This window comes from Emys orbicularis, chromosome 5 (assembly GCF_028017835.1).
Source record: "Emys orbicularis isolate rEmyOrb1 chromosome 5, rEmyOrb1.hap1, whole genome shotgun sequence".
Lineage (NCBI taxonomy): Eukaryota > Metazoa > Chordata > Testudines > Emydidae > Emys > Emys orbicularis.
The window spans coordinates 69,851,410-70,139,767 of NC_088687.1; the positions used below are offsets into that span (position 1 = coordinate 69,851,410).

The 288,358-nt window shown below is 41.8% G+C and overlaps 3 protein-coding genes across 3 annotated transcripts; all 3 read left to right on the plus strand.

The window, feature by feature from the left end:
* Positions 1-4,270: 4,270 nt before the first annotated feature.
* Positions 4,271-104,261, plus strand: KLHL2 (kelch like family member 2). The gene is made up of 13 exons (XM_065405012.1): positions 4,271-4,333; positions 8,289-8,410; positions 54,613-54,775; positions 74,027-74,136; positions 75,776-75,892; positions 77,253-77,402; positions 79,535-79,652; positions 80,271-80,468; positions 81,206-81,307; positions 84,089-84,217; positions 102,921-103,061; positions 103,272-103,415; positions 104,212-104,261. The coding sequence occupies exons 1-13, from the start codon at positions 4,324-4,326 to the stop codon at positions 104,238-104,240; spliced, it is 1,533 nt and encodes a 510-aa protein (XP_065261084.1). The 5' UTR covers positions 4,271-4,323; the 3' UTR covers positions 104,241-104,261.
* A 17,261-nt stretch (positions 104,262-121,522) lies between these two features.
* Positions 121,523-135,322, plus strand: MSMO1 (methylsterol monooxygenase 1). The gene is made up of 5 exons (XM_065405537.1): positions 121,523-121,777; positions 123,952-124,100; positions 130,308-130,434; positions 132,664-132,818; positions 134,517-135,322. The coding sequence occupies exons 1-5, from the start codon at positions 121,523-121,525 to the stop codon at positions 134,722-134,724; spliced, it is 894 nt and encodes a 297-aa protein (XP_065261609.1). The 3' UTR covers positions 134,725-135,322.
* Positions 135,323-144,869: 9,547 nt separating this feature from the next.
* CPE (carboxypeptidase E) lies at positions 144,870-241,985 on the plus strand. Its single transcript, XM_065405176.1, has 9 exons — positions 144,870-145,173; positions 221,134-221,330; positions 224,341-224,508; positions 225,603-225,720; positions 228,235-228,417; positions 235,681-235,820; positions 237,413-237,512; positions 239,952-240,070; positions 241,887-241,985. Exons 1-9 carry the CDS (start codon positions 144,870-144,872, stop codon positions 241,983-241,985), a joined length of 1,428 nt encoding a protein of 475 aa, XP_065261248.1.
* Positions 241,986-288,358: the final 46,373 nt, after the last annotated feature.

A 288,358-nucleotide genomic window follows, 5' to 3' on the forward strand; every position in this document is an offset into this window, starting at 1 on the left:
GGTTGATGGAAGAATTGTTCTGTTGACCTACCACTATTTACACTGGGGGTTAGGATGGCATAGCTACATCTCTCAGGGGTGTGGATTTTGTGGATCTGCTATGCAGATGTAAGTTCCCCCCCAAAATTGAAAATTGTCCATTTAGTCCCTATCTTTATGCCTCATAATAATCTGTTTTTATCATGATGGAACTTCTTACTCATGCTTCCCAATCAGCTTTAATAGCTGATAAACAAGGACTTTCAAAAGCATTCTAATTGGAAAATGGTTAATATTACAAAATCTAGACTGGCTTTTTATATTGCATATGTACCAAACTGTTACCGCCAGAGCCCCTTGGTAGACTCTGATTCTGCAGCTGAGTAGCTTGTCACAGAATTGCTTCAGTGTACCCTTTCATTATTTAAAAAAAAAAAAAAAAAAAAAAAGTTTCTAGTCTTTGTGATCATGATGTGGACTTCCAAAAGATAAGCTGAAAATAACCAATGTACTGATGTCTGTACACATTCTGAAATAATAGTTCTACAAGGGGTAAACTGCCCCAGTGGTCTCACTACTTGTAGGTAGTTAATTCTGAAACCTAAAGATTGACAGATTTTGACTATTTAATTGCTGAGAAGCAGATGCATTCAGCTACTGTACTTATTCCACATACCAAACCATCTCTCAGGTCCCCAAAACCCCAGTTGTCTCCTATTAAACTGTCAAAAAATCCACCTTATCCCTTACTCCTTGTGGCAATTAGCACAATGTAGGTGTTAAATTATGTGTTAATGCAAAATCTGCAGCATGTTGAAAACAAATGTAATGGCAGTATAAAAGTGAATATTTAAAATGTAATGAAATGGGATACTGTTCTGATTGTATTACTTCTTTCATATTTAATTTACTACAAACTTCCATTTTAATTGTCCTGAGCAGGCAGAATTCTAGTCTGTTTTGCTGCTGTGGAAACCCACAGGCCTTGCTGAAGAACTTAAGTTCAGCTTGCCCCTGTGTACATGGGGCCTATACTTAAAGCTTCAATGACTCTTTTTCTTGGTACCAAAGTGTAAGGCCCACTGTTCTGTAACTACCAGGATAAGCGTTAGCAGCTCTTAACAAAAAATGGGTACGATGTGGGAGGGCCCTTTGTTAGCGGCTTGCTGTACCAGCTCTTATTAATAACAAATTTACATGAATTCTCCAGCTCCTTCTGAGCGTTGAGTGTCCTCTGGGCATGGTGATTAATTTAAATGATTTATTGATAAATCCAATTTATGAAGTAACAGCCATATCCTGGGCTAAAATCTGAAGCTGAGAGAATTTATGAGCACAGAATATAGCTATTGAACTCTCTGAAGTTGTCCTATGCAAGTGTATTCTATCTTCACACCTTCTTGTAATTCCCTCTGCCCTGGTATGCATTGGCCCTTAGAACTCCACATCCCCATACCCAAAACAAACATGGCTGTCTTTTTTTCTGTCTACTGTCTGCTGCATTCTGTTGTCTTGGAGCCAAAATATTGCTCTAGGCCAGGGAGAGACTGGAGTTCGCCATTGATGGCAGCAGTAGGTAAAGTATGCAATTGATCACTCCAGCCGATCAGAAATGCTGAGAATAGCCAGATTTTTAACTTGCATCTTGAGAGATTTGACCATGAAGAGTAATGGTAAATTGCAATGGATCAAACTGGACAGAGGTATCTAGTGAGTGTGCTACAAAGTTCTGCATGAGGCCAGGTTTTAAATGAAAAAGTTAATAAAGAATTTCTCTCGGAAAGAAGAATGAGGAAACTGTGTACTGTAAACACTCAGGCAAGAAATACAAATGGATCTAGAAAAGTTACAAGGTGGGTGAGGTAATATCTTTTATTGGACCAACTTCTGTTAGTGAAAGAAACAAGCTTTTTGAGCTACACAGAGCTCTTCAGATTTGGGAAAGGTAATCAGAGTGTCGCAGCTAAATACCAGGTGGAACAGATTAAGCATAAGAAATTAACACATTGCAAGAGACCATTCAAGATGAAGTGACAATTAACACTTCTGCAGTCACAGGACAAAGGAGGGTTAGTAGGTTACAAATTATTGTAATGAGCCATGAAACCAGTGTGTCTATTGAGGCCATGTCTACACTAGCACTTATGTCAGCAAAACTTTTGTCGCCAGGGGGATGAAAAAATACCCAGGGCTGCCAGGCTCTAGCTCTTAGTGTCCCACAATGCCTCACTTCAGTCAGTGGAAGTGCTCCTGGTGAGCATGCATGCACCACTGACAGAAGGAGCAAGTGTGGACGTGAACCACCATTTTAATTACTGTGGTGACTGTACATCAACTTAACTTAAGTCAACTTAATTTTCTAGTGTAGACAAGCCCTAAGTCTCTAGCAAAGTTATGAATTTAAGTTCCCAGGTTTGTCATTTGAAGGTGTTGTGCAGGTTTCCTTTGAGGTCAAGTACTGAGAGGTAGATATTGAGTGATCGTTTTTTAAAGAGTTTGCCCATGGGTGACAGGGTGTTTTTGTTATTTATTGTTTTTCTGTCTGAGTTCTATCGAGAAAATAGTAATTGCCTGGCTTCACCCAAGTCCTTGTTGGGGCATTTAATGTACTGGATGAGGTACTCTATATGTTGTGATAGGCATTGATAAGATGTATGGATCTTGGAAGGTGTTGGGGGTATTGATCCACTTAGCAGTGGAGATATGTCTACAGGCTTTGCATTTGTCATAGCAGGATCTGCTGTCATTTGATTTGGTGTGTCCTGGTCTGTGGGGAGCTTGCTTCTGATTGTGAGCGTAGAGAGGTTGGGTGCGGTGGGGGGTTGTTTGAGCCCATGAGAGGGGATTTGGGAAAGATTTCTTTCAGGATGTGGTCCCCATAAAGTATGGATTGCAATTGTTTGGTGATACCCCACACAGATTGCAGTGTGGAATGGCAAGTGATAATTAGGGGTGTGTAGTTGGTAGGTTTTTTCCTTTATTGAAGCAGATTTTCTTGGGGTATTTGGATGGCCATTTCCATCATGCAATTTACTTCTCTGATGGAGTGTCCTTGTTTGGTGAAGGCAGTTTTAAGTGTGTATCCTGGACTTTCTTCTTGGAGCATATTCTGTGGTGTGTGAGTGGATAACAGATTTCTTGTTGTGTTTGGGGTGGGTACTAGAAATGAAAGTAAGTGTGGTGATCCGTGAGTTTCTTGTATATAGTTGTCTGTAGGGTTTCCTTGTTGAAGCTGATTGTGGTGTCCAGGAGGTTGATGCTTGTGGGGGAGTGTTCTAGAGAGTTTAATGGATGCATGGTGGTTCTTTTAGGTGAAATTGTGGGATACACACTTCACCCACTTAAAACTGCCTTCACCGAACAAGGACACTCCATTGGAGAAGTAGATTGCATCGTGAAATGGTCCATCCAAATATCCTGGGAGAATCTGCTTGAATACAGGAAAAAAATCCACCAACCGCACACTCCTAGTTCTCAGCTACCACACCACACTGCAATCCAGACGGGATATCATCAAACAATTACAAGCCATACTGGATGGGGCCTGCATCCTGAAAGAAATCTTTCCCAACCCACCTCTTCCAACTTGTCTTTCCCATGTCCTGGGACCAATGTAGCTACAACAACACTACTAACTGAAGAAGTTGGAAATTCAGGCATGCTACGTTTCATCCTAGAAAAACCTAAGCTATTTTTCTTGGTTCAGAGATTTTTGGTGATGAAGATATACTTGAAAAGTAGTAATAACAAAGAAGACTTTATGGTGATTTTGAATAGTAAACAAGGCATGAACTTGCAAAGTAATACAACAAAGAAAGCCACTCTGAAGTTTGGGCTTATCACTGACTAGGAAGCTCATAGCCCTGATCTACGTGGGAGTGAATCTTAACCTTTTAGTATTTGTCCATATTGATACATGGCATGGAAAGAGGATTCCTCCAGAGTATGTAGCCTCAAACTCTGACAGGCTGATATAAATTGTTCTGTATTTGGCATACAAGTCTTTTATCCAAGCAAGAAAGCAGAATTAATTAGTTTGCGCCTAGGAAGCTGCATGAACCCAAGCACCAGCTGTAAGTATACAGCTGTGTGTTTTTTGAAACCGAGTCAAAAATTTTGTTTTTATCAATGTTGTTTTTGTTGGGGAAAAAGTCATGTTTTTACTATAAGGTAGATGTTATGTGCTTTTCTACTATGGTTTTTCTTATGTAAAACTACTCTTCCTTTGATATTTTGTTTTCAAACAGTCAAAACTTGTTGTGTGATGTGACGATAGTAGCTGAAGACATGGAAATTGCAGCTCATAGAGTCGTACTAGCCGCTTGCAGCCCTTACTTCCATGCCATGTTTACAGGTACTAAATATTTTTAACACTTGTTACCTTTAACTATCATCAGACTATGCTGAAGTGCACAGGCAAAAAAGTTTTGTTTTGCTATGCTTTATTTATATAGTAATAAGACATTACAATTATAGGAACCTTGTATATTTTATATGTTAGTTTGTTCTAACTTTGAAGGGAACTGTCAACTTGAAATCCAGTGTCTTTGTATAAAGGGAGTTAAAAGTAGGTTTGGGTGATTCTCTTTCTTCTAAGTCCTCCTGACAATGCTTGGTATTTGTCTATCTTGTTTTATTTATTTTATTTTTCTCTTCCTTTTTCTTTGTGAAAGATGCACACAAACAGGGGAAACAGTAGAAAATGACCATGTAAATTGCTGTCACATGTTCAAAGTAAAGGAGAAAGAGATTCTTTAACCTTTTCAGTAGTAATAATCCTGTGTAACAGTAGGTTAAATCACTTTTTTCTGGACTTTAAGTAGATGATGTCCCTTTAACATCTCTTCTTTTCCCTAAGTAAATTCCTCAGTTCTATAGTGTTGTAAGCTGTTAGACATGAACGCTTTCAGTGGCTTTGGCAGCTGGAGTGCATATTTTGGTAGTCTTTGGATAATTGAGTGACAGAGATGCTGTGCATTGTTGTCATAACTTTTCTGTGCAGGCTGGATTCTGCCTCTTCTCACTCCACGCTAATAAGTTGCTGTTATGTTGTTACAGCAGGCATGTTAGAGGGTTTGTAGGTCTAAAGTAGGTTTAGATCCTTAATGTCTCCCAGTGGATTTTGAATGTTGAGGATTTACTTCTTCACTGGTTGTAAATTTGAAACCCTCTCATGGAAGATGCTGTCAAAATGAAAATTATTATTAAATGTGTATTTGATAATTTTATTTTAAAATTGCTTGGCTATTTCCTCCCACCCTGTGGTATACTCTGGTCCTTAATGTTTCCTTATTTTTTTCTTGATGACATGGGACATCAGAAATTATCACTGTGATATGCATTTTACAACTTCAGTTACATTACTGATATGGGGCATGCAGGTAAAGAGTAAAAATAAAATTTTGACAACTAAGTTTCAAATTAGGATCAGAAGTTCTAGTTGAATATACAACTGTGTATTGGGAAACAGGGATCACTTTACTGAGATTAAACTGTAAATTTAGGATAGACTTGATTTGTTTATGATATGGAATTGACTGAAATCTGTTCACATTTTCTTTCTGCTAGGACTGACTTGTCTTCCGTTCTGTGCTTTCTTTTCTTCTCTCCTTCACCCCACATTTTTGGCTGAATACCCATGTAGTGCAGCATAGAAATGACATTTAAATAATTCTCCAATTATTAATTCTTAAGTGTTCAGTTGTGGTTGATACACAGATTACCAGTGAAAACAACGAGGTGTCCTTGTGGCACTTTAGAGACTAACAAATTTATTTGGGCATAAGCTTTTGTGGGCTAAAACGCACTTCATCAGATGCATGGAGTGGAACACACAGTAGGGAGGTATAAATACACAGCATATGGAAAGATGGGAGTTGCCTTACCAAGTGGGGGGTCAGTGCTAACGAGCCAATTCAGTTTAAGTTGGAAGTAGGCAATTCTCAACAGTTGACAAGGAATGGAAATCACTTTTGTCGTGTTAATGAGGCCAATGTAAACAAGGTGGCCCATTTCAAACAGTTGACAAGAAAGTGTGAGTATTTAGCAAAGGGAAATTATTTTTTGTAAAAACAACGAGGAGTACCTGTGGCACCTTAGAGACTAACAAATTGATTTAGTCTCTGTAGTGACCCTCTATTCCCAGTCTCTATTCAGGCCTAATTTGATGGTGTCCAATTTGCAAATTAATTCCAGTTCTGCAGTTTCTTGTTGGAGTCTGTTTTTGACGTTTTTTTGTTGAAGAACTGCCACTTTTAAATCTGTTATTGAGTGACCAGGGAGATTGAAGTGTTCTACTGGTTTTTGAATGTTATAATTCCTGATGTCAGATTTGTGTCCATTTATTCTTTTGCGTAGAGACTGTCCGGTTTGGCCAATGTACATTGCAGAGGGGCGTTGCTGGCACATGATGGCATATATCACATTGATAGATGTGCAGGTGAACGAGCCCCTGATGGTGTGGCTGATGTGGTTAGGTCCTATGATGGTGTCCCTTGAATAGATATGTGGACAGAGTTGGCACTGGGGTTTGTAGCAGGGTTTGGTTCCTGGGTTAGTGTTTTTGTTGTGTGGTGTGTAGTTGTTGGTGAGTATTTGGGTCAGGTTTGGGAGGCTGTCTGTAAGCAAGGGCTGGCCTGTCTCCCAAGGTCTGTGAGAGTGAGGGATCGTTCCTTCAGGATAAGTTGTAGATCCTTGATGATGCGCTGGAGAGGTTTTAGTTGGGGGCTGTAGGTGACGGCTAGTGGCGTTCTGTTACTTTCTTTGTTGGGCCTGTCTTGTAGTAAGTGACTTCTGGGTACCCTTCTGGCTCTGATTACCAGTGAGCATTGATATTTTTATCAGATTAAAAAAAATCATCCTAGTTTTCTGTTCAACTCAAATGAAAGCAACTTTTTCTATTATGCTTTTTTCCATCTGGTTGATAATGCAGAAATGCAAGCCCATTAAGTTAGCTGTATTTTAAATGCTGAGTGTTAATTATGTCACACATTCAAAATATCTCTATGTAAACAGACTAACTATTTATTCAGTGAATCGGTGTGGTGGGAGTTTTAAACCCAACACCCAGTGTTGCTTTAAGGATTGGCAGACTGTGTGCTACAGGTGCAATTGCTTCCTTCCAATAAGAATCAACCACACTGCCTATGCTATGTGGCCATTCTCCACTGACAATGTCCTAAATTTAATCTTTAATTCCTATTTATGTTACACTTCTAATAACCCACATTTCTACCTGTTGACCTGAAAGTTTCACTCACTTAACTGGTTACAACCAAATGGAAAAATGGAGGCATTTTCTCCATTCTTTCTCCATCCAGAGTTATAATTGTAAATGCTAACATTTTGAAAGATATTAAACCTCATACTTCAGGGTTTACATCAATCTCTAACTACTAGGGATTGGGAGGAGATATAATGTGGAGGACAGATTATCCCACTTTTCATAACGTGAGGTTGCATGCACCATCCTCTCAAACATCTGGCACTGGCTACAATCAGAGACACGATACTGGGCTAGATGGACCACAGGTCTGATTCAGTCTGGCATTTCCTGTGTTTCCTCTAGATCAGCGGTTCTCAACCATTTTCTTTCTGAGCCACCCCCCCATATGCTATATAAACTCCATGGCCCACCTGTGCCACAACAACTGTTTTTCTGCATATAAAAGCCAGGGCCGCCATTAGGGGGTAGCAAGTAGGGCAGTTGCCCAGGGCCATTCGCCACAGGGGGCCCTGCAAAGCTAAGTTGCTCAGGATTCAGCTTCAGCCCTGAGTGGCAGGGCTCGGAGCCCCAGAGCTTTCAGCACCATGCGGTGGGGCTTCGGCTTTCTGCCCTGAGCCCCAGCAAGTCTAATGCTGGCCCTGCTTGGTGGCCCTCCTGAAACCTGCTCATGGCCACGTAGGGGGCCCCGGACCCCTGGTTGAAACCACTGCTCTAGAGCCTAAATTCTGACAGAGGAACTCAAGAGAAGAGGCAGGAATGGAGAAGCTTCGCCCTTCCTAGCCCTGGTCTGTCGTCCCCCATCCAAAGATAGAACCTAATGAGTTGCAGAAGCAAGGAGCCCTGATAAAGAGACTGTCAGATTCTATGGTGATAGGAGCCACATAAGTACTTTAGATAGTCTTTTAGTAACTTCAGATAATCTGGGTTACTCTACCTTTAGGCTATGCGTGGCCGCTCTTTATCGCTGGGAGAGAGTTCTTCCAGCGACAAAATTAAAACCATCCCCAACAAAGGACAGTAGCTTCATTGACAGTAGTGCAGCTCCCGGTGTCTAAATTAATCAGACTACAAAATTGTATTGCAGGTGAAATGAGTGAGAGTCGAGCAAAGAGAGTTCGAATAAAGGAAGTAGATGGCTGGACGCTGAGAATGCTTATTGATTATGTTTACACTGCTGAAATTCAGGTTACAGAAGAAAATGTACAGGTAAGAGAGTAAGAACTTCTCCTAATAATTGTGGTGTTTCTGTGGTGTCTGACATTTTTGCTCTTGCAAAATGAGGTGATTTTTTTCTTATACTTGCAAAGATAATAGGATTTACTGCTAGAATCTTAACCTTAAGAAAGAGAAAAATATTAGAAAGAAATTGTGTGATCACAGAATTCTCCTTTTTTCGTAAGTGCAAAATCAGGCTCCCCAAGACATTGATTACCTACATTCAAATCCTCAGTACTGCATGTGCTGCAAAGAAAACACCAGTCACTAGTTTGTAGTTTCTCACAAATGATAGATTGACAGTAATCTTGCTGTCTAGTAGAGAAATTATCAGCAAGCCCTTAAATAAACAAAGGGATTTTTGTACTAAAATCATGTAACTTTTCTAGTGAAAGTCAAGCGTGTGTGTGTGTGTGTGTTCGTTCTGAAATGTGGCTGTTCCCTGCTTGAGAAAAGCCCCATTGCTGCAAAGTGAAGACCTCTATTCACAGTATAGCTACACCAGATATAAGATCCTCTGCACTACTAATTTGCTTCTACGCTGATGTGGAAAAATTCCCCACCTTTGTGATGGAAGGGTAGTTCATGCTCCCAAGGCTAGTAATCACACATCCTGTACTCTGGGCCTAATCCAAAGATCACTGAAGTCAATGGAAAGACTTCAGTGGGCTTTGAAGCATACCATTAGTGCAGTAAACTGGGTATCCCCCACACTCATCAGTTTGCTGCTAGTGTTCTACCTGCAAGGCTACCTTGGAGTTTTCACTCTGATAGTGCTAGTTTGCACGGAGTTTTTGTCTTAAAACAAACAACAAAAATAAACCTTCCCCCTTTAAATTAAAGTTTAGTTTATTGAACATTTCCTTTACGTTAGTCCACTAAGTCACCTACTACCACTTGGACCAAGCTCCTAAGTTCTCACTTTGTCAGTGGCCTACTAAGTCTGGCTTTTTTTTCAGCTAAAGGATGGACTCTTGCTAGTTAGCTCTATATTTATATCAATCAGTATTTAGCTCAAGGACTTTGCCCATCCCACTCACTCAATCAGCTGATCTTACCTATGACTCATACATGGCAGACACACTTCAAAGAGATTAGAAATGTCGCAATGAAAGAGTCTAATCAACAATGAAAAATAGATAAAAAATTTAGTTTTTATCCCTCCCACTATAATATTTTCTTACTATGTATCATCAGATTCAGCCCTTCCCTCTTCTTTGCTTCTGCTGCTTTAAGATCTGAAGTAGCTATTCTGGAGAGTTAATGCTGGTTGCTTGATAAGAGGTGCTGTTTGGTAAGCTGTATTTAGGTCTCCAGTTGCTCTTGTTACCCTCTGCCTTTGTTTCTCCACTCCCCCTTTTTCTTGCTCTGAGCATTAGATCACTAGCCATTCACACACAGTAAACCCTGAGGGGAAAAAAATTGTGCGTTGTTATATTCACCACATACTTGCGCTTCAGTCTTTCAGCCAGAAATGAACAGTTTACTGCTGGGCATTGGACTGAGATTATCAGCTCTTTCCTGGCCACAGAATAGCCATCAGTTGGAGTCACTACTGGTTTTAGCCAGTTTGAATCAGTGACCTGGAAGTGATAGGCTTCATATTGCATTTTACAAATCAAAATAAATGTTCTATTACCAGCCCTTGCAGCAATCTAGGCCACGTGTGTTCCCATTCTGAAATGGTAACTTCACATCTTACTAACTACACCTCTACCCCGATATAATGTGACCCGATATAACACAAATTCGGATATAACACGGTAAAGCAGCGTTCCGGGGGGGCGAGGCTGCACGCTCTGGCAGATCAAAGCAAGTTTGATATAACGCGGTTTCACCTATAACGCAGTACGATTTTTATGGCTCCTGAGGACAGCGTTATGTCGGGGTAGAGGTGTAGTTCTCTTTGGATATTATTGGCTTGTGGTATTACTGTCTGAGGGCTTTGTCAGCCACATAATAAGTCTTTGATGATTCTGTGCTGTATCCTGCCAAAGTAGCAATGGTACAGATCTCTTAATCTTGTTGTGGAGAGCTCTTGCACTATCAAAAATGACAGAGGTTTCGTTAATACTCTTCTCACGTGTTCATGGCAGCTCCTTTTTGCCCATTCAGGAAAAGTTTGATTCCTCAGGGGCAAAACTTCTCCATATATACCTTGATGACTACTTGTGCAGGGGACTGGACTTGATGACTTCTCAAGATCCCTTCCAACCCTGTGTTTCTATATCTTTCTAACCTTCAGTACATAACATTAGGATGGATGGCCAAACTTCAATTAAAAATGAAGTTCTTCTTGTAAGGGCTTTTGTTTAGAGTTTTCTTTCTGACTCTGCAAGCAGCCTTGTGTGTTGGATGCTAGTTCTGTCTGAGAGGACATATTTTAGTCTGATGTTGACCGTGTTGGCTTCCTCTTGTGTTTATGGGCATGAGAAGTAAAATTTCTGTATCCTAGTAGTAGTATGAGGGATGTTAAAGGCCAGATATCCACAGGTTTAATGCTTCTGAGTCTGATGCAGCTTTCATTTTCACAGCTCCAGATTACCTGGCTGTTTGAAGATGAATCTAATGATGTTGGGGTTGGTAATTTATATAATGTGACCTGGTGAGTGATCTTACCGTTTGTAGTTACTTGTATATTGAAAAGACAGTCTAGCTTTGATTCGGACTAGATTTACTGAAATAAGAGTTGCACTTTTGAATGTCATCACATGCATTTGTGTCATGGAACTGGCTATAAATGGAAATATATTTCTCTGTCACCCTCATGTTTATTTTAGCTAAAAATCTATTTTATTTGCCTTCTGCTAATACGCACATTAAGTGCTGTCCAAATATACCATGTGCAGTTCCTGCCCCAGAGATTTAAAAGCTAAGATGAAAAAAGGCTACCCTGAATCTTTTGGAAGGATAATCCAGTGGTTAGATCCCTAACCTAGACAGTGGGAGATACGGTATTCAATTCCTGCTCTGTTGCAGACATCTGTGTGACCTTGGGGCAGTCTTAGTCATTCTGTGCCTCAGTTCCCCACCTGTAAAATGGGGCAAATAGCACAGAGGTCTTGTGAGGGTAAACACCTTGATGATTGTGAGATGCTCATGTATCATGGTCATGGGGGTTGTAAAATACCTAAGATATAATATAATAGATCCTGTTATACTGTGTCCGTAGACTGATTTACTGAACACCTGAGAGGCTCCCACATACAGGTAGCTCCTTATAATATTTACATGTAATACATTTAATAGGACTGGAAGTGCTATGGTCAGTATATTCAGATCACGTTAGGAAACTTACTCTACTAAATCAGCAAATCTATTAAATGAACAAATATTCAAAAAGCGTGTGGTTTTGCAGTTTCAGTGCAGAATAGCTATACACAACTGCACTAATGTGGCTATGCTATGCACATGTGCAAATAATTATAGATTAATACCTAATAGCGGAAGGACCATTCTATATATACTATTGTTATGCTAACTGACTGTCCTCACAGTCCATCTGTTAACAGGAAAATGAGTTTGAGCTTCTTCCTTGATTCGGTTTGGCAAGTAGAAAAAAGTTGAAATAGCCATGATTTGCCATTAGCTGTTACATGAACATGATGTATTTTCCATTTGAAACAAACGTACTGAGTTTTACTTGTTTTTGCAAATAGGTACAAAATACTACAATGGAGTTATTGTAGTGTAGTGTTCTTTTGGGCCTGGATAAACCGTGTGAGCTGGTATTAAGTCACTATTAAATTAGTTTTAACTAGCTATTCACATATTGTGCTAAGCTGCCTTGTTTACTTTGACTTAGAGATGGTCATGAGCAGGAGATCCCTTTATTAAAAATTCTGTATAAGAATTACTTGTGTTTTAGGCTTTGTTAAAGAGCATTTACCTGGTTTTTAGAAAAATCTTTTTTTTGTGAGAACGTGCTCCTTTAAAGGTCAGACTTGGCAATTAAGTGAACCAAAAAAGGATCAGTTTATTTTCCTGTAATGTGTGGAAACTGAACACCTGTAGGCTTGCATTGCTGGTGGATTGAAGAAACTAGTAAAACAGGTAGATTTTATACACTTGTTCATAGACTGTTTCCTGTATGCAAATGTGAGACTTCATTTGGCCTTCCAAAATTTCCTCTGGTAAACTCAGGGAATGTCTACACTTACCGGTAGATCGGCAGCGATTGTTGATTTAGAGCACGGGTGACCAACCTGAGCTTGAGAGAGAGCCAGAATTTACCAATGTACATTGCCAAAGAGCCACAGTAATACGTCAGCAGCCCCCCATCAGCTCCTCCACCCGCTCCCAGTGCCTCCCACTCACCGGCAGCCCCGCGGATCAGCACCTCCCCCTCCCTCCCTGCACTTCCCAATCAGCTGTTTTGTGGCATGCAGGAGGTTCTGGGGAGTTGGGGGGGGGGAAGGGGGAGGAGTGAGGGCATGGCAGGCTGAGGGGAGGGGGCGGGAAGGGGTGGAGTGGAGGCAGGGCCTGTGGCAGAGCCTGGGGTTGAGCACTGAGCACCCCCCAGCACATTGGAAAGTTGGCACCTGTAGCTCCAGCCCCAGAGTCAGTGCCTATACAAGGAGCCGCATATTAACTTTGGAAGAGCAGCATGCGGCTCCGGAGCCACAGGTTGGCCACCCCTGATTTAGTGGGTCTGGTGAAGACACGCTAAATTGATGGGAGAGCACTCTCCACCTCCCCGAGAAGCGTAAGGGAAGTCAACGGGAGATGCTGTCCCATCGACACAGCGCAGTGTAGCCACCGCAGTAAGTGGATCTAACTACGTCAACTTCAGTTATGTTATTCACGTAACTGAATTTGCGTAACTTAGATCGATTTACTGCGCTAGTGTAGACCAATCCTCAGATAGTAAGTTAAAGGTAAAAGATGGCTCTTGCTTAGGTTTTTCTTAGTCCCTTATTTTAACATCAGTGGTAGATCTTATTTAAAGTTAAAATGTTATTTGACAAATTCAAGAGTGAAACAGAAACAAGAAATGAATCATGATTCTAAGAAATGGTAGGAGGGAAAACAGCACAGAGAAGATAATAGATTTCAAGAAGGCAGACTTGAGCAAACTCGGGGAGTAGGTAGGTAAGATCCCAAGGGGAGCAAGTTTAAGGGGATAAATATAACAAACAATGCAAGCATGTAGGGACAAAATTAGAAAGACCAAGGCACAAAATGCGATTAAACTATCTAGAGACGAAAAGGGTAACAAGAAAACATTCTACAAATACACCTCTACCCCGATCTAACGCGACCCGATATAACACGAATTCGTATATAACGCAGTAAAGCAGCGCTCCGGGTGGGCGGGACTGTGCACTCCGGCAGATCAAAGCAAGTTCAATATAACGCGGTTTCACCTATAACGCGGTACGATTTTTTGGCTCCCGAGGACAGGTGTACATTAGAGGCGAGAGGAAGACCAAGAACATGGTAGGCCCATTACTCAATGAGAGGAGAAAAACAATAACAGAAAAGGCAGAAGTGCTGAACGACTTTTTTGTTTCAGTTTGCTACTAACCTTTTTGGTGAAATCGGACATCTAACATAGTGAACACAAGTGAAAAGGAGGTAGGATCAGAGGCTAAAATATGGAAAGAACAAGTTAAAAATTACTTAGGTTCATAGAATCATAGAATATCAGGGTTGGAAGGGACCTCAGGAGGTCATCTAATCCAACCCCCTGCTCAAAGCAGGACCAATTCCCAACTAAATCATACCAGTCAGGGCTTTGTCAAGCCTGACCTTAAAAACCTCTAGGGAAGAGGTTTCCACCACCTCCCTAGGTAACCTATTCCAGTGTTTCACCACCCTCCTAGTGAAAAAGTTGTTCCTAATATCCAACCTAAACCTCCCCCACTGCAACTTGAGACCATTGCTCCTTGTTCTGTCATCTGGTACCACTGAGAACAGTCTAGATCCATCCTCTTTGGAACCCCCTTTCAGGTAGTTGAAAGCAGCTATCAAATCCCCCCCCCCCATTCTTCTCTTCTGCAGACTAAACAATCCCAGTTCCCTCAGCCTCTCCTCATAAGTCATGTGTTCCAGCCCCCTAATCATTTTGTTGCCCTCCGCTGGACTCTTTCCAATTTTTCCACATCCTTCTTGTAGTGTGGGGCCCAAAACTGGATACAGTACTCCAGATGAGGCCTCACCAATGTCGAATAGAGGGGAATAATCACGTCCCTCGATCTGCTGGCAATGCCCCTACTTATACAGCCCAAAATGCCGTTAGCCTTCTTGGCAACAAGGGCACACTGTTGACTCATATCCAGCTTCTCATCCACTGTAACCCCTAGGTCCTTTTCTGCAGAACTGCTGCTTAGCCATTCGGTCCCTAGTCTGTAGCAGTGCAAGTTAGATGTCTTCAAGTCGCCAGGGCCTTTTGAAATACATTCCAGAATACTCAAGGAGCTGACTGAGGAGCTATCTGAGCCATTAGTAGGGCTGTAAATTAATTGCAGTTTTAATCGCACTGTTAATAGAATACCAGTTAGAAATTTATTAAATATTTTCAGTGGTTTTCTTCATTTTCATATATATTGTATTCTGTGTTGTAATTGAAATCAAAGTGTATATTATTTTTTATTACAAATATTCAGTGGTGAGCTGGAGCCGGTTCCCACCGGTTCGCAGGAACCGGTTGTTAAATTTAGAAGCCCTTTTAGAACCGGTTGTCCCGGGACAACCGGTTCTAAAAGGGCTTTTAAATTTAACAAAAGCTCCCTGCCCTGCCCCCGGCCCCAGCTCACCTCACTCCTCCTCCTCCCCTGATGCTCCCCCCTGGCTTCTCCCCCCGCCCCCCGCTTCCCGCGAATCAGCTGTTCCCGGGAAGCAGCGGCTTCCTGCAGGTGAGCTGGGGCGGGGGGCGCGAGGCGGGCTCCAGGCGCCGCCCGGCTACGGCCCAGCCCCAACCCCAGGGCCCGGCCTTGGCCTTGGCCCAGCTCCCGGCGGCACGGCTCCGGCCCGGGTCCTGGCCCCGACTCCGGCCGTGCGGCGTGGCTCTGGGCTGGGCCCAATCCTGGGACCCGGCCTCGGCCCCGGCCCAGCTCCGGGCAGCGCGGCTCCGGCCCGGCCCGGCCCCGGCGGGGGTAAGCAGCATGGTAAGAGGCCGGGACCGGGGGGGGTTGGATAAGGCGGGGACAGGGAGCGGGGGGGGGGGGGGTTGGATGGGGCAGAGGTTCTTGGGGGGCGGTCAGGGGTTGTGGAAGGGGGGGGGTTGGGTAGGCGCCGCGTGGGAGTTCCGGGGGTCCGTCGGGGTGGTGGTGGATGGGTCGGGGCAGTCAGGGGACAGGGAGCAGGGCGAGTTGGGTAGGGGGTGAGGTCCTGGGGGGCAGTTAAGGTTGGGGGTCTCGGGAAGGAGTGGTCAGGGGACAAAGAGCGGGGGGGGTTATGGGTTACGGTTTCTGAGGGGGGCAGTCTGGGGTAGGACATGGATGGGGGTCGGATTGGGGGGGGTGTACTCACCGGGCGGTTCCTTACCGGGTCTTCGGCGGCGGGTCCTTCACCCACCAGAGCCGTGCCGCTGAAGACCCGGTAGGGAACCGGTTCCTAAGATTTTGGCAGCTCATCACTGCAAACATTTGCACTGTAAACATGATAAACAAAAGAAATAGTATTTTTCAATTCACCTCATACAAGTACTGTAGTGCAATCTTGTCGTAAAAGTGCAACTTACAAATGTGAAACTTTAGAGCCTACAAGTTCACTCAGTCCTACTTCTTGTTCAGCCAATCGCTAAGACAAACAAGTTTGTTTACATTTATAGGAGATAATGCTGCCCTCTTCTTATTTACAGTCTCACCAGAAAGTGAGAACAGGCATTTGCATGGCACTTTTGCAGCCGGTATTGCAAGGTATTTACGTGCCAGATATGCTAAACATTCGTATGCCCCTTCATGCTTCGGCCACCATTCCAGAGAACATGCCTCAATGCTGATGACGCTCGTTTAAAAAAATAATGCGTTAATTAAATTTGTGACTGAACTCCTTGGGAGAGAATTGTATGTCCCCTGCTCTGTTTTACCTGCATTCTGCCATATATTTCATATTATAGCAGTCTCAGATGATGACCCAGCAAATGTTGTTCATTTTAAGAACACCGTCACTGCAGTTTTGACAAAACACAGAGAAGATACCAATGTGAGCTTTCTAAAGATAGCTACAACACTTGACCCAAGGTTTAAGAATCTGAAGTGCCTTTCAAAATCTCAGAGGGTGTGGAGCATGCTTTCAGAAGTCTTAGAAAAGCAACACTCTGATGTGTAAACTACAGAACCTGAACCACCAAAAAAGAAAATCAACCTTGTGCCGGTGGCATCTGACTCAGATGATGAAAATGAACATGTGTTGGTCTGCACAGCTTTGGATTGTTATCAAGCCGAACCCGTCATCAGCATGGATGCATGTTCCCTAGAATGGTGGTTGAAGCATGAAGGGACATATGAATCTTTAGCGCATCTGGCACGTAAATATCTTGAGACGCTGGCTACAACAATGCCATGCGAACGCCTGTTCTCACTTTCAGGTGAGGATGTAAACAAGAAGTGGGCAGCATTTATCTCCTGCAAATGTAAACAAACTTTTTTGTCTGTGCGATTGGCTGAACAAAAAGTAAGATTGAGTGGACTTGCAGGTTCTAAAATTTTACATTTTTTTAATTTTTGTATGCAGTTCTTTTTTGTACATAATTCTACAAGTTCAACTTTCATGATAAAGAGATTGCAGCACTTGTATTAGGTGAATTGAAAAATGCTATTTCTTTTGTTTTTACAGTGCAAATACTTGTAATCAAAAATAAATATAAAGTGAGCACTGTACACTTTGTATTCTGTGTTGTAATTGAAATGAATATATATTTGAAAATGTAGAAAACATCCAAAAAGATTTAAATAAATGGTATTCTATTATTGTTTAACAGCACGATTAATCGCAATTTTTTTTTTTAAATCGCTTGACAGCCCTCGTCAACACTAACAAAAAAAGCAAACATCTTTCTGGGATGTATTAGTGGGAGTGTTGTAAGTAAGACACAAGAAGCAATTCTTCTGCTCTACTCTGTGCTGAGAAGGCCTCAGCTGGAGTATATGTTGGCCAGAGAGTACAAGAGCTGGTAGTCATAGGACAAAGATTGTGAGGAAGACCTAGGAAAAAGGCTGTTCAAGATGCTGAAGGATGATATGAAGAAAATTGGTGTCAACTTAGAATATGCGCTTGACAAGAATGCTTAGAGAAAAACAGAGCCACTAGTACCAATTGATGGGACAAGGCAAAGAAGCCAATTGTGTAAGCGGGAGAGACATAGAAAGAAATCAAGAACACAACTTTCACGGTGCTTAGAATGAGTCGCTCTTTTGTTGTGCATCTCCTAATAGCCGTCACTATGTATCAGGTTATTCTAGCACTTCTGTCATAACCAGCTTTTCCCCCCACATGTTCAACTTTCTGAATGTTCTTTTTTAATATCAGGAAATTAAATATCAAACTGTTAATGAAGTATTAAGGTTACGTGTTTTAAGACAGGGAATACAAAAGTTAAATGTTCTCAAAGAAATTAACTTTCTCACATCCAACTTTTCAATTCCCAAATTATTAAATATGTACCTAAATACTTAGTGTGATGTGGGAGAGTTAGTTACTATAAGAAGCTTATGAGTAACTAACTCACCCACACTGTAGCATATGCATTTAGGTACATATTTAGTCAGGCTTGTACCTAATGGACTCTTGAGCACGGATGAATCGGGAAAGGAGCTCAGGGAGGTGGTCTTGGACACAGCCAGGGACTACTCCTAGGGTTTTTTTTCTTTCCTTATCTGCCACTTTGTAGGAAGGGGCTGTAGGATAAGTGATATATGGACACACACAGTCAGACCAATTGGCAAACATGCTGTACTGCTTTATGAACAATTTGCAAGCAGCAGACACAATGCTAGAAGAAAGAACGAGGAGTACTTGTGGCACCTTCGAGACTAACACATTTATTTGAGCATAAGCTTTTGTGGGCTAAAACCCACTTCATCAGATGCATAGAGTGGAAAATACAGTAGGAAAATATATATACACAGAGGACATGGAAAAAAATGGGTGTTGCCATACTAACTATAATGAGAGAAGAGAATATGCTAGAAGAGAGAATCGCAAATTGTTGAGTGATCACAAAGATGTATTCCTGTTTTGTGATCATTGGAAGATACTGTAGGGTACAGCCTGCACAAATCACACAACTGAGACTTTGTAACTTTGTCATACATGAACGATAATTTAAATAATGTGAACAAGCACATGTATACATAAGAAGTATAGCTTTGCCTTTTGCTTTGTAACTCTCGCCCCTCATCCTTCCATCTGCCTCAGAGTAGGATCCTGTCCTCTCTTGATTGCCTCAAGTACCAGGTTTGCTGTGTAACCATGACACCAAAACCCACTACATGGACACTACACAACATTCCATCATCATCAACTTCATCAAGATGACCTCTAAGTGGAGCTGAATTATCTGTACTCTCCAAGGGACTGAACTTCTCCGCCACTAGAGAACCTGATCCTATACTAATGTGGAGAACTAAAAACTCTTTTGCCAACTCTGCCTCAAATAATTATTTCACAATAGAGATGACAACACCACCCACTTTCCCACTGACAGGCATAAGAAAAAAGAATCATGTCACTGGATACCCCACAGCAGGTGAAACCATGTACTTGATCTTATACTAACTGCTTAAGGAAAAATTGATTATGAAATCTTTAACAAACATCACATCCATCACAATTTCTCCACTGCTGAGAGAACAGCTATACAGTCCCTGAAATCCAGCCACCAGATAGTGATCAAACCAGCAGACAAAGGGGGCACCATCAGTCCTCAACCATGATAACTACATCAGTGAAGCCAACCGACAACTATCTGACACAACCTACTATAGAGAATTCAAAGAAGATCCCACACCACAATTCATCCAATGATTTCAAGATATCAAATCCTTCCCCAAACAACTCCAAAAGAATCTCTACTACATTATCCCTCACGAACCCACCCCCGGGACCTTTTAAATGCTTCCCAAGATACACCAACAAGGGAACCCAAGCAGACCCATCATATCTGGCCACAGCACTTAAGGAATATCAGGACTCATAGAAATCCTATTCAAACCACTCACCGCACACAGAGCCAGTTTCCTCCAGGACACAACTGACTTATGTCGGAAACTCTGCAACATTAACAATTTCCTTCAGAACACCATCAGTGCCATCATGGATATCGCCTCCCTATATACCAACATACCTCACAATGATAGAATCGCTGCCTGCCTCAAATAACTACAAGACAATGGACAACACTCAGGGATAGTGACCCCAAACACATTGCCAAACTCATCCATTTCATCCTCACCCATAACAATTTTACATTCAACAAACACTTTGTCCAAGCCATAGGAACAGCCAGGGATGCTAGAATGGCTTCCCAATACCTCAGCCTCTTCATGGGCCATGTTAAGGAAGAATTTTTGGAAAAATGTATATCAGGTAATTTGGTTCTGTGATGCATCAATTATATTTTTATCCTTTGGACAGAGGACCTAAACTGTCTTATAGATTTCCACTAGAATGTCAACCACCACTGCTCATCCATCAAACTTTGTTGAGAACACTCCCATACATCAGAATCAGCTTCAACAATGCAACCCTACAGACAACTATGTACAAAAAAACCCACGGATCACCACACTTACCGCCACAGATCCCAAACATATCAAGAATTCTTATCTACAGCCAGGCACTAGGGTACCACAGAATATGCTCTGAGGAGGAAGTCCAGGATCAACACCTTAATACACTTAAAACCAACCTTCACAACAGAGAAGTAGATTTCATCATGGAACGGGCCACCCAAATGCCCGGAGAGAATCTGCTTCAGTAAAGGAAAACTAGATACCATATTGGAACCCATACGGGATATCATCAGACAGTTGCAACCCATATTTGATTGGGACCACATCCTGAAGGAAATATTTCACAAACCTCCACTTCTGGCCTTCAAACAACCCACCAACCTATCCAAGCTCATCATCAGAAGCAAGCTCCCCACAGACCAGGACTCACCAACTCAAATGACACCACACCCTGCTATAACAACAGATGCAAAACCTGTAGATGCATCTCCACTGCTAAGATAATCAATACCCCCCTCTCTCCCGCACACATACCTTTAAAAATCTATGGGTCCTGTCAGTGCCTATCACAATAGGTGGAGTGCCTCATCCAGTGCATCAAATGCCCCAACAACAGCTACTTGGGTGAAACTAGGCAATCACTATGTTTTTGAATGAACTCACACGGAAAAATGATAAATGAGAAAAACACCCTATCACCTGTGGGAAACACTTTTTTCACAAAACAAGGAGGGAGACTCTCCTGTGCTTTCAGTGCTCCCAGTGCTGAGCCCAAGAAGCATAGATGAGAAAGAAGAAGCTGCCCAAGACTATCGGCTGGTCTACACTACCACTCATGTCAATATAACTTACATTGTTCAGGGGTGTGAAAAAGCCACCCCCCGAGTGATGCAAGTTGCAGTGACCTAAGCGCTGTCTACACTGGTGCTATGTCGGCGGGAGACACTCGTGGAGGTGGAGTAATTATGCCGACGGGAGAGCTCTCGCATCAGTGCAGCTGTGCCAATGTAGTGCTTGTAGTGTAAACTAGCCCTGTGTCTATGCTACAGTGGCACAGCTTTGGTGCTGCAGCTGAGCCACTGTAGCTTAGATGCTTCCTACATGTATGGAAGGGGTTTTCCTGTTGATGTAGGTAATCCACCTCTCTGGGGCAGTAGCTAGGTTGATGGAAGAATTCTTCTGTCAGTCTAGCTGTGTCGACAGTGGGGGTTAGGTTGGCCTAAGTTTTAGGTATAGACCAGGCCTAAGGGAGTGAGGAACAGAAGGGCTGGGGGATGCAGTCTTAGGGGGAATAGAAGGGAGAACAAGGATACACTGGGAGGCAAAAGGAGCAGAGAGGAATTGAAGCAGGGTTGGCAAGGTCAGAAAGGGGTTAGAATTGGGGAGAAAGGGGCCACATGGGTCTATAATCAGTCACTGTAACATGTTCCATTCAGAACCTGACCTAGAAGTCAGGATTCCTGAGTCTCAACATTCCTTTACTATCAGCAAATAGCTATGACACTGACTGGCAAAATGTGTGCTTCATCTCCCTCTAGCAGCTTGTCCACATAGAGCAGACGTGGGCAAACTACGGCCCGCGGGCCACATCCGGCCTGCGGGACCATCCTGCCTCTCCCCCTCCTTTCCCCCGACTGGGGAGCCTAGTCCCCTCTCCCTCCATCCCCACAGCCACGCTGCTCCCGCTGGGCAGCGCTCTGGTCCGCCGCTCCCGCTGGGCAGCTTGGGGAGCACAGCTGGCTCTGGCCCGGTGTCGCGGCTGCGAGCTCCTGCTGGTAAGGGGGCAGGGAGTGGGGGGATTGGGTAAGGGAGAGGAGGGTCCTGGGGGGCAGTCAGGGAGGAGGGGGTGGTTGGATGGGGCGGAGGTTCTGGGGGAGGGCGGTCAGGGGATGGGGAACAGGGAGGGTTGGGAGTGGGAGTTCCGGGGGGCCTGTCAGGGGGCAGGGAGCAGGCGGGGTTGGATAAGGGGGTGGGATACTGGGGAGCAGTTAGGGGCGGGGGACCCCGGGAGGGGGTGGTCAGGGGACGAAGAGCAGAGGGCAGTTGGATAGGGGGTGGGAATCCCGGGGGGGCTGTCAGGGGGCGTGGATAGGGGTCGGGGGACCCGGGAGGGGGTGGTCAGGAGACAAGGAGCGGGGGGTTGGATGGGTTGGGGGTTCTGAGGGGGGCAGTCAGGGGGCGGGAAGTGGGAGAGGGCAGATAGGAGGCGAGGGCCAGGCTGTTTGAGGAGGCACAGCCCTCCCTACCCAGCCCTCCATACAGTTGCGCAACCCCAATGTGGCCCTCAGGCCAAAAAGTTTGCCCACCCCTGACATAGAGGATGACTAACTACTGCTGCTGTCAGTTACTTTGTTAGCTCAAGGGACAGAGGTCTAAGTTGTGAATCTGAAAGTTGTAAACCTCCTGATGAACCATGTCATGTGGGAGTCAGTGTGGTGTCACACGATAGAATTTCTGGGTTTTTTTTAGTTTGCTATTTGAAAAAAAAACTTAAGAAATAACATGCAAAAAACTGTATTAAAAGAACACTAAGGTTCAAACATTAAAAATGTAGATGCCTGAATTAATGGTTGCCTGTGTAACCTTAATTTGGCCCTTTTGTGTGTATGCATTAAATACACAATCATAAACTGTATTTCCCACAGGATTCTTGTCTCACTGAGTTCATAGGATGGATGAAGATCACTGAAAGGGTAGCAGTTCAATATAACTTTTCAGCCTCATTGTAGCGGGGTGGCTACCCCGCTCCTGCCTGAGGGGTTTAAAACAGCCCTGGCAGAGGGCTGGGGCAAAGGGAAAAGCTACTGGGCTGATTGGGGAAGTAGCCACAGCTGGGCCACACCCCACTCAGGCCCCAGCTGGCCCTGCCTGTATAAGGAGGCTCGGAGCCAGGAGCCCAAGGAGTCTCTCTCTGCCTTCAGAGAGAGAAGGGCCTGGTTGCAGGGAGCTAGACAGGGTACCTGAGTGGAGCAGGGCTGGGGAAAGGCTGAGGAGCTGGGGAGCTCCAGCCTGGATAGCCCCAGGCTGCAGCCTGGTAATAGGCCAAGGGGTACTGGGGGTTGCAGAGGGCAGCCCAGGGCTAGGCCAAGGCAGCAGGTCCAAACCCAACCTTGGCGATGATGAGTGGCCTATACTGCAGTCTGCCCCAGAGAATGGGGGCTAGATGGTGACTGGCAGTGGCCTTATCCTGAGGTGAGGTGGGGTTAGTGGGTGGGGGTTCTCCTGGGAGGGGAGACCTAGCGTGTGTGTGGGTATTGCCAGGGGGCAGCACCCAGAGCAAGGGGCACCGGGGTCCTGGGAGGGACACGGGGGCCAGTGCAGAGAACAAGGCGGATCACCAGCCTGCAGAGGGCGCTCCAGAGGCTGGTGAGCTAATTCCCTGGACGACCAGCAGGAGGCGCCGCAGGGGTGAGTCCGGACCTCCTCTTACACTCATCATTCATTGTGTAGCCACATGCCTTATTTATCAGATACCATCCAAATCCCACACTGACTACAGGTAACTTCCTTGTGTGCGCTCGGAACAATAGTGTTGAAATGCTTCACAAACTTTAACAAATGTATCTTCACAACACATCTGTGAGGTGCTAAGCACTAGGATTTTATGCACTAGGATCAGAGGCACAGATTAAGACAGAAATTGTCAAGTATCCATGAATTTTAGGCATGCGCCTTGAGATAGTGTCGCAGTGCTTAACATTTCTATAGCATTTCATGGATTCAGAGCACAGTAGTTCTCTTGAGACCTGGTCAAAACTTGGAATTTCTGTTCTGCAGGAAATTCTGACATTTTGTAAATTTTTCATTCTGAACCACAAGAAGTCAAAATTCACAATTTACCGTGAAACGGAATTTCCCCGAAAATTAATTTGAGGTCAACTGAAACATTTCACTTTGATTTTGACTTTGATTTTACATTTTTTTATTTTAATTGGTAACTGGTTTTGAAATTGGTGTTCTAATTGGTAATTGGTTTAGTAATAATAGGTATTGATTTGGTAATTAGTTTTGTTTGCTTGGTTGGTATACTAACTGGTCATTTGTAATTGTCCTTATTGTTATAATATAAAAAATAAAATGAAAAAATTACAATCTGGTGCATGATTTTTCCCAGTGCTAAGTTTGTGCATCTATGAAAGTGAAAGATTAGGCATGTGCGTGTATATCTCATAGCACTTGGTCTGAATGTTTTGTCATCTGCTCCTTCATTGATAACTAGTAAAGATTGTTTCTATAAATAGGTGGTGCAGTGTCAAGAGGATGCTGACCAAGTCCCCATTACAGGACCAATCAATTATAGTTAGGCAGCTCATTGAAGACAAAGGGTATTCGGGTATAAGGGAAGGCATAATTTGGCCTTGACAAAATCTCTGGTAGTGATGCAGAAGGAAACATCCTCAATTAACTTTCATGTCCCAGGTTGAGTTTGCAGAAGTGGTGATTTAAAAAAAAAAAAAAAAAAGAAAAAGAAATCTTCCATTTGTTTGTAAACTGACCACAGTTGCTCAGTGAGAAGCAATAAACATGGAAATAAACAATGCCAGTTCTAGTTACTTTTCAAAGTAACACATTCACCATGCAGGGCTGCCCAGAGGGGGGGGGGCAAGTGGGGCAATTTGCCCCAGGCTCTGGGCCCCACAGGGGCCCCCACGAGAATATAGTATTCTATAGTATTGCAACTATTTTTATGGAAGGGGCCCCTGAAATTGCTTTGCCCTGGGCCCCCTGAATTCTCTGGGCGGCCCTGTCACCATGTTCTTTCTCATTCTCTGGAATTGGGTTTATGCTGTACACTTGATATGTCCTTAAATCAGTGATTACATTTTTTCTTTTGGAAAAGTTGATTTACACCCCGGGGAATCATGTGCATATACTACCACAGTGTTTTGTATAATGGGATATCTATCAGAGAACTACTCTCACAGCGTTTTTGGTCACAGATTGGAATCCAAACGGTTTTTAATATGACTGCAGCAGTTCCTACAGTTGTTCACTTTTCCTGGTGAGTTTCTCTAACCCATGAAGGATTTCAAAGATAACTTGCCATTAGGTAAAGTGATTACTGCAGGTGCAGAATGTATCAATTCACATTTTTCAGAAAGCACTGCTTGGAGTGCAAGAACTTAGTTGCTCTATTTAAAAAAAAGTTGGCAAATGACAATGAAGCAATTTTAATGTTTTATGTGTACATTGATTTATGTGTACAAATTCTTTCATAAATAGCAATGATGAAGATATAAGGATCTTTTGTGCTAAAATATGTTAATTTTTACTTCCTGTGATTTAGGTTTGACTTGCCAAAAAACTCTCAGCTAAATATCTGGTACAGCATGTAATATTTTTAATGAACTGTTTGGCCAAATGTTCACTAAACCATACAGAATGTTTCAAGCTGTTACACTCTTATTTATCTGCACTGATAGGGAGTTCTAACACACAAATAACATTCTGCTTTAAGCTTAGCAGTCTGGACAGTTTTGACTGGTGACATTGGTGAATCAGTCAGCTTTACATTTTAAGTTTACATAACTTCAGATATTTGAATTACCAAAATTGGCCAATGTCTTAGCACCTATGACAGTGATCTTGCACAAATTTCCCTGTGCATTTCACCATGATCTAGCGTAAACGGAATCTGCTAGTGGTTTGGCAGATGTTAAGACTTGCTAAATGTTATGCATGTTGCATGACACTCACATCTGCCTTGTCATACCTGCCCACATATCAGGTAAAATATTCTGCATAATGACTCTCTTACCCCCCCCCCATCACTAAAATTAAAAATCTTTAGCCTAGGTGTAAAGGGCTTGGGAGCTAGGAGACATGAGTTTTGATCTCCCATATGCCATTGACGGCTGTTAATATTTATGAGCCATTCCAAATGCTTATATACTGGCCAAGCCCTCATTTCTATCTTGGGAGGCAGGCATTCACTTATTTGCCAAATAAGGTAACAGAGGCTGCACAAGATCACACCAGACAGTGCCGGGAATAAAACATGGGTTTCTGATGTGATAGACCCAAGTTTTAACACTTAGCCACTCTTCCTCTCAGAATAAAGGTGCCAAATCTGTGTTCTTGGTATTCTGTTGGTAACCACTGCTCTGATGACTAGACCCCACTCTGGTCCCAGACCCAAAAATAGAACCCAGGAATCCTGCTGTGATGCAAAACATTCCATTGCTATCTCTCAAATGGTTACCCATTGGCAAAGTGTGTATAGTATATCCATTAGGGGTTGAGCCACATAGAAGATAAAACAGCTTACTTCTCTTATCTTTTGTTCCTTTAACTCAAGTGGAAGAGGTCTGTGATGTCTATTTGAAGGTCCTGGGTTCAAACCCTGTTGAAAATCCATGTGAGGGGAAGAAAAGGTTTGTGATCATGTAACTAAAAACTATCATCATGCATATGCAGAAGGGAGTCAAATTAAGGTTGCATAGGTAACCTCAGTTCTGACATTTTCTAACTTAAGAGCTTGACTTAGCAACCTTAAACAGTCCTTTATCATAATTATTTGTATGTAAAATATATGTCTGCGACCCCTTAAGTTGGGGTTGAATGCTTCAGGGCCTTACCAGTGAGCTACAAAGTCTTTAACATTGAGGCCACCAATTTTGAATGCAGCCTAGCTATGAAGGGATTAAAAGATATTCCCATTTAATGAATATTTGATGACCCCTATATGAGATAAGTTTGGGGGTTCAGTTCCAGCATTCTTAGACCAAATTAATCGTTACATTTTGGACTATTTGGTAGAGGTCAAGCACTGAATGGGCCATGAGGACTGAACTATCCCTCTTGCCTGCAGATGAAGTCTGTCCTCCCTGTTATCAGGGCTGAAGCATGCTGACAGAACAATGTTCCCTGCTGCCATCCTGAGATAAACAGGGGATTTCATTCACCACAGATGTCAGTCAAATGCCTTTTACCAGCATAAAATCCAAACAACTTTTAAAGATAAAATTTGTTAGATGCAAATAGCTCAAATTTGCATGCAGTGTCATACATAGAGCTGCACAAAACTTGTCAGCTATGGATGCTCATAGAGAATTAGGCTGAGACCATTTAACTCTTTCACCTGTGAAACTGAACTTGGGGCCTGCAGAGCTGAAAGGCTAATGTGTGATCCCAGTATGGCCATTTTTTTCTTCATCTAATTTGAAAGAAAATATCACTAAAATGTCTTAGCACATTAGGCTATTTTAAATTAAGCTTAATAGTATTCTACTTAGGAAGTCTCTTAAGTGTCAAGCCCTATTGGTGGTTGGTGTCTTGTTTCTCTTTCCCCACCCCTTCCCCAGTTATCTTCAGAAAGTCATTTAAGTTAAAATATTTTTAAAATATCCTTATCTGTCGGTAATGACAGTTTAATGATTGAAACTGACTTAAAAAAATCTCACTTATCTCAGATGGTGCTCTTTACTCTTTGCGTCTCATTCAGCTTGAACAATGATGACTGCTCGCTGTCACTATCTCGTTCTTTTACTCTAATACTATTACAGTGCTGTAATATTTGGGTTCTTGACACTGCAGAGAACTATTTACATTCATGCGGTCTTCTCTGACCCTTAAAATTTTATTAAAAGGTTTTAATTTAACCCTAAGCCTCTTCCCCCCCCCCTCCCCAAAATCTAAATGTTGGTTCTGAACTCCCTGACAGTCTCTTTTTAAACAGCTTGATTGTGTGCTTGGAGAGAGTTGCACTGTATTTTGCTATTGTACATATTTTATATGTTATACTTCCAGCAATCATCTGGGTACTTCTTGCGACGTAGGTCTTGGTATTTTTGACGACAGCTTTGAGAATTTATATGGTGTGAAGGCATAACTTAATATGCCACATAGCTGGAGGAGAAACAGTGGCACACAATTCTAGAATTTATATGCATTTTAAGAAATGTCAGGCAACAGTAAATGATCTAAGTTTCCAGTGAACAAATCCTAGTGTATTGTGCATGGTATTCTACCCCTCACCTGTTATATATGGTTGCTTGCCAATAGGCAGATTTCCTTACAAATAGAAGCACAGTGAGTATCTTCTTTAAATGATCAAGGTTTATATCTTAATGTAACTACACTTTTGGAGGTTTGCAGCAAAATAAAATTTTGTTGAGGGTAATTGTTCTTACTGATTCGCTAACAATCGGTCAAGGAGCAGGTGGGAATAGTGGATGTATTTTTTAAAATGTATATGGAGTTGTACATATTCTGACTGCATCCTTCTCCAACCTGTACATTATTTTTGTCTAAAATTTTAAGTAGTCTGGGGCAGGAACTCTCTCTTTTTTTTTTTTTTTTTTTTTTTGGTGCCTGTTGACAGCACCTGATACATTGTAGGCACTGTTATATTAATTTAGATGAAATATGGGAGCCCAGAGAGTCAAAGGTGTTAACGTAATCCAGTCACTGTCCAACATTAAACAGTGTTTGGTATATAGAGACATCAGCCTGCTTAGTACCTTGGCAAAAATCATTACAAATTCTTTTAACCTTTTATAGAAGATACAGAAAAAGAAGGAAAAGCAGTTAAGAGTTTGATGTGTAAAGTATTAAATAAAGCTTTTGTTTTAACAACATCTCTTGTTCCTTTTTCCTTTAGCTGGAGAGAGGTTTTAGAAGGGAAAAAACCCTTGTTTGACTGTCTTAGATGATAGTGTAACTCCTCACTTAAAGTCGTCCTGGTTAATTTAACGTTGTTTCGTGTTATGTTGCTGATCAATTAGAGAACATGCTCGTTTAAAGTTGTGCAATGCTCCCTTATAATGTTGTTTGGCAGCCGCCTGCTTTGTCCACTGCTTGCAGGAAGAGCAGCCCGTTGCAGCTAGCTGGTGGGGGCTTGGAACCAGGGTGGACTGGCAGCCCCCCATTAGCTCCCTGCTCCCCTAAGTTCCCTGTGCAGCAGCCGCCCAGCAGGCTACCAATTGCCAGCAGTTCAGCTGTCCCTCCCCCCACTGCTATGTGCTGCTCCTGCCCTCTGCCTTGGAGCTGCTCCCGGGAGCCTCCTGCTTGCTGTGCAGGGAAGGGGGGTAGAGGGGGCTAATGTCAGGGTGTCCCCCTCCGCCCTACTCCTGCCCCCCCACTTACCCCTTCTCCATATAGGACACGGCTCAGGACAGAGAGCGCTTGCTGGCCGCAGCTGCTGTCTCAACTTCCTGATTTTTTTTTTTAAAGGCAATGTACTTAAGAGTGGGGTCAGCATACTTAAAGGGGCAATGTGCATCACACACACACACACTGTGTGTCTCTGTCTGCCATGCTGTCTCCTCTCCCTCCATTCATGCTGCCTTGTAGAGTTTGAGGCTACATTAACAACGATGTGTTAACCCTTGAGGGCTATGCCGAATGCTAGTTCATCATTTAGCAGTAAGGCATTCCCCAGGAAATATTCCACCCTCTAACTTCACCACCTCAACCAAGCTACACAATCATCATTGCTGTGTACAGTATTAAATTGTTTGTTTAAAACTTATAGTGTATGTGTGTGTATGTGTGTGTATGTGTGTGTGTGTGTGTGTGTGTGTATATATGTGTATATATATAGTTTTTTGTCTGGTGAAAAAAATTTCCCTGGAACCTAACCCCCTCCATTTACATTAATTCTTATGGGGAAATTGGATTTGCTTAACATCGTTTCGCTTAAAGTCGCTTTAAGCGAGGAGTTACTGTATAAATAATGGTAATAACCATCCTTTATGGGGAAAAGAGAAGAAGTTAGTTGAGGTGGGCTGCAGCTGTCATTGTGCTGCTATTGAAGTCCAGTCCCATTTCCTAGAAGGCAAAACAATACGAACCCACACATGGGGAAAGAAGAGAACAAAAAAGATAGAAAATGCAGTTTCTGTCTCTGGTGCTGACTCACAGTCTCGCTGCTAGAAAAACACAGGCACAGCACGTGGTCTTAACAGCCGTTCTGAGACATGGTAAACTTGTGCCAGCATTGGGCTGGTTAGGGCTTTACTTTTAGTTGCCTCTTTGCTCCTAGGCTTCCAGAATGTCATAAAATGTGCAGTCTTGGCTGGCTAAACCAGACTTTTGTTAAACAGAAGGCAGAAGGAGAGAGATAAGGGGGGGGGGAGGAAGAGAAGGTGTGGGGGGAGAAAAGGACACAAGGGAGTGGGATTTACAAAGACTGACGTGCCAGGTGATGGTTGGGATTCAGTTGGAGTCAGTGGAGGTGGTGGTGTCATCTGGGTCCCTCTCTTGGTCCAGTGTGGTTAGGACATCTCTGAGGGTCACAAAGAGGAAAGCACAGTGGTGTCGCACTGGATCACAGGGTTCCACGGGATAGCTGGGTTGGAAGCCATGATGGAGATGCTCACTCCTTCCCCTTCATTCAGTTAGGAAATGATGGCGATATAGCCAATTCTCTCATTACTTTTTCCACCAATTAGGCCTAATTTCCAACACAGCAGTTTTGGTTCATTAATTTCCAGTCCCACACTTCTCCTATTTACCAGGCATGGTCTTAATAGTTCTTGAGTTATAGCAATAGGACTTTTAGTTTGGACTAACTCAGTCTTTCTGACTCCCTTGTGCACCTTTTCTCATCAACATTTGTTACAGGTTATTGTGACACTTTATGAACTTTTATCTAATTTCTCAGAGTTAGGTTCAGAACTTTGGTAAATATATAGGCCCACTTATTACAGCAGTGCAAGTAGACTACAAATAATTAATACTGTCACTCTCCTTTTTGGTGTGGTGATGAATGCCAATGCAGAAAATAAACCCCAGCTGGCTGATGGGAAGGGATTTACTTGAGTGAGTAAAACTATTACCCTTTTTACTTTTGCTTCGCCAGTGACATGTAACAGGATAAAATAATCTTAAAAATATGCATTTGACATGAGGAAAGCTAACATGCTCTCTGATATTGCTGGAATTTTTTCCACATTGTTTTGGGAAATTCTCCTAACAATGGAAATGTTGGTCTGCTTTATCCTTTAGAGTAAATAATCAAGGCTTCTTGCACAGTGTGGCACAAAACCTGTATTATGCAATGAACCCCTCATATTTCATGCAACAATCTGTAGAGAATTCATTGAGTTGCTGAAGAAACTTCTAAGAATGAAGTGTCTGATACTAACAGAAATATGTAATCTGTTGTTAATAGTGCTATAAAGGACTAACAGTAACCTTTTTTGTATCTAACTTTAAGAAAGGCATTGCAGGTGATCCTAGGAATTAAAGACAAGTGAGCCTTCTTTCACTGTGAAGTAGACTAGTAGAGAAGAGAATTTAAAATAGAACTGTAAAACACCTAGATGAACAGGCTGTTGTTAGTATATAGGTCTGTTTGCTAGCCTGGGATATAATTTTGGGTTTTACTTTTTAATATTTTTATATTTCATATTAATATGTGTAAACAAAGAACAAAAGACACTGTGTGTGTTGCTTTTGCCTAGTTAGATGGGTTTGTTAGTACAATGGGAACAAATAAGAGCAGTGTTACAAGGTATGGTGGGAGTGTAATATATGAGCACACTTTAAGATTGCCTCAAATCTCAAGGCATGCTCAAGCTACCAGTCGGGAGGGACAAAGGGGGATTGGGGGGAAGGAATAAAGCACTAAAAGACCAACAAAATGCCTGTCCCTGACTGTAGCACAACCTCAGTCCTTAGCCTCCCATGGGGTACAAAAAGGATGGACTGTGGGCATGCATTGCAGGTATATTTGGGCCTACTAAGGAGGAGGAGGTGGGGAATGGGGAGAGGGGAATGCGGAACGGGAACACAGGGCAAGTCTCTGCAGTGTCAGAGCTGGAAAGGGGGACGGGGTAAACGCTCTGCGGTGTCGCAGCTTAAAATGAAATACTGGAAAACAGACTTGCTGGCATGTAGAGCTATGGATATATTTGCTTGGAACTAATCCCAATAAACATTGCATCGTCTGCACTTTGGACTTCTGGTCTTCTGCTTTCTGTCTGCGTGACAAGAACCTGTGTGTGTGTGTGGGGGGGGGGGAATCCCTCTAACAGCTATGATGGAGCAAACTGGAACAACTTCTGTACAGAAAATGGTGTCTTTGAAATCTACTAGAATTCTGTGAGCATACTGTTGAAATAGTGGATAAAAGAGAACCATCTGAAGGAGAATATTTCAATGAAGCTTTTCACAGTCTCTCGTAAGTTGTCATGGGGTCAGAAGTAAAGTATTATCATAGATCAAAAATTGACTAAAACGGAAGAGATCATAGGAATAAATGGTCATTTTCACTATAGCAAAAGGATGTGGTGCCAGGAGGTTTCAAAGTAGGACTACTTCTTAATATATTACATTTGAAAAAGGGTGTGCGCATGGGGTGGTAACATTTGCAGATGACAAAATTATTTAGGTTAGTCAAAAGAGAAAATGGAGGAACTTCAGAAGCACCTCCTAAAGCAAGGTGTACGGGCAACAGGATGGCAGATAAAATTCAATATTGAGAAATGCAAGATGATGACTGTTGAAAGCAATAATTTGAATTATTTGGAGGTATATTGCTGGGTTCTGCAATAACTTGTCACCACTAAGGAATAAAGCCTGGGTGTCATTGCAGATACCTTAGTGAAAACCGCTACTCAATGTGCAGTGGTGGTTAAAAAAACAAAGTAAAAAAATGTGGGCTAGAAAACACTTGCTTTTATTGAGTAAATCAGTGTTATGCCCTCACTTGGAATATTGTGTTCAGTAGTGGTAAACTGATCACAAATAAAGTATAGCAGGTTCATAGATTGGTGATTAAAATAATTAGAGGCATGGAACGACTTCAAAATAAAGAGAGATTAAAGATGAGTACCTTTTTAAATTAGAGAGTAGATGAGTAAGAATGGACTTGATTGATGCAAAATATTTAGTATATGTCTAGTATTGAAAAGGTGAACTGAGGGCTCCTATTTACCCTTTCATGATATGAGAATATTTCATTCAACGAAAGAGAGAGGCAACCAATTAAAAGTTTGACTTTTTTTTTTAAACAATGTATGATTAACCTGTGAAACTTATTGCTGCAAGATATTCAGTTCAAGAGCTGCTTGGGATTCAAAACTGTAGTAAACATATGGATAATGACCCCATTTATTGTTACATTAGGTAGAATGAAAACTCTTTTAGAAGTATTATGAGCCCTCATGCTTCAAGGCCAAGCTCTAGCAGATGGTTTAGGAAAAAACTTCTCCAATGGGCAGGCTTTGGAGTTGCATGCATCTTCCTTTTAAGCATGTCATACAGGATACTGGATTAAGTGGACCATTGGTCTGATTGGGTATGGTTATTTGTATGTTGTTGTCTAGTAACATCTTGTTGTAATGCTTTATTGAGACTAATTAAGAAGCATTGAATTCCTACAGTCAGATGTCAGCCACCTAGCAGTGATTTTAAAAGGTGGGTGTAAGTGGAATAGTGGGTAAAAAGAAGCTCCAGATCACATGAAATGGTGCTTTCCCCAAAAATGCATCACCAAGAAGCTTTCCTCTCAGCAGAACGATGCTCCACCAGGCAATTTACCAGGGTGGAACAGCTTTTATTGTCAGATGAAAGGCAAATTTTAGCCATTTTTTGAGAATCTTTTACTGAAACTAAAATTATAGAATAGCTTGCAGAATCTTTTTATAACTGTCCTGTTATTTGTATGACAGGAATACCTAAAGGCCCCAACGAGGATTGGGACGCTATTGGGCTATGTGCTGTACCAACTCTAGGGAGAGAGTGTCCCTGCCCCAAAGAATCATCAATCTAAATCGGGGTGGGCAAACTTTTTGGGTCAAGGGTCACATCTGGGTGGGGAAATTGTATGCATGGCCGGGTCAGGGGGTTGGGGTGTGGGAGGGGATGCGGTGTGCAGGAAGTGGCTCAGGGCAAGGGATTGGGGCAGAGGAGGGGTGTGGGGTGTATGGGGGGGCTCAGGGAAGGGGGTTGGGGTGCAGGAGGGGTGTGGCGTGCAGGAGGGGGCACAGGGCAGGGGTGCAGGAGGGGTACGGACTGCGGGAGGGGGCTCAGGGCAGGGGGTTGGCGTGCAGGAGGGGTGCAGGATGTACGAGGGGGCTCAGGGCAGGGAGTTGGGGTGCAGGGTACGGCAGGGGGCTCAGGGCAGGGGGTTGGGGTACAGGAGGAGTGCGGGGTGCAGGAGGGGGCTCAGGGAAGGGAGTTGGGGTTCAGGAGGGGTGTGGTGTGTACGAAGGGGCTCAGGGCAGGGAGATGGGGTGTGAGGTGCAGGCAGGAGGCTTAGAGCAGGGAGTTGGGGGGCGGGGTGCAGGCGGGGTTTGGGCTCCAGCCCGGCACCGCTTACCTAAAGCGGCTCCAGGGTGGCAGCGGTGCGCGCCAGGGCAGGCCTCGGGCCCCATGCCACTCCAGGAAGCGCTGCAGCCCCTGGGGGAGAGGAGCCTCCCCCGAAACTCCCATTGGCCGCGGTTCCCTGTTCCCGGCCAATGGGAGCTGCGATGGGCAGTGCCTGGAGACAAGGGCAACGCACGGAGCCCTCTGCCCCCCTGCCTGGGGGCTGCAGGGAAGTGGTGCCAGCTGCTTCTGAGAGTGGTGCGGGGCCCGCGGCGCCACAGGGGGCAATCCCGCGGGCCGGGTCCAAAGCCCTGAGGTGTCAGATCTGGCCTGCGGGCCGCAGTTTTCCCACCCCTGATCTAAATAGACCACCCAGACAGAAGGTGAGAGGGGAGACAAGAGACACAGAGGTCAAGTGACTTGCCCACACAGCAAATCCTGTAGTAGAGTCAGGAATACCAACAAAAGTTTGACTCCCAGTCCAGTGCCCTCTCCACTAGACATGCCACCTTCCTGTTACCCAGTTGCTGTTTACTCATACAAGATGTCTTCTTCAACAGTATCTGGTTAATTTGCTTCCTCAACTAAGTTCGCCCATTGTCCAGGTGGTCTTCAGTCTTAAGATATTACTAGAGTCATCATATTTCCAAGTTGCTTTGTAGGCAGAAATGCCCCATACCTGTGGCTGGCTGAAAGATTGTCCTTTCATTTCATCTGTGAACCTTGCCCTGGGCATCCATACCTTTTAATCTCATTCTTGGCAATAATTCTACGTGGGGCCAGTCTTGAAGGGCCACCCTTAGAAGATTTCAAATACATAATGTGTTTTCCTGTCTTCTGTGTCCAGACCAGTGAGTGCATATTAAAACTCTTTCTCACTCTGCACTGACTGTCCAATTCCAGGTGAAATTCAAGGTGCTTTGTTAGAATGGTAAACTTACATTTACATAAGAGAACATGTATTCTTCTCTGACCCACCTTACCACATGTATTAATCAACAATGCTTATCTGTGCCAAGGATGAAGCTCCCAGGAATCAGAGGAAATCCCTTCTCCATAGTGGTCACTACCTTTGAAAATGTATTATAATAACCTTACGCTACTTTAAATTTTCATTTACTTATGAGAATTTTCAAAGGCACAAATCCTTTGAAAATCCCAGCCTTGGTTATCAGATTGTTGTAACAATACCTTGATTTTTAAACAACCCTTTACTGTCAGTGAAGTGTCATTAAAAATAAACCTTTTTCTATAAATTTTGCCAGGAAATGTCTCCTAGAAGAATTTAGACACAATCCACTGCAGATTAGATGAATGATAGCTAAAAGCTTTCCTGGATGAAATGTAAAGTATTGATCTTAGCTTTGTGTGCTGTGGTTATCAACATGTATTTTTAGCCTGCTCAGATGTCATCCACCCACTATTACAGATGTTGATCTTGACTCATTCTTTCTGCATTGAAAGACAAGCCGCATACACGCAAAGTATTTTAGCTTTAAGCACTTCTACTACCCTGCTATTTGGGCTCTGTATTACTATAAAAATGGGAGCTTTAGCTGATTCATCCACCTGTGGGTGTGGTGGGGGAGAAATGTACATCAGCTAGAGCTGGTGCTGTACTCCGCTGTCTGAATTAAGCACGCCTTGTGTTTTCAGTCCAGACTTTGGGGTTTTCTGGCTATAGTGGATGCTTTTTTACTTAAAGGCTTATAGCAAATACTCAATTATAATAGTGAAACAAGTTTTGTTAATTACAACCAAGTCTGCCTACACTATACAAATAACCATGTTAGAAACATGCTTTAAGACATGGTTGTGGACTTGCAGTGTTGTGTTGGCTTTTTGCCCAAATGGAAAAAATAGAGCTATTTTTTTTTTTTCCTGTGATGAGTTGCAAATCATTTGGCCTCTCAAATTTTAAATCCTTAAAAAACAAACTTCCATCATGTTATCAGTAGTGAAATGTGCTGATTTTTATTTGAAACTATCCCTTAATCTTTGTCTGTCCTTACCCTGTGAGGTCCTTGGGGCAAGGACTACTGTTCTTGAACATCTGAGAAGCACCTAACACAGTGTAGGTGCTGTCATAAACAGATGATAAACATTTTAGCTGCTTTGTCAGATTTTCTAGCCCTTAGAAAGGGTTATAATTAGCCATGCATAAAAATATGATGTTAGCAATGTGTTAATATAATCAACCGCAGTTGGGCCATTAGATGGGTTTGAAACTAGGACCTTCAGCACTGAAAGCATGAGCTTCTAAATGACTAAACCCATTAGATGGAAGCCTCAACTGATTCAGAGACCTCTAACGTGGGACAGCGTCTAGAGAAGGATAGAGATAAATACTGTTAGTGTGGCTTACGCTAGCGCCCTCGGTCTGAACTATATTTTTAGCCCTTAGGGGAAGGTGAATTTCCCACATCATTGAAATTTTTAGCATTTTAGGTCCTGTATTTATAGGATTGATTTAATGGAACCGTTATAATCTCTGGTTGGATAAACCCTGGTAGCTCCATTCAGACTGAATTTAGTCTTAAATCACCCTGTTGTTCCTAAGGAATTGCAGGGGCTTTTTACAATATTTTGTAATCTCTCAAGTATTGCAGTACAGTATGAACAAGAACTCTAAACTCTTGCTTTGGGTGACCTACAATGGACTGTTAATGTTACACAAATGTATTTTAGGAAATAACTAAAAGGCAAGTATCTACACTCACTGCTTTCCTTAATACCATGATGGCTTCTAGTTTCCAGTTTAGTCAGATAGTCCAAGTCCTCGCCATCTTAATGTTTATTACAGCATTTCATATGGTTGTAATTCTCTTTTATTTTGGTATTTTGCTGAATGCTTATTTACATCTGAAACAATAATATGTTGTGAACACCGTGGCTGCTGTATAGCAAAACGGTTGGGAAATAAGGGGCTGTACATCACTGTAGTGCGAATTAGAGGGGTGTGAAATGTAGAGCGATAGAACATGTTGTGCTCTAACTGCCCCATGTAGATCCTGCTGACGCACACTGAAAGGTATCTAGTGCGCATTAAAGGGCGTCAGACAAGCTCTAGAACTGTATTTTGTTCAGTTATCTGAGACTTTCACGGATTGCACTTCATAAGGCTGTTGTCCATTTTGAATTGCATAAGGCTCATGAAGCTTCAGGATACATTTGTAGTGTTAAGGGCTACTGTCCAATTGCCCTTAAATCAGTGAAAGCAGTATGACTTAGACACCATGCAACCCTATAAACGTGTCCTTTAGCTCACATGTTCTAACCTTTGTGCTCCTTGCACAGCTCTAAATCCAGTGCTGCATTTTCATACATGTATTTTTAAAACCACACCAGTGCATCCAGCACATGGGTTGTACCCTGAAAATGTTCAGTAAAGATGCCAGGACAAATTATCAGACATAAATGCTGAAAGAGATGAACTGCGAAGTTTGTAACACTTATATTATTCCCATAGATGTAGTTTTTAAATACTTTAAGTGCTTTGTAATGTTTGCATAAATATACCTGGCAGCAGTGTAATTTAACTGCAGTATCAAAATGTGAATGTGTATTTACCCCCCATTTCATTAAATGTTAAGTTTCACTACAGGTTTCTCCAGATTTGGATTAAAAACCCAGGTTAAATTGGAGCTAGTTTAAGTGTATTCGCTAACCCTGGCCTAACCTTAACTTCTTTTCGTAATCTGCACAAAACCTTCCTGGTCTTAGTGCAGCTCTTTTCTTCTCTTCATATGTCAGAAATATGAACCTATATTTCAGGTTTAGTGTGTATATAAAAAAAAAAAAAATGCAGTTTTCTGAACTTGTGACTATTTAACCATTGAAAGTACAGAGTTTGAATATTTTAAGAATTAGATTTTGTAGGCTTTTTTGTGCATTAACATTACTTGTCCACTGTTCTCTGTAGTGGGTTTCATTTTAACAGTACATGAATGCTGTGGTACTTCAAACTCAGAAGGTTTTCCTTTGAAATTCAAGATCAGACCAAACAGTTATTTTTACATAGGAAGAAAATTTCTGGCAAAAAAGTCACTTCTGTTTTGTTACTCACTATGCTATTAACCCCATCATTTCTAATTCTTTGCTACCAGCTGTGAAACACATGTGGCTCTTGGAGGTTAAGAGGTTAAACACATATCTAAAGCTTGAGAATATTTAGCCAGCCTAGTGAGGTCAAAAGATCAAAATTCCTCCTAAATAGCTTTTCAGGTGAAGACTGGAGTCAGTGGGAAAATTCTGTATTGATTCATTGTTCAGATGTGGTGCAATCAACTATTCATACAGAAACTAATCAGTTAATCTGAGTTATATCTGGAGCCATGTCTTTCTTAAGGGTGAATATCTCACTAGCCACAGTATTGTCATCATGAGTATCTCTTCATCTGAGACTGCTAGGCATGTGACCCTGTATGTAGGGCTCTCATGTTTTGGACTGTGGAGCATTGGGACTCTTATAAGATAACTCATCTTATTTAGTCTTTCACCAGTGTTGCTGATTCAGACTTGTCTCCTGCACATGGCGATAAAAGGAAGGATGTCATGTTTGTATTTTTTAGGCACTTACCATGCTATTCATTTGTCGGCATTTTAAAAGTAAATAAGAAGCCTAGCTTTGACTATATTATTTTAAGGTCTCTGTTTTGTATGTAAGGCACTTTTAAACGTGTCTTAAGCAAAAGAACTGTCACTGTTCTTTCCTGTTCAAGGCTTGTTCCTCCATTAAACCCAGTCTGGTTGTGTCCAGGCATATAATGGCCTGCTACGTAGATGGTGGTCAGCTTCTTGATCTGACTGACTTGGATTGTATTTGCATTGTTTTCTTTAGCATCCTATCATCTGTTTGTCTTCTACAGTGTCCCCACCATCGTAATCTTTTTACTGCAGCCAATACCCGGATTTTTGATTTGTCTTAAAATCATTCCACTTTCTACCTGCCACCTTCCAGAGAACTCCCCCCTCTGCTACCTCCAGCATTCTGATATCTGTATTTAAAGCAACTGCTTTCAGACCACAGAGTAATACTATTAGTACACTGGTTTGATAAATTTTCACTTTATTACCAAACACAGTGTTTTTCAGTCTATAATTTCATCAACTTCTGTGCAATGCTTGTAAAAGCACGTCGCCTTTTAACCTCATTCTTGAGGGAAAGATCGGCACTGATCAAGATACACACAAGATTGTATTTGTTCTGTGGTTTCACTGCTGCATTTCAACATTTTATCTATTATTTCTTTTCCAAGACTCAACTGCTGTTGTCTTGGCATTTATTTTAAGTCCAAGTTGACTACACAATTTTCCAAGGTAGTGAAGAGTATCATTAATTCAAATAGGTCTCCAGTTGTATATCATCTGCATAAGCTAAAGAGCTTAACTGTAGATCATCCAATATCATGCCCTCAAACTCATCTACTATCCTTAACTTCAGTATAAGAACATGATGAAAAATAACAGTAATTCCATGCCCCCTTGTCCTGCACCAAACTTTGACTTGAACCAGTTGCTTAATTTTCCACTAATTCTTACAGCACTACAGGGGTCTTGGTACATAGCATAACTTTCATAATTGCAGTTATCTGGAACTCCATATGATTTTACTGCTTTCCGTAATGCTTCCCTCCAAACTGAATCAAATGCTAGGCGCAAGAGCAGGGGTGGGCAAACTTTTTGGCCTGAGGGCCACATTGGGGAATAGAAATTGTATGGCGGGCCATGAATGCTCACAAAATTGGGGTTGGGGTGCAGGAGGGGGGTAAGGGCTCTAGGGGTGTGTCTGGGGATGAGGAGTTTGGGTGTAGGGGGGTGCTCTGGGCTGGGACAGAGGGGTTTGGAGGGCAGGAGGGGGATCAGTGCTGGGGCAGGGGTGTGGGAAGGGGTGCAGGTTCCGGTTTGGGGTGCAGGCTCTGCTGTGGGGATGGGGATGAGAGGTTTGGAGTGCAGGAGGGTGCTCTGGGATGGGATCAAGGGGCTTGGAGAGTGGGAAGGGGATCTGGGCTGGGGCAGGGTGTTGGGAAATTGGGAGAGGCTCAGGGGTGCAGGCTCTGAGCGGCGCTTACCTCAAGTGGCTCCCGGAAGCAGTGGCATGTCCCTTCTCTGGCTTCTACCTGGAGGCACGGCCAGGTGGCTCTGCATACTTCCCCATTGACAGGCACCACCCCTGTAGCTCCCATTGGAGTGCTTAGGAGCTGGAGCAGGGCCATGCCGTGGCTTCCGGGAGTGGCCCCCGACCCTGTGCCCTGGCTGGCGCGGGGCCGAGCCACGAGGTGTGGCCCCGACCCAGCACCCCGGCCAAAGCGGGGCTGCGCCGTGTGGTGCGGCCTCTGATCCAGCACCCCGGCCGGAGTGCCAGAGCGGGGCTGTGCCGCATGGTGCGGCCCCCGACCCAGCGCCTGCCCCAGATCGTGGAAAGCCCCAGACCCTACTCCCCATTGGGAGCTCCCAGACCATCTTAAAACAGCTCGCGGGCCACAGTTTGCCCACCCCTGCACTAGAGTAAAGCAAACAATACAGTGGTGACTGAGTGCTCTAGTTGAATTCTCAGATGCCAGTATTGTATGCAGGAGGGTGGAGAGCACAATATAAGACAGGACTCAAATCATACAGTGCTCTTTTTAAAGTTATACCTTTCTTTACACCTGAAAACTAATTGGTAGCCAGTACAACCCATGGAGCATCGTTACATTTTTTGGCCCCGTATGATATGGCAGTTCAGGAGAAAGTCTCGTAGTGCACAGAAATTTCCCAAATCTTTCAGTCTGCAAAGACCGATCCATTTTTAAGGTCTTCTCTCACCCCCTTCCCATACATGAATAATGTTCGGGTTGTGGCAGAACAACATCTCTGGTGATAGTCCTTCGGGACTCAAATGGAGAGTCGATATTGAAGTATTATATGTGGGGCTGGTTGCAGCACCTATTGTTAAGGTTGCCATTATAAGACCCTGCTTTCAGTTGCTTAAAGCTTTGCCAAACTTCAACTGTTTCAGCTGAATTTTTCCATGGCTGGTATATGACTCGGGCTGCATTTTTCTGGAAAGTTTCAGCCAAAACTGTTCAGCCACTTCTAAGAATGAGGCTAGGAAAAAACAATGTTTTTAAAAAAGTCACCAGAATTACTTTTAAAGCTCTATCTCACCCATGTTTTGTAGTCAAGACTTAAAACTTGGTGGGGAGGCAGTGGCCTTCTGTCAGGGCTGAGCCTTTTGCTGTCCCTGTGAAGATCCAGCCAAGCTTGGCAAAGTTATAAGCCTTAGAAAAAATCAATTTGCATGTGTTCAGTAGGGACTTGCTAGAGTGTAACAGCTAAAATCTCCAAAGGTTGTGTCCTTGCTGAGCATGCTCAAGCCTGTCTCAGCTCCTAGTGCTGGCCAGACTACATGCACCATCCCTACAGAGCATCTGAGCATATTCCATCCCCCTCACACCTCTTGCATGTAACAGGATTGCACATGTGCCATTCCTGCAAAGTGACTAAGCATGCTCCCTTCAGCCCGGGATTACAGGGGCAAAGCCAGACTTTCCCTGTAACGGCTGCTCTGAGCCAGGGTGGGGCCAGCACTGAAACTGAGAGCATGGAGCCTCTCTTCTGTGTTTCCGATAACCTCCCTACTGGTATCCATGGTAGTGTGGGAGGAAGCCATCTGATTCAAATGCAGAGGGAATAAGTCATACCTAGGGCACTGTTGGGAAAGGCTGGAGGAGTATATTGGCACAAGGAGACTGTGATTGTCTGGGAGCCAGGGAGTGGAGAGGGTAGTGATAGGGAGCCATTGGTTTGGGTGGGGTGGGGGAGGGACTGAAATCATAAAAAGAGCTGGGCGAGGGGAAGACTGAGGTAGGCAGGGCAAGGAAATTGGGACTGGGTGCCTGTGGGTTGGGAAATGGGGAGGCAGAAGTGAGGGTGAGGGGACACAGATCTGATAAGGAGCCGTAGTGTGTGGAGAGAACAGAGACTGGCTGGTCAAAGACTGGCACTAAGACAGGGGAGTCAAGAGCACTGAGATTGGATGAGAATCTCAGGAAGGGAGACTGGGGCTAGAGCTAGTGAGGTTGGGGAAAGTGGGCAGGGAGGAGAGTTAGTGGAGGTTTGGCAGGGTGGAGAGAGATTGGGGAGTTGGGGAGGGGATTTGGAAGTGCGGGAGACTGGGATTCTGGAGGGGGGAGACTAGGATTTATTGGGCAGGGAGTGGAGAGTGGGACTGACTAGTTGAGGAGATTGGGCCTGGGATGAGGAGTCAGTGGTGGGGAAGAGACAGGGCTGGGGCATGAACAGGTTGGAGGGGATGGGGGAGAAGGTGTCAAGCTTGGAGAGAATGGCAGAAAGAGGAGTCTATGCCCATTTGAGTACGCTCCCCTCCAGAGCCTGTAATGGAACCCAAGATCTGAGTCTCACTATTTTTCTGCTGTCAGCATATATCTGTGAAACCCACTGGGAAAGTGTCCTTTCTCCCTCTAATGCTGGTCCAAATAGCACTAACTTACTACTGCTAACTGTTAGTCCAGTAGCTTAAGTGGCAGAGGACTGTGGCATGGATTTAAAGTTTCCAATCCTGCTGATGATTTAGGTAGGTGTCAATGTGATGCCACATGATGGAATTTTCTATTTACTAAGTTAGCTTTTTAAATTAGGAAATTGCACACATGAAATACATTAAAAGAACAATATTAAGGTTGCAAAGTTAAGCACTCTAAAGTTATGAAATGCTAAAATTAAGGTCGTCCAATCTGAATTCAGCCCCCTGGTGCATATGTATTATGATATAGCTTTAATGAGATCACATACTATTTTTTTCTTCAGAACTCCTGCCTCATTCAATGTTTTGTTTTCATTGTTCAATGTGTGGCCCCAGGTCTTAATTACTGTATGCTATTGAAACCCTGCTTTGAAGACAGAATTATTCATTTCCTCATGGGCATTTTTATGATGTTCATCACTATAGTGTCAGAGTGCTTCACAAACACTAATGAAATTATTTTCACAACATCTCTGAAATTAGAAGGCAGTATTATCCCCATTTTACAGATGGGGAACTGAGTCATGGAGACATTAAGGTCAAAAGTATCAACTAATTTTAGGTGCCCAATTTGAGATGCCTAGAAACTGATTTTTCAGAATACTTAATATTATATAGCACTTCATAAATTTAAAGCACAGCTCCCATTGACTTCAGTTGCAGCTGTGAGTGCTCAGCTCTTCAGCATGTCAAACTTCAGGGTCTCAAGTTTGGTACCCAGAAAATGAGGAACATGTAATTAGTGACCACCTGTGAAAAGTTGGGTTTAAGAGACTTGCCCAGTATCACACAGCAACTCCATGGCACAGGCTCCAATTCTCCAAGGCAGTATTCAACTGCATTAACCACGAGATCATTCTTTCTCTCCTGCCTCTCATCCATCTCCTGCCTTGTTCATGACATATCTTCTAGCTTCTGCAAAAATGAGACAAGGGGTCTTACAGACCAACAGCCTCATTCATTGCATAACCCTGATTCATCCCCAGAGCAGGTACATCCAGTGCACTGAATGAAGCAGGGGAAAATAGTACAGTATGTGGAAAAATGTAATTAAAGGCTGCATCAATACATATGCACAAAGGGGCTGAATAAAGGTTGTAAAGGCAACCTTTATTTTGGTGTTTTCCTAGCTTTTGAGTGTCTGACTTTTGTAATCTTAATACTGTTCTTTTAATGTAGTTTTGTATATGTATAAATTATTTGGAGAGAGTATAAAACAGGATATTACAGGGCCAGTGAAGGATGCCATGGGGTACCTAGTGGTAGTGTAACACAGAATTTAGATTCTTAACTTGTTCCCCGTCCTGCTGGATAGAAGCACTCTGCCCCTAATTGGAAATGGAAAGCAGTGTCCTATTTGCAAATACTTCTAGCTGTCTGAAGGACTCTGGAAGGAGTGTAACTGCAAAATGAGGCATTTAGGAGGGAGAATTAAAAGGAGGGAACCAAGTAGTTTTCTTCAGTGCACTATGGCTAGATGTTTTTTCATTCAAATATGTCCCAGGACACCTTAAAGCAATTTCAAGTTTCAGCACTACAAGATAAAACAATGCATATGCATTTTCTACTTAACCATCTGCAGTGGTGCTCAGTGTTCAGATATTGGGATGACAAGGGTTATTACAAAATACCTCTGAAGTAGATGTTTCCTTATTATAATCTTCTCAAAATTTTCAAGCAAATTTCAGAGCAGTTCGCTTATTAAGATATATACTGTGTGATCTGTAGAGAAAGTTAGTGTGTCCTCTACTGGTTATCCCTTGGAATAGCATCCTGAGCAGTAGACTGCAAAGGAGTGAGATGGTAGCAGTTTGGGCAAGAACCAACTACTCTGAATGTTATCCTGGCTGCAGTTTATCATAGTTAGGGCTATAAAACTTTTTACCCCCACTTGTATCCTTTATTCATGGATTTACCAGAGCAGTAGCTTAATTTTTTTATCTTCTGATGAATTTGTATCTATATAACATTTTAAACATTTAGGACTTTGTTGCTGTAGGGCCAGTAATTCTACAGTTGCAAAATTGCAAATAGCTACATGTAATCATTGTTCATGTTGCCTAGTAACTAGAGCTGAGCATGTAATTCTAATTAGATACATTTGATGGAATGTAGCCTCTTCTTTTCCCCCAGTGGTGGAATATACATGAGCACATTGAAACTTTCTTCAAAAATAACAGGAGTACTTGTGGCACCTTAGAGACTAACAAATTTATTAGAGCATAAGCTTTCGTGGGCTACAACCCACTTCTTCGGATGCATAAAGAGTGAACCTCAATATATGGTTCACTCTTTATGCATCCGAAGAAGTGGGTTGTAGCCCACGAAAGCTTATGCTCTAATAAATTTGTTAGTCTCTAAGGTGCCACAAGTACTCCTGTTATTTTTGCGGATACAGACTAACACGGCTGCTACTCTGAAACCTGAAACTTTCTTGCATTTATTTCCTACAGAACTAAAATGTCTTTGAATCTTTTACTGTACAAACTCATTACAGATATGCAAAATCTGGTAGGTATTGCTTAATTGTGATAGGTCTTCTAACTTTCATAGCATTTCTGTTCTCTGTTTTGATGGATGGGCAAGCATTTCAATATTAATATTTATGCATGCAAATTGAAAATTCTGTTTCAGTATAAAACTCTTAATATTCACTGTCTTTTAACAGTCATTCAAGTATTAGTGGAAAGAAAACACAGGAGAGCAAACATGATCGAAAGCAAGTTATTTTAAAATCCCAAGAAATATTCACAGAATTATTTGCTCAGCTGTACTGGTAAACTTGCACAGAACTTCCTATGAATATTGCAAAATTAAACACATGTGAGGTACTTGCAGTATCAGGGCATAACTCACATGAAATTAAACATCTGTATAAAGGCTTGCAGAAGCAGGGCCTTAATCCTAAATACCATAGAAGTCCAGTGTCATATCTTATCCTAAAATTCATCATCAAACCATCTCTTGCCACTAAATGATAGAGAACTATAATATGGTTTTGCTATTAATAGAAACTGTTACAAACCTTATTTTAATTACTATAATTTTCACATTTTCATGTACATATGTTGTATGTTCACTTAAATGAGCTCATTATAGTCTCTTAATCTAGTGATTAGTGAATCTTTCTAAGGAAGCTGAGGTGTGTGACTTTAAATGAGATTATTTTTATACCTGACTATGTACATCTTCTTGTCTTTTTACTTAGATTCAACAGGTTGTTTTGATTTAAAGAAATGGTGATTTCTCAGATATTTTTGAAAAATAATGTTTAGCAAAAGTGTAAGTAATTTCCCCCCCCCCCCCTTTAATTGTTAATTTTGCTTGAAGCCAGACTTCTGTTCAAGATCTGACCTTTGGTTTATTTCACACTCATAGTGATAGTCCTCAGATTAAACACTTGGTTGCTGAGATGATTACTTTGATATTACAGTGGATTATTAAAACTTCAGATGAGAAATAAATGTTATGTGTAACAATAATCTGGTCTTTGAGAGACCAAGGAAGAGAAGAAATAAGTTCAAGCAGGACTAAACAACAAATCTTCAGTTGTCTGAGGCATCAGTAACTCTAAAGGAATGAAGGGTAGGGGACTGGACTCGATGACCTCTCAAGGTCCCTTCCAGTCCTAGAATCTATGAAAGTGAATGATGTTCCAAAATTGTCTTAAATGGCCACAGTAATGGAAGTCTTTATCTTCTTAAACTTATTTTGTGCCTTCAAACAAACCAAAACCTAATAATAGACAATATACTAGCAATAGCTCTGTAAAAATTCAGGTTGGGAAATGTTTGTGATTGTCTTAGTATTTGTCTCCAGAAACAGATATTTTAATCTTTGTAATAATGTTTAAAAATTTTCAATGGAAATTCCGCAACATGAAGAAGATTGAGGCCAAACTAAAGAGTGACATCTACTTCCTGAGAAATGCAAGATTCAAAACATCATCCCCAGAGGACTCACCACCTATAACACTCTGAACACTACGTAGAGCTCCATATATGCTGAACAGCTCTTCAGAAGGACAACTGAAGAACCATCTCCTGCACTTCATGTACTCTAGAAGAGACCACTTTTAATAAAAAAAAATCACCTCCAACTCCCACACACTGAAAAAAAAAAAATCAGGAAACTTGGAGATTGTGCAGGAAATCCAGAACTATCAAAAAATCCTGATGACAGCCATCCAGCACAAAACCAAAAAGTGGAACCAGCTACAACACCACCACGACCAAGAGAACACTGCCTCTGGGAAAAAAACAGGACCCACTGCATTGAATTTACACAACACCTCAACATCAACCTATCAAGACTACTCCTGACTGGAACAGCATTACCTGTGCTGTCCAAGTGACTGAACTTCTGCCCTACTACAGAACCTGATACCATACTAACATGTGGAGAACTAGGATAATTATTTTGCCAACTCTGCCTCAAAGAATTATTTCACAAAGACACCACCACCCACAACCACCCTGTCTCCACCAACAGACATAAAAAAAAAAAAAGAATCACCTGACTGGACACCCCTCAGCGGATGAAACCACACATTTGATCATTTAAACACTGGTGCAGGGGGAAAAAATCAACTGTGAAATCCTTAATAAACATTACATCCACCACAATATCTCCACCACTGAGAGGGAAGCTATGCAGTCCCTGAAATCCAACCACCAAGTAGTGATCAAACCAGCACACACAGGAGGTGCCATTGTAGTCCTCATTTGTGATGACTACACCAACAAAGCCAACTGACATCTCTGATACCACCTACTATAAAGAACTCAATAAAAGACCCCACTCCATAGTCCACAAAGGAGTTTAAGGATATCATCAAATCCTTCCCCAAACAACCCCAAGAAAAACTCTACAACTTCATCCCTCACAAACCCACCACAGGGACCTTTTACATGATTCCCAAGATACACAAACAAGGGAACCAAGGCAGAACCATCATCTTTGGCCACAGCACTTTTACTGAAGGAGTATCACGACTCATAGAAACAATCTTCAAACCACTCACCACACACAGAACCAGTTTCCTCCAGAAACTCCAACTGTAACAACCTCCTTTAGAACAATACCTTTGCCATCATGGACATCATCTCTCTATACACCAACATCCCTCATTATGAGGCATTGCTGCCTGCTTCAAATATCTAAAAGACAATGGAAAACACTCAGAAATCCACCCCAAACACATCACCAAACTCATCCATTTCATTCTCTGCCATAGTAAAGAACTAAATTATCAGACACATAGATTAACAAGATTTGTTGGGGAAGACTCAATGCAGCTGTTGTAAAAGGAAATCCTGCCTCCCAATCTATTAGAATTCTGTGATGGGGTCAACAAACATGTGGACAAGGGTGATCGAGTAGATATAGTATACTTGGACTTTCAGAAAGCCTTTGACAAGGTTCCTAACTAAAGACTCTTAAGCAAAGTAAGCATCCATGGGATAAGGTGTAAGGTCCTCTCATGGATCAGTAACTGGTTGAAAGACAGGAAACAAAGGATAGGAATAAATGGTCAGTTTTCAGAATGAAGAGAGGTAAATAGAGGTGTTCCCTAAGGATCTGACCTGGGATCAGTGCTGTTCAAAATATTCATAAATGATCTTGAAAAAGGGTAAACAATGGCAAAGTTTACAGATGATACACAATTACTCAAGATAATTAAATCCAAAATAGACTGTGAAGAATTACAAAGGGATCTCACACAACTAGATGACTGGGCCACAAAATGGCAGATGAAATTCAATGTTGATAATGTAAAGTAATGTATATTGGAAAACTATACATACAAAATGATGGGGTCTAAATTAGCTGTTCCCACTCAAGAAAGAGATCTTGGAGTCATTGTGGATAGTTCTCTGAAAACATCTGCTCAATGTGCAGCAGCAATCAAAAAAGCTAACAATGTTAGGAACCATTAGGACAGACAAGACAGTAAATATCATAATGCCACTATATAAATCCATGATACACCCACATCTTGAATACTGTGTGCAGTTCTGGTCACCCCATCTCAAAAAGATATATTAGAATTGGGAAAGGTGCAGAGAAGGGCAAGAAAAACGATTAAAGGTATGGAACAGCTTCCATATGAAGAGAGAGTTTAAAAATTGGGACATTTCAGTTTGGAAAAGAGATGACTAAGGGGGTGGAGGATAGGATAAAGGTCTATAAAATCATGAATGATGTGGAGAAAGTGAATAAAGAAGTGTTATTTACTCCTTTACATGACACAAGAACCAGGAGTCATTCAATGAAATTAATAGGCAGCAGGTTTAAAACAAAAGGAGGTACTTCAAACAACACACACAGTCAACCTGTGGAGCTCATTGCCAGGAGATGTTATGAAGTCCAAAACTATAACTGGATTAAAAAAAGAATTAGGTAAATCATGGAGAATAGCCAAAATGGCTATTAGCCAAGATGATCAGGGATGCAACCCCATGCTCTGCGTGTCCCCTCTGACTGCCAGATGCTGGGATTGGATGACAGGATGGATTACTGAATAATTGCCCTGTTCTGTTCATTACCTCTGAAGCATCTGGCATTGGCCGCTGTTGGAAGACAGGATAATGGACCAGATGGACCGTTGGTCTGACCCAGTATGGCTGGTCTTAAACAACTTTACATTGAACAACAAACGTTTTGCCCAAACCACGGGAAAAGCCATATGCCAGTCTTTTCATGGGCCACCGCAAGGAAGAATTCCTGGAAACAACGCACTAGAAAACCAATGATATACCTTGTATAGATAAATGGTATTTTCATCCTCTGGACAGGTGACCTAAACTCTTTCATAGGTTTCCACCATAACTTCAGCCACCACCACCCATCCCACAGACTCTCTAGAACACTCCCACACCAGCATCAACTTCCTGGACACCATGATCAGGTTCAGCAATGGAACTCTACAGACATCTATATACAAGAGACCTATCTCATAGAACTGGAAGGGACCCTGAAAGGTCATTGAGTCCAGCCCCCTGCCTTCACTAGCAGGACCAAGTACTGATTTTGCCCCAGATCCCTAAGTGGCCCCTTCAAGGATTGAGCTCACAACCCTGGGTTTAGCAGGCCAATGTGCAAACCACTGAGCTATTTCTCTCTCCCTCCCCCCCCTGCATGTATAACCACACTTACCTCCACAGATCAAGTAATCACACCTGGCACACCAAGAAATTTGTTATCTACAATCAAGCTCTCCGATACCACAGAATATGCTCCAATGAGAAAGTCCTGGATACACACTTAAAACCAACTTCACTAAACAAGGACACTCCACCAGGGAAGCAGATCACATCCTGGAATGGCCCACCCAAATGCTCCAAGAGAACTTGTTTCTCTACGGGGGGGAAGCTCCACACTAGAACCCATACAGTGTATCAAAGAATGGGGAGGACCACATCCTGAAAGAAATGTCTCAACCCTTCTCCCCCCCCCCCCCCCTCTGGCCTTCAAACACCCCTCCCCTGCCTCACCTTGCTCATCATCAGAAGCAAGCTGCCACAGACAAGGACACACCAACTCAAATGGGAGCAGACCCTGCCATAACAGATGTAAAATCTGTAGATATATCTCCACTGCTAAGATGATTAATACCCACCCCCCAACAACTAACCTTTTAAGATACATGAGTCCTACCCATGCCTGTCACAACATGTGGTTTACCTCATCCAGTGCACTAAATGCCCCAGTGACAACTGTGTGGGTGAAACTAGACAATCCCTATGCTCTCGAATGATCTCACACAGAGAAATGATGAAATAGGGTGTTTTTATCGCCCATGGGTGAACACTTTTCACAAAAGGATCACTCCATATGTAACCTCTCAGTCTTTATCTCAAAGGAAACCTGCATAACACCTTCAAAAGAGGAGGCTGGGAACTTAAATTCATTACACTGCTGGGCACTAAAATCCATCGACTTAACAGACACACTGATTTTATGGCTCATTACAATAATTTGTAATACACCTTGCTGCCTACTAAACCTCCTTCGTCCTTCAGAAAGGTTAATTGCCCACTTCACTTTAAGTGATCTCCTAGAACATGTGTGAATCCTTTATGCTCAAGTCTGTCCCACCTTGTATTTAGCTTGGACACTCTGGCTACCTTCTCCAGACTTGAGGAATAGCTCTGAGAAGCTCAACAGCTTGTCCCTTTCACTAATAGAAGTGGTCCAATAAAAGATGTTATCTGCCTCCCCTTGTCTCAATGATAAAACTTTTTTTTCCCCTGAGAGAGGAAGAGGGCAAGCTCAAGCGCATCATTTTTTTATTTTTATCATAGCACTGTAATTGTACCAAAATTGCAGTGGCCGTTAATACAGCTGGTAGGAAATCTTCCATCCCAATATATTTTGATGGAAAATGGAGTTTCTACACAATTGAAATGTTCTGTGGGAAAATTTCAATTTGCCAATACAAACCAAAACAAAATACTTCATTTCAGGACCCGAACTAGAATATTTAGGTTTGTTGTTATTTGAAAAGTTTCATTTCAAGTCAATTGAACATTAAACTCTGTTTCCCTATTGTGGTACATTGTCTCATAGGTATTGTAGTTTAGATTCCTGATGCCCCCATTCCTCTTTATGGGCTGGGCTTTCTGGCTGACCTATATTGAGCTTGAAGCAACACAATCTGTGACCAGAAGGGAGAGCATATATTGCATCTTGCCAGTTGTAGGCAGACCCTCAAAGAAGAACAGGGGCATCAGGAATCCAAACGACAACTCCCGTGACGCAACATTGATGTTGAACGGACTCAAAATGAAATGTTTTGGGTCAAAGCAACAAACCAAACTGCAACACTTTAATTCAGGAATGTCAATGTTTTTTTTCAATAAAAACAAACAAAACATTGATAAAACAAAACATTTTGCCATTTCTGAAATATCTTGTAACTTTTAATTTCCCTAAAGTTTTCTAATAGCCATTGATGGACCTATCCTCCATGAATTTATCTAGTTCTTTTATGAACCCTGTTATAGTCTTGGCCTTCAGAACATTCTCTGGCAAAGAGTTCCACAGGTTGACTGTGCGTTGTGTGAAGAAATGCTTCCTTTTGTTTGTTTTAAACTTGCTGCCTATTAATTTCATTTGGTAACCCCTAGTTCTTGTATTATGAGAAGGAGTAAAAAATACTTCCTTATTTAATTTCTCCACACCTGTCACGATTTTATAGACCCCAATCATATCCTCCCTTAGTCTCTTTTCCAAGCTGAAAACTCCCAATCTTATTAATCTCTCCTCATACGGAAGCCGTTCCATACCCCTAATCATTTTTGTTGCCCTTTTCTGAACCTTTTCCAATTCCAATATCTTTTTTTTTTTTTTGAGATGGGTCAACCACATCTGCATGTAGTATTCAAGATGTGGGCATACCATTTATTTATATAGCAGCAATACGATATTTTCTGTCTAATTATCTATCACTTTCTTAATGATTCCCAGCATTCTGTTCACTTTTTTGAGTGCCACTGCACATTGAGTGGATGTTTTCAGAGAACTGTCCACAATGACTCCAAGATCTTTCTCTTGAGTGCTAACAGCTAATTTAGACCTCATCATTTTATATGTATAGTTGAGATTGTTTTCCAATGTACATTACTTTGCATCAACATTGAGTTTCATGTGCCCTTTTTTTGCCCAGTCGCCCAGTTTTGTGAGATCCTTTGTAGCTCTTTGCAGTCTGCTTTGGACTTAACTGTCTTGAGTAGTTTTGTATCATTTGCAAATTTGCCACCTCACTGTCTGTCTCCTTTTCCAAGATTGGTCCAATAAAAGTCACCCACCTTATGTCTCTAATATCCTGGAACCAACACAGCTACAACAACACTGCATACATTCTCCAGAATCTGTTAAGATAATGAGGGAACAGTATGAACAGTGTGACTAGCACCTTCCTTACCTACAGGCTGAACAAGAATTCCACGGACTTATTCTCCCTCCACATGACTTACAATTGCAAGTCCACTCTAGATTTTAAAATCTTTCCAATTGTTGTTGTTGCTGCTGTTGCCTATAGACATGGTTTAGTAATCATTTCACATTTACTTATTTTAATGAGATTTCTATTTATACATAAAAATAAAAATGCTTCATGAAGAAATGGTAGATGGCAGAAGAAAACTTCACTCAAAGGCACAATTCTAGGACAGAATAGTCTCATGTTCAGTTTTAAGGTTGAAGAACAATGTGTGTGTAATGGCATTAAGTTATTTCTTCTCTGCTGTGCCGCTGAAAAGCATAAAACATTTTTCCTGTTGTCTTCAAGTAGTTCATTTTTTATTGCTAAATATTTTTTTTGAAGGATAGTGTTTTCAAGGCCCAAACTTAGAATTACCTGGCCCTATATGGTTTCACTCTAACAAACTTACACAAGCTCTGCTGAAAGATTGTCACTGAAAGAGTTTGATCTAGAAAGTTGTAATCTGGTATATGTAAGCTAACAATGCGCTTTTATTTATTACTGGAGTCTTCAATTATGATCTGGTGGGTTGCCACTTGTAATTGGAACAGTTTAGAGGGTAATAGCCTGTGTTGGCGAAAAGAAAGACACACACAAATATGGCACTAGACAGTGATTCATAATTATTTACAATGCTAGCTATTGCAATTCAGCAGTGAACGATGGATATGAAATTATTTAGATTAACATACAAACAATAACAGTGGTCATCTGATCACTGGGACTTGGGAGAGTGAGAAATCTAAAGTACTAAGATACTTCAAGATGCTCAAAACCACAATGTACAGAATTTGTGGGGTAATTTGTACTACTGTGATAGCTGAGTAACAAATATAGTAAAACATGCATCATAAAAGAAATTCCTAAATTAAATAGAAGACAGTTTTGTGATCCAAAACTTAAACTCAGATCAGTGGAAAAGCCATCTGGGATCAGCTACTTATTGTTGGGGAACAACTGATCAAGAATATGAGGAGAGAAATAGGGAGATTTGGGACTAATGGCCATGTCTTGTATGACTTGAGTATAGTAAAGAGGTTTTTTTTTTTTTTTTACATCATATATGTGCAGTGGTGTTAGATTTTTAGGAAAACAAAGATGGAGAAATTCATGAGTGACATTCAGTGACAGAATTAATATCCACCACTGTAGAAGGAAGACTGGCAAGCCTAAAATACCATAAATAAGGCATATTTGACTGTAATTCCTCTGAAGGAGAACAAAAACAATTACTTGGGAGTGGGGAGAACTTTCTGATGAAGAAAGACTAGAGTTTAATATATGTAATGTGGCTAAATGATGACTAAGAAGAGGCATAAGTCTACAAATATTTCAATGGGTATAATACCCCATGGGGAAAATAGTGTCTAGGTTAGTGAAAAGGGTTAGGAATATAACTAGGAGTAATAGGATGTGTAAGAGGGGAAAAAACCCCACAAACTGAATGTTATGAAGAGTTTACTTACACCGTGATTAGTATGTGGAATGATTTCGAAAGTGGCAAAAGCCCCCACTGCTTGTGACCCTTAAAACTAAACTTCACACTAATAAATTTATGTTTGCAGGGAGGTGAATCGGAATGACCTAGTAGGTTTTTCTAGCTCTAACTCTTGTAGTTCTGATACTTTTCCATTCTCCATTGTTGTGTCAAATTTTTATATTTTTCTGCTTTGTCTTATAGATGTTGTCATAATACTATAGCATAAAGTCAGATGGAATATTAACTAGTTTTTGCTTCTTACAGGTACTTCTCCCAGCAGCTGGTCTGTTACAGTTGCAGGATGTGAAGAGGACTTGCTGTGAGTTTTTAGAATCCCAGCTTCATCCTATCAACTGCTTAGGGATTCGTGCTTTTGCTGACATGCATGCATGCACAGATCTATTGAACAAGGCCAACACATATGCAGGCAAGTCTAACATGGTACAGAAAATAACCTGCTCTATTATAGGTTGTTTTTTTTTTTTTTTTTTAGGAAGGTGCTTTTTCTAGTATGCCCCCTGACAAAAGGGAATTTATCCAAGATGCTGGGATAGGTACTTTTTCTGAAAAAGTATAGTGGGATCTATAACCTCTATCACAGGAAGAAAAAGTCTTCTGGCCAAAACCTTGGTTATGTGGGCACAAGGGAAAGTGCATCTTCATGTTCTGTAATTGTCAGGACCAGAACCATGAAACGTGTGACCCAGCAAGAGATTCTCTTAGCTTGTAATCCTTGTAGTTCAGAGTTATTTTGTGCACTGGATTGATAAATTGGAGGGGACATTTTTGGGCTCATCCAAGTCCCTAGTTAACTGAGCCAGTTTTGGGGCACTATGAAGAAGAATATCATCTTTCATTTTTTAAAAAACTAAGCTTTTAGTTCTCTTCCTTGTGGAGACAATCTTGACAGCATAATCAGTGTAAACCAATGTAAGTCAATTGCTAAAGCTAAAAGGAAAAAATATATCGGCACTATTTCGGCAAGAGGAGGCTTGGCGGGACCTAAAGGGTCCCCTTCACCAAACATACACTGTATATGTAAAATGAGTCAAAGGTGAAAATGAGTTTGGGGTGTTTCCCAAAGAATGATCTTACTGTCTCTCCCTAGAATTATTAGCCAGGTGTGGTTCAGAGTGGTGTGGGGGGGGAAAAAGGGACAAGAATCTATTATGTTCAGGGATGGGCACAGCAAAACTTTCTGCTGCCCTTCTCTGAAATTAACATTAAGGCGAATGCTGCTCACTTGAGTAGCTGCCTCATTGCAGATGTGCTTGCTACTGCTGTGATCGCATCGGCTGTACAAGTGGAACTTTCTTTTTACAACTGCCACTGAAATTGCTATAAGCACACTGGGGACATGTTGCGTAATTCCTGTACCCTGCTGGCTGCTCCAATTGCATGTAAGGATAAGAACATAAGAATGGCCTTACTGGGTCAGACCAAAGGTCCATCCAGCCCAGTATCCTGTCTGCCGACAGTGGCCAATGCCTGGTGCCCCAGAGGGAGTGAACCTAACAGGTAATGATCAAGTGATCTCTTTCCTGCCATCCATCTCCACCCTCTGACAAACAGAGGCTAGGGACACCATTCCTTAACCATCCTGGCTAATAGCCATTAATGGACTTAAATTAATGGAGGATATCTTTTAAACCCTGTTATAGTCCTAGCCTTCACAACCTCCTCAGGCAAGGAGTTCCACAGGTTGACTGTGCGCTGTGTGAAGAAGAACTTCCTTTTCTTTGTTTTAAACCTGCTGCCCACTAATTTCATTTGGTGCTCCCTAGTTCTTATATTATGGGAATGAGTAAATAACTTTTCCTTATTCACTTTCTCCACACCACTCATGATTTTATACCTTTATCATATCCCCCCTTAGTCTCCTCTTTTCCAAGCTGAAAAGTCCTAGCCTCTTTAATCTCTCCTCATATGGGACCCATTCCAAACCCCTAATCATTTTAGTTGCCCTTCTCTGAACCTTTTCTAATGCCAGTATATCTTTTTTGAGATGAGGAGACCACATCCGTATGCAGTATTCAAGATGTGGGTGCACCATGGATTTATATAAGGGCAATAAGATATTCTCCGTCTTATTCTCTATTCCTTTTTTAATGATTCCTAACATCCTGTTTCCTTTTTTGACTGCCGCTGCACACTGCATGGACATCTTCAGAGAACTATCCACGGTGACGCCAAGATCTCTTTCCTGATTAGTTGTAGCTAAATTAGCCCCCATCATATTGTATATATAGTTGGGGTTCTTTTTTCCAATGTGCATTACTTTACATTTATCCACATTACATTTCATTTGTCATTTTGTTGCCCAATCACTTAATTTTGTGAAATATTTTTGAAGTTCTTCACAGTCTGCTTTGGTCTTAACTATCTTGAGCAGTTTAGTATCATCTGCAAACTTTACCACCTCACTGTTTACCTGTCTCTCCAGATCATTTATGAATAAGTTGAATAGGATTGGTCATAGGATGATGAGGTGAGGCAGAGAATACACTGAATGGGTGTCCTACTATCTGCTTCTCTTCCCAAAATCTTGCCTGTCCAGCCCAAAGTTTGAAATGCTACTAGAAGAGTGCCTGGAGCGCCACTCTCCCACCTCAACACAAGATGGAAAGGGGCCACATTTCCTAATTGATCATATAACTTACTACTACAAGAGGCCAGCTATCTGCCCAAGCAAACACCCCAAGAACTGCTATCAGGAGGAACATCTGCTGGGTAGGGGTGCTTCTCTGAGGTGCTGGGAAGGTTAGAACTCTCAGCTTTCCCTATTTTTTCCTCTTACTAAGTTTGTGTTGATCCTAATATAATATGATAAATAGTTTTGATATTCTAAAATGAGGTTATCATGCTTCTGAAATTTGAAACCATTGTCCCCCTATTTATGAATATACTCCATAATTTTTCTGCTGTAGATTAAGTCTACCAGGGTTAATAAAGCTAAGATACAGGTAGTTCCAGAATCCATCACCAGATCAGCAATTGGCAGTCTAATGATTTTGTCTAATTCATGTACTTGTTGCTCTAAGGAGGGTACTTCTTTTTACTTCATTATGTGTTTTCCTGACATTATGGAATTGAGAATTTCTCAGAATTGCAAACTGTAGAATAATAATAAGATGCCCTAAAAGCACTCTGAAGTAATCATAGAAATGTAGGGCTGGAAGGGACATTAATAAGGCATCAAGTCCAGCCCCCTGTGCTGAGGCATAAACCTATACCATCCCTGACAGGTGTTTGTCTAATCTGTTCTTAAAAACCTCAGTTGATGGTGTCATTGGGTGCTCTACTCACCACTGGGTGGTGCCCCCTTTGGCTGATTCTAAGGATTAGTTCCACTTGGATCAGCACACCCTTTCTTCTCTTTCATCATTGCAGCTCTCCACCTGTTCATGGAGTTACGTTACAGCTGCTTTGTGACTCAGCCCTCTGGCCAGGTCACATGGTGATTTCCCCTTCCAGAGGACTCTAGCAGGATCAGGCAGTCCTCCGCCCGTTGCCCTGGCTATGTCACTCCTACAGTGACTCACGTAGTTTTCCCGTTCAGTGCCCCAAGCAATACCAATTTGCTTTGGTTGGTAGGGGAGCCCAGGGGCACCCTCTGCTCCGGGTTCCAGTCCATGACCCTAGAGAAAGCAGTTATATTCTGGGTCTTCACCAATCCTATTGCTCTCTGCCCTGGACTACTTCCTACCATACTTCTTTAAGCTTCTCATTCAACAGCCTTCCTAGTCAGAGCCCTCTCTTAGCCCTACTAGGTAAACCTTTCCTTGTGGATTCCTGTCCCTTTCTCCACACCACTCATGATTTTATACCTTTATCATATCCCCCCTTAGTCTCCTCTTTTCCAAGCTGAAAAGTCCTAGCCTCTTTAATCTCTCCTCATATGGGACCCATTCCAAACCCCTAATCATTTTAGTTGCCCTTCTCTGAACCTTTTCTAATGCCAGTATATCTTTTTTGAGATGAGGAGACCACATCCGTATGCAGTATTCAAGATGTGGGTGCACCATGGATTTATATAAGGGCAATAAGATATTCTCCGTCTTATTCTCTATTCCTTTTTTAATGATTACTAACATCCTGTTTGCTTTTTTGACTGCCGCTGCACACTGCATGATGGTGTCATTGGGTGCTCTACTCACCACTGGGTGGTGCCCCCTTTGGCTGATTCTAAGGATTAGTTCCACTTGGATCAGCACACCCTTTCTTCTCTTTCATCATTGCAGCTCTCCACCTGTTCATGGAGTTACGTTACAGCTGCTTTGTGACTCAGCCCTCTGGCCAGGTCACATGGTGATTTCCCCTTCCAGAGGACTCTAGCAGGATCAGGCAGTCCTTCTGGGTCTTCACCAATCCTATTGCTCTCTGCCCTGGACTACTTCCTACCATACTTCTTTAAGCTTCTCATTCAACAGCCTTCCTAGTCAGAGCCCTCTCTTAGCCCTACTAGGTAAACCTTTCCTTGTGGATTCCTGTCCCTTTTCTCAGGGGTGCCTATGCCCCCTTCCTTTTCCTTTACCTCAAGAAGAGATACTGCAGTTTCATCCCTGCCATCTCACTACACTGTTGGCAGTCTCCTGGCTTTATAGAAGCCCTGCCTGTTCCTTCACAGGCAAGGTTCTTCCACACAGCCTAAATCTACTCTGTTTGCAGCTTAATTGGTTGATTGGGCGTGCCTGGTCTAATTCAGTTCTTTCAAGGCCAGAGTGGGGAGAACGGATTCTACAACCTCCATTGGAAGCCTATTCCAGAGCTTAACTACCCTTATAGTTTTTTCCTAATGTTTAACCTGAATCTTCCTTGCTGCAGATTAAGCCCATTGTTACTTGTCCTGTCTTCAGTGGACATGCAGAACGATTGATCACAGTCTTCTTTATAATGGCCCTTAGCATATTTGAAGACTGTTATCAAGTCCCCCCTCAATCTAGTTTTCTCAAGACTAAATATGGCCAGTTCTTTATAACTTTCTTCATAGATCAGGTTTTCTAAACCTCGTGTCATTTTTGTTGCTCTCCTCTGGATTCTCTCCAGTTTGTCCTCATCTTTCTAAAGTGTGATGCTCAGAGCTTGACACAGTAATGCAGCTGAGGCCTCACCAGTGCCAAGTAGAGCGGGATAATTATTCCCCATGTCTTACATACAGCACTCCTGTTAATATACTCCAGACTATTTCAATTTTTGCAACTGCATGACATTGTTGAGTCGTATTCAATTTGTGATCCAAAATAATCCCTAGATCCTCTTCAGCATTTGTGAAAAGCGATACAATTTGGACTGATGGATGGCTGTATCCCCTCAGTTCTCCAACATGGGGTGCCCTTTACACTGCTTTCCTATGAGAGCAACTACTCCTGGTCTGCCCACACACAGCTTCCAGCATGTAAATCACGCCCAGCTATACTGTGTGAGTGCTATAGCTAGACATCCATGAATTACACTGCAGGGCAATACCGGCAAACACCCAGTCCCAGACTTTCCCCCAGAAATGTGCGCCTTGTACTACCCAGCCACTCCTGGACAATATAAGCTCATTAAAGTCTGTCATTTTATTAATAGAAAATTAAATGCACAAATCCTGTGATCTCAAATGAAGTTTTCCAAACACACACTGGTTTAGATAAAACAAGTTTATTAACTCAGAAAGATAGATTTTAAGTGATTTCAAGTAATGAGGCATAAGAGTCAGAATTGTTTACAAGACAATAAAAGGTAAAATGCAATTAATGTCTAACTTAACAAGCTAAATGAATTCAAAGCAAAAGGTCTCTCACCACATATTCTAGCAGTCTTACTTTCATTGATATACGGCAACCATTGACATACCACAACCACTCAAAGAAGACAGCAGCCAAAATTACCACTTGAAACAACTTGCTCAGAAAACTGGCCAGCTCAGCCTGGGGTGCAAGTGCCCAGATGCTTAGAACATTAGCCCTTGCCCTCTGTTATTCAACAGCAGAGTACTGTGCTCCTGTCTGATGTCGCTCATCTCACACGAGGCTGGTTGATGTAGAGCTTAACAAAGCTATACGCATTGTTACCGGGACTTTATATGCAACTCTGTAGCCATGGCTGCCAATACCTAGTAACATAGCATCACCCCATATTCACTGTGAGGGGGCTTCCATCATACTCCTGGCCAAGATCCGTGAGAACAGCCACTTACCTCTGTACTCAGACTTCTTCAACCACCTGCCAGTTCACCTGTCTTCTAGACGCCCTTTATGGTAACTTATACCATTACAGACATGACGGTGGAATCTTCTTGGTGTAACAAGTGGTCAGCGACAACAGTCGTTAATCTCTTGTCACTGACTCAACCATCTGTCCACCCGGTTTTGACCTGCCACGGCACCTGTGGTCATCCCCGAACCATTTCAAACAGGACAGGGCAATTGTGCAACCAATCTCTTCAAATGGGGTTTCTCTAACAACCCGTGATGTAGATGCGGTTAACTTCAGACTATACTGCATATCTTCAACAAGTTCCCTCTGACTTACTTTGATGGCAGGCTACTGGTTCTTCACTTGGTTGATGATGATGCTATCAAATGGCTGGGCACACTGCATATACACTGAGAGATTGGGAGTGTTAGAAGCCTTACTAAAATGAAGATTAATCATGTCTACTGCTTCCCCCCCATCCACTAGGCCAGTAACCCAGTCAAAGAAGGAAATTCGTTTGGTTTGACATGTTTTGTTCTTGACATATTCATGCTGGATATTGCTTATAACCTTGTTATCCTTTAGGTGCTTACGAAGGTGATTGTTTAATAATTTGTTCCAGTGTCTTTCCAGATACCAAAATTAGGCTGACTGGTCTATAGTTCTCGGGGTCCTCTTTGTTTCCCTTTTTAAAAAATAGCTACTTTGTTTGCCCTTCTCCAGTCCTCTGGGATCTCATCTGTCCTCCATGAGTTCTTAAAGATAATTGCTAACCGTTCCAATATTGTTTCAGCTAGATCCTTAAGTACCCTAGGATGAATTTCATCAGGCCTTGCTGATTTGAATACATCTATCTAAATCTTCTTTAACCTGTTCTTTCCCTATTCTGTCTTGCATTCCTTCCCCCTTGTTGTTAGTATTTATTGCTGAGTATCTGGTCATCATGAACACTTTTAGTTCTTTTAGTGAAGACTGAAGCAAAATGGGCATTAAGCAGCCTTCTAGTTGTCATCAGTTATTAGCTCTTTATCCCTGCTAAGCAGAGGACCTACACTTTCCTTCATCTTTCTCTTGCTCCTAATACATATAAAGAACCTATTCTTATTGCCTTTTGTGTCCCTTGCTAGGTGTAACTCATTTTGTGCCTTAGCTTTTCTGATTTTGTCCCTACATGCTCTTGCTAATCTTCTGTACTCTTCCTTAGCAATTTGTCCATGTTTCCACTTTTTGTAGGATTCCTTTTTGATTTTCAGGTCATTAAAGAGCTCCTATGGAGCCATTTTTGCCTCTTATTCTTCTTGTCTTTCGTTTGCATCAAGAGTTTACATTTATGCCTTTAATATTGTGTCCTTGAGAAACTGCCACTCTTCTGAACTCCCTGTATCCCTTAGAACCTACCAGTTCTCTGAGTTCGTTAAAGTCTGCTTTTTTGGGGTCCATTGTCCTTATTCTGCTGCTCTCACTTGCTTTGAAACAATACACTTACGGAACAGACCGATTTTTAATAAAACTAACATTTCTGTCTAGCTGGGGGAGGGACAGTTGTATCACTTGTTTATACTGTGTATTGCACGATGAGGCACTGAGACTTGATCTGGAGGTTGAAGACACTGCTGAAATCAATGAAAAGTTGCTATAGTGAGCAAAATGTCTCTGGCTAGTTTCCAGTTCACCCGTCAGCAGACTATTGTGATGTTGTTATATCAATATGCTTCTATAAATAGTCTATCCAAAGAATAAGACAAATCTGCTAACATACGTTGCCGTTTTATGTATTTATATATATTACAGTTGTCATGAATTGTAAAGACGTCCCAAAGGTACCTCTTTACCTGGAACTCTCACCATCTTTCCAGTCACAAATCTTTTCCTGTCTTTTCAGTGTCTCTTGTATGTCTCACTTCCATTTCAGACTCAACTTGTCCAAAGCTGAGTTGCTTTCCACTTAAAAAAAAAATAAAATAAAATAATCCCCCCCCCCCCCCACACACACACACACCTTCTATCTCTGCTGGTGATTTCAGTATCCTCCTTGTTGTTCAAGTTAATAAACTTGCCATCTTTAATTCCCTTCTCCCTTCCCCACATATACAAGCCCTTGCTGAGTTTTGTTGCTTCTTTCCGTAAATTGACTTTTTCTTTCCCTACTGTAACCACCTTCTCTGCTCCTCTTCTATGTCATTTCTCCCCAGAGGCGCTGTCTTCCTCCAGGCCTGGGGGATGCTCAACCCCCCCGCTCTACCCCAGGCCCTGCCCCCACCCACCCCTTTCCCCTATGCCCACCCCGCCCCACCTCTTCCCTCACAGTTCTGCCCCCTCCCCTGAGCGTGCCCCCCCCCAGTGCCTCCTGTACGCCGTGAAACAGCTGATTGCGGGAGGCAGTAGGCTCTGGGAGGCAGGGGGAGGAGTTGCTCGGTGTGGCAGCAGGTGGGCAGGAGGCGCTGGGGGGGGAGGGGATGGGGCGCTGGCTGACAGTGGGTGCTAAGCACCCACTAATTTTTTTCTGTGAGTGCTCCAGGACTGGAGCACCCACAGAGTTGGTGCCTATGCTTCTCCCCTCTCAGTTGTATGGAAATCTCTTACTGCTCAGACCACATCACTACTTTCACTAGCTCGTTTTTCTTCTGGATCGAGTTTAAGCATTTCATCCTTATCTTTAAGATTCAGCACAGCTCTGGCCCAATCTCATTTTTCATATCCTCTCTAATTACTCTCATTAATTTTCCTCTTTGTTTTGTGCTTGGAACATCTTCCCTCTCTCCCTAATCCAAGCACCACCATTTCCTTTAAATTTCACCTTAAAATCCACTTTTTTCATAAATGTGGATTCTTTTTGGTATCTAATTCTTGGAATTTCAGTGGGCTCTTCCACTAGCTCCTAGGCCCACTCCAGCTGATTGTGCTCTGTCTGTGCAATGGGTTTTAAAATGAAACTCACAAATACCTTTATTTTACTCTTCAGCTAAGCTAGAAATGTACCCAAGGGCATAGGACTGACAACCCAGCTACTTCATTTTGTTTTTGGTGAATGTGCACTGCCCTCATCAGCCCTTGGAATTCTGCCAGGCAGACTCAGCCCAAATGAGACAAAACGTCTTGCCTTAGTTACAGCAAAATTTGATATAAAACAGGATTTTATCACGTGTCATGACTTTGTTAAAATGTACAGTGTCGTATGCATCCTTAATTAGTGCTGTGTGTAAACTGGAGAGTTTACTGAAACGGTTAGAGCTATAAGTGTCCAATCCAGATGCTCATGTACCTGTATTTTCCACCTCTAGTAAACTCTAGTAAACATCATGTTTTCTGTAGTGAGACATCCTCAAGAGAAGCTATTGATACATTTTGTTTTAATTCATGAATAAGTTGAAATGAAGCTGATCCTGTTTCTTAGATAAATAAGTCACATTATTCCTCCAGTATCAAAGAAGTATAATGCCCTTATCAATTATTGTGAATCATGCAAAGAAATTAGGGGGGGAAACATCAAGCTAGTACCACTAGGTTTTTATGCTTAGCAAGACCCTAGCTACTGTCTTTAATATAAAAATTAAAAACTAATTTTATTCCATGAAAGAAGTATTTTTGTTTTTGTCTAATAAAGTGTTATTTTAATTGAAATTGCTTATATATGGCCTTTAAAAGAATGGACTCTGGCTCCACGCCACAATATTTGGATTTGTGTTCCAGAAAGTTCTGGGATTTGATCATGTGTATTTCAGTGAAGAAACCAGATTAGGTTACAGATCTGATTGCCTAAAGATGTTACTGTGAGAAGAGCATTACACTGAGAATGCCCTTTTACAAAAAGTTCAGTGCAAATTAACTTTGATTATTTTTGTCTCATATCAAAATTCTAACTTTTTTTTCCCCAAAAACTTTTTCTGCCCCATTTTTCACCTCTTGTGCACTACAGCAGGAAGGAATGCCAACTGTTGAAAAATACAGTTAAAATATTTAGGTGCTTTATATTTTAAGCAATCCATTTCTTTGCCTCAAATGGTTCAAATTTTAGTGAGCATTTTAATCCCATTATATTGAATTATAAAAGAGTCTTACAACTAGAAATATTTTGAATTTTCATGACATTGTTTTGACATGTATGGTGCGTTAATTAAAATTTACATTTGCACTTATCTCATTTCGCCAATACTCATGCCTTCACCATAATTCAGTGATTCGGAGCCACATCAATTTCTTTTAGGCCATTTTCATCCATCCTCTTATGCCTGGGTAATGGGCATTCTTCTCCACATTTGTTGTCCAGCAGCGAATAGAGATTTCACAGTGTTAGCCACATTGAAAGCTATTGTATTAGTCTTTCTGTGACCTTCTGAACATTGAGAAAACTGGTCATGCATAGCTTTTAGAGTGCATACAGAAGTGAGGCTTTGGAATTAATAAAATTAGCCTTGGTCAGTGAATACTCCTGGATACCAAACACCTTTTTTATAGGTAAGGCCACTTCAAATAATTTGAGCCTGCATTGAAGTTACTGTACTATTACAGACTTGTAAAGCTATTGTTAGTTGTTTATATATCTTGCCTTCCCAGGACATCGAGTAAGTAATATATTTATTGACTATTCAAGTTCCTAATATGCTACATTTAGATTACTTTATACCATTCGTCCTTGGTCATAATTGTTGGCTTGTACATTCTAATACCCCAACAAAACAATAAGCAACAGACTAATTTGCTAAAGGACTAATCTGTTAAAATGACAAGTGGTTCAAAAATTAGTCCTTTATAATTAAGTTCTGTAAGTATTTCTTTGGGGTTCCCACACTAATTTTATTCCTGACATGGATAGTTTAGTGTTTTGGCATAGGGAGACACAGGCTTAGCAGTATTCTTGGGTCCATCCTCAGTTCTCTTTTTATGATGGACTAACTGTGGAAGTCAAAGTCTTAGAATTTAGAATAAAATGAAGAACAAGTGCACTTAAACACTTTTGAAATACAAAAACAATTTACAGAGCTATTTTGCCATCCTGAAAGACACTGCCTATTCTTCCACCCTTACAGAAATTGCAGTCTTCGTGGTTGCAATGACACTAATATCACACAGCGGCTTTACTGTAGTGGGAAATATCAAGCTCCTTATCATATTTCTTGTTTAACAGTTATCATGGTTTATAACGTATTACAACTATAGACACTAAGGTTAAGTGTCTTTTCACTCCCTGATCTAATGCAGAGGAGATATAAGGTTGAAAAGTAGAATTGTTTTAGAAATTTTCAGTATTAACAATAAGACTAAAATTGAGTGGCACCCCCAGGAAATTGCTTTATTCACACAATGACATATATGGTGAGGCCTCTTTTAAAATAGCTGACCTAGGTATAAACCACTTAGAGTTGTCTGTTGCACCAAAATTTTCTCTCCAGTAAAGAAATCTGACCATTAGTTGGTCACAGCCATGCTGGAGATCCAGAATATATTCCTACTCAGACTCTCATAACCATCACTGGGCTAGGGAGTAAATTCTGTGGAAACAACTTGTCACTCTTTTATAAAGTAAATACTTCAACAGCCCTAGTAGCTAATCAAAGACTGTAGCTGATGGGAGCTTTCAATAGATGGTCTCCTGAAGCTAGCTGGCACTTTCAGTGGAGATCAAGGAGTGAATGGCTATTCAGACTGAATGATTTTCTCACCTAGAGAATGGCCATTCCAGGTTAGGGATTAAGTGGATTGGAAGGGCAATGTGAGAAGCTTGTATTGTTGCAGCATGTTCTATACTGTCTTGTACCAGTTCTCTAGGTCAAAACACTTCACATTCCTGTGCTCCCAATCTGTCATTTTTCGTGATCACTGAATGGAATTGAAAACGTGTATTTCTCAGTAGAGTATTCTTGTGTAAAATCTGGTACACTTCACTTAAAGGATGCCTTTTAGCAAAAACATTTTTCTAATTCTATTTTGAGCAGTAATTTCTGTTGCTATGCTTCTTTTATCCTTGTTGCTATGATTTCGTAGTGTGTTCCAGAATGCAGTTATTTAAACATAAAAAAGTCAAGTAAATTACATTATTGCTTAACTAGTGTATGGCCATCAGCTAGGCTATCACCTAAACCTTTTTGTACCTTTATGGTAATGGCATTAATACCTTTATGGTAATAGCCTAACATTCAGATAATTATTTTAGACTAACTTTCACCAGTTTTTGTACTCTTCATCTGCTGTGACTGATATTAAGAACTGAAGATACTGCTTAATCTTCAAATCTAGGATTTTTTAAAAGGGTCTTCTATCAAAATGAAAAAAGGCAGAGGTATCAAAGCTGTGGTATTACCCATGATATTGGCAACATCTTCATTTTAGAAGAGGTGAGTCCAATGGGTGCAAGGAGTCCATTGATACTCCATATGATTGCTAAAGAGCAGTGTGGTTCAATTGATTTAATTCATGATCTATACCAGGAATCGGCAACCGTTGTCATGTGATCCATCAGGGAAATCTGCTGGCGGGCCGGGACGGTTTGTTACCTGCAGCGTCCTCAGGTTTGCTCGATTGCAGCTCCCACTGGCCGTGGTTCACCGTTCCAGGTCAATGGGGGCTGGGAGAAGCGGCGTAGGCCGAGGGATGTATGAGATATAGGAAAGGATAATGTATCCTTTTTTTGTATTTTCTGTGCAGCACGCCTCTCGCTCACACATGCACGCTCTGTCAGCAACACTCGTGTAGATCTTTTTTCCTACATGCTTTGAGCAGTTAAATATTTTAAACATTGATATTAACTATAATCATTGACATCTGAGTTAGCACCTATTGACATTAATAATTCAGCCCTCTGAGCAATTGTTTCATGTTCTCTGCAAATACAGTGAGACACCGCAATATCAGCTATAGTCATTTCACATTTTGAAGGTTTTCTTTATACATATAACAGCTAAAGGCTTCATTTTAAATGACAGTTGAGGCTCTGGGGAATAATTGAGGTTGGCCCTTGCCCACCTGATCTATTCTTTGGATCCCCAGCACAGAGTACACCCTGTAGTTTGAGAAGCATTAACATAGCATTCTCTTAAACTCTTAATGCAAATATATATAAAGCAAACTGTTATTAGTAAGAGGTTATGCTTCTGGAAGAACTGAAGTATGTTCTAGCATGTGAGGAGTCCTCTTCTGGAAAGTTTGCTGGGACGTGAGGCGGGGCTGGAGTGAGGGCAAGATCCTTTGTGTGAAGTCTCCTGAAGATCTACAGAATCTTAAATAAGCTCGATGCCTTCAATTTCTGAAATATATTTTTAAGACGCAACTACAGAATCATATAAAATAGCCATAAATGGTTGAAATCTATTAATGGTAGAACATGTATCTATGCTGTCCTGAACAGCAGATCACAGACGGAGACAAATTTAGGGGACAGATAGTAATTTTCATAAACTAAGCAGCAGATGGGCTATGCTAGCCTCCAAACCGCTCTTCCCACAGAGATTCTGCAAATCAGTTTTCATCCAAGAGAACTTCAGTAGATCTTTACTAAATTAAATACTCATACAGAGAAGTAGTTAGTCAAATCATAAGCAAAAAAATTCAAGTACCACAAAATCAAGAAGGTCTAACATTGTTTACAATGAATGCATTATTAATACTTGATTGATTCATGCATACAAATATTTGATGCATAATGTTTCTCGTGTAGATTTCACACACAGTTTCTCATGGGAAGTGAGATTGCTGATGTCCATATTCCTAAGGACAGCAGGTCAGACATTACTACCTGTAGCTTCTGGCTGGTACAGGAACAGGCAGGGCCGGCTCCAGACACCAGCCTGGCAAGCAGGTGCTTGGGGCAGCCGCTCTGGAGAGGGGCGGCACGTCCAGCTATTCGGCGGATGGTCCCTCACTCCCGCTCGGAGCGAAGGACCTCCCGCCGAATTGCCGCTGCAGATCACGATCGCGGCTTTTTTTTTTTTTTTTTTTGGCTGCTTGGGGCGGCCAAAACCCTGGAGGTAGCCCTGGGAACAGGAAAACCGTTTGCTGCCTCTGGATGTAGAATATGCAGGGCAAATCACAGTATCTGCAGCAGATAATGTGAGGAAGAGGCGGGAGCCTAGGGGCAGCTTCAGTTCCTCTCTGACTTTTCTTTTCTCATCCTTGTTCCCTGCTCCACTCCCTCCAGCTTCGGCTTTTATACTTCCAATCATTCAGCTGCTACCCCTCTGCATTCTGTTAGAAGTTTCTTGTTCTTCCCCTTCCTCTTGGTTCCGCTCTGGATCTGATCAGCTTCAAATCTTCCCTGATTCTTAGGCAGCTCTTGAAGAATCCCAGTTGAATGGAATACTTCAGAGGGAGGCTATCCTCTTGAATATGGGCAGAGTACCTGCCACTAGACCTGGGTGGAGAACAGCAATTCCGTTTTGCAGAGGATTTCAGATTTTGCTTTTGTTCTGATTTGGAATAAAAACCCTAAATTTCAAAATTCTCAGAAACAGAAATTTGACGAAAATTCATTTAAAAAAGAAACATTTAATTTTAATAATTTCAAAACAAAGTTCTGCCTGACAGCTGACAGGGAGCTAGAAGCCCTGGCTCTGTAGCAGTCCACCAAGCAGGCTGCTGAGGAGTTGGGAACCTGGGAGCTGTGGTTCCTCCAGCTCCTGGGCCAGCTGGCTCCTAGGCAGCTCAGAGAGCTGGGGAAGCTGGCAGGAAACTAGAGCAGTTTTTGAATGGAAATTCATTGAAATCAGCACATCTCTATGGAGCATTTCAATGTCAACAAATCAGCATTTTCAGATCAAACAACATTCCATTGGAAAATTGCTGGCCATTTCTATCTGCCGCTCTATCTAGAATGAGGAATTTCTGGGAAACCTGGAAGAGTAGAAGATTGAGGTAAACCTTACCGTGAAATAGGTAAAACCAAAACACAAACAAGTTGTGGTTTCATACAGCAATGGTACAAGAGGTGTAGAATATCACTTTGAAGTAAGATTAGGACCACTAGTGTTGCCAGCTCTTGCAGCTGCATTGCCTGTTTTGTGATATTGGGTGTTTACAAAGCCCCAGATCCTGACATTATGTGCTTACATGAGAACTTCAGCTTTTATATTAAAAAATAAAAACAAAACAAAAAAATAAGGTGCTTTTCTAGCCCTTGTGGTTGCGGAGAGAAGCTTGAAAATGTGAACCCTAAGGGCTCAAAATCAGAAGGCAAATCAAAAGACCCCAACCTTTAATATTTTGTTTAAATCACAAATTTTAATCCAATCATATTTTTGGAATACGGATCATTAGTTTTTAATGGATGGGGTTGGAAATACTTGTTCACTTAATTTCAAATTAAGATTCTGCTGTCCCTCTTGTGGTTCTGTTAGTTAATGTGAAGCATACAGACTGTTTGGTTGTAGCAGTACACAAGAGGTTTCTTAAGCATTATATACTGTGTGAAGGCAGTTATGTATTCTACCTTCAACACTGTACCATCTTTAGATAAATTATTGTTGATGAGCTATTAAAAGTGATCCCGTTCAGTTACTGTGTTCTTCCCTATTTTGATTTCTCATTACAATAATTCATTTGGCTGCAATTTCACTTGTCTTCTGCTAACAGGATATGTATCAAATAGTTAACAAGATCTCCTTGGTAACCATCTAACTTTAAAGAGGCAGCAGATAACAGCTTAGCCTTTTTTGGTAACTAGAATTTATTCAGACATCCACCTGCTGTGCTGTAGTTCTCCTTTGTCACTAGTGCATCAGACTGCAGGTTCATACATTTTCTCTGCTACCAGTAGCACTCAAGAACCCGAATCCTTGTAGCTATTGACTATCTTGTGGGTTGTTTGTTCTCATTTTTCCTTTCTTCACTGTGCTTTTCATCTGCTCATTTTTGGCTTTATGCTTTATTTTGTGCCTAACCGCATGCTAACCCCTTTGCTTAAACAGTCTTCCACTTCTTCAAACCCCCGTTTTCTTTTTGTCCAGCTCCTTTCTAAAATCTGTTTCTTTCCTTGAGGTTCCTTCCTACATTGATTTTTCTCATAGATAACATTTCCTGAGTTCTCATCTTGTGTATCTTATCTTTTGTTCCGATTGCAATCTCTTCTGAGCAAGGAACATGTCTCTTCCTATTCTGTAAAGTACTAAGTAAATCTATGGTACGGCATAACTCCAAATCACTTGTTAAAAAGGTGTTTACATGATTGATGGTTTACTATTGATTATAGAATATATTGTTTACTTGAATTGCATGGATGCTTAAATATCTTGATTGGTTTTATTAGGGAAGGATAAACCAGGGCTTCTGTACCTAAACTTTCTTTAAGGATTGGATTAGATCAGTGGTTCTCAACCTAGTTACCATTGTGTTATGTGGTCCGCATCCAATGATACCTGTATGGCCCTGAGAATGTCACATGGGCCACAGCTGTGTGCTGATTGGGCCACAGGTTGAGAACCACTGGATTAGATTAATTTAAGGATAGTCCCTTTTCCTGCTCTGCTTCCTTCCTCTCCCTTGAAATCCCAGTGCTTCTTGCCTACCTCTTTTATGTACATCTCCACAACTGGCCTATGCCTCAGTTCATTCCATTGGCCTTGGCTGCCAACCCTTTTCATTCTCTAGGAAGTCTTAAGATTCTGTAAACTTTGAGCATATCCCTACATGGCTTAAAAAAGAGAGCAGAAGAGGTGGGAAATTCCTCCATGCCCTTATTTTACTTAGAAGGTAAATCTATCAGTTTGCTTTCGAGCCTACTCCTAGATTTGCAGGTTAGATTTTCTTGGGAGCAGAAACTTTCACTGAAATATCTACTTGAATCCAAACAAGATACTTTGCAAGCAAAGGATCTGTTTCAAATCGCCTTGTCATGCTTACTGCTTTAAATGACACACATTGTTCAGACAGGGTAACTCATACAATTATTTTGGTTCATCTTATTTACTGGTTGTGTGTGTGGAGAACATACACTTATTTCAATATTCATACACCTTACGGGATTCTAATTAACTGTATCAACTCAGGATAGGGACCTGGGCATCATTTTGGGCACCTCAACTAAGACTTCTGCTCAAAGTGCAGGTGCGGTCAAGAAAGCAAACCGTGTTAGGCTACATATAGAAAAGGATGGAGAAAAATAGAGATAACATTGCAATGTTGTTATATAAATTAATGTTACTGCCCTGGCTGGAGTAACGTGTAACTGATTATCCCATCTCAGAAATCTATTGCAGAATTAGAGGAGGTTTAGAGAAGGGTGGTAAGAATGATAAGAGGAATGGAAACACTGGTACAATGAGACATTGATTACCTTAGGGAAAGAATAAAAGGAGACATGAAAAAAGTATATAAAATAATGAATGGTATAGGGAAGGTAGATCAGGAATGTCTATTCTCCTTGTCTCGTATCACAAGAACTAGGGGACATTCAATGAAATGGAGAGATGGCAAATTCAGATGATGAAAGATAATACTTTTTACTCAACTTGTAATTAGATTGCAGAACTCATTGCCCCAGCATGTCATTGAGGTGAAGAATTTAGGAAGATTCCAAGAGGGATTGGATGCTGTTATTGATGATAACTCTAACTATAACAAGACTATCCAATGCTAAAGAGTATAGAAGGGAAGTAAAATCGCATGCTGATGGATTTAAACCAGTCTCTAACCATTGGGGATTAGGTGAGACCATCAAATGTGGGGAGTGGTGGGGTGAGGGAGGGAGTGGGAGAGCAGAGATTATCTCACATCATCTTATTGTGAGGTTTCTTGAACCTCCCTGTGAAGCATCTGTTGCTCCCACAGTCAGGGACACGATAGTAGACTAGATGTCTTGATCCAGTATGGCATTTCCTATGTTTTGTGCTCACTTGTTTTTGTTAAAATCTGTTTAAATATTCATCAAAAGGTTTTAGCATAGGGAGTTACTGAAGACTTATGTATGCGCTTTACTGAAAAATCAGGCTTCTCAACCTAGAAATCTTCAGTATTCTTTATAACTCTTGGTCTTAAACATCTTTATCTGTGGTAATGTATGTCATGCATGAAGTACTATATCGTATAATACTGGAAAAGGCTTTAAAATATAACTTTGGTTTTAATCTGTTTTGTCTACTCCTGGCTGGTCTTTTTATTTTCTGTCACTTCAAACGAATTTTTAAATTCCTAACATTAAACTGTCTCTTGTCTGTTAGGCATAGGTGATGAGAAAAAATCCCAGTTAATAACCACGAGGCTACCTTTTATGCCTATTTATAAGCAACCATGTCACTTTCAAGACTCTAAACCAGTTCTTTCAACCCATTTGGTGAAGAATTCCACCTTTGCACTTTTTTACTCTAAAGGATATTTTTAAAATATCTATCAGCCCCCCAATCCATACAGCGGGACAAGGCACTTAGTACCAACCGCCACAGCTCATGGCAGAGTCCAAACCCTCAGGGTGTAAATCCTGCAGGAGGGACACAGCTGATGCCTCCTCTGCTTAGGAAAGTGCTACATCCTGGATAAGTGCTGTGTGTGCCAAACTTTCTCTCCCAGGATTTACAAGTCCAGGGACACATAGCTTAAGCTGCATCTGCTTAAGCAGTCCATGCATGTCACTTCAGACCCAGAGGTGACAGTTATGACCATAGTGAGGCTGAATAAAGCAGCATCAGTCAAGTACTTCCTTAAACTGAAGGCTTTTAGATGTAATATGCTGTAATTGTTAAAGTGAGAGGCAGGCGTCTATTACAAATAATAAATAATAAAATGTCTGGCTCTGCCACTGATTCACTGTAGACCTTGCTCAAGTCACTTACCTTCTTTATGCCTCAGTTCACAATCTGTAAAATGGTTATAAGAGTTGCTCCCAGGGTGGCTGTGATGCTTAATTTAATGTTTTTAAGAGTCTAGAAATGCTCTGAAAGGAAATAGAGATGTGTAAAGTAATTCAATTATTTATGCTTGCTGAAGTACACTTCAAATGCAGGTCACTGGGATCACTTCTAGAATGCTGACTGGGTAAATTACTGTTAATGTTGAGGATTGTACTACAGGCTCTAAGTATATAGCCAAACAATCTATAAATGCGTATTCATGTTGTATTTGAAGTATTGGTGTACACCTTCCAATATAAAACTAGTGAAATATGAACACGGGATCTTAAAATAAGGCATTCCCTATGGGCAAGTGGTGTGCGAACTTGACTTTCAAAGAATATCTTAAAGTGAAAAAAATCTGTTTAATCGCTATGAAAATTACTTCTAATGCAAGTTTTCAGTATCATTACTGTAAAACCTGATAGTTATTTTTGTGAAACTTTTGCATTTAACTTTAAAAATAACCTTTGCCTCTTTGAAAATGTATATAAAAGTTGCCTGCTCTGCTTGTGTGAAGGCAATGATCAAAACTTGAGGTGCTAGAGAATATTGTAAAATAAGGTATTGTTTATAGACTTAGCCACGTATGGTATACTAAATCAATCTTGCTTTTCATGCTATTGTTTTATTGCTGCTTATAAACTACGCTCAGTGGTGTATGCTAAAGAGAACTTTTTTCTAAACAGAACAGCATTTTTCTGATGTCATACTTAGTGAAGAATTCCTCAACCTTGGTGTAGAACAGGTGTGCAGTTTAATATCCAGTGACAAACTTACAATTGCATCAGAGGAAAAGGTAAGATGCATCTATCCTTTCTTCCTTTTGGATAGACAAAAAAAGTGTCCATTCTTCCCAGATCTTACATAATTTTTTGGATGGATTTTTTTGTTAATCCCTCAGTAAAATGGTTCAATTTGTTACACACACATAGTGTTCTCTGCACTTAAGGAAGTTTTACAGAAATGCTGTCAAGGTGTTAAACCTTTAAATTAATCGCTTGACAGATTTGAGCTCTTAAGGATTCTAAGAATGCATTTAACCAGTTGACTCACAGTTAAAAGGTTAAAGCTCCCAGCTTTGGGGTAAACCAATCAATACATGTGTTAATGCAGCAACGTGTACGTAGTAATTGGCTAACAAGGGGACATACAATAAATTGGGATTTGCTTTAATTTAGGTGGGTGAAATTAGTGTTTTTGAAGAGTTTTTTATATACCTGATACCTTTAATGGAAGAGTTACCAAAGTGGACAGCTGTCAAGCTAGATTGGTCTTCAGATTTAGGAGATAAGTGTCCCAATTTAAAAAAAATAAAGAGTGGGGAAGGGCTGCAAAAGAGATTGCTAGCTAGCTGTGTATGACCAAAACATCTTTAAGGTATCTTTACATTTTCCCATGCAGCCAGGTCCTGGTTCCATTGGAGTCAAAGGCAGAACTCCCACTAATTTCAATGGGACCAACACTTAACCCTTAACAAATACCTAACTAATTAGATTTACAAATATTTTAATTTTGAACATATACATACAATGTTTTCCCCCCCTTAAAAATGTGCTTATCTCTCTAAGGAGAGCTGCGGCCATCCCATAAAATCTGTTCAAGAGGAGGCTGAATCCCCCTGTTCAGGCGCACTTAACGCATATAAGCATATTTGAACACAAGATGTATGGCCAAATGGTCACACATGCTTTATATAAACTAAAAAACATTTTAAAGTCCTTGTGAGCATAGGAGGCACAGCCATGCTCTTAGAACTGATGCCATGTTGCTATTCCCATGGTATCGTGAAAGTCTAGTTCTCTCACACACAGAAGTGCTTGACTTTAATATATAAATGTCTGTCTCTAGAAAGACACACAGTTTTAATTCTCTGATTTTATAGAAACAATGAAGTATTGTGCAGTGGGAGAGAAATCACACTTGCCTTGCCCTAGTTGGTTGGTTATAGACTTTAGTGAGAGTCAAGTGTGATGACACCAGCAAAAACGCAACGGAATTAGTTATGGATGGTAGTTATGGACTTCAGGACCTTAAGAAAAAGCAGGGTGGGGAAATAAGTTTACTTAGATGCAGGCTTTTATTGAGTTTACAGCACTAACTAAATTAGTTCCTATTGGAAAAGTTCAGATTAGATTTGTTGACAGCTTTCATAATAGTGAGAGTAATTTGACAATGTCCTAATCTACTGGGAGTTCTCATTGAGGAACCAGTAGAGTATGTATTCAAAAAGAGATTGGCTCACATACCCAGGGGAGATATTATATAGGATAACTATGTTGAAAGGATTGGAGTGGCCAATTTATGTGGCCTCCTATTTTTATGCTTCGGAAACTTTAGTCCAAGTGAAAATTGGCTTTGGGGTCACACTTGTACTTTCATACTGATGAATTTGTAAAACAGGTGGGGACTCATGGCATGTATTTGTTTTCTACAAGGTTTTTGAAGCAGTGATAGCATGGGTAAATCATGACAAAGATGTGAGGCAGGAGCTAATGGCACGCTTGATGGAACATGTTCGGCTGCCTTTGCTTTCCCGAGAATATTTAGTTCAGGTAAGTAAAAAGAAGAAGAATTCTAGCAAGAATTTACACACGCTGGTTTTACTATGATCCTGTCTGTCAGCAGCCAGATTTACATCCAAGTAATTTAATTATGTTTTAGTCTAATTGTAATGCTGTACAAATAGTTTCAAATGAATGCTTCCTTAATACATATTGTAAATAAGGGATTATTAATCTGATTTTAGATTTTGGCTTCCTTTTGTAATGTAATCCCTTAAATAGCACATTTTTTGTTAGTGATTCTTTTCATGATTTTAATGGTTAAAAGTTAATGTTTTATATTTTAGTACATGGTAGCTAATGTTCTATCATTTTTAAATACACCTCTACCCCGATAGAACGCGACCCGATATAACACGAATTCGGATATAACGCGGTAAAGCAGCAGGGAGCCCCGGGCCCTTTAAAGCACCACCCGAGCCCCGCTACTTTACCGTGTTGTATCCGAATTCGTGTGGAGCCCCAGGGCTCCGGCAGCCAGGCTCGGGCAGTGATTTAAAGGGCCAGAGGCTCTGGCCGCTGCAGGGAGCCCCAGGCCCTTTAAATCCCCACCCGAACCCCACTGCCAGAGCTTCAGCGGTGATTTAAAGGGCCCGGGGCTCCCCGCAGCGGCTGGAGCACCGGGCCCTTTAAATCACCGCCGGGGAAGCCGGTCCAGTCCAGCACAGCGTACCAGCTCTTGCCAGTACGCCGTACCGGACTGAGCCCGATATAACGTGGTCTCACCTATAAGGCGGTGAGATTTTTTGGCTCCCAAGGACCACGTTATATCAGGATAGAGGTGTATGTAGAATTCAGTGTCAAAGGAAGTCTATTTTATGTAGTTTTGCCAATTTTGTGAGGTTATCACTTTGAACATAAGGCTTGATTAATGTCAGGATGCTTATCACAGATAATTGGCATCTTGGTCAACTAAAAGTTATTTATGTTGGAAATATAATCTTTGGTGGTCTAAATTTCTTCACTCTGTTTCTTGCTATTTTTCTGTATTGTGTTTCTGTTTAACGGGATCCTCTTGTTCAAATAGTTTATTTTATCTGAGCCTCTCACATTGTGATTTGGAAAAAACTAGAAATCTGCTTGACCATCAAGAAAATGACTAAAACCACTTGCCATTGCCTAAAATTATATCTTCCACTTAATAATTAGAAGGGTCTGTATTCTCCTATTTTTTCCCTAGGGACTTGGCATATCAACATCATGGTGTTTCCAGCCTTTAACTGGCTGGGATATGATCTACTAATTCCGTGCTTTATTTTTTCCCTGTAATGTAGGTTTATTTCACTTCAAATTGTGATTTGTGTTTTACTTTAAAATGCTGAGACCTTGTCAAACTTTCATTAATGCACAGAGGGTTGAAGAGGAGACGCTGGTAAAGAACAGCAGTGCATGTAAAGATTACCTCATTGAAGCTATGAAGTATCACTTACTGCCAACTGAGCAACGAGCATTGATGAAAAGTACTCGAACCAGACTGAGAACACCTGTAAGCCTTCCAAAGGTAAGACCTCTAACTTCTAACTTGCTGCCTTCTTCATATTCAGTTTTGTCTAAAGTTTGGGATGAAAGTGTAACACTGGATCGGGCTGTACCTGGGATTCTCCATTACACAGTCTTCCTGCTAGAATTGTTCACCATTGAGAAGGGTGCAACATGGTAACAGCTTAGATCCTAAACTGACTGACAGAAACTTATTATGGAGTATAAAACTCATAAATGTCTCTGTTTTGGCTCTTCAAGGAAAATATGTTATAGAACTGTACTATTTTGAGCCCAGAGAAGTTATGGTGCTGCTGTAGCATCTTAAGAACTGAAGTTATGGGTCTGGGGCGGGGGTGGGGAATGTAAGCCTGGATAAAATTATGTGTTCGTGTCTGATTCTGGAGTATTTTAAATAATCTCATTTGTTTTCAACTAACAATACTTGTGTTAAATACCTAGGCTCCTCTCCTCTTTCACCCAAATACAGAAGAAGTTTGATCACAGTACTATTATTACAACTCAGCAGTGGCAGAATAGGAGCTAGATGTCAATGCCATTCCTCTGACTTCTGCATATTCAGTGAAGCTTTGCAACTAGTCTTCCCTCAAGAGGACCAAATCAAAGGCTAGATTCTGCTCTCAGGTGCACATTCACAATCCTCACTGACTTCATCTAGAAGCTGGATTCTCACACTTGAGGGCAGAATCCCCCCTCAAAAGTTCCCAGAGTATCTTTATCTTCAGCTTCCTGCAGAATGTGCTTACCACAACTGAATGTGATGGGTGGGTGGGAGGAAGAAAAGGAGACGGGGCTCTTTCCAGAGTCCTGACCGCATTTGGCTTATGAGGGAGGGAAAAAGGGGTCATACCTAAGTGGAGCCTCGAGGGGAACAGGAAGTGGCCAGACCAGGGGGGAGCACTGACCCACCATGTGCAGTGGAGGGAGGGAAGATATTTATACACCATGCATTCTGGAAGGAACTCTCCCATCAGTCACCGATCCACATCATTTACCCTCCCACACATGGGATCAGAGTCTAACCAGATTTTTATGATCTGTTGGCATTGCACTAGTAAACTTTTTTCTTTTGGGATTGGTAAGGAATTTTGCCCTCACTGCCAGATTGGCCAATGCAGGGTGGATTTTTGTCACCTTCCCTGCAGCATGTCTGGTGGGGTAGGTAAGGTTAGGTCAGGATGTTTGCAGCTTAGTATATAGCAGGTGTCCTGTGCAGGATTTGTTACAGAGGGGCTCTGAACAGGGTTCAAAAAAGAGCTAGATAAATTCATGGAGGATAGATCCATCAATGGCAATTAGCCAGGATTGGCAGGGATGGTGTCCCTAGCCTCTGTTTGCCAGAAGCTGGGAATGGGCAACAGGCAATCATCTAGTGTATGGATCACTAGATGATTACCTGTTCTGTTCATTCCCTCTGGGGCACCTGGCATTGGCCACTGTCGGAAGACAGGATACTGGGCTAGATGGACCTTTGGTCTGACCCAGTATGGCCATTCTTATGTTCTTATTCACTGATAATCAGGAGTTGGAAGTGGATTTAGAGGAAGGCACCACCTAAGGAAACGGAAAAGGGAGATTGTGGCTCCTAATTCCTGGTATAATGGGGAGACAGCTCCACCTTTTTCTACCCCCCCCCCTTAACCTTCATAGGAGAGAAGCATGGCAGGGTCCCAGCAATAAGTTTGGAACCAGCTTGGAAAGGGGAATGGCTGACAGCAGACCTCCAAAATAGGTGGAAATTATTAAGGAAAGAGTGATGACCTGCACTGTATGATTTAGTTCCAGATATATTAAGTGACTAAAGTTGTGGCCTAATTAAACTACATCCATTGCATCTTATCTTTATTCCTGTGTGGCCAGGGCAATTTGAATCTTTCCCATACAGCATGTATAACAAAGCCTGAATTCCTTTCTGTCTTGCCTCAAATACTGCCTTTGCTGGAAAGATCACAAATTGCATGTTTCAGAAATCTTTTTATTTTTTCTTAACTCGTAAGATATTAGGCATATATTTGGATGAAACATCTTTTGATTATTGGCTGTACAGAGAAATATTTTTCTTTAGCACTTTAAAGCCTTTCAAATATTCCCATATGTGCAAATAAGCAGTAAATGTTGTTGATCCCCTTGCAGTTGATGATGGTGGTTGGAGGACAAGCACCAAAGGCCATCCGCAGCGTGGAATGCTATGACTTTAAAGAAGAGCGCTGGCATCAGGTAGCTGAATTGCCTTCTAGAAGATGTAGAGCAGGTATGTGACATGTAACCTAAGGGCTCTGTCTACAGCAATATTTGAAACCATGCTTATTCTTTTACTACTTATTCTACATGCCCTGAGAAGTGCTGAGCATAGATTTCAATGGGAGCTGCAAGTGCTCATCGCCTCTAAAATTCAGGCCACTTACTTCAATTACTTTTTAAATACGGATTTAGATGCCTAACTTTAGATCACCCAAGTTCGAACATTTGGTCTTTGTCTCTTTGTGCTTCAGTTCCCAATCTGTAAAATAGAATTTGCAATGATACTGAGGATAAATCCATTAATGTATACGAGATGTTCAGATACTACAGTGATGAGCATCTTTGTTTTATGTTTAAAGAATATGGAGAGAACCATTATGTAAAAATATTGTTTAAAATGGCATTGAATGTAATACGCGTGAGGAGCTGTAAGCAGAGATAAATCCAGCCTGCAGAACATTTTTGCATTAATGTCATGTAAAATTTAACACTTAAACTGAATAAATTGTCACTAAAAACCTGGTAATATAATGCAATCTATATTATAAATTGTTACTTATTAAACACTGATGTGCTGAGCACAAAAGAAAGTCAGTGGTAAGGGAAAGTAAACTCTTGTTTTTTCAAGGCATGGTGTACATGGGTGGACTGGTTTTTGCTGTCGGTGGTTTCAACGGCTCTTTAAGAGTTCGCACAGTCGATTCCTATGATCCAGTGAAGGACCAATGGACCAGTGTTGCTAATATGCAAGATAGAAGAAGCACCTTGGGAGCTGCTGTATTAAATGGGCTCTTATATGCTGTAGGAGGATTTGATGGGAGTACAGGTATTTTATCTTTAAATACTACTGTGTTGGTTATTACAGTTTTAGCTACTATTGAAATAATCCTGTCAGATTTACTTATGCATCTCGATATTGTTCCTGGCATTTCAAATGAAAAAGACCAGGAAAGCCAACTAGCCTTTTGTGTAGTTGAACATTCACAAACCATGTACTAAGTGGGAGCAATGATCTGCACCCCCACTTGCTAGAGTGCAGGTTCAAAAGGACTCAACAGCATCTGAGCCACTGCAGAGGCAAATTTCCTCCTCACCATCCTACTACAGTACTCTGACAACTCCCTCATGAAAAATCTGAGCCTAGGAGCCCCCTTTCTGTGTGCACGTAGAATAGATTCGCTGTATGTTTTCTGTAATGTAAATATGCACACTTATTCCTAACTCTTGGTGACCTATGAAGTGTGTGCGCGCACACGCAAGCGATGTGCACATGTATGTATGTATGTACATGTAAGTGTTGGTGAGCAGAAGACTGTACCATATAGCTCATCATTTAAAAAAAGAAAGGGAGAAATTTTTCTGACTCTTTACAAAGACTTTATTCACCACTCCTTCTCCAAACATCACAATATGTTGTGGGCTATCCAAATGATACTTCCCAGGCCACATGTATAGCCATTAATTGTTCTTAGAAAAAAACCTGACTGCAAATCTTAGCACAGAGAATTTCTAAAGACTGGATACTGTGAAGATGTCAATCACAGATTTGTTCTGTTTAAACAGGTTTATCATCCGTAGAAGCTTATAATATGAAGACTAATGAATGGTATCATGTAGCTCCAATGAACACAAGAAGGAGTAGTGTTGGTGTAGGTGTTGTTGGAGGTAAGTTTTTATGTCATCTGATAATGTTAGTCGTCTGCCTATGTCACTGTCTGTACATTTTGTAAGATTTTTTTTCTCAAATACTACATGTACAATAAATATATAGAATAGAAGGGTTTTTGCATAGCAGTCTAGTAGGGATGGCAAACATCCAAATGTCCTTGTTATTAACTGAGAATAAGACAAGTACAGTTCTGAAAGTTTCTGCCTTTTCTCTCTGCTAGTGTTCAAAAATCGGGGTATGGAATGGGACAGTCTCAACTAAAAGGATAGATTAGTGGCACATTCAGTCAGTGACAAAGTAGAGAAAACCTTATGTCTGCAAGTAGGGAAAAAGTTAGCACAACCATCTATGCTATTTTCTGCCACATTGGGGAGCAGACTTTAAACTTTGTTTATATTTTTTCAAAACTCCTCTGTGAATATCATTATTCAGCTCATGTGGACAGGGCATAACTGTTCTAATTGCTTTCTAAAAGCCATCTGAGAATAGGAAATATTTTGGTCATTAGAGTAGGAGATTAGTTTATTACCCCATCTTAGATGGCCTTTAAGAAACATGTAGATGATTATATCCATCCACTATCACTGGCACATCTTTTAGTAGAAACTGCTTTTGTTATGGTTTATTTTATTTAAAACAAAATATTAGAATACATTTTTAAAATAGTGTATTCAGATTTGTACCCTGCCTATTGAGGAATTAATAAGGATACAACCCAGAAGTGGAGGGCTATCCAGAAGCTCTACGCTCTGAAGCTGATAAAAAGGTAGACTGTGGGCCACGTTTTCAAAGGGACTTGAACTCAGCCTCCGGTTGTGTGCTCTCACACCAGCTTCTTTGTGTACTCTCATTTGGACATGTCAAACCATTGTTGTGTACACAAGTGATAGTACTTAAACTTGCCTTTAGAGAAGTGTGCACTAAGTAATGTGGAAACCATCTGTTAAATAGTTGGCCTAGTACACCTAAAGCAAACTGAAAAATTTCCATAAATTTATAATTCGATGCTTCCAAACAAAGCTAGCAAAGTTTGATGCAAAAAGATAATCATCTCTCTGATAAATCTTCATTGATGTAACACAGCAATTTGAGCTACTCTGTTAGAGGTGTGGTTTTAATGGTATGGGAGCTGTGACAGGTTGGGTCACAGAAACCCTGTTGGGACTGCCGCCTGATGTGCTGAGACTACATCTGACCCCATTTTCCCTGGCAGCTTGGGACTTCAGAACCCTGCCTTGTTGAGCCAGACAGGCCAGTCTGCTCCAACACAGACCCAGGGACTGAACCACACCCCCCCAAAACTGCAGACTTAACTGAAAACTGCTTAGAAAGTGCTCCTGTCTCTAGCATCCAGATACCCAGTTCCCAATGGGATCCAAACCCCAAATAAATCCGTTTTACTCTGTATAAAGCTTGTACAGGGTAAACTCATAAATTGTCCGCCCTCTATAACACTGATAGAGAGAGATGCACAGCTGTTTGCTCCTCCAGGAATTACTTACTTACTCTGGGTTAATTTATAAGCAAAATGATTTTATTAAATATAAAAAGTAGGATTTAAGTGGTTCCAAGTAATAACAGACAGAACAAAGTAAGTTACCAAGCAAAATAAAATAAAACACACAAGTATAAGCCTAATACAGTAGGAAACTGAATACAGATAAAATCTCACCCTCAGATGTTCCAATAACCTTCTTTCACAGACTGGACTCCTTCCTAGTCTGGGCCCAATCCTTTCTCCTGGTACAGTTCTTGTTAGCTCAGGTGGTAGCTAGATTTCTCCTGACTGCCACCTGTTTTGTTCTGTTCCACCCCCTTTTATAGCTTTGGCACAAGGTGGGAATCTTTTGTCTCTGGGTCCCCACCCCCTCCTTCTTAATGGAAAAGCAACAGGTTTAAGATGGATTCCAGTACCAGGTGACATGGTCACATGTCCTGTGAGACCCCAAGCCTTCATTCTTCCTGGCCTGACTCACAGGAAAGTTTGCAAGTAAATGGAACCATCTACAGTCAATTGTCCTGGTTAATGGGAGCCATCAAGATTCCAAACCACCATTAATGGCCCACACTTTGCATAATTACAATAGGACCTCAGAGTTTTATATTTCATATTTCTAGTTTCAGACACAAGAATGATACGTTTATACAAATAGTATGACCACACTCAGTAGATTATAAGCTTTATAATGATACTTTACAAGAGATTTTTTGCATGAAGCATATTCGTTACATTCTATTCATACTCATTAGCATATTTTCATAAAATCATATGGAGTGCAACGTCACAGGAGCCTCCTGCTGTCCCTGTTCTGAAAATTTAAGCTATAGAAGAATTCTCCACCCTGTAATTTGCCAAGAAAGGAATTGGCTAGCTTTCAGTGCTGCGCAAACCTGAAATGGTTTGCCTTTGTGGAATTTTTTATTAAAATTAGGGTGAGTGGCACCATGTACTTCAGTTGAGCAACCCAACATTTTTTGTTCATACAGTTGCTGAATCATGGAAACATATCAGCTTAAAATAACAGGGACCAGAGACTAGTACTTTTGGCTAATTGTTTTTATGTAGGATGTCCCCCATAATCACTCTACTGTTGTTTTTCGTAGTCTGATTTAGAGAGTGTAACTGAATTGTTGTTTTGCCTGTTTGCATATATATAGCACATCAGAGTCTACATACCTCTGTGTGTGTGTGTGTGTGTGTGTGTGTGTGTGTGTTAAAATACTTAAATTAATCTGTGTATACTGTGGGGCGGGGGGCTTGGCAATTGTCTTTCTAGGTATGCTATATGCTGTTGGCGGCTATGATGGGGCGTCACGTCAGTGCCTTAGTACGGTGGAATGCTATAATTCTAGTACAAATGAGTGGACCTATGTGGCAGAAATGAGCACTAGACGGAGTGGAGCAGGTGAGTGAACAAGAATTAACAAAATGAAAGCAAATTATTATATTGCAACCAAAGAAACACATTATTCCTTAAAATATAAAATACAGGCTGACTTTAATGGGACTCTTCAGTATATTTACTTTTATTGTATGATGCAGTTGACAGAAGCACTGCAGGTTACAAATACAAAACTGTCCCATACAGTAAGGTTAGGCAAATGTTAACTATGCAGGGGTTTTCTTCCCCATTTTTTTGTACCTTTTCATATTTACCTACTAGACTTCTTAGGCTTCTTGATATCATCATACGGAGTAATATACATGGAACATCACATCCAGTGCTTTTACATTTCCAACTGAACTCCATTAAGCAGCTCATTGAATCACAGAAATCAGATGAGAGAGGCCTATGTCATCTAGGTCATCCCTTTGTCAGTGGAGGATTGCTTTCTCTAATAGGGATTTCAGTCTAACTTGAACTGTGCAGAGTGATTGGGCTTCCACCACCTCCTTTGGAAGACTTGTTCTGCAGTCTAATTGATCTTGCTGTTAGGAAGTGTTCTCCTTATATTTGTCCTTAAGTTTCCATTCCTTAGTTTAATCCCATTACTTCTACTTATACAACCTTTGTTTCATCTTGAATAACCCCCTCATTACCTGTTGTTTACACCCTTCAAATATGTTTAGGCTATCATTTGCCGCCATCCCCTATCATTTAGTCAAGCTGTACACATTTATCTCTTTTAATCTTTCTTCCTAAGTAAATCTCTTGTATCCTTCTTTGAACTCCCTTCTGTTTTTCTTTCTGGTATTGAAGTGCGCAGAATCTAAAACAGTAATCTAAGTGTAATCTCACCAAGAGCTATGTGTGTGTTTTTGATTTTAAATATAACTCAAAATGCCAGAGTGACATCTACTTCTTGTTCATTGAGATGATACTAATGCCATTTTGGGGCTGTAGAAGTATTTCCTAAGGCCTTGTTAAATTGGGAACTCAAGTCTAGTTTGCTTATCATTGTCATCTCTCTCTTTTGGTATTCTAGGTTTTTCCAACTTATTGAATAGTAGTTTATTTCTCCAGATGTTTTCACGTGGTCTTTTCCAAATCAAATTTAATTTTGGTATATTTCTAGCCTCTTCAGGTCCCTTTGTACTCTGGATGTCTTCCATGGTGTTTCTAGGCATACCCAATTTAGTATCCAGCAGGAGTTGCATTAATGTGCTGCTTTCTCCTTTTCCTGATGATCAGAAGAAATATTGCTGTAAATAAGACCTAATGGAACTTGGATTCCTAGGTGTACCCCAATAAATTTTCTACCACTTCTCCAATATTATACCTTGCCTTCTATCATTTATTCTATCTTTATTTATTGAACTCTATCAAGTTTCTAATCTATGTAGCAGTACTTAAGTCCAATCCAAATTAATTATTTTTGAGTAGTAATTCATGACACTGTATTAAAATATTTACTAAAATCCAAATACTTAATCTACAGAGTTCCGTTCAGAGACGTATTTTGTAATTCTAGCTAAAAAATAACAAGAATTTGATTTGTTTATATTATACTTGCTTAAAATAGCTTGATTATTTTTTTACCTAAAATTACAAAATTAGTGCATCAAGGAATCAGTATATATGTAAATATCTGGATTCTTAGTAAAGCATTTTAGTATCTCATAAAATACTACTAACTAAACTTCTTCTTCAAGTGATTGCTCATGTCAGTTCCAAGTGTGGGTGCGCCACGTGCACAGTCGTCAGAAGGTTTTTCCCCTAGCAGTACCCGTCGAGTCAGCTGTGGAGCCCCTGGAGTGGCGCCCTCATGGCGATGTATATGGGTCCCTTCCAATCCACCGCCTCTTCAGTTCCTTCTTACCGCCAGTGATGGTCGTTGGAGCAGCTTTCCTTAGAAACCAACCCAGGATTACACTTATATTGGTTTTATTAAATGCCGTTATTGGATCAAACAGGAAAGGGCTGGAGCTTATTCATGCACGCACACATTAATTGCGTTCAGACCCTCATGCACCCACATACTCACACAGGCGGAGAGTTACCGGAGACAGCAGAGGAAGCCGAGAAGCCAAAGCATAGTAGATCTGGCGTGTCCACCTGCGGTCACGGATCCGGGCCGGCGAGCAGGTCAAGAAGCAGGGGGCTTGTGTGCATGCCTTCTTCCTTTTTTGGAACTGGGTGGCTCCTGTCACGTACACTGAGTTTCCCTTCTGTGTCCGTCACTGAGAAGCATACCCAGGCCTCGTTCCTTTCATGCATACCAGGTTCTTCTTTTCTTTACAGCACCCCATGATTGCCTTCTCAGGGCAGATTACATCAGACACACCTGGCTCCTGGCACCAGGCTCTTTTCTCCTTGCAGTTCCTCTCCGACCAGTCCCACATACACTCCCTTATCTCCCCCACACACTTCCTTGTTCTCATACTCTCTGATTGCGTGATGGAATATTGCAAAGCTTGGAGGTTTATACAAGTGGTAACTGAAAAGGTTACAAAGCTTGCAAAAGTTACAAAACTTAAAAGGCTATGCTAAAAATAACTAAAGTTACAAAGTTTGCCAAAAGGTTACAGAACTTAATGATCATACTAGCAATGACTGAAAAGTTACAAATCTTACAATCCCATTCTACTGGATTGAGCAGAGGCTTTACATAACACTTTTTCTCTCTCTCTCTTGCATTTAGCAAGTAATTTCCTAGTGGGCTGTTATCCATTTTTCTGTAAATAGTTTTAAAAGTTGTAGTTAGTATTACGGTATGTCTACACTACGGGATTACTCCGAATTTTCAGAATTCGATTTTTGGCAACGGATTGTATAAAGTCGAGTGCATGCGGCCACACTAAGCACATTAATTCGGCGGTGTGCGTCCATGTACCGAGGCTAGCGTCGACTTCCAGAGCGTTGCACTGTGGGTAGCTATCCCACAGTTCCCGCAGTCTCCCTCGCCCATTGGAATTGTGGGTTGAGATCCCAATGCCTGATGGGGCAAAAAACATTGTCGCTGGTGGTTCTGGGTACAGCCTCACCCCTCCCTCCGTGAAAGCAACAGCAGGCAACCGTTTCGCGTCTTTTTTCCCTGGGTGAACTGTGCAGACGCCATACCACGGCAAGCATGGAGCCCACTCAGCTCAAGACAGCAGTCATGAACATTGTAAACACCTCACGCATTATCGTGCAGTTTATGCTGAACCAGAACCTGAAAAACCAGGCGAGGAGGAGGCTGCGACTGCAGCACGACGACGAGAGTGATGAGGACATGGACATGGACGCAGAATTCTCTCAAACCGCGGGCCCCGGCACTTTGGAGATCATGCTGTTAATGGGGCAGGTTATAGCCGTGGAATGCCGATTCTGGGCCCGAGAAACAAGCACAGACTGGTGGGACCGCATAGTGTTGCAGGTGTGGGACGATTCCCAGTGGCTGCGAAACTTTCGCATGCGTAAGGGCACTTTCATGGAACTTTGTGACTTGCTTTCCCCTGCCCTGAAGCGCCAGAATACCAAGATGAGAGCAGCCCTCACAGTTGAGAAGCGAGTGGCGATAGCCCTGTGGAAGCTTGCAACGCCAGACAGCTACCGGTCAGTCGGGAATCAATTTGGAGTGGGCAAATCTACTGTGGGGGCTGCTGTGATGCAAGTAGCCAAAGCAATCACTGAGCTGCTGCTACCAAAGATAGTGACTCTGGGAAATGTGCAGGTCCTAGTGGATGCCTTTGCTGCACTGGGATTCCCTAACTGTGGTGGGGCGATAGATGGAACCCATATCCCTATCTTGGCACTGGAGCACCAGGGCAGCCAGTACATAAACCGCAAGGGGTACTTTTCAATGGTGCTGCAAGCACTGGTGGATCACAAGGGACGTTTCACCAATATCAACGTGAGATGGCCGGGAAGGGCTCATGACGCTCGCGTCTTTAGGAACACTAATCTGTTTAAACGGCTGCAGCAAGGGATTTACTTCCCAGACCTGAAAATAACCGTTGGGGATGTTGAAATACCTATAGTTATCCTTGGGGACCCAGCCTACCCCTTAATGCCATGGCTCATGAAGCCATACACAGGCAGCCTGGACAGTAGTCAGGAGCTGTTCAACTACAGGCTGAGCAAGTGCAGAATGGTGGTAGAATGTGCATTTGGACGTTTAAAGGGTCGCTGGCGCACTTTACTGACTTGCTCAGACCTCAGCCAAACCAATATTCCCATTGTTATTGCTGCTTGCTGTGTGCTCCACAATCTCTGTGAGAGTAAGGGGGAGACCTTTATGGCGGGGTGGGAGGCTGAGGCAAATCGCCTGGCCGCTGATTACGTGCAGCCAGACACCAGGGCGATTAGAAGAGCACACCAGGAAGTGCTGCGCATCAGAGAAGCTTTGAAAACCAGTTTCATGACTGGCCAGGCTACGGTGTGAAAGTTCTGTTTGTTTCTCCTTGATGAAAACCCACCCCCTTGATTGACTCATTCTCTGTAAGCAACCCACCCTCCCCCTTCGATCACAGCTTGCTTTCAAAGGAAATAGTCACTATCATTTAAAAATCATGTATTCTTTATTAATTGATTATAAAAAGAGGGAGAGAACTGACAAGGTAGCCCGAGTGGGGTTTGGGAGGAGGATAGGAGGGAAGGAAAAGGCCACTTCAAAAGTTCAAAATAATGACAGCCTTTTGGTTGGGCTGTCCACTGGGGTGGAGTGGGAGGCTGCACGGAGCCTCCTCCCCCCCCCCGCCCGCGTTCTTACACGTCTGGGTGAGGAGGCTATGGAACATGGTGATGGAGGAGGGCGGTTATACAGGGGCTGCAGCGGCACTCTGTGATCCTACTGCCGTTCCTGAAGCTCCACCAGACGCCGGAGCATGTCCGTTTGCTCACGCAGCAGCCCCAGCGTTGCGTCCCGCCACCTCTCATCTCAAGCGTCCCTCCTCTCCTCACATTCGTCCCTCATGGCCTCACATTCACTGGTAGCTTTCCTGTACTGGGATACCGTGTCCTTCCACTCATTCAGATGAGCTCTTTCATCGCGGGTCGATTGCATGGTTTCCGAGAACATTTCGTGTCATGTGCGTTTTTTTCGCCGCCTTATCTGAGATAGCCTTCGGGACGGAGGAGGGAAGCTTGAAAAATTTGCAGCTGCGGGAGGGAAAAACGGGAGAGAATTATTTAAAAAGATACATTTTGCACAACAATGCTTATACTCTTTCACGGTGAAAAACACTATTCACATTACATAGCACATGTGATTTCGGTACAAGGTCACATTTTGCATCTTGTATTGAGTGCCTGCGGCTTTGGTGTTAGAGATCACAGATGCAGCGCCGGGCAACAGAATTCGGCTTCCATGCAGCCATGGTAAGCCATTGTCTTTCGGCTTCTGCAACCTTCATAAAAGCAGCGTTCTCCTTTCCCAGACCAAGCAAAGCCCGTTGAGTGCTGCGGTTTTCCTGTTAACGTGCAGCAGCAGAAACCAAACTAACCCCCCCCCCATCCAATTCTCTGGGATGATTGCTTTATACCTCCCCCCACCACGTGGCTGGTATCAGGGAAGATCCCTGCTAGCCAAACGCGAAAAGCTCAGGGCCAATTCCCCCCCCCCCCCCCCCCCCCGTGCTTGGCTAACTGCAGGGAAGGATTTCTTTTCAGCCACAGGCAAACAGCCCAGTAGGAATGGCCACCTCTGTCCCCTTAATTAAATTCCCATATTTCAACCAGGTTACCATGAACGATATCATTCTCCTGAGGATAACACAGCGAGATAAAGAACGGATGTTGCTTGAATGCCAGCAAACACCGGGACCATACGCTGCCAGGCTTTGTCATGCAATGATACCAGATTACTTGCTACTAGCATGGCGTGGTCAAGTGTCCTACCACGGAGGATGGAATAAGGCTGCACTGCCCAGAAACCTTCTGCAAAGGCTTTTGGAGTACCTCCAGGAGAGCTTCATGGAGATGTCCCTGGAGGATTTCCGCTCCATCCCCAGACACGTTAACAGACTTTTCCAGTAGCTGTACTGGCTGTGAATGCATCCCAAGTCCTCAGGGCAAATTAATCATTAAAAAACGCTTGCTTTTAAACCATATTTTGTATTTACAAAGGTACACTCACCAGAGGTCCCTTCCATGGCTTCATGATCTGGGAGGGTACTTCAGTCAGGCTGAGAAAAAGATCCTGGCTGTTGGGGAGAACGGAGTGCTGTGTGCTCTCCGCAAGCTCGTCCTCCTCCTCCTCCTCTTCCCTGTCCGCAGAATCCTCAGGCATGGCTGAGAGTATCCCCTCCTCGGAATCCACCGTCGGGGTAGGGTAGTGGTGGCGGCCCCCCGTAGAATTGCATGCAGCTCAGCGTAGAAGCGGCATGTCTGCGGCTCTGCCCCAGACCTTCCATTTTCTTCTTTGGTTTTCTGGTAGGCTTGTCTGAGCTCCTTAACTTTCACGCAGCACTGATACGAGTCCCTATTGTGGCCTCTCTCCATCATGCCCTTGAAGATTTTTTCAAATGTTTTGGCATTTCGTCTTTTGGAACATAGTTCTGCTAGCACGGAATCCTCTCCCCATGTAGCGATCGGATCCAGTACCTCCCGTATGGTCCATGCTGGTGCTCTTTTTCGATTCTCGGACTGCATGGTTACCTGTGCTGATGAGTTCTGCGTGGTCACCTGTGCTCTCCACGCTGGGCAAACAGGAAATGAAATTCAAAAGTTTCCGGGGCTTTTCCTGTCTACCTCGCCAGTGCATCTGAGTTCAGATTGCTGTCCAGAGCGGTCACAATGGTGCACTGTGGGGTAGCTCCTGGAGGCCAATACCGTCGAATTGTGGCCACACTAACCCTAATTCAAAATGGCAATGTCGATTTCGGCGCTACTCCCCTTGTCGGGGAGGAGTACAGAAAACGATTTTAAGAGCCCTTTATGTTGAAGTAAATGGCTTCGTTGCGTGGATGGGTGCAGGGTTAATTCGATTTAACGTTGCTAAATTCGACCTAAACCCATAGTGTAGACCAGGCCTTAGTGTTAGTAGTTAGGTTTTAGCTGCGGGTTTCCCCCCACACCACCCTTTGCTCCCGCCGGGGACTGGGACATGTCTTGGCCTCTGGGTTTCAAGCTGTGTGGATCCTGCCTGAAGCCCATGATAAGGGGAGACTCACACGACTCCTGTCTGAAGTGCCGGGGAGGGGCACATCAGGCCGACAGGTGCAAGATCTGCAGGGGCTTCAAGCCCAGAACTAAAAAGGAGCGGGACTTTCGGCTGAAGCTCCTCTTGATGGAGTTGTCCCTTCATCCCCAGACAGCCCAGGCGGCATCTGACCCACGCTCGGTACTTCGGTGCACAGCGCGCCGGCCTGGGTGTGGGAGGCTTCGGCACCGAGAAAGGACTCGGTTAAGGAATCTCAGTGGCACCATAATTCCCCGGCACCGAAGACCGCCTCCAGTGCCAGCACAAGGTACCGTTCCCATTCGCCGGTGCCGTACAAAAAGAAAAGAGCAGACAGAGTGCTCCCCCACTAAAATAGTGGAGCAAGCAGGCACCAGTGGGGTGCGTCCCACATCAGGACACTCAGCCTCGGCCCCATCTATACTGGCACTGTTGACTTCAGCTTTGCGGGGAGGTCCATTGAGTCTGGTCCTGGTGGACTCCCTAGTGCACGAGGACCTGGAGGACGACATAGGCCTTCTGTCCACACCGGACGCATTTGAAACGGCCAGGGACTTGATCGCCATGACAGCACAGTCCCCCTGATCTGGCATTGGCACTGGCTCTACAGAGGGGAAATGTGCCATCCAAGGCAAGACAGCATCGATGCGGCACTGATCATCCTCGCCACAGCACCATTCCCCGGCACTGTTTCAGTCTGCACCGCCCTGGTCACCAAAATCGGATTATTCTTCGGAGGCGGAGGAAGACGCCTATGTCTCTAGGCTAGCCGGTACCGTTCCCGGCACCATCTGAGGCAGAATGAAGGGCAATCGGTGCCTGTGATGTCCTGGCCCCCACAGTGGCAGGGGCCAGCCCAGTGGCCCTTTTGGACACTGTGGGCCTACCACCAAGCCCAAGAGCTGGGTTCCAGATCCCTGTCAGTGGCCTCGGAGGTTCGGATCCCTTCTTCAGCCACCTCAGTAACCCGGGAGTCTCCCCATGAGCAGGACATGGACGTCCAGGTCAGCGCTGGGCACCAACGCTATCCCCTGTGCTGCTCAAGGTGTCACCACTCAGGACGACCCTCGGGGGCACTGGGTCTTCTTGACCCTCTGGCTCACAAGGGCGGCGGCGTTCTCCTCCCCAGATGAGGTGGTGGTGGGTACTTCTACCATGCTGCCTGCTATAGACTCCAGGGCACATCAGGACCTGCTTAGCAGGGTGGCCCAGAACCTAAATATGCAGGCAGAGGAGGTCTCTGAGGAGACTGATCTGATGGTAGACATTCTGGTCCCTAAAGGACCTTCAAGGGTAGAGTTGCCCCATATCAAGACTATCCAAAACACCACTAACGTGTTGTGGCACACACCCGCCTCTATCCCCCCACGTGGACAAGGGGGTGGAATGCAAATACTTTGTGCCATCCAAAGGGTACGAGTGGCTCTTTACCCACCTGCAGCCGGGTATGCTGGTGGTGGAGGCGGCTAACCACAAGAAGCGGCAGGGATAGCCGGGGTCTACCCCCAAATCCAAGGATGCTAAGAAGCTGGACCTCTTCGGTTGGAAAGTGTACTCCACTGGGGGGCTCCAGCTTCACATAGCAAAACCAGCAGGCGGTCCTCAGCCGTTATTGCTACAACTCCTGGAATACCTTGGCCAAGTTCCAGGAATTGCTCTCCGTGGACTCCCGCTCCGAGTTTGGCATAGTCTTGGAGGAAGGCAAGGTAGAAGCAAGGACCTCACCACAGGCCGCCTTAGACTTGGCAGATTCGACTACCCGCCCAATGGCTACTGCCATAGCCATGAGGCGCAGCTCATGGCTTCAGGTCTCAGGGCTCCCGCATGAGGTCAGAATACTATCCAGGACCTACCCTTTCACTGTTCTGGGCTCTTTTCAGAGCAAAGAGACTCTTGGCTTCTGGGCTCGGAGACTCACAGGCAACCCGTAAATCCCTGGGAATACACATGCTGACCCTCCAGCGGAAGCTGTTCAAACCTCAGCCCACCCCCATGCTTTTACTCTGCTCCTCCCAGACAAGATTATAATAGGAAGCGGGGCAGGAGTAGCAGGAGGCGCCCCGCTCAGTCCTCCTCTGGCCACAGCCAAGTGGTGGCGAAACAGCCCTCGGCCTCAAAACCAAACTTTTGAAGATGCACCTGAGGATGGAGCACCAGCCCAACTCCCGGGTCCTTTCCCTCTTTTTGCGAATCGTCTATCCCATTTCTACTCTGCCTGGTCTCAAATAACCTCAGACCAATGGGTCTTGAGCACGGTAGAATTGGGATATTCTATCCAATTCTGTTTCCTCCCGCCTTCCCACCCACCCTCCCCATCCCTCTTCAGGGACCCTTCTCATGAGCAACTTCTAGTGCAGGAGACGCAAACGCTCTTGCAATGTGGGGTGGTAGAGGAGATTCCTCTGGAGTTCAGGGGCAGGGGGTTCTACTCCCATTATTTCCTTGGTGGGCTCAGGCCCATTTTAGACCTGCAAAACCTCAACAGATTAATGAAGAACTTGAAGTTCCGCATGATCTCCCTGGCTTCCATCATTCCCTCTCTGGATCCGGGGGACTGGTACACCGCCTTTGACTTGAAGAACAAGTACTTTCACGTGTCCATAATCCCGTCCCATAGATGATTCCTTCAATTTGTGGTCAACAACATCTACTACCAGTTCACGGTCCTCCCCTTCGGCTTATCGGCAGCCCCTTGGGTGTCCACCAAGTGCATGGCAGCCTTTCTGAGGAAATGACAGGTGCAAGTATTCCTGTAGCTGGACGACTGGCTAATCAAGGGTCGTTCTCGGGCCCAAGTGGAGGACCACGTGAGCATCGTGCGCATGACTTTTCTCAGGCTCGGCCTCATCTTGAACATGGCAAAGTCAACCATAACCCCCACTCAGAGGATAGAGTTCATTGGGGCCCTCCTAGACTCCACCCTGGCCAGGGCTTCTCTTCCGGAAGCTTGTTTCCTTGCCATGAACGCCATCATAAAATATGTCAACAGATTTCCCAAGATGACTGCGTGGAATTGCTTAAAGTTGCTTGGGCATATGGCGGCTTGCACGTCTGTGGTACAGCATGCCAGACTGCAGCTATGTCCCCTTCAGGCATGGCTAGCCTGAGTTTACAGGCCGAACCAAGACCACCTAGTCAGATTGGTCACTCTTACTTCTCAGGTTCTCGAGTCCCTATGATGGTGGCTCGACCCACAAACAGTATGTGTGGGAATATCCTTGTCCAAACCTCAGCCAACGCTGTCACTAGTCACAGATGCGTCAGCGATGGGATGGGGAGCGCACCTAGGCGATCTCAGGACTCAAGGTCTGTGATCCCAGACAGAACTTTCGCTGCACATCAACGTGAAGGAGCTGCGTGCAGTGCACCTCACTTGCCAGACGTTTCAAACCCATCTACAGGGCAGATGTGTATCGGTATATTCTATATAAACAGACGGTGGTGTTCACTCCTCTCCCCTGTGTCAGGAAGCCCTCAAGCTGTGGGAATTCTGCATCGCCCACTCGATACAATTGGAGGCCTCGAATCTTCCGGGTTCGCTGAACGAACTGGTTGATCATCTTAGCAGGTCTTTTCACAGCCACGAGTGGTCTTTTCGCCCAGACGTCACCATCAACATTTTCCAGATAGACCTGTTTCGTGACATGGCACAACAGGAAGTGGCAGCAGTTCTGCTCCTTCCTGAATCACAGCCAGGGCTGGCTCGCGGACGCCTTTCTCCTGTCCTGGAAAGGGCGCCTGCTGTATGCATTCCCGCCATTCCCACTCATCCACAAGGTTCACCTCAAGGTCTGACGAGACAAGGCATTGTTAATCTTGATAGCACCAGCATGGCCACGTCAGCACTGGTTCACCACGCTGCTGCACCTGTCGGTGGATACGCCTATAACTCTGCCCCTTATTCCGGAGTTGATCACACAGGACCACAGCCGCCTTCAGCACCCCACCCTAGAGTCTCTCCACCTCACAGCATGAAAGCGCCATGGCTGAACCTGTTAGAACTCCTGTGCTCAGATTCCATTAGGCAGGTGCTCCTTCTACGCACACCACTTATCTAGCTAAGTGGAAGAGATTTTCAATTTGGTCCATTGCAGGCCTTGATTCCCTTCATCTTGGACTATTTACTTCATTTAAAGCAGCAGGGGCTGGCAGTATTGTCAATGAAAATGCACCTGGCCGCGATTTCGGCTTTCCATCCAATGGACCGTTCAGTATTTGCTAATCCTATGGTTGGACACTTCCTCAAGGGGCTAGACAGACTGTACCCTCAAGTAAGAAAGCCGATTCCCCCATGGGATCTTAATCTGGTGCTCTCGAGAGTGATGGGTGCTCCCTTTGAGCCCCTGGCGCCTTGCTCTCTCTTTTACCTCTCTTGGAAGGTGGCATTCCTTGTGGCTGACTTTGGCTAGGAGGGTATCTGAGCTCAAGTCCCTGACATACGAGCCCCCTTATACTGTGTTTTACAAGGACATGGTGCAGTTGCAGCCGCACCCAGCTTTCCTCCCAAAGATGGTTTCACAATTTCATATGAATCAGGACATTTTTCTGCCAGTGTTTTTCCCTAAGCTACATGCCACTAACCGAGAACGTATGCTCCATTCCCTGGATGTCAAACGGATGTTAGCCTTTTACATCGAGCGGACAAAGCCATTTAGGAAGTCGACCCAGCTCTTGGTAGCAATTGCAGAGAGGATGAGAGGGCTACCGGTGTCATCCCAAAGGATCTCTTCTTGGATCATGGCTTGTATCAGGGTGTGCTATGACCTAGCAAAGATGCCAGCCCCACCGTGGACAGCTCACTCCATAAGAGTGCAAGTTTCATCTGCAGCTTTCCTGGCGCAGGTCCCTGTTCAGGACATCTGCAGGGCAGTAATGTGGTCATCTGTTCACACCTTTACGTCACACTACGCCATCACACAGCAGGCTAGAGACGATGTCTCATTTGGTAGAGCTGTGCTACAGTCTGCAACTCAGTGAACTCCAACCCCTCCTCTGGGGGGCTGTTTTGGAGTCACCTACTTGGAATCGACATGAGCAATCACTCGAAGAAAAAAAACAGATACCTACCTTTCATAACTGTTGTTCTTTGAGATGCCTCCCCTCTGTCAGAGTATCTGGCAAGAAGGAACTGAAGAGGCGGTGGGTTGGCAGGGACCTATATACACCGCCATGAGGGCACCACTCCAGGGAGCTCCACAGTTGACCCAACGGGTACTGCTAGGGGAAAAACCTTCTGACAACTGTGCACACAGTGCGCACACTCCTACTTGGAATGGACATGAGCAACACATCTCGAAGCACAACAGTTACAAAAGGTAGGTAACTGTTTTTTATATTAGCTTGGAGATGAGAAGTAGATTAAAAACTGGCCAAAGGATTATAAAAAGGGCACTAATAAATATTAGTGATATCTAACACTAGTTTGTACACCTCTACCCCGATATAACGCTGTCCTTGGGAGCCAAAAAATCTTACTGTTTTATAGGTGAAACCGCGTTATATCGAACTTGCTTTGATCCGCTGGAGCGCGCAGCCCCGCCCCCCCGGAGCGCTGCTTTACCGTGTTATATCGGATCGCGTTATATCAGGGTAGAGGTGTAATTGAATTTTATGATTGGAAATGTTTGCATATAAGCAGGCTAATTATTTGAGTCATTAACAAGAGTAATAATAATTGATGAATTGCAGCAAAATTTCACTTTTCAATCTACTCCCATATCTATTTTATCCAATGGTACAAAGGGGAGTTAGAATTTGCTTTTACAAACTAATGTTGCTTAATGCCCATGGCCCAGTTATCCAACGGTGGCTAGATTACAAAGAAACATAAGAATGCTGACAGTGAGCGTTGTCACTCCTAACTTTATTAGGTGCTTAGAAAGTTACTGGGATTCCCAAAAGCCTGAGTTTGGCACCATATACAATGAATGGATAGAGAGAGGCACCTCAGAATGGGATTTACAAAAGGCAGCACGTTGAGTCTCTTATGCTAGATATCTCTGTGGGAGATATCGAGGAGAGAGGTGTTTCCTGAGTGTCTCCACTGTGGATAAACACTTAAAGGAATGGAGCCAGAGTGAGCAAGCATCAGACTGATGCTGTAGCCTGGTGGTTAGAGCACTCTTATGATGTGGAAGACCCAGAATCCAGTCCCTTGCGCCAAAATGAATTTTTTAAATTTATTCCCAATGGAACAACTTCAACAGGAGAGACTGAGGGAGCCCACATCAAAATATCTCAATATCCAGTGGTTAGGGCACTTACCTGAGAGATGACAGATCCCTGTTCAAATCCCTTCTTCCCCTCAGGTGGCAGGGGGACTTGAACCAGAGGTCTGCCACCTCCCAGGTGAGTATCCTAACCACTGGACTAAAAGTTAAGAGCGAGTTCCTTCTTCTCTCCCTGGCTGTTTTGTGGAAGCTCATTTATAGGGGCCCAATCTGGCAGACAAGCTTGGAGCTACTATATTGGGCCTTGCTAGTGAGTTAGGTAGAGGAACACCTCTCTTCCCCTGGTTACAGCATCGCTCTGGGACTTGGGCATCCAGATATCTAGAGTGGGCTGCAGTGTGCATGAGCAGAGGCAGATATGTAGGCATCTAGGAAACCTTTACTGCAAAAAATTAGGTGCTGAATTAATATAGGCACCTGCACAGATCAACAGCAGCTGAGTTGGGGTTTTGTGAATCCCAATGGGACCTGGTTCTAGGATTTAGGCACCTAAAGTTGTAGTTAGGCACCAGAGTCCTTTTGTGAATCTAGCTCTAAAAATTTTCAGATTCTTTTTTTCTCTTATATTCCATTATTTTATCAAGGACTGAAATTCAGTTTACTAGATGGTAATTGCCAGGATCACTTTTTTCCAAGTTTTGTACCACATTTGTCTTTTTTCCAGTCTTCTGTTACCTTTTCGGTTCTCCGTGACTTCTAGAAATAGTCAGTGATTCAGGGTTTTACTTAATCCCCTTCAAGTAAAACTTTACTAACATAATTCAGTGGGTTATATATAAAGAAGTGTTAAATACATGTAAAAATTATATCAGTAATTTGGAAAAAAATAAGTTCTGCTTGCATTACTGTGCTGTATTTCAATATGATCATAGTGACCAGATATCCTGACTTACCAGAATGTTTCCATTTTGGGATTTGTCCTATTGTCACAGTAGGTTTTATTAAAGTAGGAGTTTGATCTTGTTTTAGTTAAGCCTCCTGGATATATGGTCACCCCAAAGGACTTCTGCCCATTCCCACTGCATGTTTGTATCGGCTTCACACAAAGATTGACTTTCAGCTGCCTGGCCCCTTTAGAGCCACCTGCCTCTCAGCTGATCAGCATAGGGACGGAAGTCATATCTGCTCCTGGCTACAGCTGAGAGGAGTGCGCTGCATCACACAGGGATGAGGATCTTAAATCCCATATCCGCCAAGTCTTTTGGGAGGGGTAAAAGGTAAGACAAGGACCAGGAAAATGGGCAGGAGAAGAAAACAAAAGAACAGAAAGTGCAAGAGGACGACAACAAGAAGATACAGATGGAAGCAGCAAGAAATGAGGTATGACTTGGAAATGGGGGTTGGTGGAGGGGTAATAAAGGATAGACCAAAGGGGAGTGGGAGGCGGTATTAAAAAGTAATATGTTAAATGGTTGGGTTTTGAGAAGTAAATGTACTAAACAATAAGGCCAGCGGCTACAGTTGGGTGAAGTTAGGTCAGAAAGATGGGACAAAATAGTAACGAAACCCAATCTTTTTATATATTTGGTTTGGCTATATGACTGCATCTCAAATTTGTGCTAAAAATCTCATCCTTCCTCAAGCCCTCTCATATTGAAAGCTGTATCACATGTATGCTGTGTGATACTCTACACCAGAGGTTCCCAAACTTATTTGGCTTACCGGCCCCTTTTCAGAAAAAAAATTACTCAGCGCCCCCCTTTTCAGAAAAAAAATTACTCAGCGCCCCCCTGGAAATCTACCTTCTTTAAGCGAACAAACAGAAAGATGCAGTGACAAATTTGCGTTCTTTTATGTATCTATATTTCTACCTACGTCCTACAATATAGTAAAGAAAGATGTGTTATTAGAATATCGCCCACGACATCAGGTATACAGTGGTTTTTGCGTAAGATGGCAAAAGACAACCAAACTAAAATACTAATGAAACTAATAAACTGGGTTTTGTTCTTTGCTCAGCATTAGATATATGTATTTGATATTAAATTGTCAAATATCAAACTAAATTTATCAAGAAATAATTAATTTAAAAAATAATCCATATGCAATTAAAAATCAGTTAATAGTTTTAATTTAGTTTGCCCTTATTTAAATAATTGTTCCTTATTAACACACGCCTTATTTACCAATTAACACAGATGATTCGATAGATATAAATGTTAATAGTTAAGTTTTTTACGATTTCATTCCCCTGTTTTCGTTAATATTGTAATAAAAAATATGACAAATATATTGACTGTACACTTCAAATAGTACTGTACCGACACAAGCCTGCTATGATTTTATTATTAGTAAGCACTAGAGACACAGAAACGTACGGTAGATATGTAAGAAAATGTATAAAAATACTCAAGTGTAAATTGCTGTTTTATTGAAACAACAATAATACAATTTGCTTTGTATGTGATCCGTAATCCGTAAAGATCGAAGGCATCGAATATGAATACAAATTGTTAAATACTTATTGCACTATTGTTAACTGCTTTTTACACAATTCAGAAACAATCTAAATTAGATTTCATACATGTCGCCTATTTATAGTATCGTATTGTAAACAAGTCATTACACGCACATATTCCTGCTGATGCATGCTGGACTTCCCGACAATGCGCGACACGCTCGCCTGCCAACACTTGCTTGTTAAGAGCTGTTGGTGGACTTGACACCTGATCGGTTATAATTTGTGAATTTATTTGGAAAATAAAGTAATCACTACAACTTTAACTCTGTTACACAACAGATGAAACATGTACAAACGGTTTTTCAAAATTTTCTTTTCTCTTCTTTCTTTATGCTTCCATCGCCCCCTTATTTTTATTCAATGCCCCCCAATTGCACCCGAGGCTACTACCGCCCCCCTGGATCGTTCCAGCGCCCACCAGGGGGTGGTATCGCCCACTTTGGGAACCTCTGCTCTACACTAAAGTGAGATCACAGAGCAGTAGAAAGAAAAGTGACACAATATTGCATTATGATCGATGTTGCAGCCATAAACAATAGCAACCAAAATACCCATTAGCTGAACTGAATGATAGTCCATACTGAGTATCACTGATAAAGCAATGGATAACGTGATTTTTATAATGTTGGTATAGTGATGTTTTATGGTAGCTATTTTTTTTAGACTTTTATTACTCCCTAATTATTCCAGTCTCCCTCCTTTTTAGTTTTCTTATTGAAGACAGACATTAAAATTTAAGTATTTCAGCAGAGGTCATGTCCCTCTTTATGTCTTAATGGCCTTACTATATAATATATTTTCCCCAAAGTATATTTTTGAAAGTCCTTGATACTCACCTCACACTTTGGCTGGACAAAGTGGAGAAATGGTCTGAAGTAAATGGGATGAAATTCAATAAGGACAAATGCAAAGTACTCCACTTAGGAAGGAACAATCAGTTGCACACATACAAAATGGAAAATGACTGCCTAGGAAGAAGTACTGTGGAAAGGGATCTGGGGGTCATAGTGGACCACAAGATAAATATGAGTCAACAGTGTAACACTGTTGCAAAAAAAGCTAACATCATTCTGGGATATATTAGCGGGAGTGTTGTAAGCAAGACACAGAAGTAATTCTTCTGCTTTTCTCAGCGCTGATTAGGCCTCAACTGTAGTATTGTGTCCAGTTCTGAGCGCCACATTTCAGGAAAGATGTGGACAAATTGGAGAAAGTCCAAAGAAGATTAACAAAAATGATTAAAGGTCTAGAAAACATGACTTATAGGGGAAGATTGAAAAAAATGGGTTTGTTTAGTCTGGAAAAGAGAAGACTGAAAGGGGACATAATAGGTTTTAAGTACATAAAAGGATGTTACAAGGAGGAGGGAGAAAAATTGTTCTTAACCTCTGAGGATAGAAAAAGAAGCAATGGGCTTAAATTGCAGCAAGGGAGGTATAGGACATTAGGAAAAACTTCCTGTCAGGGTGGTTAAGCACTAGAATGAATTGCTTAGGGAGGTTGTGGAATCTCCATCATTGGAGATTTTTAAGAGCAGGTTAGACAAACACCTGTCAGGAATGGTCTAGATAATACTTAGTCCTGCCATGAGTGCAGGGGACTGGACTAGATGACCTTTCAAAGTCCCTTCCAGTCCTATGATTCTATGATTAACTTTTTCTAATCATATCTTTTCTCTGAATGCCATAACTGATCCTGTGTATTCTTATTTGATTTCCTCCCCCTTTTCATTTGCAGTATAGGTTTTATTTTAAATTCTTAATCTTTTGTGAAGCCCTTTTTGAAACCACATTTGGCCAACTCTTATAGCTTACACTTTTTTGTTTAGCAGTCTGTGCCATAATTGTCTCCTGGGATTTCCCAACCAACTTCCACACTGGTGAATTTTAATATTTCTGTTCGTCATACATTATTTACTAGTGTCTTAACTCCAAAAACTTGCCTTTCTGAAATATACTATGCTAATACCATTATGTTCTATTATCCCATTTCTTATTATAGTGGTGAATAAGCAGCTGTTATCACTGGTTCCAAGGTTTCCTAGGATTCTCACATTTTCAGTTGGTTTATACTTATCAGTAAGAAGTAGATCCAGTCTGACTTCACCTGTTCCTTGATTCCCTCCTTATAGATTAAGTTCTTAACGTAAAGCTAAATATACACGAAGATGTTTATTTGACACAGAACTGGGTTCTGTACCCCATGAGTATGAAATCCTTTGGGTTTTTGAGCACTTTCAGGGTTGGTTCAAGGAATGTTTAGTGTTATCCACCAGTCCTGGTGGTTTGTAGCAGATCCCCACTGTAGTTTGCTGTTTGTTTGTTCATTCATTGTATGTTCATGCCCAGTAAAGTATTCCATAACTTCATTGTCAGCTTGTTTCAACATACTTCTGATAGATATGTAGTGCCACTCTTGCACCTCTTTTCTTTTTGCTGTGTAGATTGTACCCAGCTCTGTTTAGATTCATTTATAGGGATCATCTTGCCTGGTTTCCATTATGCCCACTGGATCATAGCCCATAATTTAGTATAATTTCTAATTGGTGCTTACTTCCAATACTCTGTATTTTCATAGATATTCAGTACATTTATTCTTTGCTTATTCTAAATCTTCTGTTTCAGAACAACTCTCATCTTTGTATGCTGTGATATGCCCCGTTACACTAGGCCTCTAATCAATGTCTTGCCTTTACCAATTTGTAATCCTTTCTTTAGTTTAACATGTTCTGACCCATATTTCTTTTGAGAGGGTTTCTAACTCTGACTGTGAAATAGGATTTACATTTGTAAATACACTGTGTACTGGCTCTCCCTGATATCCAGGTCATAGCCATTTTTCTATCTGATTTTGAGTATTTTTGTATTTTTGCAGGTGTTGGTGTGTTAAACAACTTATTGTATGCAGTTGGTGGTCATGATGGTCCTTTGGTTAGAAAAAGTGTTGAAGTATATGATCCTGCCACCAATACATGGAGGCAGGTTGCAGATATGAACATGTGCAGAAGGAATGCAGGTATATACTGTAGTTTAGAAATATTGTTCTTTAAAATGCTATTAATGTGGCTATGTATCTGTTCTATACATGCTTCTACCTCTCTTTAATATTTTCTGCTTCTTTACTAAAGCCTCAAAATGGAAGGCATGATTTCACTATGTAAGCAAGCAAATAGGTGTGCATTTTCTGTAAACTTCTGTCTTATTGCAGCTATTTTCTTTTTAATAGGGGTTTGTGCTGTATATGGCCTGTTGTATGTAGTTGGAGGAGATGATGGTTCCTGTAACTTGTCAACAGTGGAATATTATAACCCAACAACTGATAAATGGACAGTTGTGTCCTCTTGTATGAGTACTGGAAGGAGCTATGCAGGTAATGGGTATATGGTTTTTTAAACTGCTCATAGTTAATTTGAAAGTAGTACCTCAAGCGAGGTGTGTGACAAAACATCCAAAGAGTAAAATGTTCCAGGTAAAAATCTATTGCACCGAGAGACCTGTTTTTTAAAGTATATTTTTGTACAGTGCCTGATCCTGGTCCAGGATTAGGACTCCTAGGCACTATCATAATATAAATAATAAATATTATTTCTTAAATGCATTTAAAAGCAAAATATTGTACTAAAACTGTATGAAAAATCTGGTTGTTTTGGATAGCACACTTTATTTTCTCCTCGGTATTCACTAAGAAGTACAATTTACATTAAAGCGGCTGGAAACTTACTTTAGGGTCTGACTTTGGGGGGAGCAGGACACTCTTTAAAGGAGCCAGTCTCTGACACTCTTTAAATGAGCCTTATTATTAGATGTGCTGGCCATCAACCCACTGAAAATCAGACCCCTTTAAGGATCTTGGCGTACATTTTTGGGAAAACAGAAAGTGTGTAATATAAACAAGTGCATGATAGAGATGTTATGCTACTGATAATCAAACTGAGTTGATGGTGAAAGGTTATTAGACCTTGGAAACTTTCACAACTTTGTGTTGAATAACACAGGTTGAACATTTTTGGACATTTGCTTTAAATTAATGCACATATATATTTTTGATAGCTGTAAATCATTGTATGAAGTCTTGTATTTCTTGTAATACTTTTGGAAGTTGTCTTTTTTGAAAAGACGTGGTCAAATAACTTACACTTTAATCTTGTGATTCTCTTATTCTATAGGTGTTACAGTTATTGACAAACCATTATGAACAGCAAAAAGATTTTCAACTTAATTATGTACTAAGGGCCGGCTTCAACAAGTGTTTTTGAAGTGACTGAGAATCAAGGCACTTCTCTACTTGTAGCTGCACATTGAGTCACAGTGAAAGATGTGACGGTCTGCAATTACGTATGACAGATAATGAAGATTACTCTAGGTAGAAGCAACGTGTAGGATTATTCTGCATTGAGCAGCAGCTGACTGAATTTTTATAAATGCTGGTGGACCACAGTTTTTATTTGCAAGGCCTTCAAACAAAAAAATCACTTTCAAAAGGACCAATTCATGTCAGTTGTGACTGACAAATGGATTATTCAGTGAAGAATGATAAAGTGATGTGTATTCTGGTGAAAGTAAATTTTTGTCTTATTTTTTCCCAGAGACTAGATCCATGAACTGTAAGTCTTCAGGATGGGTATTGAATCCCACCTCAGTAGTACAAGCTGGCATGGGAGTAAACATGTTTGTTTTTATAATAGTTTTCATTACATGAATATAGTGTGCATATATATGTGTGTGTGTGTGTGTGCGTGTGAGAGAGAGTATAGGTTGCTTTCCAGTAATACTCTTCAGAACTTGATTATATTATTTATAATTGGCAAAGTACTTTGAATTATGCCAGTACTATGTTGTAAAACAGAGTTGTATTTTTTTTATAACAATGCTTAACACTACTAAATGCCACTTAAAGAAAATGGAGAAAAGACAGCATTTTTTGAATGGTATAATGCCAAAATCTTTTATTAAAAAGTTTAGTTGCCTGTATTTATTTATGATTTTTCTTTGTTTAATCTTGGTCATGTTTAGGTGAATTCCTTTATTACCTTTTTATCAAAAGGTGATTATTTGGCATGAACATAACTGCAAGTTTATAATGAATGTATGGAACTCAACTGAGCTTGCATGGTATTAAGAACTATCTGTGTGTAACTTAGCTGCTGTTAACAAATATGAAAACTTACTGTATGTGCCCATGTTTGTAGAGCAACTATCCTTTTTATTCATGGATGACCTTTTAAATATGACCAAAACTATTGTAATCTTTGAGCTATTTTCTTTAAATAATAAAAGTTTGTATTTTTGTTTCATAATGTTAATGAGTTGGTTAAAACTTGTTTTGAGAAACAGAAGCTTCACAACAAATACCTTTCAGAGATCAACAAACAGTCAAAAGTTGTTTGGAAAAACGTGTGTGAACCTAAATACAAGAATAAAATGTAAGTGATTTGAAGAGGGGACTGCCAGGCTGTAACTCTGCCTTTGTGGGTTACAACTGGGAATACCAAATTCAGGACAAACTGTTGAGAAATAGGGCAGACAAACTCCAAAACTGGTGGTTATTCTCCCATAAGATATACCAAACCAGCAACAAAAGTAAACTTCTGTTTCACCACACTGGCTAACAAGAAGTCAGAAAAGCAGTTTCCTTAGGCATTCCAGGTCTGGATTCAACACCCAGACACAAGAGTTAAAGATGAGTGGTTATTTAAAACCAATTTTTTATCAAACAAAAAGTTCTTCTGATCCCAAAGGACCAGCCACATACCCAGGTTAATATACAACTCGGATCTTACCAAATAATCACACAGTTGCCAGTCCTTTAGTATCTAAAAATCTAAAGGTTTATTTATAAAAAGAAAGAAAGAAAGGTGAGAGTTAAAATTGGTTAAAGGAATCAAATATATACAATAAATGCAAAATTCTTGGTTCAGGCTTGTAGCAGTGACGGAATAAACTGCTGGCTTAAGTCAAGTCTCTGGTTGCTTCCAAATGATTGGAAGGTCCTCAGTCCCTTGGTTAGAATGCTCCAATTAGCATAAATCCATAGTCCAGAGGTTTGAGCAGGAAATAGACAAAATGGAGATGTTTCCAGCACCTTTTATAGCTTCTCTCAAGTGAAGGGAATCCCCATTCTCACTGTGGAAAATTACAGGTAAAAAATGGTGTTTGGGGTCCCAGGGGCATGTCACATGTCCATGCATGATTTTGCTTAGTCATAGCAGGAAGTCCATTAAGTGTAGATAGGCATTTCCCATGATCCATTGTGAGTTAAGTGTTCCTTGATGAGCCACTTAATTTGAACAGTCCCTTCAAGATGTGCAGGCTAAATACCTTGTGGGCGTTACCCCAGGAGCAAACATTTGAAATCCAGGTATAGAGCCAATATTCATAACTTCAAATACAAAAATGAGACATGCATACTAATAGCATAATCATATTCAGCAAATCATAACCTTTCCATAGATACCTTACTTGATATTATTTATACACGATTTGTTGTAATTATATAACAATGGTAGCAACAATGATCTACATGGTCATAGTTTAATATGATAACATTACACTGTCTCAAGAAATAGGTACTGGAATATAGAACCTTTCATTTCTAGGTTACCAATTCAAATCCACCCCAGATAAGTAGCTGAAAATTACCACCATCTGATAGCTGGTTTTTTGGCCCATGATAGCTATAAGGGCTTGTCTTCACAATTAGTTGCGGCAAGCTGGGGTGCAAATCTACCCCACACTAGCCTGCTATGGACTGTTTGTGTGGTCTCTGCAGACATGTATTAACAGTTGGGTAACGCGCATTGATCTAGTCCCATTTCAAAGAGGACCAAAGTGAACCAATGAACTCTTAATACGCATCAGCAGAGTCCAAGACAGTCTAGTGTGGGTTAGAGTCACACACCAGCTTGCTGTGAACTGAATGTTCATGTAGACAAGCCCTTAGTAAGTGGTTTCTGTCCAGTTCCTAGTGAACAAGTATCCATGTCACAAAATCACCACCAGAGTTGGAACTATGACGTGATTGGAATAACAGAGACTTGGTGGGATAACTCACATGACTGGAGTACTGTCATGGATGGATATAAACTGTTCACGAAGGACAGGCAGGGCAGAAAAGGTGTGAGAGTTGCATTGTATGTAAGAGAGCAGTATGACTGCTCAGAGCTCTGGTATGAAACTGCAGAAAAACCCGAGTCTCTGGATTAAGTTTAGAAGCGTGAGCAACAAGGGTGATGTCGTGGTGGGAGTCTGCTATAGACCATCAGACCAGGGGGATGAGGCGGACGAGGCTACGGGCAGGAGGGAGAGCTCAGTGGTTTGAGCATTGGCCTGCTAAACCCAGGGTTGTGAGTTCGATCCTTGAGGGGGCCACTTAAGGATCTGGGGCAAAAAATCTGTACTTGGTCCTGCTAGTGAAAGCAGGGGGCTGGACTCAACGACCTTTCAGGGTCCCTTCCAGCTCTATGAGATCGGTATATCTCCATATATAGGCAATATAGGCTTTCTTCCGGCAACTAACAGAAGTTACTAGATCACAGGCCCTGGTTCTCATGGAAGACTTCAATCACCGATATCTGCTGGGACAGCAATACAGCGGTGCACAGACAATCCAGGAAGTTTTTGGAAAGTATAGGGGACAGTTTCCTGGTGTAAGTGCTGGAGGAACCAACTGGGGCAGAGCTCTTCTTGACCTGCTACTTACAAACCGTGAAGAATTAGTAGGGGAAGCAAAAGTGGATGGGAACCTGGGAGGCAATGACCATGAGATGGTCGAGTTCAGGATCCTGACACAAGGAAGAAAGGAGAGCAGAAGAATACGGACCCTGGACTTCAGAAAAGCAGACTTTAACTCCCTCAGGGAATTGATGGGCAGGATCCCCTGGGAGAATAACGTGAGGGGAAAGGAGTCCAGGAGAGCTGGCTGTATTTTAAAGAATCCTTATTGAGGTTACAGAAACAAACCATCCCGATGTGTAGAAAGAATAGTAAATATGGCAGGCCACCAGCTTGGCTTAACAGTGAAATCCCTGTTGAGCTTAAACACAAAAAAGAAGCTTACAAGAAGTGGAAGATTGGACAAATGACCAGGGAGGAGTATAAAAATATTGCTCAGGCATGCAGGAGTGAAATCAGAAAGCCCAAATCACACTTGGAGTTGCAGCTAGCAAGGGATGTTAAGAATAACAAGAAGAGTTTCTTCAGGTATGTTAGCAACAAGAAGAAAGTCAAGGAAAGTGTGAATGAGGGAGGCAACCTAGTGACAGAGGATGTGGAAAAAGCTAATGTACTCAAAGCTTTTTTTGCCTCTGTCTTTACGAACAAGGTCAGCAACAAGTCCATGGGGCAGGATGCGCTGCATCCGAGGGTGCTAAAGGAGTTGGCGGATATGATTGCAGAGCCATTGGCCATTATTTTTGAAAACTCATGGTGATCCGGGGAGGTCCCGGATGACTGGGAAAAGGCTAATATAGTGCCCATCTTTAAAAAAGGGAAGGAGGAGGATCCGGGGAACTACAGGCCAGTCAGCCTCACCTCAGTCCCTGGAAAAATCATGGAGCAGGTCCTCAAGGAATCAATTCTGAAGCACTTAGAGGAGAGGAAAGTGATCAGGAACAGTCAGCATGGATTCACCAAGGGCAAGTCGTGCCTGACTAACCTAATTGCCTTCTATGATGAGATAACTGGCTCTGTGGATGAGGGGAAAGCAGTGGATGTGTTATTCCTTGACTTTAGCAAAGCTTTTCATACGGTCTCCCATAGTATTCTTGCCAGCAAGTTAAAGAAGTATGGGCTGGATGAATGGACTATAAGGTGGATAGAAAGCTGGCTAGATCGTCGGGCTCAATGGGTAGTGATCAATTGCTCCATGTCTGGTTGGCAGCCAGTGTCAAGCAGAGTGCCCCAGGGGTCGGTCCTGGGGCCAGTTTTGTTCAATATCTTCATTAATGATCTGGAGGATGGCGTGGACTGCACCCTCAACAAGTTTGCAGATGACACTAAACTGGGAGGAGTGGTACATACGCTGGAGGGTAGGGATAGGATGCAAAGGGACCTAGACAAATTAGAGGATTGGGCCAAAAGAAATCTGATGAGGTTCAACAAGTACAAGTGCAGAGTCCTGCACTTAGGACGGAAGAATCCCATGCACTGCTACAGACTAGGGACCGAATGCCTAGGTAGCAGTTCTGCAGAAAAGGACCTAGGGGTTACAGTGGACGAGAAGCTGGATATGAGTCGACAATGTGCCCTTGTTGCCAAGAAGGCTAATGGCATTTTGGGCTGTATAAGTAGGGGTATTGCCAGCAGCTCGAGGGATGTGATCATTCCCCTCTATTCGACATTGGTGAGGCTTCATCTGGAGTACTGTGTCCAGTTTTGGGCCCCACACTACAAGGAGGATGTGGAAAAATTGGAAAGAGTCCAGCGGATGGCAACAAAAATGATTAGGGAGCTGGAGCACATGACTTATGAGGGAACTGGGATTGTTTAGTCTGCAGAAGAGAAGAGTGAGGGGGGATTTAATAGCTGCTTTCAACTACCTGAAAGGGGGTTCCAAAGAGGATGAATCTAGACTGTTCTCAGTGGTACCAGCTGACAGAACAAGGAGTAATGGTCTCAAGTTGCAGTGGGGGAGGTTTAGGCTGGATATTAGGAAAAACTTTTTCACTAGGAGGGTGGTGAAGCACTGGAATGGGTTACCTAGGGAGGTGGTGGAATCTCCTTCCTTAGAGATTTTTAAGGTCAGGCTTGACAAAGCCCTGGCTGGGATGATTTAGTTGGGGATTGGTCCTGCTTTGAGCAGGGGGTTGGACTAGATGACCTCCTGAGGTCCCTTCCAACCCTGATATTCTATGATTCTGTGACTAATTAGGCTGATTTTTGGCAGTGTCAGTAGAGATGCCAAGGATTTAATGGACCATGGAGAGAGAATTTCACCCTCTCACTCTTAGAAATGATTCCTTGTGAACTTAGCCTATACACTCTGAGGGGGCAGATACATCCTCTTTGTGTCTGCTCAGTGCTGGTCAATAACTAGGGCTCCTAAGTGCTACAATACACATAATTAACGTGGTTGAGACACACTGGTGATATCGTGGAAGAAAGCTTGTACTTCTGGCTGTACTGTACATATTATATGAAGTTCAGGATTGCAGTTTCTACATTCTAGTTTTCACCAACACTAAGATTTCCTTATTTTAGAAGAGAAGATAGAATAGAACACTGAAATTCCTCACAGTGTAATAGAACCAATTTGATAAGGGTCAACCTGATAAAATGGGACACTAACATTTTACCTGAAGAATGATTTCTTCTTTAAAGCTAACATTATAAAATTCTCACTCTGATAGACTTGAATTTGCCTAGATTTTTTTACTTTAATGAGGTAGTGGCAGCTACAGTGTAAGGCAAACGTGGGCAAACTACGGCCCGTGAGCCACATCTGGCCCACGGGACCATCCTGCCCAGCCCCTGAGTTCCCGGCCGGGGAGCCTAGTCCCCGGCCCCTCCCCTGCTATCCCCCCTCCCCCGGAGCCGGGCCATGCTCTGGCCTGCTGCTCCCGCTGGGCAGCGTGGGGAGGGCAGCGTGGGGAGCGCAGCTGGTTCTGGCCGAGTGTTGTGGCTGCGAGCTCCTGCTGCTGCTAAGGGAGCAGGGAGCCGGGGGGAGGGTTGGGTAAGGGAGTAGGGGGTTCTGGGGGGCAGTCAGGGAGGAGTGGGCAGTTGGATGGGGCAGAGGTTCTGGGGGGGGGCAGTCAGGGGATGGGGAATGGGGAGGTTTGGGAGAGTCCCGGGGGGCCTGTCAGGTGGCGGGAATGTGGCTAGGGGTCAGGAGGGCAGTCAGGGGACAGGGAGTGGGAGGGTTGGATAAGGGGGTGGGATCCTGGGGGACAGTTAGGGGTGGAGGGTCCTGGGAGGGGGTGGTCAGGAGATGAGGAGCAGAGGGTGGTTGGATAGGGGGTGGGAGTCCTGGTGGGGGAGCTGTTGGGGCGGGGTTGTGGATAGGAGTTGGGGCAGACAGGGAGCGGGGGGGTTGGATAGGGGGCGGGGGTCCCGGGAGGGGGCGGTTAGGGGACAAGGAGCAGGGGGGGTTGGATGAGTTGGGAGTTCTGAGGAGAGCAGTCAGGGGATGGGAAGTGGGAGGGGGCAGGGGCCAGGCTGTTTGGGGAGGCACAGCCTTCCCTACCTGATCCTCCATACAGTTGCGCAACCTCGATGTGGCCCTCGGGCCAAAAAGTTTGCCCACCCCCGGTGTAAGGCCTACCTTTCCACTCAGCATGTGCTACCAACTGCCACTATCTCAGGTAGAATCTTCCAGGTAGTTCCTTCTTGACTTCAGTCAACAAGTAGTCTTCCAACAGGTAGTGCATCCAACTTTTGCATCAGTTGTTGCTGCTTTGATTCTCATCAAACCTCTCCTCCCCCCCCCACCTTTGTTTTTCTGAGTCTTCTCTTCTGTTGACCAGCCTGCCAGTCAGCTCATAATAAATAGTTTGGCCACTACTGTGTCTCAATGCTCTGAGTGGTTGATTTAGAGAACTAATGGATGTGACCTTTCTAATTTCAACTGCATTATTCAACTCAGGGAACATAGTTCTTCAAGTGCTTGTGTGTGTCTCTCTTTTTTCATATTCCACTCTTGGCACACCTGCACCTCATATGCTTGAACAGAGACATTTAGGTAGCAGTGTCATTTGGGGCACTCAAATTTGGGGCCTCAGATTGAGGGCATAAGGTCAGAGTGGCCCAATCACCACTCAGTTCTGTCTCACCAGCTGTGGCTGTATGCCAGAGCTATTCAGTGTCTGCGTCTTGATAGTATCAGGGGGGTAGCCATGTTAGTCTGGATCTGTAAAAAGCAACAGAGAGTCCTGTGGCACCTTTAAGACTAACTTATGCTCCAATACATCTGTTAGCCTTAAAGGTGCCACAGGCAGGGCCGACTCCAGGCACCAGCCCTCCAAGCATGTGCTTGGGGCGGCACCTGGAGGGGGGCGGCGCTCACCCAGGGAGAGCGGGGCCGCGGCCGGGCTCGCCGCCCTCCCCCCGGCGCTCCGGCCGGCCGGGAAGAGCGGGGCTGCCCTCCCCCGGCACTCTGGCCGGCTGGGGATAGCGGGGCCGCGGCGGGCTCGCCGCCCTCCCCCGGCGCTCCGGCCGGCCAGGGAGAGCGGGGCCGCCCTCCCCCCGGCACTCCGGCCGGCCGGGAAGAGCGGGGCTGCCCTCCCCCGGCGCTCTGGCCGGCTGGGGATAGCGGGGCCGCGGCGGGCTCGCCGCCCTCCCCCGGCGCTCCGGCCGGCCAGGGAGAGCGGGGCCGCCCTCCCCCCGGCACTCCGGCCGGCCGGGAAGAGCGGGGCTGCCCTCCCCCGGCGCTCTGGCCGGCCGGGGAGAGCGGGGTCGCGGCCGGGCTCGCCGCCCTCCCCCCGGCGCTCCGGCCGGCCGGGAAGAGCGGGGCCCCGGCCAGGCTCTCCGCCCTCCTCCCGGCGCTCTGGCCGGCCGGGGAGAGCTGGGCCGCGGCCGGGCTCGGCGCGCTCCCCGCGCAGGGGGTGGGGCGGCAAAAAAGCCAGAGCCGGCCCTGGCCACAGGACTTTCTGTTGCTGCATCTTGATATTTTCTCTGTAATTATTTACCTTAGACCCTGTACATAGTCATGTTGGTTTTTAGGTGTTAGTTGTCAATCCCCAGCATTGAAAGAGGGAAGCTCATTTTAAATATTGTGCTTATTTGTAGTTTTGTAACTGGTAAATAGATGCCATGGTAAATAACACCTAATACTACTTCCTATATGGTGACAATTTGAAATGTAATCAGCAGAGGCAGCTAACCTGTTTTATAGGTAAGTATGTCTTGACTCTCAAAGGAGTATGATTTAAGACATGAGAAGTAACCACCAAGGCAGAAAATCTAAGTGGTCACACCCTGTGAATAGTGTTAACTCCCTTGTCAGAAGTGTGAAACAGGCCAGGCCTATATCAAACTATCAGCTGAGTCAGAGAAAGAAAGTATCAGTCTAAATCCCCTCCTGTGTGGCCTCAGTTGCCCTAGTAAAAGGCAGGGATAGCTCTCCCCCCTTCAGCTAGTGGACCCAGGTGTTTGCCTGGATAGCAGTGAGTAGAACCACACTGAGCCTGCTCCATGCGGGACTGAACCTGTTGGAATTATTTGAAAGAAATATTAATAGGGCCAGGTGATGGCTATAATATTAATAGGGGAGGCCAGACACTAATTTTAAGCAGAAATTACTTTATTAAACCCATAGTCCAAATGGTATTTTATACAATGGCTCTGACCTGAGGTCCCTTCCAATCCTGATATTCTATGGACAGCCTATAACAACGGTTCTCAAACTGTGGGTCGGGAACCTGCTTGATGGGGTCACCAGGGCTGGCTTAGACTTGCTGGGGACAAAGCCTGAGGGCTTCAGCCCGGGGCAGCAAGCAGTGCCGTAACAAGGGCGAGTGAGGCATTTGCCTCGGGCACACAAAGCCGGGGGGGGGGGGGGGAGGGGCAGAAAGTGGTGGAGAGGGGGGAAAAAAAGCTGTTGGCACGGAGATATTTTTTTATAACCCAGGTGATCTCCCCCCCACCCCACCTGCCTCCCATCCAAGTGTCTCCTGTAGGGTGACCAGATGTCCTGATTTTATAGGGACAGTCCCGATTTTTGGGTCTTTTTCTTATATAGGCTCCTATTACCCCCTACCCAGTGGCTTAGCCAGCTTCCAAGAGGAGGGGGAGCAAACATAAAAAAGGCACCCCCCCCCCCGGCACCCACCACGGGGGAGGCGAGGGTGATTCCTGGACCTGAGAGGGGCCCTAGGAGCACATGCAGTGACAGTGGTGAGGGTGAGTGTACTGCTGGGGGGGGGCAGGAAAGGGAGACTCCTCCCCCAGAACTTGCTGCTGCCGGCAGGGAAAGGGCTGGGGGGAGTCCTCCTCTCTGGCCCCTGTCCCGGAGCAGCCTCCCTGCACCCCAAACTCATCCCCAGCCCTGCTCCACCCCAGAGCCCACACCCCGAGTCAGAGCTTTCACCCCCCCCACCGCACCCTCAACCCTCTGCTTGAGCACCCCAAACACCTTATCCCCAGTCCCAGCCAGAGCCCTCATCCCCCCACACCCCAACCCTCTGCCCCAGCCCTGAGCCCCTCCTACACCCCAAACCTCCCAGCCCCAGCCAGAGCCCTCACCCCCACACTCCTACTCTCGCCCTGAGCCCCTCCCACACCCCAAACCTCCCATTCCCAGCCCCAGAGTCCTCACCCCTACTCTCACCCTGAGCCCCTCCCACACTCCAAACCCCTTATCTACAGCCACAACCCACAGCCCTCACTCCTGCACCCTATCCCTCTGTACCTCTCCCATCCGTAAACTCCCTCCCAGAACCTGCACGCACCCCCTCCCATCCCCAAACTCTCTCCCAGAGCCTTGGGCAGGGGCGGGGTTATGGGCACCACCAAAATTTCTACAAACCTGCCACCCCTGATCCTGCCCTGCAGACCTGAACTCCCAGCATTCTCAGGACACATGCCAATCCCTAGTGGCCACTAACGATATCCAGCACCTCCCTCCTCTCTTAACCTGTGAGTCCCTCTCTGGATTGGAACGGGACTGGAACCAAAGACCATCTTGGAAGCAACATTACCAGCCCAAGCAGTCAAAAATCATGAGTTAGGCCCTCCAAAATCACAGGCTCTACTGCCGCCGCTTTATTCATTCTTTGGCCGCAATTCGGCCGCAGCACCTTCCCTCTGAGAGGGACTGAAGGACCCGCTGCCGAATTGCCGGCCCTGGGGGAGGGCGCAATTCTTGCCTCGGGTGCAAAAATACCTAGTTACGGCTCTGGCAGCAAGACTCAGGTTACAAGCCCCCTGTCTGGGGCTGATGCTCTTGGGCTTTGCCCCCCTTTCCCTGTAGTGGGGCTCAGGCTTTGTCCCCCCCCAACCCCGAGCAATGAGACTTGGGCAGGCTCAGACTTCAGTCCCCCCACCTAGGGTCGTGTAGTAATTTTGCTGGTGATAAGGGGGTCGTGATGCAATGACGTTTGAGAACCACTGGCCTATAAGAAAGCAGTCACTCCACCCAATGCACTCCCACCTACACGCCCAGTATGTTTACCAATAGGTCCGAGGTAGGGCGGTAGGGAAAACCACCTCGGCCGAATCCTCCAGCCCCGGCGTCCCTCCCGGGCAACGCTCGGCTCGCGCGAGGCGGGTTCGCCCGGTGGCGCTTTCCTGGGTCCGTTCCTTTATGGCCCACCCCGCACCGCGCCTTCTCGCGGCCCTGGCGTTACGAGCTGGTCGGGCCTCTGCCCTAGCCACAAGGCGCGCACCAAACGCGCTGTCTTCTTCTCAACCCCATTGACGCCCACGTTGAAAGCGTATTCCGGGCGCTACAAAGCCGCCGCGGAGCGTCGAATTAGCCCGGCAGTCCCCTGAGGCGCTTAGGAAAGTGACTAAGGGAAAAGGTAACCATGGTAACGGCCCCGCCTCTCCTTCATACCTGGGGCGAACCCCTCAGCCCGTCTCCTTCTAATGGCGTCTTCGCCGTCACCTGGGCTTCCTCGCTCCTCATTGGCTGCGCTCCGAGATCTCACTATGCTCACTCCATCCCTTCTGCCAATCATCATCTGGTGGGACCGTTCTGTCCCCCCCCATTCGCCCCACGCCTGACAGGGACCGGTTCCCGCCCGGGAGCCAATCAAAGCGGCGCAGGGGTGTTGTGCGGCCAATAGGAGAGCGCACTTCAGGAACCGGAGTCGTGAGCTGCTGCTGTTGTTGATGGGTGAGAAGCGGGTGCCGTGGCTGAGGTGCGTGAGTGAGGGGCAGGTGCTGTCGCTGTGCAGGTGAGTGAGGGGCTGGGCGCGCGCTGCCCTGTGCCGGGGGCGGCCCGGGGCTGGGGTCTCAAGGCTGGGCTGCTGGGCTTCGCTGCTCCGGTCTCCTGGCAGCGGGAAGAGTTCAGTGTGCCCGGCACCTCTCGCCCGGGGCTGAGCGCTGTTCGGAGGCTGGGTGCGTTGCCCTGCTGCTGGCAAGCTTTTAATTTTGTCCAAGAATCAGAACAGATTTGATTGTGAAAATTGCTAGTGTCAGGGCCACCTATCGAGCCAGTCAACCAGAACTGTGGCCACGTTGCAATTAAAAAGCGAGAGGGAAAAGCAGCCTTACAAGTAACCCCTGAGCCAGCGATACTCTGACCCCATTGCAAGGCTCTTTCCAAAGCATGATATTAAAACACTCTGTGATTTTTAGTTGTTTTTACTATGTTGTTAACCAGTTGTAGTTGATAAAAAATATTTGGTTAGTCATTTTACTGTGAGAATAACATATGTATATAAATCCCCTGTCATTGGAATATATAGTACTATAGTAAATCAAACAATAAATTCTCACTACTGTGGCTCTTTTGTGTAATGTTGATGGTTAATTTGGCTCCTGAACCACTCAGGTCTGAGTATCTGCCCTAAACTGTTCCATTCCTTGATTATAAAAGAAAAGACATTATGCCTTGGGGGTCTAGTGAGTACATCCTAACTTAACATATAGGTTGTTTTGCCATTGGATTCTAAATTGTATATATTGTTTGGCCTCCGATAAATAATTAATCTTGCAGTTTGAATCATTTTGTTCTGCTGTGTGGAAATACACACTGTGTTCGCAGTAACACACATAAGATCCTTGTGTTTAGGAGTCAAAATATTTAATAGTTTTAAGCAAGTAAATTTCCCATTACATGCCATGCTTAAACTTGAGCAATGTTTACCCAAAACATTACCCAAAAGCTGCATGGAGTTTTTCATTAACTTTTTGTTTTAGTTTAAAATATCAAGTTTTTACTGACAAAGTTCAGCCAAAAATGGGGCGGGGGAAGGTTTTCCAACAAAATCAAAAATTCTTGAGGAAACCAGGTACTTTCCATGAAAATTCTTATTTAATCAAACCCCCAGTTTTTTCCCAAAATAATAATGTAATGGAAAGTTGTTGACCAACACTACTGAATAGTCTGAAGAAATTCACCTGTACTTAGCCACAAAAAGTTCTACTTTTAGTATACTGAACATTTTTTATATCAGCCTCCCTAACTGCCACTTTACTTACCAGTGTGTTTACTTAGAGGAATTGTTTAAGGCTGAAATAATAATCATTTGAAAAGAAGCCTCCTTGCTCAGTGAATGAACAGAATTTTATAATGGTGATTGATATCCGTGTTACACTTCTTAAAGAACTAAGGGTATGTCTACACCCAGCCGCTAGTTCGGCGGCTGGCAATCGAAGTTCTGGGTTCGACTTATCGCGTCTTGTCTGGACGCGATAAGTCGAACCAGGAAGTGCTCGCCGTCGACTGCGGTACTCCAGCTAGATGAGAGGAGTACCGCGGAGTCGACGGGGGAGCCTGCCTGCCGCGTGTGGACCGAGGTAAGTTCGAACTAAGGTACTTCGAACTTCAGCTGCGTACCTTAGTTCGATTTGGGGGTTTAGTGTAGACCAAGCTTAAGAGTTTATGATGATAGAAGTTTAGGTACAGATTCTCTGAAGTGGCTTGCCACCAAACCAGTTATTAGAAACATTTGGATTCAGGGGCATGCATAGCAATTTAAATTTGAAAAAGGGGTAAATAGTGAGGTGGCAAAATTTGTAGATGATACAAAACTACTCAAAATAGTTAAATCCCAGTCAAACTGCGAAGAGCTACAAAAGTATCTCTCAAAACTGGGTGACTGGGCAACAAAATGGCAGATGAAATTCAATGTTGATAAATGCAAAGTAATGCACATTAGAAAACATAATCCCAACTATACAAATGTTACCACTCAAGAAAGAGATCTTGTAGTCGTTGTGAATAGTTCTCTGAAAACATCCACTCAATGTGCAGTGGCAGTCAAAAAAGCAAACAGAATCTTGGGAATCATTAAGAAAGGGATCGATAATAAGCTGCGTGCAGATGTTTGCCCCATCTCAAAAAAGATATATTGGAATTGGAAAAGGTTCAGAAAAGGGCAACAAAAATTATTAGGAGTATGGAACGGCTTCCATATGAGGAGAGATTAATAAGACTGGGACTTTTCATCTTGGAAAAGAGAGGACTAAGTAGGGATATGCTAGAGGTCTATAAAATCGTGACAAGTGTGGTGTTACCATATTTGCCCGTTACTTTGGGGTATGCTCATTTATTCGGGTTATTCTTGGGGGGGGGGGTGTTTCTGTAATTCTATCAATGTACTGCTTGTCACGTGTGTTTTCATATGGAGCTCTACTTCTCCCTTATGCAAGTTCCCTCCCAATGGAGCTATCCTGCAGGACCTAAGTTCCCTAGGGCTGGGTTCCTCCAGCCCCAGAACCGGATGAACACACACACACACATTAACAGAGCAAATCACAATCCTCTCTTAACCTTACAGCTGCTACCACCCCCTTACGGGCACTAAGTTGGGCACGCAATTTACTAATCTTTGCCTCACAAGCCTGCTGGTGTGCTGCTGCCTTTGCTGCCCTGTTCTCTTCTGCCAAGAAGCGAGTTGCTGCTCTTGCTTCTTCTAACAGAACTTTTGTGTGTGTTAACTCTTTCCTATATTGTTCTGCATTCCTGCTTGCCTTGTCTCTCCCCTCTTTGTATAATCTCTAAGTACAGTCACCATTCTGAGCTTTTCTGCTATCAATTCACACCTGTCTGTCTCATGTTTATTCAAATACTGTTGTAATGGCTTTTTCTCAAGCTCTAGTTCCTGCCTTCTCTTTACCATTTCAACCATGTCCAGGCATGCATAAAATAATGCCTATGCAGCAGCTGCATCCTTTGCACTACCATGTGGCTTAAAGGTTGTGCAATATTGTTCAAAGCTCAGACTAGCTTCAGTCAGGGGATTTCACCCTTAAAACACCCCGTTTCCCAGGGGCATTTCCCCTTCTTCATTACCCATCTCTCTAACCTGTTAGTTTTCTCCTGTCTCAAGTGAGCAGCAAAAAGGTCTTTTTCAGCCATCTCTATTTCCTTATTTCACTAATGATCCCCACCAACAGCTCTTTCTAAAACCTTTATTTTTAAGGCACTACTCTTAACTCCTTATTTCACAGTTCTACAGGTATTTTAAGCACAATTCTTAACAGAAGGTTACCAAATAGTCTGAGAGAGAGACCTTGCTAAAGGAGCTTAGTCTGAAAAAGGAAAAGAGAGAAAGAAAGCTTACTCAGGTCTGTGCCTTAGTTTCCCTACTCCACAGCAACTACTCAACAATTACCACATGATTAGGGTCACGTGCTGCCCATGTATCTCCACCAATTTGTTACCAGATTTGCCCGTTGTTTTGGGGTATGCTCATTTATTTGGGTTACTCTTCTGGTGGGGGAGGGGTCTGTAATTCTATCAATGTACTGCTTGTGTCATGTGTGTTTTCATATGGAGCTCTACTTCTCCCTTATGCAAGTCCCCTCCCAGTGGAGCTATCCTGCAGGACCTAGGTTCCCTAGGGCTGGGTTTGTCCAGCCCCAGAACTAGATGAACACACACACATACATTAACAGAGCAAGTCTGAGTGGACTGGGTCAATCTGCACTTTCAAGCTGACCCCTTATATGTCCCTGGGCTCAATGGAGTGGGTCAAGCTGCCACCCTTGTGTGTCCCAGATTAGGAGCCTACATGATAAGCAAACCCCACAGTATTTTGGGCACTGCAGGGATCTTTAGCTTAGGTAAAAGAAGCGTCGTTGCAGATTAAATGGGGGAATCTAAAACCACAAAAGAGTAAAGTTCAGCGAGAGAGAGAAGCAACCGGCTTAACCGTAAAAGTTATTAATTGAATAATAGTGATAACTACACAAGGAGGGCTAAACCAACATAACATACATTATTAAAGATTAATACCTAAGGTAGAAAGGAAAACAGAGAGAGAAAAAGAGGGGGATCTCACCCACTCCATGAGGCTTGAACTGGTCAGGGTTCCCAGGTCATGGTGGTAGCTCAGGGTCCTAAGTGCTAGAGACAGACAGAGCCCCCAGCACGATCAGTCAGGAGAAGATGGAGTCCCAGTGGAACTGATGCATAGTTTGGATCTAAGCATCAGAACACTTACTTGAACATAGGTAGGGGTTTTTGTAGAGAAACCACAATGGTTCAAGGGAGAACACTAGATTTGGTTATGGGTAAACTGATGACTCAAGGGTTTTCTTTAGGCTAGACAATAGGAGCTGATCACTCTTAGCTATGGGTGGTGTTTTCTTCCAGGGAGCTCACAATGCAACTAGGCTGCTTCAGTATTTTGGATATCAGTCAAGGATTCATTACTAGAATTGGTCTGATAACTGCTCAGCTGGGCATAGGTTCATTAACATCTGGAGCAGAGATTCCCATGATGCAGTGCTTCCCTGCTTTTCTGGTCCCAGAGTTCACTGCGGTTCTCTGTTCTTCATTCCGTATGCTAATCCCTGTCCTATCTTTCATGCAGATGAGGCTAGGGGAGTTATCTCTGCTCTCCATTCTGTATGCAAATGGAGATGTCTTAATCGTGTCACCCTTGTCAGGAGGGGTCTAGGTGTGTCTCCCAATGCCCTTCACTGCTCTCTGCAAGCCTTTTCTATTATTGGTCTTGGTTCAAGCAGAGACCGGCGAGGGGGAGCAGGGTGTTCCTCATGAGTCAGAGAGGCCAGACACTGCGCCCTGGTTCCCCAAAAACACAGAGCTGACTGGTATCAGTGGAGAAAGTAAATAAGGAAGTGTTATTTACATATAACACATGAACTAGGGGTCACTAATAGAAATTAATAGGCAGCAGGTTTAAAACAAATAAAAGGAAGTGTTTCTTCACACAATGCACAGTCAACCTGTGCAACTCCTTGCCAGAGGATGTTGTGGAGGCCAAGACTACAACAGGGTTCTAAAAAGAACTAGATAAATTCATGGAGGCTAGGTCTATCAATGGCTATTAGCCAGGATGGGCAGGGATAGTATCCCTAGCCTCTGTTTGCCAGAAGCTGGGAATGGGCAACAGGGAATGGATCACTTGATGATTACCTGTTCTGTTCATTCCCTATGGGGCACCTGGCATTGGCTACTGTTGGAAGACAGGATAATGGGCTAGATGGACCTTTGTTTTGACCCAGTATGGCTGTTCTTATGTTGACCATTTTGGAGGAGATGGAGGAGCTCTGTGACCCTGCCGATTATTGGGGAGAGCCCATGCCTCTGCTTGCACTCCCTTGTGCACTCCCCTGTTTGAGTTTATCCTTCAGCCCTCTACTCACTTGAGCTGATTTCAGATTAACTGTAGGATTAGACCTGTTGATTCTGTTTACATCATACTTTTGTGCTTTTTCTAAAGTACAATGTATTTTTACAGTGTCCTTGTTAACCCTTGAATTTAACCTTTTTTTTTTATTTAAGTAGACGGCTGTTTGAATAGCATCAATTTGCCAGTTACGAATTCAATTTTACCTTTTAAAATTTACAGGCTGTTTCTAGAATTCTGCAGAGAAACTGCAAGTGTGAAGTGTTGTATTTGAACAATGGCAGTGAATGAGAGTGTTGACATCCTGAACTCCGCTTACCTGGCAGTGGAATACATCGACTCTTTCTTGCCTGACAATCCACTGCAACAACCATTTAAAAATGCTTGGAACTATATGCTGGACAATTACACCAAGTTCCAGATTGCAACATGGGGATCACTCATAGTTCATGAACTTTCCTACTTTTTGCTCTGTCTACCTGGATTTATATTTCAGTTTATACCTTATATGCAAAAGTATAAAATTCAGCAGGTAAGACAAAGAATTGTGAATTCACAGGTTTCTGGTTGCTTTGATATTCTAACTTTGTATTTTACAAGTGGTCAGGAATCTTAGAATGTAGAAACATCTGTTCTTGATATGCTCATCTGTATATTTTATGGGAGACTCACACACCTCACTTCCACCTCTACAAAGCCCCAGGTTATTGGGTTTAGTAATGGAACTCCTTCAGCTTTGTGGGAGGGGGAGGGATCCATTGCTCTCAAAGTGAATGCAAAGGACAACTTTGCAGCACAGCCTCTTCAATCACTGTTCCATTACATAGATTGGAATAGAGGTTACATGCCTCTGTGTGGAAGATTTGGGCTCTTGGCTAAGTGTAATTCTGGATCCTGTAGTCCAGTGATGCTCAGACTTCAGTGGTTCAGGAGCCAAAATAGCGATCAACATTACCCAAAAGAGCCACAGTAGTGTACATGGTTTCATTTACTATAGAACTGTAGTGTATATAGTTTTAAACAGTATGACAGAGGAAATATTTCGTTTTTATATGTAAAGTGTGTGTGTATATATATATATATATATATATATATATAGTCTCATAGCAAATAAGTTAATAACTTAGTGCAAGTTGATAACTTAATTGGTAATAACAGTAAAAGCATCCTGATTGGCTAATAACTTTAATATGATGTGCTGCAAAGAACTGCAGGAGACCTATTAAAAAGCCATTTGCGTACCTCAGTCTAAATATCACTGCTGTAAACCTCTCCCCTCCCCTGTCCCTAGTACTCCTGTATGTTGGCTTGTTAGGTGCCAAGATGGGGGCCACACATCTGGCCTTCCCTGTGGGACATCTCCACCCACATCCCATTGAAGGGGCACTGCAAAGTTTCTATAATACAGAAAAAATTGAGCAAGCTGTCCACATCTGAGTGAATTTCATTCCATAATAGGTAATCTGCCCATCCAATGCAACCTGGTGATTGTTTTCCCCACTTGCCTGACTTACAGGTTCATATTAAGTACTGGATTTAAAATCAAGCTTATTCTAAAACAGTGAGTGTTGAAAAATTCTTGTGAAACTTAAGTATATAAATGCTTAAGTAATTCGGTTTGGAAAATATTAAGTAAATATAGATGTCATAGCTGTGACTGTTAAATGGGATGATCTATCCAACGCATCCTTGCAACAGACTTTAATCCCCAGCTTCTTTGTACCCTTGCTCTCGTCTAAGTGTGTGTGTGTGTGTGTGTGTATTCATATATATATATATGAATAAGCTCCATCCCTTTTCTGTTTGATCCACCCCCACACCCATTCTCCAGCAAAACCGGGGATCTCTTTTATGTGGTTTAGGAATTTTCGCAGTCCTTAAATTGGTGGGATGCTAAATTTTAGGTGGTTTTTTTTTCTCTCCCCTGTCTCCAAGTTAATGTAGTGATAGAGTTAAATAGATTGACTTAGGTCGCTGTTCATTTCCGTCAGTTTTCACTTGGTTGGTACTGTGATGTCATCCTGCTAGCTCTCCAGTGGCCCATAATCTTCCAGGGTAGACAAGACCTGATTTGTTTTTTCTTTCTTTTAGAAAGGTAAAAAGAATTATAGGAAACCCCACTTTTTCAGGCTTTTGCTTCTTGTTTACACTTTTTTCAGGTCACATAATTAACACATCAGTCTGTTCATTTGCTCCTCTTTCTTTATAATGTGACGAGTTGACTTAAACCCACTAAAAGAGTGAAAATCACCTAAGGATCCACTTCATCCTAACTTACTGCATATGTACCTAAAAAATATGGTTGCATGTTAGGTAACAAATGTGACCACCTAAGATTTTACAATTGTCACTGTTATGCACACACAGACTACTTAGAACTACTTGGTGGTCAGAACTTTCTCCAAAAGCACAGGCCTCTACTACTGAGCAAAGGAAAATATTTATCAGCTTTTAGCAGTATAGTATGTATCGAACACAGTTGAACAGGTCTATCCAGTAGAGACCAGTGGTAGACCTAAAGACTAGCTAGCTCATTACAGCACTACATGTCTGTAATACTAAAGCATAGCTTGGCAAAGTAGAAAATTCAGTGAATGCTTTTTTTCTATTTTGTAGCTTCAAGTCAAATCTTCAGAATTACTTTTTCTGTATTTCTGCAATGATATTGCATAGTAGGACTGATGATTGGAAATTTCTTTTTCCTAGGATAAACCAGAAACATGGGAGAAGCAGTGGAAGTGTTTAAAAACGCTTCTCTTCAATCACTTCTGTATTCAGCTTCCTCTGATATGTGGTACCTACTATTTCACAGAGTACTTCAATATCCCTTATGACTGGGAAAGGATGCCAAGATGGTAGGTAGAAACTGTTGAAATGTTTTGTACTTCTGTTCCAACTGTCTGTTGGAAGAGCAGATGACGGTAGCTGTGAAATGTTCCCAGCTGCTAGGGAACTTGGTGTGCTGCACAGTCATGTGATTGTTTTGAATGAATGTGTAGTTCAGGGCTTTGGAGCGGAGCCCGGAGCTGGAGCGCGGAACAGTGGAGCTGCAGGTTTTTGCCTGGAGCTGGAGCGGAGCCGGAGCACAGAAAATCTTGACTGCTCCACTGCTCCATTTTTTTTCCATTTTCAATCCAAAATGAATGATATTTAGCAAGAAAGTCCTAAAGGTGCCAAAAAGTTTCAGATTGTATAACAATTGATATTAACATCTACTTTATGTAATATGTCAGTTATTCTCACTTCGGCTGAAATCAAGATTTAATGTACAGATACAAAATTACAGAGTTTTTTGGAGATATGTTTTATTAAAGAATCAGATAATTATTAGACATCCGGCAACACTGCAGACTGCTCCCACCCTTGTGCCAAGGTTAGGTGAGTACGTACTCACGTAGATTAGTTAGATTAGTATGGGTTGATCAACGAGACACGCTGAGTGCTGCGATTACGGAAAAGTGTGATGCAAGATGCAACATTTAACATATCACAAACAGGTATATTGCAAAAAAAAATAATGTTTTTGTTTATTGATATATTAAGATATCACAAGAGATGTTAACCACTTAAGCTCATTTCTCACACGGGCTCCCGTTACCGGTTCATTTGTACATGCTCCCATATCACTCTGGTGGACTTATTTTATATGTCATCTGTTCAACGGTCTTTTGGTAGCATTGTTTTGTAATTTTAAATTTACTGAAAAAGTCGCATGCAGCAGGCATATAAATATACAGTAAACATTTTTGCATAAATTAGGAGTGATTTTTGTGTTATATCCAGAGTGATTGGAAAATGTCCAACACAACTTTGGGGGTGAATCCTTAAGTCATTTTAAGAAAAAACATTTCTGTGAACACGGGTCCTAAAATTCTTCCTAAGGGAGCTACAGTCTCTTCAAGGAGGTGATGAAAAGTTAATTTCTGATTAATATCTCAAAAACGCTTTAATATAAAGTAATGAAATTATGTCTGTGTCTTAGCGTTTAGTATGTGCTACCATATTACATTATCTAAAATTATTTAAACCATAGGCGTCCTGAACTGGCGATTGGTCACTTTTTATTTCCTATTTCAAGAAAAACTTGTCATCGACTGCCCCTGGCTATGAGCAGTAATATTATGTTCCATAATAAGTTAATAATATTTGGTTATTTATTACATTTAAAATTTATGGTTCCAAAGTTGAAAAATAATAAGTAAAATTGTTTGTATCATTCTAAGCATCTAAGCAGATTAAAAATTTTAAACAGTTTTCGCAAAACGGTTAATTATACAAAATAAATTAAGAGTACCATTTTAATGCATGTTTTAGCATTAAATCATATTCCAGGGTAGTATCTGTTAAATAGTCAAAGATTTAAAAGATATTAAATAAAATTGGCCCAGTCCCCCCCCCAGTTCACGACGCCTGTAGTTTAAATAATTTTATTTGAATGATGTTGTCTGATAGAACGTTGGAAATAAACTTTAACGGAAAGCAATAGCACATACTAACGCTATAGCACATACCAAATTTCATTGATATTTCTATATTAAAGCATTTTTGAGATATTAATTAAAATATTTTGAATATTTTTACCACAAAATTTCATAAGAAAAACTCTTACAATTTATAAATAATTTATATTGTGTATATTAAAAATACTTCTTACCTCATTAAAACGGCAAGAAACATTAAAATATACTTTAATAATAATTTTGTGTAAAAAGAAAATGCGATCGAATTTATTTTGGATTTTCAGGACAAAAATGAAGTTCCTTAAGTGGCTAAGATATCACAAGCAGGTACATTATAAAAAAAATGTAATGCTTTTGTTCATTGCTTTTTGAAGATCATAATGAAACATTTGGATGCGGTAGCAGCACAAGAAGATTTGGCCATGCCTTCAACTAAAAAATCAAATCAGCCCCCCATGATTGATAGCTGATTTACGGAAAAGGATCTCAATGATGTCTTTACTTTTGAATTTGAAAAGCCCGAATTCGGGCTTTTGGGAAAAGCAAAGAAGAAATTGGCAACGTGCAAGGTGGAAAAGGAAGTGAATGGCGAGCTCAAACCATGTAGCTTCAAGACAAGTGAAGCAAGTGCCGTGAAAAGTTTCAACCTTTGGCGGCATGTAAAACGTAACCATCCTGAAAACTATGCGGCTCTGGTTACAAAAAAGGACCAGGAAGATGAGGCAAAACAGAAAGCTGACGCGGCTAAACAACGTTCATCTGGCTCTTTGAAAACTCCTGGAGAAAAGATTTTTTTGCGGAGCTTCATTTGAAAAGAAACCCAAAATTAAGCAAACAAAACTTGACTCATATTTGAAGTCCTCAAAGGTTACAGTCACCATGGATGCCAATACTTTCCGTGAAGGGCTGATGGAAATGGTTTGCGTGAGTTCAACACCGCTCACTACCTTCAGGCTAGGATTCCAAAAAATTGCAGTTGAAATGGGTTGGCAGCTTGGCGTTTCAACGGGGCACGATGCGGTTAGTCATTTAATTGTCAGCACAGCTGAATCTGGTCGCAAAGAGCTCAAGAAAGCTTTGGAGCAAAAATTGTGCTACCTGAAAATGGATGCGGCAACCCGTGGAAACAGAAATTTCCTTGCAATCAATGCTCAGTACTACGAAGAAGGAAAAGATAAAGCTGTGGTAAAAACCTTGGACATAATCGACACTGAAGGGGGTCACAATTCTTCGTACGTGAAAAGTCAAGTAAAAGCTATTTTAGAAAAAATTGGGATCAGTGAAATGCAAGTGCTGAGCATCTGCGTTGACAATGCAGCAAACATGTCGTGCGCCGTCAAAAATTTCAGCGAGGACAACGAAACCATTTCTACCTCTGAGAGCAGGGATGTGGACAGGACTGAAGCTATTTTGCCTGATGAAGGAACTAAAGGAATGGATGAAATCAAACTCAACATGGATGTTGCTGCGCAATGGGTTGATGACCCTAGCCTCATACTTCCAACATGGCTTCATGAGGATGACTCAAAAGTCCAACTGATGAGGTGTGGTATTCACACTCTCTTCCATTGGCAATCTGGGATGGACTGAACAAAGAACATCCGAAGAAATTTCTGGCAAAATTCAACAAGTCGTTGTCAAACTACAAACCCCAAGTATTCAAAGTGTTCTGCTTGATCTACATGGGGTAACTCAATCATTGGATACTGTGACTCGCTGGGGTTCAACGTTTGCGATGATTGATCGGCTTCTCATTTTTCAATCTTACTGTGAACAAGTGGCTGCTGCTGGAACAAGAGAACTCAAGTTAACAAAAGCTGAATGGGACGAAGTGAAGAACCTGCGAGATCTCTTGGCAAAACCAAACCAAACAACCGTGATTCTTCAAGCTGCCAATGTAACCCCGGGAGTTTTAATGAAGGAATGGCAAAAAATGTCAAAATTCTTGCAAGAAAATGGTGGACAAATTGCAGAAAGAATTCTATCCTCCATGCAGAAACACGAAGAGAAGCTTTTTGACAATATTCATTTCCTTGCTGGAGTTTATGTTGATCCATGGTATTGAATTCTTCTTACCTCAAGGGAAATACCAAAGGCAAAGGAAGGGCTCCTTGATATTGCTCGACGACTCGAAAAACAAAATCTATTGCTACATTTGAACTCGGCGAAAGAAGTTGAAGAAAACGAAACACAACAAAAGGAGTCAACAACAATCAAATTTGTGGCTTTGGAAAGTTCGCATCCTTCAGAAATAGGCTGTTCTCAAACTTCTGTCTCCACTCTGAACTTGTTTGAGCGTCCATCCCTGAGACGTCTTCAACCATCATGGAGACATGGAGATAATTCAAGCATCAATTCTTCAGAAGATGATGACTTCAAAAAGGAATTGGATAAACAAGAAAGACACCGGCGAGTTTCTGCGATTCATAATTGTAATGAAGCATTATTCGAGAGAAACTTTCGGGAAGATTGTGAGGCGATGGAGTCTATTGGTAGGCTAAAAGTTAAGTCTGTTTTTGAGGCCATTCACAGCTACCCACACTGCACTCAGGCTGCCTGTAGAATTGCTTCGAGCATGCCAACAACTCAAGCTAGTGTAGAGCGACTGTTTTCGGCTTTAAAGTTAATTTTAAATGATTTGCGGCAGGCTATGAATGACGACTTGATTGCTGCAATAATTTTTTTACAGAATGAATTATGAATGATTCTAGTTTGTATCATTGTTGATGACATTTAAATTGTTTTAAAAGTCTGAATAAAAATCTTTTCAAAATTACAGTATGCACTTTTTTATTTAATTAAAAATTAATTTGAGTCAGAGCGCGGAGCGGAGTCAGAGTGGAGCTGGAGCAGTCACTATTGGTGCTGGAGCTGAGCAATTCAAAAATTTGATTGCTCCAAATCCCTGGTGTAGTTCATAGACCCAATCCTGTTCTCACTGAAGTTTATCCCATTGCAATAATGGGACCAGGCTAGGGTCCTATATTTGATATTGTGCCTAATGCCTGCAACGTTGTTCAAATCCTGGAGTGATAGGATTTGAAAAACTAAATCCAAAAAGGGATACAGTGTGGCTGGAAGTTAAGACACCATCTGTGGGCTCATGAGCACCCTTGTATACGCAAGTGTAGCGGGGTGAACACCCGCTCCAGCCCTGAAGGGGTTGGAAGAGCCCTGCAGAGGGCTGGGGCTGTGTAAAGGGGCAAAACCCTGGCTGTTTGGGGAAGTGGCTGCAGTTGGGGCCACGCCCCAAACTGAGCCACTCAGCCTTATAAGAAGGCCAGGGTAGCCAGAGCTGAGGAGTCTCCCTCTGACAGGAGAGAGAGACAGGCCTGGCTGCAGGGAGCTCACCCGGGGACCTAGAGTGAGGCAGGGCTGGGGAAAGGCCTTGGGGGCTGGGAAGCCCTAGGCCAGCAACTCCCCAGGCTGCAGGGCCTGGTCCTAGGCCCAAATAGGTATTGGGGTTGCAGAGGGGCAATCTGAGGGTGGGTAAAGGCAGCCAGTCCAAACCCCTTGTTGCCTGTGATGATTGGCTGATAGACTGCAGTCTGCCCCAGGGCGCGGGGGCTAGATGGTGACTGGCAGTAGCCACGACTGAGGCGACATTGGGATAGGGGGTGGGGTTTCCCCTGGGTGGGGAGACCCAGAGAGAGAGTGGGGTACTGCCAGGGGGGCAGCACCCAAGCCAAGGGCACTGGGGTCCGGGAGGGACACGGGGCCAACGACAGGCAGGACACCTGGCCTGCAGAGGGCGCTCCGGATGCTGGTGAACTAATTCCCGAGACAACCAGTAGGAGGCGCCACAGGGGTGAGTCCACGCTTGATTACAGCAAGTATCTAATGCTTTTTGAGCCATCTGGCTCACTTCCAGAAATAACATGATGAAGCACTACCCACATACTGCATTATGTACCTTAGGAAGAGACTGTATCATGTGCACACACTTCTGTCTGCAAACCAATACATTTTAAAATCGCAACCCTTATGTTTTTTAAGTGCTTCTTTTCCTAGTTTTAGTGTCAGGAGAAATATTACATACAGTAATTTTATTTATCTGTAATTACAATTTCTTGCTGGGTACTAAATTATCTCCTTTCTAGTGCTAATGCTGCTTTATCTTTCTTTATATACAGATGTGTGAGAGAGAGCACACGCACGTGTCAACAGCCAAACTAAGAAGTTTGCTGTATTGCACGTTAACTCATTTAACAGCTCTTTTGTTGATCTGCTACTGACAAATTCCACTGAGTATAGTACTTAAAATTGTACATATATATTATGTTAGTGAAGAAATATATGTACAATTTTAGGTACTATATTCAGTAGTATTTGTTAGTAGTAGATCAATAAAAGCTGTTAATGTGCAGTGTGAGCACATGAATATGCTGTTATCTGGTTGTTAAAACTATTTAAAGTTAAATGTACATACCAAGTTTCCAGAACCTCTCTCTGCACATACATCCTGGAGAAAGAATGGTGTGTTCCTTAATAAAAGTTTCTGGATTTGGCCTGATAGCAAAGAAAAGTACTGTTTCTTTCATATATTTTAATCTTGCTATAGCTAACAATTTTTATTTTATTTTTTATTTATTTTTTTAAAAGGTACATGCTACTTGCCCAGTGTTTTGGATGTGCAGTGATTGAGGATGCCTGGCACTATTTCCTGCATAGACTCTTGCATCACAAGAGAATATACAAGTACATCCATAAAGTTCATCATGAGTTCGTAGTACGTACTACTTTAATGATTTCAACCTTATGTGTTTATTGTAAGCCTCCTGGTTATATTAAAAACTGTATTAATAAAGCATATTTAAATAGATCTTGCGTCCATTTGGAAATAGGGAGAACAGCCAATCTTACAAAATATTTTTACACCTAGCTTGTTTTTTCTTATATCAATTAAACACAGTTACAAATACTGGGGTAAACCACTGCTAGGTGATTTCCATAACTATTAAATTAACCCAAATATCATAGATATAATGGAACGTGTCTTGTAACAACTTTCTCTTCTCTCCCTTTCACTCAAATGGCAGCCGCATTCTAATACCTACCTTATATCATCTGACTGCCAGGATGGTGACTGTCTACTATAATCTTAGTGAAATTTATAGCAGGTTAAAAATCTTCTAACAAATGTGATTGTCAAACTGACAGTGTGCCATTAAGTACAACAAATGAATAATCAAGTAATTTTATAATTACTATGCCATAATCTTTATTGTACTCTAAGATTATTATAAACTTTCAGCTAAGATTTCTATAGCTGCAAGGTTGGTTTGGGCAATTAACATTCTAAATATAGTCACTTTAATTGTTTGTCTTGTAAAGTCCTAAAAAGTCCCTTATAATAAATAGCAGTAGGGCAGCAAAAAGCCCTATTCACTCTTAAGGATTGATTTAAAAAAAAAAAAAAAAAAAATCATTCCAAAAGTAGTCTTAAAAAATTCAAGTTGACAGTGTTCTTTTAAAACTGTTTTTAGTGTTGTATTTCCTGAACTTAGATGTGGTGAATTACTATATTTTATATATATAATTCTCATTTTGTAAGGATGTTTCAGGACTACCAACCAGGTCCACAGGTTACCTTATGAACCTAGCAAACAGACAACCACTGCTTGGTGTAGCAGACAATAGCCACTTGTGAACTCCAGGTTTAAATTCAAGGAACTGGTTTATTTCAGCATCGGTACAGAATGCTACACCCAGTGATTAGATAGGGATGATAGCCAATGAATTGGTTGCATCTATACAAACACAAGGCTGTACATAAACAAGGCAAACGCTTAAGTCTCAGTGCATTTTTGTATATCCAGGATGGCATCCTACTTTTATCAACACGCTATTCTGATTTGTTATATAATAATTTATGACCAAATATGAAATTCTGCATTACACAATAGATTATATAACCTTTATCTACTTATTAGCAATAACAAACCTATTAATATTATTATTTGAGAGGGACTTTGGAGACTTTCCTTTTTTATCCTTATTATATCTGGCAGGTCTACTGTACCCAAACATGGGACAGTCCAAAAACTGAACAGGATATCTAGTAAGCCAAAAAGGCTTTGTTTGCACTTCTTATTTCCAAAAAGGTTATTCAGAGGTCTTATTAACTGCACTAGGCCAAAAATTCTACTGCTTATATGCTACTATCTAATATGTGATGTATATGATCCATTAAATACTCTTAGGCCCTTACCATCTTACCTGTGGTAAGATCACCTAATCGCTGTTTCATTTCCTTACTTTAGACCTCGTTGGTCCCTAAGGGACAAAAAGGGGTCCCACGCTCTTCATTTGAGAACTGCTTTGATTTTACTTTATTGATTCTGGTTGGCAGTCAAATTACTGTTTTGATCTAGCAATACATTATAAATAATGTTGTTAATATTACAAGATACAAATTTTTATTAACTCATGTATGTGTTCCTGTGTTGTGGAAGGTATTTAAAAATGTTAAGGCTTTTACAAAAACTTGCTGTAATTGCCCTAATGAGATCATTTGATTTACTACAAATTTCTGGTTCAGGGAAGTTGATAATGGACAGGGAAATGGGGAAATACGTGTCCTACCATTTGCAACTAATCTATAGAAATGACAAGCTTTCTTTTATTTATTTGCAAGGTTGTCATCACCATAGTACTGTAGTGACTCAAAATCATCAGTGGTTTTTGTCCTTCCCACTGAGGTAGGGGAACACTCCTGGGAAACTGAAGCACTTGATCATGTGCCCCCTTGGGCAAATCACTTATAGCCAGTGGATGAACCAGGGATTGAACCCCGGTCTCTTGAGTGCCCTGTCCGCAAGACCATCCTAGTTACAGTTACCTCTATTCTAAACTGGTCTGACTCTTGAGTGTGTTGGCATACTATTGTCTGTATATATTTGGTTTTTTTTTACTGTGTGTATATGTGGGTTGGTTTTGTTTTTTTTCCCCCTCCCAGTCTCCTTTTGGGATGCAAGCAGAGTATGCACATCCACTGGAAACGCTTATCCTTGGAACTGGTTTTTTCATCGGCATTATTGTTTTCTGTAACCATATGATTCTTCTGTGGGCCTGGGTAATATGTCGCTTAATGGAAACCATTGATGTACACAGGTAAAATCCTCTCATTCCGTGTTAGTGATTTTTCCATACTTGGCTCTTCCACCTATCTTTTTGCTTGTGTGTGTGTGTGTGTGTGTGTGTGTGTGTGTATGATTTATTTATATATACACACCACACTACAAATAGAAGTCCACAGATAGTGTAGGCCTGCCAGAGAAGGATTGTGGTGCTTCTTTCATTTCAGTATTGTAGTCGGCCATTTATCTTTTTCAAAATAATAATTTTTCTGTTTTGGTAATGTTAATAGCAAAACTCCTTGGGTGGGAGGATAGGGCACTCACTAAAACAACTTCATAAAGCATCAACTAGAAACACAGCTTGTGAGATTCTTAGCAGGATTATACATTTTGTGATCTCTGCTTTTAGGAAAGGTAAATCTCAGACACCAGTGAAGCTCTTACACGTCACTTGGATGAACTTAGAGCCCGAGAGAGAATATCAGATATTTAGTACACAAATTACCTAATGTTTGCTAACATGGAATAAGTGGGGTTTTATTTTACTAAAATGGAGGGGGACCTCAAGGTAGTATATCTTAAACTTCTCTGTCAATAGGCTTGCCTGTGCAGGAAGGCTTGTCTTGGAGAACCAATGCTTTCTTAACCTAAGCGGCCCCAGTTTGGCTCCCAAGAAAAATTGCATGTAGGTGGTGTTCAATAATGACAGTCTACATTTTTCTAAAACTTCTGTGGGGCTTGGAGGGCAATCTTTACATTGAGATTAGGTTAATTAAAAACAAGTAGTTATAACATACTTATAGGCAAGAAACTAAAAGATCAAGAATATTATAAAATATTATAGGTTAGAACAGTGACCCATTCTTCAGGTGGTCAAATAGCTTCATTGTATCAATTTTAACATTTTCTGTGATTTTACTTTACTTCCATTTGAGGAAGCTGTTGTTATATGCCTTATGAACTGAGGAATGCAACACTACAACAGCGTAAATAAAATAAAAATGGCTAAAACTAAATCGAAGTAGTGCATTTCAATGTGAACGGCAGATAGAAACCACAGCTGTCAGTGGATGTTTTTTTCCCAAAGTGGTCACACTAACAGGGGTGGGACGACAGGAATATTATAACAAAATGAAATCTAGACACTGTCTTGCCACTAGGTGGTGTAAGATGCTTTCTAGTACCAACAAAATATGAACATATTGAAATCCTTTAATGTCATTTCCCTTTCTGCAGTACTTCTTAAAGGTTGAGATTTTTAGCTACATTTAATATGTGTTTCTCAATCTGGTACTGTACATTCTGGCTCAGATGCCACACAAAAGACTTTCTTCTATATTCATCATTGTACTGATGTTTTGTGTGTTTTGGCTTTCATTTTTCAGTCTGCCTTTTTAAAATTAAGCGTTGATTTGGAAATGGAGTAGACAGATAATGGCATCCGACAAAACAGCATCTTAAGCATTCCAAGTCCATAGGTATTCTACAATTTCTAGTTTTAGAGCTATGGCCCTAATAGATGGGTTTCTCTCTGTCTTGCAGTGGAATAAATTTCTTCATGCAGCTACTTCAGAGAGTTTTTAACTGTAGTTGATAGTCAATATTTTAATTTTAGCAGCCTACTGAAAACCAAGAAGTAATCAGTGGTGCCTGGCATTGTTTGTTTCTAAACAAAATGTTAAAAACTTTATAGTTCAGTATTTTAATTTTGTTTGTTTTTTTTTCTCTCTAGTGGCTACGATATTCCTCTGAACCCCCTGCATCTAGTGCCCTTCTATGCTGGGGCTCGTTTTCATGATTTCCATCACATGAACTTCATTGGCAACTATGCTTCAACCTTCACATGGTGGGATAGAATCTTTGGTACAGATTATCAGTATGTTTCATACCAAGAGAAAGAGAAGAATCAAGAACTGTTAACAGAAAAGAAGTCCAACTAAATTTCCCATTTAACCTCCTACAGACAAACTTCTTCCATCTTTCTTTTGGGCTCAAACTGGTAATTAACACCTGATCACAAATTAAAGCAATATTTACTTTTCTTAAAAGCAAACGTTAAGCATATACCTTGTCCCTTGGCTACTAAGTGGTAGGGAAAATCCTTACTGCAATGTAATTATCTACCTAATGGGAATGCTTTTCTATTTTATACACAACTCTAAAGTATATATGCAGTACTTAAAGATTAATTTAAAAATTACATAGGTGACTTGAAAGTTGGTCTGTTGCAAGAATTTTATTAAATTTTTTAAAGTATCTATAATGCTGCCCTATTTGAATTCAGGTAGAATTATGTACATTATAATACACTGAAATTGGACTTCGTTTTATATATATATATTCTTAAATTTGTAATACAAATACAGCAGCCCCATTAAAACTGGTACTGGCACTATATTTAAACCTTGTGCAAATGGGCAGAATTTGCTTTAGAAACCAAAATACCATCAGTTGATAAGGAGCTTGGACCAGCCATTTGCACACTGAATAATGCAAACTATTAATTCCAGAAGAGCTGGCTATATGTTCAGTAACATTCCCGATGTGGGTGTAGTACATTTTACATAGGGTTAGAAAAGGGTGGTTTTGTTTTTCCTTGAGAAGCCTTTTTTTGCTGCTCTTTAAGTTACTTTGTCAGTGTTCTTAGTATTTACATTACATTTCCTTCAGTGTGTTGTAATTTGCTAAACTGACTTGTTGCTAGATTTGCACTTGTGGATTACAAAATACAATAAATATGTTGATTTGACATAGTGTGTATGTCATTGTGTATCTTCCGTATTTTTAATGTAAAGCAAATAAGGAATTGCCCTAGATTGCCATTCACTTTTAAAATATATGAGCAGAGTTAATTCTAAAATTAATTAACTCAAGCAGTGTAGGGTAACAATTCTACAATACATCTGAGTAACTATCTACACTAGAATAACTGGGGAACTTGGGACTTGTACAATAATATTGTCCCCCAACATAGTTAAAACACACTTTTTTTTAATCTTGTAGTGTATATGGACCTAACTTTTTCCCAAGCAAGGCTACCGCTTTGGCAAACTAAGGCTGCAGCTTGGTTCAGGGACAGAACATGGTTAGGTCTACAATAGAACCTCAGAGTTCAGAACACCAGAGTTACGAACTGACCAGTCAGCCCCACACCTCATTTGGAACTGGAAGTACACAATCAGGCAGCAGCAAAGACACAAAAAGCAAATAAATAACAGTACAGTGTTAAACATAAACTACTAAATACAGTTCTGAAACTTTCCCTTTCTTTTTTTTAAGTCAATTTTCAGTTGTAAACTTTTGAGTGAACAACCATAAAATTTTGTTCCCTTACGAACATTTCAGAATTCCAAACAACCTCCATTCCTGATGTGTTTGTAATGCTGAGGTTCTACTGTACCTTATGCAGCATACAGAACCAATATTTTTTCAATGGTGGTGGTTATATCAATCTAAATATTTAGATATGCCACCCCAATGCTCTCCCACAAGTGAAGAGAACCATGGAACTAGCCTTTTAAGAATTAAATGCAAAAATCTTTGACATAGATTTTCCTCTCTTTGTTTTGTTTGTGTGGGAAAAAAATAATCAAAACCCTTATAAACTAATTAAGATAATCTACAGGCCAGGCAGGGAGAGACAAACAGCTTGATTTCTATTTTTAAATATTTGGAAGATTCTCTGATGCTATAAGTGGCAGGGGCATATAAATCCATAGTGTAACTGTTGTACCCCAGAAGAAATGCTTCCAACGCCTTTGTCCACCCACCCCTTAGCATTTTTTCCCCTTTAAAAAAAAAAAAAGAGTCTATAAATTTAGCTGACCGTGCACAAGGTTCTCAGTAAAGGGACATGTCTTAGAAATACCTCTCAAAAGACTTGTTTCCAGGCTCTTAAGATTCTTGCTATACACTTTTTCTCTCTGCCCAACAGTGCTTATGGATTGAAGGCATGTCTACACAAGCACTTTCTGCACAGCAAACTGGGGTGTAAATCTATAATACTCCAGCTTGTCGCATGCCAGCTATCTGTCTGGATCCTGCTGATGCACACTAAAAGTTCTTGTGTGCATTGAGCTACTGCTGTCATCCTTCATAGTGGGGTTTGTGCCCTTGTGGAGTTGAGGATGTGTAATGTCATATATTGTACACCATGAGAAACCATTGTGATTTTAGGGACCCCCCCTCTCTCTCTCAAAACAAACAAACAAAAGAACACCCCACCACACCCTGTCTCTAGAACACCCCACCACACCCTGTCTCTGGAGATGAGCTCCTGGGCACACAGTCAGACCTAACAAAATAAGCCTTTATTATCTGAGAGCTGGTTAAAAGACAAGGAGCAAGGCTTGCATAACAAACAAAAAGGCCTAGACCCTGGGATAGGCATTTTAAATTAGAAGTAAAAATGAGCGGGTTACCCCACAGGGTAGATTCAGAGATCTAAAAATGGCAGTGTAGGATGACTAGAAGAGCTCTTTCTCTAGCCAACTCCTCTGCCTCATGAAACTCAGCTCCAGCTGGTGAATGAGGGTAAGGTTACCTGAAAATTCTTTTATCCATCTACTTCCTGGTTCTGAAAATCCATTGCTATATTTACAGTGCACCTTTCTGCAGGCTTTTCAGATTTTAAAATGGACATTGAGGATTTGCATAGCTTTATTTTTCTTGAAAAAAAAGTTTTTTTTTCTCAAAGGTCACTGTTCTTATATATTCTGGATGTTCAGTTAACTCTCTAGTTGCACTAACACTATTTATTCTTTATAGCACAAAAGGAAATGTTATTTTCACAAATCATTAAGATGAAATTTTTCCTTCACATGTAAAATAATTCATCCCACTGCTGCTCTAGTGAGCAAATCATTTGAAAATACAAATCTGACAGTGATATTTTTAGTGCCTTCACGTTCCCCTATTCAACATCAGTAGCATAATCATCTCTTTTAAATTCAACTTGGAATACACCATCACTTTCAAACTGTGTCCCACTGCACTAAATTAGCACATCAGAAAGATGAGCTTCCTTGTAGCATGTGATTACTGATTTCAGTACAAAATGTGATGCTTTCTAAAGGGCTGGTGCAGTATAGCAGAGAACAGGCACCATGCAACTGAAATACTACGGAATTCAAACATTTGTTGCTCCATTGGTTTCTCCAGCATATCCCTGTGAATAAATACATGGAATTAAGAATAAACTGTGTTGAATTAAGTTAAACTTTACTGAGTTTACGTACTAAGTTAAACCATGCTTGTCTCCTCTCTGCCAGGAAGCCATCAGAATCTTGACATAGTGCCACTTACATAAGATAACTATGGTTCTCTACCTCCCAGGTGCCAGCAACAACCTGGCAGATTTCCTTAGCAGAGAGCTAATTGCCATACGTGAGTGATCCTTGTGGAAGTCTACCACAGAGCCGGTATTCCTGTGTATGGGAACCCCAGTGATAGACATGTTCACCACCAATGTCAATGCCAGAACTTTAGTTCCAGAGATAGTATGTGTCCAGAGTCATTTCTGGACACATTCCTTCTGCAGTGTTCTGATGCCCTCTTGCATGCCTTTCCACTGATTCAGTGGGATTTCCAACATCAAGGGTCAAAGTCACAATCATTCTGATAGTGCTGTATTCTCAGAGGTGGTTTTAGCTGACAGACCTACTACAAATGTCCATCCACACCCCAATCTAGTTCTCTCTGCCCAGACTTGACCCCCAACACCATGAGCAGATATTCCAGCTAGATTTCAGAGTTAACAAGTGTCTCCTCTTAAAAAAAACCCATCACACTTCAGCTCCAGCTGATGAAGAGTAGGAAGGAATTCCAGTCTTAATGAGCTTCTATGAAAAAATGCTCTGCAACCCATCCCTATGAGTGCATGTACCTCTGATGGTCACCTTCTGAAAAGGTGGTAAGAAATTACTCCAGATTGTCCTTCAGGAGCATTGTGGTCAGAGATGCTGTCATCAGCGATAGTCTGGGGACTACACCAGCGTGTCTTGAAGGCAGGGGTGGTGCCTGAATAGGAAGGTCCAGCACTGCCATTATCTGCTGTTGCAGTATGGCACCCTCTATCATTTACTGCTAGTGAATTGTCTGTTGTTGCAGGAGTTTCTATTGCTGCTGAGTTCAGTTTTCAACTAACCATAGTAGTAGCTATTCCAGCTCTATGGCTGCCACTGTCAAATACTTTCACCTTCACCTATAGGATTATTTTTTTAAATGCCACTCTGGTGTCACGTGCAGTAGGCCCAGTGGGTTCACTGGGGTTCAGACATTAAGGCACAGAACCATTGCAGCATGTAAGAGTTTTTTAATTTCAACCCCATCCAAAAACCATCCCTGACTCTCCACATAAAGCTACAGAAAACAGTCAGTTTACATTTGGGTCTCTTCCACGTCATGCTATTCAGCACCCAGTCCTACAGGCAAGATCATCTCAGCTGGGATCTAGGCAGAGTGTGGCCCCACCTCTTCCCCCAACATCCACAATTGCTCCTGTGGCCCAAGCCTTTTTGTTGAGGCTTACTTCTTTAATAAGGGTGTGAAAGCTAACATCTTGTACAATTCCTTTGGTGTGTGGCAAATAATAAATCTCCTTGAAAGGGAGGAAAAGTAATCACTTCATCCCCTTGGCCAGGTAGGGTACCTGTGCTGGCACTAGCACAAAGAAACATTGTAGTGGGTACTGCATAAGTTAGAAAATAAAGGAAAAAATAAACTCTATTTTAAACAGTGTAATGTAATATGCTGTTAGGATCATGAGTGTGCAGTGACCTAGTCTGTGCTTTGGGTAAGGCAAGGCAGATGTTCTCTGATTTACGAAAGTATATTACACCACACTAATGGTACTAAATATAGTGATAATGATATCTGTTAAATGGGGATAATCTCATTTACTTACATCACTGGATCACCTGAAGTTTAATGAGTGTAAAGTGCTTTGAGATCATTTAAATGTAATTTCCTATATAACTACAAAACAATATTACTGTCATCACATAATAATATTACCATATTACATGATCTTGGGATGTTGCCTTAATAATAGGTTCTCAGGAGGGCAGGGCAGGGAAGCTGATTGTTTTTGCTATCCTAATGATGTAAGAGCTTTACACTTTAGGTGTGACATGAGAAGCTGAAATGCATCCACTGACATAAGTAAACTTTATACATACAAATGAATTAAGATAAACCTTTTCTTAAATGCTTTTAAGAACACAGCTGGAAGCTTTGCATCATCACACTGTACAGAGTGCTATAGGCTGGTAAAGCAGATATAGTACAACTCTGAGAGAGACTTGGTGCTGGATAGTTCTAACCTGCAATCAGGACGGGTGTGTGATCTTCTACATAATTGCAGTTCTAATGTATTAAGCCACAAACTACTATGTGTGTTTAAATAATGTTAAGGGTCAGACGCTCACAAAATATGGAAATTCAGCATCACAGGGATGAAACTCTGTATTTAGCTCACCCTGTTGAACTAGTTACTACAGCACATGCAATATGGTTATGTAAAATGAGCTATTTGGAGACTCTTGCAATGCTTAGCACGATAGGAGTTAAGACTAGGGTTTAAGCTTTAACTCTGACCCTTGTTTTTAACTTCCTAAAAGTCCTAATCCATGAGTAGTTATGGTGGTATCTGATTGTGCCTTTTATCTCTGACAATCTTTCCTTCTAAAATAAAATATTCAGCAATGGTATCTATGCCTGACATAGGGAAAATGGACACAAAGGAAGGATAGTTTTGTGCTTAATGCACGAGACTGAGAGTCGGAAAACCTGGATCCTATTCATGGCTTTGCCACAGACTGCCTGCAAGTCACTTGGGCTACCATTTTAAAACCTGGATCCTAGATACTTGATTTTAGGCAACCAAATCCTTATTTAGATACTTAAATAAGTGACCTGATTCTTGGCCTGATCCAACACTCATGGAGGAGTCTTTCCATTGACTTCCATCTGCTTTGTATCAAGCCCTTTCAGAGATAATGAACTCTTCCAGATCCCATTGAAGTAAATAGGAGCTGTGGATTGGCAGCACCTCTGAACATCAGGCCACTTTTATTTAGGTGCCTAAAGATGGATTTACAGCCCTAATTTTACACACCTAAATTTTGACTTTAATGTCTTGTGTGCCTCATCCTATACTGAGGAATCTAAAACTTGCCTCACATGGGTGTTGTGTGGACAGATGTTTGTAAGGAGTTTTGAGATGCTTTGATAGAAGGAGCTGTAAGTGCAACGTTTTATTAACTCACTTCTTGAAATAGATAAAAGGAAATGGGGTCTGACTGTATTTTAGGTTTTTGATAGCAGCACTGTATTGCAGGGAAAGAAACATGAATGGAAGTTAATGAGAACTGATATGAAACACAGAGTTCTCACTGGCTGACTACAGCTTAACTCAGGTGAGGACATAGCCATACAAATTTTTAAAGGAGATTAATTACTTAGGGCCTGGTTTGAGGAGTAACTAGGAATGATGAGGATGAAATTAAGAAAAGAATAACACAGGCGGAATATTAAAAAAATGTTCTGAGAATGTGTTTGGTAAGACTGGGGGGAGGAGGTCCATCTCTTAGGGCCTTAGTAAATAAGTCTAGGAAAAAATAGATATTATACCTGAGAGGACAATCCTGCATTGACAAAGAGATGAATTACATTAATTTAAGAGGTCCTGTAATTTCCATATTGTGACCCCTTCCTCACATTGGTGAGCAGTTACTCATGAGGAGTCCCACTGAACATGAGTAAATGCTCCTCCATGTGAGTAAGAAAATCACACTCTGTTCCTTGCATGATATGAGCCATCAAATATTTATTTTTAAAGATCATTAACTATTTGGATGTTAATATTATTTGCCAGACCCAGGGCCGGCTTCAGCGTTTTTGCTGCCCCAAGCAGCAAAAAAAAAAAAAAAAAAGCCACGATCGGCGGCAATTCGGCGGCAGGGCCTTCCCTCCGAGAGGGACTAAGGGACCCGCCGCCGAATTGCCGCCGAAGACCCGGACGTGCCGCCCCTTTCTGTTGGCTGCCCCAACCACCTGCTTGCTGCGCTGGTGCCTGGAGCCGGCCCTGGCCAGACCTGTCTATTGCTAGAACAACTTAATCAAATACATTTAAATTTTGCAATATTTTTTAAAAGTTTGGTACTTCATGTCCAAAATCTGTTTGGGGTCCAACAAAGCACATATACACCACTGTCATCCCTGAGACATATACACCACTGTCCTCCCCCCATTCCTCAGCATTCTGCAGTCACTTATATTCTTGCCACTGGATTGACTTAAATGGGGTTGCATGAGCATAAAGGAGGGCAAAATATAGTCCAATATCTTTTTTAAGTATTGTATGCATCCTTTGCTGGGCTATTCTGATATTACCCATGATCTGAATATTGAAAGCAGTTAATGAAAACAGGTTACTGGATTATGCATGCACAGCATAGTAGGTGGTTTTACACCCATCAATAACACAGCTGCCCTGGTGACCAAAATAGCTTAGTCTACACTCTGCAGGACATTGTGGTCTGCAAAAAGGAGACAATTCTGGGATGTTGTTCAAGTGTGCACAAAATGCATGGAAAATCAGAAATAGTCTATGGCTCCGGTCTTGCACTTACCGTTACTTGTGCAAACAGTCCCCAATGTTGTGTTGTGAGTCAATGTGGACTACTCCCCTGAGTAAAGTGTTTGCAAGATCAGAGCCAATACCACTTTGATCTAATGGGGTGGTAGGATGGAATAAAACTTTTTAAAAAAAACCTAAATAAATGTACCTCCAAGGCTGAGTCACTGTATGGAAAAGTTTGATTTCAAACAAATTTTTATAACTAAATTGTAAATCTTAACTGTGGAACAGTATAATGGTGCCAGGATGCTTCCAGGGCTGGCCGTAGACCAAATGACAGCCCAGGTGAGGAGCGTCTTTGGCACCTCCTCCCATCTGGTTAAACTTTTGAATACGTATTTTTATTGCATTTGTAGTCCATTTCATGACTTTGATGCACGATTTGCACGCGTGATTCATCCCTGTCATAGAAGATGATAAATTTGCACACTATGATCTGTAAATCTGTATTTATTCATGCCATATATAAGCAAATAAAAAAATTCATTTCCTCTAAGCTTACAGAAACTTTTTAATTTTAAGAATAACTGAAATGTACTAACATCAATAAATTGAACTGTGCACCACGTTGGGTGGACTAGTATTAAATAGTGTTACAGTAGGTGACAGTCTTAAAATGTTAACCCTAGTCCTTTAGTTCAAAAGGTTGCTTTTCGCACCTTTGCCCTCACAAAGCATAGAGTCAGAGAGATCCAAAGACTGGCCAATGGCTCTTTAAAGCAATAAAATAGAAAGCGATGTCAGTGTCTCGTCAGCCATCATCACTCAAACAGCCTGAACTTCAAAAAGCTATGCTCACCACTCATGACTGTGACCGGCAGCATGAGCAGAATCCTCAAAGCTATCCACACTAGGAAAAGTGTCCTTCAGCACTGCATCATGAATGAATTGGAGAACTTGGAGTGGAGAGTGCTTCCCATTTGACAAAATGTGATGGATGTTGTCCAATTCAATATCTTTATCATTGACATCTGAACTATTCCCCAGGTGTCAGTGTCCAGTGAAGACCTGTAAAATTGTTTAAGAGTGTTTTCCTGTCTGCTGGCATACAAGAAAGCCCCCAGGTTTTTTCATGGTGCTTGATTTGTCTGAACCTTTCTTCAATAGACACTCGAGCAGTGTCAACAAGCGAGCAAAAAAACTGCCTCTTGAATTTTTCTTCAGCGCTTCCCATCACTTCATCTCTGCCCCCCCGTAATCAAACGGTCTCTTCTGTGGATGAATACAAGTTTCCTTGAAGACAGGCTCAACTCCTAAGTTTTCTACCATTTCTTTGGCAGCAGTGATGGCCTCTTCAAATCCACTGTCACTACAGGCCACAATGAAACGAGGGCAGCTTCTCATCAAAATGAACGGTTGCGATGTCCATCGACTGAGTTTGTAATATCTGGCTTACAACGATTACTTGGAACAGGATATCGTGCCAAACCACAATTGAGACCAGAAATTTGAAGTCAATTATATGGTTTGCCAGGCTTTGTGCCTCAGGTCTGATTCTGGCTTCGGCTTTATTCGACTGTGCCAGTTTCATCAGGGCGTTGTAAACCTCAGTCACTTGGTACCTCGCTGGCCTTACACTGTCAATGCTGCTCTCCCAGCGAGAGTCACTTTGTGGCTTCACGGTCAGATTTGTAACATTGTCCATGAGGATCTTTTACTTGATATCTGATGCTGAAAACTTGCAGTACTCCATCATCATTCTAGGAGGTTTGAGGAAAATGTTGTTCTCAGAAAGTCTGGAAGGTTCCACAAGATTCTATAAAGGTCCAGAACATTCTAGGAGGTTAGTGAACAATGAATCCACATAGGGAATACCTGAAACATGTTACTTCAAACATTCTATTTTCCCTTTTGTCGCTAACAACAAGAACAGCACCCCAAGCTGGGCGCCCCTCAAGCCGGGCACCTGGGTCACATGCCCCTAAATCTGGCCGTAGATGCCCCCATAATAAGAACACCAGTCTTGTTAGAGGTCTCGCTGTCCCCCGTTTTTAGCCTAAATGCAATTCTAGGTGACCGTCTCCCATCTTGCTGATTATCTGTAATATAGAGTTGTATTGTACAGAAGCAACATCAGCCCCAGGGTGACTGCCCCCATGGTGTCCCTGCATAAATTCACTCCATCCCCTTTCCGACCCCGTCTCTGCACCAGAAGAAGCGGAGTGATCCCGTGAACGCCACCCCCGCAGGGTATGCGGCGTCTCCATCCCTTGCCTCCTTCCCTGCGTGCAGTGGTATCTCCTGCATCTCCCCGTCGCGCTGCGGAGAGTAGTGCAGCCTGCGGAGCTCCTGGCTTTGCCCGCTTCCTGGCTGGCTCAGGTTTAGCTGGCTGGGAAGGTGCGAGCAGCGCAGCCGGGGAAGAGGCGGAGAGGGGGAGACAGAGGGGAACAAAGCGCAGAGGCAGCTGCAGGCTGCAGAGGAGCAGGCACAGGAGACGGCTGAGGGATGGCAGCGGGAAGGGGCTGGGGGCTGCTGGCGCTGTGCGGGGCGCTCAGTGCCTGCTGCTGGTTGCTGTGCGCCGGGGCGGCTGAGCAGGAGGCTGCCGCCGGGGCGAGCCGGCGGCGAAGGCTGAGCCAGGAGGACGGCATCTCCTTCGAGTACCACCGCTACCCGGAGCTGCGGGAGGCGCTGGTGGCCGTGTGGCTGCAGTGCCCCTCCATCAGCAGGATCTACACCGTGGGGCGAAGCTTCGAGGGAAGGGAGCTGCTGGTCATCGAGATTTCGGATAACCCCGGGAGACACGAGCCTGGTAACTACCACCCACCCTGCGCAGCCCTCTCCGCCCTGAGATCCCCTCTGCCTGAGCCAGCATTAGCCCTGCGTGGCTGGGAGGAGGGACAGGCACTGCCAGAGCCGCGGGGATCACGTCAATATCGCTTACAGGGCAGCGGGAATAACGGCAGGCTTAGCGCTGCCATGGGGGGATAGGCATCATCCCTAGCCCTGATAGGGAGATAGGAAGAATATACTGATTAGCAGTTCTTAGGCAATAGGAATACAGTAATAGTAGTACATGTAGGGCAATAGCAATCATGTAATATTAGGACTGTGGAAATAGTAATTAGTATAGCAAGGCTACATGAATCATTGAACAATTATTTCTTATAGGGGATAGGAATAATAGATTAGGCATAATAGTTACTTGTAGTGCTATAGACAGAATAGAATGACACTTACAGTGCTTTAAATGTTCAAAGCCTAGTAATAACATTATTATTAAAATCTTCGCTTTGCTAGCAGGGATAAATATATGGAAGCTTCTATCAGTCTTTTAGTTGTTTATGTTTTAAATTTTATCATTAAAATGAATGCTATATGATTAACATCCAATAAAAGTCATATTAGAAATCCCAGAAAACAATGACCCTGATCGGGGCTAAAAGATCTCCCTTTAATTCTGATTTATGAGGGACTACCATGTTCAGGCATATTGGAAGGAAATTACCTTCTTTATTTCCTGATCTAAACAAAATTACAATTTAAAATCTAACATGTCTGTGCAGAAATCTGGGTCACCTTTGAGTGTGTAAAATGCTGTGTTGTCTGTGGGAATGGTAGAAGCACATTGTTACAGCTAATGATTAGCAGTACCACCAATTATATTCTGGGGAGAGAAATTAACACCTTGTTATTATTTGTACTTACCTTTTGAGGTAGTTAAAGCAGGTGATTACAACTGACGTTTATAGTATATTGGTTTTATACGTGTATACACAATGCATTTCTAATCAGTGCAAGTTTACTCATTTGTATAACATTTATTTCCAAATATTGTGTTTTTAAAGGCCTAACCCTGAAAGGTGCTAAACAGCTGAGGCCTGATATATAGCCCTTTGCAGTCAATAGGAGTCTTTCCATTGACTTAATTAGGTTGGGGGCAGACCCACCCACATTAGCACTGATTTCAATGGGAGTTATGAGTGCTGAGCACCCATCAGGTTCAGGCCCCACATGGTTTGAGCTTTATCTTTAATTGTCTTTTTGACCTCAGGTAATTGTACCCCTGCCTGGCATTCTTTGGGAGTTACATTGCTTTTGACAGCACCATGACTATTGATAACCATGTTAAAAATGAGAGGTGGTAGGATATCTGACATAATAAAAAGGCAAAATAAGGGGGAAATACAGGATAACACTAGTATAGTTTTGGAATAAAATATAAATACCAAAATTGGAAGTGAGTTAAGGTATTTTATCATTGGTTTGGGGGCCATCTTGACAGCAAGCATGATATTTAAAATAAGAGGTAAGTATCATTGATTTATTATTTAATGTACACATTTGAATGATGTGCAGATGTTAGTATGGCTTTCTGAGAGTTATTGCTTTTTATTATTATGTATTTATCCAGCATTCATTCAATCTACTTAAAATGGGAAGAAAAAGACAATTTTACATATTGTGGGGTGGGAGAATATAATTCACATGGAAGCTCTGATCCTGCCCCTTTTGAACTCACTGGAGGCTTTGCTACTGACGTCAGTGGAAGCAGGATCAGGCTCTATATCAGTTCCTTACTTCGTCCTTTAACAAAAATGTTTTAATAGACCACGGATAGGGAGCTTTCTTTGGGATTGATCCTGTAAATGACTGCAATGAACACTGAGGATGTTCACCACCTCATAGGAGGATCCCCTTACTGTAATTAAAATGTTCACACTGAACATATTATTTGAGAACCTCTGATTCATATATGTGTAATATGACATATCCTAGCAAGTTGTAGCAGCCACTGCTGCAAATGTGTATTTTTTTCCCTAAAGATTAACCAGGATTTAAACTGTGAGAGTTTATTGTTGGATAAAAGCCTTAAGGTCTGATTCTGCAAGGTGCTAAGGCACCTCTTGAGAGGTGCTGAGCTCCCTTTACGTTCAGTTGCATTCAAGAAGCACTTGAATCCTTGCAGGATTTTCTTAGGACGTCTAGAGAGTAATATCTTGTGTCTGGATATATACAGTAACTAAGGGCTCGAACCAAAGCCCATTGAAATAATTGGATAAACTACTAATGACTTCAATGGACTTTGGATCAGACCCTGACTGCCTAAATACTATTAATGGGCATTTTAGAAATGTGTTCAGTAATAATAAAAATGCTAGAAACTTTCTTCAGATTAGTAAACAATGTCACTTTTTATTTTCCTGTGTATGCCTTTGTGATATATATAGCAAAAGAAGTGGAGCCCTGTATCAACCCTGCCAGAAAATGTGAGTATGATTCTGCAACCCTTACCTATGTGAGTAATCCTTGCTTACATCAGGAGTCCCCACTGAATTCTTTAGAGGGTGAAGACTAGTCACATGAGTAAGGATTATTCATGTAATTAAGGTTTGCAGGATCAGGCCCTATTTGATTTATTTTAAGCTATCATTAAATTACGATTTACAGAATTTTGTGACACACTTCGGAGTTGTGATCCAGCCTGTCCTTACAATAAAAATACCCTGAGTCATTGTTTTTTTTTTTTTAAACATAGTGGCCAATAGGGCAGTGATCTGCAGAGAGCTGATAACTGTAGAGACCTGATAAGAATGCTAGGCTACCCTTTGAATTATCCAGTCAGCTGCTGCAGCAATACAAACAATTTCTGTCTGGGTGCATACTTCAGGAAGTTCACATTTCTTAAAGAAACTCTGATTATACCCTTGAGTTGCAAAAGTAGCATATAAGTAAAAGCTGTACAGAATCTATTTGTGTTGTTGGTTTTAATGACCGTGAAGGAATAAAGAAGCACAAAACAGGACACCCTTTGATTTATTGTGTGAAGCTGAACCAAAAGGTTGGTTGCCAACTTTCTAATGGCACAAAACCGAACACCCTTGCCCCGCCCCTTCTTTGAGGCCCCACCCTGCTCACTCCATCCCCCCCTCCCTCCGTCGCCTCGCTCTCCTCCACTCTCACTCACTCGCTCATTTGCACTGGGCTGGGGAGGGTCCCTTTTTGACTGGGTGTTCTGTTGAAAACTGGACACCTGGCAAACCATAATCTTTGTCAAATTCTTTTATATATATAAACACACATCAGCAGGCAGATGTCATGTAAACACAGGCATCAATATATGCACACAGGCACAATGTGCATAAGCATGTGCATCAACCTGTGGTTTTAAGGAATTATTCATGAAAGGAAACAATTTAATTTAGGTGCAATATAAGAAAACATGTGAAAAATGGAAAGGACATTTATGTAAGCATGTATTAAATTACTCAAGCAACTGGAATGATTCTTTAAGACCTCATATTTGCTGGGATAAAAATAAATTAAGAGGTTTTTTTAAAACCCATAATATGCACATTAGAAACAAGAATGGCTCTTTAGGAACAAATCTGGTTTCTTGCATAAGTGTAGGAAGTATCTTGGCAATCCTTTTAAAAAAAACACAGATTATGCACTAGAAAACAAGAATGACTTTTTCTGAACTGTTCCCATAGATCTGCTAAATGTTAAAGGTAGGAGAATGCCAGGTTTTACTTTGCCAAAAGTTTCTGATTGTGAATTAAACACTAGCAGAATGTGTTGCATTTTGTGCAATCCTGAATACTATACAACGTAAGCGATTTAGGGTGAAATGTTTTTCTGTGATTCTCTTATGATCCATGACCATGAGACTGGATTCTGACTAAAAGGGAAATAAATGTACTTTTGATGGTGGCAGTTCCTTTTTGAGTACTACAGAACTCAAACAGGAGATTAGAGCCCATTGCCACTGTCAGAAAAGGCATGGCTGAATAAGGAGAAGTAAAACCAGGAGATGAAAATTCCTGGAACTCTAACAAAGAGTTTCAGATAGAGAGGGGAGTCAACATTGGTAGTATCTAATACAGCAGTATGCTAAAGGAGATGGAGAAGGAACCAGAGTCAGCTGAAAGCAAACCATTGATCTAGAAGGGCAGTTTTATTGCTGTTAAGGTGGTGGAAGCTGAACCCAGTCTAGAAATGATCAAGGACATTGTTTTGGGAGAATTGGTTAGGTGGGAAAAGACAACTTTCTCCAACTTCTTGCTAAAAATGGTAAAAGTGAAGATGGGACAGTAGGTAGTGAGGTGTGGGAAATTCTGGGGCAATGGTTGGTGATATAGTATGCCTGAAACTATCAGGGAAGCTGACAATAAATAACTGAATATTACTGTGATGGGGGATAACAGGTGAAAATCTGGCCCCATTGAAGTCAATGACAAAACTCCCATTGACTTCAAAAGGGCTACGGTTTCATGCAATGTTTCTTCCCTCTTTTGTACAATGCTTTGAGATCTTCAGATGAAAGGTGTGTGTGAAGGGTACCTCGTTATTTTATTATATAGAGGGCCTTGGTTGAGAGGCTAAAGGAGGCAAGGTGAAAGGAAAAAGTATGGCATTGCTTTTTCTTTAATGATTGTATGTACTCTCTCCATCTTGTGTATGAAAAAAGCATTCTGTTTATTAATTAAACTAACAAACAAAAAAACCTAACAGTATTTTGCTGTAATTCAGTTGCAGGATAAATTTGCGTATTGTTCTAAGGATTTTACAGGGTTTCCCTTCAGTTTAAAAAGAAAACCGATGGGCTTAGCCCAGGGCCGGTGCAACCCATTAGGCGACCTAGGCGGTTGCCTAGGGCGCTAACATTTGGGGGGCGGCAACCGCGGCAGCCGGATCTTCGGCTGCCCCGGTCGTCGGCGGTATTTCGGGGGCGGGACCTTCCGCCGCCTCTGTTGGGGGCGGGACCTTCCGCCGCCGAGGGCAGCAAAAAAGCTGGCGGCGCACCTGGCTTAGCCTCTGGAAATATGATCTCCAAGGGGACAAACACAATAGATGCAGATGGAATCTTTGTGACTGGGGATAGTCAAATCCTATGCAGAAGATTTTATCTGGTAATAGCAATGATATAGAGAGGCTGATGTTGCACCATTGAAGTCAATGGGAATTTTGCCATTGATTTCAATGAGAGCAGGATCAGATCCATATCATCCAAGAGAATAGGTTTCTGGGCCCTGTAACCATAACTTGTACAGTTAACTAATAATATATTACTACAGCATTTTGTGACTAAAATTTAAGTTAATAAGTAATCAAAACCTATTTCCATTGTTTCTCAACCATCAATCTCCTGATCCTAGTCCTCACTGAGGCAAAGCTTTTAGTGATTTCACCATGAATTTTGCCCGAGGAAGGAACAAGAAAGTGCAGGAACAGGAACTAGCTCTGTACCTTATTGCTCTGCTTAGTGCACCTGAGAAAATGGGTAGGCTGGGGCAAAGGTGTCTCTGTGTCTAAATAAGTGGCCTGATTTTTTCAGAAGTGCTTAGCAACCAGCAGATCGCGTATAGGTGCTTAAATGTGGATTAGGAGTCTAACTTTTGGCATCCATTTTTTGGCAGTCTTGACCCTAAATAACAAAACCTAAATGTGGGCACTATAGTTATTTGCACCTGCAAAAATTTAGGTACAAAAAAAGAGAAGCCTCTTTCAAGCTGGACTAAAAATCAGGCCTACAATATATTTTAACAAACAGAGCAAATAAAGCTACTGCCAGCCAGCAAAAAAGCACATACCCGATGCTTAAGATGTCACCAGAGAGTCTATTTCACAACTGTGACATCAGCAGAAAATACAACCTTTTCTCCCAAAGATTGTAAAGTTGACAGTGAGTGATAGATTACTTGGCAAAATTGCCTGTGACATTAGAATTTTACTGCTTCATAACGACCCATTTCATAATGATTTTAAATCAGTTTGTAAGTTTAAAAGACTACACAAATTTTAGAAAAATGGTGATAAGTTTTATCATACAAAAAACAAGCAAATATGGGGGAGGACAGAATGATCTTTAGCACACTGTATGAGTAATATTCTGTGCTGCGTCTCCTAAGAGATGTAGCACAGGAGGAACGGAGGTGGGGTATGTGTGTGGAAGGTGGCTTTTTGCTATCTTTGTGCCATATGTGCTTGTGTGGGGGCTAAAATGCATCCAGCATAAATTAAAGCAGCCTATTTTAATTTATGGGAGCCTTTCCCCTGGCTGCCTCTGGGCTGGGCGGCAGCCAGGAATCCCCTGGTCCACCATCTCCTACTTCTAGGCCCACACCTACTTTGGGGCTTTTTGAGAGGGCACTTAAATTGGCTTTATGCTGCTCCTGAACTGAGGAAATTCTCCTTTGGCCCATTTAACCTGTTTAAAGCTGCTATCCACTGCCGGAGTAGTGTATATGTACCAAGGCAGGGGCTAGACCTGGGCAAAATTTATGTCAGGTTCAGCAACACCAAAATGTTTTGCAAATTCATGAAGATTCCACAGATTGTTCATTTAAATCTCCCAGCTCCCCCATTTAAAAAAAAAATCAAAATATGCCCTGTCAACATTTTCAAAATGAAAATTTTCAGTTTTTTGGTTTGAAGTGACATTTTGTTTCAAAATTTCCTTTAATGTTTTATTTTTTTTAAATAGAAAAATATTTAAAAATGGTCCACATTGAACAAAATAGTTCATTTAAATGAACTCAAAATGATTTTTTAAATGTTTTTGATACACTAAAATTTTGGACAATTTTTGTTTTCAGTCCAATCTGGAATTATTTTTTTTCTGACTTTTCGAAATTACCATGATTCACTCAGCTCTGGAAGGGACTAGGATCCCACCTGTGAATTTAATTAAAATACTTCTTAAAATCTTGACTGAATTGATCAGAAGTGTATAAAACATCTTACAGGAAAACTTTGAATTAGGCAATAATGAATACATCATTTTAGGCTAATGTTGACAATAGAAACCACTTAAGCCTCATTTTCTTGGTTACCATGAAGTCATCAGAACATCAGATATTATTATTTATAGCCTTATTGTTTACAGTTAATTGCACTTCATTGTATAGTATTTTGTTCCTTTCTGTTTCTGTCTCTGTCAGTCTCTCTCCATCTAGAAATAGAAATCCCATGTGTTATTTGATAAGATCTATTATTATCTCCTGTTTTGGTGAAGCATTAATGCAAATTGAATATGGCAAGTGACTTGTTTTTAACACTGGACATTAGAGAAAGGCTCATTTTATTATATCTTTAATGTTTAAACAGACAACACTTTTTGTTAAGTGATAGTGTTTAGCATCATCTTGCTGCAGAGAGGTCATGGAGAACATGGGGCCAGTCTCCTATATGCAAGAGCACCGATGGTGGAAACTGAGGTTATATTTCTCAAAGTGCACTGTAAAGCCAGGGAAATTACAAATACAATAAAGACAGGAACACAAAGAAAATACTTGGACGTATCTTGAGTATAAGAGGTGCTACAGAGTCACCAAATTACTCCATATTTTCTCTGTAATTTGTTGTTCAGTTTGTCCTTCTATAGCACCTTATCATTTGCAATCCTCTTAAAACATGTGCCAGCCTTCAGCCAACATCTCCCACAGTGACTCTTTCCACCTTCCTGTTTCTTAGTGCTGATCTTCCCTCTTCTGAACTGGGACACTGTTTTCCCCCCCCATTCTTCCCTACTTTCACTGAAAATAATTCCAAGGCAAACAAACATTTTTGTTGTCATACGGACACACACATGCTCTGAAAATGGTACCACTGCCAAAAATATCCAGTCTCATTCTCATTTAAAAGAAAGCACCAGAATTGTCTGGGGGGGAAAAAAATCAACCAAAGCCTGGGAGGTGCTGAGCATCTGTAGTTCCCAATTAAACTGGAGATTTGTCTTTATAGAAATAAAATCCTACAATAATACAGGCCCAGATCATACCCAAGGATCTGCACCCAGATCTCCTTTGTTTGTGTGGAAAGGAGAAGGTTACTATCTCTGTGGAAGTCCTCTTCTCTTTCCCACCCACCCCTGCACTCTGCAGGTCCAGAGAATTTGTTCATTGTGAGGGAGTTGAAAATGAGGAGGGCTAGTCTGTGGCCTCAGGGGAACAACCAGCAGCTGTATTAATTTTCCTGTGAAACCGCCTCTGTGCTGGCACAACTGAGTAAACTGGGGAGTCCTGGGGCAAGTATTGGCGAGGAGAGTTCCCAGCAGCATGATTTTAATGGATCCCAGAACTAGTGTGGGATGGCAATATATCCTTAGCAGATTCCATAATGTACATGGATCTCTTGAGATCTGCAGGGTTTGTGAGCCAGACTCCTGGTTTCTTCAATGAAAGAACAACCTCCCTGCAACAGAGAAGTGTGGAGTTCACTCCAAAACGGGAAATGCAGAGTTTCCAAGCTCTTACATGGATATTTCCACACAATCACAATCTGCCCCATAATGTTTTAGTAACACTTGTTGAGGTTTAGTTATTCCAGTTCTGTTGGAGTCAAATTTTGAGCAGCCTCATGTGAAACATTTAGTACAAATTATTTAATGAGATAATTTGCATATAACAATAAACTTCCGTTTATGATCAGCACTTCCTGCACCAAACAGTGGTGAGGGTAAGTCATGAAGCAGCACAGAATTTGGCAGCTGTAGTCATAGCTGGGGTAGGTAGGTGGATGCCTGAAAACGGATGGGGCCAATAGTGAGCCTTTACCTTCTGCCAACTCTTCAGCTTGCTTCTGCTGCCTCCTTCCCTTCCTGGGGCTTGCTGCTTTTCCCATACTCACATCCAGCAGGAGGAGCAGTGAGATGAGAGAAATATGGCTGCCGTGTTGCTTGCTTAGTAGGCACCATCCTAGTTGCTTGCAGCAATTCTTGGCCATTCCGTTCTCTCAGCTGGATGCATAGGATCTCAGTTGGGCTGCAGGAATGTGTGACACATGGCAGCAGCCTTGCTATTCCATGGAGGACCCAGTCTTTCTGCCTGATGACAAATTAGGACAGGAAGAAAGAAATTCACTTCCAATAAGAGGAAACAGGTCATTCTGAATGCTCCTTTTAGATAAGTTGTACTCTGTACTGAATTATTTTTTTCCATATATATCTTTGTTTTTGTTTTCTCTGTAGTCAGATAGCAATATGCAGCCCTTACCTAAAGATTTTGTGCGCCTCCAGCTTCAGTCCCCTTTTCTGTGTAGCTCAGCACAATCCTTCATCCATGTTTCCTGCCTGAAATCTCTAGATCAGTGGTTTCAACCTTTTTTTGTTTGTGGACCCCTAAACAATTTCAAATGGAGGTGTGGATCCCTTTGGAAATCTTAGACGTAGTTAGGGTTAGTTGGTGAAAGGAGAGAGGTAGCTAAGGAAAGCTTTAAGTGTATGGTAGATGGAAGGGGAGGCGGGGGGATGGAGTTGAAGGAACACTAGATTTGTTGGGGCATATTATTTGTCTTCTTTTAAAACTCCTAAACATCATCTGCCTATGAAGAAAACTGGTCCCCATATGTGGCATTGGGAAGGAATTCTCCCCCAGATCAGATTATTGGGGACGTTGGGAGTTTTCATCTTCCTCTGCAGCTTGTGGGAAAGGGTCACTTAGTAGGATCATCTGGGCATGTGTCATTTAATTAATTCCTTGCCATTGCAGGCAGGGCCGTCCTTACCCATACACAAAGTACCCAGCTGCGTAGGGCACCAGAAAATTTGGGCACCAAATTTCCTGGTGCCCTGTGCAGCTGTGTGCTGCTCCAGATCCTGCTCTGGCTCTTCCCCAGGCCCCCGCCCTGCTCCGCCCCCGCCCCACCCCAGCCCCGCCTCTTCCCACCCCTGCTCTGCCCCAGCCCCGCCCCCACTCCCCTGAGCTCAGTAGCATGGCCGGGTCTCCACTCACTGGCGGCGGGAAGTGCAGAACTGGCCCCAGCCGTGCTGCCAGTGAGTGCTGGGGGTTGGTTCCCTCCTGGCCCCCAAGCCAGCTCCTCCCCGCTCCTCCCCTGCAGAGACCTGCCCCCCTATGGGGGGCTTCGTAGGGCCCCAGAATAGCTAGGGACAGCCCTGATTGCAGGGTCCTCGGGCATTGGCGTGCCTTACCACCGGTCCCGTTCTCTGTCAATAATTTGGCTGCTGGGGGCTTTCGTCTAGTTCTGGTTGTTGGCTTAGTGTGGGGCTGGCTGGGTGGTGCTGGTGGCCTATGATATAGAGGAGATCATACTAGACCAGGGGTAGGCAACCTATGGCATGCGTGCCGAAGGCGGCACGTGAGCTGAGTTTCAGTGGCACTCACACTGCCCGGGTCCTGGCCACCGGTCCGGGGGGCTCGACATTTTATTTTAATTTTAAATGAAGCTTGTTAAACATTTTAAAAACCTTATTTACTTTACATACAACAATAGTTTAGTTATATCTTATAGAAAGAGACCTTCTAAAAACATTAAAATGTATTACTGGCACGCGAAACCTTAAATTAGAGTGAATAAATGAAGACTCGGCACACCGCTTCTGAAAGGTTGCTGACCCCTGTACTAGACGATCTGGTAGTCCTTTCTGGCATTAAACTCTATGACTAAACCAGATATGCTTAAAGGAAAGACCATTCTACCATCGGGGGAAATAATCAGGACAGATTCTAACTTGCTTAAAAACAAAATATCCAGAGTGCTCTGTTTCTCCTATTGAACTTAGTAGCGAGATAATTTATATTGTTTATGCAGTAAGATGACTGCCACCATGTTAGCAAACTCAGGGAGTTGGTAGGCAAAATCCCATGGGAAGCAAGTCTAAGGGGAAAAACAATTGAAGGCAGTTGGCAGTTTTTCAAACAGACATTATTAAGGGCACAAGAGCAAACTATCCCACTGCATAGGAAAGATAGGAAGTATGGCAAAGACCACCCTGGCTTAGCCAGGAGATCTTCAATGATCTAAAACTCAAAAAAGAGTCCTACAAAAAGTGGAAACTCAGTCAAATTACAAAGGATGAATATAAACAAATAACACAAGTATATAGGGACAAAATTAGAAAAGCCAAGGCACAAAACGAGATCAAACTAGCTAGGGACATAAAAGGAAACAAGAAAACATTCTACAAATACATTAGAAGCAAGAGGAAGACCAAGGACAGAGTAGGCCTGTTACTCAATGAGGAGGGAAAGATAATAACAGAAAATATGGAAATGGCAGAGGTGCTTAATGACTTCTTTGTTTCAGTTTTCACCAAGAAGGTTGGTGGCGATTGGACGTCTAACATAGTCAATGCCAGTGAAAATGACGTAGGATCAGAGTCTAAAATAGGGAAAGAACAAGTCAAAAATAAGTTAGATGTCTTCAAATCACCAGGGCCTGATTAAATGCATCCTATAATATTCAAGGAGCTGACTGAGGAGATATCTGAGCCATTAGCAATTATCTTTAAAAAGTCATGGAAGATGGGGGATATTCCAGAAGACTGAAAAGGGCAAATACAGTGCCCATCTATAAAAAGTGAAATAAGGACAACCCGGGGAATTACAGACTAGTCATATTAACTTCTGTACCCGGAAAGATAATGGAGCAAATAATTAAGCAATCAGTTTGCAAACACCTAGAAGATAATAAGATGATAAATAACACTCAGCAAGGATTTGTCAAGAACAAATAATGTCAAACCAACCTAATAGCTTTCTTTGACAGGGTAACAAGCCTTGTGGATGGGAGGAAGTGGTAGATGTGGTATATCTTGACTTTAGTAAGGCTTTTGATACTGTCTCGCATGACCTTCTCATAAACAAACTAGGGAAATACAACCTAGAGGGAGCTACTATAAGGTGGGTGCATAACTGGTTGGACAATCATTCCCAGAGAGGTTATTAGTGGTTCACAGTCATTCTGGAAGGGCATAACAAGTGGGGTCCTGCAGGGATTGGTTCTGTGCCTGGTTCTGTTCAATATCTTCATCAATGATTTAGATAATGGCATAGAGAGTACACTTATAAAGTTTGCGGACAATACCAAGCTGGGAGGGGTTGCAAGTGCTTTGGAAGATAGGATTAAAGTTCAAAATGATCTGGACAAACTGGATAAATGGTCTGAAGTAAATAGGATGAAATTCAATAAGGACAAATGCAAAGTACTCCACTTAGGAAGGAACAATCAGTCGCACACATACAAAATGGGAAATGACTGCCTAGGAAGGAGTACTGTGGAAAGGGATCTGGGGGTCATAGTGGATCACAAGCTAAATATGAGTCAAAAGTGTAACACTGTTGCAAAAAAAGCAAACATAATTCTGGGATGTATTAGCAGGAATATTGTAAGCAAAACACAAGAAGTAATTCTTCTACTCTACTCCGCATTGATTAGGCCTCAACTGTAGTATTGTGTCCAGTTCTGGGTGCCACATTTCAGGAAAGAGGTGGACAAATTGGAGAAAGTCCAGAGAGAAGAGCAACAAAAATGATTAAAGGTCTAGAAAACATGACCGATGATGGAAGGTTGAAAAAATTGGGTTTGTTTAGCCTGGAGAACAGAAGACTGAGAGGGGACGTGATAACAGTTTTCAAGTACATAAAAGGTTGTTACAAGGAGGAGGGATAAAAATTGTTCTTCTTAACCTCTGAGGATAGGACAAGAAGCAATGGGCTTAAATTGCAGCAAGGCCGGTTAGGTTGGACATTAGGAAAACCTTCCTAACTGCCAGAGGGGTTAAGCACTGGAATAAATTGCCTAGGGAGGTTGTGGAATCTCCATCATTGGAGATTTTTAAGAGCAGGTTGGACAAACACCTGTCAGAGATGGTCTAGGTAATACTTAGTCCTGCCTTGAGTGCAGGGGACTGAACTAGATGACCTCTTAAGGTCCCTCCCAGTTCTATGATTGTATGTGTTGAGTGAGCATAGGTGCTGGAACTAGAGGTGGTGGGGGTGCTGCCGCACCCCCTGGCTTGAAGTGGTTTCCATCATATACAGGGTTTACAGTTTGGGTCAATGGCTCTCAGCACCCGAGCTATACAAATTGTTCCAGCACCCCTGTGAGCGAGGTGGTGAATGTAGTTTAATTTTGTAAGACATGCCAACTTAATTGCTTTTTGAAAAAAAATTACATATTTAGAAAGTTTTGTAAATTTAGAGGCATTTTCCTTCAAACAAAAAGGGAAAACAGTTTTATCAGAACAAAAAGTGTATGTGTGGGGGTACTTTCAGTAATGCGCTCCCCACAACAGCCCATCAAGGAAAGGGAAAGAGCTAGACATTGCTAAGCATTATTTTACTTTGTTTTTAAACATTTGTGAATTCATCCAAAAGTTTTATTGTTTGTAGTGTAAGAGCACTTTTAAAGTTCAATTAAAAACAGAAGTATGTAGAACACATGATAATTTCAAGAGCCAAACTGTGTGCTGGGATGGACTTGCAGAACTCCCACTCAAATCCAGGGGCCATGAAAGGCATATTTGTGTGCAGAGTTTCAACCAAAGTGAGCAATTTAGGACTCTGATTGTGCAAAGACTTACACACGTGCTTAACTGTATGTACTAGGGGTAGTTCCATTGAAGTCAGTGGATCTATTCACCATGTGTAAGGTTAGGCCTGCACATAAGTTTTTGCAGGATCAGGGCCTAGTATTTTTATTCCCAAGTTATACTTCTGGTCAAGGTGTTTAATTACCTCAGTTTTTATTCAGATCATAATGAAAAAGGGACCTTACCTCTATTTTTATTCAGATCATAATGAAAAAGGGATCATAGAGCCATATTGGCAGCTCTGTATGCTACTTGGGAAGCCCCTAGGCTGGCGTATTTCTCAGGGGCTGAATCCAACCATTTTACAGCCCCTTTACTTTGCTGCATAAAGGGGGGACAGACTGTAGCCAAGAATCAGTGCCCAGATCTCCATAAAGGGCATTACTTTGCACCATTGACTCCAGTGGGGATTTTGCTAGAGAATTCATAAAAATCAGGTCTAGGCCCTAGCATATTATGGAGAACTGTGAGTTCTCTGTTCAGAATCTGCTATTGATAGTCAGATGGTTTTTGAAAGAGTTGATTATGTTGACTTGGTTTCTCAGGGGTGATACAGTTATCACTACCTCCATATCTGCAGAATTCATTAGGAATTTCTAACAAAAAACAAAAGGCAAGCCTGTTGTGTCATTGAGCTGGACAGTCAGAACAAACCTGGTGTTGTACGGTGGTTAGACTAATGTGAACTCTAGGTCATTAGTAGCATGAGTTTTATAAAGTGTGATGATTTTCTAAGGCATCATGAAGCACTTGATGAAAAGTAGCAGAATACAGTTATGTGTTTCACAGAATATGATCTTGCTATTGTGTTAATTTTCCTTATGTGAGAAATTTACTGCTATAAAAATTAATTCCTTTTATCCAGGAGCAGTTCTGTATTCCATAATTACTTGATCAGTTTCTTGATACTTTAATTAAGGCATGTGATGAGACACGAGGCCAATGCCTGAAAGTCTGGCCCTCATTTTTGCTGGCATGAAAAAGCGGGGTACAAGTTTGTGTCTGCAAAAATGGAGCCCAAGTTAAGCCAGGCAACCCAGTCTGGAAATTTGGCACTACACATATAGTCATGCAACACATTTGTGGTGAGGTAAAGAAACAAATAATATTGCTTTATGTGCTTGCTTTGGGCTGCATGCTACTAATAAACCATGTATGATACTTTCTCTATATGGTAAATTCTTAATCTTATATCCAATGTCCTTTTTCTTAGCAGGATCTCTTTAAACAAAATTCTGACATGCATGGCACGATAGAGCTCTAACAAAGGTATTTCTAAAGATATACAATGGGGAAGATGGAGTACAGTGGGAAAGGGGATTGTAGCTACCAAATGTATGTGGAATCAAGAAAAAGAAGTGAAAAGAAAAGTGTGTAATTTAAGGCTGCCAATTCAGTTAATCAATATGATGATTAGAAGTACTGGGCATTAGTGAAAAGGATGTATTCATTTTGAAACAAGTTCCTGGGATGAAATCCTTGCCCCTTTGAAGTTGATGGTAAAATTCCCATTAAGTTCAGTGGGAGTAGGATTTCATTCCCAATCTCTGGTAACCTACTTCATAGTATTGTGAGTTGAGTGAGGACATCTACTAGAAGACAGTGGGGACTTGAAGGGCTTGAGACCTGGACAGTACTGAGCCCAGAAAATAGAATGGTAGCAGGGTTTGTAGGTATTTTTTTGCAGTGAAAACAACATAAATCATTGTTAGCTCTTATGACAAATCTATATGATGAATAAGTAGTGACATACTGTGGATGTGTGGTTGGGGGTTCAGAGTGTCTGCAGGATCAATAATCCCAAACATATGAGCTGATTTACCCAGAATGCCTCTAGGGTTACTGGAGGTGTGCATAGTGGAGTGGGAGCTTTGCCATCCTATGGCTGGTGTAGGGGATTGAGGATGGGGCTTTGCCTCACCTCTTTGAGATGTCTAATACTGGCAAGGGTGCTAGACTGACTCAACTCCCTGTTGCTACTGTGTCTAGTCCCTGCCCACAGAGAGAAGGCTTCCTCTGTCCTTCCTTTCCTTTTGTGTACCTCTGTATGGCTAGCCAAATCTTGTCATTGGTAAATGACAAGACATTTGTTTGAGGAAGCACTGCAGTATTTGATCCAACATGTGGCCACTCATTAGAGGTAAATGTAGATAACACTAAATGGTCAGAATAGATCTGTAAATAATAAACCCTTTGAAATACAGTTTTAAGACAGTACACTTTGTTTTAAAATTAATTCAACAACAGTGCTGTTCAATCTTTTCCCAAAGCCAGGCAGGCTTTTATAACTGTATAAATCATAGTCACTTTTTAGCAATCTTATTTAATCTGGCCCAAGACATTTAATCTGGTCTGTTTGTTTACTCATAAACTAAATCCTGAGATGTAGGCTGAGATAAACCAAGAGGCAGCTTTTATGTGGAAACATCATTTGTCATGGAATATAAGATGCCTAATTTGCAACTATATAAAGACTTTGCTCTTATTGCAGAATGTGCATATGGTCTAAGTACTCATCAGATGCTGTAGGTGCAGATCTGTATTAAAGCCAGATAGAAAGAAGTTGTTTGATCTGGTGAGATTTGGGCCCTTTGGCTAAGATTTAATGAGGTCACAGTTTAATATTTGATACATTTTCTTTGGCAGATATGTCTTTGCAGGAGTATGAACTTTTATGTCCTTATATGATTTTCTATATCTAAATGTGATCCTGTAACACTAATTTGTGACTGTAACCGACCCTTCTTCAGATAAGTTCTCTAATCACTCCACCCCCTCAAAAAAGATGTAAAACAAAAATAATTGAATATTTTTACTCTAAAAATAAAATTAATGTTGAAAAAATAGAAAAGAGGGCAAAAGATTTTAAATGTTAATAACTTTCACCTCACGTTAATGACTGATAAGTAACAAGTATGAATTGTTGGATGTTTCTTTCAGGAAGTTTCTAGATGTAAATCATGTAACTTGAATGACCCCTTCATAAAGGAATAGAAGCCCACACTGAGTTATACATTGCACTGGTTCACAGGCATGAACTGCATCTTCACAGCACATTTATCTTTTGTAATGAAGAATTTTAAAAATTCTTTAAGTTTTTTAAACTTTTTAATTTTTTCAACAGGAAAAGCAGAAAGCACTTACTGGTTTTGGCCAATTCTGTTTTTTGGTCATAATGCTAGTGCTAGAAAAACAGCTCTAGGAACATATGTAAAATTCAGGTGAATCTAGGATCCAAACTTGTACTCCTTACTCAGGCAAAACTCTCTTTCTTTAATGGGAGATTTACCTATGTGAGAAATACAGGATCAGGCCTTTAGATGCAGATTTTAAAAGGTCCATGCTAGCTAGAGCCTGACTTTCAGATGAGTTGGGCACCCACAATTCCATTTCATGTCAATGGGAGCTGCAGATAATCAGCACTTTTGAAAATCGGGCCAGAGGGACCTGGTGCCTGTCTCACGGGTATCCTTTTGAGAACTTGCCTCTTTGTATATCACTGACGAAGGAAGGTTTGAACTTTCATCTGTGGCTTGGCTGTAAGCCCTGTGTATGGGACGTTGCTGAGAGCCACAATTCCCTTCTTATTTGCTGCGGTGGGGTGGGAGTAGTAATTTACTCCTGGCTTATACTAGTAGCAAATGATGACAACTCTTGTGCTGGCTCAGCTACATTGGTTGACGCATGAAAGAGAGGAGCCAAGCCTTGCCCCGCCCTGCCCACCAACTATTTGAGGGGGATTAGCAGGTGCACAGCATCCTCCTCTTGAACACTTGTCTCCATAGCCTGAACAGGAATATAAGGGAGGTTCTTCTCCCTTAAGCCCCTATATGAGCAGGTAGTTCAAGTCACAATCTAGCCCTGTATATTTGTGGAACACTCAGTACTACCTTGATGAGTGCCATAGAAATGCCTATAATTAAACAAACCACCAGATGGAAAGACCAAAACTTCACCTGGCGCTTCATGTGATGATCAAAGTAAATGAAATTCTGTAGCTGTAGCCAATGCAAAATGAAAATGCACCTGGTTGCATCAGACCCTTGGCTAGAGAAGTTTTAGAGCAGGCAGGCTCATTTGACTTGAAAATTGAAGAATTGTCTGAAATAGATGTTGCCATGGTGACAGAGAGGATTAGCCGTCTGAGACTGATTTCATTGGTCTGTTACTAGCACAAGTTGCTTGTTTGAGTAGCATTAATATGTTGTCTCCTGCTGCTTTATATGCTGAGACCATCTGGTGTTGGTTGTATTTAAAGGTGCAGTTCTGTTGCAGAAAGAATTGGCCAACGTGTTTTGATTTATGTTTAAAATGCATCTTATAAAAGTAAAGAAGTATTTAAAAAGAGTACTCATGCCTTAAACATATTCTAAAAAGTCACAGCACGTTCAGTGATAGAGAATGAGATGCCAGTTCTAGGCAGCAGCTCAGAGAATTTCTGAGATTTGTTTAATATTCAGTCAATGCACGTTTTAAAATATCCACTGCAAACACACTCCTGCACATTTCTTTGGGGCCTGTGCATTTACAGCCACGTTTCCCTTTTCAATAGGAATTCTTGTCAATGTACACTGGAAGATACTTTCTTGCTTGAGAACTATACATGAAAAGTCCCCAGAAAGTGCTAAGTGTTGTTATTCTGTGTTAGAGTAAAGCATATCAATTTAGCTTTAAAAAAACAATAACCTATAATTAACTTACTTTGGGGTCTGTTTTTCAAGAAGGAATCAGTGCCCATTTTATTTTGGAATGAATCTACAGAATTGAAAAACATTTTAAAATATTTTTAAAAAGAAGAAAAATAAGATAAAATCCCAAATGCCATTCATCTATTAATAAGCATGAATCTATCCTCTGAAGAGCTGATTTACCTAAAACATATTTATAGTACACTACTGATTTACATAGGATGCTTTTGAATTTCCATTGATTTTTTTTTTCCTGGTGATTTATATCATAGTGTTTAATTATTCCCAAGACTGTAGGATTAGATGAATGAATCAAGCGGTATCAAATTTAGAATAAAACCAGCTCCCATAGAAAGCTTAAGCATTACAGTTTTGAAATATGCTCTTTAGACCAAACATTGATGTCAAAGAAGGATTGCAGGGGGAGTAAATCAACACAGAATTTCGTCTTCTGTAATGTATTGAAACCAATTTCAGTCTTGATTATGAACATATGAGAGGCATTATATAGTATGATAGAAACATTTTCATATTCTAAACTTATTAACAATGACACTTCATAATGCTACTTTGCACTTTGACTCAATGCATTTTACAGGGGGTAATCACTTTGGTTTAGTGTGCAATAGTGCAGTTACATACTAAAAAGGGTCTCGGAGCTACTTCACAAATCCTAACTGTTAAGTCTTCTTGCTAAAGTTTTGGCTTTAGTGCCAAAATCATTTTTGATTATAAAGTACACTTGAAATACAAGGCCTTATAGTTAAGCCTGTTGATGCTTTACATAATAACAGGTGCTCTGTTTTGTCTTCAGAAGGCTTTAAAAAGGATCATTTTTGATCCCTATTGTATTCACAACTCAGCCCTAGCATTATTCCTACTATATTAATTATAATTGTTGACTTCAGTGTATAACAGCAAAAGGTTATATTTTATCTGAACTTAATTTACACTTAATTGCTGTAGTTCTAGAGCAAATAATCTTGGATTGCTGATTGTCATGATTGAAATCATATTGTGCAGATTGTTGGCCAAATGCTAGAGTGTTCCTTGTAAATATATGTGTAGTGTTGTCAGTGGTGCTGGAACAATTTTTATTGTGGGGGTGCCAGGGTGGATTTGATTTAAATTGAATTGATTTAAATCATTATTTAGATCATGATTTAAATCACTAGTCAGGAAGACTCAAATTTAACCATGGATTTCTACATAGAAGTGCATTCTTGTTGGTTGTTATAACCTTAATACATATTCTTCACAACTCAGAGATAGATGTTAGGTTTCAATTTTAGAAAGTACACTATACATTTTTTAAATGATTTATTTTGAAAACTTTTCAGATTACTTTTACAGCTATATCAGAAAATGAATGATTGGTTATTTCATTTACCAAAGCTAATTGAAGCAGCTATTTATGAAGTCATTGGGAGGTGAACTATCTCCAATTGAACAGGTTAATCATTAATATTTGGAGGATTTTCTTGCCAGGCTGTATTAGGAGGAGATCACCACCAGACAGATATTTAAATTGTTTTATTTAACTAAAATAACACCATTATGTATTCTGGATTTTTTTTCTTCAATAGCAAACATATTTTAACAAAACGAGCATATGAATTTTTCATTTTAGTTAAACGATTCAAGTTTTTAAAAATCAGGTTTGTTTTTGTTAAAATTGTTTTTAACTAAAATAGTTAAATGAAATTAAAAACAAAACAAAAATTAAATAGACTATGTCAGCGAGGTCAACATGAGACACTTAAAATATTGACTTCTGCAGCTAACACAGTCGTCTTCATCTTCATTTTCCTGTTTGTTCATAATCTGGAAAAGAAAAGCTAGTTTTCCTGCTTTTTCAGGTCCCAAATGATTTCTCAATTTGGAATGAATTAGTCCAAAGGAAGAAAATATTTTTTCTACACCGGCAGAAGAAGCTACTGCTGTTAAAAGTGAGATTATCACTTCACCTGTCTCTGAATCCAAGTGCTTAAGTGACTTCCACCAGTTTACTGGTGTGACTTTCTTTAAAACATCAGCAGCAAACATATATTTCTTGAATGGTTCACCCTTAACTCTGAAGTATATTATAGTTGGCATTATGGAGGGATGATTGTTGGGTGTCCATGTCATAGCCAACTCCTCTTCTTCAGCAGTTAAGGTTTGACCCTGGTACAGAGTATTGAGAATATTTGCAAGAAAATGAGCTGGAGCTCAAATAGGACAAGCACTTTTTTTTAATGCTTGTAATTTAACTCTATCATTGCATATTTCTCTTTTTAAGATTTCGATCAGTTCTTTCCAAATTTCAACAGCTTCAGCACTAAAACAGCTATTTCCCTGCATTTTGTTCAAGGCTACAGAAATAGGTTTCAGGGTACTCAGCATGTGTTCAACATTTCTCTTAAGTCCAATGTTGAGAACTTTGGCTGTGGCAGTGCCATCTATTTTTTCATAGTTTTGTTCACAAACTGTCATCAGATTAGGCCAGTTCTTGATTTAGTGCTCAAAACAGTCCACTACTGAGTTCCATCGCACGTCTTGTGGGAGAGTTAGCTTGGTTCTTCCCACTTTTTTCAGAGCAGCTGCTGCAAAGTGGTTGTTACAGAAGTATTTTGCAATTTCAACAACATTAGCCTTTATTTCTGGAACACTGAAGTCTTTGGCTAGGAGGTGCATCAAATGAGCATTGCAACCGTATGTTATTAGCTTGGGACTCTCTTCTAAATAATTTCTTCTCATTTTGGATACATTTGCGGCATTGTCCGTGACCAAGCTTCGTACTGGACATTTGAATTTTTCCCCCCAAAGTTTGTTATAGCTTTTACAAGAAGTAGCAGTAAGTATTCTACTGTGTGTGCATTTCCTGATGTATCAATTGTTTCTGTAAGGAAGACATTCCCTTCTTCTGTTGTCACATGAGCACATACAACAGGATCATTGTGGACATTGCTCCACCCATCAAGATTCAGGTTAACCATTTTACCCTCTAGACCTTTTGCACAATGCTCAAGTTTTCTTTCATACACTTTATCCAGCAATTTGCCTGCAACATCTGCTCTGTTGGGTGGACTGTATCCTGGTCTTAATGACTGAACCATATTAATGAAGTGTGGGTTCTCAATCATACGGAAAGGAGAGTTTGTTGCATAAACAAACCGGGCAATTTTTTCATCAATTACCTCTTTTTGTAATCTGCTGGTTCCTATCACAAACTTATCTATGGTTGTTTCTGGATGATGGAGATTTTTTTTTTCTTTTTGCTACAGGTGATATACTGTGACTATGTGACATACATGATGTGACTGAAACACTATCATTGGCAGATAACTCTGAAATTATAGAAAATGATGGTGATTTTGAAAGTGGATCATTTTCAGAATCCTGTATGTTGAGGATGGATCCTCCTAAACAAAATAACCCAATGCAGTTATTTAATTATTATTACCATACTGCTCATTTAGTATTACTCATTGCATTCACTGACACTCAGTACTACTTTAAAGGTGAAAGGAAGATCTGCCTATTTCAGCTATGTATTTTTTTTAAATCACAACTGCATCTAAAATGCTAGTACCATAGAGTAACAACTACACCTCTATCCTGATATAATGCGGTCCTCAGGAGCCAAAAAATCTCACCGTGTTACAGGTGAGACCGCGTTATATCGGGGTAGGGAGAGGAACCGCTCCTCGCCCCAGCTCACCTCCGCTCTGCCTCCTCCCTGAGCGTGTCGCTGCCGCTCCGCTTCTCCCTCCCTTCCAGGCTTGCCGTGCCAATCAGCTGTTTGGCCCGATAAGCCTGGAAAGGGGGCGGGGGGGAAGAAGCAGAGCGGCAGCGGCGCGCTCAGGGGAGGAGGCGGAGATGAGCTGGTGCGGGAAGTGGTTCCTCTGTGCCCCCCGTTACTTGCTGCGGCCCTCCCCAGGACCCCTCCGCCCCAGCTCAACTCCGTTCCGCCTCCTCCCACGAGTGCGCTGCAGCTCCGCTTCTCCCCCCTCCCTCTCAGGCTTGCCGCGCCAATCAGCTGTTTGGCACGGCAAGCCTGGGAGGGAGGAGAAGCGGAGCTCAGCGGCGTGCTCATGGGAGGAGGAGGAGGCAGAGCGGTGAGCTGGGGTGGGGAGCGGTTCCTCTGCGCCCCCCCTTACTTGCTGCAGCCCCCCTGCCCCAGCTCACCGCTCCGCCTCCTCCCACGAGTGCGCTGCAGCTCTGCTTCTCCTCCCTCCCAGGCTTGCTGCGCCAAACAGCTGATTGGCGCAGCAAGCCTGGGAGGGAGGAGAAGTGGAGCTGCGGCGCACTCGTGGGAAGAGGTGGAGCGGAGGTGAGCTGGGGCAGGGGGGGGCCCTGGGGAGGGCTGCAGCAAGTAACAGGCGGGCGCAGAGGAACTGCTTGCGGTAACACGAATATGTATATAACAAGGTAAAGGAGCCCCGTCCCCCGGAGCGCTGCTTTACCGCGTTATATCTGAATTCGCGTTATAGCGGACCGCATTATATTGGGGGTAGAGGTGAATTCAAGAATCGTCCAGAAGGAAGACAGGCAGTCCTTAAGAAAGTAGTATGAAATAAAAGAGTTTACCAACCTGAAGATCCTGCATGTTCAGACATGTTCCTTTCATCATCTTCAATGCAGCTTCCTCCTGAGAAGGAACACTTCTCATGATGGTGTTTCATTCAGGCAACCAGGCCTTGCATTTCTTTGTTGCACTGTTTGCATTTTGCACTCATGCCTGCCTTACCCACAGGTAGAGGAACTTCATTAAAATATTCCCAAACTGGGCCTCTCTTATGGCCTGCTGCCATTATAGGTTTTCCCTTTTAGTGAGAGAATGGTATGGTAGAGCTCAAATCAATGAAGGCTACACTCAGAAAGGTCTCAAGACTTCTGGAATACGCTGCTCAAACAGTTTCACTTTTGTTTCTACTGCCTGTCCCTCCCTTCTCACATTTATCTCCAGACTTCTTCTCCTTGTCCAGATCTATTCCGCCCCCAACAATCTTGTATTCATTGAACTTTTTGAAACTTTGCACTTTTAGAGAGAGGTAAGGGATTGACTCTGTGTACACAAATTTGCAGAGGGACAATAGGGTTGAGGTCTGTTATTTCTCACCTCTATATATTTATTTATTTATTTAAAAACATTTTTTGCTGTTAACAAGCATGTTATCTCTGGAGACAAATCCACAGATTGAGAACTGCAAAACTAAGCATCTCTAATGGTATCTTCTACACTGAGCACTGAGTCCCATTGGGTAGATAGAAAGATTAACCTAAATAATCTATACAGAAGCCCCTGGAACCCCATAAAATTGGGTCCCTAATCCATGAACTATTGGAACTCATTTACAAAACTTTTCTTAAACATTACATGAGTATATTGTCTCATACTATAGAATTAGAATTTATAATCCCTATTCCATGATGAGATATCTTTGACCTATAATGTTTCTTACTTAAAACTATCTTTAGGTAGGTTTTTTCCTCAAAAAGCATTTTATCAAAAAATCCAAGAGGTAGTGGTGATCAGGTAGTAGACTAGCATGTAGATGGGAGCAGAGGGAGAACGGCTGGTGTTTTCAGATTCCCAAGGGCTAAGTCCTCACTTTGGGGAAATGGTGTTTGCAGGTGGCTTGCTCAAATGGCAGGATGGGTGCTGAGGGAGGGATTTGTCAGAATTGATCAGGTATCTGCAGGCTTTAGAACTTTGAGCTGAGACTAGGACCACATGCAGTGACTGGTGACATAGGGTGGTACTGGAGACATGGCTATAGAAGGTCTGAATGAGGAAGGAGATAAATCTGTGGGGAGTTTCCCTGATCACTATGAAAGTTCTACTCACTGTGAACACTGGTAAACCCACATGGGTTTGAGAAAAACTGAGGGCTGAGGGAGCTGTGTGTGGCAATGCATATAATCATGTAGAGGTGTCTGATCAAAATGAGAAATGTCTGAGATTCAGTACCGGGTATACTATGGCACCAATGGCACTGCCACACCAGGCCCACACTCGGAGCCCACAGTGACTACATAGGGGCCCACAGATATGTTTGGCGCCGGGGCACAAAAGGTTAATCTGGCCCTGTCCGCAGATATAAATCCGTCTCTGCTCTACCGGGAACAGCAGCGGCGAAAGGAGCAACACATCGGAGTGCCGCTCCCAGGAGCCAGTGCCTCCAGCATGACTGTACTGCCTTCAGCCCCGTCCCCTCACCCCGCCCAGTGGGCATCAGGCTCACCAGCAGCTGTCCCTGGTCATGCCCGTGTGTTCAAGTGCCTTGCACGCCCCAGACAGGAGATGCAGACCACTGCATGGAAGGGACTCCTGTCTGGGAGTGTGCGAGTTGCTTGAACACACAAGCACGACCAGGGACAGCTGCTGGTGAGCCTGGTGCCTGCCTCAGTGGGCGGGGCTGGCCAGCACGGTGCACTGGCTCCTGGGAGCAGCACCCCAATATGCTGCTCCTTTCGCCGCTGTGGTTCCTGGTAGAGCCCTGCACTTCCACGGATACTGATTTATATCCGCATCCGTGGATATAAATTTGTATCCGCACAGGGCTCTACTCCCCAGTCTGTGCAAATATAACATGTTAATTACATGACCATTGACTTGAATAGACCTCAGCTACTACTGCTGTCAAAAATCTAGGGTGTGACCTTTATGCACTCCCAGTTCCATTTTTAAATTAAGTGTTGCGCAGACTGGAAGCCACTGTTCTGTATGCATTTATTCATGGGAAGGAAGGTTTAACTTTTAAAAGTAATTAGAATATTTCTATTCTGTTTGTTCCTCCCATTTTTTCCTCCATCTCCATTGCTCTTTCATAACTCCTCTTTTACCCTTTCTCCTCTTGTTCATAAAGAAGCCTCTCCAAAATGCAGAAAAGTTGGGACAATGGAGAAGAAGCAGAAGAGATTGAAAAGAACAAGTTATAAGCATTGCTGCAGATTCTACAGACTTATCAGAGCAGGCCCTGATTTCTGTTTCAGCCAGTCTTCCATGCTGCAGTGGATGGTGTGGAATGGAGGAAAAGTCCAGGCCCTTTATCAAGAATTCTGCTATCTAAAAGGAAGCTATAACTATAGTTTAGAACCAGAAAGAAGCGAGCTAATAAGTAATCAATTTTTAACATTGTAGTTTAGAGCAGAATGCACCTTTTCTCTAAGGAGGCTCATTAGTGGATTCTGAGGAAACTCAGAGCAGCTCTGAGTGAGCATTTTAGAAGGAAGTGTACATGAAAAATGCTGGACAAGGCAGCCAAGAAATACAGTCAGTAATAGTTCTGTTATTAAAGGCTCTATTCAAATCTCTGAGCAAAGAAAAATCACACCTGTACATTAAGGTACATACTGGAAATACACAGAATAACAACAGCTGCTGTTCAGATGATTACAGCAGTTTATAACATTCCGGAATCTGTTATTTTAGTAAGTACCCTAATAGAAGCCTCCCTAATCACACTGAAGGCAGTGAGAATATGAGGTATCCAAGCCATACCTACTATGCACCCACTGAAACAGTGAGTTATAGGAAACAGCAATGTGCTAGCAGGGCCAGTGCAACCCATTAGGCGACCTAGGTGGTCGCCTAGGGCGCTAGCATTTGGGGGGCGGCATTTCGGGTCCTTCGGTGGCGACCGCGGGGGCCGGATCTTCGGCCACCCTGGTCATCGTCGGCATTTAGGCGGAGGGAGCTGGGGAAGAGGGGCGCGGGGAGGGCTGCCTGCAGCAAGTAAGGGGGGGCAGCATGCAGGGGAACTCCTCGCCCCAGCTCACCTCTGCTTCCCTCCTCCCCTGAGCACGCCGCCTGGCTCTGCTTCTCTCCCTCCCAGGCTTGCGGTGCCAAACAGCTGTTTGGCGCCGCAAGCCTGGGAGGCGGGAGAAGTGGAATGGTGATGGCGTGCTCGGGGAGAAGGTGGAGCAGAGGTGAGCTGGGGCGGGGAGCTGCCGCATGGCTCCCCGGGCCCGGGGGGAGCTGCCATGGGGGGGGGTGCCTCAGAGCAGAGGGGGGGAGCTGCTGCGGGGGGGGGCGGGGAGCTGCCACGGGGGGGGGCGCCTTAGGGCGGAGGGGGGGGGGCGGAGAGCTGCCACAGGGCTCAGGGAGGGGGGGGCGCAAGGTGGAAGTTTCGCCTAGGGTGCAAAACATCCTTGCACCCGCCCTGTGTGCTAGCTTTGAGTGTATTGGGTTCCTACAGGAAATCATAGAATCGTAGGATTGGAAGGGACCTCAAGAGGTCATCTAGTCCAGTCCTCTACACTCATGGCAGGGCTAAGTATTATCTAGACCATCCCTGACAGGTGTTTGTGTAACCTGCTCTTAAAAGTCTCCAATGATGGAGATTCCACAACCTCCCTAGGCAATTTATTCCAGTGCTTAACCACCCTAACAGTTAGGAAGTTTTTCCTAATGTCCACCCTAACCCTCCCTTGCTGCAATTTAAGCCCATTGCTTCTTGTCCTGTCCTCAGAGTTAAGGAGAACAATTTTTCTCCCGCCTGCTTATAACAACATTTTAGATACTTGGAAACTATTATGTCCCCTCTCAGTCTTCTCTTCTTCAGACTAAACAAACCCAATTTTTAAAATCTTTCTTCATAGGTCATGTTTCCTAGACCTTTAATCATTTTTGTTGCTCTTCTCTGGACTTTCTCCAATTTGTCCACATCTTTCCTGACACAATACTCCAGTTGAGGCCTAATCAGCATGGAGTAGAGCAGAAGAATTACTTGTCATGTTGGTAAAGATGGCACTGATTTGTTTACTGTCAATTTCTTACAAAAACTTAACTCAAGTGAAGGGAAACCACTTTCATCCACCTTAACTGAAGAACTCTTTGATCTTATTGCTGTAACCCTTGTCCTCCATCACCTCTTCCTTTCCCTGCCTTTGTGTTACTCCCTTTACTCATGTCATATCTAAAATGTCATTGTTAGCTCTTTGGGGTAGGGACACGTTCTTTCTACTTAAGCGGTAAGATGCACAGTAAAAACAACAGATAAAAAAAGCTCTTCATTTTAGTATTATTTTTTTCCAGCTGTGGAAATGACTGGTTATTATTCTATATTTCATAGATTCCAAGGCCATCATCTGGTCTGACCTCCTGTATAACACAGGCCATAGAACATCCCCAAAATAATTCCTAGAGCATATGTTTCAGAAAAACAATCAGTCTTGATTTAAACATTGTCAGTGATAAAGAATCCACCACAACCCTTGGTAAATTGTTCCAGTGGTTAATTACCTTCACCATTAAAAATGTACCCCTTATTTCTAACCTGAATTTGTTCAGTTTCAGCTTCCAGCCATTGGATTGTTATATCTTTCTCTGCTAGATTGAAGAGTCCATTATCAAATCTTTGTTCCCCCTGTAGGTATCTATAGATTGCAATCAGATCACCCCTTAGCCTTCTCTTTGTTAAGATAAATAAATTGAGCTGATTGAGTCTGTCACTATAAGCAGGGCCGGCTCTAGGCACCAGCAAAGCAAGCAGATGCTTGGGGCGGCAAATTTGCAGGGGTGCAAGAATCCAGCATGAGAGCTGAGAACCAACAGGGAGCCCTGGGAGCTGTAGTTCCTTGGTTAGCTCCCTGCCTATAGACCCAGCCCTGGAGCAGGGAAAGAACTACATTTCCCAGCATTCCCTTGGCCGCAATTAACAGGAAAGGGAGGGGGAAGGAGTGTAGAACTGAAACCTCATGCTACAGCTTGCTGTAAATGGTAGGAACAGAGCCCGCTTTAGGTTTTTTGCCGCCCCCCCACCTCAGCCCTGGGCTCCCCCCGCACCCCTGTGTTGCCCCAGCCCTGGACTCTCCCCCGCCCACACCCCCTGCTGCCCCAGCTCTGGCCCCTACCTGCACCCCCCCTGCTGCCCCAGCCCTGGGCTCTCCCCCCACCCGCACCTCCTGCCGCCCCAGCCCTGGGCTCTTCCCCCCCCCCCCCCCCGCATCTCCTGCCACTCCAGCCCTGGGCTTTTCTCCCCCCCCTGCACCCGCACCCCTTGCTGCCCCAGCTCTGCCCCCCACCCGCACCTCCTGCCGCCCCAGCCCTGGGCTCTCCCCCCACCCGCATCTCCTGCCACCCCAGCCCTGGGCTCTTCTCCCCCCTCCTGCCGCCCCAGCCTGGGCTCTTCGCGCCCCCCCCCCCCCCGCACCTGCACCTCCTGCCGCCCCAGCCCTGGGCTCTCCCCCAAAGAAAGAACTGGGTGGACTAAATGGACATTGCACCTCTCTATCTGAAGCCTAGCAAGGCAGGTACGTGGATCCCACTAGAATTTAAAATGAAAAGTAAGGGAGGGGAGGCTGTACTAGACTGGGCAGCTTTAGATACAGTACCAGGCACATAGGAGGATTTACACTTCTGAGCCATGGAAGCAGAAATTGACTTTTCTTTTCCAGATTTAGCTAATATTCAGAAAGGGAATCCAGCACCTGCCTTCCAGATTTGAACACCCTCAAAATTCAGGAGTGCTCAAGCTCAATTTGGGCAGCTGTTACTTCATTTCTCCCAAATCAAATATGCTGATCCACTGTAACTTGCTGTAGGAAAAAGTAGAATAAATTGAGCAAGAAATGCTTCCCAGTGGTTATTAGGACTGGAATTGCTATTTTCAACAGCCATTGCTTTTTTAATTATTATTATTATTATTATTATTTTTAAGTTTTTAGTTTTATTTGTTTAAAAGGAAGACCGTGATATTGCATTGGCAAATTCCCCATAGAAACAAAGAATGGAACAAAAGAATAATAAAGGCACCTCAACTTTTCCTCATTTATGTAGGACAGTCTTATAATATGCATCCAGATAGCCTTCAATCACACAAGCTGAAAATGGTTCCACTTTACTGCAGTTCTGTAACCATATGGGAACCAATCCTGTCTGTGTTCTGTGCACATCCAAAATTCCTGCTGAATGTCCCGCCCTGGGAGCGAGTTACCAGTGACCCAGGGCTGGGGCGGCAGGAGGGTAGGGAGGGGGAGGGGGCAGCCAAAATTTTTTTTGCTTGGTGCAGCAAAAAGCCTAGAGCCGGCCCTGACTATAAGGCATGTTTTCTAATCCTGTAGTTGTTCCCATGGCACTTCTCTGAACCCTCTCCAATTTTTCAACCTCCTTCTTGAATTGTGGACAACAGAACTGAATGCAGTATTCCAGCAGAAGTTGCACCAGTGCAAAATACAGAGATGAAATAACTTCTCTAGGCCTATTCAAGATTCCCCTGTTTATGCATCCAAGGATCAGATTAGTCCTTTTGGCCACAGAATTGCACTGGAACTCATATTCAGCAGATCAGCCACCACGACCTCCAAATCTTTTCCAGAGTCTCTGCTTCCAAGGATAGAGTTCTCCATCCTATAGGTATGGCCTACATTTGTTGTTCCTAGAAGTATACATTTATATTTAGCCATATTAAAACACACATTGTTTGCTTGTGCCCAGATTAGCAAGTGATCCTCTGTGTCAGTGACCTGCCCTCTTCATTATTTATCACTCCCTTAATCTTTGTCTCATCTGCAAACTTGATCAGTAGTGATGTTATGCTTTCTTCCAGGTCATTAAGAAAAATATTAAATAGTGCAGGGCCAATAACTGATCTCTGTGGGTCCCAGCTAGAAACTCACCCACTCAGTGATGATTCCCTGTTTCCATTTACATTTTGAGATCTATCAGTTAGCCAGCTTTTAATCCATTTAATGTGTGCCATGTTAATTTTATATAATTCTATATTTTTATTCAAAATGTAATGGCACCAAGTCAAACGCCTTACACAAGTCTACATATATTACATTAACACTATTATCTTTATCAACCAAATTTATAATCTCATCAAAAAAAGATGTTCAGTTAGCTTGATGGGATTGATTTTCCTTAAACATGTTGATTGTCATTAATCATATTACCTTCCTTTAATTCTTTATTAATCAAGTCCCATATCAGTCACTCTATTATTTTGCCCATGATCAATGTCAGACTAACAGGCCTATAATTATCCAGATCATCCTGTTTATCCTTTTAAAATATTGGCACAATATTAGCTTTCTTCCAATCTTCTGGAACTTCCCCAGTGTTCAAAGACTTATTGGAAATCAGCATTAATGGTCCAGCAAGCTCCTCAGCCAGTTCTTTTAAAATACATGGATGCAAGTTATCTGGATCTGCTGATTTAAAAATGTCTAATTTTAGGAGCTGCTGTTTAACATCCTCCTAAGATAATAGTGGAATGGTAAGAGTGTTATCATAATTATATGATCAGACTCCATTATCTGTTTTTCCCCAAATACAGAACATAAATATTTATTGAACTCTTCTACTTTTTCTGCATCATTATTGATGATTCTACCATTTCCATCTAGTAATTGGCCGGTACCATTGTCAGGTTTCTTTTTGTTCCTAATATACTTAAAAACAGGCTTCTTATTATCCTTAACTCTGCAGGCCATAGAGTTCTCCTTGTGTCCCTTTGTTTCCCTATACAATTTTCTAAAATTCTTAGCTTCTGATTTATATTCATTATTATCAACTTCCCATTTCTTCCATTTGTTACATATTATATTTTATAGCTGCCCTTCACTTCCCCTCTAAAACAGGTTGGTTTTTTAAACAGTACAGCCTTCTTCCTTGTTCGTGACTTTTTGGACATCCAGTAAAGTGTTCTTAAACAATTCCAAATTATCATTCACTTTATTCTGTTTCTTTGTCCCAGCTGATCTGGCTCATAATTGATTTGAGCTTTGTGAAATCGGCCCTTTTAAAAATAAGTATTATTGATTTGGACTTTATTCTGATTTCTGGACTTAATGGCTTTAGTTCCTATTTTAACTATAGTGCCTGGGCCAGTTGTAATAATGGCACAGTAGACTACATTACAATATTATTTTAAATGTATATAGAGTTATTTTTCCCACAACTGTTTCTTAATACTCTTGTTTTTCTTTTGTCTTACATTGATCATTATACAGTGATTATCTTCCAGAAGAGCTGTCAGTGGTATCTTAATATTGTTAGAAAAGAAGCTTCTAATAGATCTTTTTTGGAATTTTCAAATCAGCTGAAAAAGTACTGCATGACTAAGCCTAATATTTTGTAATTTGGAAGTCTTTTTCAGTGTGATATAATGGCAGCAGAAAAATGAAATGGCTGAAAAAAATTACTGTTATTTCTACCAGGGAACTGCTTTTATGATAAAATCTTAGATAAGAAATTGGTACTGACATAATAATTGCTAGTGTTTCAAAAATCTTTGGTCCTTTTGGCTTTCAAATTAGTTTTTACAAGACAACTGATTGATTATCATATTGATCAATACAGCCTTAATTGCCAAGATGGCTAGCAGTTTGCTACTGATCTCAAATGTTAGAGCATGAACAGAGAGGAATGAACAGCTCCTTGTCTCACTGAAAGTTTGAGAGAAGAACTTGATTTCTGCTGCCATGCTTTATTTTTTTTTTAAAATGCATTTATAAAATGTTTGGGATGGATCCTGCAGTCCTTTATCCCATGAGTAATCACATGTCTTCAGTCAGTAAAGACTATTTCTGTGCATGAGGTTTTGCAGTGTAGGGCCCTTTGAAAAACCACAAATTATCATATGTTCCAGTGAGTACGTTTGTTTATTTACAGTCATATTTTCTACTTCAGATAGAGAGGAAGATAAGGCTTTTTAATACATATTTAATTTAAAATAATCCTGCTGAGCTTTTGATGTTTTCCTTCCTGTTAAATAAATAAAATAATCTTGGGACAATGAGTGATTATGTTCTAGAATCCATGGAGAATGGGGGAGGTCTCAGAGGATTCGAGAAGGGCAAACATAATACTGATCTCTAAAAGGGAGAACAAAGAGGACCTGGGGAACTATAGACCAGTCAGCCTAACTTCAATTCCTAGTAATATACTGGAACAGATCATTAAATTATCAATTTATAAGCACTAAATGGATAACAGAGCAGCATGGTTTTGTGAAGAAAAAATCATGCCAAACCAATTTCCTTCTTTGACATGGTTACTGGCCTCATGGATGGGGGAGAGGCGGGGGGAAATTATAGATGTGATTTATCTTGATTTTTGTAAGGCTTTTGACACTGTCCCACATGATTTTTTCATAAGCAAACTAGGGAAATATGGTCTAGATGAAATTACTATAAAGTGGGACATCCCTTGTTGAAAAACCATACTTAAAGAGTAGTTATCAAAGCTTTGCTGTCAAACTGGGATGCTATCTAGTGGGGTCCCGCAGGGGTCTGTCCTGGGTCCAGTACTATTCAGTATTTTCAATAATTACTTGGATAAGGGAGTGGAGAGTATGCATATTAAATTTATGAATGACACCAAAATGGGATGGGTTGCAAGCACTCTGGACGATAGGATTAGAAATTGGTAAATCAAAGAATTGGTTTGAAATCAACAAGATGAAATTCAGTAAAGAGACGTGCAAAGTACTACACTTAGGAAGGAAAACAAATCCAATGTACAACAAAATGGAGAATAACTGGCTAGGCAGTAGTACTGCTGAAAAGAATCTGGGATTATAGTGGATTACAGATTGAATATGACTCAACAATGTGGTGCTGTTGCAAAAGAAGCTAATATCCTTCTGGGGTATATTAACAAGAGTGTTGTATGTGAGACATGTGAGGTAATTGTCCTGCTTTATTCAGCACTGTTGAGGCCTCACCCTGAATAGTGTGTCCAGTTCTGGTCGCCACACTTCAGGAAAGATGTGGGCAATTTGGAGAGAATCCAGAGGAGAGCAACAAAAATGATAAAAAGTTCAGAAAACCTGACCTATGAGGAAAGGCTAAAAAAACTGGGCACGTTTAGTCATGAGAAAAGAAGATTGTTAAGGGCTGTTATAAAAAGGATGGTGATCAATTGTTCTCCACGTCCACTGAAGGTAGGACAAGCAGTAATGGGCTTAATCTACAGCAAAGGAGATCTAGGTTAGATATTAGGAAAACCTTTCTAACTATACGAATAGTTAAGAACTGGAATAGGCTTCCAAGGGAGGTGTTGTGGAATCTCCACCACTGTAGGTTTTTAAGAACAGATTAGACAAACATCTATCAGGAATGGTCTAGGTTTACTTGGTCCTAATGCAGTGATGGGGAATGGACTAAATGACATCTTGAAATCCCTTCCAGTGCTACATTTCTGTGATTCTATAATTTCAAATTTTGTTAATACATGGGGCCAGGGCCAGCTCCAGGCACCAGCCCAGCAAGCAGGTGCTTGGGGTGGCCACCGGAGAGGGGCGGCACGTCCGGCTCTTCGGCGACAATTCGGCGGCAGGTCCCTCGCTCCCTCTCGGAGCGAAGGACCCGCCGCCGAATTGCCGCCGAAGACTGAAGCGGCGGTGGTAGAGCAGATCGGGATCGCGGCTATTTTTTTTTTTTTTTTTGCTGCTTGGGGCGGCAAAAACCCTGGAGCTGGCCCTTCATTGGGCATATAGAACCTGATCCAAAGCCTACTGAAATTAATGAGAGTTTTTCCATTATGTTCAGTGGGCTTTGGATAAGTAGTATGTTCAGCGGGCTTTGGATGGCCTATAAGTAGTAAAAATATAATTTGCATGGCAGTGTTAAGCACTGGATGAATGTACATGTATATCATACTCTTCTCACCACTATATTGTTTAATAATATGCCTCATAGGTAAAATCCTGGCCCATGGAAGTTGATGGCAAAACACCCATTGAATTCAGTGGAGCCAGGATTCGACCCCTATTTGTTTTGATGCTGTTTGATTGTGTATTTCTAGAACCAATTTCCATAGGACTTCCAAATCTCCTTTTCCATTTAAAGATTAAGCAGTCTTTTCTACTGAGCTTTTTAAAGACCCTTTTTATTTTTAAATCCTTACAGAAGTTTTGTTTTTTATTCCCTTGGATTTTGCCCTTTCAAAGCTGACCAGGAAAGAAAAAAGGGTTGAGCCTTTTTTTCATCTTTACAATGTTTAAAGAGGGACACAAAGGTCCCTTTGCTCCCCAAGAAATATTGGAGATATCAAGTCTTGCCTCTCGTTTTGTTTTGTTTTGTTGGCTGACTTCATGAATGGCTCAGAACTGTTTATTGGGAGCTTTTCCCACCTTTTTTTTGACGAGGTTGAATCCTGAAGAAAGATTTTTCTTAAAAGTGTTTTGGTTAAATGGGTTTTAACAAAAATAAACAAGTAAACCAAACCAGCCAAGCAATAAAAGACAGTTTTAAACAGTCTGAATAAAAATAATTTCCCTTCTTGATTAATCAGCTTTCAATTCCTTGGTACATGTGATGTCATCGTCCTGCTAATTCTACAGTTATCCATAGAGTCTTCTAGATGGGTGGATTTCTAATGTAAAACCCTGCCGTTACTTAAAACAAAAAATGTTTCATCTTCTTTAGGCATCATGCTCTGAGCATGTCTAAGACCTGATATTTGCCAGACCCCACAGCAGGAGAGCTGGATGTAGGCTATTGATAGGTGTGTCTGTGGAGGGGCAGCACAGCACCTATAAAAAAAAGATAGCTGGGGTCATGGGAACACAGAGGGTCAGTGTGAGAGAGGTATTGGCATGAGCAGGAGAGAGAGGGAGAGATGATTTTGACTGCTAGTTTGTGGGCTACCTAAGCAGCTGACTTAGGTGCTTAAGTTCAGGTTAGTGTTGATGACTGAGGATCACAAGCAGAGGGAGGTGCCTATCTCTGTCCTGCCAGCCAAGAGCACCAGATCAGACACTTAGGCATCTAAGCCCCTCTCCTCTCCTCACTCCTGGCTAGCTTAGATGGCTCCCTGGTCAGATTGCTGGCTTCTGAGGATTCCTTTCTTAGGTGCCTGACTCTCCCCATGCATTGTAGAGGGATCCTGGGCACCTAACTCAGGGCTGAGGATTCCATTGGGTGGCAGGACACCTAACTTTAGATGTTGCATTGCTGTGCAGAGCAATGCATAAGTACCTTTTGAAGATCTGGAAGTCCTGCCCATATATTGTATATGGGGAAGAAAAGTGGATTGATGATGATCTGCTGTTTTCACTGTGGACTGGAGGCTATGGACCTAATCTAAGGTGGCTATATCTGCAAAATCAAAGCTAGTACATGTTTGTGGCAACACATTTAGGGTTGTGGTATACTCGAGGTCTATGCATTCTGGCTCCTTTCTTTGATTCATTCAATCCTGTTTTGAAAAGCTCCACCAGGAGCAATATATCAGGTCAAAGAGAGGCGGTACAGAGGGATCACTAGGTGCTCATCCTGCCTCTACACGCTCCCACCCCCCTGGGAGGCTTCATCAATTCATAACACTCGTGTTACAATGATGTCACCTAACAGGTTATCATAGACTTTGATTTTGAACAATGCGTTGCACAAAACACATACTTGCTATGTAATGAGGGTGAAGCAGGGGTGTTGAAAATATTTATATCAGTGCAGCAATATGTCTTGAACAAACATTAGGCAGTTACAAAGAAACAGAACATTTTGATTGATGAAATGAAAAACCAGGACATTTGGGACATCTGAGAAGACATACTTAGGGTATTGGGGCATCGTCTGAAAACCAGGGCAGTCCCAATAAAACCAAGAGGTATGCTTTAGTTTATTGCAATGCTGCATTGGAATCCAGTAGCACTGAAGTCCGTGGGGTTCTGCATGGGCTCTGGGGTCAGCGCATGTGGAGTGGCTTGCAGGATCAAGGCTAATACATGCAGCACTATGGAGAGAGCTAGTTGAAGTCAATGATCACTAAAGAAACTACATATTTATTTCTAAAATAAAAACAAATTACATGGTTTTGAGCATCAGTCAGTTAATTAAACCTTGGAATAATTTTACTTCCATAATTCTTTGAGTGAAGCTAGAGGTTTCCAAATGCTAAATAGAATAAAGCAAATTTAGAAGTTCCTATTCCTTTTGGTTGTGATTATAGCTATTTTTCTCATATTATGGCCAGTGCTGTTAATTGTGGATGTTTTATTCACGATGTCCACACTCTCAGGAGACTGTGCCTCCTTTCCATGGCAACAGACACAGTGCGCTTAGAAGTAGGAGTCCCTAGACGTTGTGTAGTGCACATAAGTGAGGAACTCTCTAATTAATGTAAGTATTTCCATTTAAGTAACCGTTTGAATTCAACCTTGAAACTTTGTTGCTAGGCTTGGTATCTTTTTGTATTTTTCCACATACTCTATCCCAGAGTGATCCAATATGAAACCGTGTGCTTTTTCATATCTGGTAACTTTTTGTGAAAGGCATATTTTATAAGTAATTCCTTTAGTGGTCATTGTTGACTCTCAGGCAGTTCTCAGTTGTCATAGCATGAAGACTACACATACATACAAGCTACTACATTACGTATTGTAGCTCATGCTTTGGATTCTAAGATTCACATTAGTTTAGAAGAGATATACTGAGGTAGAATGAACACGTAGCTCTTTATTTGGAAGGACACATTTGACACTTACGTGTATATGCATTGGTAATCTAAAAATGTATGCTATAAAGGATCTCTATAAAACATTAATAAGTGCTAGCTTAACAATTGTGTAAGGCCTCCAAGCATTAAGAGGCAGAAAGGAAGTCAATCCGGATATGTTTGAAGACTCAGGATGGCCATGTGCCTGTAAGGCTACATCAGGATTAAAGTAGGGGAGATAGTATGTCAGTAATACCTTGCACGTATATAACTCCAAATGAAGTCAAGGGAGTTGCAGGTGTTTAGCACTTCTGAAAATCAGGCTCCGTTTGTATATTGTATAAGGCAATGAGGCCACAGTTTTGCTGGGGTCTCAAGGTATCACTAAAATACAAATAAATAATAATAATGGAACTAATTCCAGGAGCTCATTCAGAACCCGGCATGATGGAAATATACATAATCACAAATAGAAACAAACCAAATTCCAAGGCCAAAGTTTGACTGCAACTGAAGAGTGAACACAAGAGGAGGCAAAGCCTGCACCGTTAGAGTGAATGAGAGCTAATGTTCAAACTATAGTAGCAGATTTAGATTAAATTTCAGGAAAAACTTCCTATAAGACCAGTAGGATGATGGAACAGACTGCCTAGGGAGGCTGTGGAAGCTCCTTCACTGGAAGCTTTCAAAAGGAGGCTGGTTAACCATCTGCCTGGTTTAGATATAACTTATCCTGCATCTAGACTAGATGACCCTTGGTGTCCCTTCTAACCTTATGATTCTGTAATGACATGAGTGAGTGAAAATAGGTTACTTGATGAGCTGAAAGCCATGGAACACATTGGTGTGAATCAGAGACAGGGAGCTTGATCCAATGCTTTTGCAGTTAAAGGGCATTCTTTCTTTACTTCAGTGGATTCTGGATCAGACCCTGGATGAGCTACTCAGGAAGTCATAAAAGGGTTTAAAGAAATAAACAAGATTTTACACAGTTGCCAGGCGGCAGAGAAGGAGACAAATAGGAATTGGAATTAAAATGTTCTTTGTGCCTACAAGATCTCAAATGAAGCACAAACCATGTTAAAGTAAAGAGTTTTGTATGTAATTTGGTGATTTCAAAGGGAAAAGTATGACTAATTGCTGGAAAATTAAAAGGGGTCTCAGAGAATGGGAACAGAATATAAAAGGACAACTTTCTAAAGTTTTCTCATATGCTGAAGGGGTAAATGTAGGTAGGTTGAAGATGGGTTAAACCGTAAGGTGTATCTTGAATAAGCATTTTGTTTATTCCCCCATAATTGTTAGTAAAATTAAAATAGTAAAAGTAAAAAAAAAAAAAAAAAAAGAAATAAAACAATCAACATATTTTAAGGTTTGAAAGCTCTTTAGATTAAAAAGAAACAAAAGAATTCTACTGAGAGTGTTAGTGTGTCGCTATGTGAACACTGTAATTTAGTAACTGAAAGTGTTTACTATGTACTCACTATTCTAAGGGGGATTTCTGTAAGGAGTATCAGAGGATAAGGAATAGTCTTTTTGATGCCCTCTAAAAAGATCTGAAATTTGTTGGAGAACATTTGCTTTGAGTAAGTCAAGACAAGCATACTTACACAGCGCAGACAAGACCTTTCAAAGCTGCTGAAGAAATGCTGACCGTTTCATTGTGTAATTGAAGGTGCTTCAGTTTTAATACTGAATCAAACTTAAAATGTGTATGGGTAACTACCTGATATCAATATCTGGTGTGATTGTTTTCTTGGGAATATCCAAGGCACAAATTTATTTTGAAAGATGGTTTGAAATAAAAAGGCAACCCTGTAGTGTTGAATATTTATAGATCCATAAAGATAGAAGTTACTGTTATTTATTGTATTTATGTATTTCAACATTATTAGTTTACAGTGTTCTTCAGTGCTTAGTCCTGAGTTGTTTTAAATGACTCACATGCAGGAGCTTCCATCTCTTTCATTAGGAGACTCTTCCATGGTTGAATTGGAAATCAGATTGTCAGACAATTTTTCCTGTATGTTCAGTCTCTATCATTACTCTGGTTTATGCATTCCTTTGTTACACTATATCTAGGTACCCTGGGTAAAACTTTCTAAAGCACCTAAATACCATTTTCAAAAGTGACTTAGGCACTTAGAAGCCAAAATGGAGGCTTGAAATAAAAATGTACTCCTAAATCTGTGTCTCCCTCTCTGTAAAATGGGATATACTTATGTACCTCATTAAAGTTTGTAAAGCACATTGAGATCCTTGGAAAGAAAGTGACACATATGTGAAGTATTATATATAGGAAGAATAATTTCATTCATCACAGGAATGCACAGGGTGCTACAAAACAGGAAGTCTTCATGCAGTGTGATTGCTCAAAGTGGAATTTAGACAGTAGACCAGGGTTAGGAATCCTATTCTTGTGCAAAGTGCCATGGGATTTTTAAGGAGCAAAAGTGGGTTAAATTCTTAGGTCTACAGCTCATCTGAAAGGTGTTAAACTCAGTTACAGAGCATGCAACATGATTGGCTTAAAATTTATGAGAGAAAATTGTCATCTACTGAATTATTAACATTTCTTATTACAATACCCATGTGTTCTTTGGAAGCATGCTAGTATAACCAGGTCACACTCTGCTTACCTTCTGAGAGCTGATGAGCTCATTGCCTGAGACGGAATGACTGTAAGCCCTCTTTGGTTTTGTGATATTAACCCTGGATAATACCACAGAGATACTATGGAAGAGCCTTGATAACTTATTGATGCTGCACTACTGCTATATTATTTTACAAGGACTAGTCCAAATAAATATTAAAATTAGTTTTATTGTGCTGAACATGTGATTTAGTTCTAATTTTTCCTTTCTCTAAGGAAAAATCACGATTTTGGAAATTAATACACAGACCTTACTCATATTAGTTCAGGGTTTCCTTCTCCCCATTTTAAATTTTTTTTTATCATTGCATTTGTAGGAAAGTCCTGTCCTTTTGATTTTCCATTTGATGACTCAACAAATAGTCAAATTTTCAGTTCCAAATACTTGTCTCCATGGGATTTCCTGAGGAACTAGGAATCCTGAACTGCAGTTGCAGATATACTTTGTGGAATTACATTGCATTGACATGTTGAATGTAAGCAATGAATTATGAAGTGTTTAGAGTAAATTGTTAAGCATTATCTTTTCTGGCACAAACCAGAAGAGGAAGACCTGGAAAAACCTTTTAATAATTTTCATAAGGATGAAATCACAGTATATGCAGTGTGTTGATTAATTTGACATTTGAAAGTGCCCCCTTAAGTGAAATATGGTGGCACCAGTTTAAAGGAATATTTGACATGATTGTTAGATATGTGTTAGACAAGTTGTCCTATAAATTATTTTTACCTTGTAAATGAGGTTATGTACCAAAATGTGACTGCAAAAATGTATCTTCCTACTAAATATACACATTATAGCTGCTTACTTATGACAAACAGATTTTTGCTCTTGTTAGCACAGCAGAGACAACCCAGCTGTGGAAGAATGAGCTGGGATCTATTCTGTCTTGTGAAGCATCTACCAAATTAAGTGCTAAACTTTGATTGCAAAATTTGTATTACTGGTAATGACATCCTGGTGATGAGTGTAATATGAAAACACAGAGATGGATTAGATAGGGTATGGAAAGCACAGTTTAATTTTTAGATTCCAGTTTAAATGTGCAGGGCTGGCAGTTGGGAAAATTTCATCTTTTGATATGTAACCTGAGCAACGCTTTTACAAACCGCCCACCAATGTGTAAATAAGGCCCCCAGAATCTGCACAGTACTTAGAATACTGGGAGTCCATTGAGGCCTTGTGGCAGGCCCAATGCTAGTGATTTTCAGTGCTTTCCTCTCCAATAGGGTTACCATATTTAAAAATTAAAAAAAGAGGACACTCCATGGGGCCCTGGCCCCGCCCCAACTCCGCCCTGCATTCTCTCTTCTCCCTCCCAGCCAGGCGAAACAGCTGCCCGAGCGCTACCGGCTTCACGGTTTGCCGGGCAGCCCCCAGACCTCCAGACCCTGTGCCCCCGGCCGGGCGCTTCCCCAGCGCAGCCAGAGCCCGGGAGGGGAAGCGCCTGGCCGGGGGCGCAGGGTCTGGAGGTCTGGGGGCTGCCCGGCAAACCGTGAAGCCGGTAGCGCTCGGGCAGCTACACAGAGCTGAGGTGTCTGGGGGGAGCTGCAGGCGGATTCCCCCGTGGCGGTGGCTGCTGCTGCTCCCCCCAGACACCTCAGCTCTGTGCAGCTGAAGAGCCGAGCTGCCCGAGCGCTACACAAAGCCAAGGTGTCTGGGGGGAGCAGCAGCAGCCACCGCTGCGGGGGAATCCGCCTGCAGCTCGCAGCCTGCTGGTGCCGCTCTAAGGTAAGCAGGGGACTAGTATTTTCCCAGACATGTTCGTCTTTTTGGCATTTCCCCCCGGACAGGGATTTGAGGACCAAAAAGCCGGACATGTCCGGGAAAATCCGGACGTATGGTAACCCTACTCTCCAACAGAAGTCTGTGTGCGCTAAAGTGTTTACCAGGTACCCCAACTATTGGTCACCTGATAGTTGTTGAGCACTGTAGCAAAAGTGACGTCTTTCCCCCTGTACTTCCAGTGGGCATAAACAATGCAGGGTCAGCTGAATCAACTGCCAAACTCAATGAGTAGCAGTGTGTGAGGGGAGACGGAGCAGGCACTGACTGAGGGAGGGGATGGGGGAGAGACAGAGGAGAGACTAGGAACAGATATTAGGGGTAATTAAAGGGGAGAGAAACTGGAGATAGAGACTGGGGGGAGCAGAGAAGGTGCTGGAGCCTGGGGGGAACCAACAGAGGAGTAAAGTAGATGGCCAGCAAACAAGGCCAAGAGTAAGGTGCTGGTCCACTATGGAACCCACGAAAGCAGGTGGATGTGCTTTGGAGTTGTGGGGTTGCAAAAGGCAGATAATGAGAAAAGGGCGCATTTAGAAGTCCTGTAACACACTTAATCTTGTGCTTCATATGGGAAGCACCCAAATCTCTTCTAAACTTCATAACATTTGTATGGTCACTTTCTAAATGTAACTGCACTTTCCATATTACAGTGCTGCATCCCCACCTCCCCCTCTCCAATCTTAGCTAGAGTCAGTTTAAAACAAACACTTGATTTACTGAAAGACGTAAATAGAATAAACATATACACATTATCACCTGAGGCGGGCTCCACTACCGAATAAATAAAGAATACCAGTAATGATCCACAGGCTATCAGAAAATAGAGAATTTCACAAATTAATATATCTGCCATATTAGGAGGGGCAACATATATTAAATTAGTCTATCCCCAAGGCACTAATACGCAGTGTGATCAGAATGTATATTTTTCTTTGTGGGAAAAATGTATTTTTTTCAATTATTGCATTTGAATCGTGTCATTTTCACTAAAGAAAAGGAGCCATGGAGTATTGCTGAAGGGAAAGTTTCAGATAGAGCGGTATAGATACCCACGTCTGAGCTGTGGAATATATGCTACTTCACCACAGATCTCCATTAAGTAGACACTGATTACTGTGCCAAATGCAGTATTTTTTTCATGTGGATAAATCACAACAAAAGACTAGGCTGAGACTGTGGTGAGATCACGCTTACGTACAGCTTTCAGTTCTGAACACACCAATAACAGCAAGGTGATGACAAACTGCTGGAAATTTAGACGAGTAGCAAAAATAAGTTTAAAAAAAAAAAATTCTGAGAAAGGATTGAAGGAACTAAATAAGCCAAACACTAAGTAGGAGAATGGCATGAAACTCATCTGTACAGATTTGAAGGGTGTGACTCCAAAGAGGCAATTAATCTAAGGTGGTACAAAGGCGCATGAGTTTGTTGGAGTTAGTGTGCAGGTGCTGGGTGGCGAGCAGCGGTCGGCAAACAGGGCGGCTAACAGGGGAGTTTAAGTGGGAGTTTACAGGGGGAGGTGGAAGGGGAGGCAGGAGGGCGCGGCAGTCGGTGTGCGTTGTTCCCTCAGAGGCTGCAGGCAGAGACCATAGCGGCCATGAGCCAAGCAGCAGGGGACACAATGCAGATGAAAGCATGTAGCAGCTGCGGTATGTATATAGTCCTAGCAGGTGCAACGGATCAGAGGTATGTTTGTATGAAATGCCGCCTACTTGCTCTGTTAGAAGAAAAGGTTCGGGGGTTGGAGATGCAGGTAGAGACCCTGGCAGAGTTTAGAAGGGGGTTTGAACAGCTAATGGAGCAAAGGCAAGGGGTAATTGAAGGGGAATGCTCGGGGGTGCAGGTGGAAGCGGGGGCTATGGTCTGTGAGGGGGGAACGTCAGGAGGACAACAAGAGCAGTGGAAGCATGTGACCGTGAGAAGCAGGCCAAGGAAAAGGAGGGCTAGTGAGGGGGAAATAGAACTCAGGAACAGGTTTGGGTGTTTGGCTAACGAGGAGGGGACGCAGCAGCTGGTAACTGATGGTGGGAGGCAGAGGAAGAAAAGAAGGGCAGCTAGTCCAATAGACAGGGGGGAGGAGTTGATGGAGACAGCACCAATACTCGGCCCCGGGAGGATACAGGGTGGCAACAGGGGGACTATAAGGGTAAATGGAGACAGACAGGACTTACGGCCGCAGGGAACAGGGGATAGACTGGTAGATTGCGCTGCCCCTAGGCAAAGGCAGGTGTATGTGATTGGGGACTCCTTACTGAGGAGGTTAGACAGGCCTGTGACCAGGGCGGACCCGGAAAACAGAAGGGTGTGCTGTCTGCCGGGCGCTAAGATACGGGATGTGGACCTGCGGTTGAAAAGGATCCTAAAGGGAGCGGGTAAGAACCCCTTGATCGTCCTTCACGTAGGAACGAATGACACGGCTAGGTTCTCGCTAGAGAGAATCAAGGGAGATTATGCAAGGCTGGGGAGGACACTTAAGGAAGTTGAGGCTCAGATTATCTTCAGTGGGATTCTGCCTGTTCCTAGAGAAGGACAGCAAAGGGCAGACAGAATTGTGAGGATAAATAGCTGGCTGAGGGAGTGGTGCTATAAGGAGGGCTTTGGGATGTATGGCCACTGGGAGGCTTTCGGGGACAGACAGCTGTTCTCGCGGGATGGACTTCACCTGAGTAGGGAAGGAAATAGACTTCTGGGAGGGAGGCTGGCTCATCTCATCAAAAGGGCTTTAAACTAGGAACTTGGGGGAGACGGTTGGGAGATGTCCAGTTAATCTCCACGCCAGATTCCAACACTGAAAATGAGGGCAAAGAGATAAGCGCAAATATAGATAGGGGTAGGGAATTGGACACTAGAAGGAGGGGGCGGATGGACACTAGGGGGTCCGTACCAAAATGCATAACTAAGGAGAAAAAGGACAGACAGCATACGGTAAGATGTTTATACACCAATGCGAGAAGCCTAGGTAACAAAATGGAGGAACTGGAGCTCCTGGTCCAAGAAATGAAACCTGATATCATAGGAATAACCGAAACATGGTGGAACGGTAGTCATGACTGGAGCACAGGTATCGAAGGGTATGTGCTGTTTAGGAATGACCGGAAAAAAGGTAAAGGTGGGGGTGTGGCACTGTATGTGAATAACGAACTAAAATGTAAAGAAATAATAACTGATGGAATGGATAAGACAGAGTCTGTCTGGGCAATGATTACACTGGGTAAAAGAACTACTAGAGCCTCCCCTGAGATACTGCTTGGGGTGTGCTATAGACCGCCGGGATCTAGCCTGGATGCGGACAGAGAACTATTTAATGTTTTTAAGGAAGTAAAAACTAATAAGAGCTGTGTGATCATGGGGGACTTTAACTTCCCAGACATAGATTGGGGAACAAATGCTAGCAACAATAATAGGGCTCAGATGTTCCTAGACGTGCTAGCAGATGAATTCCTTCAGCAAGCAGTAGCTGAACCGACAAGGGGGGATGCCATTTTAGATTTGGTGCTGGTGAGTAGTGAGGACCTAGCTGAGGAAATGATAGTAGGGGACAACCTTGGCTCGAGTGACCATGAGCTAATTCGGTTTAAACTAAATGGAAGGATTAACAGAAATAAAACTGTGACTATGGTCTACGATTTCAAAAAGGCCAACTTTAATAAATTAAGGCAACTACTTAGGGAAATAGATTGGGCTAACATACTTAGAGAGCTAAAGGCAGATGAGGCCTGGGATTATTTCAAGCTGAAGTTGCACGCGCTGTCCGAGGCCTGTATCCCGAGAAAGGGGAAACGGTTAGTGGGCAGGAGAATTAGACCTAGCTGGATGAGCGGGCGTCTCAAAGGGGCGATTAAGAAAAAACAGAAAGCGTACAAAGAATGGAAGAGGGGGCTGATCGGTAAGGAAACCTACCTTATTGAGGTCAGAGCATGTAGGGATGCGGTGAGAAAGGCCAAAAGCCGTGTAGAGTTGGACCTCGCGAGGGGAATTAAATCCAATAGTAAGAGGTTTTATAGCCATATAAATAGGAAGAAAACAAAGAAAGAGGAAGTGGGACCGCTGAAGCATGTAAATGGAGTGGAGATTAAGGATACTCTAGGCATGGCACAATATCTAAATGAATATTTTGCGTCGGTATTTAATAAGGCTAATGAAGGGCTTAGGAATAGAGGGAGCGGGATAGAGGGGAATAAAGGAGGGGCGATTGACATTACAGTATCAGAGGTGGAAACCAAACTTGACCAGCTAAATGGGACTAAATCAGGGGGACCAGATGATCTCCATCCTAGAATATTGAAGGAGCTGGCGCGAGAAATTGCAAGCCCCTTGGCGATAATTTTTAATAAATCTGTAAACTCGGGGGTGGTACCGATGGACTGGAAAATAGCTAATGTGGTTCCTATTTTTAAGAAGGGGAAAAAAAGTGACCCGGGTAACTACAGACCTGCTAGTTTAACTTCTGTAGTATGCAAGGTCTTGGAAAAAATTTTGAAGGAAAAAGTAGTTAAGGACCTTGAGGTGAATGGCAATTGGGACAAATTACAACATGGGTTTACGAAAGGCAGATCGTGCCAAACCAACTTGATCTCCTTCTTTGAGAAAGTAACAGACCTTCTAGATAAAGGAAATGCGGTGGATCTAATTTACCTTGATTTTAGTAAAGCGTTTGATACTGTCCCACACGAGGAATTATTGGTTAAATTGGAAAAGATGGGGATCGATATTAAATTCCAGAGGTGGATAGAAAACTGGTTAAAGGGGAGACTGCAGCGGGTAGTACTGAAAGGGGAACTGTCGGGTTGGACGGAGGTCACCAGTGGGGTTCCTCAAGGTTCGGTTTTGGGTCCGATTTTATTCAATCTATTCGTTACTGACCTCGGAACCGAATGTAGGAGTGGGCTGATAAAGTTTGCGGATGACACGAAGTTGGGAGGTATTGCCAATTCGGAGAAGGATAGGGATATTCTGCAGGGAGACTTGGATGACCTTGTAAATTGGAGTAAAAATAATAGGATGAGATTTAATAGTGAGAAGTGTAAGGTGATGCATTTAGGGATGACTAATAAGAATTTTAGTTATAAGTTAGGGACGCATAGGTTGGAAGTGACGGAGGAGGAGAAGGACCTCGGAGTCCTGGTTGATCGTAGGATGACTATGAGTCGGCAATGCGACGTGGCTGTGAAAAAAGCTAATGCAATTTTGGGATGCGTTAGGCGAGGTATTTCTAGTAGGGACAGGGAGGTGCTGCTTCCGTTATACAAGGCGCTGGTGAGACCTCATCTGGAGTACTGTGTGCAGTTCTGGTCTCCTATGTTCAAAAAGGATGAACTGAAACTGGAACGGGTACAGAGAAGGGCCACTAGGATGATCCGAGGAATGGAAAACCTTTCCTATGAAAGGAGACTCGAGGAGCTCGGTTTGTTTAGCCTAACCAAAAGAAGGCTGAGGGGGGATATGATTGCTCTCTTTAAATATATCAAAGGGATTAATACCAAGGAGGGAGAGGAATTATTTCAGCTGAGTAGTAATGTGGACACGAGAACGAATGGATATAAACTGGCCGTGGGGAAGTTTAGGCTTGAAATTAGAAGAAGGTTTCTAACCGTCAGAGGGGTGAAATTTTGGAACAGCCTTCCGAGGGAAACGGTGGGGGCGAAAGACCTTTCTGGCTTCAAGATTAGGCTTGATAAGTTTATGGAGGGAATGGTTTGAAGGGATTATGTGATTTTAGTCAATTAGTCATTAACGTGCCATCGCGGGTAAAATGAGGGTCCGGCTGTAGACTCTTGCCTGTATGCTCGGGGTACTGCTGATCGCCATATTTGGGGTCGGGAAGGAATTTTCCTCCAGGGTAGATTGGCAGAGGCCCTGGAGGTTTTTCGCCTTCCTCCGCAGCATAGGGCAGGAGTCGCAGGCTGGAAGATTCTGTTGTGGGTGGGTCAGCTTTTGTGGCCTGCATCATGCGGGAGGTCAGACTAGATGACCATATTGGTCCCTTCTGACCTTAAAGTCTATGAGTCTATGAGTCTATGTGATATACAGGAGGTCAGTCTAGATGGTCTGGTGGTCCCTTCTTGCCTTAAACTTTATGACTCTGTGAAGCTAGCTTCACAGCCTATAGAATCTCTTCTTCCGCTGCCCAGACCAGAGCACCGTGGGGGTACAAAGAGGAAGGGAGAGAGCCCAGTGTCACTGGGCCAGGGGTCAGAGCATGAAGGGGGAAGTAGCAGGAGGGAAAGAGTTGCATCTTCCTCTCCTTGCCTGGGCTACTGTTTGGATCTTAAGAAGCGTAAGATTCTTCCACTGGGCATTCCCTCTCAGCACACCGGCGGGGAGAGTGCATTTCCACCCCACTGTTTTATATTAGGGAATAGTCTCCCAGGATTAGTGATGGAATCTACAGTTCCATCTCCAGGTTTTATGATTCTATGAACCAACTATGTTCACTCATTTTTAAACCACAAGGCGGAATTGAACCTACACCACCTGGAGTCTGAAAGAGTTCACACTATTTCCCCCTCCACTTCACCCCTCTCTCATTTGATCAGATATTCCATTGTTCTATAAGCCACTTCCTTCACACCATTCATAATTCTCTTATCAGTTGCCCCCACGTGAATACTTGCTTAGTTCTCCCTGAAGTCCAAAGCCCCTTCTGAAGCTCTGCTTCCTGGGAGGAAAGCTTTACTTTTCCCAAAGCCATGCCTAAATATCTTTTGAATCATCTCTTACCTTCAGGAAATCCTGACCCGGGCACCAAAGAGTGAAGGGGGCATAAACTTTACATTGACATTGTGACTTAAGTGTTTTCTACAGTAATTTCCAGAGGAAAATGTGCTTTATAATAACATGCATAACTATATGCAATACAACCCTAGAAAGCATTAATATATTTTCTTCAGTTTTAAAAAGGTCCTTCTTAAACAGTTGCTTCTCCTATCCCCTCAGCTAGCATTTTAATTGCTCCTTTCCTTTTAAAATATAGATTTATTTATTTAATTTTTGTAAAAAGGAGAATACGTTGAAAAATGACCAGGGTAATTCTGATGGTGGGTGGGCAGGTAGGTGGCATGTGCTAGGCATGCATAGAAGAAACACCTTGTGTGTTTAATACAACAATGTATAAATCAGTCTAATTCTGAATAAAGATGGGTGATAATTCCATGTTCCTAATTCCTAAAGGGTCAAAAGATTTATCTTTCCATCCATTTGGGTCTTGCATTCCTGGCCTATTCAAAACTCTTAGGAAGTTTTGGGTGCATAACAATGCAAACTTGGGTTAATAGAGACCATGTAACCTTCAGCAAGGTGGGGTGGGTATGCTGGATTCACCCTGGGATTGCCAACCCCCCAGGATTGTCCTGGAGTCTCCAGGAATCAAAAATTAATCTTTAATTAAAGATTATGCCATGTAATGAAATCTCCAGGAATTTGTCCAACCGAAGTTGGCAACCCTAATTCACCTCCTGACTTAATTGTCTATGAATGGCTGCATGTGATTGCTGTACAGCTATGAACACTCCAGCCATCAAACATCCACCTGTGCAGATCCAATGGGATGGTGACAACTTTAGAAATCAGCATGCATTATGCATTGTACTTCGGAGATCTTTTAGATCACAATCCATAGCATCCCCTAGCTCTGTCCTAATCTCACCTTTCCCCCGACTACCCATGACTTGTGGGTGGACTACCACTTAAATTGTACAAGATATGTGATTAAAACCCCTTTCTTCTCTACTATATGTCAATTTTCACAGTTGTCAAAAACCTACTATGCTCTTGACCAAAACAAAAAGGACTAAGACCTGATTCTGCCCTCCTTTATATGGTGAAACTCCCTTTATAGACAATGGAAGTTACACCATGTAACTGAGGGCAGATTTTGGCCCACATTTCATTCACAACATCCACTACATATCTGTGGGGCAAAACTCAGAGAATAATTAGAAAAAAATATATAATATAACACATTCTGCATGGAATGGGGTTGGAGTCCCTCCTATAAGAATACTAGATCTGTCTTGGTCCATCTCACCTTGCCTGTGAGGATTAGTGGGCTTCACTTTGGCTCTTAGTGTATCTGCCCAGGTAAGTGTTTCTGAAAAAAAAAATTAATTATGGGACCAAGCCCGCAAAAAATAGCGAGCACGGTGCTTACTCCCAGGCTCAGTAACTCTTCATATTGATGCAAAAGCAGAATTGAAATTCTGTAAAATTAATGTATAGAACATGTCCTGGGGGTGGGGGGTGTTTCTGTCTTTCTTCTTTATTGTTCTGAAATTAAAAAGTCACCGAGAGTAAATTATTTATGAGAGAAACATCTGTTTTATATGGTTAACTCACTAGCATAGTTAGGTTCTACATTCTGCATGTTCTGCCATCTGAAAACAGCAGAGCCTCTCTTTTTTTATGCCTAGTATCTGTTTAGATTTTATGTATAATTACAATCATATCTGACAGTAACAAAAAACAGATAAACCCCTCAAAAATAAAGCAAAAAACAAAACAGAAACAAGCCCAGCAAAACACAAACCATATCAACCAAATAAATAAAACCAACAAACCTTCTTTGTATATAAACTAAAGTAGTTGTTATTATGGCAAGGTAATACTCTACATTTTGCCCTGATGCACCACAGGACTTAAATGTTTATCATTAAGCATGTTAGCTGTGGGGTTTTGCACCTTTCTCTGAAGCATCTGTTACTTGGTACTGTTGAAAACAAGATACTGGAGTAGGTGGACCACTGCTCTGATGCAATAGGGTGGTTCCTATCTGAGTTGTTGCATTGGCTTCACTGGAGTACTTTAATGCTGAAAGTTAGGCTCAGACTTAAGTACCATGCTAAATCACAGCCATAGTACTTCTATTCAGACAACAATCCTCTCCTTGTTCTTTTACAAAGGGCGAGGTGCAGAGTTTGAAGTGAGCTTGGCTGGGAAGGAACTCTATCCTGTCACCTTTCTGGTGTGCAGAGTTCTCAATTTCTGCAGAATTTTAAGTTTTCATTAAAATTAAGTTGCTAGCCCTTCTTCTTGTGCTAATAGCTTTACAAGTATGAACCAAAGCAGTACTGACTTTCTGAGTCTACAGACTTGAGCAATAGCTCTAATAGATACTAACTTTTATCTCAACATGGAGTTGACTCTAAATCCTAGTGATGAGAGTTTAAATACCAACATTGGCAGTCAAGTAACAGAGGGGTAGCCGTGTTAGTCTGAATCTGTAAAAAGCAACAGAGGGTCCTGTGGCAACTTTAAGACTAACAGAAGTATTGGAGCACCAATGCTCCAATACTTCTGCTCCAATACTTCTGTTAGTCTTAAAGGTGCCTGTCAAGGCTGTATCCCCACTTTGAACTTTAGGGTACAAGTGTGGGGGCCTGCATGAGGACTTCTAAGCTTAACTACCAGCTTAGTTCTGGTCCGCTGCCACCATTCCCTACCCTGGGAAGCTTTGAGAACTTTTTCACCAATTCCCTGGTGAATACAGATCCAAACTCCTTGGATCTTAAACAAGGAGAAATTGACCCTTCCCCCCTCCTTCCTTTCACCAACTCCTGGTGAATACAGATCCAAACCCCCTTGGATCTTAAAACAAGGAGAAATCAATCAGGTTCTTAAAAAGAAGGCTTTTAATTAAAGAAAAAGGTAAAAATCATCTCTGTAAAATCAGTATGGAAAATAACTTTACAGGGTAATCAAACTTAAAGAGCTCAGAGGACCCCCCTCTGTCTTAGGTTCAAAGTACAGCAAACAAAGATAAACACTCTAGTAAAAGGTACATTTACAAGTTGAGAAAACAAAGTAAAACTAAGACGCCTTGCCTGGTTTTTTACTTACAAGTTTGAAATATGAGAGACTTGTTTAGAAAGATGGGGAGAACCTGGATTGATGTCTGGTCCCTCTCAGTCCCAAGAGCGAACAACCCCTTAAAACAAAGAGCACACACAAAAGCCTTCCCCCCCCCCCAAGATTTGAAAGTATCTTGTCCCCTTATTGGCCCTTTGGGTCAGGTGTCAGCCAGGTTACCCGAGCTTCTTAACCCTTTACAGGTAAAAGGATTTTGGAGTCTCTGGCCAGGAGGGATTTTAGTACTGTACACAGGAGAGCTGTTACCCTTCCCTTTATAGTTATGACAGTGCCACAGGACCCAACATTGGCAGTGTTGGTCCCAAGATATTAGAGAGACGAGGTGGGTGAAGTAATATCTTTTATTGGATCAACTTCTGTTGGTGAAAGAGACAAGCTTTCAAGCTTACACAGAGCTCTTTGTTGGGTCTGGGAAAGGTACTCAGAGTGTCACAGCTAAATCAACATTGTTAGCTATTGTATTGATGATGATTTTAGCAGAGAGATCCAGATAAAATTTGTAGGAAATTGCAAGTACAATGACAACATCTAATGTACTCCTCCTCCATTGATACATATTTGTTTGGATACTGAAAGTTCAGGCTGAACACAATCTTTTAATTTGTTTATGGAAAAAGCAAAACCCTACTTACACCTTGGATGAGATCCTCAGCCCAGCTGTGGCCCCTTACACCATGTAAAATAGCCAGATTAAAGGAGCCCTATAAGCTCTGTATACAGATGGAGGGAGGATTCATTCAGTGCAGGCAGTATGGAGGACAGCCATAAGGTTGCCTCTGAGGACACCATTGCAAACCATGGCATGGGGGACATGCTGAGTCTGGGGTTGGGAGGGATGTGCAGCGATGGGGAGATTCTGGGCAGTGCTGTGGCCCATAGGGCAGCCTAGGTTACGCCAAAGGGCCTTTGCAGCCCCTAGAATAGCCAGGATTGGGAGAGCACAATGATGGCTTAAAGTCACCCCAGGATACTCTTCCGCTGGGCTGAGTTCTGTGCAGTGCCTCTTGCAGGTTCACTGCAGAATCTCACTCTTTATCTGTCCATTTTAGATTGTAAAAACAACAAAACCATCCACAATTTCATGCTTAGCTCTCTGGGCTAATAATCACTTGCTCTGTTTATATATGCAGCACACAGACCAGGAGTGAGCCCCCTTGGAATAATATGTCCATCGGGGCAGCATTTTCGAAAACATTATTTATGTCCCTTCTCTTCTGTTTTCTTTATGTATAAAATGGTTTAGCTACATTTAGCAGCTGCTTGTTTTGAAAAGGGAAGGTCCCTGCCCAGCACTGCTTTGAAAGGATGTTGATGATAATAGTGTAATTGGGTTAGATAGGTTAGGTAGGGTGCTTGGTTAGAATAGGAAGAGGTTACACATAGATGTTAAGATAAAACAGACTCTTTATCAGAGAGAATTAGGCGTGGAGATTAAGTTCACAATAGAACAGACTTGTAGCTATAGCACAGGAACTGTTTGCCTCAGTGAACAGGATGCTCCCTACACTGTAACTTACAAACATAGGGCCAGATTCTGATATACTAGTTTGCACTGGTTTTCACCTTACTCTCAAGCAGCCCCATTGAATTCAATGGGGCTATTTGTGGAATTATTATTATTATTATTATTATTTTATTTATTATTTATATAATCATAGAGCCTAGCAATCCCAGACATGGACCAGACCCCATTGTGGGCACTCAACAAACACATACCAATCAGTTACTACTCAATGTGAGTAAGGGTGGCAGAAAGTGGCCCATAATTTTTCTTGGTGGTTCAGTTTTCCACCAGGCTCACCCATCACTGTGTCTGCTGGCTCTAGTTGGCAGATCACCAATAGTGTTCTAGTCACATTACTGATTATACAGGGGTCCCTTACTATTGCATGATCAGTACTTCTGAAACCACACTCTATCACCAAGAACAGTGAGATTTCTTCTCTCTGTAGCACTGATGGGAATGCCTAGAATACTGTTTTCAGTTATAGTCACCTCAGTATGAGAAAGATGACAACAGATTGGAGGGAAATCAGAGAAAAGCAACAAATATAATTAAAGGGTCTGTGTTTGGGTTGGCTAAATGACAACTAAGGGGGAATATGAGAACCATGTTAAATGATGCAAATGCCAAGAGTGTAGTCAGAGGAATTGTTTAGGGAGGTCAAAGGAATAAAGGAAAAGATCCTGCCAGATCTTAGACTGTTGAATAGTCTCCCAGGGAAATTATGAGAGCTCCATAGCCAGTCATTTAAAAATAGACTTGAGAAAAGACTCTTGAGAATACTTTAGGAAAGAATCCTGAGCTAGCATGGAGATAGACATAGTGTTCTAATATGTTTTTTCTCTCTTTAGTTTCTTGATTCCTGTCTTTTTCATTCACTGAGTGTCTGAAAAGAACTTGGTTTGTTCTCAGTCTCCCTTCATCAGGGAAGGGGATGTGTGTTGGGATTCAGATAATTCAAAGGGTATCACACAAAACTGTGCAGCAAGGGCTCAATGAACACAACAGACATATTCCCTGGTTTAGTTTGATTTACCTGGACAAGTGTCACTTTGCAATGACTCACTTTGTGTGTTCTGTTGAGCAAATGACATTGCTTCTCACATCATCTGCCTAGTGGGATATAGGTAGATTTGTGTGGGTGTGATTACAGATCAGAAATCCTAAAAGAAACCTACTCATAACACATTTTTCTTCCTTCGCATAAAGTACGTATGTTCCAGGCTTGATCTATCTGGGTCTGAATTTATTAAAATAATAAAAAGTTATGTTTTAGCTGTAAAGACCAACAGAAGAAAACAGCAACTGCAATATCATAAGTGACCCTACTTTCACCAGTGCACATCAACGTGCTTTCAAAATGTCAGCTCTTAGTGTATTTTGTTTTGGTGAAAATCTTTGTAACAAGACAACAAAAGCAACAGAAAATGGCTTAACAGTGCAGTTGTTGATCAACGTTTTAAACGAAATTGAATAATAACTTGAAACCTTTGTTTATAGAAACAATGTTATTTTTCTTTTAAGAAGCTGCTCTGATTCCCAGAGGTACATACTGTGCAGTAATATGAAGCGATTGCTGTTATAGAAAGCAAGTTGGTTCTCTCCCCAGTAATCACTTAGTCTCATGTAAATGAGAGTTCTGCTTGTGTCTCTCTCTGCTTCCTTAGGCAAAACTTGCATTGACTTCAGTGAAATTTTGCTAGAGTTTTGCAACACAACCTTACCGTCCCAGCCACAGTCCAACCCTCAGGAATGATTTGTCCATTCAGTTCATTTTTGTCTGTATTTACACTGATTTTCTTTGCTATATTTGTGCTTTGTTTTGCCCTCCCCTTTATTTTTGTGTTTTCTTTGGGTCCCAATGTAAATATTTAGACCATCATTTGGATTTGGGACTGGAACTGGTTGGGGGTGAAAAATGAATTACCATTTTGCCCTTGGGGAAATATTCAAAGTTTTGTGAAAAGCATACAAATGCCTCCGTTTTTGCAGACAAGAATTTGCAAAGTAAAATGAGAAGGAGCTTGAATCACAGCAGGCCAGTTCATCACTCATGTAACTCCCTCAACTCAGTGGAGTTATACTTTGGGTGAATTTGGCCCACAATAGCATTATTCCAGCTGAAAAGTCATAACTTCAATAAGCTCATTTCAGACTTGGATAATGTGCATCTCAGAAATCCTTTACATTTAGTTGCATTCTTGGTCTAATTTCAAGTATCCTGTTTGATTTCAGTCTTCACTGGAACATTATTATTTCTTTCAGTGAATGCAAATATTGGCTGCTCCTCACAAAATGTAGTTGTATCATCTTTCTAAATATGGTTTCAATAAAAAAAAATCTTATGTTTGCCCTTTTTCATAGTAAGTTAACTCAGATTTTCCTACCCCAAAGATTAGAGTAGTACAATATGCTTAGAAACAGGTAAAGCCAACCAAGCATACTCCCTTTCTCTGTCTCATCTGTTTCCTTTAGAAACTCTTCAGAGACTGTTTCTTACTATGTGTTTGTTCACTACCTAACACAAATGGGGCCTGAGGCTCCTCAGCTGGTACCTCTGGGCACTTCTGGAATTCAAATAATTCATACTAATAATAATCATAGAATGGCAGCACTGGAAGGGATCTCGAAAGGTCTTCCAGTCCAGTCCCCTGCACTCATGGTAGGATTAAGTATTATCTAGATCATCCCTGACAGCTGTTTGTCTAACCAGCTCTTAAAAATCTCCAATGATGGAGATTCCACAACCTCCCTAAGCAATTTATTCCAGTGCTTAACCACCCTGACAGCTAGGAAGTTTTTCCTCATGTCCAACCTAAACTTCCCTTGCTGCAATTGAAGCCCATTGCTTCTTGTCCTATCCTCAGAGGTTAAGAAGAACAATTTTTCTCCCTCTTCCTTGTAAAAACCTTTTATGTATTTTAAAACTGTTATCATGTCCCCTTTTCAGTCTTCTCTTCTCCAGACTAAACAAACCCCAATTTCTGAATCTTCCCTCATTGGTATACAGGGGAGTACAAGAATCAGTGAGCTAATATTGGTCAGCATGATAGGCAATGTTCTCAGTGCAATATCTGGCTTACTCCTGTACTGTTTTTATAGGCTTCATGGTTTCCAAATTTTTGGTACAGTTAATCAAAACAGGGGGGTTAAGAGGGTATGTTCTCGTAGTCGTCCTCCCCCACCTTGATTTGTTAGCTGCCTGCAACACAATCCCAGCCCCTCAGCTTCCATGACTCTGTCCTCTCCTGGTTCTCCTACTGCCTCTCTAATTGCTCCTTCAATGTGTCCTTTAGAGGTTATACTCTTTATTCCCTCTCCAACTTTCTGTGAGGGTTCTGTGGGGCTTTGTCCTTGGTCCCTGTCTCTTCTCCCTCTACACTTTATCTCTGGGTAATCTCAAAGCAACACCTTTGTGCCTTTCCTCATGCTTGGAAGGAACTCCCTGTAGATAGCCACAAAACTGCCTTATCATCCTCCTTCAAATCCTCCTCAGAACTCTCCTTTGCCACGATGCCTATAAAAATGGGACAGCAGTGAGGCTGGTGTTGCATTGAGAACATTGCCTAACATGCGGACAAATATTAGCTCACTGATTCTTTGTACTCTCTCGTATGCCTGCTATATACATCTGTTGTCTCTTGTCTGATACTTAAATGATAAGCTCTTTGAGACAGACACCATGTTTTTGTTCTGTGTTTGTACAGTGCCTAGCGCAATGGGGTCCTGGTCTAGGATTGGGGCTTCTAAGTGCTACAGTAATACAAATAATAAATAATAATAATAACACTGAAATTATCACGCTTTAGTGTGGCAGTCTTGGGAAGAACATAAAATATACCTGACAAAGCTATATAATTTTGAGAGAGAGAGAGAGAGAGAGAGTGTGTGTGTGTGTGTGTGTGTGTGTGAGAGAGAGAGAGGGAGAGAGAGAGACAGACAGACAGACAGTGCGTCTGGGCAAATGGATGGGTCAAGTATTTTAAAAAGAGCACATTGTTTCAATAGCAATAAAAGAAAAACTGGGCAAGTCTACACTGCAAAAAAACTCCTGCAGCAAGAAGTCTCAGAGCTTGGGTAAGCCGACTTGGGCTTGTGGGGCTTACGCAATGGGGTTAAAACTAGCAGTGTAGATGTTCCTGCTCAGTCTGGAGCCTGGGCTCTGGGACCTACCCTGCTCTCTGGATTTCAGAGCCTGGGCTCCTGCCCGAGAAGGAATGTCTACGTTGCTTTTTTAGTCCATAGCACAAACCCCATGAAGTGGAGACTGTCTGAGACTTGCTGCCACGGGACTTTATGTGTAGACTACCCTGTGTTAATTCATATTTGTGCATACCATTATTTAATCCCTAGCTTCCAACTAGCAATTTTTGATTTGTAGGAAAACATCCTGTTCTCTCTGGTGAATGATCTATATATTTGCCTGGCTGCAGGGAGCAGTGAATACTTTAAGGTCTGATATCTCATGAACTACCATGCATAGAAACTAATAATACCTCCCAAGGTAAAGCTGATAATACCAGTTTTTCCATGTTATATAGTGTGTTGCTTGCAACCTGGTGGTTTGCAAGATATTGGACCTCAGTATAACACATTCTGATGAACCAGTGCTGCACATCTATAAATTTCTAATCCCAGTTTTTAACCTTCCTTTCTGACTGTTAAATCATGCTGAAATTGCAACAAGCCAGTAATCAGAATGACCTGATTTTTAAAGTCTGGGTGTCATCTCATTTATTAGGTTTGATGATTATGCTACTGTTTCTGGCATTATAAGCAGTTCCGATTTCCATATTCAAAAAGAGCTACAACTGCTTAGTGAAGTTAAGTTGAGAATATATTCAACATTGCAAAAAGAAAGTTAATGAAGTGTACTTTACTTCACAGTGCTATTGCAGCTCTTTTTGAATGTGGAACTAGGAACTGCCTAAGACATCAGCAGCAAAAACATGGGATTCAGATGCTCAGACTTTTCTGGTAGAGTCAACCAGCTGAGGGACAAATATTAACTTTTCTTCTTTTTTTTTGTAACCAGTGAAGTTTTTTACATAATTATTTTAATAATAGCCAAACATTTTTACAGTTGATAGATTGTGATCTGCCTCTCCCATACTGGAAGTGGTAATGAATAACTTCTGTAAGTTCTCCAGCCATCTGAGCTGTAGATGTTAACTGCAATACAAATTGTGAAAGAAAGAAAATTCTATTTAATTTGGAAAAATAAAAGCTAAGAGGAGACTACGAATTAAAATTAAACTAAGCTTTAGTTTTGAAGCAGCTGGTGTATAATTTCTGTATATTAATTATAAATTAAATGTAAGTAATTTTAGGTTTCAGTTTTAAACACACACAAGTCAGAAGATACAAGAATGCAAGAGGCCTGAATTAAAGTTGTCATAATGTCCTCACACACATTGCATGGATACAGAGCTCAATCCTATATTCCAAGCAAACCCATTGAATTCAGTGGGCTTTGGGTCTGCTATGAATGCAGAAATATTTATTTAGATTTATATACAACTACAACACACAATACAAAATAGAACACAGAGAACTGCTTTTCTCCACCTTTGTGCAGAAATCAATGTCGACCAGTTATTGATAAACCCAAACCTCAGATCAACCCCTCCACAAAAGCCTGAGAAAAAAAATGGACTGTACAGGATGCTAAGCTCCAGCCAGGGCCAGCTCCAGGCACCAGCCCAGCAAGCAGGTGCTTGGGGCGGCCAAGGGGAAGGGGCGGCATGTCGGGCTGTTCGGCGGCAATTCGGCGGGGGGTCCCTCTTGGAGGGAAGCACTTGCCGCCGAATTCCCGCCGAAGAAGAAAGCGGCGCGGTGGAGCTGCCGCCAGAGTGCCGCCGATTGCAATTGCGATCGCGGCTTTTTTTTTTTTTTTTCCGCCGCTTGGGGCGGCAAAAACCCTGGAGCCAGTCCTGGCTCCAGCAGATCAAGAGGAGAACAGTTGTAAAGTCCAGGGTATTTCCTGGAGAACTCAGCTCCCTCCTGTTTATAAGAAAAGGAATAAGGCTCCTAGGAGTCAATTTTGCCCTTAGCTACAGCTGTGCTACTTCTTTTGAAATTGATTTGAGTTGCTTGTGCGTATCACTGCCTATTGAGCTAACACAGTGTTTAGATAAGATCTATGTTGATTTCTCCTTCGTAGGTTTGTGATATTCCATTCAGTACTGCGTGTAATGGACAATGTGGTAATCTTGTGCCCCTTAGCCTTCATGTTCTTGTGTTCCTATAATTTGAATGCTTTTTAAATTTTACTTTTAATTTTGAGCCCAAGTTCTCTTTTCCTTTTGTGGCTTGGCAGACAGCAGGATAAAATATACTGAAACATGCTTTTGGCAGTCATCGTAGATTCAGTCATAAAACTTAAGTTCAAGATTAGAGAAATTTAAGTAAAGTGCATTTTAAAAAAGGAAAAAGAAATAAAAATATGTCAAGAACCAGATTTATAACATTCTATAAAATGATCCCAGCAGTTTTACGTTAATCATATACTGAAACAATAGCTTGGCACATAGGGCTTTTCTTTCACATTGTGTAATTAAATAAAAACAAACCACTCAATCAGAGGGCATAGGGGGGTTAATGAAGACCAGTGATTATTGGGTTGTTCCCTAAAAGAATTCTATTTCTTTCTCCATTGGAGTCATGTGGTTTGCATTTAGTTTTCAAAATGTGCCAATTTTTTTCTTTTTCTTGCCATTTTAAATATCTGTAAATGCTACTCCTTTTGTTTAAAATTAGGTGTTTGTTTTCTATATAAGGAGTACTTAGTGAACAGCATGGTATAAAACATATTTACATGAACTCAGAATGACCTTCCTAACTCCTGAGAAGAAGAGTGAAGGACATCGGGTATGTGTGTATATAATACATAAATCCAATAATGTATAAACATGTATCTAAGACCAGTGGGTTGAAAAAAAGATGGATTTCAGTTTTCACACTACTCCACAATTTTTCTTTGTTCTATAAATTACTGGCTTTGCTAAACAGTTAATCAAATGTGTATTTAGCCATGCACCACACCTTTCCTCCTACTTGATCTAAGCAATTATTTCTGTAAACTTTCTCTTCAGCTCACATTAGGAAGACAGTGCTTCTCCCATAACCATGTCATTCTCTGCCCTTATAGTCTGAGAGAAGTAAAATATGGGGAAGAGAGTCATCTGGCTGGGGTAGTGCAAGCAATGGGGGTGTTAAAGAAAAAACTGCAGAGAAGTAGACTGAAAAAGCAGCAGCGGCAGAATGATCTATTAGATCATCTCATTCTCCCCCTGCTAATGTGGGATTGTTCCCAATAGTGGGTGAAATCTTGGCCCCGTTGAAGTCAATGGGAGTTTTGACATTGATTTCAGTAGGACCAAGACTTCATCCATTATATTTACTAGTGCTTTGTCCAGGCTAGAGGCTGGGACGAGATAGAATGAGAAGTGAGAGAGAAGGAGGATGAAGACAGAGCCAACTAGGGAAAAAGGCCCACTTTGATTTCACCTGGCAGTCCATCATGAAAGGTACCAGGGTTCCTTCTAGAAGTACCTAAGATGAGTCTTAGCATAAGTACAATGCTGCTTGGACGACATCATCTCCACAGTGCTCTCAGCCACATGCTGAGAGTCTGGAGCTCATTTTGTTGGTTTTGTATTAACCAAACCCAAAAAGATAGTGATCTTTGTGTGTGTGTGTGGGGGGGGGGGGGGGGAGGGAGGTGTTCCATGTACATGTATTTTTAAAGCTTTAGAAGTATTTTGGTAAATCTGTTTGGCCTTTAAGCTGTCACTTCCAGATTGGATTTCTGCGGCTTTCTCAGGATTAGGCCCTTTTGTGAAGAAATTGTTCATACAGCTTTGATGAATTTACACTTTTGCTTACAGAGATTATTTGGCCATCTGCATGCTGTATCTCCTTATCTGTTTATTGAAGTTTTAGCTACAGTTTACACTTCTCTTTGTCTGCTGGTGCTGTTTGACATTTTCCACCCACACAGTTTCCGGAGACACGTCATATCTATTAATTCTCTTCTGCTGTTGTGTACAAAAGGTGCAATTGGAAAAGTTGTTTAGAAGCAAGGTGATTAATGAAGTCGGATTAAAGAGTTAGGGCTAGGGTGACCAGATGTCCCGATTTTATAGGGACAGTCCCGATATTTGGGGCTTTTTCTTATATAGGTGCCAATTACCCCCCACCCCCGTCCCGATTTTTCACACTTGCTATCTGATCACCCTAGTTAGGGCTCCTAGTACTTCTCCTATTTCTATGTATCTTAACAGTCTTTCCCATTTTTCATTTGCTTCTTAGAGCTACAATTTTTTTTTAAAAAAAAAAGACAAAATAGCAAAACTTACAAAGGCCAATCATAAAAATTTAAAATAAAAATCTGCTCCCATGTTTGTTTCCTGTACAGGTTTTGCATAAGTCACACTGGTTACTGGTTCGTCAGAGGATGGAGATGGATGGCAGGAGAGAGATCACTTGATCATTGCCTGTTAGGTTCACTCCCTCTGGGGCACCTGGCATTGGCCACTGTCGGTAGACAGATACTGGGCTAGATGGACCTTTGGTCTGACCCAGTACGGCCTTTCTTATGTTCTTATGTTCTTATGTTTGCACTTCATCAAGTCCCTGTTTTAATTATAAAAAAATTAATTATACTGTCGTCTACTTGAGACTCAGGCAAAACAGGGTGGTATGTGTATCTCTAGAGAGCAGAGGAAGCAGAAAATACTCTAACCAGGGAACAATCATTTCCGATTTGCTGTTCAATAAGCAGGTGGATAATTAATGGTATTATTCTTATTCTATTGAATGGGGCTGGTCAGTTTTGATGGAAAATTTTTGTATTTCAATGGAAAACTTGGTTTTCAATTAAATGAAATTTTTCATGAAAAGTTTCTGCTTTCTTTGGATAATTTTGATGTTTTGTCAAAAAACCCAAAACATCTGAAAACCAAAAATGCTGATTTGAATTGCCACTCTGGTACTTCATGGGAGCTGTAGTTCAGCTGCCTTGTGGCCCCATTCTCTTCAATGGCCAGGCTTCCCGGCCAGACTACATTAGTTTTCAGCTAAAAAAGCTTGGGTTTTGATTTGTCACCAATAAATCAAAATGATCTGTGGGAAACATCCCTGCCCCGCTTTTCCAACCAGCTCTAATACTGAATATTTATTAATGTATGCAGGCATACAATATACACCACAGGCACATTAAAAGGGCTGTGGCTCTGATTTTTCACTGCCTTGCATCTTGTGTAGTCATTTATACCTGTATAACATGAGTGTAAGACGCTATCAGATCAGAATGGTAGGGCACAATTGCCTTTTTGCTTGCAGTGATTTTACTCTGGCACAACCCCATTGACTTCAGAACTTCTGATTGACACTAGTGTGACTGGAGAATCAGGCCCATAGTGTTCTGCACTCCCTTGCCATGGGTGTGAAAGACTGCACTAGATGCAAGGTAGAAGACCAATCAAGCCCAAAGTGCCTGATCCTGCTGCCACTGAAGTCCAGTGGCAAAACTCTCCTTGATTTTATTGGTGCAGGATTGTGCCCTTAGATAATGGCAAAGAAAATGTTCATTCTCACCAGCTTGACTTGTTTTTTGATGCATTGGCAAGAAAAAGCCTCTGTGATGTGTTGCTAACAACATAAAAGGGATAGAAACTTTTGAAAAAGATGAAAGAGACCACAAAATCTGGATTTGCTGTAGCTTTTAATGTTTCTTAGCGGAATTAAAAAATCAGATGGTGCTGGAAAGAGAGATTCAGTTCCTGATCCTGCTGTTGCCTGTACTTGGATATGCGTAGTCTAATGGAGGCAGACTGGCTATAACTGTAGGAAATGGTTATTAGTCATCCTTTTGTAAAGAATATGCCTTGTTATTTTTAACTAGCCCTTCTGCCTGTCTGCAGCTGGGGGGTATAAATCATGTAGATTTATATTGTATCAAATTGCATGAAACAGGATTGTCACATGCAGAGATCACCATGCAATTGTCTAGTTATAAATTTCATGATGTTCATCCTGGAGTTCATTCACTACCCTCTTAGGGTATGTATACATTGCAATGTATACACTGGGGTTAGTGGGACTTGAGTCAGCTGACCTGTGTTAGGGAACCCCGGGTTTGAGGATCTACACAGTGCTAACATAGGGTTAAAATACTGTTCTAACCTGTGCTTGAACCTAGGGTTATGGCATCCACACTGCTGTGCACAGACCCAAGTCAAAGTAACCATATCCCGTAGTCCCTAGTGCTGCCTCCTTGAAATGTGGCCGCTTTAACCCTAGGACCATGGTGCACTGTGGGAAAACTTTGCTGCCCACCCTGCACATTACCAGGAAGCAGCTTGCTTTGCAAAAGGCTTGATAGGTTCACTCTCCATTGCAAATCTAGGAGGCGCTCTGACAGTGTGCTTGCAGATCAGAGATCAGAAGAAAATGGATTAATGCTGACCTCAGCTGCTGCCATTAGCAAACAGCGGGGGTGGCTTCTGTTTTCAGTAGAGTAGATTGTTGGGATAGAGAGGACTAAGGAAGTTGTCCCATTGAATTGTGGGATATTTGTGGTTGACTCTTGAGACCTGAGTCAGGTGAGGCTATGTCTGCACTGCAAAGCAATAAGGCTTGGATGCTGGGTTCTGGCTTAAACTGAGCTCGGATTCTCCAGCCCTGCAGGGTCCTGAGACTTAGCACAATTGCAATGTAGACGCAAGGGGTTTAGGCTTGAGCTGGGCTCAAACACAGGCTTATGTTGCAGTGTAGACATCTCCATAGGTGTGACGGATACTGCAACTTCTGCTGTCCTTTCCTGGGTACTTGGACTGTAATCCCATGCCTGACTCAGCCTTCTCTGAGTTTAGAACCCACTGATTTCTCCTCTGAAGGCAAACTCCAATGGAAATTCTGTGAGGGAAACCTGAGGGAATTTACCAATCCCTGACATTTTTTCCTGTATAGCGAACAATCTGGCTGTTAGCAGGTCACTATGATGTGTCTCCCTAAGCAGATGCTAAAGCTGTTACAGACTGTTTGTTAAGCAAGATGAAATCCATATATATTAATGGCCTATAGTGACTCACAATTGCAATGCTGTGTCCCAGCTTCCAGTTCCAAGGTCACTGTCCATCTGGCATTCTCTGTCTGGCAGTCCCTTGTGTGAGGAGGAAAAACAAACAAACAAACCTCTAGAAACAGCCTCTTTTCCTTTTTTCCATTTGCTATTGAGGCAAAGATTTTACCCAGCTCAGTAGGCTGATATCATTATTCTTGAGTCAACAGACTGTAATACGATTCACTTCTTCCTCTTGCGCACCAAGCTTGATTAAGTTAGCTTTTACATCAGACTGGCTTCCTCTCCTTAGATTTGGCTTACATTAAATTATCATTTCTTTTCCTGTCTTATTGTTTACAGGGACATAGGAGGGCATTTAATAAAGGGTTTCCATTTATTAAATGGAAAATAAATGGCCAATATGTCCCTACTCACATATTTGTTAGGAAAGGTTCCTAACAAATATGTGAGTAGGGACATATTGGCCCAGGAAGCATTGCATGTTGGTCTGGCCATCCAGGTCTGTGTTTCTGCCTAATGTGAGGGGTGAATAACTCTTTGAGGAAGGATATCAAGTTAACCAAGAGGTTAAAAACAAATGCTCCATACTGTATGGAGGCTGGGAATCCCAATGTTGCAATGGTGTATCACACAGGATATTTGAAGATACAGTATTTGACCATAAAATCATATCATTCTGATTACCATTTTGCCTCTTTTTTCCTTCCACTTCAATTCTGGCCTGCTGTAGTGGTTGCTGTCTCAAGAATGATTAGAGCTATTATCGAAGCTGCACATTATCTAAAAGCTTTTAATCTCAGTTTTCAGAAAGCATAAAACATTCATCTGTAACTTCAGAAGCTTGTGAGAATATTAGCTGCTAAAACATGCTGGAATTGATCACAAACAACCTGATTTAAGAAGAAGGGTGTGACGGGTTCCCTCCCCTGCCCCCGTGCCACTTGGAACTGGGGTACCACTGAGCCCGCCTGACCCACCAGCCTGGGTTCCCTTTACACCATACTGCTATGCAGCCTGTCAAGCCCTTCCCCAGGAGTCAGACTGCACTTTACCAGCACACATAAAGGTAGGAACACATCCAGCACACAGATGCTGAGATCAGCTCTGCTAAGGAACTGCCCAATTACTCTGGTGCACACCCCATCTGGAGTGTTAAACCCCAAATTATACTGTCTTGCGCTGCACAGAGAACTATACAGCGTAAGCTCATGAAATTCACCCGCTCCCTCCACGTGGAGAGGAATATACATAGCTTTCTGCCCCAAGTTATGATTTCTACACACACTGGTTTTAGACAAGACAAAAACAAGTTTATTAACTACAAAAGATAGATTTTAAGTGATTATAAGGGATAGCAAACAGATCAAAACAGATTACCTAGCAAATAAAACAAACACGCAACCTAAGGTTAAATATACTAAAGAAATTGGATATGTGTAGCAAATTCTCACCCTAAATGTTGTTTTAGGCAGATTGCAGAGATTCTTGAAGGAGAGCTGCACTTGCAACAGCTTAAAACTGCAGTTATTCCTTTCACAGGCCAGACAACCCTCTAGCCTGGGTTCAGCCCTTTTCCCGTAGTTCAGTCTTTTTCTTCTCAGGTGTTTTCAGCAGTCTTCTTTCTTGGGCGGGAAGTCAGTGAAGAGCCAACCACGGTGATGTCACTCCCCTGCCTTAAATAGTTTTTGCATATGGCAAGAATCCTTTGTCTCTCCCAGTTTGATTCCCAGACCTGGTCAGTGGAAAAACACTAGTATTATCATGGAGTCCAGTACCAGGTGACTTGGTGACATGCCTCTATAGCAGCCATCATGAGACAGAGGCTGTGTGTAACTTTCTCAAGAAGGCTCCCCGGTGGGAGATTAGCATCTTCTAAGACCTATTGTTCTCCCAGATGGCCCTTCCCAACCAGCCATCTAAACTGATTACACCTGGGGAATGCCCACTAGACAGAATGCAAACACATTTGTAATAGATACATAGACAATATTCCTAACTTCAGATACAAAAGTGATACATCATATAAACAGGATAATCATATTCAGTAAATCACTGATATGTCACATGACTATCTTGTATAAAATACATCATAGTTACGCCATAATCATATTGTAACAATATCTCTATGAAGAATATGGGGGCGTAGTGTCACACAGGGATTTCACTTAATTCATTAGGTTTGACTCCTGCACTGCTGTTGAGGTTTTATCTCCTGAATCAGGGTCAGACAACTTGCACAAGCAAAGGGTTCTGATTTTGAAGATTCTTCACTTTTAAACCAAAAGGGGTCTGCAGATGCAATTGGTAGGGACTTAAAAAAAAAAAAAGATATGTTCTAGCATTGTAATGTGGCAATAACCACTGACAGTGAAGACAGGAAGAACGAATCCTCTGAAGTGGTTACATGATATTACTTGGTACTATGAAAAGTGTGCAAGAGACCACTCTTATTATGTGACCTCCTCTTTTAAGAGAGCATCACAAAGTACCCCAAAAGATATTGGATGTTACAAGAAGATAACTTACCCCTCAATCTTTCTTGGTCACTGTGTGTACTGAAGCACATCAAATCATAAAACCTAATATTCTGATGTAATTTGTGTCCTTTGTTAGTCATCAAAGATTTGTGGTTCATAAAGGTAGATTTTTTTTTACTGGTCAGCTTTTGCTCTGTCAGCTTGCTTTTCCTATAATTGATTAAATAAAGATGGCTTTTCGCTTTAAAAATCCTTTCACAAACTTCCTGACAAATAACAGTAAATTCAAGCAAAAGCTAATGAGAATTAGGGCTTGTCTATGTGGGGAAAGTGGAATAATTATTCTGAAATAAAGTAAATTTTATTCCAGAACAGAGTGTCTACCCAGGGGAGCTATACAGTCAATTTCCCTGGGTAAACAAGTCCTTAGTCATTGGCAATTTCCAGAAACAATTACTATCTTAAAATGCATCATGCTGCTGAAATGCAGAGTTTCAATAGGGAGGGAGAGAGGAAGATAGAGATTATTTTCAATAAAACACACTGAATTGCCATAGAGACAAATTGCCGTCACTGCTAGTAAGAGTCCATCCATGATTGCATCTGAGGCATATTGTTGGGGCAGTGTCAGGAAGCCTCCCTTGCTGCCTCCTGTGCTGTACTGGTTCTGTGGGCTTGTTTCAGGATTCCAGTGCTGTCAGTCCAGCCCCTGTTCACTAATTACAGTTCACTTACAAAGGTGGTTTACCTGTGCTGCTCTGTTTTTATCTCTGAGGGCCAGATTCCTCACACTCCTACTACAGGGGCAAGGGAAGCAATGGAGTAAGAAAGACCCTGAAACCAGCAAAGAAAGTGCAGCCAAAGTCAGCAGAAATCCCCCTGCACTAGAACTTGGAGGCTGGAGCTTTGGGTGTGATGGGGATGAGGGTGCAGGGATAAAGCTGAGGAGCAGTTGCTTTACTCGGCATGCACCTCTGAAAATGGGATGTAAACTGCAGGGCAAGCTGCTGTTAGGTCCAATCAGCATTAGCTCCCCAAGGACAAGGAAGATCAGGAATGGGCTGCTGCAGTGGTGGGCAAAAATGCCATTGTGGTTCCTGAGAGAGCAACCAGGGAAATGGGGGAAGAAATCTGGAGAAAGGAACAGGATTTGCAGGGATGCCCCTGGATTCTCAGGTTTGGAGTCTATTTTCAGCAAGGATTCTCAGGCTCTGCAGGATTTGATGGCTGTTTCACTTCCCTGAAGTGACAAATCCCTCTCCTCTAAGGCTTGCTCTAGTCCCTGCTCATGGACACATACTTGTGCTAGCTCTCATCAAGCTAGCTTGAGTATAAATAACAGTGTAGCTGCTGTAGCACTAGTCGTGGCAGTGGAAGGCTCAGGCTAAAGCAGTCCTGAAGGCTGCCCTAACTCATCCCTGTTGCAGTGATGCCTATGGGCCTGTACAGGGGCACAGAATTACTGAGGTATGAGAATGCCACCTTTCTAATGGATGGTAACCGGCTCCCTGAGGCCCGGCCCCCTGCTCCACCTCTTCCCCCAAAGGCCTGACCCCTGTCGCTCACTCCTCTCTCCCTTCCCGTCGCTCACAGGATTGTCCCAAGAAGCATGCCTGCAGGTAGAAGGCAGCCTCGGCTGAGCAGGGACTGGCATGGGTTAATGACATGGCGCTTTTCCCTGCCCTGCAGTACCTGGACTTTGGGTTTGGGTGCTATAAATTAGGGTTGCCAGGTCCCCAAACACTGGGCACCTTGTAACCCTAAATGGCATTCAGACACAGAAGCCAAAAACCAGACTGTCCGGGTAAAAACTGGATGGGTGGCAACCCTAGAATGCCCTGACTTTGCCCCCTACTCCCTCACTATGTTCCTTCTCTCCTCTGGTCCCACTGCTCCGGGGGCTGCTGCGGAGGTGATGCAGAAATTCCGTGAGCTGGGTTTGTCCCTGCCCTTTTTGCCAGCCTAGCTGCTACAAAGAAACTGCAGGGCAATGTTAAATTGGGCCTGCATCACTTCCTGGTTATGTTTTCCCTTTGCATGGGTCCCTCCTGGATAGGAAATATTTTGGTGTAAGTAGCGATTTTCTTTGTTTCCAGTGAATAACTTACAAAAATAGTAGAGATAGTTCATTTAATTTCTTGCTGTTTTTCTTTGTCCGTTGTCTTATTGATGCCTCTCGCACAAGATTGCATCGGAACAGAATGGACTATTTCAGCTAAGGTTTTATCTCATGAACAAAGTGAGGGCGATTTATCCTCTTAGTCTTATCAGTCATTAATGCACAACAATAGGCGAATAGACCCCAAAGTTCTGAATGTCTCCCACTGGTAACAGCTGCAGTGTATTATAAAAAGGATTTGAGCTACAATTTAGTTTTAAATTTCCTACGTATCTACCCCAGGAATAAGGAATGGAATTGTTAATCCAATTCTTTTGAACCACAGTGATAGTGTCAGACATTTCTATAGCTGAAATAAAATCACTCATAGTTTAGAGTCTTCTGAAGAGATAAAAGCTTGTCAGATGAACTTGATAATGAACCATCTTGCATACACCCACCTAAACCTGTCATATGTATAAACTTCCTTGTAATAAAAAAGATACATTGCAATGATAAATTGACTGATTAAAGAAATATCTTTGCGTCGTGTGCCAGCCAAACTATAGGAATACAGCCAATCCCTTTGAAATGACACTTAACCACTGTGCAGACTGTGTGATTAATTTAAAAGTTTGCTGGTATTAATAAACAGAGAGGACAAGGTGAGCAGCACCTGTTGTATTCCACAGCTAATATTCATGGTGATATGTGAACACTTGCTCACACAGTCACTGCACTACCAGCATCTACCTCCAGAGAAGGCAGTCTTGTTTAGCAGTTAGAACAACGGAGTGGGAGACAGAAAAGCTGGGTTCTGTTCCCAGTTCTGCCACTGACCAGGTCAAGTCACTTAACCTCTCTTTTCCTTACTATCCTCATCCTTAATGTAGTGCTAATAACACCTGCCATCATAAGGATATGGTGGATAAAGGCATAATATGAGTGCAAAGTATTGTTATAAATTTTTTTCTAAAGCACTTGGGAAGAATTTGAATATGATCAATCCAATACAAAAACAAATATTAATCTAGTCTCTTGGCCAAACCCATCAGAGAGAGATTTATTGCTTTTAAAATTTTAATTTAATTTTTACTCATTATTTATCTGCTTTGAATTAAAATAAACAATTCTAACCATCATTTACTAAATTTCTCAATTTTTAGGAAACCAGGACTTTGTGGCTATTGAGTTATACTGCTTCCTATTTAGATGAAGTTTTTCAGTAAATGAATGCAGCTAGAAATTATTTCAAATTATTTATTATAATGTGAAAGCATGGTTATTTATTTGTTCATTTACATAGCACCGGAAGTGTTCACAAGGCAATATGGCCCTGTCTTCACTGCTAAAAAATAAATTAAGAAAAGGGCACATCTTGTATCTCATGGGGAAATAATTTCCATGATCTCTCTAAGGTAAAAACACAGTGAAGACCAGGCACTTCAGTTTTACCATGAGGTAAACTGCAAAGTAAACAGCCCTTTACTCTCTTCAAGGTGAGTCTACCTCATGGTAAAACTGAAGTGCCTGGTCTGCATTGTGTGTTTATTTCAGGATAGATCATGCGTGTTAGTTACCCCGAGGTAAAAAGTACACCTTTTTTAGCAGTGACGACAAGGCTTATGTGGACACATAATAGACATATAGTTTGATCCTTTCATCCATTAAAGTAAGTGGTCCCTGTCCACAATATCTGACAGTCTATCTGATGTACCAATCTGAATTAACACTTGAAGTGTAAGTACCAGAGGGCACATCATCAGGGAGAGATCAGCCTTGGAATGTTCATGAAAGAATAGGTCTTAAGGAGGGATTCTAGAAACAGAGCGAGAGGATGCTTGGCCCACATCATGGGGGAGGCTGTTCTAAGCATAGTAAAGGCTTGTCTGCATATGGAGTTATTCTGGAATAGGTTTGAAAGTGGACTAAGTTAATAGGAATGAGGCACTGTTGGAAATAATTTCTCCAATATGTATGTTAGGGTTTACCATGACTCAGCTGCCACACAAGCATTCTTTTATTAGTTCCAAGGCCATTTGGTGTTGGTTACCTTCAATATATGAATATAAGTATATACACCTGTATATCCTATACCCTAGCAACAATACAATTATAAGCATTGGCCAAATATTCACAACCAGATCGGGCCTGGGGACACCTTCCCATCATGGTGGGATGCCAAAGGGGTAAGGAAAAGCTCTGATGAACCCCTAGAAAATCTTGCTTTTTATACACTGTAACAAACGATGTCATTACTGGTAATTGGACTTTAAAGTCAGCTGAAGCAGTTTAGGACTATACTCTACTTTCTTCAAGGTTTTCTCCTTATCTTATTTGACAGTATTTCCCCCTAGCTGCTGGACTACACATTTCTAACCAATTTTCTGCACCTGGTGCCCAATTGACCATGTTTTCTTTATTTCTATTGCTTAGCCCAAATCTTAAAATAAGATCACACTGATATTCTGAGGGTCACTACAAGTTTGACACAAACAATTCTTCTTTCTCATAAATTCATTCTTTTTGCTCACATGCTTTTGGCCTATTGCTTATGTCAAAATCCAAACTCAATTTACTCAGGTCTAATGTGGCCTTATATTCCTACAGGCACTCTTATTCTGGAAGAAGAGTGTCCACAAACAAAGTTATTCAGGAATAGCTATTGTGCTTTAAATTTACACACTATCTTAATCTTAAATAACATTCAAGTGTAGGCAAGCCCTTAGCAGTGGGTGACAGGTTATTAGAGAAGAGCTGTAAGGCAGAAAAGCACAGAGTCATGAAGACCCTTTATGGTGGAGATGACTAGCTTGAATATGAAGCACAATGCACCTCTGCATTTCCTGGTTTTGTTCAGTGGTGAAGGAGGTGGGAATACACTGAGAAAAGTAATTTTGTGAACTTCATTTCCAAACCAAAGCGGTTTGGCTAATGTTTCAGACACCATTTTACAGGCATAATTAGGCCCTTTGACCTTTTTGGGTGTTCATTCATCCAATAGTACTGAGGTGGCTTCTTACCTTATAAATGCCAAGATGAGCTGTTCTTTAGGTTTATCTCATAGTTTAATATGCTACACAAAGTTATAGTTTCACTTTTATATTAAAGTAGGATTATTTTAATATTTACTTTTCAAATTCAGATATGGGAGTTGGGACCTGTCTTGAGTTCAATGAGATAAAAAGAATGGATCTGTTACTTTGCTTCAAAGCAGCCATCTGCCAAGGGCTTCATGAATTTTCTGTTTCTGTTGTCTTCTGCTCTGACTATTTTCTGGTGGTTAATTACAAGGGTATGAAGGATGGGATTTTTCCAAAATCATTCCATGTTGGCCTAACTTGGCTCTCACTTAACTAAATGGTAACACTCCTGTTAATTTCAGTGGGAGCGGAGTTAGGCTAACATTGCTTTTTTGAAAATCCCACCCTAAAATTATCTGTGGCTGCTAATATATAATGATTTAGAAAATAACATTGCATTGCAGAATTTAAGTGAAACATACTAGCATTGACTTCACACAACTCAGGGAGAGAGATCAGTCAGGTTGCAGTCATTTAGTTATTTCCTCTCTTTTTCTCCTTCTCTAAATCTTTCTTTCAATCTCATTTTTTTCATATGGACCAGAGAAATCCATTACATAACCCCCTAATCTTTCATTTAATTGATCCCCAGAGAATTTCTGTCTCTCTGAACTACAAACAAAATCATAGAGCATGAAAAAGTCCTCAAATACAGTTAGAGTAATGAATTTCCTCTTGGCAAGTTCTCCAAGATTTGCAACATTATGTAGCTGCAGGAATAGTTTACAGGTTGTGATATTTAAAAATGACAGGCAAATGGAAGTAATCAGAAACACTAACCCTATTACCTAAGAAATATTGCTAGCTTTTCCATGGGGGATATGAGAAAGCAGAACAAGGAGTCTGTCCTTTCTAAGGTTATTTCCAACTCATTTGCAAAGCCATTTATAAACCACTTTAATCTTTCAGCAGTTACTCTTTCTTCATATGATTTCCCCCCCCCCATTCCATGACATGAGTTATTATACATTTCTTCCATGTTAGCTCTTAACATTACAACAAATGTAACTGAATGGAATCCTCTGGACTCATAATTTATTTGATTAATAGATGCCAAATGTATCTGTCCATCTATGAGTTCAAACACTTTAAAGCTCCAGGAACTTCCCAAACCAATAGCATTATTGCCTTTAAACAGGCATTCAAAGAATTATCTGGATGTGGTGTTTGTTTGTTTTTTAAAAACTTGCATTTGTGATATAGCCTTATTTGAAAATAAGTGGTTATTCTATAAATTATCTTTAGTTGGACAATCTAACATTAGTTCCGTACATTGTGTTTCTAGGAAATAATTGAACAAGACCTTAGGTGACAGTGTCTTTAGAAGTGGTTAGTAACATGTAGCAGTGCTTGTCAATTTGTCACCTGAAAAGCTTAACATTTTAAAACACTTCTTCCTTAATCAGTTCGCAGGCTCTAATGTACTCTGAGGTCAGTTCAGGATTGATGTAAAAGCCTTCTAAAAGCCAGAGTAACTGAAGGAGTTTGTGCTTTACCAAAGATATTAAGTTATTTTAGAAAAATTGAGTACTGGATTGCCAATAAAAATATACCTCTACCCCGATATAACACGAATTCTTATATAACTCGGTAAAGCAGTGCTCCGGGGGGGGGGGGGGGGGGGGGCTGCGCACTCCGGCGGATCAAAGCAAGTTCGATATAACGCGGTTTCACCTATAACACGGTAAGATTTTTTGGCTCCCAAGGACAGCGTTATATCGAGGTAGAGGTGTATTGCCACCTTTTCATTTAGTTTTTACTATCAAGAGCCAGTCCTAAAAAAAAGGAATTCTTTGGAAGCAGAAATTGAGGCAAGCTACTTCTGTTTTGTGATGACCTTACTAGATGATGATGATGTTAATAAGATTATCTTTTAATAATAATAGCATTTATATTGAACTTTTCATCCATAGGTAAAACTAAGGCACAGAGAGGTTAGGCCACATTTTCAGAAATTGACTCTAATTTTGCGTGCTTCTAATTTTGAGTGCCCAACTTCAGATATCTAGGGAGGTCTAACATTAGATATCCAATTACTGAGCGCTCAAATGTAGATGCTGTTTTTGAAAATTAATTGAAATGACTCTTGCATTTCTCTGATCCTGAGCCATGGGAATCAATGGAGTCAATTTCATGTTTGTTTTTAGTCTGTTTCACTTTTAGGTTTTTGGATTGCAAACACTGGAATTCTTCATTGAAAACTTGTCTACAAATTTTTAAAAAATCAACAACATGGAAATACTTACACTGGTCTTAGGTTTGGGGGAAGTTAATTTTTACAAAAATCAACATTTTACATCAAATTTGAATTGACAGTGTCTTTTCACAAAAACATGATGTTCTATGAAGGATTATAATTGTAGTAGCTGTATTCAGAAAGGGAGCAGCAGACACCTCTATTGGCTCTTAAAGGATTTCTGGACAGACAGACATGTGGTACCTTAAAACACTGACAAGTCACTACCTTTTCCTGCCTGAAATTATAGGGAAAATAATTCTGTTTCCGGCAGGTAAATTGCATGTTCGTGTGCTTAATGTGAATGAGCTCTGCAGTTGAAATACTCAAGTGTAATATTCAGTAAACTGCAAGGGTCCGAACATTGGTTTATTATCATGTCACATAGAAAAACACATTGGTAAATGAAGTCTTAGCATATGCGCAATGTGCCTCAGGTGGCATGCAATCAGGATTCATCACTGAATCCAGAGGCGGCTCTAGCTTTTTTGCCGCCCCAAGCATGGCAGGCAGGCGGCTTTCGGCGGCACGCCTGCGGGAGGTCCCTGGTCCCACGGATTTGGTGTACCCGCCGCCGAATCCGCGGGACTGGCGGACCTCCCGCAGGCACGCTGCCAAAGGCTGCCTGACTGCCACCCTCGCAGGACCGGCAGGGCGCCCCCCATGGCTTGCCGCCCCAGGCACGCGCTTGGAGCGCTGGTGCCTGGAGCCACCTCTGACTGAATCTGGTCCGCTGGTTGGATCAGTGTGACATCAGAGGTAACTCAGCCAGCCATCACTCTCTCCCTCCAGTTCATTAGCATACTTCAATCCCATTGCTTGAAATGATTCAGCAAATGAAACTGCAGGTCAGGACTGAGGTGTTTGAAGGAGTTCAGGACAGGAATAATGGGCTGCTTCAGATCAGTTGCTATATAGGTGGAGTAGGAAAGAGAATAGAGATTTGCACTGTGGCCCCCTCCACACTATGCCTGGTTTAGGCAAGATCATTTACCTTTGCCTACTCAAAACTGTTTTAGTTCATCTAAACCATGCCCACTTAGTGCTACAGGCAGAGATTCCTCCGCCTGCAGCACTAAATGGGCATTGTTAAGGGGAGACATGACCCAGGCAGGCAGCAGGGTTAGGATTAAAGGTTAGGGTCATTGGAGTGAGTGAGTGATGATTGGCTACATTGCCTCTGATATCACTGTGCTACCGCTCACGCTCTTCTGCTTGAAGTACCAAATGGACACTGTCAAGAGGAATGTTATTGATAGAAAACTGATAAAGCAATGAGGAGAAGAAGAGGAGTTGGTTTTAGAGGGTTTAACAAGAACGTTTGGGTTTAGTGGTAGTAACCTGTAAAATTGCTACAGGTTCAGGGATAAAGTTTTTCTAAACCTTTGATCATTTTTGCTGCTGTCCTTTGGATTCTCTCCAGTTTGTCCACATCTTTTCTGATCCCCAACACTGGACACAATACTCCAGCTGGAGCCTCACCAGGGCCAAATAGAGTGGGACAATTACCTCCTATGTCTTACATATGACACACTGGTTAATACAGATCAGATCAAGTATTCAAAATTAGATATTCAAAGCATATCATTGAAAGACTCCTTGATCAAACGGGAACAGTTAGAATGGAATAAAAAATTAAATATTCATATCTAAAGATGAACACAGATCAAAAGAAAATTAAACCCCCAATCCTGCAAACACTTAGGAATATGCATACCTTTAGCACGAGAGTCCCCTTGATTTCAGTTAGAATTCTCACGTGTTTAAAGTTAAACACATGCCTGAATGTTTGCAGGATCAGGGCCCAAGATATTATCTTAAAAATAATAAATACATATACATTCTTCATGCCTCTAGGGACCACAAACTCTCTCCTGCACATTCCTCTTGTATCTAGAGCTGCAATGATAATGACCAATATGCATAATTTGGGAAGATTGGAGTTTTTATTTAATTAAGGAAAAAACACACATTCTACTCATCAAGGTACTGCACCAAGTGTATAAATCTGAAGAGAAAGTCCCAGACAGTTGTTAAATAGGACTTTCAGACCACTAGGAGCAGTAGCTATTCATTGGGAGTGTTATAAAAAATATCATTCCAGTTTAAAATATTTGCAAGTAGTGGGTGTTTTAACCTAGCCCTAAAATGACATTAACAATTAAAAGATTAATTTAGCAACACTTTTCCTTTCTTGAAAAGTGAATTTATTCTTTATAAACAATAAATGTATGGGCTACATTTGGATTTGACCAGTTATGCAATGTAAATGCAGAGACACACCATTAATATTAATGGTGCATTTACACTGGTATACTGGATCAGAATTTGGTGTCTTTTCTCAACTCCTAAATAAGGATTACTTTATTTAATTAGCTGGATTGTTTTGAAAATCTAAATTCACTGTCCTGAAGGAAATTTTCAATCTCTTTCTCTTAGATCTTCAGGAACAAAGGATGGGAACATAGAACTATAATAATAGTGTTAGAAACAGCTGTAATATGGACCTGATCCACACTTTCTCCATGGGCTTTGGTGAATATTCTTTGCATCTGTCTAAGGGATGTTTCTTCTTTGTGTTGCAGGGGAGCCTGAATTTAAATATATCGGGAATATGCACGGGAATGAAGCCGTTGGAAGGGAGCTGCTTATTTTCTTAGCTCAGTACCTATGTAATGAATACCAGAAGGGAAACGAGACAATTATCAACTTGATCCACAGCACACGCATCCATATCATGCCATCCTTTAATCCAGATGGGTTTGAGAAGGCAGCATCCCAGGTTTGTAAGCCAACGTATATAAGAATTGTAATCACTATCTGTATCTACCTCAGACTCAGTGAAAAACACCACTAATATAACAAGCTCAGAAATATATGAATTTTCACTGCATGACTTTTGACTAGTCCAGCTTAAACACTATTTTTAATAGTAAAATACATTGTAACTGTCCTCTTTAATAAGGTATATGATACAGCTAGGCAAATACTGCAAAAAATAGTCTCCAAATATTCATTTTATTTTAACTAATTCACTGTATTCATGACCTGTCTGTTGTCACATTTCATAAATATTCTATCCAATAAGTTCACTGACCAGAATGTTTTCCCCCCAAACAGCAAATTTTAATGGAATATTGCAAAATATTGGTGGAAGGGTAAGTTTAAGTAATAATTAAGAGCAGGGCCAGCTCCAGGCACCAGTGAAGGAAGCAGGTGCCTGGGGCAGCTAATAGAAAGGGGCGGCACTCCGTCCGTTGTTGGGGCGGCACTTCTGGGTCTGCGGTGGTAATTCGGAGGCGGGTCCTTCCTCTTCAGCGGCACTTCGGGGGCAGCCCAATTGCTCCGCTTCAGTCTTCAGCAGCAATTCAGCGGCAAGTCCTTCACTCCCTCTTTTCCTCTTCCGCGGCACTTTGGCGGCAGCTCAATCGGGGTTTTTTTTTTTTTTTTTTTCTTCGCCGCTTGGGGCGGCAAAAAGGCTGGAGCCAGCCCTGATTAAGAGTATTCTCACTGGAAACCTGATTCTAAGAATTACATCCATCCAATCAGGGAACAGAAACATATTATGTGACCTATATGTCTCATAAAACTGCTTTAATTTCAAATATCAAAGACTCTGAACAAGCTTCTTCTAAACCAACTACTGACCAAGAATTATTCAGCAAATTTAGGATAATGAATACAGTCAAGAAAATTGTGATCTTATCATGCAGATCTAAAATTGTATTAATGGATTACTCATGGATGTTTCATCCACCCGTTCTGCACTTATGCACACTTGTAATTTTACTCCAATGAATATACCCATTGAAATGAATGGGACTACTGACCTGCTTAAAGTTAAATATCTGCAGAAGTGTTTTCAGGATTGGGGCTTTAGTGTATGGTCACTACTCAGAACTATAATTCCACCTTTAATAAAGACGTGATCATTATTATGATTTATAATATAAAATATCAAATAGCTATAGTTTAGGTCACTACAAAATATATTTTTATTAGACTTTGAGTACATTAAATTGTAAAGCTTCCTACTATAGTAATTTTGAAACTTACCACATGAACGCTTATATATTATTAAATAAGCAAGATTCTGTGTCTTAAAATATTGTTAAACTCATGGAAATGAAACAGTCGTGTTTGAATCAGCTACCATCACTATTTCTAAAAAATGTTCAGTAGTAGCACTCCCTCTAGTGGCAGCAAAGTGGAAGCTATATTTCCCATAAATTAACAGCTGGTGGCCGTATGTCCTACTCATGTTAAATCACTTTTTGTAAAACTTTGATTTAAAATGGGAAAGAACCTCGTTCCTGCCTTCAGAAAGAAACTGGTCTTTACATGTATTGCTTTTAGTGTTACTTGAATTTTATTTGTATAGTGCTACAGTACACAGAGATTTATGGCAGGTTTGATACACCCCACAAATTAAACCAAAACGATATCTTTGCCTGAATTTTCCATTAGCTAAAGTCATAATGAGAGAGAATACAAATAATCATCAGAGAGTACATGCTGTCACTGGTCGGCTTCAGGGAACAGATATGGTTTTTTAATGCAAATTGAAAGCATCATAGCCAAATCTGGAAGTTCTTGCTAATGCAAAACTCACATTGTTCCTGATCCCTGAGACATTCTGAACAGCTACAGTTCTCCTCTGGATGAGGAACATTGACTTTCATAGGAGTTTGTCTGCATAAGAACTTCAGTATTTGATCTTTTAGAAATAATGTGACCTGAAGCATGATAATACAAATCTGAACTTTCTGCCATGCAAGGCTGCCCTTCCTAAGATAATTTGCCTTTAACCTCAGCTTTAAGCTACTAACACTCACAGATCTGCAATAATCCAACTCTAGGGCCAAATCCCGAAGTCCTCACACAGTGCAAACTCACATAAAACACTGTTGACTTCAGTGGGAATTTTGCCTTAGTAAGTGACGATTAAAGGCTTTGGTCCAGAGTGCAAATTTATTTTAGGTTTGTGCTGATTCTTTCTGCATAACATCTTGAAGATACAGCCTTCCCTGTCCATCATACAGCTAAAGCTCTCATCCAAGCTGTCATCATCTTGTGTCTCAGTTACTGCAACAGCCGGAGCTCTCTGGCCTTGGCAAATGCAATCTTGCCCTGCTCATATCCATTCAGAATGCTGCTCCTTAGATCATTTTCCTAGCCCATGTCACCCCTCTTTTTGAATCTCTCCACTGGCCTCTCCCTTCCCTGTCACATCAAATATAAGTTGCTAGTATTCACTTTCCAGACACTTCATAGTCAATCCCACCCTATCTATCATCTCTCTTTCACTATCCACCTGTTGCTGCTTTCTGATTTGCCGATGATGCTGACTCCACCATCATGAGCACTTTCATGCCTTCTTCCATGCTGCCCCTCACATCTGGAAGGTGGTTCCCTTAAATATCCACAAAACTACCTTTAACTCCTTCATCAAATCTCTCCTTTGCAATGATGTCTACAAAAACCATGACAATGGTTAGGCTGCCATTGTGCAAATACCACTGCCTGTCACCTATATCGTCTCGTTTACTTGTATTCCCCCGTCTTTATCCATCTGTTGTCTCTTTCTGATAATTAGATTGTAAGCCCTTTGGGGTAGGAACTTTTTGTTCTGTTTTGTACAGTGCCTAGTACATTGTGGTCCTGGGCTAGGACTGGGGCCACTGTATGCTACAGTAATACAAATAAATAATAATATTAATATATATGTGTTGGTCTGTACAGATGGCCTGAATTACTTTTGTTTTCCCTTTCTGTTCCCTCTTCCCTTTCAGCCTGGTGAATTCAAAGACTGGTTTGTTGGCCGAAGTAATGCTCAAGGAATAGACCTGAACCGTAATTTCCCTGACCTGGATAGAATAGTTTACATTAATGAGAGAGAAGGTGGCCCAAACAATCACCTACTGAAAAACATGAGGAAAGCTGTGGACCAGAATCCTAAGGTAAATAATGTCCTGTACTTTCCACCAAATCATTGGAGTGTGTTTCATCCTTTCCCATAGAGAGCTCTCTTGCTGGCTCTTACATCAAGAAGCCCATGTTTTTAAATAAATAAGACAATGTTCTGGACTTGGATTATTTTGTTACTTAAACTAATCTATTTTCTGGTCTTAAATCTGTCAGCACCTAGTGCACCATTAATTTCCTTCTATTGAACATTTCATAAACTGGATTCCTCCTTTTTTGTAGCAAGTCTTCTTTGGTTCATTCTGTTAGTTCACAGTCACTCTCCTTAACTCCAACCTTAATTTTTTTAAGACCAGAGATTATGGAGTCATCCTTGACTTTGTCTCCTACATTTCCCTTGTCGATCAGACAGTCCTGGTATTGCCATCTGTAGAACACTGCCAGAATTCACTTATACATTGATCTTCCCTGCTGGAAACTCAGTTCTTGTTTATGTACCCATATTCTTAAATATATATGGGTTTAACACATCTGGAGGGGTTCTGTCTACTTCTGATCTTCACATGCAGAATGTTTCAGGAACTACTCCTGGTACACTGACGTACACTCTTAAGTGGCTATGGCTCTAAAAGCCAGTTTTTGATTACAAATTTTGACAACCTGTTGATGAAAAGTGGCTACCAGCTCAGCACAGGTTTAATTTTACTATCTATCCATTGTACAGCATAGAATGTACAGTGGACGTTGTTGAAATCAACATTTATTTTTTCATGGTTTTCAAAATTATCACAATATTTGCAATATTTCCTATGCTATGTGTAGCAGGGTAAAGTCAAACACTGAGATGCAATAAATATAGGATCTAATTCTGATCTAATTTACACCTTTTCCCTTTGATGTGAATCCACCAAAGTCAATGGAGCTACTCCAGATTGACATCTGTGCAAGGGCCTAATGTCAATAAACTGCCTTGAAGACAGTTTAAAAATTCCCTTTGACTTAGATGGATCGGGCCATAAGTGTGATCAGAATCAAGCCTGTAACTTGTATTTAAAAGGCATTAGACTGCTGGGTATGTTACTACATGGACTATCAAGGTTAATTGCTGAAAATATCTGTTTTGTTATAGCTTGCTCCTGAAACTAAAAGTATCATTCACTGGATTATGGATATTCCCTTTGTCCTCTCAGCCAATCTTCATGGAGGAGACCTTGTTGCAAACTATCCATATGATGAAACGCGCAGTGGTGTGTATTATACATTAGCTTCATATGTCCAAAGACACAAATAGGATGTAGACATGCTATCCTTCCATGGCTGCTAACTAAGATTCACTTTCCAAATCATAGAAGTGTAGGACTGGAAGGGACCTCAATAGGTCATCTAGACCATTCCTGATTTGTCTAACCTGCTCTTAAACCCCCCAGTGACAGAGATTCCACAGCCTCCATAGGCAATTTGTTCCAGTGCTTAACTGGAAGTTTTTCCTAATGTCCAACCTAAACCTCCCTTGCTGCAATTTAAGCCCATTACTTCTTGTCCTATCATCAGAGGTTAACGAGAACATTTTTTTCACCTTCCTCATGATAACAACCTTTTATGTACTTGAAAACTGTTATGTCCCCCCTCAATCTTCTCTTCTCTAGACTAAACAAACCCATTTTTTCCCCAATATTTCCTCATAGGTCATGTTTTCTAGACCTTTAAGCATTTTTGTTGCTCTTCTCTGGAATTTCTCCAATTTGTCCACATCTTTCCTGAAATGTGGTGCCCAGAACTGGACACAATATTCTAGCTGAGGCCTAATCAGCTAGGAGTGGAGTGGAAATACCATGCAACTGTATAGTAATGACCCATTCAAGTAGATTATTCATTAATTAGTTATATTTATTGGTTCAAAGATAGTTAACATGTAATCTTTCACTCTAGTTTTGAAGATACATTTTCTACAGTTAGAAGAGCCTGATTTCAGTGGGGTTATTTGGCATATAATTGGTATAACACAATGGAGAATCAGGTTCAGAAAATTTTATCCATTTGCACTATAATTTTAGTGCAAACCTGTAATGATGAATTAATTGAGAAGATCCTGAAACAGTTACCCTACCTCAGTGATGCTCAAACTTTTACAATTGTGCCCCCCCTTACCATTAATGGAATCTGTCCACGCCCCGCCCATTACTGCACAGCCAAGGCTTCCTTAGCAGTGGAGCTTAGGCTGAAAATGGAGCTGGAAGCAGAAATAGGGATGGGGGAGCAGCTGGATCTAAAAGGGGAGCTGGTCTGGGGGCAGAGAGGGTATGAGGGCAGAGCTGGGCTGGGAGCTGAGCAGGGGGGTGGAGTGGAGCTGGAACTGGGGGCAGAGGTGGTCTGGGGAGAGTGAATGAGGGCACAGCTTGGCTGGGGGCAGAGTGGAGCTAGGACTGGGGTTGGAGCTGGTCGGGGGGCGGAGCAGGACGGTGGGGTGAATGGGGGGTAGGGGAGGAGCAAGGGTGGGGACGAAGCTGGTCTGGGACTGGAGCGGGGCTGGAAACATGGCACTTCCTCCCTGTCCCCCGTAGGGGCTGGCCCCAGCCCCACTACACAGTGCACCTCCCCAAACATTCCTAGGAGGGCGTGCCCCACAGTTTGGGGACTATTGCCATACATGATATCCTTTTTAGTCATACACCAGATTTTCCTAATCAGGGAGAGGGGAATGGGTTTTGAGGGTCTGGACACCTGTCAGTGAAGAAATGGTAGTTAAATAAATATTGAGTCATGAGTCTAGGAACTTCCCAAGCAAAGTGACTTAGATGGTATAATAGCAAAAGCAGCTTGGGTGATATCTGCCTCTACTGAAGTCAATGGGACTTTTACCATTAACTGTTGTGGAGCCAGGATTTCACCCTTTCTGTCCACAATGTATAACTCTCCATATCATCCTCATCATCTGTCTGAAGTATAGTCCACATATTTGGTAATTACTACATGACAATGAACCAGTGGTTATATGTACAATAGCTGACATGTAAGCAGAGGCTGTTTATTTATGGCTTGCAAATTAAGACATTAGTGACATACCTCGTTGAAAGAGTTCTTTATGATGTCAAGATTTAACTGTTGGTACTTTAATAAATGCAGTCATGGAAGTGATGTGTATGTTAGTGAAAATAACTGTATTGCAGTTTCTCCTTCACTATCACTGCTCGGCACTATGTAGTCTGTTATAAAATGGTTCACTCTCCAGCAGAATCATTTTACCAGTTTGCACATAATATTATTATTGTTTTATTACTTCAACCACTAACATGTGCACAGGCTTAAATTGAATAACCATCTGATCTTATTTGTAACCCTTGTCCTTCTTCAACTCACTTTCTCCCTATTGTTTGTTACTCTCACTCATCATATCATTCAGTATCAGATTGTAAACTCTTTAAGGAAAAACTTTTTTTGTTTCTTTGATCTATAAAATGCCTAGCACACGTTGGGGTTGTTTGGTACTGTAAAAGTAATAACTATAATAATATTAATACTGGTACATAAATAAGGAATATTATTAATATTGATATGAATATTTTAAACAACAGCAATACGGATAGTATTAACATTTGAAGTAATAAAATTATTATTAAATATTAATTTTATTTTGCTATATGTGCACTGGGTACTTTACAGAAAAGTAAAAGACACTGTCCCTGCCCTAATGAGTTCATAATCCAGTAGTCCTAGTCTGTATGACTAACCTGCTAATCCATGTGTCTGACTTTTTATTCTAGGTAGCACTCATGAATACAGCTCCTGCCCTGATGATGCGATTTTTCAAAGCTTAGCTCGGGGCTATTCATCTTTTAACCCAGCCATGTCTGATCAAAACAGACCACCATGTCGTAAGAATGATGACGACAGTAGTTTTGTAGATGGAACAACCAACGGTGGTGCTTGGTACAGTGTTCCTGGAGGTCAGTGCCACTTCATGGTACAATACAGATTCAGTTGCTTTTGAGGATAGTCAGTAATTGTGGTTACTTTAAAATCAGATATTCAGTGACAAATTAATAGAACAAAATTGCAAAGCTCTTCAGTGTTTGCTGGTGTAACACAAGCTGAATCTCAGATGGATCCTTAGGGAATATTTTCTTAACTACTGTAGCCGCAAAACTCCCATGAAGCAAATGGGAGGTAAGCATGGAACTCCTTATGTGCTCAGCTCAGAACATACACAAAGTGAAAAGGGAAGCTGACCAGGATGCCTGTTAAAATATTTGTTATCTTTCACACTACACACCCAGCAGACTCAGAATGTTTAAGCAATTCAGTTCTCAGACAACGGCAATTAAACCATTTTCTACAGTTAGAAAGCAATTAAAAATTTTGTCTCTTTTCCCAAAAGGTATGAAAACTGTTTTATCTCCAGGTTTGTAACAGATAATTCAGAGAATAAATGTTAAAAAATAATGGATGTATAAACAATTGAAATATTGATTTTGCACATGCACAGTAGAAAAATGGCCACTAAACACAGTTACACTATTGCTTATAGGCGTATGGAGTAATTTATCATTACTGACTATCTCCGAGAAAAAAGAAAGATACCTGGTAAGGGATGGCAGACTGCTGACTGCTATTCACTGTGGGCCCAATCTTGAAAGGTGCAGAGTGCCTTCTAGGAGGTGTTTAGGGCCTGATTCTACACCACTGTAGATAACGGAAGTTTTGCCATCAGTTTCAATGGGAGTCCAATCAGGGCCTTAGATTCCTGCATCCCTTTCTCACTTCTTGCCTCCTCCCTATCAGTGGATCCCCAGACTCATGCAGAGCTCTCTGCAGGGTCCAGTGGAGGTGGCGGGTGTGATGGGTTGGATCACAGAAACCCCCTTGGGGCTGCCAACTGATGTGCCAAGACTACTACTGCCCCTGCTTTCCCTGCCGGCTTGGGACTCCAGAACCCTGCCTGGTTGTGCCAGACACGCTTGCTGGCTACAAACACAGACCCAGGTCTGAACCACGTCTCTCAAACTGCAGGCTTAACTGAAAGCAGCTTAAGAAGCTTATACAGGGTAAACTCATAAATTGTTCACCCTCTATAACACTGATAGAGAAATATGCACAGCTGTTTGCCCCCCCCACCCCAGAATTAATACATACTCTGGGTTAATTAATAAGTTAAAAGTGATTTTGTTAAATACTTGGAACCACTTAAATCCTACTTTTTGTAATAACAGACAGAACAAAGTGAATTACCAAGCAAAATAAAAGAAAACACGCAAGCCTATGCCTAATACAGTAAGAAACTGAATACAGATAAAATCTCACCCTCAGAGATGTTCCAATAAGCCTCTTTTACAGACTAGCCTCCTTCTAGTTTGGGTCCAGCAATCACTCACACCCCCATGGTTACTGTCCTTTGTTCCAGTTTCTTTCAGGTATCCTTTTGGGGGTGGAGAGGCTATCTCTTGAGTCAGCTGAAGACAAAATGGAGGGGTCTTCCAACAACTTAAATAGACTCTCTCTTGTGGGTGGAGACCCCCTCCTCTCTCCTATGCAAAGTCCAGCTCCAAGATGGAGTTTTGGAGTCACATGTCCATGCATGACTCAGAACTTATAGGTAGCAGCCATGGTTCACATGCTACCTTGAACATCCTCAAGTAGACTTCTTATGTGGATTGGAGCCTTCCAAGATCCATTGTCCATTAAGTGTTTCTTGATTGGGCACTTAACTTGCAAATTCCTTTCTAAAGAAAAAAGAACAGGAGTACTTGTGGCACCTTAGAGACTAACACATTTATTTGAGCATAAGCTTTCGTGGGCTACAGCCCACTTCATCGGATGCATAGAAGGGAATATACAACAAGAAGATATTTATACATACAGAGAACATGAAAAGGTGGAAGTAGCCATACCAACTGTAAGAGGCCAATCAATACTTCCACCTTTTCATGTTTTCTGTATGTATAAAATATAAATATCTTCTTGCTAACACGGCTGCTACTCTGAAACCTTTCTAAAGAAGCTTCCCAAATGCCTTACTAAGGTTACTTAAAATGAAACAAGTACACAGCCAATATTCATAACTTTGAATACAAAAATGATACATGCATACAAATAGGATGAATATATTCAGTAGATAATAACCTTTACAGAGATATGTTTTATGCTAAATATGCCACGTAACATATTCCAGTTATGTCATATATACATTCATAAGCATATTTCCATAAAGCATTATGGGGTGCAACGTCACAGCGGGACAATATGGTAGAGGTCGTTGACCCCCTTTACTATGTGGGGAAAGGAAATACTTCCACTCGTAGGCCTCATGGGCATGAATTAGACTTTAGTTTTAACTCAGTTCTTTGCTCAGACAAAACTCCCATTTAAGTCAATGGAAGCTTGAGCTGGTTGGAAAAATTCCAATGAAACTTCTTTGGTCAGAATTTGCATATTTATTGAAATATGTGGCAGAGAGGGTTCAATTTTGATTAAGTTCCTCTGGAAACCTGCCTAGTTGTGTGCCAGATTGTCTGCCCAGCTCTCTGGCAATTCCAGGGTTTGCAGCTCCAGGGCAGCCCACCTGCAGATTCCAAATGATTCCATCCACATTGGATATGCTGGAGCCCAGGACTGCACAGGACTTTGCAATTGCAGCTCTGGGCTGCTGTGAGCTGGGCGGGGTCCAGGCACCTGAACTTAGAATAGGGAACATGTCTGTCATACACTCACAATGCCCCTACTACTGGGTTCAGGAAGCATAGAAGAGGAAGCTGCCTGGTTTGAATGTGGAGGGGACAACAGCTAGATTTTCAGAGGTGGCAAAACAGATTGGGAGGAGCTGCCAGGGGGTGTGAAAACTGGAGACTGGTGGGGTGTGCAGGGAGGGAGGAAGAAGGAAATTTATATGGAGTTGGGGTTGGGAAGACTGACTGACTTGCTGGTCAAGAATATTAGGACAGGGAACTAGAAGCAAGGGAGAGATGGGGCTGCCTGGGCAAGGAGATTGGGAATGGGACTAGGATCCAGGGGGAAGAGTAGGACTGACTGGGCAAAAAGACTGGAACTGGGAGCCAGGGAAGGAAATGGGGGATGAAGACTGGGAGCCAGTCGATGGGGGAGACTGAGATTAGATGAAGGATGAAAAATCTCCTTTATTGCAAATCCTGATTCATTTCCTGTGTATTGAATGAGGTGTGGCCCTGTGGAAAAAATAATGTGTGATCTTACAATTAAAGACTGTATCATAATACATACACATAAGGGGGCTGAATTAAGCTTACAGAGTGAACCTTAATTCTGGCATTTCCAAAATTTTTGAGTGCTTGACTCTGCCATCTTAATAATGTTCTCTTAAAGTAGTTTTTGTCTGTGTAATATCTATATACAGTATAATATAGGCAAGATCAAGAGATAATAGCAAATCATTCCCAAGCATAAGTCTCCGATGGCAGTTATTCACTCATTACAGTTTAACACTGTAATATGTACAATACAGTACTCCAAGTAGCCGTGCAAGGGCACTTGATCAACTGAGTCTGATCAGATTCTTGTATCAGCATAAAAATAGCATCTCAAAGCAGCTTAAACAATAGAGTAATTACAGAGCAAGTTAAGTGTCTTTTTATTCTCAGGCATGCTGTAAGTTGTGCCTGGCACTTTGTCAGTTCGTTGCTGACATAAATCACATTTCATGTTACCTATTGCTGAATCAAAGCCGAGGACATTTTCTTTTGGGTTTTACCATGAGGCAGATAGGTAAAATGCTCATGCTCTGCATATCACCCCCAAAGCTTTAGTTTGTACCATCCTAAGAACGAATGCTCTGATGTACTTTGTCTTCATATACTACCCATACATACTAATAAAGTATTATACTACTAGTTCATATATTAACTAGTAACACAGAGGTATGTGGGAATTGCAGATGCTCAGCAGCTCTGAGGATTTGTCCCCTAACATAATATTTATATTTTAAAATGGAAGAAAATTTGTTTTGTCCAGATTCTAAACTCATTTATTCCAACGTAAATCCTGTGAAACCCCCTTAACTACAAGGGAGTGGAATAAAAGAACAAAGGGACATTCAACTCACTTGGTTCCCTAGAAAATCCCCACTCTGAACCAGCAATGAGGGACGTGAATCAAAGTTGTAGGTGATAGTGTGAAGTTTGCAAAGCCTCAAAAGCCATTCCTAGTAATGACCCCCCCGCCATTAATGTACAATATGACTACTCCATTATAGTAAAAGGTAAAGTCTGTCCCCCATGCACAGAGCCTCCTAATATCCCCTCTCTTCCAGGAGGGTGAGAGGTCATGGCTAGGGGCTGAAGTGATACAGGACAGCTGGATAGGAGAGGCCATTTCCTCTCCAGAATTTCAGTTACCGTACGCACCAAAGATCTTTTATTATTCACTTTTTTATTTTTAGGTTTCTCTCTCTCTCTGCGGTGAATAGGATGGAATGGGGATGGAATGTTCAGTCAGCTACGGTGAAAGAGACAATGGGAGGGAATGGTTAAGGGGCAGTTTGTTTAAAAGTGTAACTAGAAAGATGTGTGCCTGGGTAAGGCACTTGACTAGGATTGAGGAGACCTCGGTTCAGTTCCTGGCTGTGCCACAGATATCCTGTGTGACCTTGGGCAAGTCATAGAATTATAGAAGATTGGGGTTGGAAGAGACCTCCGGAGGTCATCTAGTACAACCCCCTGCTCAAAGCAGGACCAACCCCAACTAAATCATCCCAGCCAGGGCTTTGTCAAGCCAAGCCTTAAAAAACAACCTCTAAGGATGGAGATTCCATCACCTCCCTTGGTAACCCATTCCAGTGCTTCACAACCCTCCTAGTGAAATAGTGTTTCCTAATATCCAACCTAGACCTCCCCCACTGCAACTTGAGACCATTGCTTCTTGTTCTGTCATCTGCCACCACTGAGAACAGCCTAGCTCCATCCTCTACGGAACCCCCCTTCAGGTAGTTGAAGGCTGCTATCAAATCCCCCCTCACTCTTCTCTTCTGCAGACTAAATAACCCCAGTTCCCTCAGCCTCTCCTTGTAAGTCATTTAGTCTCTGTGTGTCAATTCCCCATCTGTAAAATAGGGATGACAATACTTTCTCCCACTTTCTCTCTCTCTCTCGATTGTTGCTTTCTGTCTGTACTGCACATAACATGATGAGCTCAAATCTTATTTGGGCCTTTAGGTGCAACCTCAGTACAAATAAAGGAGGACATTTCAGTTGAAAAGTGGCAGATTCAAAACTGTATGAAAGAAAAGGCTTTCACACAACACACAGTTAGTCTGTGTAACCCATTAGCACAGCCTGGTAGAGTATTGCAATTCCTACATGTGTATGAGTTTTGAATTATACAAGTCTATTTGCTCAGATACCTTTGCAGTACCTGGGCCACAGCTGAGAGCTTCGGGTAAAAAAAACAAAACAAAACAACAACAACAACAACAAAAACAACAACCTCCCCCCCCTATTTTTAGGCAATAAAATAAAAACAGAAATTGTACAGCAGATATTTTCTGTTGTGTCCAAATGGTCTCTAATATAATAATGGGAAGGTAAATTGGACTTTGGAATAAATGAAGGTTTTGCCCAGCTACTAGAGGCTATAGAAGTAGGCTACAAACAAGTCATGACATTTGAAAGTCATAGCTTGACAGGTAACATGAATTCAGTCACATTGCATGTATTGGACCAGATTCTCTACTGTGCCCACCATGAAGGGGCAGGATGGCATCAGGAAGCTGACTGCAGTTCCCTGAGTCTGAGGCCAGTTTTGAGATCCCAGTCACAGGGGAATTTAGAGCAGCCTAGGGACTACTGTAATTGCCCTTTGGCAATAATCCATCTGGGGATTGCCAAGGTATACTGTACTTCAGTCAGGCTTCTTCCTACCCCTACACTGAAAACCACAAGGAGGCGGCATAGGAATCGGCTATACAAACCCTGTGCTTTCTGGGAACTCCCCCACCCTGGGTGAATCCTCATCCAGGGAAACATGACTGGCTTCCACTCCTCTTTGTGCTGCCTGAGTGGTGCAGAGGAAGTGGAGTGGGTGTCACAGAAACTGGTTCAGTGAATATAATGACTCATTGAGGTCAGGCAGATGAACATTTAAATGCATAGCTAATCAAAAATACTACTGTACATTTTTAAATTCTCCTAATTAAAGTTGCATTAACAATGTTTTTCATTTATCATATTCAAATCTATTCCCCATTTCTTTTACTCTGGTGCTGAGTTTGAAAGAAAAACAAAAAAAACCCCAAGCAAAATAAACGCTGTAGCTGATTGGAAATTACGGGCCTCCCTTCCCCATTCTCCCACCGCAGTTGAAAATTTCAATGAAAATGAAAACATTTCATTTTGTGGGTGAGGGTTGTTTGTTTGCAGAAAATCATTGAAAAATTTTTCCATGGAAAGTAGACCCTAAAAATTGTGATGAAAAGCAATTTTTTGCTGAAAAGCAAAATTTTGATCAGCCCTAATAAATACCTCTTTCAAAGTATTTATGTGATGTTTTATTTGCCTTGTCATTAGCTGTCATTCACAGGCTTACAGTGCACATAATGGTCAGTTTCTTTTTTCATCTGGAAATAATTGAACCACACCTGGAAATTGTTTTTAGTTCCTATGGAAGAAAAAAAGGGCTTTCCATGCCAAGTGTCCCATAGGAATATGCAGGCCAGATGCACGGTCAGATTTGGTACAATCATTACATGCAGTCATGACTGCCAAGAAATTCAGTGTTTTCTGTGAAATGAGCATTTTTAGTGAACTCCCTTTCCCCCCCCCTGAGAACAGTATATTGGGCCTGATTCGCCTCTCTCTTATTCTGGTTTATACTCCAGTAACTTCAGTGGAATTACTCTAGATCAGTGGTTCTCAACCTATTTACCACTGTGTGCCATGTATACAGCTCTCTGTTATGTGGGCCGCATACACACAATATATATACTACCCATATGGCCCAAGGATGTCCCATGGGCCACAGCCATGTGCTGATCAGGCTGCAGGTTGAGAAACCACTGCTCTAGATTTACACCAATGGGAGAGGAGAATTAGGCCCATTGTGTTTAATGCAGATTTCTCCTAATTCCCCATAGCATTTCATAAGTCCCTCCTTGCCAGGAGTTCCACTTTCCACACTGGACACTGTCAGTACATCTTACCTCAGAGCAATGCAAACAGTGTCAATATACCTCTCTGCTGATATTGCAGGAATGCAGGACTTCAATTACCTCAGCAGCAACTGCTTTGAAATCACAGTGGAGCTCAGCTGTGAAAAATTCCCATCAGAGGAAACTCTGAAGACCTACTGGGAGGACAACAAGAACTCACTTGTCAATTATATTGAGCAGGTAAATGGTCAAAATAGAGTTTTCTGTAGAGTAATGTAACTAAACAGAAACTGCCAACTATGTTAATCTGATTATATGCTGTAATTACGATTACTCCACACACATCCATTGGGGTAAATCCAGAACTAAGAGGTTGTTAAAAATTCAAACCCATCTGGATCTAGATCTGATTTTTGGTTGATATGCTATAGTTAACAAGTATATGCCTGTGATTATGATGAGAAAATTAGCCTGTTAGTACAGCTGTTGATGAATGGGACACATTTATTCTTGAATAATTTATTTATGAAAAAAAATGCCAAAGTTTGCCAGATCAAATATTTGCATGAATAAATCATGGAGTTTTGCCTGTTAGTTTTATGTGGGATGAAGAGGCAAGTTTTATGTGGGATGAAGAGGCAGTATAATTGCACTACAGAATTTCACCCTTTTGCTACAGGATCCCCCAGTTAACTGTCTAAAAAAACCTTCAGCTTTGCACATGGGTTAATTTTAATTAAAATATGGCCTGACAAGGAATTTTCAGAACTGTAGATACTGTGACACCTTAAATTGCCTACTTCTGTTGAACTGTTGGCTAGATCACCGAAGTTCAGTTGCTCTCATCTGGTAGAGGATTTTACTCACCTTCTGGACTTTCCTACATGATACTTACTGGCCAGTTTCTCAGCTATGGCTGAGGAGAGTGCAGTGTTACCCAGTAGAAGGTACATGGCCTTTCTGCTCTCCCGTGTTATGTGCCAGGCTAATCCTTTGTCATAAATTAGAGCTGTCTAAAGGATGTTCTTGTCTAAATTATACCAGCTGCTAGTGGTGCCTAAAGGACAGCTGAAGATCAACAGAGTGTAGAGAAGCCTCAGTTGCATACCCTATCCCCACCTGTACCTGCTGCACCTGGTAGTAGCTATGCCTACTAAATGCCCTATACTGGCTGATGATGCTGGTTTTAGAGCCACAGTCTAATGGTATTGCAACACAAAATGGCCACATCGCACCAGAGGACCCAGGGTACAGTCTCCAAATGAGGATTCATGCTCCACTGTCGTTAATGTGAGTTTTACCATTAACTACAATAGGAGCAGGATTGGATCTTGTGGGCTCAGTCCTCCAAGGGGCTGATTGCCTCATGTAAACGAGCTGATTTCACTGGGAGTTGAGGCTGCTCACACCTCATCTTAAGTTCTTAACGCCTTGCAGGATCAGACCAAAAATTCTTATATTTGAGAAAACTTAACAGCCTGTGGGAAAGATGTGCATCAGGCAGTCTCTCAACACTTTTCATCGAGTGTGAGAATATTCAGTAACAGAAGGATTCAAGGGAATGCATACTTCCCTTCATGGTTTGCTGCACATTTGTGATGAATGCTGCACAGCAAAAAACAAATTAGTCATATCAACAGCTGAACTCCATTGGCTCATCACTTTGTAATATTCCAGTTTGAGGTTTAGAAATTATCCTTGCTGCTTATTTTCAGCATGTAGCTATGGGGCGGATAACATGCAGTTTCAGATATTTTACTGACTAAAACAGCTGCCTTTTCCTTTAGAAAACAAGCATAAGTAATTTCCCATGTATCTCTGGCTTTTTTCAGATACATCGGGGAGTGAAAGGATTTGTTAGAGATCTTCAGGGAAACCCGATTGCAAATGCTACCATTTCTGTGGAGGGAATAAACCATGACATTACATCAGGTGGGTGTCAAACCTTAGGTAATTAACTAAGGAGGAGTGCTAGAATGTATTGCTATGCCTCTGTAGCATGCAACCTGGAGTCACAGCATCTCAGATCTAATCAGATATTATTAGCTAAGTGTGGTCAGGCTGCATCAGTACTTAGATGGGAGATATCCTGGGGTTAGGAAGAAGTTTTCCTTGTGGGCAGGATATTTCATATCTGCCATCTGCAGAATTTCTTGCATCTTTCTTTGAAGGAGATGACAGTGGCTGCAGTTGGAGACTGGTCTGGACTAAATAAATCACTGGTCTGATCCAGTGAGCTAATACGTTTAGTCCTAATCCCACATGCTATATGAAGTATTACTGGTGACTCAGTAGGTGACACCTTTCTCTCTGAGAATATGTCTAGACTGTAATCACGGGGTGTGATTGCAGCTCAGGCTAACATCTCTAAACTAGCTGCTGTGGCTTCACTGCTCTGGGATATGAGCTAGCAAGATTAAAACTAGTTTGGATATGTCGGTTTGAGCTGCAAACACACCAGTGACAATTCCATAGTGACTTGGGGTATGTCCAGACTATGTTCTTGAGCAATGTACTTTTGGAAGTGCCATGTCAAGGATGAAACCTAAAACTCTAGTCCAAATCCCTTGTGATCATTAAAGATCCCATTGTACTTTTTGTAGGATTAGGAGTGTTAACCCCTAATCTCCTTGCCAAATTCCAGTTTGGGTAATTGTTTTCTGCCTAGATAAACTCCTTGCTGCTTCAGTGAGATGGGGTACTTTTTCATTTCCTGTTCTAAACATGCTGTTTAGTAGTGTTGTACCTTTTTATCTTTGCTGAATCTTACCCTAGAGATAGATTCAGAGGTAGTTTCACGTTGACAATGTGTGAAGTGTTACCTATACATTCATTGTTTGTCATTTTAAACGGGATTTTTTTTGGTGCAAGGTGCTAATTAAATAAATACATTTCCCATATTTTGTGGACTATTGTATGCTACAGTCATTTCCTTGGCACTGAATCCCATTATTCCACTGAATTGTATGGCATGGGATTACCATCCAGTCCAAGTAGTATTTCCCTTCGTGATGTGCTCACATGTTACAGGCAAAGTGGACAGCAGTGCCACCAACCAGAAGTGAGCTGCATAGGGATTGAGAGAAGGAAAGAAGCCGGGGGGGGGGGGGAGGGGGGAGAGAGAGAGGATTATGTCCTCCAGTTGAAAGGTCAAAATCCAATCCCTATTCTCTGTTGCAGTGCTAGGAGATTAAGATGTCTGATATTGCACCTCACACTTCTATAGTAGATAAATGCATATAGCCATCACCCCATCATCTCATATCACTGGATATTCGCAAAAAGATAGCAGCAATGCAATATCAAAAGGTTTAGAAATAAAGTGGTCAAAAGTCAGGAAATCTCAAAAGTGAATGGTGAACCTTAATTCTGCTCCTTAATGTATGTTTAACATACAGTCTTGCTACAGTGCCAGCTAATATAATAGATCATATTTTTTTCACAGAATCTGTCTTTTTAAAGAAAAAATATGGAGGGCACTTTAGTTTGATGCCTCCTGAAGCTTTCTCAATAGAACTTTCACCAACTCTGATTGTACTGACACTGTCAATTTTATTTGTGAACAATTATATAATATTCCCCTCTAGGCATGGATGTTTTTTTAAAAAATGCTGGTGCAGTTGCAGAATTGCTCAGCAAGCATTTAGGAAAATGGCAGTGATTTCAAGTGGCATTGCTGAGTGACCTTCCAAAGGTTCTTCTAAACTCTGTGTAGCATGCAGAGATGGAGAATTTTTGTCAAAGTGACTTTTGTAAACTCTGAAGAAGTACTACACTATAAACAATGCCCCGTGGGCCTCATTATCCACCCATTGGTGTAAAATTGGTGTAATGGAGTAAAGGGTTAGTCCTACTGTGCAGCTTTGGGATTGTGCTTTTTTTATTTTTTCCTTCATTGGTTCACTGTAAGGAAAGATTACATAGAATAATCTGGTCCCTCCCTTCATTTATTGGTCAGCCTGATAAAAATGATGCTTCTCTCACCTGGCTATATAATCTCTAGTATTCTAATCTTGATGGATGGGGATTTATTTCCTTAACTCACACACATGTTGATGGGAAACACCAAGGCAAACTATATACATAAAAAGATACTATATACCTAAAGAGATTCCTTATTACAGGGTGACAGTTCTCAGCTTATCTATGTCCACAAGAGCTGTATCAGTAGTGAAGGGTGACTTATATTTGTTGAAAACAACTTTTTATAAATAAATTAAAATTGGCTCATATCATTGTATAATTGCCTGGATATTGAAATCCAGACTGGTATTTCTGGGATTATATTGTAATGGCATTTACAGCCCATCTTTTTTAGCCTGGGATAATGTGTTTCATTTCTTCAGATTCAATGTTTTTCTTTCTCTTCAGCCAACGATGGTGATTACTGGAGATTGCTTACACCAGGAAACTACAAACTTACAGCCTCAGCACCAGGCTATCTAGCAATAACTAAAAAAGTGGCTGTTCCCTTTAGCCCTGCCATTGGGGTAAGTTCTTCCTCATTGGTTGGTTTGTCTTTCCTTATGTAAAAAGAATAGTGGAGTATTGTTATTTATATTATATGTATATTCCTATATTTCATAAACTCAAGTCTAAAGCAAAACCCTAGCTGCTTTTCATTCATAACTCTCTATATACCCAAACCTCATCAGTTTAGAAAACGGGCTGGATATCTAGTCAGACTGTGCACTCTTTCTTTCTAATGCTTGTTGGCTTCCACCAAGCAAGAGTAGTGTTGTTTGAAGGTGTCTCATTTCTTTTGCTACTGGTCTTGTCTCCAAGCGGGAGACATGTAGGTGGGTAAAAATTACACACACAGACGGATGGACATTAGCATTTTTGTTTAGATTTGATGTTTATTATTAGATGATTACCTGTTAGGTTCACTCCCTCTGGGGCACCTGGCATTGGCCACTGTCAGTAGACAGGATACTGGGGTGGGTGGACTTTTGGTCTGACCTAGTATGGCTGTTCTTATGGTCTTTTGGCAACTGAATATTCAGTTAAGGTGAAAATCTCCTTAACCTCTGTGCAGAGAGCCAGCACTAGAACACTTACACCACTTAAGACCTACTTTTGGGTTTATTTGGCACTTTAGTGGGACTTAAGTAATGTATGGGTTTTGGTTTGACCCTCTGCACAAAGGTAAATTTCCCCCTTAAAAACTAAAGTGGGACAAACCTATCCTGGATGTAACTCTGTAGAAGATGCATCAGGGAAGATTTTAGATCAGTGCCTCTCTTTAAAATTATTTCTGGTAGACAATAAACAGTGAGTCAACCTAATATGACATCATTTTATTAGGACATACTACAGCACATTGTAGCAGGGTTGCTGTTTACTGAGTGTCCTCTCATGGCCCACCATATCCTGCTACCAATGTCCCCTCCCACTTTTCAGGACCCCTTAATAACTCACAGTTGATAGGTAATTAAAACGTTCCCCTCCAGCCCCAACCTCAGTCTAGTCAGTCTCCTATAGGTAGAGATACCTCAGCCCTTCTTCCCAGATCTAGCTCCAATTCAATCTTTTAGCTGTATCCGGCAGGAGCTTTGCCTTCTCTGGCTTCCAGGCCCCCACATCCTTCTCCCAGTCAGGGTGTCTAGAAGGAGCTGGGCCCAGAACTCTGAGGGTTCACCTGGCTAAAATTCAGCCTTCTGGTCTGGCTTCTAGGCCCAAACCATTCTCTCACTCAGGGCTCTAATAGGAGCCACCAGAGCACTCTCAAGGTCTTCCCTACAGCAGCCTGTCACACTCACTGCAGTCTTTACATTTTTCAAGACTTCATTACTTCCTCCTGCTGCTCTTTTTAGGGCAATCACCAACTCTCTCCCAGGTGTCTGCTTTTGTAATCAGCCTTAGCTAGCTCCAGCCCTCAGTGGGCGAGTCACCCTATTACATAGCTAAAATAAAGTGTTGTATGTGAGAAGGAACTCTGTGGTGGCATAAGGTAGCATATGTGTTGCTCTGCCATGCAGCAGACAACTACCTGAATTCGGATCTTGGTGTTTTTCTCCCTGTACTGGTAGGTGGTGGGCAAAGCCACAATGGTAATTCATATCATTGCATGCTAAAGGAGTTAGGTGCCCAGCTGTCATTGAATTTCAATAGAAGTTGGGCACCTAACTCCTTTAGAGTCTTTTGAAAAACCCAGCCTAAAATGAGGGAACTTCCCCCAATAAATATTTGTTCTCCTATAATTCCTTTCAGTTAATTAATCCAAACATGGACTTCCCTTCCCTGCCCTACATTCCCTGCAGCATTGTTTAAAAATTCACCTTTTGGATTGTTTCTCTGACCTAGGTTGATTTTGAGCTGGAGTCGTTGTCTGAAAGAAAAGAAGAGGAGAAAGAAGAGTTGATGGAGTGGTGGAAGATGATGTCAGAAACTTTAAATTTCTAAATGAAGTCTTTAAATTTTCAGCTTTTAATCTATTATGTGTTGACTTAGTATAATGTGCTGTGGACAGACCCTATATTTTAGATCTTGTGCAGTTCACAATATTTAACTTTGATTTTTTTCAGTAATCTTTTGATTAGTACCAGCACTACTTAAAAAAATGACTAGGCTACTAACTAGACAAATAAAAATTATTAATTTTTATTTCATACTGTTCTAGAAAATTCACTCTCCTACATATACGATTCACCAAAAAAAAAAAAGAGAGAGAGGCTGCTGAGACATTCAAAGTGTAAATACAATCTTCTATGTGTAATTTGCAAGTCCAGAATTTGTAGGTTAACTCTGGATTTAAAAATACCCATAATTCTTAGTCAGTTTCAGATACTGCCAGAAATGTCTGGCAATGCATATGAGCAGAAGATGTTCTGTATTGAGTTATAATGAATGTAGTTGAAAAGGTATATAATAACAGTTTGGTGTTGTAAGTAATGTTTTACAAGAATTAAAATCCAGTATAAAATTCTCTGTCTTTGGTGGTGGAAGCTATTTAAACAAATAAGAAACAAACTTATAGCTTCATTTTAGTAATGTGGAAGGAACTTATATACACATTTTTACTGAAGACAACCCAATATTAATAACCGGGGATAATGTTACTTTATCCCTTAATCTGTTACTGATACTCCAAGGTTGGATTTGAGGTTTTTCAGTCACTCACTAACCAAATTAAAATTCTGAATGGCAAAAGAAGAAACGCTGCAAAGTGTGCATTTTGTTAATATGCTTCTTGTGCTTGTGGGGTGTTCCTGTGAGGAAAACGTTCAGTGTTTCAGCTGATATATAACTACTAGACACCCAGTTATGGAAGAACTGCCAAAGGTTTCAGTGTGGTTTGGATGAGCAGCCAAAAGTTCCAGTGCTCATCCAAAGCCACCTGACCCTCTTCAATTTACAAAATGGGTTGGAAATCTACTAAGGACAGGCATTCCTTCTAGTGCTCAATGGTCTGAGCCAGGCAGTAGTAGTGTTGTTTGAAACTCTTGTTTGTTCTGCTGCTGGTCTTTTCTAAATCTAGGAGAAACACAGGTGGATAAAAGTGAAATATATATGTATACTAAAATTTTACCAAAATATTTTACAAGGAAAAAATATACATTTCAGTTCTGGACGAATTTTTGGACCTCCAATTTATTTTTAATTATCTGAACCAGTTTGTTTCATTATTTAGTCCATGAAAAATGAAACTTTCAGGTGTCTAAACATAAAAGTATAAACGTAGACTACCAGATCCTCAGCTGGTGTAAATTGACATGGTTACATTGAAATCAATGGAACTATGCCACTTTATACCAGCTAGGATCTGACTGAAAGTTTAGAGTGTATTGCTGTGTGTTATTTAATTTAGGATCAGGTGTTTGACTCCCCCCCCCCCCCCCCCCAACGAGTCATGGAACAGAGGAAATAGAATATTGTATCATCCTCTCTCAAATAAATCTGTAGTTTTATTAGCCTGTATTTTCAGTCAATGCGGGTTGCAGGATTCAGAATTAGATCATCAGTGCCCAGTCTTGCTCCCATTGAAGTCAATGTGAAAACTACCATTTACTTCATGTGTTCAGGAAGAGGCCCTAACTTGATCTGCTTAAGATTCTAGTTTGACATTCACAGCAAATTGTGTCCTTGGACTTCCTGCATTTCTTAAACAAACATAGCTCTTTGACTTTTAAAATAAAATGCCCAAGATACTGCATATGTTCCTATATTGAACAGTAATGAAAATGAATAACCTGATTCCTATTGAACCAAAAAATGACTGTGTAACATGTAGATCATTGCTACAGTAAAGTAGTAGACACTGGACTACAAATCCCAAGGGAACTCTTTTAGTAAGAGTCATGCTGAAGAACCTTTGTCACAAACACAAAAAAAACATTGATACACAGAGATTTTGGTAAAAAAATGTAAGCTCCACCTCCCACCCCAGTGTGTGTAAAAAGTTGAGGAGACACACAGACACAAACACCTACTACATAGTAGCTTAAAATGTAGAGACATTAAATACAAAACCACTTGTCTGTATGATTATATGTATGGAACAACTGATACTGGGTTCAGATAAAATGTGCAAAATAAAATAATGGTATGAATTAAAACAAAGGAGTGCTGGCATTTGGCAATGGCTACAGAGTTGCTTTCAGCCTGTAAATTATTGTAATAAGGCAAGTGTACATTTGTACAAAATACAACATAAAACAGCATAATGTTAGGCCAGAAGGCGCTGTTATATGGTGCAATTCCTATCATGTAGCCAATTTTTCTGCATAGGGAATTCTGTGATCTAGTGCAGACATTACATCAAACTGAACCTCATAATGTATTTTTAAGCCTTGCTTGTATTCCATGCATGCCATTATCTGGTCTATTGTTTTATGCATTTGTAAATGAAATGTAATGTCCCCTAAGCTATCATTGTTTTACTTCAGATGTCTGCTTGCTATTAGTTGTACTGAAACAGGCTGAAGTAATTAAATATTACAGCACCAGAACCACTGCCACTGTTCTTACTGTATGTAAAAATGCTTAAGAACAGCATAACCAGGAGTGTCAATAAATAGTTTATGTAGCTTCTCTAGCTGAACTGATCTGTGCTGTAGGATTGTGTACGTTGCAATGGAAGATTAAAAGTGTGTTACGTGATGCAGAGTTCTTTGGTTGAAAAAGGCACATACTGTACTATTGTACAATAAATAGATAGGTCTATTTAAAATGTAAAATGTATGACTACATTCTATGGCCAACTTCCGCCCCCTTTTCATTTCCTGAATGCTGAAAGGGCCCAGAATGTGTGCCATGTTTCAGGTGTTTATCTTACTGCAGTATTTCTGGGAATCCCTATATTTAGAATGGCAGATACCATGGTTAACAATACTGCAGGTGACAAATGTCCAGCTAGTAATATGCTCACTATTTCAGTATTGCCAACCCCAGCATTCAAAAACCATGAATTTTAAAAGTCATGAGATTAAAAAAAAAACATGTTGGGTTCTTTTTCTTTACCTTTTGGTTTCTGAACCTCTAAGATGCACTCGGTTCATGTTTCCAAGCTTTTTCTACACAACCATGTGGGCCAGAAACTTACTTTAAAAAAAAAAAGAAAAACGGAGGCTCTCACATAATCCTATGCCTCCAGGAGCAAAGGCTCTGGAAAGACACCACAAGATTGCAAGAGTTGGCAATATTGCTGTATATCTTTGCAATAGTGATTAAGGGGCTTGTAGTATAACTGTATTGGGTGGCCTTCAGACACTGATTTCTGCTCAGCCTGTCTCCTTCATTTTGCTCCTCTGAGCCCTAGATATTATATTTCAACATTAATTTTTACAATCAGCACATAAGCATCTTTTATTACAGATCTAGATCTACACTGAATTAAATGCAAGACTGAATAATGCACTCTGTATAGTATCTTTATGGCCTTTATATTACATTTTCTATTATCTCAAGGTACTACAGATTGTTATACTGAAGACATGATTGCATGGAAGAAGTCATCCAGGAGAGAAGCTGGCAGTTTTAGGAACTGTGTAGGGGACAGTTGGGGCAGTCAGCATCTGGGAAGGTTATTGGAAACAGTTCAGCATTGTGATATTAGCTAGATCAGTGGTTCTCAAAGTTTTATATTGGCGACCCCTTTCACACATCAAGCCTCTGAGTGTGACCCTCTTTATAAATTAAAACACTTCTTTTTATATTTAACACTATTATAAATGCTAGAGGTCAAGTGGGTTTGGGGTTGGAGGCTGACAGCTCACGACCCTCAGTTTGAGAAACCCTGAGCTAGATATTTCTGCTAAATATTCAGCAACAAAATGTTACAAGCAGATTGGAGCCCTAGAATCAGTGCAATCAACATCTTATCTGTACATTTAGGGCCTGATCTAAAGCTGAGAGAAATCAATAGAAACCCCTTTAATTGGACTTTGTTTCAGGCTCTTAATCAGAGATCTACATGATTGTCCCAGACAACAGGGTTGTGTGGTTTAATTAGGCTTCACTCATCTGGGAACTAATTAGCAAAAACTCGTATAGTACAGGTCATGATTCCTTCCTTAATCATTTCCACCTGGTGAAGTTTGCCATTAGTCCCCTACCCCACCACAGCGGGTCTCAGCCCATTGCTGGAACCCTACTATGCTCCCTCATAAGAGGGCTGAGTGCATAGGGAAGGAGGGATTATCTCCTTGCTGTTCTAGATATTTGGACCCCCAAACCTGTTCCCCAGGTTCTTTAGGGGACATCATTCCCTAAGCCCACTTCCATGTCTGGTTCATCAGGGAACTGGATACCTGCCACCTACTAGACTTTTATAGGGTAAGCAAAATAAATGCATGCCTTCTCCTCCTCTGCAACAATTTAACTGTCAAATTTTATAGCAAAGGAAGGAGTGTCTTTGGATTACCATCTCTCCCATTGTCTTGATAGTGGTCTCCCATTTATTCCTATTAATAATTTGTGCTTTATAAACCTTGGCTCATTAACCATTACAATATCTCTCTTAGGCATGTATTATATGCATTTACAGATGGGGGAAATTAAGTCAGAATAGGTAAGGACTTTATTAAGTGCTCCTAAGGTCTGGGCCCACACTGGGGGCACTGTGGTGGTACACCGTCCCAGTGGGAGCTCACTAAGACAATAGATGAAATACTGATGCCAGTGAAGTCCCTGGCAAAACTCCCATTGACTTTAATGGGGCCAGAATTTCACCCAATATACTGAAATATGCATAGTGCATTCTAGAGCTGGGGGCATGGTCACAGCAGAGAGAAGGGGGCTCTGGCCCTGGCATCTCCCCATTCACTTTGGGTTGTAGTCTTGCATAGTCCTTGGGCTCACAGGAACACAAAAACCACACTGTGCCCAGAACCAAACCCTGATGTCATGGATCCACAGGATCAGTGGCAGGCCCCAGACTCAACAGTCTCTGGAGGAACCACTTCAATCATAAAAACTCCTAAGGGGTCTCACTCTTCCTTCAGGATAGGCCATGCAGGCTGCAGCCCAGGGCCGTAACCAGTGTGGGGTGAGTGGGGCAACCCCCATGGTGCAAAAGTGTGTGTGTGTGTGTATGGGGGGGGGAATGGAAAAATGGTAGGGGGTAGAGTCTTGCAGGACTGGCAGGACCCATTGCCATAATAGCGGGAGTGGGATAAAAATTCTCCAAACAATGTAAGTGGGAGTGGGAATTGCAGGGCGGGACAGGGACAGGATGGGAGCGGGAATAAAAAAGTCCCATGTTGAGGTCTAGGAGGGAGCGCAAATATGCTTGCTCACCTTGGGCACTAAAATGTGTAGTTACAGCACTGATGCAGCTTCAATGCTTCTGAGACTGAGGCTTGAGGCACAAGCACTCCTGTATCATGTGAGCTCTTCCCAGTGAGGCCAATGGAGATAGATTCCTAGTCAGAGGCTTGTACACATTTCAGGGTCTAATGCACCTCTGCTGGTCTCTGCTCAGTGTCCTGCTGAGAGGTTGGGGGGACGTCCTTCCTCTTGGTCATTGATTGCTAGGATGTTCTAGTCACTGGGGCTTCCCATGGTCTCTTTTGGATTCTGCACTGATATGGGTCACTTTCAGCACATTCCAGCCAGTTCCTTCATGACCCATTCATTGTGCCCAGAGAGACGGCAACACACATTCTCATGCCTCCTGTGCTGCCCCGAAAGCAGACTTAACCTTTTCCCCCCCACCTCTGGATAGCAATGCAATGTACAAAGGAAAACTGAGGTACACATAGGATTCATCAAAATATTACAAAAAATTCCCACATAATCACACATGGGTACAAATAGAAGGCACCCTATGCCCTCCCTCTGCTCTTGAGCATCAGCACAGTGTGTAATCTTGCCCAAAGACCCTTAACAAGGCTGAAGAGGTAGTCATTGTGACAGCACAGAGTAGCGCACAAGCATTCATTAATCGAAATCCCATGCGTAAATCCCATGGTCTAATCCCATTAGACCACTTCTTAGAACATAAGCTCCTTAGGGCTGTGTCTTTGTATGTGTTTGTACAGAACCTAGTAAAGGGGTGCTGTGTGGGGCCTCTGGGAGCTACTTCGGTAGAAATACTAAGCAATAATAGGAAAACCACATTGCCTCATGTGACCGTGCTGTAAAACAGTGTAAGAATAAAGAAGGAGCAGTTACTGTCAATAGTGAAGGGAAGCAAAAGCAGCACCCTTGCACAGAGAGAGCAGTGTTGGCCAAGTTCTCGCTCTGTACTCAGCACATTCTGTGACTTAAATATCTAACACCCGCTGTGCAATATCAACAAACCTCTTCCACATTCCAACAACATTAGCACCCAAGAGAAGGTAAACAAACTCCAAACACTAAAGGACTGTAAGTAATGGTAAGATAGGTGATAGGAATTTGTCAATGAGACTTGTTTATTAAAAATAGTCATCTGAAAGGCATGTTTGTGTGACTGCCATATCACATTGGTCCCAATCCAGCAAAATGCATTGACTTCAGTGGGACTACTCTTGTGTTTCAAGTTAATTACATGTGTAAATGCTTTGTTGACTTGATACCATAGTATTCTGAAAAGGAAAGCTTCGGAGTGGAGGTGTGGCTTTCGACTTGGCCTGCCAATGTTAGAACTTTCTGCATGTCTCTGCTTCTCATGCACAGGTGAGCAAATGGAAGGGAGAAAAATAAGGTGCTGATTTTGAATTGTGAGAAGGGAATAATTGTCTTGAGCCTTCTGCAGCAGACTGCAAGACTGAGTGAAGAGGGAAATTACTGCTAAACCATATCACAACAACACATGATATGTTCCTGCCCCAATAAAGGCAGAAACACCATCTTGAGCTCTCTCCTTCCATCTAGACCCAAATATACACTACAACCCCAGCATCAAATGCCCTTTTGTATATATGATTATATGCCATTTCAGTTTCAAGACATGAAACATTTGCACAATCTTGTGATCATTTTTGTAATATCTTAAAAGTTAGACATAGCTTGCAATGGATTTTTTTGTTAAGAAGGAAAAAATTTGGAAGACATTATCAATTAGGGCAGTGGATATTTGTTTGCTGATGGTATTACAAGTTGCCAGGATAAACCCAAATTAACAAGACAAGTATTCACTACTGTTAGGTATAGCTTTACATACATTTCTGGCATATTACCTTACAAGAGTGCTTAGTTAATAGTCTCCTGGAAAACCACACACACAGAGCACACTTAAATGTGAACAACTGTCACTGAAATATAGAAATTGATCTAATGGAAAACTTTTTTTCACATAGACTTTTGAAATTAATTTCTCTCCTTACTTTATATCTGAGACATTTCTGTTTTCATCTTAGCTATAAAACATTGTGGTTTCTAACCTACAAATATTCCTAGGACAGAAATACACAGATTAAAGGGAAAAAAAGGGGGGGTATTTCCAAAGCACCTAAGTGATTTAGGAGCTAAGTCCCATTGAAAGTCCACTGCATGGGCAAACAAATATTTACTGTAGTGCATATTATTAAAAGGCAATGCTTTTGAAAAATTTACATGAGAACTATGTAGTTATCAAAGGTCTTCACTTTCTAACCTCACCATCAATCTTTGTGGTACGTATTTCCCTATATTTTATGTATGTATATATATAACCTAGGTTAGAGGGACAGGCTATTAAATGACTCAATGGACAGGGCTGGAAAAAATAAAATACCCAGTTCCAGGGGTGGTATTCGGAAGACGGGAGGCGGGGGTTGTGGAGACTATAGCCACCAAAAATTTGCATTAGCCAGCCTGTAGCAGCTGCCGCTCTCTGGCCGCCCAACTCTGAAAGCAGAGCGGAGACAGCAGTGGCTGCTGGCTGAGCACGCAGCTCCAGCAGCAGCACAGGAGTGAGCCCTGGGGGAGGGGGGCAGGGGTGTCCAAGGGCAGCCCGCAGCCCATGTCCCCACCCACCGAGTCACGCCACCAAGGGCAGTGGAGAGTCTGTGGCTCCCCACAGTGGCCTGTACTAACCTGCTCTGGCCTGGACTGACCTGCCCCGGGCCCTGCCCCATTGTTGCTGCTCCCCGAGCACCGCAAGGGCTTTGTCCGCCCTAGAGCCAGGTCCCCCCGCATGGGTGGCCTTACCATCTGCAATCAGACAGCATCGCGCATTGCTTGGCTCCGGCTTCCGGCCTCTGGCCTGGCCAGGGGGCAGGGCCTTGTGGGGAGGGGAGGGGCAGGATTGGGGTCTAATGGTGAAGGGGAGCTAAGGCCCACCTCAGCCCCCTCCCCCCCACCGGGAAGAGGCTGGTGTCACCCATGCCCAATTCTCTTTCAATTTGACTCCTCATTTATTTTTAAACGAGAATCTGAACTTTTTAAAAAATGTTCTGAACTGCTAGAGTACAGTGAAAACACTTAACTTTCAAAGCAGCAAAATGTTTTTTCATTAGTTCTATCAGTGTTCCCTGGTATGTGAATGGGAAATATCTCTCTAAGGGCTGGTCTACACTGGGGGGGGAGGGGGGAAATTGATCCAAGATACGCAACTTCAGCTACGCGAATAGCTGAAGTCGAAGTATCTTGGATCGAATTACCTGGGGTCCAGACGGCGCGGGATCGATGGCCGTGGCTCCCCCGTCGACTGCGCTACCGCCGCTCGCTCTGGTGGAGTTCCGGACTCGACGGTGAGCGCTTTCGGGGATCGATATAGCGCGTCTTAACGAGACACGCTATATCGATCCCGGATAAATCGATTGCTACCCGCCGATACGGCAGGTAGTGAAGACATACCCTCACTAACAAAGCTTTCAAAGCATAAAAGAGGGCTGTTCAGTCTAGCAAACAAAGACATAACAAGATCCAATGGCTGGAAACTGAAGCTAGACAAATTCAGACAGAAACAAGTCACAATTTCTTTACGGTAAGGGTAATTATCCATTGAAACAACTCAATCGGTGTGGTGGATTCTCCATTACTTGAAGTCTTTTAGAAAGACATCTAACCTTGATTTAAAGATATGCTCTAATCTAACCATGAGTTATGGACTTGACACAGAAACCGCTTAGTGAAATTCAATGGCCTATGTTATGCCAAAAATCAGACTACATGAGCATAATGGTCTCTTCATTTAAAATCTATAAGCTCAGGCAGGTAGCATCTCTAGTTCTGGATTCTAGCTGCTCGGGTAGGCAGATGGAATCTACTGCTAGTGACAAATTTAGCATCTGAAAGGTGGGGATATGCTGGCAGTAGTAGGCAGAACAGTCACAGAACATCCACTTCTCAGCATTTGTAAGAAGTGGCGCATTATTCTGGGCCTCTGTGCAGGAATTATTAAAGAGATGATTCCTGGTTTCTAATGAAAAGAAAGTCCAGTTAAAAAATCCTGATTTAATAAGTTGTTTTTTTCCTGAGGGACGGGGCAGCTTCTTTGGGATGAGGGGATGCAGATGGCAGATATGTAGGGGCAATGATGTGTTCCTTCATGTGCTTACAGACCACTGTGGATCCCCCTTTTTGTCTCCATTTACTCACAATTTCCTACACCATCAAGACTCCAATGTCATGGCAAACTATAGTATGAGAGGTCTCAGAGTAGCAGCCGTGTTAGTCTGTATCCGCAAAAATAACAGGAGTACTTGTGGCACCTTAGAGACTAACAAATTTATTAGAGCATAAGCTTTCGTGGGCTACAACCCACTTCTTCGGATGCACATTCTATATGCATCCGAAGAAGTGGGTTGTAGCCCACGAAAGCTTATGCTCTAATAAATTTGTTAGTCTCTAAGGTGCCACAAGTACTCCTGTTATTTTTATAGTATGAGATCGTATATAAGATTTGGGGTAGATAAATAGGTAGGCCATGTAGTAATAGAGTCACACAAGGAAAGCAAAGATAAAGTCATGCATACATCCTTAATTTCAGCTTTCTCTGACTTTGAGTGCTTTTCTTTGCAACCTCAATGTTCTTTTAATCTACTATTTTGTATGGAACTTAAAATAAACAACAAATCTGATGTTGAGCCTCAGAGCTTCTGTTCTTTGTTTGGGCAGCAATAGGCTCTTTGGCTTACCCACCGTCCTGTTCCTCACTGAACCAGTCTACAGGGAAAGGGGTCCTGTTTACAAAAAGGCCCTGTGAAAATCATTAAGTCAACCATGCTGAAATGCTGCCTCTAATTTTCTAGCACACTCCATTCAGGAATGGATAATTTAGCCTTCAAAATGGCTGACCACATGTTTTTATTGGTATTACACTTCCCAGCTTACCTTGCAAGATGTATTTGTCTCAAAGAGAGAAAAGCCTTTCAAAGTCTCTAATCCACCATCCTCTCCACCTAACGAAAACAGTCCTTTTGAGTAGTTTAAACTGCTCCTTTTTTTTGCCTTGGGCCTTTCGGATAGTTTGGATCAAAGGTCCAAACCAAACAACTTTTCATAGGGGGAAATATTAGGAGACAGTGTATTAACTGCAGCCAGGCGGCTACAGTGGCATGACTATATTCTCAGCCATTGAGTAGTATTGGGAATTTGAGCCCTCTACAATCCTTTAACTCTAATGTTGGGGGCTTATGATGGGGTGGCCACCCCCTACAAGCCTTGGAGGGGTTAAGATGGCTAGTTGGACCAATTAACTCTCCAGGTGGAGGAGGAGGCAGGGAGCAGGGATTGATTAAATGATGCTCAGCTGGATGGGAACAGGAGGGGCCTTATAGCGGGGTGGTCCCCAGCTCTTGCCCTAAAGGGCTAAGAACAGCCCTGGGGGAAGGTTGTGGCTGGGAGCTGCCGCAGCTGGGCTACGCCCCAATCAGGCCACAGCTGGCCTGTATAAAGAGACTGGAAGCCAAGAGCTCAGCAGCCTCTCTCTGTCTTCAGAGAGAGAGAGAGAGAGAGAGAGGCGGCTGGCCGGCCGGCCGGCCGGCCGGCCTGCCTGCCTCTGGCTGCAGGAAGCTAGAGACAGGGTATCTGAGTGGAGTAGGGCTGGGGAAAGGCAGAGGAGTTGTGGAGCTCTAGCCTGGAAAGCCCCAGGCTGTGGCATAGCATTGGGTTAAAAGGTACTGGAGGTTGCAGAGGGCAACCCAGGGGTAGGCCAAGGCAGCAGATCCAAACCCTCCTTGCCAGTGATGAGTAGGCTGATACTGCAGTCTGCCCTAGGGTGTGGGGCTAGATGATGACTGGTAGTAGCCTTATACTGAGGTGAGGTGGGAATAGTGGGTGGGGGTTCCCCAGGGAGGGGAGACCCTGAGAGAAAGGGGTTACTGCTAGGGAGCAGCACCCCAGGTACAAGGGCACTGGGATCAGGGAGGGACATGGGGGGGCCAGAGGACAGGCGGACCACCAGCTTGCAGGGGGTGCTCCAACACTGAAATGAGCTAGTTCCTGGAGATGACCAGCAGGAGGGGCTGCAGGGGTGAGTCTGCTCCTCTACAGGCCTATATAAAGCCCAGAAGCTGAGTACAGAAAGGGCCTGCAGAGACTATACTAGGGAGGTGGTACTGGCTGGGTAGTGAATGGGAAGACTGAGATAGTTTGTTGTCGTTCTCCTCCTTCCCCCCTTTCCCCCCAAGACTTTGCCACTCTGGAAGAGGTAAACAAGCATAGTGACTTGGCCAGATGGCCAAGTCATGAAGAAGGAGCCCTTGGTGTTGCAGTGTTAGCTGGAGATGTCTCCAGAGGAAGGTGTAGCAACTGAAAGGAGCTAATCCCTGGTAGTGGCCAGGAAGAGGTGCCCAAGGGGTGAGTGGAACCTCCTGACAGGGACATAAATATAAAGTTTAAGGAAAATATAAGGTTGTACTACATTTTTTAATCTGTGACTAATTCTTCTCCTTCAAAGAGAGGTTCCACTCGGGGTCATCAAACAATCATATCACGAATTTTCACAACTGACTAGAATATTAGTAAGACACATCATTTTAAGAATGGTGATTTTTAACAAAAAAAAATTGCACCTACAAACATCTCGGTTTATCAACTAATAATTCGCAGAGCCAACTTTCCTAACTCAGAGCTCAGAAGGGCTGTCATTTAGTAGCTACTTTTTTTTAAGCTTATATAATTTATATTTTTAGGTGAACATTTCTTCAGTATAAACTATGCTGATGTGAGTATAGGATAAAGATCCTCAGGTGATGTAAACAAGCCTTTCTCTATAGAAGTCAATGGAGCTACCCCAGTTAATACCAGCTGTGGATCTGGCCCAAGTATACTGTAGTTACAGTGACAAATGAGGAACTGAACACAATAAGCATGCAGAAATTTAGGTAGAAAGCTGATGGCTAATATTTAAAGAAAAACAATTCTATTCTGTCTCTGAATAACACATGTCCATATACACTAAGGGTGCTACTCATGTAATTTTTCAGTGAGGGGAGTGAGAATTAAATCAGTACAAAACCTCAGATTTCCTGAATCCCCTGTCACAGCCTTAACCACAAAACCATCTTTTAGCAGAACGGGGAACTGTTTCTCCCTGCTTGCCCTTACTTACACCCACTCCTTTAGGTAGAGATGTATTTCCTACAATGTGCCTGCCTCCAACTCAAATCCCCCTTTGAAGTTCCTAATGCTGGGGTTCACCTAGCCATGTGTATACTATAATTAAACTCTCATAATGTCCATTAATGGCAATGGAAACTATACTGCCACATGGGGAGGCAAATTAACCATTTTGTTCAACAAAATTCATAGACTGCTTCAGACTGTTTTATCATTGCAGAAACAGACTATCATTAATGATTAATCAAAGATGATGAAAAGTTTAGAAAACATGACCTATGAGGGAAGATTGGAAAAAAATGAGGTTTGTTTAGTGTGGAGAAGAGAAGACTGAGAGGGGGACATAACAGTTTTCAAGTACACCTCTACCCCGAAATAACGCTGTCCTTAGGAGCCAAAAAATCTTACTGCATTATAGGTGAAACCGCATTATATCGAACTTACTTTGATCCGCCAGAGTGCGCAGCCGCCCCCCCTCCCCCGCAGCGCTACTTTACCGTGTTCTATCCTAATTCATGTTATATCGGGTCGTGTTATATCAGGGTAGAGGTGTACATAAAAGGTTGTTACAAGGAGGAGGGAGAAAAATTGTTAACCTCTGAGGATAGGACAAGAAGCAATGGGCTTAAATTGCAGCAAGGGAGGTTTAGGTTGGGCATTAGGAAAAGCTTTCTAACTATCAGGGTGGTTAAGCACTGGAATAAATTGCCTAGGGAGGTTGTGGAATCTCCATTGTTGGAGATTTTTAAGAGCAGGTTAGACAAACACCTGTCAGGGATGGTTTAGATAATACGTAGTCCTGCCATGAGTGCAGGGGACTGGACTAGATGACCTCTCAAGGTCCCTTCCAGTCCTATGATTCTATGATTTTGAGTACATTATCATGTTAACCATTGCAATAGCAAACATTATGTATTTAGTTGAGGCTGCACAGTTTTGTTCACTATAAACCCCTGTTTACATTCACTATACCTCCCCATGCACACAGAGTTAATAGGGGATAACATTTTCTTTTAAAGATGTTCAGAATGATACTAAAATTTGAAACTCAGTGCTCACTAGCTTGACCTGAAGGGATCTCCTCAATGCATTTCTTTACTGTCAAGGTTCTTTAAATGTCACTCAAGGTGAAATGGAATGGGTTAGGTGGGGTTTCAGTTTCTCTTCTGCAATGTTCCCTGAACTATACTTTTTAAAATTTGACTTGGGAGTAAAGTAGTTGACAAACAAGCTGACTAGATGTGACACTTTTACTTCCTCATGTAAAACAATGATGGCCCTTGGGATTCTAATTCCTGTCTAGCTGCTTTAGCAGATGATATGGAAATGTTAGATTTTTTTTTTTGTTCTGAATTTAACATTGTATGAATGCATTGCCAGAAGCTGTTCATATAGAAAAACAAGGAGGATATACATTGTGCTCAACTAAGAAGTCTTATCTTGTCTTCCCCATGTGGGCATGTAGGTTTTTATTGCTTGTGTAACTCCCAGTCAGAGAGAGGATCATATCTCTGTGACTATTATAATTTGTGAATGGATTTGATTGGATCAAAATCTTGCTTTCAAAAGTCAGAAACTGAAGAAATTTCCACATGTGACTATCAACTAACACTTTACTAATACAGCTTGTAATAATAATACCCAAGTGATTATATATCTGCCTCCATTATAATGCTGGTAGTGCTTAGATATCAATGGGATATGTTTTTTAGTATGACCTATAATAGAGGGCCCAATTGCATTATTAATTATCTGTGGACCAAAGCATCAATTTAGGGCTATTGTAGATACCACCCTTTCTCCACAACCCACTCACCTTAATGTCAATGGGACTAAGATCAAGTGTAAATTATAGCCTTTATGTGGAAAGTAAACTTTCATTATTTGTTCTGTACTTTGTCTCATTCAGCATCATTCAATGGGGAAAATATTCTCCCCTTTAGGAACAATGCTATTTTTGTCCTTTGCTTCTCTTACTTCCCCATCGATCTTTTTCTGTTTCACTCCCTCTTCCCTGTCTTGGTGTTAGTCCTCTTTTTATCCCTCTGCGTTTCCTCTCCTGAAGCAACTTTCAAATCTGAACACCCTGCGGGCTTCCCTCCCACCTCCTTCCCTCTGCTGTCTGCTAAAACAATAAGCAATTTAAATAGTTAATGCTTATGTTAAAGTGCCATAATTGGATGTTAGAGTAAATACCCCCAATGGGTCATTGATTCAGCCCTCTGCAGGCTGAGGCAGCCATTTCTGCATTGGTTACAGTCAGGTGATGGTCGGAAAGTTTCTTTGAAATAGGTGACCATATAGCAAGTGTAAAAAATCAGGATGGGGGTAGGGGGTAATAGGAGCCTATATAAGAAAAAAACCCAAATATCCGGACTGTCCCTATAAAATCAGTACATCTGGTCACCCTACTTTGAAACCACAAGGGCTAAAGAACTACTTTAAAAATATTGAAAGGATAGATGCTGGAGAATCTAAATGTCATGTGGGCTACATAAATACTGTATTTCAAATGGCTTAATCTGGCCCTTATATTCGGTATTTGACACCCTGTCCTAGATTAAAGAAGGTGTCAGATATTGTGAGTCTGTTACTGCTAGAATTGCAGTACTAACAAACACACATGCATCTCTCATTTGCTCTGGGACCTTGTTCTCTCAAGTGAGGGAAACTTCCACCATCTGAACTGGTTCCTGCAGTGACTCCCAGATCCTGATCCCCGCTGGGAGGGCCAGGGAAATTCTCCACTTCCCCAAAAACTCACACCCTGCTCTCCCACATCTACTGTTTGAGGAAAACATGTAAAGAAAAGAGAAATTTAATTATCTGCCAGGGGAGGATGAACTTCTAATAATTTAATCATTAACTCATCGTAGAAAGAAGGGTGATATTAAAGCAAACAAGCTGTTGCTCACTTCCATACAAAATGCTGTGCTCCCCAACTCCGACTGAAGTTAATAGGACTCTGCATATCACAGGATCAAGACCTATGGTCCAATCAAGCACCCATCAAAGTCAATAGCCAACTTCTGCTCTGTTATATATGTAAATCCATCAACTTCAGTTTTCAGACTTCTCTGGATTTACAATGGCTATTACTGAGAGCAGAAAATGACCTTGTGTCCATATTTTTGTCCTACAACCATCCACCTTCCCAGTTTTCAAATGTCATCAGGCATGGCAATTTGGCACATACTTCTACTGCATATTGCACTCACAATTACCTGCTTCCTCTTGTGTATGAATATTTGGCATAATAGTATCAAAGGGGTCCATCACAGGACCTAACCAGATCAGCTACACCATCATCGGTTCATTCACCTGCACGTCCACCAATGTAATATACACCATCATATGCCAGCAATGCCCCTCTGCTATGTACATCAGCCAAACTGGATAGTCCCTACGTAAAAGGATAAATGGACACAAATCAGATATTAGGAATGGCAATATACAAAAACCTGTAGGAGAACACTTCAACCTCCCTGGACACACTATAACAGATTTAAAGGTAGCCATCCTGCAACAAAAAAACTTCAGGACCAGACTTCAAAGAGAAACTGCTGAGCTTTAGTTCATCTGCAAATTTGACACCATCAGCTCAGGATTAAACAAAGACTGTGAATGGCTAGCCAACTACAAAAGCAGTTTCTCCTCCCTTGGTGTTCACACCTCAACTGCTAGAAGAGGGCCTCATCCTCCCTGATTGAACTAACCTCGTTATCTCTAGCCTGACTCACTCTTGCTTGCATATTTATACCTGGCGCCCGAAATTTCCACTACATGTATCCGAAGAAGTGGGTATTCACCCACGAAAGCTCATGCTCCTATACGTCTGTTAGTCTATAAGGTGCCACAGGACTCTTTGCTGATTTGGCCTAATGTGTCATGTTGTGAAAGTGCCACATACCTGTAATATTTGAAAGAGCAATGTTCCAGAAACAACTGGTTATCAGAATCAGTTGGTGGAGATACTACTGGAGCTGTGTGGAAAAAATTCACCTTGACACAGAGAAGAGCGAAATTACACTGTTTTCCTGAATATATTACTCTCTTACCTCAAATTTGACTGTTTCCCTTATAAAACAGAAATGTGACAGTAAGCACCTGAAACACTACAGAAGGACAGCTTTGGGATGAAGTGTTTAGGACTACAATTTAGAAACCCCTAGTTTTTTAATAAGGGGTTTCAACTTCAAATCTATTTTCTTTAAATAGTTGAAAAATCTTCTATTTCAATACAAGACTGTTTTCCCAGTTAAGGGTCCAATCTGCCAACCACTGAACTCAGTGGAAATTTTGCTGAGTAAGTAATGACCTTTTTCTGAAAATGGCCAATTTACACCTGAGCCAAATGGTTAAAAACTGAACAAAATTCATAATTTTCACATATTAAAAACTGCTTTACTGGTGGAAATAATGACATTCTTGTAGCATATGTGTTTTGCATGCTGGAATCTGTAAAATGAAAACTGATTAGAGTTGTGTAAAACTAACAGGTCCCTTCAAGTGCAGGGGTGTATGTATGTGTTCGCATATATATGCGCTTTAGAGGGGCTAAGAACTTTTCCTTGAATCCAGTGAAAAAGGCTGGTGAAGGTGGACATGCAAAATTGATACATAAAGGTACACTTGGGGTCAGTTTTCATCATACTTTACCCGTCTTAAAACAGATTAAGCATTTAATATCCTGCTAATACTGAGAAGCTTCTTGCCCTAATTCTTGCTTGTGAGAGTCACACATCCTTACCATGCTGGTACAGTATTGTAACAATTGCCTAAAAGTGGTAAAATTGGTTGCTAGTTTGAGTGCCAAATAGTGTTGTTATAATAATTAGCCTCTCATTACCCACCTTAAGTTATCAGCCTGTACCCTACTGAGGGCTCAAGGCATTACCCAATCAATTTAGGCACCCCACATCCTTTCCCTTCTGAGGGCTCAGGGTGTAAGGCACCTATCCTTACCCACAGGGCTCAGGAAGAAACCTGGTCAATATAAGTACCTGCCCTTTCCCTCATGGCTCTATGGGTCTGTGGAACCTTTTCCCAGTGAAAGAGCCTTACACAGCTGTGCTCTAAACATCTATTTATGAGCAACACAAACAGAATACATAGACCAAGCAAATCTCTTATGCTCACCACTCCTAATATACAGACAAATTTCACCCGATGGCCAGTCAGGATTCATTCATCTGGGGGTTCCCGGCGATGCCTCTGCACGTCATGGTCGTGCAGAGGGGTCAGAGTTCCAGCAGCTTGATGTTGAACCACAGTCTGGAAGTGGTTCCCAAGAGCTTTATTTTTCATTTACATTATATAGGTAAAACTAGCTCCCTTCTTCACATTTACTAAACCTTTCACATTATCCCACACTCCTAAATAATTTTTTTTTTAACCAATTACGCACTGACACCTATGTGTCCTCCTTCCTGCCCAAGTTATTTACATTTTATCTTTCATGGCCAAATTGTAACTTAATTGTGACCTTCTCTATTTGTGCAGATGGTCAGCATAAAACGGTGGTCAGAGCTAGGGTGACCAGATGTCCCATTTTTAAAGGAACAGTCATGTTTTTTGGGACTTTTTCTTATATATTTCCTAGCGTCTTCACAACCTTGATGTTTATAACTCTCGTTAGGGACATTCCTGGGGTGGGGGTGCTTTATCAGTAGCAGAACATTCCTTTTTTCAATTTTAGTGGTGAACTCCCTGAGTTTCACCCAAGGCTGGTTCAATGGCAGGGGTGGGGGCTGAGGTTGATCAGGTCTCAGGCCTACACTACCATTCCAATTGACTATTTAGGAAACAACTTTTTTTACCAAAAATATGGCAGTTAACATTTCTTGTTACCCATGTTATTTTCTTAACAGTGTCTCTGTATTCAATTCACTAGATAAAACATGTATTTACTATATCAATAAGTTAATCTTTGCATGTGGCTTTATTTAATTAAAAATGGGCAAAGTATCTACCTTTTTTATGTTTTCATAAGATTATGGCTCTGATTCAGCAAGCTACGTACACACAAGCTTCACTTTATGCACATGAGTAGTCCTATTGAAATGAATGGGACTATTCACACATTTAAAGGTAGGCATGTGCCTACGTAGCTTGCTGAATCAGAGCCTAACACATCTAGTACACAAGAATTAACTTCTATCCATCCTGAAACTTAATTTACAATCAGGACATTTTCCCCTTGTCATAGTGCCATATCACGCTATCACAACTAATGCAGAACTCCCCATTGATTTGGTTCTCCACCTCTTAAATAAGAGCACTGTATTTTTTTTTTGTTTGTTTTTTGTTTTCTCAGTGCCTACATAGAGATGTTAGTACCTAACTGAAGGGCACTATGTTGAAAAGCATTGGTCTAAGTGACATACCCAGCATCAGACAGGCAGATTGTGGAAAAAGCACAGACGATATCAGTGTCCTGAGTCCCACTCCTGTGTCTTAAGCATAAGATCATCCTTCCCATAGAGAGGACATAATGTAAATGTCTCCTATAGTCTAGTGGGCTGCTACTAAAACCACAGCATAAATTGTGTTGTAATTTCATGAAGTATAATTTAAGTAGTGTGTGCTGTTGAGTAGTAAACTGAAATTGAATTTAGGTAAGGGCAAATATTTTGAATATTAGCTGCAGTAATAGCAAATACAATTGCAAAAATAGGATGACTGATTAACAGAAAACAGGCTATGAAATACATTTCTTGATACTGCAACCTATGCAACAGCATAAAGTAAAGAATTAAATTGAAAAAATAAAATAGTGTGCTAACAAGGCAAACTATTAGTACAAGCAATAAGAGGTAGAGGTGGGATGATAAAATCCACTGGTTATATGAGGCAGTATAAAACCACTATGAAAGTGTGCATATGTAGCCGATGGTAGAAACTAAGTGATGGAATCATAGTAGGTTCTTTGGCTCCACAGCCAGAAAGTCTGACTTTGATTCCTTGGTTTCATTTTTAAAAAAATCTGTCTTTGGCCATATGAAGCACTCTTTCCCATTCCCTATCTCCAGTGCAGGATATATTTCTCTTTTAGGTCAATTGCCATACAGGACAATTGGACAACGGTCATTGACTTGGGTATCTCAATGAATATCAACATTCGGGGAGGTCCTGATATGAGGATGAGATTACTCAATTACTAGAGCAGCAGCATGAGCAGGGGACTACATGTAGAATTGGAAACTAGGAGCTCCTTGGTTCTAATCTGGCTCCTCCATTTATTCACTGTGTAGCCTTGGATAAAGCACAGGGTTAACCTCTGTCTCAGGTTTATATAATTTCTTATTTGAAACAAGCTAGTCCACCCACCCTCATCCATGAAATAAGCAGGTATTTCTCCTACCTTACAGGGGATGTTGTGAAGATTAATTTAAGGTTTGTATAGATTATTCAATAAGTACAGATCTATATGTGTACTAATGTTCAGATTTTTAAAGGGATTTGTATGTGTTGCTCCACTCAGTTTTGCAAGGCCTGAAGTGATTTAGATGTGTGATTACATTAGTGATTCCTGGGTTTCACAGTATACACAAAAAAACAACAACGTGGAGTCCTTGTGGCACCTTAGAGACTAACAAATTTATTTGGGCATAAGCTTTCGTGGGCTAGAACCCACTTCATCAGATGCATGGAATGGGAAATACAGGAGCAGGTATAAATACATGAAAAGATGTGATTTGCCTTACCAAATGTGAGGTCAGTCTAATGAGACAATTCAATTGGATACCAAGGGAGGAAAAATAACTTTTGAAGTGGTAATGAAAGTGGCCCATTTCAGACAGTTGACAAGAAGGTGTGAGTAACAGTAGGGGGAAATTAGTATTGGGGAAATTAGGTTTAGGTTTTGTAATGACCCAACCACTCCCAGTCTTTATTCAGGCCTAATCTAATGGTGTCCAGTTTCACGTTGTAGTCTGTTTTTGAAGGTTTTTTTGTTGAAGAATTGCCACTTTGAGGTCTGTTATTGAGTGACCAGGGAGATTGAAGTGTTCTCCTACTGGTTTTTGAATGCTATGATTCCTGATGTCAGATCTGTGATAATTTATTCTTTTGTGTAGAGACTGTCCGGTTTGGCCAATGTACATGGCAGAGGGGCATTGCTGGCACATGATGGCATATATCATATTAGTAGATGTGCAGGTGAATGAGCCCCTGATGGTGTGACTGATGTGGTTAGGTCCTATGATGGTGTCCCTTGAATAGATATACGGACAGAGTTGGCATTGGGGTTTGTTGCAGGGTTTGGTTCCTGGGTTGGTGTTTCTGTTGTGTGGTGTGTGGTTGCCGGTGAGTATTTGTTTCAGATTGGGGGGCTGTCTGTAAGTGAGGATTGGCCTGTTTCCCAAGGTCTGTGAGAGTGAGGGATCATCCTTCAGGATAGGTTGTAGATCCTTGATGATGCGCTGAAGAGGTTTTAGTCGGGGGCTGTAGGTGACGGCTAGTGACGTTCTGTTACTTTCTTTATTGGGCCTGTACACAGTATACACAGTGATCACTAGATGGCAGTACAACACCTGTTCAAAGAAATTACTACTAACAGCACACCATGACTTCCTTTTCAGGTAGATTCTGCGAAGTTCTTTTGAAGCTGCAGTTGTGCCCTACAGTATTTGATCTTCTTCTAATATGGGTCAAATTCCCACCAGGCATTAGAGGGTGCAACTCTTGATTCTGATGCAGTTGTGTCTGCTTGTGACTGCGTTAATATGGTTCTATCTGTCTAGTTCTTTTCAGAACTATCTATGCTATTCATGTCTATTGGCCCTTAATAGCTTGTTCCACATATTAACTGCTACCAGTGTACAGAAATCTAGCCTAAAATCCTTCATTTAGGTTTGTATCCCCTACTCCTATTTGACACTAGCTCAAATAGCTTTGTAACATCCTTCTGTGAATACCCTTTAGAATCTTTTATACATCCCAGATGTTCTCTTTTCATTTCCTCTTTTCTGGTGAATGTATGCCTATTTAATAGCACAGTAGCATTTTGGGATATATAAGGAGGCTATGTGGCTGGTATACTCTGTCTACCCACCCTTTTCTTCCCCTTAGGCTTTGCTGTAGTTTTCTGGATTTGTCTTGGGGCTCAATAAAACTGATAATTAACTTAACAACAATAACTAAGATATTGTGTGTGTTCAGATAACATCTCACTCAACTGACTGAATATTATGACAAGTTTTTGTCTTATGTATGCAACTGTTCAATGATGCTTTTAATATATTTAGACGTTTTATTTGCCTATTTGGTGGTATTAAGGGCTCTCACTTATTATTTAAGTGATATTATAGTGTGATCTGCTGTCCTGTGGTTCACAGCAGAGCACCTGATTATTGTCCAGATAGTTCTGAAGACAGCGTTATAATATCAAAAAGAATCAGGCAGGGAAACCCTTCTATGTTAGCCCTTGTGTTTATAAGCCCAAAATACATATTCTCTAAATCATAAAACTTAGAGTGTGTGGAATTTCATCATTTGTTCTGTTTCAATACATTGTATCTTTTTCCACGGGCAGCATTCTTATCCTATAATCTGTATGAAACATCTTTATTTAGAGAGATGTTGTTTTGAATTTTCAATTCAGTTATTTTAAAGAAACCACAAAATGTGCGTGACAGCAACATTTATGAGTAGCATTTTACTTCTTTGGTGGCTGCAGGTATGAAGATCTAAGCAATAATCACCCCAAGCTTCTCAAAAAGGCACTCTGTCAAATGCCATTCTGCATTCTATCCCATTGTTTAATTTATCTTTACTTTCCAAGTGTTCATTTATTCTGTTCCTGATTAGTTCTTCCAGTATCTTCCCCAGTATAGAAGTCTCTTTCACTGTTTATTATTTCCGCCCTGTCCACCCATCTGCTTATTTTAGCTACTTCTTCCTTCCTCCCTGCTGGCTTCTGTATGGAACTTACTCACAGGGACCAGGGGCTTACATAGCAGATTGATTTGAGGGAACCCAGACAAGAATTCACTCATTTTCTTCACTCAAGATTTAGTGTGGCTTGTGAAGGAAGAGGGGTGACCGTTTGCCTCTGGTGTGGGACCAAGAAGACATTTGTTTCCTTAAGTATGTCCCTGAATATTAATCGAGAGATCAGTATAAACGTTATTGTAATGCCTTGCTTAGCACTGAATCCCAATAACAGAATATGCTCCTTGTCTTCCAATATATCACACAAACTCACTGAGTCATGCTTCATCCTTAACCTCCACCCACTTCAAGGTCATGCTCTTTCTGTTGGTTCTAAGAGCTGTATGAACATGAGCCTCCATTACAAACCATCATGTATCAGTTCATTAGCAGGGACTAGACACACATACTGCACATGTGGTTTAGGAAACTTATTGACCTAGGTTGTAGCGTTTGCACAGCCTTGGCCCATTGTCTCCTCTATATAGCCCCTCATCTTAGACCATTTAAAAGATTTAGACCTCCTCCAACAAGTATAAACCTCTTCAACTGTTATATGCCCCCCCAAACAAAGTTTCCTTCTGTTTGTGCCCATTGTTCAGCCACACATTCAGATCTCTGATCTACAGTCCTCTCCTCAACATAACACCAATCAGGGCCTGGCTGTCTGGGTCACAGACCAGAACACAGTGCTTTGTTCATGTGATACATCTGACATGCCGATGCTCCCTGACTCTGCTGTCTGACACACTAGTGAAAACAAGCCTTGAGAATCTGCTCTTTACTCCAGTTTCCTAATTCTTCACATCTATTTGCTGCACCTATAGTTCACTTCAATACTTCTGATACTTGTCCATATGATGTCTGCCACTCTAATATCCCACAAGGGTATTCCCCTCATTGTAATTCTCAGTACAGTGTACCATAATATTGCTAATTTTCATTTTTTTAAAAAGGTGACCTACAAAGCAAAAGTGAAAATGGAGTTAAGCCAGTAATACATGCTAAATGACTCCCCTAGCCAGGTGGTGGGGGCTTAAATTAAGTCATTAAAAAAATTCTCTGTGAAAACCCGCTTAGAACTTTGATTTGCTGAAGACATTCCACAATGCATCTACTTGTGATACCAAAAATACCACAGATTGCATGGGCTGTAAAACATTTTTGGCATTTGTGATGTTCCATTGTGTGATAGTACTAAGGAAGTACAAAGAAGATGGCACAGACAGGAAATAAGAATTTTTAAAAGGCTTATTACGACTTATTTCTGGTTTAATGCCCCCACAACCTGGCTAGTGGAGGTATTTGCACATTTCTGGGATTCATTCAATTTAAATTTGCTTTGATGGTGTTGTTTATTAATATTAAGAAATGAAATTTTGTCCTCTTAATTCTCCAAATTAAAGATGTCCCTAAGAGTGCCACCAGTCTTGTATCGAAATAATCCATCTCAAAAAGACATCTTATCCAGACCTGTATATAAAATAAGATATTTATAGAGTGGAATTACACTTATTCACAGATTAGTAGTGATCTTCAGTTTGCAGAAAGCAACAGAACCTGTGCATACCCATTGTTTGTGTGTCACTGTGGGGCAATATATTAGAGACAAGGTGGGTAAGGCACCTGAAGAAGAGCTCTGTGTAGCTTGAAAGCTTATTTCTTCCACAAGCAGAAGCTGGTCCACTAAAAGCTATTACCTCATCCACCTTGTGTCTCTAATATCCAGGGACCAACACAGTTACAACAACACTGCAAATGACAATGGAGATATATCACAAGTTGTGAAACTTGTGCTTCAGAGTTACACCATAGTACCATTTCTTAACCAAAAATAGGAGCTATTCTGTATGTTGTTTCATTTTTATAAATGAAGAGGTAGGTTAGATGAAGGAGCAAAAAGTACTGAGTTAAGCTTCAGAATAGTGCAACATTATATATTATTTTGTATAAATTGACAAATTCTCCAGAAGGGCTTTCAGAAACAACTCCAAGGGAGAGAGGAAAATCACTGTTGAAAACTTGTTCTAGTGATGCATTGATTTGGCTCCAAAAAGGCTGAATTTTGGGGCAGAACCAAAACACACACATATGCACATGTTTCTCTATGTGCACAATTCCATCAACACTCTGAGTTAGAAGCATCTATTTAGTTCTGGATGGTTAAGTGCTAAAATATCTAATTGTTTTGCAATGGAATTCAAGCCAGCTTGGGACACTGCTACAGTTACAGGCTTCTACAGAAAATCTTATCCCATTACTCCCCTGGGATTTCCTGATGAAATTTTGTTCTCATTGCTTTGTTGTTTCCAAAGCATTATGTAAGAAGGAGTAACATTATGCAGTTTGTCTCTTGGGGCTTTATTTTTCTGTTCTTCTTTGGTTTAAGTTAGTCACACAGTCTGATTCTGATCTCAGTTACATTGATGTATATATGGAATAACTCAATTGAAGCCAAAGGAGTTATTCTGGATTCACAGTGGCCTATAATGTTCTGAAGTAGGTGGAGTGTTTTTTTTCTTACTTTGTAGGGTGGGTCTAAGTTCTAAAAGGTTTCTTTTAACTTAAAGGATGGGTCTATAGTTAAAAAGAGTGAATTTCTAAATATTTATTAAAATCATGCCTGGTTAAAATCCTTTTACACCCAGCCACGTGATTTCAGAGTTCCCCTTTCAAGCAGTTAAAATTTCCAGATCAGACTCCTGTCCCATCTGTTTTTCTGTGCCCAGAAGAAACATGGGTCAATTCTGGAATTACCGCAAATCTTGATGAATCTAGTTTAAAAAAATACATTGGTTACAAACATGATCTGCAAAGGTCTCTCACCAAACATATTAAAAAAACAAAACAACTTTTTTTAAACATTCCAAAAGAGCAAAAAAAGTTATACAGCTATGGACTGAAACAAGTAAGCAGTACTGAATTTTAAGAGTGAAAAAAATCTCTCTCTCAAATTTGATCTGTATATTTTAAGGGAAAAATATACAACCCACAAGCAATCCTGCTTGCAACCCACAAGCAATCCTGAATCAGTGAGTAGTCCCTTTGACGTAACATCTCAGTTAAATCAACAGGATTACCTTGATGAATAAGTGTTAAGAGTTAGTTTCTGGCCATTAGGGTGACATTACTAACACCACATTATAGGCTATGATGGAACACTGGGGATATAGTTGGTATCACTTATTAATGGTTGAAATCAACTGTTTTAGACCTCTTAGTAAGGAGACCAATTCCTTTTTTCTATAAAGATTTTTTTGTACTTGGATTTTTTTAAAATGAGTTAGTTTTCAGATTTACTTGCTGTGGACATAGGGTCATATTTTCAAAAGCATGAGGTGTCTAAAGATGCAGATAGGTGCCTAGTGGGATTTTTAGTGGGATTTCTAAAAATCCCACAAGGCACCTATCTGCACTGAACTCCCATTGCTCTTTAGGCATCTAAATACCTTTTAAAAATCAGGCCTTTAGACCTCAGTGAGAAGTCCCTTTGACATATCTGAAGAATTTCGTTTTTTTTTAAAGTTGTTGAAAATTACATCCTGGCCATGTGTATTACTTCAATTTTGTGTCTTAATCTCTGCTGAAGAAATGATTGCTTCTGTGGGAAAGAGAAGTAAAAAAGGTCCAAAACGAGGATGGCTTCTTTGCAATCCATGGGGCCTGATAGATTCTTGGGCTGAGAGGAAATAGATAACGATTTTGTGCTGCAGCTGGGCCAGGCCAAGACAGTCTCTGTTTGAGAACAGGCACAGCTACCTTGTTTGTTGATTCTCTTAATGGAGGGACCTTTGGAAAAGAGATAGTCAACCTCTGTTGACATTTGTAATCTCGGTGAAAATTTTGGATTATGAATTTTCTAAATTTAGAAAAATAAATGGGAAAAGTTTTGATGGCATTTTTGTGAATTTTATCATTCTTCTCAATAAGCTCTCCCTTTAGACTTTGTGGGCAGAGACATCTTTAGGATTTCATAGATTTTTAAAGCCAGAAGGGACCAGTGTGGTGATCTAGTCTGGGTACGTGCAGAACTCAGAAGTAATGTAACTTCACCCACTTTTCAGCCCCCACTTGGAGGTGAGGGAAGGAGGCAGTAGGAGGGAGCAGTGTGAGCCCATTGCTTCATGCAGTTCTAGAACCATAATATTTTTTGGGGGGGGAGGGTAAGCAGGTGTAGATAAGGGGAGGCACATGGTACTGTAAGTTTCTCTGCCCCCCCCCCGACTTTTCTGGCAAAGTTACTCTGCTGTTTGTGCCACTTTAAGAAAGGAATCTAATGAACTCTACAGTACACTGGGTGGTGGGACTGGTCAATTCCTACTATCTAGATCTCTCCAGAGAGATCTGGATAGCAGGTTTTCAGAACAACAAGGGATATGACAATGTGCAGCAGGAAAGTTATGTAATTACAAAACATTGCTTAAATCAAAAAGGATACTATGAGTCGGCAATGTGACGTGGCTGTGAAAAAAGCTAATGCGATCTTGGGATGCATTAGGTGAGGTATTTCTAGTAGGGACAAGGAGGTGCTGCTTCCGTTATACAAGGCGCTGGTGAGACCTCATTTGGAGTACTGTGTGCAGTTCTGGTCTCCTATGTTTAAAAAGGACGAACTCAAACTGGAACGGGTACAGAGAAGGGCCACTAGGATGATCCGAGGAATGGAAAACCTTTCCTATGAAAGGAGACTTGAGGAGCTCGGTTTGTTTAGCCTAACCAAAAGAAGGCTGAGGGGGGATATGATTGCTCTCTTTAAATATATCAAAGGGATAAATACCAAGGAGGGAGAGGAATTATTTCAGCTCAGTACTAATGTGGACACGAGAACAAATGGATATAAACTGGCCGTGGGGAAGTTTAGGCTTGAAATTAGACGAAGGTTTCTAACCGTCAGAGGGGTGAAATTTTGGAACAGCCTTCCGAGGGAAACGGTGGGGATGAAAGACCTCTCTGGCTTCAAGATTAGGCTAGATAAGTTTATGGAGGTAATGGTTTGATTGGATAACGTGATTTTAGTCAATTAGGCATTAACGTGCCATCGCTGGTAAAATGAGGGTCCGGCTGTAGAATCTTGCCTGTATGCTCGGGGTTCTACTGATCGCCATATTTGGGGTCGGGAAGGAATTTTCCTCCAGGGTAGATTGGCAGAGGCCCTGGAGGTTTTTCGCCTTCCTTCGCAGCATAGGGCAGGGGTCGCAGGCTGGAGGATTCTCTGCGACTTAATTTAAAGACTTCAAGGGAAAGTGGGTGGGTCAGCTTTTGTGGCCTGCATCATGCGGGAGGTCAGACTAGATGACCATATTGGTCCCTTCTGACCTTAAAGTCTATGAGTCTATGAGTAAGTTTAACCCTTCTGCCAGGTGGAGCCAGCAGCAGCCAGGACTGGGTTCAATATCTAGGGGTTCCTTTCCATCGATCCAACATAGAACCAGCTTGAGCCCCCACCCAGTAACCTGGGAAATTTACACATAACCCTTAGGCGCCTCTGAGAGGCAATACTTCCCCAATTGCAAGCTGTCACGGAGTGTGGGGGGACACACGGCCCTGCACCCCCGACTTCCTGCGATTCACCATGACTCTCAGCCAGCCAGTAAAGCAGAAGGTTTATTTAGAAGACAGGAATACAGTCCAAGACAGGTCTTGCAGGCACAGACAACAGGACTCCCCCCACAGTTAGGTCCATCTTGGGGTCCCAGGGGCACCACAGCCCCATTGGGGGGGGCATAGCCCCATCTGGGCTCCCTCCATTACCAGCCCATTCCTGAAAACTCTCTCCCCAGCCTTTGTTCAGTTTCCCAGGCCAAGGTGTCACCTGGCCTCTAACCCCTTCCTGGGTTCTCATGTTACATGCTCAGGTATTTTCCCTCAAGGCCAGTCTCCCATCCCCCAATGCAGACCATCCTAGCCACACTCCCCTGCCTTCCCAGCCAACACTCCCCACTCAGCATTCAAAGACCACATTAAGAACAGTCCCAGTTCGTCACACAAGCACAGAGTCTGAGTGTAGAAAATAAACTTTTAATAAAAGGAGGGAAGTAACTTGGCATTAATTTGGGAAAACACCACAAACAGGGTTCATAAACATAAACCATGAGTAAAAGACCCACCCCAAGTAGGTTGGGCAGTGTCCTTTTTCCCTCAGGTTCTTAAGTCCAGCAACCCAAAAGTCCCCTTTAGATGCCCGACCCTTCTCTGCACCCCACTCACAGGTGCTGCCCTTGGTCAGTGCAGACCCAGAGTTCAGAGGTGAATCTGCAGAGTTCACTTGCCAGCCTAGGTGGGGGATAAGAGGCATCTTACTCGCTCGTTGCGCCTCTCTGCCGCCGCCCTGCTGGCAGCTCCCGCCGGCCACCTGCTTGCTGCTGCTGCCGCCAGGCAGTCTCTTAGTTATTGTAGCTCTGTGCAGGCTGGGCAGAAACACAGTCTTGCCACAAGTGATTTCAACTCTGGGCAGGAACACAATCTCCCCACAACTGGTTTCAGCTCTCAGTGGGCCATTTAACATAACAAAAGTGACTCCCAATGAAGCCTATTTAGCTCTATACTTTAAACAGTGGGGAGGAACAGGTTGAACCAGTCTTACAGAGGACCTTGTTTGAGGGTGTGCAGTCTCCTGGCTGGGGAGATCTACCCCCCCTTACTTTCACAGGGCTTGGATATTCAAGCCCTTGTTTTACCAAGGTTCTTTAAACTGACTCCCTCCTTTGGGACAGGTTAAGCACAGTCCTTCTTTTCTGTATTCCCACAATAATTACAAACATTGGTAAGCATATTGCACTACCCCTGCATTCAGTACTAACATAATTTGTGACCCAATACCAGCCAAGTTGATTACAATGAGCAAAACACTGCTCCATCAGCTTAATATCTAGCAAATCTAAGCAAAGCAGGATCAAACTGTATTTACATAAACACACCCAGGGTCTCTTCCCTCCTCCCAGCTAGCTGTCAGGGAAGCATTCATTCAGACCCTGCTTACATAAACACTGTTTAAATTTCCTCTGATGAATTCTTGTGCTGCAATGGGCGGTGTCCTAGCAAACTGTATAGAACTCAAAATGGTATAAAAGATTAAAAATGGAAAATACCCACTACAGAATGCTGAGAGAACATTTAAAAAGAATGGCTAGTGGCATTGCCAGGCTTGGTGATTTGCAAGCTTGTAACATTCTTATACTTGCAAATCTCTCTGCAGCATTTACGCTAGTGATGATTGAAATTTAATGCCTTACCTATGCACATTTTAGTCTTTGCGGAATGATTTACATAATCTATCCTCATTAGATTGAGAGGATTTATGCCCTGTCTACACTATACCAATTCATATCAGTATCACTACACCAGTGTGCAAAGTGGGGATTTATACAAATGCGGTTTATACCAAAATAAACAACACTGGTGTAAGCCCTGAATTGTGTTAATTCAGTGCATGTTTATTGAGAATTTGGCCCAGTCTAACAACATCAATGTAGTTACCCAAGTCTGAATCCCATTAATGTAGACAATAACTTAGTTTTAGGAGAAAATATACAAGAACAATTTAAACAGTTATTATTTTACAGAGTAGTGGGTATGAGGAATAAACCAAGTTGAGGTAGTAAAGATCAGATAGATCTTTCTGATGTATCTAGAGTGTCACATAGATATCTAAGCATCATCCAAAATTGAGTTTACAGGTCCATAACAAAAATGGTGTAAAATAAATAAATGAAGTACTATATAATAACAGATGGATAAATTATGTTCAGAATAGTGTAATCATAAAAATCTCAGTATCTACTGAATAATCTTTTGTGCTATGTATAACATATTAAGGCCCCAATTCAGCTAAACACTTAAGCATGTTAGGCACCTAACATGCTTAGCTGGTTTTGAAAATTCTACTAGATGCTTATCTGCATCTTTAGGTGCCTAAATACTTTTGGAAATATGCCTCACAGATTTGTTAGATCGGGGTCTGTATGTACCTTGGCCCAGTCTAGTAATTGATTCTCAGAGATGTCCTCATAAAGCCTTGTAACTACTACCAGCCAACAGAATTATAACTTTAGCACAAGTAGTAGAGGGCTGCTGCCTCCCCCCCTCAGTCTTATTCCCTGGACTTCCACATTCTCTTGTCCCTTGTGTGTCCACTAAGGGGCCACCATCTTGACTGAGAGCATCTTGATTTTAATCCCACCAGAAACCTTGGGAGATGCTGGTCTCCCCCTAAGCAGCCTCACTTTGATCTGCAGAGGTTCAAATGAGATGGTAGCCATCTTGCTGAGGGAAGCCAGTCCCATGGGAGATGGTGGCCATTTCAGGTAAGGGCAAAACTTTGCAAGACTGGAGGCAGAAATTAATGAAGACCCTTAAAATGTCTGAAATATTAGAAACTCAGTTAAATCATGAGAATTTGCAATATTGTATAGGCTGCTCCAAGTGAATAAGCAAAAACAAACCAATGGAGTGAAATTTCTTCAATTACTGTACCAGATGATGAATCTATTTAAGGGGATAATAACTTTATATGCATTGCCTTATGCTGTAAATCATAAGTATTTACATATTCTTAAATAGTAGTTAATCCCATTGCCTCAGTGAATACCTATTACAGAGCAAGTTAGCATTTTCACATTTTTGGAACCAAAGGGTAAGCAGAAGAGGATGAGGTGTAATATACACTACACTGATTTGACTAAAAAGCTTTGCCACATAGGTGTGCAAGGTTTCCTCTTTTTTCCCCTATAGTATTCATTTTTTAATCCTGGTCTATACCCAGATAGCTCTATTGCCCCACATCCAGATTAACTGCCTGATTGTGGTACAGGCATAAGTGCTCACCTGTAAAGACACTATTAGTGAAATATTCTATTTTGTAGTAACTCCTGGATAACCATCCACCTTCCAGAACAATCAATAGTATTTTTTATCTAGAATGGATGCTATGCATTGTGTATATGCAACTCTATATTTGCAAAGGAGGTACAATGTTCTTATATTTGGTTAGTACTGTAGCTGCTCATATTTTTCTTGCCTAAGAGAAGTCAGGAGAACAAAGAGACGATCTTACTTCTTAAAACTACAATTAAAAAAACTGGCATCTACAGAACAAATGTAGTAGGGAAAGGACTCAATTTTTTGATAATAGCAGTATACTTCATTTCTGTATGCAGGAAAATTCAAGAGTATTTGATAACAAAATCAAACCATACAACAGAGCTGTTAGAATAGCTATTAATTTGAACACTGCATGGTGCATTACTGTTAATAAAGTCAAGGTCACCATAAACCGAATAAAGATTGCCCTTTCACTTGCTAGGGAAGTAGTGCATTTTGGAGATAAGATAACAGAGTACATTCACACAACCAATGCATGATTTTTAACAAATAGCAGAGTATATAAAAGAGGGAGAACAGCAGGTCTTGATCCAGTAACCAGCTAATGGTTGTCTAGGGGTTTTTCATGCTTAATCAATATTTAATATTGTCAACAGAGGCTTTTCAAAGCAATACTCTTCACATTCACTCTGAATGGCAACTATTAATCTACAACTGGAGCTGTATGTTTTTCTAAAATAGCTTCATTACTTTGCCTGCCTTAATAGGCATATTCAGTAGAGACAGCTTTAATTAAACTTGTGAAGACTAAAAGAAGAAATCCAAGGGTGGTTTTGGCACAGGGAATGAAGAATTGCTAATGTTTGTACATAGAAACATTTTGGCAGAAATAATAATGTACAATTGTTAAATTTGGGAATGCCAGGGTTCAAGGAATTGCAAAGGGCAAAGATTTAACACTCAGGTTTGAGAACATTTAGAAAAATTATATACATTGGTCATTTTTCAAGTGAGACTTAGAAGTAAAGTTAAAATCAGATCCAGATTCATGAGGAGAAATTGTATGCCATTTTGGGCTCCTGTTATGTGATGTAGTGACATACGCTTGGCAGTATGAAAAGTAACACTTGATAGAATTGAGTTCACACTCTCCTACTAATTCCAGCCCTAGAACTGGGACAACATAACTGGCAAAGAAAGATGGTTATAACAGATAGGATCAAGAGAGTGTGGAGATTAATAGATGTCAGAGCAGAGAAATAATAAGCAATGAAGAGAACTGGGGAGAAGGGAAGAGGGAGAAGGTTTATGGAACTTGGCATAGGGCTTGATTCTACATTTATTGAAGTCAGTGGCAAAGCTCCCTTTGACTTTAATGAGTAGGATTAGGGTCATAATTTTGCAGGGCATCTGGGAGAGAAGGAGGGAAGTACTGAGGGTTAAAATATTCAATCGGAGAGAAACCAGGAAAGCAGTAATGCTGAAAAAGACTTGGTCTCACTATAGGCAGCCAATTGAATATGATGATTTATTAATAATACACTCATAATACAACTTCTCAAGTTTTATTTTTGTGATTAAAATGTGCAGTCCGAGATCTGAGGTGAATTATTCTCTTCCATTTTTCCATCTTGCTATCTGCACTTGTATAAATAGTAGGCCAAATCCTCAACTGGTTTAAATCAATGTAGATCTGGATCTGGCAAGTATGTTTATGGTTTTGGGTTTGCTGTATTGACTCTCCTCACTGTTCAAGAGATATTTTGTGGAATTAGCACTTTCAGAGGCAAGACTTTTAGAATTATGAAAGACACCACCCACTTGTTTGAAGCCAGATGAGGTAAACGTCAGTGCTTTCCTTGCCAACCAGCCTTTGAACATTATTTGGAGATTCCTGCTCTCAAGTGAATACATGTAACCCATTTTTTTAAAACCTCAGTCAATTCTTTTCTTCTTTTAGAAGTGGCTGCAGGCTATCTGTGAAGAAACGACAGGGTTGGCTATACTAAGTTAGCACATTTACTTGCGTTGCAGTGTTAACACAGGTGTGGCAGAGTGAATAGGTTTCAGGAATTCTGGGAAATCAACACTAGGGTTGGATTCAAAGTTTATAGGTTTAATGACTTGGCCTACCTATGTGTTGAATATGCCTTTAGAACCCTTTCATCCTGTAAGTCATGTCTCAGAGGGTATAAAGTCATGCACAATTGTTTATACAGATTCTGCAGCAGTAACAAATTTGGAAACTTGCTACTAAAGCTTGATTTGTACATTGACTAGCATTGTACTGCTTTCTACAGAATAGTTTTGCTCACACAACAGGGTGAAAACAAAAATATGATCAGTGAAGTTTGGAACAACTAGCTGATGTATTCCAGAGATGAAACCACTCAAACAATAGATGTTTTCAGTGGATAGTAAAAAAGTGGCTTTTATCTTGTCAAAATTTCAGTGGCCTATTCTTAAATGTAGTGATGTTTTCTTTATTAAGATGCCAAGGACACAAGTCTGGAAACAAGGACAATGTGATCTACCAGCCATAAGCCTGAATCAATGCAGTTTTGGATTGTACTCTTAAGTTTCAAATAGTAATGACATTTCAGGGAACCACTGATGCCTATTCTTAAAAAAAAACAAAAACAAACCCCCCCCCCAAAAAAAAACCTGACCACCCACTGTTGAACAGACTTCACATCTCATCATCATTAGCTGAAGCCCAGAAAGTCTGAAGCATATTTCAGTTACATTCTTAGAACTTACCATTGATTATTTCAAAATTGAATTGTCTTAGCCAGTTTGAAACACGGGATGCTGCACAGATACCAAACCAAAATTGCAGATAGCTCATTTACACAATTTCCCACATGCATATTAGATGAGTTTGACTGGTTAGCATGACTGCAAAATTATTTATCACCAAAGAAACAATATGTGAATACTTATACTCTGAGGTGTATTAACAACCAGAATGCAGCAGTTTGTCTAATAATTAGCATTCAGATATTAACTAATACTAGTTATGTGTATTTCTATCCTCTTTACCATATGCCCTTGCACTGTGATTGGCTTTTGCCTGCAGAACCACATGTCCACAACATAGCTGGCCTTCTTAATTCCCATTCCCATCTTACACCTTGCCTAAACCCAGATATTGATTTTTAAAGTAGCTACTCTTAGTGGAAGATGATAGCCTGGGCCTTACTCAAGAGGCAAGAAAAGGCAGAGGAGGATAGTAATAAAAATCTTGATCTGAATGTGATGGGTATCTGAGATTGAGTTAGCTTTGCTTGCTGTGGGCATATTGATGGAGCATTCTGAGGGCGGTAGAGTTTTCTAGTAGCCAAGCACTGTTCGGGTTGGAAAGGAAAGGAAACATTTGAAAGTTATTACTTTAAGTGATCTGTGTTGACACAAATAACTCTAGCCTGAGTTAATGAATATCTTAGCTTTTGGCCTTGGAGTTTTTTTAGTCCAGGATACTGTTGTTCCCCTCACATAGCAGGACTGTTCTCATATTATCAGTATTACAAAACCCTGTAAAGAACGTGGGGGAGATCTGTGTTGTTTTAATTATTGTGTGTGTGATGCAGGTAGATCTGGTGCCAGCTCTTGCCAAGGCTGTAGATGTCAGCAGAGCACTGACAAATGCATAGCTGGAAACCAGATTAGCTCACATAGTTAATATTGTTCAAGATGGGTAATAGACTTAGAAGAATGTGTTTAGACAAATTTTGCTTTATAACTGTAAAAATGTTTGCTCTGAACCTGTGAACCCAGTCAGGAGGAATGGTCCAGCACCCATCAAGGACTATCAAAACTAAATGAGCCATTGTGGCACATCACAATACAAGACTTAACCCCTTTAAGAGTGTGAGAGAGCCACTATGTGCAATAAAGCCCAGCCCATCAGCTTGAATGATGGAAGAAGGGGATAAAACGGGGGGAACTTTTCTCTCCTCCTTTTGCTGTTTGGACTGGAAATACAAAACAGAAGCAGAGATCCCCAGAATCAACGTGGGTTAGCCCTCAAAGACATTCAGTGCTAACAGATTACTACAACTCTGTCACCTTTTGGAACCATGGACTGTAACTCATTTGTGTATATATGTTGCCTGCTTTAATCTTGTAATAACTCTCACTTTTTCCTAGTTAAATAATCCTTAGTTCATTTACTATAGGATTGTCTATGAGCATTGTCTTTGTGAGATCTCAGGTACAAATTCACGTGGGGAAAGTGACTGGTCTCTTGGGACTGGAAACAACAATATTTTGTGATATTTGGTGTATTGCAACCAACTATCACGAAGTCCAGCTTTCCTGGGTGGCAAGATAGACTGGAGTGCCCAAGAGTACTGTGTGTGTATGACTCTGTAGTAAGACTGTTATAGTGATCCAGGAGTTCACACTTGTTAGTGGGTTGCTGAAATCTAATTATAGAACCTACCACCAGTTTGGGGTTTCTGCCCTACTTTTTGACAGTCTGCCCTGAGTTTGGAACTCATGGTCATTAATTGCTCCAGACACCATGACATTGTGTACTTACATATGTTTGATGGTAATTATGCTGCTAGCTAAAAGTTTAACCACCATGAGGCTTACCTCACACATCCTCAGGAAAGGACTATGATAACTTCAGATAGTCCGCTGTCTACCAGCACTTACAAGACAATGACAGACCAAAGGGAACTGTCCTATCTCAACACCCTGGCATGCTCACCAGGTGGGTTTACATGGGGCAAGAGTCCCAGCTTGTGGACAAAGAACAAAGGGGTCTGCCTTGTTTTAAAAATGCACACTCCCTGTAGCTCAGGGGAGCGACCATGTCTGGGTAAACTAGGTCTACTTAAGCTGTTGGGTAATGCTAATGTATGTGAAACCCTTTGGTTGTTTTAAACCTTTTTTCTCTGTTTACTCTGTTCCTATGAATAAATATTTTGTTTTTGAAGAAGCTGATAAACAGGGATGTTATAACCCAGTCTAAAAATGGGGTGAGCTGTGGGATTCCACTCTGAGAGAAATGTACGTATTGAGTCTGTAACTTGAAAGGGGTGTCCATGGAGGGAGTACTGAGATGTCTGTGACAGGCACCTTTAATTTTATGGGCGTATGAGATAGAAAAATCTTGGAGAACATTGGGATGATGGCACTATGAAAAACTGAAAAGACCAATTTAGAGCCTGCCTATTGTTCATTGCCATAATCTCACTGGAGTCAGTGGAACAACGCCTGTTGACTTCAGTGGGCTTTGAATGAGGCACTAAAGACTATATCCACAAAGATACTTAAATGTTGCAATGCCTAACCCCTAGGCACCCTATCACTTCATGGAATCCTCAGCCCTTAGGTGCCCAGGCTCTTCATATGGAAGAGTTCGAATTCTCGGCCCTGAACCCTCTCCTGGAGTTGGGTGCCTAGGCCAGATCAGCTTGTCCTCTAGCAGATGAAACCCAGACTTCTCTTGTGAAAAACCAGAGAGAACCACTCCCACCCCCTACTGATGATAGCCAATAACTCAGTGGTTACGGCATTCACATCAGATGTAGGAGATGAGGGTTCAAGTCTATGCTCCAAATCAGATGGAGCAGCGACTTTAACTTGGGTCTCCCATCAGGTCAAACATACTAGTTAGTCCCCAAAATTCTTGACCTGGTTGTCTTTTATGCAGGGTCTGATCTTGTAGGCATGACATGAGAATGCCTATGGGATTGGGCCTCACAAGTAAGAGACGTGGGAGAACACCTAGTTTGAGAAACCTGCTTTGGGGTCACATTAGGGCTCTGGCTTCAGCAAGGGCTCCAAGCAGCTTATTAGCCCTGGGGCAACGTCAGCACTTATGCAGCTTAGCACATGCCCACCAGCAGAAATTTAGGTGTCTGTGGGGTGAGGTGGCAGCTGAATGGTAGTTTTTGATATCAGTAGCACCTTCATGTTGGATTTAGGTACCTGAAGGGGCAGTTAGATGCCCAAGTCCTTTTGTGGATGTAGCCCTAAGTGCTTAGATATCTGAATACAATTCTAACTGCTCCCATTGCTCTGGATATTTGGCAGTGAACAAGACTGTTGCAAGACTCTCTCAATAATCAAATGTGGATTATGTGACTGACCCCATATTTCATTACTAGTTGTGTTCACAGAGAGCCAGGGATATCAAATTAAAGGATTCTACTGGGAAATCTTAATCTGCAGCACCTAGACCTCCTTGAATTATGAGCCTAAACTGAAATTGATATGGTAAAAATCCCTTGGCTGCAATGGAGAGAGCAGTGAACTAATCACTTCTGCAGCCATTGCTATAATTTTGAGTTGCTATTTGTAGAACTTTCCATGTCTCCTGAATCATTTCTAGACAGAAATGACAAGGAAGCTACAGATGGCTTTTGTCTCCTTTAATAAAGGGAATAGTACAGTAATTAAAGCTCTTAATTCACAGCATCCTCTTTCTAAAGGTCTATGTGGCACTTACAGTTTCCTCCTCTGTCTGAAGCAAAGGAAGAGAAGCGGTTGTTTAAAAAAAGTCATGCCAGTGTTTACTTGATATAGGTACTTTTGACACATCCTGTGTAGATAACTTGTGACAATGTAATATCGTCCACTGTTGAGGAATAAATCTGAAAATGTGCTGATGGCATAGAAAGTGCTTGCTAGTACACTTTGTATTGACCCTACTTCTGTTTCTAAGTAAACACACCAGTTCTGATCTGCCTGCCTCAGACCTTATTTCGCTGATCAGAGTTTAATGGAGTACAATAACATAAAATGACATCAAAGGGCAATAGCTCTCACTCTAAAGCAGCAGCAATTGTACCTTAATAAACTATAGTATTCATGATTTATGGCCAGGCAAACCTGCTTCTCTTTGATTTCAGGGGATCTGTTCAAAGGCATGATCTCTCAATATAATCTTCACAAGCCAGAACCACTCTTACCTTCTACTAGTTGTAGTGCCCTGCTCAAAACACGTAGTTCTTCCACAATGTAAGGTCAAAACATATTGCACCAGAATTAAGAACACCATTTAAATGTCATGGTAAGAATCATTAAACAATAGTTTTCCCTTCAGCATGTGCCAATGTTAGAAGTCCTAACATTTCATTACTAGGCCAATCTTTTGCTGTCTTAATTGCCTTTTCTGACACCCACGTAAAGTGTCAAAAATAACCATCTTATTTATTTGTATTATGTCACCTAAAGGCCCCAACTGAGATGGGTGACCCACGGTGCGAGGTGCTATACTTACACATAGCAACTGATAACACTGCTCGACAGCCAAAATGCTTCTGAAATAAATGTAGTCAAACTTTACTAAATCTGGGTCACTGAGAACGAAAATGATGCTTAAAATTGTTGATTGGCTCTAGTTTTCAAGATATGCTATTGGGTCAGTATATACGACTCTTGACTTGGGAATGGCAGAGGATAAGTGAGTTATAAAGGGAAGGGATCTCAATTTAAACCAGAAATGATTAAAATACATCTTTGACTGTATCTATGAATAAATCTATGACTGGGTTTGGACAGTACTTGCTTTTTAGGCAAAACAATGAATGATGCAATCTGAAGCTGGTATTGCGTCATACATGATATGAATTGCATCATGTTATTCCTAGAAGTCATGGATGATGCAATCATAACGAAGCTTACATCACTCTGCTGAACAAATTGCCCTATATCAGCTCTAGAAATCATACAGTGTCATGCTCTCTTATTTGTCAGTGTTTGATTTTGCAAAGGGACACATTTCTGTTTAGCCAAAGTGAGCAGAGATGCCTCGTACTTGTGTGAACAGTGCAGATAACTTCTGCTATGTTTGTGGTGAAGTGACTTTTGCATCACAAAAGCGCAGTATAACCACTATGGTTAAGAAAGCCTATCACCTTTATTTTGGCTGCAAAATTGGAGATCAGGACAAGAGGTGGGCCCCACACATATGCTGCAACACTTGTGCAACAAATCTTCGCCAGTGGTTGAACAGGAAAAGGAAATCTATGCCTTTTGCAGTGCCAATGATTTGGAGAGAGCCAACAGATCATACCAGCAATTGTTACTTCTGCATGGTGCCTCCAGTTGGGAAAGGTGTGTCAAAGAAGAAAAAGTGGACTGTGCATTATCCAAACATTCCATCAGCTATACACCCAGTACCCCACGGAAAAGGACTGCCAGTTCCTGATGCACCAGAATCATTCTCACTTGAGTCAGACGAGGAAGAGGAAGAGGATGAAACTTCTGGTCCTGAACCATCAATGTCACAGGACCCACATTTTCTCCCATCCTCCTCCTCTGAATCACACCTCATAACACAAGGTGAACTAAATGACCTTGTCAGGGATTTGGAACTACCCAAGAGTAAGGCAGAGCTGTTGGGCTCCAGACTACAGCAGTGGAATCTCCTGGCAGGTGATGTTAGGGTTTCCATGTTCCATGACCGGCAAAAGGATCTTGTCCCATTCTTCTTCATGGAAGGTGATCTTGTAGCCTGCAACAACATCGATGGTGTGATGGCAGCCCTCAACATTGTTCACGATCCAGATGAGTGGAGACTGTTCATTGATTCATCGAAGACGAGTCTTAAAGCTGTTTTACTGCATAATGGCAATGTTTTGCCATCAATTCCAGTTGGTCATGCAGTCCATATGAAGGAAACCTATGACAACATGAAACAACTTTTGAGGTGCATAAATTATGACCAACATCAGTGGCAGCTTTGTGGCGATTTGAAGGTTGTTGCTCTCTTGCTTGGTCTGCAGACTGGATAGACAAAGTACTGCTGTTTTCTCTGTGAATGGGATAGTCGTGCACGTGATTCCCACTACATCAGGAAGATTGGCCACTCCAACGGTCATTGGAGCCTGGGAGGAAAAGTGTTCAGCATCCACCACTTGTTGAATCAAGGAAGATTTTGTTACCACCCTTACACATCAAGCTGGGTCTGATGAAGAACTTTGTCAAGGCCATTGACAAAACACAAGCAGCTTTCAAGTACCTCCGTGGAAAATTTCCAAGGTTAAGTGAAGCTAAGATAAAGGAAGGTGTCTTTGTTGGTCCTCAGATTCGTGAACTTCTTCGAGATGATGCATTTGACCATGCACTGCGTGGTAAGGAAAAGACTGCATGGAAAGCCTTCCAGTTAGTGGCAATAAATTTTCTCGGAAACAGCAAGGCAGACAACTACAGGTTGTTGGTGGAAAACCTCCTCAAGGCATACAAAAGCCTTGGTTGCAACATGTCACTAAAGATACATTTTTTTGCACTCTCATCTAGATTTTTTTCCACCGAACTGTGGAGCAGTGAGCTACGAGCACGGCGAGCGATTTCACCAGGACATTGCAACAATGGAGAAACGCTATCAGGGCAAATGGAGCCCATCAATGCTTGCAGACTATTGCTGGACAGTGACAAGAGATGCTCCATTTAATGAATACAAGAGACAAGACAAGAAGCGCCGAGTAGACACTGAATAGGACTAAACTATGTACATAATAGTTTTTTGCCTTTTGTTTCATAATAAATTTTATTTATATAACCCTTTTGCTGATTTTTAAAGTGTTACATAAACAGGACAGGTGAAATATTATCATGTAAAGCAACCATAAACACATGAAAAGACCTAGGTTTACAATTTATGATTAAAACTCTACTATCTACACAATATACATAGACATAAAATGTAAAAACTTAAATATCTTAGAAACAGTAGCCAATCAGTTGTTTTAATTGTCATATTTGAATTTAGCACATCAAAATACATAATAAATAGCACATTTTATCTCTAAAGCAGACAACTTCTCAAAAATTGTAGACCAGTGTAATTCCTGACCTAAAGAGGAGAAATACACAAGACCGACAAAGGGCAGGAGAAAGGAAATATTATTACTATTTATACTTTAGAGAGGGAAAACTGAAGCACAGAGACTGAATGACTTGCCCGGTATCACATAAGCAGTTTGTTGCAAAACTGGGAAGAGAACCCAGATCACCTGAATCCAGTTAAGTGCCTCCTTTGCAAAACCCTCTTTCTAGTTTGAACATTTGGTAATTTCCTCTTAAAATCAGGTGAAAGTGAGAATAGTTTTGTATCTTGTTTGGCAATTTAGATCTAATACCAAAAATGTGTATAGTAGTAATCCAATAGCATCAGATATTACATTTACTACTATCTCAGTTACCAAAATCTTTTAACCTCGGAACTTTGTTTTAACTTCATATTGACTGAACACTCTGCTACAAAGATATCAATCTGCTTGCTCATTACTGGCAAGAGAAACCAATTTTGAGCCCTCTCTGGGCACATCTCCATTCCAAATCTGCTGCACATAGTCTTTCTAACATGACCTTTTTCTTCCTAGTAGGCACAATTGCTCTTTGTCCTTTACAGGGCAGATCAGCATACACAGAAATCTCATTTCAACCCAAGTAGTGACTTATTTTGTGGCGTTTGGGACCTGAATTATGGCCATCTGTGTGTCCCTGCTTCAGCAAGTTTCCTTTGATTAACATCAAGTATTTCCTGCATGAATTCCTGCACTCTTCTTTATACTTGGAAATTGGCAATATTGTGTTAATTTAGTTCTAGTGCCTCATCTAGATCATTTGTGTTATTGGACAAGCGTATATTCATTAAATTCATTACCAATTATTTTGCTTCTCAATTCCTTACTTATGTTGTGGTAGGACAGATTCCCATCCCAGTAAGGAAGGGTTTAAAGAACTCCTCTGGCAACAATCTGCTCCAAATCTAGTGGACCTGTGGCAGTCAAACCTGGAGCATGGCAATTCCTTTTTGCTGTGTGTGCAGAATGGCTAACACAAAGATGGTCCCTGCCACAAAGAGCTTATGGCCTAAGTACATAATGAAAGACGAGTGGATACAAGAGAATCGTAGAGCACAAGGTAACTCCATGCAAATGGAGTTTTTAATGTAAATAACCATTTGCATGTGCAAGTAATAGTACATAGATTGTGCATTTGCACAAATACGGTAATGGTGAAGGAACATGTACATCAAATGTGTGAGTGGATAGCATGGAGTGGAAGTTAAGCTGTTGTCAGCATTAACACTCACTGGATTTTTAAAGCAGAAACAGCCCCTGTGTCAGATGGGCATATCCCACATACAGCTGCTGCTTCATAGGCACAATGGCTTTCCCTCTCCAGATCTGTGGAGCCTGGAATGTTCCATGTGAGAACCAAGGGCCTTCACAGGTTCTCAATTACCTCTGCTCCCCACTTCGCCAGGTTCAATGGTATTTCTTCTCTTGTTTACCCTTTGTTCTGCTCCATGCATCAAATTGGAGGGGAGCAGAGGGTCCTCAATATTTCAAAACCATAAATTTAGCTATAATTAAGGTTGCAAAGTGCAGTTCAAGCAAAGATGTTCTGCTCAACTTGTCCGTACCCTTTTTTTTTTTTTTTTTTAAACTGAGTTACACTGTCACTCTGTTCTTCAAAATGGGCTGTCAGGTGCACAAAATAGTGTGAGGCTGATCAACTGGGGTTGATAACTGCTGCAGGTGCAGTTGGAGTTTTCCTTGATCACACAGATGGTTATTTTCAAACAACTTCACTCCATCACATAATATTAATTGCCAATTAGTTCAATTGGCAGCTATAACTTAATATCTATGTGTCAATAGTACATAATTATAAGGCTTTTTTGAGAGCATCTTTATGACATTTAATTTGATCAGCTCACATATCAATTTTCTGACAGCCAGTTTACAATAAATTAGTTGCTTTGATATATTCTTCTTATCCATTTGTGGACATGAGCAGTCCAGTCAAATGAAACTTTCATCAGAATTGCTTGATTGTGAAACCACAATATTGCTGGATACTTTATCTTGCCACTTATATTCATGAGTGAAGGAGTCTCTTGTGGCAGTAATCTAGCTCTTTGGTGTTGCATTAGTAGTTAAACTCATGTCTTTGCACCATAGAATCATAGGACTGGAAGGGACCTCAAGAGGTCATCTAGTCTAGCCCCTGCACACATGGCAGGACTGAGTATTATCTAGACCAGGGGTCTCAAACTCAAATGACCACGAGGGCCACAGGAGGACTAGTACATTGGCCGAGGGCCGCATTACTGACACCTCCCCCTGACACCCTTGGCCCCGCCCCCACTCCACCCCTTCCATGAGGCCCTGCCCCCATTCCAACCCCTTCCCTGAAATCCCCACCCCAACTCTGCCCCCTTCCTGCCCCCAGGGAGGGCAGGAGGGGCATGGGGTGTGGGGTACAGCAGGGGGTTGGGCTGCAGGAGGGGTGCGGGGTACAGCAGGGGGTTGGGCTGCAGGAGGGGCTCGGGGGGCGGGCTCCGGCCCGACACGCACCGGGGGCAGGGCAGGCCGCCTGCCTGCCTGTCCCCGCACCGCTCCGAGAAATGTCCGGAACCTGGGGGAGGAGGGGCGCAGGGGTCTGTGTCTTGCTGTTGCTTCAGGCACCACCCCCAGCAGCTCCCATTGGCCGGGAACGGGGAACTGCGGCTTCCCGGAGCGGCAGGGGGCAGGGCAGGCAGGGAGCCTGCCCTTCCCCCGGTGCATGTCGGGCTGGAGCCGCTCTAGGTAAACGCTGGGGAGGGGCGCGAGGAGCTCGTGGGCCACAGAAAACAACCCCGCGGGCCGCATGCAGCCCCCGGGCCGCGTGTTTGAGACCCCGATCTAGACCATCCCTGACAGTGTTTGTCTAACCTGCTCTTGAAAATCTCCAACGATGGAGATTCTACAGCTTCCCTAGGCAATTTATTCCAGTGCTTAACCACCCTGACAGATAGAAAGCTTTTCCTAATGTCCAACCTAAACCACGCTTGCTGCAATTTAAGCCCATTGCTTCTTGTCCTATCCTCAGAAGTTCAGGAGAACAATTTTTCTCCCTCCTCCTTATAACAGCCTTTTATGTACTTGAAAACGATGATTATGTCTCCTCTTATTATCTTTTCTCCAGACTAACAAACCCAGTTTTTTTCAGTCTTTCCCCATGGGTCATATTTTCTAGACCTTTAATCATTTTTGTTGCTCTTCTCTGGACTTTCTTCAATTTGTCCACATCTTTCCTGAAATGTGGCACCCAGAACTGAACACAATAGTCCAGTTGAGGCCTAATCAGTGAGGAGTAGAGTGGAAGAATTACTTCTTGTGTCTTGCTTACAACACGCCTGCTAATACATCCCAGAATGATGTTCACTCTTTTTGGCAACAGCGTTACACTTTTGACTCTTATTTAGCTTGTGATGCCCTATGACCCCCAGATCCCTTTCCACAGTACTCCTTCCCAGGCAATCATTTCCCATTTTGTCTGTGTGCAACTGATTATTCCTTTCTAAGTGGAGTACTTTGCATTTGTCCTTTTTGAATTTCATCATATTTACTTCAGATCATTTCTGCAGTTTAAGATCATTTTGAATTTTAATCCTATGCTCCAAAGCATTTGCAACCCCTCCCAGCTTGGTATCATCCGCAAACTTTACAATACAAATGGTCCATCTTGCCTAGTATCCTGTCTGACAGTGACCAGTACCAGAGGCTTGAGAGCGAATTAACAGCACTGGACAATTTCAAGTGATCCATCCCCTGTCATCCAGTCTCAACTTCTGGCAGTTGGAGGTTTAGGGACATCCAGAGCATGGGATTGCTTTCCCACTTGAACATGTAGCCAACCAAAGGCACAGTGAGCTTTCTACAAATGTGATTCAACAAGGCTTTTATGTAGGGCCTGTTCCAAAGTCCTATGAAGTTAATGGAACAGCTTCTATCGCTATTATTGATGGTCCCTGTATGTAAGAATAGGAATTAGTATTTTTTTTCTCTAATTTCATGTCATATGAATGCACATATTTTTCCTCTGCACATGGACATATATTTCAGAGGAGAACAAAAACAGTCATAACTGGTGCTCAAAGTAGCTGAAAGCTCTTGGGCAAGAAACTCATGTGGTTGGTTCACGCTATGGTCTTGTAAGCCAAGCATCCTGAAAACCTGGTATAAAGAGGCTGAAAAAATACTTTACAAAACTGCAATTCTGCAACTCTGCAAATTTTAAAATGTTCAATATTTAATTTATTGTAGACTGAAAATATTTTGTCTCCTTTTTAAAGTTCTTTATTTTTTATACTTAACTTCAGGAATATCTGCATTTTATTTTGTCCACAAGCATTATAAATTGTTACCTGTACTTGAGTCACTCCAAGAATATCTAGTTGTATTGAAGTCAAATTGTCTGAGCCAGTCAGATCAAAGGGATACTGTATAATTATTGACTCTTCTGTACAATTATTTCTGTCATACAATTTCCTGCACTGGCTGAGTAGATCTGACTTGCAGATTTATTATTAATGTAAGAGAGCTGTAATTAGCTAAACTATACAGTAACTATGCAAATTTCTCTGGCGTGATTGGCTGCTGCTTACAGACATCCCCATGCAGATTCCCAAAACATGTCTTTGCATCATATGGTAGCTTCAGATGCTGACTCCTTTGAACCCTAGATATTAAGCATCATTTTAAAAAAGAATTACTCAGTTGTGATGGATATGGCACTCTCTAAGCTTTACTTAAGGACCAAGGTAGAACAGTGAGTTGACAGCGAAAAGCCTGGAATTAGCTGATGAAATGGTGGAGAAAGAAGTAGCTGTGACCATTTCGTGGTGAAATGATGATTCCTGAGGAAGAAGCCTGACAGGCTAGAGAGTACATTCCAACATCATAACTCAAGGATATTTCCTGTTACGTCCGTTTTGGTTGTTAACCAGGTATTGATTTTCCTCCTTTGCTCTCAGACTTTATTTAGCCCAAGATATTGTGGTTACCGTATTGAAATAATGTGTTTATAACTTTTTGTGGCTTTTAAAACTATCCTTTAAGTGCAGTTTACAGCAGTGTCAACTAACCACAACCTGGAGTACACTTTAAGTGACAGTATATCACTACCTGGGCCCCATGAAGACACAGTGACTTAAAGCCATTGACTTAACCATAAATGTAATGCCAACTTTAAATTACAACCTAAAACAATAATGCCGTGTGGGGAAACAATGGCCCAAAGAGTAAGTGATACTGGAACATCAGGAGTGTTGGCTGTCCTTGACATTCTGACAGCTCAGGAGTCAGTGAGGAAGCACA

What these genes read in the sequence shown, in the direction of transcription:
- KLHL2 (XM_065405012.1), top strand. An exon ending in TTACAGAAGAAAATGTACAG is followed by an intron (nt 8,411 to 54,612) that starts GTAAGAGAGTAA and finishes TGCTTCTTACAG; the next exon opens with GTACTTCTCCCAGCAGCTGG. An exon ending in CCCGAGAATATTTAGTTCAG is followed by an intron (nt 75,893 to 77,252) that starts GTAAGTAAAAAG and finishes ATTAATGCACAG; the next exon opens with AGGGTTGAAGAGGAGACGCT.
- MSMO1 (XM_065405537.1), top strand. Translation starts at nt 121,523, where the DNA reads ATGGCAGTGAATGAGAGTGTTGACATCCTGAACTCCGCTTACCTGGCA. An exon ending in TGGGAAAGGATGCCAAGATG is followed by an intron (nt 124,101 to 130,307) that starts GTAGGTAGAAAC and finishes TTTTTTTAAAAG; the next exon opens with GTACATGCTACTTGCCCAGT. An exon ending in GAAACCATTGATGTACACAG is followed by an intron (nt 132,819 to 134,516) that starts GTAAAATCCTCT and finishes TTTTCTCTCTAG; the next exon opens with TGGCTACGATATTCCTCTGA.
- CPE (XM_065405176.1), top strand. Translation starts at nt 144,870, where the DNA reads ATGGCAGCGGGAAGGGGCTGGGGGCTGCTGGCGCTGTGCGGGGCGCTC. An exon ending in CCCCGGGAGACACGAGCCTG is followed by an intron (nt 145,174 to 221,133) that starts GTAACTACCACC and finishes TTTGTGTTGCAG; the next exon opens with GGGAGCCTGAATTTAAATAT. An exon ending in TTGGTACAGTGTTCCTGGAG is followed by an intron (nt 228,418 to 235,680) that starts GTCAGTGCCACT and finishes CTGATATTGCAG; the next exon opens with GAATGCAGGACTTCAATTAC.